At 43.6% G+C, this 263,283-nt stretch overlaps 4 protein-coding genes across 6 annotated transcripts; 1 reads left to right on the top strand and 3 right to left on the bottom strand.

Moving 5' to 3' along the window:
* Nucleotides 1-18,313: 18,313 nt before the first annotated feature.
* On the bottom strand, nt 18,314-25,810 carry HSPA8 (heat shock protein family A (Hsp70) member 8). Its single transcript, XM_083368381.1, has 9 exons — nt 25,756-25,810; nt 23,054-23,264; nt 22,470-22,675; nt 22,106-22,258; nt 21,418-21,973; nt 20,933-21,135; nt 20,228-20,426; nt 19,319-19,551; nt 18,314-18,697 (listed from the first exon to the last, which is right to left on the bottom strand). Exons 2-9 carry the CDS (start codon nt 23,256-23,258, stop codon nt 18,512-18,514), a joined length of 1,941 nt encoding a protein of 646 aa, XP_083224507.1. The 5' UTR covers nt 23,259-23,264; nt 25,756-25,810; the 3' UTR covers nt 18,314-18,511.
* Nucleotides 25,811-27,190: 1,380 nt separating this feature from the next.
* CLMP (CXADR like cell adhesion molecule) lies at nt 27,191-61,005 on the bottom strand. The gene is made up of 7 exons (XM_083368623.1): nt 60,629-61,005; nt 38,479-38,636; nt 36,715-36,916; nt 36,431-36,595; nt 36,152-36,274; nt 33,854-33,992; nt 27,191-31,003 (listed from the first exon to the last, which is right to left on the bottom strand). The coding sequence occupies exons 1-7, from the start codon at nt 60,654-60,656 to the stop codon at nt 30,727-30,729; spliced, it is 1,092 nt and encodes a 363-aa protein (XP_083224749.1). The 5' UTR covers nt 60,657-61,005; the 3' UTR covers nt 27,191-30,726.
* A 69,058-nt stretch (nt 61,006-130,063) lies between these two features.
* Nucleotides 130,064-230,152, top strand: GRAMD1B (GRAM domain containing 1B; the record flags this gene model as incomplete). Of its 3 annotated transcripts, none has more annotated exons than XM_083368615.1 (20): nt 130,064-130,449; nt 143,570-143,635; nt 189,787-189,997; nt 198,042-198,062; nt 206,634-206,718; nt 208,975-209,078; nt 209,217-209,312; nt 210,470-210,550; nt 211,187-211,302; nt 211,823-211,982; nt 212,347-212,533; nt 213,663-213,806; nt 216,058-216,176; nt 216,894-217,036; nt 217,785-217,888; nt 218,714-218,917; nt 219,723-219,813; nt 222,620-222,727; nt 223,626-223,743; nt 224,541-230,152. In XM_083368615.1, the coding sequence occupies 20 exons, from the start codon at nt 130,064-130,066 to the stop codon at nt 224,628-224,630; spliced, it is 2,634 nt and encodes an 877-aa protein (XP_083224741.1). In that variant the 3' UTR covers nt 224,631-230,152. The 3 variants fall into 3 exon arrangements, with proteins under 3 accessions (XP_083224741.1, XP_083224742.1, XP_083224740.1); XM_083368616.1 differs by having other exon boundaries at nt 223,587-223,743; XM_083368614.1 differs by lacking the exons at nt 143,570-143,635; nt 189,787-189,997; nt 198,042-198,062; ... (14 more) ...; nt 223,626-223,743; nt 224,541-230,152 and adding an exon at nt 139,191-139,503.
* Nucleotides 230,153-234,535: 4,383 nt separating this feature from the next.
* Nucleotides 234,536-244,239, bottom strand: SCN3B (sodium voltage-gated channel beta subunit 3; the record flags this gene model as incomplete). Its single annotated transcript, XM_083368810.1, has 5 exons — nt 244,170-244,239; nt 241,697-241,860; nt 238,572-238,797; nt 236,153-236,291; nt 234,536-234,599 (listed from the first exon to the last, which is right to left on the bottom strand). Exons 1-5 carry the CDS (start codon nt 244,222-244,224, stop codon nt 234,536-234,538), a joined length of 648 nt encoding a protein of 215 aa, XP_083224936.1. The 5' UTR covers nt 244,225-244,239.
* Between the last annotated feature and the right edge of the window lie 19,044 nt (nt 244,240-263,283).

The raw sequence follows: 263,283 nt of genomic DNA, 5'->3' as shown, positions 1-263,283 counted from the left end.
GAGAGAGAGAGAGAGAGAGAGAGAGAGAGAGAGAGAGAGAAAGAGAGAGAGAGAGAGAGAGAGAGAGAGAGAGAGTGGCGGGGTTGGAAGCAGCGGCGGAGCCCCGGGGAGTGGGCGAGTGGGGGCAGGGGCAGGATAAAATGGTTTTGACATCTCTCCCTCTTCCCCCCCTTCTTCGCTCCTTCACTTCTTCTCTCCTCTACAGGTGAGCTCACCGGTGAAGACAAGAAGCTTGAAACAACTTGTCTGGCTCTTTTGATACCTGTAAACCAGAAGAGAAGCAGCTTTCGGTTGACTTCCTGTGGGCCATGTCCAAGGGTTCATGGTGGCCGCGTGTGCTGAGCTTAGTAAGGTGAAGTAAGCTTTTGGGTGGTCCACTGGAGGAAGGGAAGCCGGTTAGGTTGGCTAGCTATTAGTTCATTGGATTGTGTGAGCCCCACAAGTGGATCCATCCAATAGCCAACTTAAGCCTGTTGTGCAAAGTTCATCATTCCTGTTTGCAGGCATGAAAGAGGGCAATAGACAAAAGTTGCAACTAGGACTAAACTATCATTTAGGATGATGGCCTACTCACCCTGAAAATCTGTCCAGGGACAATTCCACACCCCTGTGGCTGTAATCATTTGGCTTAGTCATAAATCATGGTTTGCAAACAATTAGAAGAAGGGATCTCACAGGATACACTAAAACCCAAGACAGCAGACTGCAAGTGTTACTAGGTGTGAATCCTTTTGCACCACGCCTGAGAGGGGGTATGATACCGAAGTGACAGTGCTACACCCACTTTCTTTAACTTAGCACCCCCAAGATGTATTAGGACTTTCATTCTGATGGGTGAAATTCCAGAGCTGCATATCCACTACACTTGGAGGGTATTAGGTTAGGGAAGATTCCCAAGAAGTTATCCCAATTCTCATTAACAAAAAATGTTTAAAACTCAAAGCTACTTTCTTAACTATTACTTCAAAAACTCCGATTTCAAGTTATCCCCCAAAATGCAATCTAAAAAAGACAAACAAACAAACCACATCATTTTTTGCTGTGACAATGATCCGCCAAAAATACCATGGTACTTTCTTTCAAATTTCTTTTCATCTGCCCTAATATTGAATTGCACAAATCCATAGTCAATGATAGGACAGACACTGAAGATGCCCACTGATTTCATTAAACATGGCTAATCCGTAATTTTACTGGGATTTTATTTACATTCACTCCTTTAAAATCTTAGTTCATCTTTTCTTTTCTCTCTCTCTCTCTCTCTCTCTCTCTCTCTCTCTCTCTCTCTCTCTCTCTCTCTCTTTTCTCTCTCTCCTTTCTTTGGGTTTTTTTTTATCTCCTTCTAATCTGTAATACTCATTTCCCCAGAGTCAATTTGCTAAAATTAGGATGATACTCCACATCACAGCCGAGATAATTTCAGCTCGCATCTTGGAAAATTGCTCTAATTATTGATGTTAAATTCAGGGAAATTAAAAGAAGGCACTTCTCCTTCATCTCCCAATTTTAAGCTCTAATTTGTCAAAATCGAGTTGTCATCACAATTCCAGTCAGGGGCTGTTAATAGTCAAAATGTTTTAATAGAGCCAGAATTCTCGCAACCCATGCTATTAGATAATTAGGAGAGATGTTAGAAAGACAAGTGGTAATCCTTGGGCACATGGACAGCAGTTCCATCTAATCCAGCAGGTAGGACAAATTAATTACCAGAATCAATTAGGATGAAAAGTGCAGTTCTCCAGGAACTGTAAACCATGCCTTCCATATGTATGAGCTGGTAAATGGTAAATAAATGGCAAAACCCTGGAAATAATAGAAACGGCAATCATGATAGTTTAATGAACAGGCAACTTGGAGAGCATGAGTTAATGTTACTCTAACTCCCTCATGCTTGTCTGTAGGATAATGGAAAAGGCTGCAGCCTGCCTACTGCAGTGTTCCAGACATCACTTCATTGTTCTGCCTTATTGGATTATTAAAAAGCAGCTCGTTGTAATGAAACTATTGTTTAAAACAAAACAGAGCCAATCTTACAGAGGAGGGTCCTTTGTGACAGCAACCCTTTGTTTCCTTTTGCAGAACTGACATGGGTTTAATGATCTCTTGATGATCCAAGCTCCAGGAATGGGCACTGAGCTGGTGAAGCCATCTTTCCATGATGGTGGCCTTGCACTGGAGTAAGTCTGATGTTTGATGCCTGGACAAAACAGCAAAACAAACCATGTTTTAGGTCCCCAGGGAACAAAGCTACGATGGCTTTCCTTTGGGGCTTTGCCCTGCAACCTTCTAAGCCAAGATGCCGGTTGGGGATGACTGGAAGTTTAGGGAAGTCTGATCTGATAGATTAGTTGCGCGGTCATTAGAGTGCAGTCACTACCTTTTTAGCCAGCCAACTCTGTTCAATCAGGACTTGGCTTCTATCGGGAAGGACAAAGAGAAGAGGACCTTCTACTGAACTTGGGCCTAACTGGAATGACTATCCATACCAGGGGGCAACAGCTGGTAGACCTTGGCTGGGGTCAGAAGCTAAGCAGAGTTAAGTCTGCTTAGGACTGGAATGGGAAACTTCTGGAGAACTCCAATCTGATGGCCTTGCTGGATTGGTCTTCTAAGGACGAAGAAGTAGAGGCAGGGGTTTCTAGGGATAATAGTCCTGGAGGGGATGGTTCCAGTCGTGTTGGACTCAATCTCTTCACTCTGCCTGAGGAAGATCCAGCAAGGGCCCAGGACTCTCTGCCCACACCAGTTGACAAGCACTTAGACTCTGAAGTTCATCCACCCACTACAATGGCCGAGGGCTCAGCTCCACAGGTCAGGTAGAAGCAGGCTGTCAAGAAAGTAAAGTCCAATGAGTCACGTGCCTTAGTTGTACATTTGGATGATAGCTCAGTTGGCTTCATTCTTGGGTTCCCACCCTAACGGGAAATGGGGAAGACAACTTTGCAACTGTGTTGAGTTTACCATTTATCATATTCATACAGCCATATACAGAAGAGGTGTATATATTTATTCATCTCGCAGTGAAGCAAATCTTCTCTTCCTTGGAAAACTTGTTCTCGTCTTCCTTTAGGACCTAATGCTTCAAAAAGCCAAAGGGCTAAAAAGTTTTCCCCTTAAAGCAAAGAGGGAAAGCAAATGAATTGATTGCGATGAAACAGGCTTAAAAACCAACTTATTAAGGCAACTGCTTTAAGGAGGGAGAGCAAGCCAGAGAGCTAAGCGGATCACTTCACTATTTCATCTCATGCAATTGCTTCTTCGGGCAGAATGCAGCATCTCTTTAGCCATGGGAGAGATTTCTTTTTCAAAGAAGATGCAAGGATTAAAGAAAGGGGGCTTCAGAAACCCCAGAGCGAGGAGGAGGAGGAGGAGGAGGAGGAGGAGGAGGAGGAGGAGGAGGAGGAGGAGGAGGAGGAGGAAGAGAGGGAGAAGGAGAGGGACGGAGAGAGAGGGAGGGAGGTATGGAGAGAGAGAGAGAGATCAGTGTTAAAACAAACAAGGAAAAAGGCTCAAAGCTCAATCTAGTAGCCCAAAACTGGGAAGGGCAAAAAGAAAGAAAGCAAGAAAAAAGGTAAGTTTGGTGATGAAGGAGAGCATAAACTGAACACAGCAAGAGTTAGTGTGTTGTGTGAACATGGCTATTATAGGTAAAGGTAAAGTTTCCCCCGCACATGCGTGCTAGTCGTTTCCGACTCTAGGGGCTGGTGCTCATCTCCGTTTCAAAGCCGAAGAGCCAGCGCTTGTCCGAGGACGTCTCCGTGGTCATGTGGCCGGCATGACTAGACGCCAAAGGCGCACGGAACGCTGTTACCTTCCCACCGGAGTGGTCCCTATTTTTCTACTTGCATTTTTACATGCTTTTGAACTGCTAGGTTGGCAGAAGCTGGGACGAGTAACAGGCGCTCACTCTGCTACGCGGCACTTGGGATTCGACCCGCCAAACTGCCGATCTTCTGATCAACAAGCTCAGCGTCCTAACCCACTGAGCCACCGCAACCCTTATGGCTATTATGGTCGACCACAAAAGGGAACCATTGTGGTGACAAACTCTACCCGTCATAAGTCACTTTTTTCAGTGCTGTTATAACTTCAAGCATTTAGACTTATATACCACTTCACAATGCTTTACAGCCCTCTCTAAGCGGTTTACAGAGTTAGCCTCTTGCCACCAATAATCTGGCTCCTCACTTTACTGACCTCAGAAGGATGGAAGGCTGAGTCAACTTTGCGCCTATAAGAATTGAACTCCTGGCAGTGAGCAGAGTTAGCCTGCAATACTGCATTTTAACCACTGCACCATCACAGCAGTCACTAAACAAATGGCTGTAAGTCAAGGACTACTGTAATGTGGAAAAGATTTTGGTATTACATTTAGGGCATATGTAATGATTCAGTTGCTTCTTCATTTCTGCATTTTCCTTCCAACCCGTTTGCACTTTAAGTATATGAAACATCAAATGCTCTCTGCAAACAGGGAGCTGTAATAAATCAATGCACTCAAGATCTTCAAATGCTTTTTAAACGAGAGGAAGAAATTGAATTATCCTTCTTTCTCGCATGATGAAGGAAGTGTAGGCACAGCGAGAGTTCAAGTGGTTTGACTGACTTCTCTGACAACCAAGTGCTTGTTGGTCAGCTCAAGTTTCTAGTGACTGGTTATAACTCAGAAATGAGCCAATATTTCCTCTACCAAAAAGAGACCCCAATATTTTTTAAAACACAAACCCAACTTCACACATCCCAGGTGAATTCAGATTTGGAATGCGTGCTCAGGGTTGGTTTTTCTAGAATCAAGGCCAAAGGTCAAGTCTTCACATGTGATGTAATGAACACAGGAGAAACCTGGTATCCTTGTTGCTTTGCATGTACATAGAGAGCTTCTGCAATGGAGACAAATTCCTTGAGTATCTAATCACACTTGGTCAATAAAGCTCCTCTCCTCTCCTCTCCTCTCCTCTCCTCTCCCCTCCCATCCTTTCAACTGGCAATCCATTTGGACTTTGTGGTCTCAACCTAGAGGACGACAGCTTGACAGATGCATATTGAAGTGTTATCTGCAGAGAAAACAAATAAAACCTATTCTTTTTTATGCATTTGATTGTCAATTGATTTCCAGGACAGGGGAAAGGGCCACAACTCCTCATTCAGCCCATGACAGTAACTGGTACCCATTTCCCTAGAAGTCAAATAGTGTCAGGCGCAAAGAATCAGGACCATGTTAAGTTGCAGTTCAGAATGTTTATGATGCCTGCCTATACACAAGAATATAGTCAACTAAAGTTCAACACTAAATTGGCACCAGATAGCAGAATAACAGAGTTTTCTAGTCCAACCCCTTGCGCAGGCAGGAAGCCTTATACCGGGGGTCCCCAACCTCCAGGCCATGGACCAGTACCAGGCTGTGGCATGCAGCAACCAGGCCACATAAACAAGCAAAACCCCATCCGCGGGATGAAGGCAGCACACAAAACCACACACCCTCCGGTCTGGAAAAGCCTCTCTCCAAGGAACTGGTCCCTGGTGCCCAAAAGGTTGGGGACCTCTGCTCTATACCATTTCCAGGAAACCCTATACTTATACCATGATACGGGTCAATGGAAGTCCAGAGAAGTTGGATTTAGACTGTGGGAACATAACGACTCTAGATTAATGGCTTGTTTAACTCTGCAGAATTAGTCATAGTCCTAGTCAATTCACCCAATAATCTCGATCGACTTTCTGCCTGCCCTGCTATGAAAATGCTCTGCTGTCTGTTGATCCATGTGGTGATACACCTAGGCGTCAAAATTAATCGCTGTCTTAGGTCATTCTCCAAAATGAAATTAAGCTTTCTTGGAAGATCAAAGGGAAAGATGTTTTTTTTAAAAAAAATTTGTTATCTGGATTTCTCTATTTCTTTGAGATTCGGCGAGACGGATGGGGCAGGCTTTAGAAAGGTCCGAGTAGCATGTATTGACACGCTGTGTTTTTTCCTTTAAAAAAAAAAAAAGTTTGTTGCTGTTCGCTTTAGTACCGTTTCAACTCGCTCATATGTGGGCACTCCAGAAGGGGATGGTGCGTTTTAGAGGCAGTAAGAAGGATTTCCACATCAGGACAAAGGGAGTCCAGCTTCTGCTTTTAAACTGGAGATTACATTTGGCAAATGTTGCTTTTGTCCGTTTCTTTAAAAAGAAGAAAGAAAAAAAAAGAGGCTTCTCACATGATATAAGGCTGAAGGCTTATTTTCTTTGACATTTGAAAAGAAACGGCCTGTGATCTTTACTGACAGTGCTTCAAAATACTCCAGAAGTTAAATTGATACGCTCGCTCAACAAATAATATGATTGCTGTGTTATTCGGAGCTTTCCTTGTAATAGGGAAGCTGTAAAAACTGCGGCTTTTCCTGAGATGTTTGTAGGTGATGGATAAGATAAATGGAACACCAGAGCTCTGGAATAGAGGCATCACCAGCAAATGAAATCGGGAAATGTTAGCTCACATAATTTATCCCATTTTCCATTCTAGGCTTACTCTGCTGTATGACTGGGGTTCTTTTTTTTCCCAATTGATTTTTGTCTCAAACTTCTCGAACAGAATAAAACAATGCACATTTAAAGAGAGAAGAAAGAAAAGTTAGAGAAAAGGAGTGAATAAAAAAGGAAAGAAAAAAAAAGACATAAAGCAGAAAAAAAGAAAAGAAAGAAAATAGGATTAAAGAACTGACTTCCAAACTTCTTTACGGCTGTTATAAATTCCTTGTGTCACTCTCTCTCTCTAAGGTTACATCGTGGTTCCCTACATTTCATAAGCCACTCTTTCTAATCCTCAAACTTATAAATCATAAGTTTATTTTTTTTTCCTTTTTAGCAAAAAGTCCATCAAGGGTTTCCAGCCAATTTACCTCTTGGGTTGACAATGAGGGTTAAAACCTCAATAGAAGTCAAGACTTCTGTTTAAACTCTTTTTAATCATTAAACCCTTAAAACACAACTTTAGTTTTTTTTTCTTTTTAGCAAAAAGTCCATAAAGGGTTTCCGGTGAATTTGCCTCTTGGGTTGACAGTGATGGTTAAAACATCAAGACGGTTTAAGCCAGCATGGCTGGCTGGGTATTTTTGGGAATTGAAGTCCACACATCTTATAGTTGCCAAGTTTGAAAGATACTAGTTTTCATTTGTGTAAAAAGCGAGCTTTTTCTGCCAAACAACAGGACTAGAGTACACTTTGAATACTGTACACTTTTTAATTTTTCACAATCTAGGATTTCAGCTACATGCAAAATCAAACCCTGATGTAAAATTACATTATCTTTCCTCTGTCTAAACACCTCCCCAAATAACTATTTTGATTACAAACATATAAAAGGACCAAATGTGTATACGATATCTTCTCCAAGTGAGCTTTATCCCTATCTTTTCAAATAATTGTTCATCCTTGCCAACTGGCACATTGCATTTGTTTAGCCTCGCGTACATTCACAAACGTTCTCCACCACATTGGCTGGGGTTGTTTTTTGGAAAGCATTTTGCTGGACGGCATTCACAAAAGAATATTAAATGCTACAGAGGCTGGCTAACATTCCCCACCCCCATTTACTTCTAATCCGAACACTCCGAGAATGGAGGAGACAAAACACCTTGGAGGAGAAGGCCGCGCAACAACACAACATTAAGAATAAAAACCTTCCACTTAAATACTTGAATGAAAGCATCGAGACACTAATTTATCATTTTGCAACCACATGATTTAAGTAGAAGCAGGTTTAATTTCCTTCCCGTTTCGTTCATATTCCATGGCAGCCCACATTAGATTTCTGTGGTTCCAATCACTTAAAGGTGCTTCCATTTTCTGGCTGATGAAATAATTGAAATTCTTGTCACTGCCTGCACTTTCGGCGCGCACAAATTTTTGTGTAAGGACAAATGCAGTCCTCCACTCAATGCACACACACAGCCTGTCCCCTGGCTTTCCATCTCCACCAAGTTCTCCCCACTGTGGAAAGGAGGGTTCTTCGGCGGGCCTAATCTTAAAAGCAGCTAAGCTTTCATTTATCAAACGGTTCCCTTCGCCATCCGCCTATTTGCTGGATAATATAGCTCTCATTAAGTGATTGTTTGGAGAAATTAAGTAAACCCGCCTGCCTAATTTAGCCACCTTGATGAAGAAGTGGGTAGGTGGGGGCTACGGCTATCTGCTGCTGCAGAAAAGGCGGAGAGAGAGAAAGAGGGGGGGGAAAAACCCTTTGGTTTATGAGTTGTTTTCTTCCACCTAATCTATCCATTAAGCCTTGATCGTTTTTATTTGTTTTGTATTTCAATATTTCTTCCAATTAGGTTAACAACTTTCTAATAACACTTCCCAGGGACCGACTCTGGGCAAAACACACAAATGCTTCAGAGTCATGGAAAACAGAGCATCAATATTTGCTACCTGCCCCGTAATAGACTGCAGGTTTCAAGTGCTTCTTTTATGGCGTTTAATATGGCCTTCAGCATCTTTCCTGAGATGCATCTTAAGTTCACCTGCCCTCTCCCCCTTCCACTTCTTTTTTTTTTAAACAAAATTATTTACATCCAATTTGGGAGATGTTGTTTTTCTCCCCTGCTGAACTGGATGGCTTTTGAATAATAAAAGAAAATGGAGATCTAAGCAGTGGCCATCTTTGTGTAACATGGTGACATTTGGCAACTTGTGTTGGATACCGTCTGTCCTTCAAGGCTGGGCAGGATGCAGCCTCCTCAAAAATTACTGGAACTCTGTTGAGATAGGCTATGCAAATTCCTTCCTTCCTTCCTTCCTTCCTTCCTTCCTTCCTTCCTTCCTTCCTTCCTTCCTTCCTTCCTTCCTCCCTCCCTCCCTCCCTCCCTCCCTTATCTTCAACTCCCAGAATTCCCCTGACGTTCACACATTATAAAGCTGCCAAGGTTGAAAAGCACTGCACTAGACTTAATGTTAAGAAAATAGACATCAAACTGGTTTTAGCCATAGGAGATAAATCAAAAGTTTCCAGGTCAGAAGCCAGAAAGTACGGGGAAAGGAAATTCATTTCAGACATTGAATTCAGACATGGAATTCCCTGCTGTTAGAACTAAATGATCTTCTGATTTTTTGCTCTAACCCACAAAAGACATTAACTCTCCAACTCTTATGTTTATCAAAGATACTATCAATTTAGTTATGAAGACGTTATGAATTAGCAAATAAGGCGATTAAAAATAGAGCAGGTTTTTTTTTGCATTTTGAAGCCTAGGCTGACTATGCTAACATTATTATCTTATGAGGGAGATAAATGATAATGATATAAGAAACTTGGCACTAAATTATATCTTAGACTTGGAGTAATAAAGTTTGGAAGTCTCATAAAACCAAGCTCACGCCTTGATTTCTGCAAAATTCTAATTCTGTTTATATTTTTATGCAACTTGATTGGGTTCTGCTTTCAATCTTATTATTGCTTTGGAGGTCTGTAGCCTGCTGAGAGTGATGCATGGAGAAGTAAATAAGCTGAGTATTTTTGGAGCAGGAAGGAAAGAATGATATTTTTAAACATCTAACTGCATTCTGTGAGTAATTACTATACCAAAGTCACCTAGCTGGCTTTCATGCCTAAGGTGGGCCTAGAACTCCCAACCTCCTGCTGATTGGCCCTAAGTCACCAGACAGCGTTCATGCTAAGGTGGGACTGGAACTCACAGTCTCCCAGTGATTGGCCCAAACTCACCTAGCTGACTTTTGTGCCTGAGGCTGCACTAGAACTCCCTGTCTCAAAGTCACCCAGCCAGCTTTTATGCCTAAGGTGGGACTAGAACTCTTAGACTCCTGGTGACTGGCCCAAAGTCACTGAGCTGGCTTTCATGCCTAAGACAAGACTAGAACTTACGGTCTCCCAACTTCTTGCCTTTAACTAGTGGACCAAACTGCCTCCTCTTTTTATATAATATGCTATAGTTCAATAGTATTTATTTAAACAGGGTGATATATGCTGATATATGGGATTTTTGATAGCTGATGAATAGGAAGGAATCAACCTCTTTTTAAAGGATTGTCCGGGGATCTATATAAGGCCAAGGTGGCTCATGGTTTAGTTGAGGCTTGCAACCACAATCAAAAGAGAACTGTCAAATCTTTTAAAAGCTTTCCTTCCCCCCCCCTTCTTTGCTTCCCACCCCTCCAGCCCTCGAAAAATATCCATTGCTGACAGATGCAAGCTATCAATAAGAAATTTAAAAACTCAGTATGAAAAGTGGCAAGTGGAAGAGGTCTTGATCAACATCACAAATAGGATTTTACCCAGCAGGTAACTACTAGTTTATATTGGTAATTGTAAAGGGCATTTTACATGGAAATCAATTAAATGAAAATCTTTTAAACCCTTTTTAAAAAGGACTTTTTAAAGTTAACAGGTGATTTTAATTGGAACCAGAGGAGATGCATCTTTTTTTTCTTCTTCTCTGTTCTTTCTGAAGCATTCAGAAGGGGAACAAAAATCAATACATTTCCATCAACCGTTGATCTCCTAGTGTTTTTGTAAGCCAAATACTGAAACTTAACAAATACAATGCGGTTTGGTGTGTGTGTGTGTATGTTTTAAATTACCCTCTTTTGGTGATAGAATGAGAAAGTAAAGATAAATTAACAGAAGACCTGTAGATTATAGATATTTTCCTTCACCGATCTGAAAAGCATAGAAGAATAAAGAAAAAACATAGGAGTAAGTGCTAAGGAAAAATGTACCAACAATATGGTTTAACCCATTTACTTCTCAAGCTATTGTTGCTTTCTATTCCTGCAGCAAACGGGTTTGTTTTTTTCCCCCCTAATTGGTACTCCAGCTTTACTTGTACTTATTTTTCAGCCTAATGCAACAGATGTGAACATGTAAGTATGCAGCGGTTAGTTGCTGCCGGATACAAAATATTATTGAAAAAGCACCTTTAGGACTTGGATTTAAAAAATGGCCTTCAAAGAAATTTATTTTGTATATCTAAGTCAGCTGCTTGCAATAATGAATGGTTGAGAAAGTTTACATATGCACCAGTTATTTTAAGACGATGCAATTTCCTTTAAGTTGGGATTGGCTGCATGGATTTATCCATGTACTGTAAATTTCTTAGCCACACACAAAAGGGGTTTTCCCCTGCCCTTCTCCAATCTCTCTCTCTCTCCCCCTCTATCTCAGGATATATATATCGTCTAGCCTACACCCTGTATATAAAGAGACAAAGATATACAAAATATTTATAGATAATATATATAATGAAAGAGAGGGGGAGGTGTGTATATGTGTATGTGTGTATGTATGTATGTATATGTTACAATCTCCTTTAAGTTGGGATTGACTGCATAGATACACCTCTCTCTCTCTCTCTCTCTCTCTCTCTCTCTCTCTCTCTCTCTCTCTCTCTCTCTCTCTCTCCTTCTCTCCCCCTCCCTCTCTCTCTGTCATCCAGCCGGCTTTCACGCCTAAGGTGAAACTAGAAGTCCCATCCTCCTGGAGTCACCTAGCTGGCTTTCATTCCTAAAGCAGGACTAGAACTCCCTGTCTCCTGGTGATTGGCTCAAATTCACCCAGCCAACTTTCCTGCCTAAGGTGGGACTGGAACTCAGCGTTTCCTGGTGATTGGTCCAAAGTCACCCAGCTGGCTTTCATGCCTAAGGCAGGACTAGAACTCACAGTTACCCATTTTCTAGTCTGGTGCCTTAACCACTAGACCAGTGGAAACTTACCTATAAGGATTAAGCCCAGGACACTTTCCGAGTTACAATCCCGCCTCTGGAATGTACACTTCCCATGCTCTTGGACCAGTGCTGAAGCATCCAACTAAAAGCAACTTTGCCCTTTGGTCTCATTGCTCAGGAGAAGAAACTGAGGCATGGATTGCCTTCCTTTCCTCACAACCTTGCAAACATCCAAACTCTTCAGGTTGCCTTATTCAGCGCAGAAAGCAACTGTGGGCCTCACCTATGACTAAATGATGTGGATTTTGCCCATAAGAGTGCAGGGAGTAAAGAGTTTGGCGTTTTTGGTTTTATTTATTTACGCTATTTTTTCTCCTCCTCCTCGCCTCGCCTCGCCAATCTCGACAAAACCGGCTTTTAAATTAGGAAGTGATTTGGCATGTAAGCGAGTGCATTTAAGCTGATAAGAGAGGGAATGATCTTAATGGCTGAAATATTTGTCGCCTCACAAATAAATGGAGTATATCGGGACCTGCTAATACAACTAATTTTGAGCAACTCCTTGCTTGCTCAAGGCTGAAAAATGAGGTCAGCACAGGTTGAGGAAACAGAAAATGAGCGTCTGTCAAAAGACGAGGCAGAATACTGATAGCAAACTCTTCTCGGCTGCACCACGGCCCTGAAGAAGAACGAAAGGGAGAAACCAGCTTGTTCAAATTAAAGCGGCGCCTTTCCGGAGCGCCCAGGGTTTTGAGAACATAAAAGGTGAAAATGAAGCTGTTGGCTCTCAAACAGAACCTGAATTCAGATGCCTTGTTTGCCATGGGTGGAGGAAATGGGTAGACCAGTTGGCACCACGAGGCCAAGAGTTTCGCTGAGAAGAGGCCACCTCAAAGATCTGCAGAGCAAAAAAGGTTGGGAAAGGAAGAATCTCCAAACATTATAAAAGCAGGGGTTTGCAGATAGGGTAGGCCGGGGGTGGCATCCATTGCTTGATAATGCTAAAGGTAGCACTGATATCCCTTTACACCGGGAGGGGGGGGAAACCACGACCCTTTTTATGACTTGTGGACTTCAACTCCCAGAATTCCTGAGCCAGCACGGTTGAAGTCCACAAGTCATAAAAAAGGGCCGTTGTTCCCCACCCCTGCTTTACAACCCTTGGTGTTACTCGTGATTGACGTTCTCCTTTACACCTCTTGGTCTTACTTCTGACCATTTCTGCAGACTTTTGTGCAGGTAGTCCTCGACTTACGACAGTTGAGCTCCAAATTTCTCTTGCTAAGTGTGAAAAACGGTCGTAAGTCCCTTTTTCCAGGGCCACTGTAACTTTCAACGGTCACCCAATGTTGCAAGCCGAGAATTACCTGCACAGAACTTTTCCAAACCCACCACAAATGAACACCTTTAGAGGAAGGCTTCCCAAACATTTGACTGTCTATTGCAGTTTTTCCCAGCCCAAAGATGCTTTTTCAGGAGCCAACTGGACTTTCTTGTTTTTCTTTGAAGACTTTTCGCTTCTCATCCAAGAAGCTTACCTGGAGGACTAGAAATTTCCATAGGCATCTCAAGATAGGTGGACTTCAACTCTCAGAATACCCTAGCCAGCATTACTGGCTGTAATGGTATTCTGGGAGTTGAAGTCCACCCATCTTAAACAAATGATTAAGGTTGGAAAACACTGATCTATGGGAAAGCTCCCGTCTGCAGCCATCACCCAAGTTCAACTGATTATATGTCCTCAACAGAGCAATCCGAGGGCTCATATTTGATAACCATTAAGCAGCTTAATGAAATAATTATAAGCCAGGCGCCCAAGTCCCAGGCAATCAATAGCCATGAGCTTCAAACCGGCGGTGCACCCCGCAATTTGCCGTTTGCACCACGGGCTGCAAGGCCCAGCCCTCAGTCTCAAAATGCAATTGATGCTAAAGTTGCATTAAAACACTCCCATTGAGGGCCGGCGTAATTAAAGGCGAGCAAGAACACCACAGTTTGCCAGTCGATATTCTTTATTTGCTCCATCAATCCTTCTTGGGCTGTCTCCCTCCCTCCCTCCCTCTTTTCTTTCCTTCCAGCTCCTTCTCTCCTTTCGCACGCTATTAGTACAAGTCAATTTGCTGTCAATGGGCAACCGAAGTCAAAGCGACATTAATGCACGCTCACAAAAGCCTGGCACGTGATCCGCTCACTTCACTCGCTTTCAAAATTACGCTCTGCAGCCAACTCTGGAAGCTTTGTGACTTGTTAGCCCGAGCTGCGATTTGTCCCTCCCGAGCTTCATATTTCATGTTTAAAGATTTCATCGGATGCTTGATGACAGAAATAAACTGCCCGCCCGTGGGGAAATCACTCTGAATAATAGAATTAGCTATTGTTTGGGAAATCAAAGCAAGTAGGCATCAGAAAAGCACAGAGTGTTTTTATTTTTTAATTTTCTCCCCGTCACCTTCCCTTTTATGGGCTAATGAAAAGGCTACTTATTAATAAATCAAACTAAGTGGCAGAAATTAGAAATCAACTTTCTTTTGCCCTGATCTAAACTGGAGGAAAAGTCAAACTGAGAAAAAACGGAAGATGCAGAACTCTTCCTTGCCACCTGGAAAAACCCTTTTGGCTTTTTTTTTTGCATCAAAAGTCGATGCAAAATCGTCGCAGGATGTAAGCTGTTCCACGCAAAGTTGCCTTTTGCAATTGACTGATAGGAAATTTTGTCAATGCCAATAGTGTTCAAGCGGTGCTCCACTTGTTTGGAGATTGCACCTCTTACTATTAGTTCTGCCTTTGATGATGATGATGCATTTCACAGTCAGCCAGATGTTCTCGGTCGGTTTGGAATTTTTGTCCATCTGTTGAGTCCTTCCCAAGGACCTGGGATAGGCAGATATTGGTGTCTGATAACGAAAACGATTTTGCTACTAGGGTCTAATGGTGAGAAGAATTATTTACTTTCCAGTCAATTCCTAATTTAAGATGCAATTTTCTTGCAGCTTCCTTTTGTCCCCAGCTGAGCTCTACTTTGAGACGCTGTTTTGCCTGTAATCTAAAATTAATGCCTCTAGTCCTAAGGCGGCTAAATTGTGTGGGAAGGCTGAATAACAGGTTGGTTGGGCATTCTGGCAGTTTCTTTTTGTATAACACAAAAGAGCCAAAACACTCACTTTTAATCCCCATGGCTGAAAGCCATGGTACAAGTAAAGGACATGAAACGGTTCCAGAGTCAAAACTCAGTTCAGTTTGTTGTATCTTCATGAAAGAAATCTGGATTGCGAGCTATGCATTTTTTCCAAATCAAGAAATTGTTCCAGTTCTTGGCTCCTCCAATCACCAAAGTCCGACAGAAGAGAATATGTGTAGCTCAGGGTCGAGATGAGGGATCCTTGGTGCTCTCCGAGCTTGGTGGTCTTCTGGTAGACGTTTCATGACCCAGCTAGGTAACATCATCAGTGTTAGAAAGGCGAGGGGTTTGTGGAGTGGAGAAGGAGGCGGACTGTGACTTCCTTGGGGCTCTCTGACCCTTGGTGGTTTTCTTGCAGACTTTCAAACAAGTTGCTTTGATACAAGATGGGAAGCAGTTGTTAAGCAAGACGTGCCCAGTTTTGTGACCTATTTTTGCCATGATTGTTCAGCGAATCCTGCAGTTAAGTGAATCCGGCTCCTTGGATTGACTTTGCTTGTCGGAAGCTGGATGGGAAGATCTCAAACAACGTCCACAGGACCCTGGGACGCTGGAAGTGTTGCAAATACGTGCCAGTTGCCAAGTGCCCGAATTGTGATCACAGAACCATGGAGATGCCGCAATGGTGGTGAGGACCTGTCATAAATCACTTTTTTTTCAGCGATACTAGAAAAAGCTTCCATAGATTAACAACGGCTGACCTCTGGTGGACAAAAGCAGCAGCTGGGTATGAACTGTTGCAGCCGGATTAAACCAGCTGGACACCTTCACTTCTCAGCAACAGCATCAGTGCTTAAGTGGGCCTGCACAATACAGATGTCTTCAAGTTAGGACTCACAATTAGGGCCAGGATTTCAGTTGTTAAGCAAGATTACTTTATTGCTCTGTACACCGCCCTGAGTCCTCCGGGAGAAGGGAGGTATATAAAACAAATAAATAAATAAATAATAAATAAGATGACTGTTAAGTGATTTGCATCCAATTTTACAACCATTTTTGCCACGTCATTCCCGTCATTGATTGTACTTGTTGGAAGCCAGCTGGGAAGATCCCAGATGCGGTGACGTGACTGCGGGATGGTACAATCGTCACAATTGCATGCCAGTTGCCAAACATCTGTGACTGTGGGGATGCTACGATGGTCACGAGCGTGAGGACCAGTTATAAGTCACTTTTTTGAATGCTGGAGTAACTTTAAATGGTCGCTAGTGAATGCTCATGTGGACAGCACCTGGTTTGGGCTTAGAAGCGAGATTAGGAAGTCAACACAAATTCTGGGAAAAAAGTTTTTGATTTGAGATGATCAAATCTCAGCTGTGCTGCTGTTGACATCATTTGCCAGTTGTGTCTGTGCCACCACCAATTTCAACTTGACCCATAGTTTCTTGGACTTTCATTTTTTCCCCCCCTTCTTGGATAAGCAAAACATCTTCAAGGAAAAAAACCAAGTCCACTTGCCTTTTGAAAAGCATTCAAAGGTTGCCTTTCGGACAACCAGGATGATCAAGAATCTCCATAGACAAATTTCAACTTGACGATAGCGTTACCTTCCACATGGGGAAAGCACATCCCAGGGACCAACTTTTGCTAGCAAAACCTGCATGCATTGACTAGGTTTTAACTTGCAAAGACATAAATTTGCAGTCTGTGTAGAGATCAGCTTGAAAGTTTCACAATCCTAGGGTTGAGAACATTCCCATTGTACAGAACTGTTTTGTGGGCCGAGAAGCAAAGCAAAAATATCTATCTAGAAGAGATGAGGAGTCATAAAGTCCCTCATTTCCAGTCTGGCCATTTGTCTTTGGGAGGGAATTGGACTACAGAATGGGAGGTTTTAGAAGATGGATAACTGCATTAGGGCTCAACTGATGTATCAGATTGCTGTTAGTATAACGAACATAAATTTTGGTTTTTAGCATTGTCATAGAGGTTGGGGGGGTGGTATTTTAAGAACAACTCTAATTACTGTACTTTGCCAGTCCTTTTCACTCACTGGATCACTGTACGTTACTGATGAATATTCTGAAGCTCCTATGTTAAGGGCTGTTCCCATTCATTGCTGCATGGAATTAAGACAGCAAATTTGTACACAGCAAAGTTTTCCCCTAAATCATCTTGTTTATTCATGCATTTTGTATTGATGATTAACGTAGCACTCGAAAGACTGAAAATTCCATCTTTGTGGATAGAAAAGATCCAATTCAGGTTCTCAGTACAAGAGATGATGTGGTCCCTTTCACTAGGAGCTATTTTCTATTTTTTCCCTGCTTTGAACTTTTTTAGGACCTCATAAAATGGGAAAATCCAGGACGTGGTTGCTCAGTGGGTTAGGATGCTGAGCTTGTGGATCAGAAGGATGGCAGGTCGAATCCCGAGTGCTGCATAGCAGAGTGAGCGCCTGTTACTCGTCCCAGCTTCTGCCAACTTAGCAGTTCGAAAGCACGTAAAAATGCAAGTAGAAAAATAGGGACCACTACGGTGGGAAGGTAACAGCGCTCCGTGCGCCTTTGGCGTCTTGTCATGCCGGCCACATGACCACGGAGACGTCCTCGGACAAGCGCTGGCTCTTCGGCTTTGAAACGGAGATGAGCACCGGCCCCTAGACTAGCACGCATGTGCAGGGGAACCTTTACCTTTACTTTAAAATGGGAAAATTCCACTTAAAGTCAAATGCAGAGATGACATATTGCTGAGCGCCTCATGATGAAATTTTAATGTCACCAAGACAGCAGATTGATGGTTTAAGGATGCAAGAGTTAATCTATAGCCTTCTATCCTCCCTGCTGTGCATTTCCCATTGTGATGTTCATCTGAGCTTGGTTGGATTCTGTATTCTAAACACTTCCAGTTCTTACCCTCTTAATGCTGAGCATTCAGAAGCCTTTATTAGAAATCCAGTCCAAGACTGGTTCATTAACCCATCTTACTTCATTATAGTTAATAAACTTGCATTTTATTTCAACCTAAGTATGCAAGGGAATAGTTTTCCTCTTCAAGTATCTCCCAGACCAGTGAAAACATCAAACACCAAGCAGGCCCAATCCCTCTTGCCCCATTTCAAGGAAACTAGGTTTAAGCATTGGCACACATCGATGCTCTTTACTGTTATCGCCTTATCTAGCTTTGCCAATTCTACCCAAACCATGCATTATGGTTTATCTGCAGCCAGACTTAGTATTGTGGCCTTTTCTGATACTAACTCCACCCCCCACAACAGCTACCTGCCTCCAATATGACACCGCAATCTAGAGGTTTCTTAAAACTTAACAGCTTCAACTAGGGTGGACTTCAACTGCCAGAATTCCCCAGCCAGCATGGATTCGTGGCTGGCGGATTCTGGGAGTTGAAGTCCACCCCAGATGAAGTTGTCAACAGCTTTGAGAAACACAGATCTAGACTGCTGTACACCCAACAATTGGTACCCTTCATTCACTGTTTGGGGTGTGTGTGTAGAAAAAAGCAAAGCACAAGTCCCACGTTGCCAATTAAATAAGTTTATTGGGATTGGAATTACATTTTCACTTGTTCCTTATACAGTACTGATACTGGTAAAGTGCAGTGTTTGCTTCCCTTCCCTGTGCACATATTCAAAGAATCAAGAATGCCCTTGTGGTTATGGTCTTCAGTCCTTCAAGTTTGAAGGTGGCCCACGGAGTGCCACGTGTGTCTTGGACCTTCAGTCCACCTCCTCAATGGTTGGGCCAGAGGATGCTCCTCCGGAGGGGGGCGCCCCACCCCCAGGGAAGCTGCCAGGCATGCCACCGGGCATCCCTCCAGCACTCTGGTATAGCTTGGTTATGATAGGATTGCAAACCTTCTCCAGTTCCTTCTGCTGGTGCTCAAATTCCTCCTTCTCGGCAGTCTAAAAATACAGGGGAGGGAAAGAGAAATGTGGTAAATTTATTGAAAAAGGTCAGTAAGGACTAGAACAGGGATCTTCAAACTTGGCCCTTTTATGACTTGTGGGCTTCAACTCCCAGAATTCCTCAGCCAGAGACACTGGCTGAGGAATTCTGGGAGTTGAAGCCCACAAGTCATAAAAGGGCCAAGTTTGAAGACCCCCTGGACTAGAATAACTGAATTTGCAACTTTTCCTGAAAGGCTTAAAAAAAACATCTAGGAAAATACCAGCAACCAGCAAACTATTGACCACTTGATTAGTGATGCCCACATTGCTCAGAAAATGTTACAACTTTTTAAACTTTTCTTGAGGGAAGAGACAGGGTGTGTGTGTCCAGAAGTCAACCATTTTCAACTTAACTGGAAATAATGGGATGTTAACCAGGAAAGGGTCGCTCAGACATCCAAGGAAGGTGATTTGGCCAACACAGGTCTTTCAACCTTCTGGTGGAAACTACGAATGGTTTTAGAACCTTCATCCTCGCGACCACAAATTGTTCCTCATTGAGATTCATTGACCAACAATTGCATCGTTGTGAGGCTGATGAACCTTTGCAAAGAAATGTCCCTGGTGGCTACAAACCTGATTTTTATCCAGCCAGTTGATGATTTCATTGCATTTGTCCAAGATCTTCTGCTTGTCATCATCATTGATCTTCCCTTGGAGCTTCTCATCTTCCACGGTTGCCTTCATGTTGAACGCATAGGACTCTAGCGAATTCTTGGACGACACCTTGTCTCTCTGCTTCTCGTCTTCAGCCTTGTACTTCTCCGCTTCTTGGACCATACGCTCAATGTCTTCCTTGCTGAGACGACCTATCAAAAAGACAAGGATGCTTGTTCGTTAATTCCCTCCCACACCAAATGACTAACGAGTCCAAATTGCGGTACTATTTTAAGAAAAGAAAAAAGAAAAAGAAAAAAAGGTTCCTGAGTATTTGAATAGGAATGGGGGACAGGCCAAAAACCAAGTTGTCAATCAAATAGCTTTATTCACGCTGTCCAGTGTTGCTGGGTAAAGTTAAAGGATAATATTTTTAAGGTCCACTGAATAAATCAAGGTAATGATTTAGAAGCTAACCAGCTTGTATAATGTGAGATGAATGATGCAATGTTAGGAATGACTCGGCAGGGGCCTGTATCCCTTTAAGAGCTTAAAAGGGAAGGCCTTGCTGGAATCTTTCCTGCTTTAACTGCTGTGTCTTTGCTGTTTTACCACATGCATGTATTTTATTTCTAGTGCATGTTTGTAGATAGTGTAATATAAATCACCACTTAAATACAAACTACTGTGTACTGTATTTACTCCTGGGTTACCTCAGCGCAGTAAGACTGTGCATGCTGTGACAGAGTATGTCAAGGCAAATAAAGTACAGGTAGCCCTTGACTTACAACAGTTCATTTAATGACACAGAAAAGTTGACTTATGATGACCAACTCTTCAATGGTGATTGGCCTTCCAAGCAACGCCTGGTTTCTCTATGGAGCTCACCTTTGTCATTGGTGATGGTGATCTTGTTCTCCTTGCCCGTGCTCTTATCAACAGCAGAAACGTTGAGGATGCCATTGGCATCAATATCAAAGGTGACTTCAATTTGTGGCACACCTCTTGGAGCTGGAGGAATGCCAGTCAGTTCAAACTTGCCCAGCAAGTTGTTGTCCTTGGTCATTGCTCTCTCCCCTTCGTATACCTGAGAAGGTAAGCAGAAAAATATGAGCTTTAGGCAGGCCATAGCTAAGTTAAGCTGAATTCCAGTTGTGGGTTATAACGGGAAATTTCCCCACTGGTGGGAAAGCCTTTCTCCCAATGTCTTTTTGAGGTCTAACCTGACCAGTGGAGAAGGATGGAAGTTGTAGTCCAGCTATTAGAAATATCTATTAATCAACTGACTCCAACTTCCTAGTCCCTACTGCTTAAAAGATGCAGCCCTGAAGGAAAAAAATTCAGGACCTTTTGACCCAAGTAGTTGGTCGCTCAGACATCCAAGGAAGGTAATTTAAGCCAACACTGGTTTTTCAACCTCTGGTGGAAACTACGAATGGTTTTGGAACCTTCATCATTGCAACCAAACCCTGGTCTGTGCACCCTGCTTTGTGATGCTCCCAAGAGGGAATGAATTACACTGCCTCTTAGCACATTTCAGCAATTGTTAACAACAAATTCTCCCCTATGCAGACCCGTGTGCGTTTTGCATACCTGAATCAGCACCCCTGGCTGGTTATCGGAATATGTAGTGAAGGTCTGAGTCTGCTTGGTAGGGATTGTGGTGTTGCGTTTGATCAGGACTGTCATGACCCCACCAGCTGTCTCGATACCCAGGGAGAGAGGAGTTACATCCAGCAACAACAGATCTTGCACATTTTCAGATTTGTCCCCGGAGAGAATTGCAGCTTGAACAGCTAAAGAAATAAAAAAAATATGACAAATGAGTTATCATATACCCAAAACTGTCCCTAATTATCCCGACACACAAAACTTTGCTTGCTCACATGGTTTTGGTCATTATTAAATTCTGATTGAAGTTATGGAGGATTTTAAGAATTCCTTTAGACAAGCTATCAGAAATTAAAACCCATAAATTTATCTACTGTTAAGGGAACAGTTTTAACGCAGCAGCAAAAGTCTAATAAAACTTTTTGATCATTCCCAGCTGGCAAGATGGAATTGAATTCCCAATTTACCTGCACCGTAGGCTACGGCTTCATCGGGGTTGATGCTCTTGTTGAGTTCTTTGCCGTTGAAGAAATCCTGAAGGAGTTTCTGAATCTTGGGGATTCGGGTGGACCCACCAACCAGCACAATATCGTGCACCTGAGATTTATCCAGCTTGGCATCCCGCAGCGCTTTCTCCACGGGGTCCAGCGTGCCGCGGAACAAGTCGGCGTTCAGCTCTTCGAAGCGAGCTCGGGTGATCGAAGTGTAGAAATCGATGCCCTCATACAGGGAGTCAATTTCAATACTGGCCTGAGTGCTAGAGGATAGGGTGCGTTTCGCCCGCTCGCAGGCGGTGCGCAGGCGCCGGACGGCACGCTTGTTTTCGCTGATGTCCTTCTTGTGCTTCCGCTTGAACTCGGTGATGAAATGGTTGACCATCCGGTTGTCAAAGTCTTCGCCCCCCAAGTGGGTGTCTCCCGCAGTCGATTTCACTTCAAAGATGCCGTCTTCGATGGTGAGGATGGAGACGTCAAAGGTTCCCCCTCCCAGATCAAAGATCAGCACGTTCCTCTCAGCACCAACCTGGGGATAAGAAAATGGAACACGTCAATGGGAAAACCCAAGCCAGATCTCAGGGGTTTAGGATTCCCCCCCCCCAAAAAATATCGTTATGTATTTAAGATGTGCCAAATCTTTTCAGGGTTCACCACTCACTTTTTTGTCTAAGCCGTAAGCAATCGCAGCTGCGGTTGGCTCGTTAATAATTCGAAGCACATTGAGACCAGCAATGGTTCCGGCATCTTTTGTAGCCTGACGCTGGGAGTCATTGAAATAAGCTGGGACTGTGACCACAGCATTTGTAACAGTCTGGACAGGGAAAAAAAAAAGGGTTATAAGAACAGGGAAAGTGCCTGGAATAGTGTATTCTCAACCTCAGCAGCTTTTTAAGAGGTGTAGACACCAACCTTCCTGGCTGAGGAATCCTGGGAGTTAGAAGTCCATACACCTTAAAGTTGCCTGCCACAAGAGCTGACTTTGCATTCTATCAATGCTTTCCCATCCCGTTTGAAAAGCTCACCTTTCCTAGATAGGCCTCTGCAATCTCCTTCATTTTAGTTAGCACCATAGAAGAAATTTCTTCAGGATAAAAGCTTTTGCATTCTGCTTTGTATTCCACTTGGACTTTGGGTCTGCCGGCATCGTTCACAACGGTGAAGGGCCAATGCTTCATGTCCGACTGAACTACAGAATCATCAAATCTTCGGCCAATCAGACGCTTGGCATCTATTCAAGATAGTGTAGATGTTATATACTCTAATTAAAACTGCTCCTTACTCAATACATACGTGTTTCACAAAAACTGCCTCCTCTTGAAATCAAGTCAAGGTTGCAGTTTTGTGATTTTAGTTAAAGATTAAAAACAACCAAATTGTGAAAAAAAAATCCATTTTCAAAACCTAGGCCTTGAAGAATTATAAATTAAGTTCCCACTGCTTCAGTAAAGAGGAATCTGACTACCACTTTTGACAATAGCACCCAAATGTTAGAATGGTGTCATGGCCGTGAACGTTGGCTACTGCAATTGTTTATAGGTACAAAGGCACCCCTCTTAAATGCTATGCTTTCCCCACACATCAACCTTTTTGAGGCATGTCCCCTTACCAAAGACTGTGTTTGTGGGATTCATTGCCACTTGGTTCTTTGCAGCATCACCAATCAGTCTCTCAGTATCTGTGAATGCCACATAGCTTGGCGTAGTCCTGTTACCCTGGTCATTGGCAATGATTTCCACCTTGCCATGTTGGAAGACACCAACGCAGGAATAGGTGGTGCCCAGATCAATCCCAACGGATGGTCCCTTAGACATGGTGAACTGCAAAGGTAGAAACAAAAATTAGTCATTGAGAACCATGCCTCTCGTTCATCACCTAAAGCAGCCATTGTTCATCCAGAGCATCTATAAGCGGTTGGGACTTCAACTCCCAGAACTCCCAGCCAGCAATTCAACCTGTGCACTTTTAAGTAGTCTGGACTTCCAATTCCTAGTATCCCCGCCCCGAAGTCCTCATGGTTGATCCGGATCCTCTAAAAGGTGCACAAATCACTTTTAAGTAGTCTGGACTTCAATTCCTAGTACCCCCCCCCAAGTCCTCATGGTTGATCCGGATGCTCTAAAAGGTGCACAAATCACTTTTAAGTAGTCTGGACTTCAATTCCTAGTACCCCCCCAAGTCCTCATGGTTGATCCGGATCCTCTAAAAGGTGCACAAATCACTTTTAAGTAGTCTGCACTTCAATTACTAGTATCCCCCCCCCCCAAGTCCTCATGGTTGATCCGGATCCTCTAAAACAGGGGTCTTCAAACTTGGCCCTTTTATGACTTGTGGACTTCAACTCCCAGAATTCCTCAGCCAGCAAAGCTGGCTGAGGAATTCTGGGAGTTGAAGTCCACAAGTCATAAAAGGGCCAAGTTTGAAGACCCCCTGCTCTAAAAGGTGCACAAATCCTTTGGTTTTAAACCTTCTCGACTTGAGCTTTTAAAGTCACCAGGAGCCACTTCGTGAACCAAATCGAAAAGACTGCTCCAACACACACACACACACACAAAAGCTGAAAATTTAATTTATCCGAGTATCTTGGTCTCAAAAATTCATTCACATTCCTCGCTTTTCTCTCCCCCCCCCCCGCGGGGTTTCATTCCTTCCTTCGCGAGAGGGACCACGTGGCGGCGCCCCTGGGGGAAGCCCCGTGGACCGGCAGGGGCGGGGCTTCGACAGAAACCACGTGCTTGCGCGGCCCGGAGACCGGAAGCGGCAGAGCGCGCGGCTGAGCACGTGGCAGGCGAGCAGCGGCAGCCGGAGCAGCAGCTGGCAGAGCTAGCGCTCTTCCGCCCCCGCGCTGGGCGGCGGAGGGGGAGAAAGAAGGCCGGGCAGCGCCTCTCCCGGGCTTGGAAAGGCCGACGAGGCCCCGGGGCTCAGCGGCCGGGAGCCAAGCCGGCCCAGTTTCCTTTCTGGCTTTTGTGTTAAAACATCTCCCGCTTTTCCCTAAGAGCCGCATTGCCTGCCTAGTGAAGCGTTGGAAGGGAGAAGAGATAGCAAGGCTCCTTCCCGCGTTGAGCGCTCGCCGAAGCTTCCCAATGGGCGGGTGACCAGCAGCTTTTACCCGTCATGAGGATTTGGAGCCCGGGATTTAACGGGTGGGGTGGGGAGAAGAGAAGCAGCTTGGTGACTTTTCTTGCAGACGTTTCGTTGCCCAACTTACCAGTGACATCATCAGTGCAAGAAGGGGGGGTGGAGCTTGCGGAGAGAAAAGAGGGGGAGGGAATAAGGACTGGGGGGGTTGTTGGTGCTCTCTGAACTGAGGGGGGGTTACTTACGCCACTAGGTAGCCTAAAGAGCAGGGGTCTTCAACCTTGGCCCTTTTATGACTTGTGGACTTCAACTCCCAGAATTCCTCAGCCAGCTTTGCTGGCTGAGGAATTCTGGGAGTTGAAGTCCACAAGTCATAAAAGGGCCAAGGTTGAAGACCCCTGCTAAAGAGTGTATTATAGAGTGGATGTTTAATAGGGGGCAACCCCGCCCCCCCTTCTAGCGCTCACGTTACCTAATGGGGTGCCGAAACATCTGCGAGAAACCCCAGAGAGCACCAAGGACCCCCCCTCCCCGCAAAAGAAGCCTTCGGGCAGGCGGGGGAAGCTCGCCTCTTCCGCCCTTCCAGGCTTGAAACCCCTCCCACCACCAATTCCAGGAGATTGATTGACGTTAATCGCCTTAAGCGCCAGAAGCTTCGATCCCTCCCGAGGTCGGTGGGCGGCCGGTTTGGGAGGGAGGGGGCGGCGGAAGGATGCGGTGATTGCAACGCCTCGGAAAAACGTTTACGCGGAGGTAAGGCAGCCTTGTAAAAGAGGGGGAAGAGGGGTGGCGGCGCGAAAAAGCAGCCTTGCCCGTCCCTGCTGCAACGCAACACAATCCCGGCTGCCTTTTGCAGGCGTCGCCCTCCCAGTAACCTCCTTTTTCTGCTTGCGCGGTTTCAGACAAAGGCTTGGCGAAGGAAGGAGGGAAGGAAGAGGATCAAGGCCGGAAAAATGCAGGTCACCTTGAGAGGCAGCGCAGGAGAATTTGGAATTCGCCTTCCAAATTAACGCCTCTCTCTCTCTCCCTCTCTCCACATTGCATCCCGTAGACACCCAACAGCCCAGGGCATTTCTTAGCAAAAAGAGGGGGGAAAAATAACTGGGAAAAATTAAAAAGGGATTTCTCCTCCCCCCCCCTTAAAAATCACAAGCAGCTTTCAAGCAATTGGTGCTTCCCTCCGAGGAACGGAAGAAGAAAAAGAGAAGAAAGGGAGAACAAAAAAAATATTACCTGTTTCAACCGCGCAGACCAATAAATATAAACGACACCACGAGACCGGCCGGAGACAAGCGGCTTTCCCGGGCTGGCCCCGGTCCTTATATACCTCTGGAGAACTTTCCAGAAGAGTCACGCCTCTTTCCGGCTAGGGAGCCAATGCCGTAGCCCCGCAGGCCAGCCTTCCACCAATGGCCGCCGCCGAAGGTCGTGACGCAACAAAGCCGGGGGAAGAGGGCGGATCGGCGCGTTACTCGAGGGGGAGCCGGCCGGCTTTTTCCTTCTTTCTTCCTCTTTCCTTTTTTCTAGAACGTTCATCCCTCCCAGAGCGAGAGGAGGGAGGCAGGATCGAACTCGATGACGTCTCCGGGAGCCAATGGCCTTCCCTCATGGCGCACCTTATTTGCATGAACAAGGCGAGACAAAGGGATTGAGAGGGAGAGACAGGACGTTCGGCGCTTGGGGTTGCGACAGGCAGCCAATCGCTTCTCAGAGTGGCCTTCCATGATTTACATACTTTGCCCGGAGGGAGGGGGGTGGGTGGGTGAGTGGACAGTTAGCCTCGTTTAGAAGGGAAGGCGCGCGGGTGGGAGGCAAGAGAACGTGTTAAGACAAAAGGAGCCAATTGGATTGCAGCGTAGGTCGACCGAGGGGCCCGCTGGCCAATCAGGTGTCGATTTAACCCCCGCGCGCGGGAAGGCGGTGGGCGTGCCTGGTAAAGTCGACCGTTTGAAAAGAGAGCTGAGGAAAAGCCGCTGACAAAATGGCGGCCGGGCGAGCTGGTTTGCGGCAGGGCGTTGGCGAAGAGCCAGGGCTGGGGGTTAGCGGAGGACGCCAGCGGAGCGGCTCGATGAAAGAAACCCTCGGGGAGCGAAGCCACCAACGCTTCTCCCGCCCCAGCTTCCCAGTTCACGCCAGGCCCACCCCCATCCCGCCTTATATTGGACTACAACCCCCACTAGCAAAGTGTGTGTGGGGGAAGATGTGGGGAGCTGCTGCCGTGGGGCAACGATCTTAAGCTCGCTGGGTTGTTCGAAGCCCGGGTAGCCGTGAAGCAAGGAGAGCAGCACTCTGCGTGTGCTCAAGGACACTCTTGTCCCAAGAGGCGCTTCACGCAGGCCGCGAGCGCTGATGGCGGGGGAGAGTTGCTGCGCAGTCGATCTCGTTCAGTCAAATCTCCTGCCAAGATGACAGGCGCCACGTGGCCTTTCTTGGCCCTGAAAGGATTCTCCTCCGTAATCCCAATAGGAGGCGATTGGCCATACTATTCCAAGAAGCAACGGCAGATTATCTTTAAAAAAAAAAAGAGCCAAGGGTTTGCAGAGACAGAAAGATTGGGAAGGGGCCTCGCACCCCCCCCCAAATAAAATAAAGTGGGCAATGAAGCCTGGCTTTCAACCCAAAAAGTAGAGCAGATCGTAGTTCATCATGAAGAAATAATTGTTTTGCCAGCCCGTCTGGATTTACCCAAGATGCTGATTCTTGCATCTTAATATTGTTACATTAAATATTGTTGAATGCATTCACCTCACCCTGAAATAAAAAAAAAACTGGTCGGAGGAGTTTATCTTTGGGTTTAGCTGAATTGCAATTTGGCAGCCTTTATTTAAAAACAATGAAGCCTTAAAATGGTGGAGTCAGGACAGTTTAAAATAAATATTTACTTCCTTTTGTTTGCTTATTCTGAGCAAAAAAAATCATTGATGAAGGCAGACGAAGGTGTTCTCAATTTTACCAGTTCAAGAGTAAAAACAAGAGTAGGAATTGATACAACAGTACTACATAGTAAATTGCATACAAGGTAACAATGTTTAAAGAATATTTTACAAAATAACAATTGGCTGTTCATAGTATAGTGTTTCCCCTGTGAGATACAATTTAAGGTCATGAATTTGAAGCCATTGTGCTTAAATATTCCCTTTTACAGTGAAATCCTAGTGATGTGACATACTGTACTTTCTTGCACCATAATTTCTTCCCTCGTTATCTGAGAATTTCCCTTACATTGGATTTATCTTATAATCTCAATTATTCTCTTCAGTAGTAGAATTCAGATTGTTTGCAGAGTTTGGCTGGTAAATATACACTGGAGGCTCAAAACATCTGTGTACATCTATAATAAATAACTTGATTATTATCTCTCTTGCCAAGTAGTGTCTAAGACAGCTCCTCCTTCAAGCCTCCCCTGGATTTCCCTTTTTTGATACAGAACATACAAACATACAAACATTTTGAAGAGTTGTAAAACAAAATCAACACTTGAGCATTTGGGAGACCTATCTGCTACTGTTCCCTTTTCTTTCAACATGCTTCTGTATCCCCATGAATAAAATACAGTTTCAGGAAGGAAAGGAAAGATTAGACAGATAGATGGCCATAAATTTATCAGGAAAAAGGAAACAGGTTGCTGCAGGGATAAGCTTTCAAAACTGAATGAGCTAAGAGGGAGCGGGGTAGGAAAGTAAATGAAACATGGAAAATTTAAAGTAGCTATAATAAGGGTAGAGTAGGTGGTTTTAGGAAAAAAGACAAACCTGGGAGTTGAAAAAAATAAATGTAAAGAACACTGAAGGGATGGAATGATGTGCTTAATTGGCAAAGGGTGCATTTTTGCTGATTTAAAGGGCAGAATCTTCAGGAATTTTTTTTTCTTGTGTGTATGTATTTATAGAATAGGATGTATGGGTTTTGTTACATTTTACTACTGTTGAGCACAGGCAGTTTTTGCACTAATGTTTGGGATGGTATTAGGAGTAATTCATTTTTTAATTTGGTATATATTTGCATGTGATTTAGGGAAACTGGTTTTTCACTTCCTATGCCCTGGATGTTTTGCTAGAGTTGGAAACGAATACCGGTACAGTGTGTATTGTCAATTTGTCTTTCAAAGAGCCTGTTGTTTCCATATAATAAATTTTGTGATTCCCCATTCTTTCCAATGAGGATTTTGTCATGGTGCCAGCCACTTTTTCAGAAATTACAGTATCTATAACCCCCCAACTCCCAAGAGTTAAGACAGGTCTGCTCTATTTTGTAGCAAATCCTCATAACTTATTTGATTTCTATATCTCATTCACTAAGCATCAATTTTAAAATAAGACTTAAATAGCTTTTTAATTCAAAAGATGGTGGAAACAGCTTGGGATAACTCACCATGATTTGATAACCTGCATTATACCAAGCTTTGATATAAAGTGATAAAATAGTTCATCTGTCTTGGATTTTACTTTGTTCCTGTTGAGTTCTGCGTTATGGGACTTGATGATAGGTTGTAAGCTGAATTGGTTTTTTAAATATTCAGTTAAGGTCCATGAAGGGATAAACTAGCTTGGTTGAGAGGGGTGAAATAATCCTAACATTCTAAACAAGCAGACAGGAAGCCTGACATGTCTGGTTCTTAACTTCTGAGTGAGCATATATAAGACTCAGCTAAGGAATTCATGCAATGCTGACTTTAATCATAGTTGAATGTGCTTCAAGATACTCCAGAAATTTTGTTACAGAAACTTCTAAATTAAATGTATCTGTTGTATAGATAGAAACCTGGTTTTTATTTCTTGTGAAAATAGCTTTCTGCCACAGCCTTATAAGATCTGTAATACTGACTGCCCTATATTAGCAATGCACATCCTACTTTTGAATCCTAAGTCACCATTTATAAATTACTCTTATAATATATGAGTCTAGTGGTTCTCTTATTTCTTCTTGCTGGCTGTGTTTAAGAATGTGATGGAAATAATCCCCCTGGAATAATATCAGTTTAAAACTCATCAGCATTGCAATCTAGTTGGCACTTGAAGTCAAACAACTTGCATTTTCTTATCGTTAAAGCTGAGTGATGCTAGTTGTGTCCATAGATGAGACTTTCCACTTTAGAGAGATGGAAGCATTCTTAACACCAATGCTGAAATTTTCAGCTCATTTCCATTCTTTATACCTCCTTTAAATTTTGCATTCAGTTTTACAAGTTTGAGTACGCTATATCCATCCAAATGGTCACATTTTCTAGATTATTGCCTCAATCATGACATTGTGTTCTGACTAAAAATGCTCCCCACCCCCAAAACCCTTTGGTACTACTCATCCTAAAAATAAATGTCACTATGTCCAGCATAGAGAACAGTATGTTAAAATTCTGAAACACTGTTTTTAAAAACTTGTAAATGGAATTCAGGATTTGATGCTGATCTCACATTCTAATGATCCATTAGGATATAATTCCCTTTCGTGGAATTGCTTATTATTTATGAATATATACATACATACAAATACATTAGCTTGGTCACAGTGGGCTAATGTCTATATTCTTTAGCCGTATTCAGTCATACGTACCTTCTTAAATTAATGCACTTCCATGTTCACAGAAAGTCCCTCCAGTAAAGAATTAAAGTCTAATATTGCTTCTTGCTTTTTTTTCAAAGTTACTGTTCTCTGCTTTGTGGATGATGTGTCCAAATATTGATAATTCAAGAAAAAGACACATGCAAAAATCCTGTCAGTTTGCTTTTGAAGCTGAGCAGACTTAACATTAGCAGTGAAAAACCGAGGTCACAACTGAGAAGACAACTGTATATGTATGCATTTCATTTTCCCTTAAGTATTCTGCTGGAATATCTGCATTCCACCGTATACTTTGAAAAAGCAAATTGGTTCAAAACTGCAAAATGCTATTCTCGTCGTGTCAGCATTCCCTTTTCTCCCTGCGAGTCTTAATCACAAAAATAAAAACAAAATCTTAAAAAAAAAATAGAAATAACTGTTTTTACAAGGTCAACATGAGTTCTGTTTTCCAAGTCTGCTTGTACCTCAAAACAGAAAGATAAAAAAATACCAAGGGTTTTTGTTCTTTGTGTGTATGTGCGTGAATATAGAAAACAAATGTTGCATTGGAAAATAAAATAATTGCATAATGCTGGTGGTGTATGTAATTCATGGATATAGCTGGAGCCCAAATAGATGGAACAGTGATCAAATGGTTTGAAAAGCTCAACTTTGGGCAAGCATCAGTGTAGGTGTTGCTTCTGTTTTGATCAAACTGGTGTAGTTACTTCTCTTTGGCTCAATTTTCCTGCCATTCATCTCAAGGTGGCTGTGTTGTGTTGGTGTTAGGTGTGGAGTAGCTTCTGTTGACAATGTTTGCTGGCTGCGAGAGGCACTGTTTTCTGTCGATCTTGTTGAGGAAGAACCAGAATGTGAACTTCTGGAGCCCAAAGAGGAAGAGCCAGGTTTGACCAGTCGGGCCTTGGGTGCCTCTGCATCTTCTCTGGGATTAAAAAAAAGTAAAAATGATTAAAACTCAAAAATGAGAAAGGACCAGTAACAGTCACACAACACAGATTCCCTAGTGTGCTTGAGATTTAACAAATCCTTTGGGTTACCTGCCAGCAGTCTAGCCATATTTATTTGTAGAGAGCTTTTGTAAGTCAGGATTGGTGAAAAGTACTATATTTTCTCAAATGCTCCTGTTGACAAAATACATTTCACCAATCATGGTTAAAAGAAGCGTTTTTTAAAATATTTTTTAAAATAATTTTCTCTGCAGTGCTGTTCGTTATTTTTCTTGGTTGCACAAGCCAGATGTTTGGAGTAGAATTGGCATTGTTGTTGTTGTTATGCTGTTAAACAAAATTATTTGATGTATGATAAAGGCAACTTGTAGAAGTGGTAGTATTATTTTGAAAGCTTCAGGGAGACAAAGCATTTAAAGATCTTTTTCGTTTGTGATGGAGGAACAAGAAGGAATACTCTATCTAGAGCAGGAGTGACAAACTGCCGGCCTGGGGGCCAGATGCGTCATGGTGAAACCGCACCCACCCCATTGCTGGCAATGGAATAAAAGTTGCAATACATCATGACACATCACATGACGTTGTGAGTTTGACACCCCTGCTCTAGAGGCACTGACTGTGAAAGTAAATCATTTTCTAGCAAGTGACCTAATTGTTGTTAATTTTGTGATGTTAATTATGCACACCACCCTTCAAAATCAAACACCAAAATGAATGGAAATGAACAATGAAAACAATACAATGAAACCTTGGAAAGGTGGATTCATTGTATAACAGTGTAACTAAAAGTTTATTCATTCCTCCCCTGGACTTTTTCTGCATCTGCCCAAGGGTGTCTACCTCACAGTTTGGGAAACCCTATTCTAGACAGTTTCTCTTTCTAACCACTCCCTCATGATACAAAAAACACTCCCACAGCTGAATCATAGTATTTTTGTGTGTGTGTAAAACCATGATTAGTAAGCTGGTAAAGACACATTAGACTGAGAAGTAGAAAATTTGCAAATAAATTATACTCAGAAATAAGCTTCTGCATTTGAATAGGAATGCTCCTGACTTTTAGTCAAAGCTATAAGCGTCTTAAAAGACATTTATTTTAATTTCCTGATTGTTTCCAGGAATGTTTTACTATCATTTCTTTTTCTGTAGTCATGGTTTTCCCCTCATGATTGATCACTTGATTTTCCTAGACATGCTAGGCTAAAATCATTTGACTAATTTATAGGCTAATGGGTTTTAGGAACCTAGACACTGAAGTTACTTTATGACTTGTTGCTTTGTGTGAATCTGGCAGTTGGGTTAATTCACCAAAACATAGTTTAGTTAATCCTGGGCCAATGTACAAATAGAACCTTTGAAATGGATTCTCCCTCCAGAGCTCTGTTTGAATTCTGGGGGTGAATTTCAGATGAACTGCTGTATGTGACCTACATAATTGCCCTGTTTCTGACTCAACCGAGATTCACACCTACACAGAACATCATCTACCTTTTGTACAATATACTTCCTTCCAATATAATGGGTTGTTGGGTCAGACTAAAGATCCAAGTATTATTTAGAATTCTGTTTCCATAAAGAGCTCCAAGTTCACCTAAAATTGGTTTCAGCATAGGTGTTCAGGCTGGATGCTACTGAAAAATATGTCGATACTTTTATCTTCCATGGATTTGTCTAATTTTTAAAAGCTTGCCCAAATATCCATCTACTGCAGGATGTACTTTGAATCAGTTTTTAATCCAAATTCAGAATTCATTGCTTTTCCCCTGGTTCTTGGACTTTCCTCAAGTATTGTGTTTTCCTGTGTTAAACATGAAAAAATCATTTGTGCTTTTTGTGGCATCGTCTATTTTTTACGCCAATTAATTTATAACCCTTTTATGTGGCTTTCAGGAACTAGCAGTGAAATAAAAAGAAAAAATAATCCTGATATTGAAGTTGTACAAAACATGAGCAAAAAAAGTAGGTGATGGTGGGGGAGAAACAGGGAAGAGGAAAGTTTCATGCAATTAAAAAAAACCCAAACTTTGGATATGTTGATTTTAGGAAAATCAGTTTAGGTATGGTAAATCAAGGATTTAGTGAGGATCTTTAATGATTGCTCAAAAGCTGCAGAGGTCAGCGTGATTAGATTGCAATAAGTAAAGGAATATAAAAGAGGGAAATGTTATTCCAACAGAATTAAATTGCAGGATTCCTTTGAGTCATAAGGGTGTTGTCAGCTGAGTCATACTTTTGAAACGCCCCACAAAGAAAGTTCAAGAAACATCTAGTAAGAAGTGATGTGCTATAGATTCAACCCAGAATATTGTCATATTTCAGAAAACAAGTTACGAAAAGTGTGCGCACCCTCCCATGTATGCTGATGACTAAATAGTTCAAAATGTTACAGAGAGACCTCATTCCATTCTTTGTAAATGTAAATTTGCTTTATGGATCAAGACCTGTATCAGAGAGAGAAGAAAATAGCCTTATCTTCTCCAGAGGACATTGCAGTTGTAATCCAGGAAAAGAAATGGTATAGTAAGTGCGTTCAATCTTTAAAAATAGAACAAAACACACATTTTTGACAGACTATTAGTTCATAGAGCACACTAATATTCCTCACAACTCAGATTTGCTTCATGTAGTTTCAGAAGGAGATGTTTCGGAACCCTATTGCGGCATCTCCTTTAAGACTGAATGTTGGTGATTGATTTTTGGATTGCACATAAAACATTCCCTTTATCACTGACTTATATTCTCCCCTCCAGTTCTGAGGCTGTTCTGTAATAAAATTAAGAGACTGCAGCTTCTGAATGCTTAAAGTGGTTTTTACAAGCAGTTACCTGATTTCATTTGGAGCCTCCTCTTCATATTTATTTTTTTCTTTCCTTTTGATAGTTAGCCACACAGCCAAGACAACTAGCAAGGATACTCCCATCACTCCACAGATTGCTCCAGCAATGATGCCAACATTTGGAGGATCTGTTGATTTAGAAACAAATGCTACATTTTATTTGTTCTACAGCCAAATACTGTTCTTGTAATTCTGGCATCTGTTGCGTGGACATTTTCAATGAGTCTCTTTTCTTTTGTCTCAAAACAGATAGTATATTCCCATTGTTTTATGCCACAGGAGGTAGCAGCCCTGGGCAACCTTGGCTGACCTTGCCAAAGATAAACCAATTGGAGCTGATTTGTGATTTGAGTCAGAGATCAACAGGAAGTCCCAGGGTTTGTTTCTACACTGCTTTGGAAAGTTGCAACATTCCTCTGAAAGAAGTTGAGAACACACTACTTCTGTAGAATTAGCAAGAAAAAAAAAGCATAGACGTATTTGTGTTGTCCCAGGGAGAAGAGCTTGATTCAAGGGAGACTTCATTTTCCATGGCTAAACTGTGAATAAGAGGTTAAATTGAATTAACTCTGCCCTGGAGCAATGGGCTGGTTGTTTTCTTAGTATTTCTCAGCCAACACATCTCAGATGATGCAAATGATAGTAGCTTATCACTTCAGATTTTCAACAGTGGTGTAATCCACCCTGTTGCACACAGACCATTTAATTGCCCTGAATGCAGTAAGTGTTGCTTTAGCTTTCTTTTGCATTGCATATTTCACATACCTGACTCCCAAGCTTAGATTTAAAATGTTAAATGTTTTGGTGTTGGCATATTTTGCACCTTAGACTTTTTGTTTGTTAAAATTAAATTCCAGTGTTGAATACAAGTAGAGGCTGACCCAGGTGAAGGAAGCACACCCTTCCTAGTCCATAGAAATACCTGACAAACATGGTATCCTTCTGGAATGCCTGTTGGGATTTGAAGTCAGAGGCTATTTTTAAGGTTGTGCCACTCTTTTTTAAAAAAATGAGCACTTCCAGTTGATAATCGTGGGCAAAAGCTCTCAAGTCCCACAGGGCCAGCTGCCATCTCTGTGTTACTTAACATCTACATGTAATTTTCTGGAGAGGTTTTGTAAAAGATGGGGTGGTAAACTTAATGTTAATATTCTGATGATCACATATCCCTACTTCGAACACAGCCAGAGTTGCTTCACAGATCTCAGTCTACTCTAGCATTTTAAGTACTGGACGGGATGAAAAAAGCTCAAATTGAATCCTTGCGAGGCGGTATTATTGATTGCCCAGAACTGTTTTGCTGCACTTTAATTGTAATAATTGCTTTCCATGAGGTCACTGTCGCTTCAAAATAACATCTCCCTCATTCAAGAGTTCTATTCAGCTCTGATGAATGCCGTGGCTGGGCGTGTCTTTTCCCAGCTTAAACTGGTGTACCAGTTGCTGCTGCCCTTTCTAGAACAAGGAGCCCTGGTGACAGTGACTTATGTTATATCACTACCCATTTCGATTATTCGGTCATGTTCTGCCAAGAACTGGGACAGTCCTACAAGGTAAATAAGGAAACCAATTCCCTTGGAAGACTAGAACTATACTTTACAGGTAGTCCTTGACTTACAACAATTCATCTAGTGACCGTTCAGAGTTACAACAGCATTGAAAAATGTGCCTTATGACCGTTTTTCACAGTTACGACTATGATCAAAATTCAGACGCTTGGCAGCTGGTTCATATTTATGACCATTGCTGTGTCCTGGAGGGTCACAGGATCCCCTTTTGCGACCTTCTGACAAGCAAAGTCAATGGGGAAGCCAGATTCACTTAACAACCGGGTTACTAGTTTGTCAACTGCAGTGATTCGCTTAATAACTGTGGGAAGAAAAATGGTAAAACGGCAAAACTCACTTAACAAATGTCTCACTTAACAGAAATTTTGGGCTCAGTTGTGGTTGTAAGTCAGGGACTACAGTAACTATAGTAACAGAATCTTACAAGTCTGGTTGTGCCTTTCCCTCCCTCCCTTCTTCTTATGCCTCAGGGAATCTTTTCTGAATACTTTCCCGGGCCTTAAGGAATGCATCTGTCCTTTTGATTTCTATAATGGTTCCTGAGCATTTGCTTCAAGGCCACTTCCTTGCCTCTCTGCAAGTTGCTGCAGAAGCCAGACATCTACAGGCGGGTGGGGAGGCTATCCTTGTAGCCATATAGATATATTCTTATTCCTGCATTGGATATCAGTAGTTTTCCAAGCGCAGTTCAAATGCTTCCAGAGATCTTTCCTACTTACGTTGTACTGTCACCTGTATAGCACAGTTGTCCTCTCCTGCTTCATTGGAGGCAGTGCACTGGTAAGATCCCGTGAACATCCATGTGAGATTCTTCATAATAATTTGGGCAGGATTAGACAGATCTAAAATAAATTAAGGGACAAGAATAAATGACATTTAGAGCCTAAGGATATCATTTAACGGTAGAATTAATTTGCTGGCATAAAACGCAGTGATATTAGCATTTAAGTAAGAAATAGGATAATTCATGGGGGAGTTGCGGGATGATTTAAACTTACTGAGGTGTGTCAAGGGTGGCAGAGGCTCAGATTTTCCCTTTGCATCTACACGCTGCCATGTGTACATAATAGGGGCTGTGCCAGAGAGGGAGTTACATTGCAAAGTGATTTCTTTTCCTTCAGACGCTTCACCTTCTTTCCAGCATTTGGGTTTCGAAGGTTTTTCTGGAAAGGAAGAAAAAAAACAGTGGGATTCTCCCTGTGAATCAGAAAAAAAAAACACAACCCAGAATATTCAACAGAAAAGCTAAGTATTTGTTTTGAAAATGTTGTGACCATCTTACCCAGAACCTTCAGAGTGATGTGTGTCCATTCATACTGTCCGGCATTTTTAACTTTGCACGTATATTGCCCAGAGTCACTTGGCTGCAGAAGAGAAATCTCCAAAGAGGCATCTCCAGTCAGGAAATTAGAGGCGAATGAAACACGACCCTTTTGTTCTTCTATCATATCATGATAGATGTTGCCTCCTGCATAAGTGATTACCTGGGAGGCAAAAGTTGCACATCAGCTTAGCTTTGCAAAGCCTTTTGCAAACTTAGTTATTTAGTGATATTAAACTTATGGGCAGCATTTATCTTTTCGCCAGATAATCTCCCCAGGTAACTCACTTCACACAACCAGTAACAAGGCGTTCCAGTGGCGGGCTTCCCAAGTGACTGATAACAGCCTGCACTGATTCAGTTTCCTAATTACCGTATGCCTTGATGGTTCTGTTGGCAACACACACTAAATAGGTTTGACTGTAAATCCAGATTTTTAACATACTTCCAGTTTAAAGAAGGAAAACATGCATTTTGCAAAGGGGATGAAATAGGGAGTTCTCTTCCATCTCTAAGAACCAGACTAATCATCTGCAAATGACTGTTTGTAACTGGCAGAAGGGTTCATTTTGAAAAATCTGCTGCTTTATTTCACTATTTAAATAAAAAAATAACCTGTGAAGGTTTTTGGAGAGTAGGGAATTATATTCTCAGTTCCTGTTTTTAGCATTCAATCACTTGGACAGTTTCCCATAGAAATCGTATATCTCTCTGTGTTTACTGAATAGCACTTTAAGCCTTCAAGTTGAAGTCTGGAATTGATCATAACCTGATAGTGGTTTTTGTTTGTTTAAAGGATTATCTCACACTTCATTTTTATCCACATAGCTGAATGTTTGGGGGAAGTTAAGTTGACTGCTTTAGTAATTCAGAATGAGAAACCACTTGGCTGATCTTTTTTAAATTCCTTTGAAAAGCTCAGCAGACAACCATGTGTCTTCTACTATCTTTGCACTGTATGGAAAAAAGATACCCAATCCACTTAACTGAGATGATTGGAAAAGAGGTGATTCTCAAGATGGCTGTTGCCTACTAGAATTCCTGCTAGAGCCACTAATTTATACATTTGATGGCTTGTCATGACTCAGAATTTTGACTGTCTATCAGCCATTCTTGAGTCCAGTTGAAAAAATAAATATGTTTCCAACCCTCAGATAATTGCTATGAAAACTTTGGTGAGCCTTGTAGGAAAACCAGTGTGTGTTTCATATTTTTATAAGCTGATTATTTGCTTTTGAGTTAAAATCACAATGAAGGCAAATCACAATTATCTAGGGCTGTGCAAAAGGGAGATTTGTAGTAAGTGGGGGCATAACAAGACTTACTTGGTTTAAAGAGTTAAAGAGAGGCAGGCACAACGTTTAAACACCTTTTTGCCTTCTGCTTGGTTCTGTGTTAATTACTTCAGATACTTCAGTGTGTATAAAGATGCTATTTGCAGCCTGCATCAGCAAGAAAGCCTAATTCGCAGTCCTATAAACCCATATGCTTTTTCATGCCTAAATTCATTCTGTAAATATTGTCAATCTTAGAAAATGAGTCTTACAGTGATGATCTAGAGGCAATGTATTTTAGCAGTTGGACCAGTGCTCCTCAAACGTGGCCACTTTTAAGATGTGTGGACTTCAACTCCCAGAATGCCTGGGGCTGGCTGGGGAATCCAGGAGTGTTGAAGTCCACTTGTCTTAAAATTGCCAAGATGGAGGAAAGCTAGATGAGACATACCACTTTGGGTTTAGCTTCAGAATTCTTTAGCAGCCACTCTATATCCAGACTCGCTGGCTCCAGAAGGTGAAGGCGATGATGGCAGGGCAAAGTTACGTTGGCTTCGGCCACTCTTTTAAATTCTGTCTGAGCTTGTGACATCCAAGTAGAACAGGAGGCTGAAAGAGAACAATTAAGACAGTTGGCTGATTTCCAATCTCGTAAATATGGTTTTTTTTTTCTATTTTCCTTTCTTGTTGCAATATGGGCCAATATATCAAGGACCTTGCTTTGGCAGTGTGTGTGGTGTGGGGGAGGGCAGTCATTTTTTAAACAAGACAACTTTAAGAATTACAGTTGATTCATTGTTGACTTATTTTATTTTATTTTTTTATTTGACTTATTTTGATGGTAGCTAGGATTGTGGAGAAGGAGGAAAGAACCAGAAATTAATCAGCCCTCTTTCATTTTGTTGTGTGGAGTTGGTGTGATTGGGGCCTAATTGTTTGTACTTGTATATTTTTTTTTAATGGATGGTTTCAATCCTGGATTTTTTCTTTTGAAAACATGAAGTGGGAAACAGGGATGTAAATCCTAGCTTAAAAGGCATGTTGAAAATCTCTATTTTGGGAGGATCGTAAACAAAAACAACAATGTATACTTCTTTACCTGATGCTGAATGATTAATGATATACATATGTATTTTGTTTACCCAAATAAATAGTACATCTTCTGAGTGCATTAATGTAATTACGTGTTGGTGGCTTAGTATTCAGATATACAATGGTTAGAGGGTGCAGCTCTGTCTCAAATTTGTTTGCATTTCCAAAGACATAAAAGGATAGCTTTTTTAAGGGGGAAAAAAGCAAATACACATTAGATTACATCAATGGGGAATAATAATAATAAATAATAAACCTTTATTGTCAAAGTACAACATGTGTACATTGAGATTAGCTGAGCCTCCCACCCTGCTCTCACCCCCCAACACACAGTGACAACAAACCCTCCATCCTACCACACCATGTGAACCAACTTCTTATCATTTTAGTCTTTAGAGTCAAATATTCTGGAAGAATGAAGGAAAAAAACAACACACACCTGGACTTGGAATTAACTTGGAATATTGAGTTACTTTTGAACATTTCTCTCTTGATTTCCACAGCATTTATCTCCCTCTCCTTCCTTTCCTCTACAACAGGGGTTCCCAACACCTGGTCCATGGACTGGCACCAGGCCGCCCTATGCCAGAAACTGGGCCACACAAACAAGTGAAGTGGAGCCCCATCCACGGGATGCAGGCAGCATGCGAAACCCCCTCTGGTCCATGGAAAAATCTCTCTCCAGGGAACTGGTCCCTGGTGCCCAAAAGGTTGGGGGCCTCTGCTCTACAACACTCCCTCCCTGAGAAGGGCTGAATAAACTTCTCAAGTCTTGGATAGATCGTAAAAAGAAACTGCTTTAAGGTAACATGGCTGCTTTTAATCCTTATTCACCAAAAGAGAAGCTTCTCCAAAAATGAATGAATATTATCAAAGAAGTAGTCCTTACCCAATGAACACACAAACACACACACACACACACACACACACACACACACACACATATTTTTCCCCCATTTGCTGTTGGTAGCTTAGCAATGCAGTCCATATTCTCCACTGATTTGAGTCTTACTTTCCCACTGGGATTTCTTGCCTTTGAAAACAAAGCACTGTTTACATAGTTGCCTCCCTCTTATGAAAAATGGACATCAATAACAACGTATTTTTTTTAAAGAAATGAACACAATTTGTGAGTTGCACCACAAGAGGGCAGAATTTACTCAAAGAACAACGTGAAGCCAAGCATTTGAACAGATAACTTTTAAAATTATTTTTATTTTGGAGTTAGTGTACTTGGCTGGAAATTCTTAAAACTAAGATGCAGACAAAAGTGCGACTTCTCCCCTTTTAAAGAATTTCCCCCCCCATGTCTATGGAAACTAAAAGTTTAAAACTCAGAAATGAACAAAAGCTTAACTTTTATTGGGTTTAACTATAGAACTGCATGTCATTATTAAGAAAGAAGAACAGAGAAGAGAACCATTGGAATTAATATTTGGAGCAGGTCTTCCCTCACTGCAGCATTTTACTACGTTCCATAAAAAACTAAGCAAAAACTACTTTACTACAGTAGCTCAGCCGACTATTAGACTATTATTTCCATTTACAAAAGTGCATTAGAGTTAATGGTTTGTTTGTTTTTTTGGTCAAACCTGCGTCCTACTAATTACATCTACTTACTTCATCCTTTTTATGGTATGGCAGATTGAGTTTCAACATTTGTGCTATGTATGCAAAATCCTTTCATAGCCAGAAATTGGAAGAACATCTCAGAAAGTTTTTGTTGTGAAGAGAACTGCCATCCCATTGGTTTCTGGCTTGCTCAATGCAGGTCAAATGCTTCTCAATAGTCAGATCATAGACTCGGGATAGCTATCAATTAAGGTGGAGAATGTCAACCTCAGGCTGTATGGAGAGATGGAAGTTGGGTCAAAGTCTTTCCTTTCTGACCTAGATTCACATGAAGATGAATTGGTAAAAAGAATAATCTTTGTCACCAATAGATTACGCCCTTATACAGTAGGAAAAAAATGAGGGAGGTGGGCAGTTAAGAAATATGAAGTATAAATAAAATGCCTCAAAGAATGTGCTTTGCCTGGTTTTGTTTCCTTTCTCCCCTTTTGGGGTTCAAACTTAGAGTAACAGAATAATAAAGTTGGAAGGGACCTTGGAGGTCATCTAGTCCAACCCCCTGCTCAGGCAGGAAACCCGATACCATTCCAGACAAATGGCTGTCCAGTCTCTTCTTAAAAACCTCCAGCGTTGGAGCACCCACAACTTCTGGAGGCCAGTCGTTCCACTGATTAATTCTTCCAGCTCTCCTCTGCAGCTTCATAAACAGAAACAATAGAATTTGCACTTTCTATGTTAGCAGAGAAAGAATTGGCTAGCCTGTTCTGTCATCTCATCTATCCATCCTGCCCGATTCTGCACATCTGCTTTGTGTATTCTTTGGCTCGGAGTAGAAGTGAGGCTATAGGTCACCTCGTCTCAAGGGTGCGGATGTTTTGAACCAGGCAGGCTCGGTCCCACAAGCGTGATGCCTGCAGCGAGTCGCTCCTAAGCTGCTCTTCTGTTTCAGGAATTTAGTGGAGAGGCAGAAGTGTCTGGCCTTAAAAGTAGTTCATGGCTGTCAGCTCCCAGTGGGACCAGCTAACAGGGCGCGTAGCAAAGAGCTCTAGAAATTTAGTGCTTTGGAGACCCAGCTTAATTTGGATCTTATGTGTTTGGGATAAAGGTTTTAAGAGTCTCTCTTAGATTTGAGTGTGGGGAGGAAAGGTGGTGGGTTGTTTTTTTTTCCTCTTTGTTTTGCTCTTTTAGAGGATAAGAAGCAGCTGGAATCTGTATGATGAAAGAATGAATAAAAGTCCAGTCAAACTGCAGAAGGCAAAAATAAAGCGGAATGAAGGATTAGACAGAAATGCCACATCATCAGAACACAGAAGCAGCCCTTTAACAATCTGATAAATGCTGAGCTGTGCCTGAAATGTAGACGACCATCAGAAGGTGTGTAGGTGGAAAAATTGTGAATTATATCCTGGATACTTGCTGCAGAAACCCTACAAAATACAAGAAGATGTGCGTGTTGCTTTTTTTTTTTTTACTTTGGTATCATCATCCCATACATATGATATCATCGTATCCTGACATCTGGCGGCTGAATTTTTGTGGCAAATTTGCATTTTCTTTTTAAATTAAAGGTGGCCATGAATGCTGAAGGGCTCTGGAAGATAAAGTACTTGAATTGCTACCCTTACCTCCCTGTGAAAAGCTTCCTGAAATTGTGTTGCTAAAATGCAGCCATTTTAACAGCGAGAAATTGGCTGCAGGAGTTTACATATGTGTTTAATCATTTCTGAAGGGCTTTTTTACAATTGGAACGGAAACGGCTTTCTTCCCTGATATTTCCTACAAACTCTTCCAAAAGTTTGAAAAGTGAAAGTGGGTCTCTTCAGATGAAGAAAAAAAAAAGATCATAACCTCCTATAATCCTCTGGGAACCAAAGAGACAATTATGATCCACAAGCATTCACACAATGCTATCCCCCTCCTGCAGATGGAAATGAATGCTTGGGATAGGTGGTGTCTTAGAGAAGGGCCCCCTATCTCCAAATCCCATCAATAAGCATCACAATTCAAGCCCTTTTTGGACTAAAACGGTGCAGAATATTCTAAAAAAAACTGAGGAAGGAAAATTGAAGATGTTTTATAGAGACGATGGCTGCAAAGTGGGTTCACAGTGTCTTATCAGTTATGTCAAGATGTATTGCTAGTGAAAGATGTCAGATGGAAGGCATCTGGAGACTAAAAGCAAGATGATAAGTTCTCATCCTACTCTGTCTTCTCCTTTCAATGGTTGACTGAATGTTCATCTTTCAAACGTTGTCATGTCCTCTTTCCTGTGTCGCCTAGCAGGAAAATCTCTCCGGTGTTGTTGTAACATGCTGAATAATTCAGGTGGCAATTAAGGCCTCCGCTCTTCACATCGGAATTTGGTACTGCAAGAAAAACTAAGGAAAAAAAACCAAAACCAAACTCCAACAACCACTAAACAAAAAACAAAAACCAAAACCCTCAGCTCTACTATTCTGAGAACTTTGGTGGAACAAGAGCTGTCCAAGGATGTTGGTCTGTGTGGATGGCACATCTTCCCCAGAATGCCTGTATCTGAATGTCATCTAAAGAGAATGTAAGATGTTTGTTCACTAAATCTGACTATGGGACCAATTGAAGCTTCCAGCAGAGATAGAAGAGAAAGGATGGAGCAGTGGAAGCTTTCAGTGGGAGTAGAAGACCACAAGAAGAGAGTTAAGCCCAAAAACAGACTGAGTGGAGCACAAGTACAGATTGCTTCAGACAAAACTAGAGGCAAAAAATCTCTTACGTAATTTAGAGATAACGAGTTTCTATCCTTCAAGGGTTTCTATATGACATTTATCTACATGTCCATAAGCACGGGTTTGTGCAACAAATGTTGCCAGTCATATTTATTTATTTATTTTATTTATATTTAAATTTATATAAATTTATATTTATATTTATATTACATATCCAGCATCATTTGGACTTCTCAGTAACTTGAGAAGAGCTGTACCAAAGTCCATGTTTAAACCCCATGTGTGTGTTATATAGGGCAAACTTTTAGACTAATTCCAGTGTTTCTAGGATTCTCCTAACTGAATCTGCTCCTGGCAAGGCTCAGCCAAGAAGAGCCAAATACCTCTATCCCATTTTTAAAAATTATTTATATTCTGGATCAACAACAGCTGCTTTTAGGGATAGATACTGTAAACCGATGTCTTAATTTAGAGGAATGTTTTGAAACAAAGGACAGGACCAGATATTTCTTTAAATCTGTTTGGGATATGAATTGCAACTCCGGACCGTGGGGTCAACAAAATCTCAGGATGGGGATTTTTGTGCCTGTGGTTTTGTGGCAAAGAAATGCTGCTGGGAGAAGGCAGGCTTTGGCCAAACAGCACTCAGCAACACTTGGAAGCTGGCAGCTATGGGATCTTGAGGAGATCTTAAGACACATCTCAGGAGATCTTTTCCCAAGGAAACCTAGAACCACATCTGGAAACGACCCAGGTCATTATATGTTTCTTTCACTCAAATAATTTGCTGATTGCACAAGACCTCTTGCTTCCCTTGAAAGTAGAACTTCTCCTGTTCCATATCTATGGTGGGAAGTCAAGGAATTGTAGGGTCTTTTCCTGCACACCAGAGGGTGCTTGGATTCCCATTTACCATGACTTAAGTCTAGAGACCTTTGAGCGTCACACCACCTTGAGATCAATAAACAACCTGAACAAAAAGATGCTGTGACTGAGATCTGTGAAGAAATCTGGTAAATGAGTGCAATGTTTCCAACATGCTAAGCCAAAATGAGCATTATTGCATGTGGCCTAATAAATATCATCAACTGCTAATTAGATGTGAAAAGGCCAGCTATTTTATAGAGGAGCAGTGACCATAAAGACTGGAGGGAATATGCAAGAGACTTAGCCTAGGAGGAAGTTTTTATTGTGCCTTAAAAAAAATTGTCTGAATTGCTCCTTGTGTGTCTTGGAAACTGAAAAGTTGGATTAGACGTTATCGCCATCATAACTTTGTTATTAATGGCTTTGGGTCCAGTTAAGAAGCTTTTTTTTGTGTGTCCAACAGATGAAATCTATATGCGTTTCAACAACATAACTCAGTGTGACGACTGCGGCTCTGAATTGTTTCCAAGAGAAACCTATACTACCCAAGAAAGAAATTGGTTGAAATCTTGACCGTATAATTTGTTAAATTGACGAGGGCAAAGGGAAGGATGTTTTTGCCATTCAAAAACTTTTGTGACAGGTCTACCAACCCTAGATAGTTCATGCAGAAGTAGTCAATCTTTTTTTTTTGTTTTTTTTTTCCTGGGATGTTTTACTAGTGAACAAAATGGAGGAAAGAGGGCACGCCTGTTCAATCTGAATTTATGTTATCTGACAAAATTACAGAGTTGGGGTGATATCATTTGCAGTAAAACCTAGATTTAATGAACAACCCAGCTTAATGAAAAGCCCCTTAAGTTAGCAGCAAGGCCAATTAAATGGGAGTGGAAGGCAAAAGAAAAAGTTGTTCCTTTGTGTCCAAGTCCTTTAAACCAATGTCTGCTAAACATAGGGTTTACTATTTTGTAAACCGATGATCTGCATAGCAATTATATGTAAACATTTCTCATCATGCTGCTCAGTTAACCTGACGTAAATCTAGGGGTGTTTGAAATTTTTGAAAAGCCTATTTGGTGCCCGATTAACACTTGTGAAGGGTGTTGTTATGCACTTCCGCTCTTTTCTTTCTTGGCAGATGTTTTTTTTTTCCTTTGACTGCCTGCATCTCCATTTGTACTCTTTCTGGCTGTTATTTTACTTACGTTGTTCATTTGTCTTCACTTCTTTTGAATACTTTTAATCTGACTGTTGAGTAAACTTTGGGCTAAAAAGACAATTTTTTGTGAATTGTTTATCTTTGTTGTAAAAAAGACCTTAGTTTTGACTAATGACTTTTGACAAATTTTTGTCTCCACCAGGTTTTCCTGATGAACTATCTTTCTTTTTTTTTCTTCCTCTCTCTTTCTCCCTGTGTGTGCCTTTGAGTCAGTTTTGCCTTCCGGTGAGCGCCTGGCCTGCAGTGTTCTTGGCAAAGTTTTCAGAAGTGGTTTGTTCTTGCCTTCCTGTTCCTAGGGTTGAGAGAGAGAGTGAGAGAGAGACTGGCTGGCTTTGTGCCCAAAGCAGGATAAGAACTAGAACTCACCATCTCCTGGTGATTGACCGAAAGTCACCCGGACAGCTTTACTGCCTAAGGTGGAACTAGAACTCACAGTCTCCTGGTGATTGAGCCAAAGTCTCCCAGCTGACTTTCGGGCCTAAGACAGGACTAGAACTCACAGACTCCCAGTTTCTAGCCTGGTGCTCTCACTGCTACATCAAGCTGGCTTTCTCGTGAGCGTAGCTGCTTAGAAAACTCCATCTGTGGCGTATCTTGGATTTGGTTACTGCATATATTAAATCTATCTTGATTGTATTTTCTTTTCATTATGAGAACAAATGGAAGTTTTGGGCAGGCTTCCTTGCAAAGACATGGCTAGGATGCATGAAAGAGAGGAATCCTTGGTTAATAAGTCCACTGATGATGTTTCCCAGTTTGGGTAATGAAATGTCTGCAAGAAAACAGCCAAGCTCAGAAAGCATGAAGGACCCCTTACAGTATTTCAAGCCTGAGTTACAAATATTCTTTGTTATATGGACGAAAGAATACTGCAGAACATAATTAGTTGTTGGTTTAAGTATATTTGGGGGAAAAAGGCTTCTTGAGGTTTTAGGATTTTTTTTTAAAAAAATTGCGGCATTAAAACTATCTAAAAAGTTGAGCCACTTCAGACCAAAGTGTGTAGGTGGCCTTACATTTTTATCAAATGTATCATTTCCCTTCACCAAATCCACACATCCCTCAGACAGTCAAAACAGCCCAGAATAAACTAAGAGTTGGCTGAGTCAGGTATATTCGCTCACCATGTACGCACAGTTTTGCCCTTAGAATTGCTAAATATTTGTTTTTCACCAACATCTAGTTAAATTTCTCCACCTTCCTCACTGCTCTTCATGCATCTGTTCCCTTGGTCCACAATTTGACCTGGCAAATTGTTAACTGGCAGACTCAAGAGGGAAAACAACTTGTATTGTGGACAAAAGTAAGGAAAGTGCTCACTCTTGAACGGGGATTGGCAGCTATAGCAACCATACGATCTGTGGACTTCAACTCCCAGAATTCCTGAGCAGCCATGCTGGTTTAGGAATCCTAGGAGTTGAAGTCCACAGATTATAAAGTTGTCTTAGCTGCTCATCCGTGCTCTTGAATCTGGTGCCTTTTAGCTTCCTCTCAAAAATACTGATTTTAAAGTCGAGGTCATCTTAATGTCAATTACTTTTAATAACGCTCTCTGATGGTTTCTTGGGCTTTGCGCTCAATTGAGTTTCCAGGGATGTTGGCAATTAGGGCCAGGATCAGAAACCAATTGACTTCAGCTGAAAATGTAAAATGATTCTCTGATACATGATCATCCTGGCTGCACTAGAAAAGAATTCACACTTCATGTGCCCACTTGTTCCACCGCTCTCTTCTTGTACTGTCCTGATGTCTAACTTGCATCTCCTTCCCATTGATTCTGATTCTGCTTTGTGGAGCAATGGAGGATATGTCCCCTGGGACAATCCTGCACAACAGACAAAATTCACAACTTCTGTAGATTTCTTTAAGCAGACCTTTGGGGTGTCACTGCTGCTGGCAAGTCCTATCCAGATCTTGGGCTCCTGTAGAAGGCAGCAGGCCATACCTCATGCTAAACCTCTCCTTTTGACAGCCTTCAGGATTGCAAGGGCTCATTCAAGATTGTGAGCATTAGAAGCCCCCTTTTCTGCTTAATTAGCTTGTCTGATGCTCTGTGGAGTCAGAATCCTGTCCAACCACTTCCAATTCCAGCTCTGTTCTTGCCAAAACAGCCACACAAGTTCAAACTCATTGGCGCTCATACTAAACACACTTGGTGTCAATGGTATATGGGTAAAAATACGCATAACCGCTGAAGGAAACAAAAAGGTATCTCTTTCTGATATTGCCTATGTATGTTAACCTAGGGCAGGGGTAGGCAACCTTGGCTCTTTTGTGACTCGTGGACTTCAACTCCCAGAATTCCTGAGCCCGCATGGCTCAGCCTGGAAACTCTCCCTTTCCCCTCAGCATGGTTGGCTCAGGAATTCTGGGAGTTGAAGTCCATGAGTCATAAAAGAGCCAAGGTTGCCTACCCCTGCCCTAGGGAAACCCACCCACCTCTCCAAGCTAAACTTCACAGCAGGGTTGTTCAAACAAAATGAAAAAGAAACCCAGTTCAGGATTTTAACTCGGGAATCTGTGCGCAATCCTAGCAGACGTCTTCCCAGCTGAGTGCAACTCGCCAAAGTCTGCTTGTTTGTGCATTTTTCTATTATGAGACATGCAGAAGACTAAATCAACTGTATTTCAGCAGAACCGGTGTGCAATCTAGAGATCATATGAAAAGGAAACAGGCCAAGGGCCTCCACGTCCTTCACATTGCACTTACCCTACAGCGATAAAAAATTTATATATAAAAACATTCCATCTACCCTGTGGATGTGTGCAGGCAGCTTGTTTAATGTTTGGTGTGCAGGGATCTGTTCTGAACACTAGGTATAAGCATGATGTTTTTAATGCATTTAATTAGATCGAGTATAGGATGAAAAAAAATCTGGTTTTGGCAGCCACGGGCAGGAAAGAATCTGGGTGACCCCAAGAGCAATGAGCTAGCAATGTGATGCATCTGTGAAAACGGCAAACTCAGCCTTAAGGTGCATTAAAAGAAGTACAGAGTTACCTCATGGGAAATAATTCTACTTTACTCTGCCCTGGTGAGACTCTATTTGAAAAAGTCTGTCTGGTTTTGGGCACCACAGTTTAAAAAAAAGACAAAGACGTATTCTCAGAAGATGGGTGCCTAAACCCGATGAGGAAGAGTTGATGGACCTGGGTATGTTTAACTTCAGAACGGCTGGAAGGGAGATATGATAGCAGTTTTGAAATCAATCAGAATAGAGTTGGAAGGGACCTTGGAGGTCTTCTAGTCCGACCCCTCGCTCAAGCAGGAGACCCTATACTATTTCAGATAAATGGCTGTCCAGTCTTTTCTTAAAAACCTCCACTAATGAAGCACCTACAACTTCTGGTGGCAAGCTGTTCCACTGGTTAATTGTCCTCACTGTTAGGAAGTTTCTCCTTAATTCTGGGTTGTTTCTCTCCTTCATTAGTTTCCATCCATTTTTTCTTGGTTTGCCTTCTGGTGCTTTGAAAAATAAGTTGACCCCACCCTCTTCTTTGTGGCAGCCCCTCAAATACTGGAAGACTGCTATCATGTCCCCCCTAGTCCTTCTTTTCTCTAGTCTAGCCATACCCATTTCCTGCAACAATGGAACATATTTATTCCAGACTGAAACATCTGGATTCTGTTTCTCGAGGATTTGAAAACACATCATGAAAGAGGAAGGGATGGATAATTATCTCCAGTGAAGCAAATAAAAATATTATTTAGGCAAGAATGGAGGGATAATTTATTTGGTGAAAAGTGTTTTGCTACTTGAAATGGAGGTTTTTGAAAATGTTTTTTCATAGAGTTATTGATTGACTTACATATTTTCTCATTCACATAATCACTAAAAAGAATGAAAGGCAGTGGTGCACTGTAGAGCAGACAATACTTAATTTGTATAGTCATTAAGAGATATCTAATAAAGTATTAAAAATAACATTGATTCTCATATAACTAGGCCCTTAGCTTTTCAATGCAACAAACATGAAAATTATTAATAGACAAGGATATTAAGCATGTTCAATTATAACATGTGACTGGATTGAAATTACAGTATTATTCCCTGGGTACATTTTGGAAACAGAAGTGGTTTTAGGATTTAATTGTACTTTTTTAAAAATACAGTACTTCTCTTCTCTAAATAGGAGTTTATACCAACTAAAGTCACCAATATGTTTTGGTGGGTTTCAAGATTTGAAGACTTTCAGAACTCTTTAGAAACCCGTAGGTGGGTTAAGCTGTTTGAAATATGGAATATTATTGAATATTATTATTGATTTGGCATGTTTAGATTGTTTTCTTTGGTAGAATTAGTCCCACGGTACAAGATTTACAAGCCTGGCCCAATAATTAACCATCTTCTCCTCTTGTTATTATTACACCTATGTTCTATTTCTATTTTCTCCTCATAACAATCCTACTGAGTGAGAATATTTCTCGCACTGGAACCTAAACAGCCGCATGGTGGGAAACTGAGGTTGCATCTGTGTGGCAGATGTGCTAACCACTGTCTCTCTGTGTGCATCTTATTTTCAGATTCTCTTCTCATCTTCCATATTCTCCCCCCCCTTCAGTTTAATATGTGATCTGGGTTTACAGATTGCAGTAAGCTTGATTTGTTGTGCAAGCAACTGCCTGCTTTGCAGCTCACATGAAAGTGGGTATCAGCAACCTTTTACGGTCCAATATATACATCTCTGTATATTTTCAAGTTCATGTAACAGTTGCAGGTACCCATAGCTTGTAGAACAATGTGACCTCTGGGTTGATGCTTATTGTTGCTGGCAGTGACAGCAGAGAAAAATAAAAGGACAATTTAAAGCAACAAGGACAATTTTTCATGCAATTCGGTTCATCTTCAAAACAGATGTGTTGCTTCTACAAATGGCCAAGAACAGGAATAAGAAAATAGGACAAATAGGAATACAGGAAAAATTTAAAGAATGAACTGCAACTCCCAACCTCCTCAACAATATCCATTAAGAGCACTTATTAGCGATGTATCTTTATTATAGATACTTTTTATACTTCTCAAAAATAATCCTGTCATCTGAATTGTATGACACCACCAAAACAATGTCGAGCTGTGTGGTTGAGTGTTAATTTCTTTACCTTCAAAGCTCATCTGCATAAAAGGTGTTAATTTCTGGAGATAATTTAGCAGCCCTTTGGAATTGTAACCTCGTTGCACTGTGTTAATTCATTATGTGTCCCTTATATGATTTATAACGAATATGGAGCAATATAAGTGGAATATTATGCAAAAGAACTTAGGTAGTGCACTGGTGTTTTTTTTTCTTTTTACAAATATACGTAGGAATATTAAATAGATAAAACCTTTCACAGCTTTGTCCTGGGCAGCAGTACTTAAAACAGTATTTTATAGTTTGGTTATTTATTTAGGGAACTTACATAGCTGCCCATCTTTTCTGCCCTAACTCTGGGTTGTTCATAGCAGCCACAACAAAATATAAAAAAGCCAGCATAAAAAGCCCAACATCCAAACCAACCAACAGCACCCTGTGCCCTAAAGCCACACTTTCCAAAACAACAATCATTGCTGCGTTGAAGCCCTGCCCGATTCCAATGTCTGGGGGAAGAGTTCGCTTTTAAAGCCCTCTCCAGAGGCTAGAAGGGTGAAGGTCTGTTATATTTTTCTCCTTTTTTGCATTTTCAAGCTTACCTTTTGGCTATATATGCAAATATCTGGGAAACGAGACTTGCTAATTTGCAAAGCACCCTATAGCGATTTTGCAACATCCCAGTGACAGTACGGTAATACTCCAGAGAAATGACATGTTCCCAAAATAGAGAAGGTCTCTTCTCTTAGGGCCAGGATGCCACCAGAGTCTAAAAATATTTTGCCCGTACGTTCTGCTGAGGCTGAAGGCCAGAAGAGAAGAAAAGATGTATCCAAGGAACAAAGGTCATGATCCATTCTTCTCATCAATGTGGAATATCCTAGGAGTGGGACAGATGGAAATACTGTATGTGTATATGAATTATTTCCTCCTAATAAGATGCAAATTACACCAAGCTAGACTGAATAAGAAGAATATAGCTTATTTTCTTTGGAAAGAAGTAGGACACCATTGTTGACTGAAACTGTGCTATAAGCACCGTTGACTTAACCTGGAAGTAAAAAGGATTCTTAGTCATGTTGCTTTGGGGTCAAATAAATCCCAAATATATAACTGGATGTTGTCTTCAATTAGGAGCAGTCAAAGTGCCCTAAAAGAGTGGCTAGAGTTTTAACAGAATAACCTTGGAGGTTTTCTAGTCCAACCTGCTCAGACAGGAAACCCCATACCATTTCAGACAAATGGTTGTTCAATCTCTTCTTAAAAGCCTCCAGTGATGAAGCACTCACAACTTCTGGAGGCAAGTTGTTCCACTATATGATTGTTCTAACTGTCAGGAAATTTCTCCTTAGTTCTCAGTTGCTTCTCTCCTTGATTAGTTTCCATCCATTGCTTCTTGTCCTGCCTTCAGGGGCTTTGGAGAACAGCTTGACTCCCTCTTCTTTGGGGCAGCCCCTGGGATATTGGAAGACTGCTATCATGTCACCCCTCGTCCTTCTCTTCATTAAACTGGACATACCCAATTCCAGCAACCGTTCCTTATATGTTTTAGCCTCCAGTCCTCTGATCATCTTTGTTGCTCTTCTCTGCACTCTTTCTAGAGTCTCAACATCTTTTTTTACCTTGTGGTGATCACAACTGGATGCAGTATTCCAAATGTGGTCTTACCAAGGCATTACAGAGTGGTATTAACTCTTAACTAGGTGATCTTGATTCTTTTTTGAGTTTTGAGTTCTTCTAAACTCTTATACTGAGACTGAGCTGGTGAGAGTTTCATCTTGGCAAATCTGTGTTCATACATTCTTCCAATTGTTCCCTTCATGGGTGTTATGTTTAAAGTGTTGAAGGAAGATGTTGCTGAATCATGATGCTTATTGATACTTTTGGTGCAAATCAATATTTCTTAGCTTAAATTTCACTGGACTGTTAGAAAAACAAATTGGTTGTGGAAAAAAAACTTATATGTCACATTGAACTTGAGGTCTGGGATCTAAAAAAATGATAAAGGTAGGAAATGGGCAAGGGGGCATCTGCTAATTTTCCTATCTCCAGTTTTGACTTGGACATCCAGTGTTCTAATATTTATCTCAAATTTGATGTGTTAAACATGCCTGCAATATTTCTTCTTAAAAGGACCCCTCTGTTTATAACAGAGAAGTTGAATAGTTTTGACAAATTGCGGCATTTCTTAGTTCCTTTGCACTAGAGAATTTTATTTGTCTTCTTGCAGAGCTTTTTCATTGGAAAGCTTCTCCAGAGAGGGAGAATGCAGCTTCAGTTAACATAATAATCATAATTTGGAAGGAAAAAAAATATCTTTGCAAATGCAAACCCAAGAGAGGGAAGTGGCTCCAGGAAATTGGAAGAATGAATAAATCAAAAATGGTTTTGCCTTGGCAAATTTGTACTTACACAAGAATCAGAGATATTTGTGCAATGTCATGCCAAATCTCCAAAGAGTCCAGAGTTCACACAGCGTAGGCTAGGTTATTTTCTTGAGTGTTTTCATGATTCTGTGTTGATTATTGTCTCTTTAGTCTCAAGGGCACCACTGCGTTCCTGACTAACAATTCATATAGCTTCCAAAGAGACTTTTCTTTCCCTGATTTCACTATATTCCATTTGAATCTGTTCTCCATAGATGATCAAAAGCCCTTGTAAAAAACTGGGAAAAACCTCCAACTGGAAAAGGATGTGTTCTGTTTATTCTAGTGATTGATTTATAAATAGGCATGCCTTTACTTCAATATCAGCTATATCAGGGTATTTCTAGTTGAAGGATGAGTCCAAGCAATTAATGGCAGACTTAATGTACATTATAGGATCATTTGCTTCCACGCTAATGATGCTGAAGTCCTTCAATTTTCCCCTTACTAGTTCACTGAGTTTCTGCAGTGGTTCTTGGTCTCTGCATCATCTCCCTTGCTAGTTGTTATTTTCTGCACCAAATAGTGACAAATAGCTCTTTACTCCTTGGTAGCTTGTGGCAGAATAAACAGATTAATCTTTAAGTTATCACAAGATTCTTTGTTCAATACTTTGGTCTTGCTGTTGCCATCCTAAGTTTAGGTCACTAGTGGGGAAAATATGGATTTGCCAGGCTGAAAATTATTCCCTTTATCTAAAACCATACTGTACTTATGCTAAATGCAAAAAGTATGTTGATGTTGGACAGAGTTCTTGACATATTTCTACCAACTGCTGTAAAATGAACATCTAATAAGGTTGGGAATAATCAGATGAAAGTCATTTCATCTGAATGACTGAAGTGAATTTGCAAACTGAATTAAAAAAAAATCAGTTCTAATTATTGATTCAGCAGAAGAGTCCATTCAGTCCAGTCTGGGCCTGCAGCTAAATCATGGTGCCATGTTGATTAAGATTAGATTTCAGATTTCAGATGTGCATATCCAAAGGACTCTGACCTTTGGAATCAACTGAAAAGCTTCTGTCTTGACTGATGCATCAAATCGACTCAGCAAGTCTATTCAAAAGAGTGATTTGATTACATTAACCCTCTGGACAGCTCAGATATTCAAGACTGTAGTAATGGAAATATTTTTTTAAAAAAGTTTCTATTTGCTTTCCATATTTCATTAACAGCATCAGAGGTGATGTATAATAGGTGAAAATGTTATTCTGTCACTTTTGAAAGGACCTGTCTGTATTTAGATGAGCATTCCTTCCCTTGGGCTGTCTGGAAAGACAGTGGAAAGTCACAAGATTGTGGCCTTAAGTGGACTTTGTGTTGCTTATTTTACACAGTTAATAGAATCCTAAAATTAGGAAGAACTCCAATGATGTATCTAAAGCTTGACAGCTTGGAGATGTATGGACTTCAACTCCCAGAATTCCCCAGCCATCATTAAACCATAGACAAGATGTGGTTCTCCAGCCTCTTCTTAAAAATCTCCAGAATCTCCTGCTCCAGAATAAAAGAGTTGGAAGGGACCTTGGAGGTCTTCTAGTCCAACCCCGCCCCCTGCCCAAGCAGGAGATCCCATGCCATTCTGGACAAATGGCTGCCCAATCTTTTCTTAAAAACCTCCAGTGATGGAGCACCCACAACTTCTGGTGGCAAGCTGTTCCACTGGTTAATTGTTCTCACAGTCAGGGAATTTCTCCTTAGTTCTAGGTTGCATCTCTCCTTGATAAGTTTCCATAAGTAGACTGTGCTGCTATTGTACGGATCTTACAGTACAGTGGCTTCAAAATGACCCTTTGGGGACCAAATGGCTATGTTTGGTAGTTCTGCTTGTGGGATTTGTGGCATATAGGTTTATGAAGCAGGCAGCAATGGCAGACAACAGGGAAAGTAAATAGAAAATTTTCTGAGCCAAAACCAGGAATGAACTTTACTTAAACCTGTCAGCCACCGTCCATCATCGGCCTTTGTGGGCTTGTTTGCTCAAAGCAAAAGGACTTTCTTTGTGTCTTGATGGAAATACCACAGGATGCAGAATGAGGCTTAAAATGCTGGGAAGGGTATGACGAGAAACATTTAGCCTTTTTCTGTCTTTGTTATCCCAAACCTCTGTAGCTGTGCTGGACTCGTTCCCAGGAAAGGCAATTACATACATGCTAAGACGTGTCCATTGAAATACACCTCTTTCCTGCTTTTTTCCCCCAATAGCTGTTCTTTCTGGGAATCTCAGCATTGTTTCTCTCTTCTTCGTCATAACCCGATCTCAAAATGTGAGGTTTCTGCTTTGATTTGGCAATAAAAACACTTGGGAAACATCCTTGAGATAAAGACGTTGTCCCTTATTTCTAGCAAGGCCAACTTTATGCTCTTTCTAGTATCCTACTTATCAGCAAATTGAGGGGGATAGGTGGATGATAGTATCTAAGCAGGATGCTCCAAAGTAGTTTGTGATTCTAGGCTTAGAGAAACGAGGAATAAGGGCGTCTGAAGAAATGTCAAAACTAAGTTCTTCCATTCAGCTTGGATTTCCCTACTCTAATCCTTCCCAATTCTGGCAGAGTTTAGCTTGTTTTGAAAAAAAAAAACACTGAGATAGCATCCCAGAGTTTTAGGAGCCAAGCTAGTGTCACATTTCTCTTCACAATTTGACCAGATTCAAGACGTTGTGTAAGCAGAAGTTGTGATCTATTAGTCAAGTTAGTTTTGCTGAAAGAGTTATGTGGTTTAGAATTGCAACAAATGACCCCAAAATTGCTATGTGCAAGTTTTGGGAAACAGCAGTTGTGTAAAGAAGAACATATGGGAAAAAAACTTGATTAAAGTAACAGGGCTACAATGCTGGTTCTTACAATCTAAATTGCAAGATTCATAAACGTATAAATAAACTTATACGTTTATAGTGTTATAAATGTATAATCTGAATTGCAAAACTGAAGGTCGCCAGCTAAAGAGGATTGACTTCACACAAAGAGAGTCCACACCCTGGTCATTATATCCTTCTAGTTTACTCTTCCTTGATTGTCCTTGCTTGGAGTCATCCCAGATATGCTCAGTGACAAGATTTACTTCTGATTATCTCCCTTTATTTTTGCTCCAGGGAGAAAATGCTCCAACGACTACAGCCTGACGCTAGAGAAGTTGAGCCTCTTTCCTTCTTGTCTTTGGAATTGTGGTAGGAAATAATTGGAAAGGCCCTGGAAGTCATTCACAATGACAGTCCCTGGGCTTTGCAGCTTTCCTTTGCAGCTTAATTAACATCCCCACCCACCCACCCACCCACCCACCCCAAGCCCCCATTGCCCACCCTCTAGATTTAAATGAGTCAGAAAGTGATTTGCCTTCAAGGCTGAAAACATATATTTTAAAAGCGTTTGGGTCAGACGGGTGGGGAGGAAAGAAGGAATATTTGATTATACATTTCAACTCAACTACCAATATTTTCTTTGGGGTAGGACAAAGGCCACCTCAGTGCTCTGCTTCCTTGCTGTAATGTAGAATTTTGTTCTGTGTGAATCCTTTCTAGAGCCATTAATATTCTTTCAAGGCTGCTTTAAAAAACAACCACACGTCCTTGGCTGGGTGGGTTATATTATAGCAGCAGAGTATGGGTCATACATCTGGCTAGAATGAAAGAATGCATCTCCACCCATGTAGTTCATCCCTACGAAGAAGAAACAGCCAAGGAATGAAATCTCTGTTTATTTTCTCAAGTTGAGCTTTGTATACATGCCAGCTGAAATCCAATTGTCATACCTTCCCTCAGACCATTAGTATTGCAATATACCGTGTCCGGGATATGATAAACTACTAGTTTACATAATTCTGAAGGAAAGCTGGAAATGAGAGACACTTTTATAAGTAGGGTTTTTAACGTCATTTGATTTAGTCAGTGCTTTTTTTCTAAAAGAAAAAAGGTGCCAGAACTCACACATTGCCTACCCTACAAAGTTCCATCCAAAAAAGGTGCCGGAACTCCGTTCTGAGCGTTCCATGAGAAAGAAAGCCCTGGATTTAGTTTAGTTTCAGCTTTGTTATGAATGGTCCTAATAAAAATGCAAGATAATTGTTAAAAAGAATCAGAAATACTTGTTTGTGAATGCACTGTTTTCAGGCAGTTGACAGAATTGAGAAATAATAATAATAAAACAATCCTGAAAAGATTATAATAACCTTTCGAAGTAAGTTCTGACTGAGATCTTTGGGATACCATACATTTCCCCCCACTTTTGGTCTCTCTCTCTCTCTCTCTCTCTCTCTCTCTCTCTCTCTCTCTCTCTCTCTCTCTTCTCTCTCTCTCTCTCTCTCTCTCTGCCTCTCTCTCTCTCTAAGTAAGGTGGCTAAACTGGCCTTTTTGATTTGACATCCCAAGATTATTATTTAAAAGTACAGCTTACTAATTTCCTTCCAAAATGTCATGACTAATGGAAACATCCAGGCTGCCATAGTTTATTATACAGCTGGGTTTATTCCCCCCCTCTTTTTTCATCAATTGGGAACATTTCATTAGGAAACAGTCAGTGATGATTTTTAAAGGGGCCTTTTAAAATGCATACATACTACAATATCGCACGTGGAGTATTAAGAATCAACTTCATTCCTCTTCTCAACCAGTTTTCTATCTCCTCCAAAGTTTGTCAATGTTTTCTGAACTCTGGGCATGTTCAATCTGCTATGGATTTTTTTTTCTTAAAACCCTTTTGTATTCTTTTGCAAAGGTGAGGTTTTTCTAAGCCTCAAAGAAGAGAACATTTGCCTACTTTAAGATGGTGCCATACCATTCTGGCTATATAAGTCTCTGGTATTGAGATAGCTGCTAGTGTTTCTGATGATACATAACTATTGAAGTACTCTACTAATTAAAAACTACGGGAGAGATAAAATATGCTCAATTGTCATATCAGATCATAGCTTATATGCCTTTATATTAATACATTTGATTTGTATTCCCAGATGTGTTAATGGATTGACTTCCTGCTATCTCAGAAGATTCTTTGGGCATTGCTTAGTTTCTCAGTTCCTTGATTCTTGTTTGGGGGAACAAGATGACTACAGATTGCTTGATCTTGTCTGAAAGAAGAAGATCAATACCCTTGATTGAAATTATCACAAGATGCGGAAGCTATTTTGGAAGAATTCTATATGCAAGATAAACCTCAAAAATCAGATTCTTCTAGTTGTGGTTAGCCTGGCAGCTTCTTTCCTTAAGTGGCCAACCAAACCCTTCCTCAAATCCTAAGAACAGGACTTCAGTGCCTCATAGGAGACATTTGGATCCTTTTCCTAAATCTGTTTACTTCATCTACCTGCCTTACCTTTTCTGCAAGAAGAGCGATGGCTGGTTTATTTGTGGTGCCATATTTAGTTTTGCTGCAAGGAGCAACTTTTTACTTGCATTCCCACCCTAGATTTGTTCCACTATCATCTTCTTGCCTTTGAGATTCTTTCCTCATAGCAGAGACCCCAAACAGGGAACTGGCAGAGACAAAAGACTTATGTCGGTTGGAGGAACTAGGAAAGGCTAATGAATTAGATTGTCCTGCATGCTTAACAGAATTACAGAGTTGGAAGGGACCTTCGAGGTCTTCTAGTCCAGCCCCCTGCTCAAGCAGGAGACCCTTTACCAGTTCAGACAAATGGTTGTCCAGTCTCTTCTTAAAAAAATTGCAGTGTTGGAACATTCACAACTTCTGGGGGCAAATTGTTAATTCTTCAACCTGTCGAGAAATTTCTCCTTAGTTCCAGGTTGCTTCTCTCCTTGATTAGTTTCCATCTGTTGCTTCTTGTGCTGCCTTCAGGTGCTTTGGAGAATAGCTTGACTCCCTTTTTTTGTAACAACCCCTTAAATATTGGAACACAGCTATCATGCCACCCTTCTTTTCATTAAACTAGATATACCCAGTTCTAGCAACCATTCTTTACATGTTTTAACTTCCAGCTTAATTTTCTTTTGCTATCTTTTCTGATGATGATCTGGTTTATACACACACACACACACACACACACACACACACACACACACACTCCAAGGACTTTTATTTTACATGCTCTTTCCTTGGCTTTCCCCAGGGAGATGGCGAGTCTGATGTTGAGTCAATTCTAAAATTTCTGAGGTGGAGAGAGCAGGATTTGGCAACCCTCGTGAGGCCCTAATACATGGTTTTAATTTTTTGGTGGAGCTGCCTGCTTGTCAGCCCAATGTAGTAAGAAGAACTGAAGGAGAAGCTCATTATTCCACATAGCATACCTCAGGAGAATGTATCTAAGGAAAGAAGCCGAAAGAGACAACAGCTAATTGTCTCACACAAGTGATGAGCAGTTGACTTTTACTCCAGTCTACCTTCCTTAATAATTATCTCCATCTTTTTTTCCCCCTCTCCTCCATTTTGTAGAACCTTCTTTAAGGCAAAAGCCATGGATAATTGGTAGATGTAATTCTTTTTGTCAGGAGGAACTGCTTTATTTATTGCTGGCTGTGGCAAATGATCAGTCTTGCATTATTTGACATAAGGTGCTGCCTGCAATGCATCTGTTTTGTCTTAACCTAGTTTATCACACAGTTTGATAAATTCCATTTGGTTGCCCGTATCTGGGCATTCTCTCTTTCACTTCTTTATGAGCCATCGTGGCCATATATAGCTAAACTGGAACCCTTCAAAGCCCCATTAATTTAAGCATGGGTGTAATATTCCGTGAAAGAAGTAATGCTTCAGGGTGATTAAGGGTGGACTAGATGACCCCACTGCGCCTACAAATGGAAAATGTGAACGCAGCAGCCACACTTTCACAACTGAATATATTTTACAGATCAGGAAGCCATTTTTCCCTCTGGATTTTAGTGCAACCTTTGTTTTCCTCTCCATGAAACCATTGTGTGTTTTTTTTTAAAAATATCACTCTCTTTATCTTTAATCTCTCCTCTGCACCTTCCTCTCTTTCTCTCTGGTTGACTTTTTGGTTCTTCACTTTCTCTCTTTTGCCTCTCCCACCCCTTCTTTCAATCATTCTTCTCCCCCCCCCCCACCCTCCACCTCTTTCCAACTGGTACGTTGACACATCTGTTTCTAATTTAGACTTTTTTTTTAAACAGTATCAGTTGGAAACAATGCACTCCTTTAAAACAGGAGAAATGAACTCCTGCGCAAAATGACTCTTCTCCAAAAGTTAAATAAATTGGATCCGAGCCTTTTGTTCAGGTTTGGGAAAAGACAAATGAATTTGATTATTTTTTTTTTTTGACCACCCCCTCAAAAAAACCCCCCACAAAACCCCACGGTCTCCATGTTATATGTGCGTTTGACAGAGGCAAAGAAAGAGTCCTTACGAAATAATTAACCTGGTTAACAGATTATGGTGTTAAAAAAAACAACAACAACCCCTCAGAACCTCTTCAAACCTTCAGAAGAATGGAGCTTTACGTGGGGGATGTGTGGGGGAAAGAAAAGTGGGCTTTAACTTTTTAATGCTCGCATTAACGTTGAGAATGGTAAAAAAAAGCACAAGCAATTGCAAGCAGATGGTCTTCTTGCTCAGCAAACTTTAATGCCAGCAGTTCTCCTTCCCAGAGCCCTTGCCGCTTAATGTTGCATTTTGGTAACTTTAGGCTGCCTTTTGCCAATTAAATTAAGGACAAAGGAAGAATTCTTCAACTTACCTAGGAAAAGGATGGAAAGCACCGACATTCCGCCTCTGGGAGAAAAACGTTTCTTCCCCTCCTTTCTTTTTTTTTTTCCTTTCTTTTTCCCCCCTTCACTTCTTCCCACTCAGGAATGACAAGCAGACCTGCTCAAAATTCAAAGCAGCGCCTCTGGAATGTGCTCTGGGTAATTGCCTCCATGTGCCAGAAAAATATCCAGCATGGTTTTTTCTGCCCTTCCGCCGTTCATCCCCCATTCAGTTTCCATGCAGGTCGGAAAAGAGACCTTCCAAAGCTCTTGCCACCGATTCAGTTTGGAGCCTGTCAACATCTGGAAGGGGAAAGTCAGAGGCGGCGGCAGCAGCAGCAGCGCAGCCGAGAGACGCATGCAGGGCTGCCAGAGTAATCTTGCATGTCTGGAAAGAAGAGGAGAGAAGAGAAGGGGGTGGGGGAGTGGGGTGGGGGAGAGAAATCTCAGCGTGCAAGTTTCACCACATGGCTGTGTGAGCGAGGACAGCCCCTCCCTACCAACCACCAGGAATTAGCCAGGAAGGTTGGGCGTGCAGTGAGCTGTTCCTTACTTCTGGCTATTCGACAGCCCCAACCTTCTGGGGGTGCGGGGGTGGGGAAGTGAATAGGCTTTCCTCGTGTCAGAAATGGTTAAAGAGATTAAACATGGAGAACCATCCTCATTCCGCCGTTGTGCAAAGAAGAAATGAAGCACCCCTTTGAAAAAATAAAGCAAGAAATGTGGCCTTAAAGATGAAATGTTGACTGCACGGATGACTCACGATAGCAAATACAAGCTCCCTGCAACCCCCCCCCTTCCACTCTCCTCTCTCTCTCTCTCTCCCCACAGCCCCTGGAGCAGTCGTATTGAACTGTTGAATTGTGATGGCACAGTTGCCAAAAAGATGGGCGGCGTGGTTTCCCCGTCATTTGGAAGGACACAAAGGAACCAAAGTATGTCCTAGGCCAGGGGTAGGCAACCTCGGCTCTTTTATGACTCGTGGACTTCCAGAATTCCTGAGCCAGCTTGGCTGGCTCAAGAATTCTGGGAGTTGAAGTCCATGAGTCATAAAAGAGCCGAGGTTGCCTACCCCTGGCCTAGGCGGTTTTCTTGGTAGCAATACAGAAGATTTACGCTCGTCTCCTCCTATGACATTTTTTTCAGCTTCCCACTCTAGCCCACAGCCTGGTGGTCTCCCATCCTCATGATCGCCAAGTCACAACCTCCTTAGGTTTTAAGGTCAGCCAAGCTGCTCAGTGCTGCCGTCTAGCAGGGCCAAATATACTGATATAACTAAGAAAAGGATGCCACCGATTGCCTCTATGGATGGAGCTGTCTCTCGTTGTATTATTTTATTTATTTATTTATTACATTTATATCCCGCCCTTCTCCGAAGACTCAGGGCGGCTTACAAGCTTAGCAGTAGCCTTCATTCTATGTATATGCCTGCTTGTTAGGGCTTTCGCCCCCCCCCCAGCGGCATTATTACAAAGTCAGCTTATTGCCCCCAACAATCTGGGTCCTCATTTTACCTACCTCGGAAGGACGAAAGGCTGAGTCAACCTTGAGCCTGGTGGGATGCGAACCTCCACTAATTGCAGGCAGCTGGTGTTACTTAAGGAGGCATTAGCCCACTGCTTATTGGGTTTATAACTCTGAAACAGGCTACCGCTACAGCCTTCAGTAATACAGGCAGTCCTTCACTTACAAGAGGTCATTCAGTGACTGTTCAAAGTTACAACGGAATTGAAAAAAGCGCCATGACCGTTTTCCCACAGAAGCATCCCCGCGATCCCCAGGTTGCCGCAGCCCCAGGGTCACATGATCAAAATCCAGACGCTTAGCAACTGACTCACATTTATGACAGTTGCAGCGTCCTGGGGTTATGTGGTCCCCTTCTGCAACCTTCTGACAAGCAAAGTCAATGGGGAAGTCAGATTCCCTTAACAAATCGGTTACTAACTTATCAACTGCAGGGGTTCGCTTAACCACTGGGTCAAGAAAAGTCGTAAATTGGGATAAAACTCCCTTAATAAATGTCTCACTGAACCACAGAACATTTGGGCTCAATTGTGGCCGTAAGTCAAGGACTCCCTGTATTCCAGCATGGCAATTTTAAAAGGTTTCTGTAGCTGGAGGCATTAATTCAAGGGAATCAGTGAGGTTTTGCTACGATCACCTCAGCAGGATACCCAAAGTGGGTTTAACTCTGGATGCCCTCTGTGCCAATCTGTGCCAGGGCATGTGACTGACCTTCAAAATCAGCCATGCTGACTTTGCACCTAGAATTGATGACCAACCTCTTTGTGTCCCTATTGATGAATTTCCTGGTTGTCGATAAGAACTGCCAAATTCGATCAATGAGAAGAAAAAAGATCAGGAGACGAGAATTCTCTGAGTGAAGAAAAGCACAGTTAATCTAATTCCTATTCCTTTGTTCTTGTGTTGGAAAAAAGGAATGCCAATGACACGAGGTGACAGAACTCATGGGAAATTGCATGTATTTCATTCTGTTTTCAAAAAGGCTCCTCTGGTTTAGCCTTCTTCTCAGAACTATTGTACTTCAGATCTCCAAAGCACCCTTGGTTTCTATAGATAGAGAGCAGAAGATGAGATTTTTTTTTAAAAAAATATATACTTAATTAAGCACATTCTACAAAAGGAGATGAAAAATGTGCATCGTTTTACTTTCAGGTTTGATTAATGGATGCTTTCTATCTTGGAAATATCAGCATTTTTATAGCTAATAAACTTGGGATAGTAAGTCTACTTTAACTTCACATGTTTCAAAAGCAATTCCCTTTCCCTTTCCAAAATCTCTGTGTAATATGTCACACAGCTATACTCACTTTGTAGTACTGTATTTCCCTTCCATCCATCCATCCATCCATCCATCCATCCATCCATCCATCCGTCAGTTGGTCAGTCAATCAATTCATTTATATGGCTACCCACTTGCCAAACAACTCTGGCACCTAACAAGGCAAAAATCAATTTTATTTTCTTAAATGCTAACTAAAACCCCTGTTGCCAAAAGGTTACAGGGTATTCCTTTTGTATGGGATAGTCCTGAAAAAAACCTATTGGGAAAACATCCTAGCAGAGGAGTTTTTTTTTTTTGCTTGATCGTATGCAGTGTTTAATATTGCTCTAAGGTTGGGGGTGGGGAGGGTTGGCACCCCATAAATAAATCAATAGGAATGGGTTCTTATTGGATGAACTCATTCGACTGTGAGTCAAAATGGTCTTTTAAGGCAAAAAGAAGCCTGCTTTTATCTCTCTTCTGCCCAACCTGTTTTGGAAGAAAGAATGTTGGTTTCCAGAGCTGTCAGGCTATCAGTTTGCCCCACTGAAAATGGAAGGACAAAGAATGCAACCTTAATCCACCAGACTTTAAAGAATAGTTGCAACCCAATTTTCAACTCTCTTGTTACCCTTAATATTCTCTTTAAGGCAGGAGGACGCTTATACCTTCCTGGATTAACCCAGCCCTTTGTGTGGTTGTAGCTTTGTTTTAATTATCTCTTTGGATAAACAGAAGAAAAAATGGACTGGGACAAAAAAAACAACAACACACAAGTAGAAGCCAGTATATTATATGAATCAGCTTTAAGTGTTAAGCAGGTCACGGTAAGTTAATGGTAAGTATTTCCTTAGCAAATGTCATACCTCAGCATTTCCTTTAGGTTTACCTTTGGCATAAGTAGATGTGAACCAGAATTAACAGATTAACAGAGCTGGAAGGGACCTTGGAGGTCTTCTAGTCCAACCCCCTGCTCAAGCAGGAGACTCGAAACCATTCCAGACAAGTGGTTGTCCCGTCTCTTCTGAAAAACCTCCAGTGATGGAGCACCCACAACTTCTGGAGGCAAGTCATCCCACTGGTTTATTGTTCTCGCTGTTAGGAAATTTCTCCTTAGTTCTAGATTGCTTCTTTTCTTAGTTAGTTTACATCCCATTGCTTCTTGTCCTGCCTTTAAATGCTTTAGAGAATAAGTTGAGCCCCTCTTCTTTGCAGCATCCCCTCAAATATTGGAACACTGCTATCGTGACACCTCATTTGGGGTTAAGGGGGGTTAAACCGGGAACTCTTTATAAGGGTTTACTTCATGGGATAATATTAAGTCCTGTCTCGTTTCCTACAACCAAGCATGTCATAGTAAAGATTCTTTTTGGAATAGATTTGACTCCAAGAATTTTGTCTTCCTAAGACGTGGTTTGGGGTGGGTCCTGACACCTACTTTTAATTAAACTAGACCCTACATGAGTCATTGAAAGGAGATGTTTTTGAAGGTTCTAGAAAAGGAGGATTTTAAATAATAATTAATAAATAAACTTTTATTGTCAAAGTACAATATGTGTACATTGAGATTAGCTGAGCCTCCCCCCCCGTGCTCTCTCCCCCCAACACACAATGACAACAAACCCTCCATCCTACCACACTATCTTGGATAAATAGTTTATTAAAAAGGAATCCATCCAAAGTCAGCAGAGTCTAGTAGGAAATCTTAACTCTTGCTAAAAAAAATAAAAGACCACCAGCTTCTTGGCATTCTGATCTAGCAAATGAGCTTTGCTTTAATTTCAAACTTTTACTCCCACTTAGTTGAACAGTTCAAACATACAAAAGGACTTTGGCTGGATTTTCCAGGTATGCAGCGAATCAATGGAGAGAAAAAAATGTGTTGCGTTTCATCCCTCCCCCACCCTCAGATTCCAGAAACACCAAGCGTGTCACGCGGCATTAGGGCTTCGACAGATGAAGTCTCGAGCTCTGTCATCAATGCTCCCCAAATGCTTCATGGCTTTAATAGAATCAATGTGTCAGGAGCCAAGGGAAGCTTTGTCCCCTCCAGTGTCCCTTGAAATCTTTAGAGGTTCATGTAAGGCAGAGAATCAACTCTCTGCTTATTTGCCTGAGCTCGCTTTAGCCTTGCTGGATTTAATGCAGCTTATTTTTCAGTGGATGCAGATGGAAGTCAGAGCTATGTAACTGCTCCGCATTCACCCTGGAGTTCGATCCCGATGGGACTCACGGTTGACTCAGCCTTCCATCCTTCTGAGGTTGGTAAAAAAAGAGGACCTAGATTGTTGGGGACAATATGCAAAACATTGTAAACCTCCCAGAGACTGCTGTCAAGTTCTTGTTGTTAGTTGCGAAGTCGTGTCCGACCCATCGCGACCCTATGGACAATGTTCCTCCAGGCCTTCCTGTCCTCTACCATCTTCTGGAGTCCATTTAAGCTCACGCCTACTGCTTCAATGACTCCATCCATCCACCTCATTCTCTGTCGTCCCCTTCTTCTATTGCCCTCAATCTTTCCCAGCATTAGGCTCTTCTCCAGTGAGTCCTTCCTTCTCATTAGGTGGCCAAAGTATTTGAGTTTTAGCTTCAGGATCTGGCCTTCTAAAGAGCAGTCAGGGTTGATCTCCTCTAGGACTGACCGGTTTGATCGCCTTGCAGTCCAAGGGACTCGCAGGAGTCTTCTCCAGCACCATAGTTCAAAGGCTTCAATTCTTTGGCGCTCAGCCTTTCTTATGGTCCAGCTTTCACTGCCATACATTGCAACTGGGAAGACCATAGCCTTGACTATACGCACTTTTGTTGACAGGGTGATGTCAAGTTCTAGTGGGTGGTATATAAATCTTAGTGCTATTACTGTTACCAGTGCTTTTTTTGTAAAACAAAAAGGTGCCGGAACTCACACATGTCATACAACCCGCCTTGCCTACACTACAAGGTTCCATCAAAAAAGGTGCCGGAACTCCGTTCTGAGCGTTCTATGACAAAAAAAGCCCTGACTATTACTATTCCTGAGAAAGTTGAATGAATTAATGCATCGGAAAGAATTATGGGAAGCGATTGATTAAATCACTTATTTTATTTATATTACCAGCCATCTTACCAAAGCAACTCTGGATGGTGAAAGAGTTAAAACATCAGTATAAGAATAAATAACGCAAGGTGTACATAATAAGGAGAAGGGGAGAGGAATGAACACTGAATTAATAAAACCTCACCAGCTTGCCTGACTTCCTCAGTCCCACGCCTGGGAGATGGGACAGAGCTTAAGGGCCTTGTGAATGGCTGGCCGGGTCTGGCCAATGTAATCGGAGTTAGGATGGTGTTCCAAAGAGCAGGCACATCAACCAGAAAGGCAATTTTCTTGGGTCATGCTAGATGACCCTCTTTAATAGCTGAGATTTCAAATTCTGCATTCAAAGCAGAACCATGTTGTGTGTTTGCGTACCTCTCTGTTAGTCCCAAGATTTAAATCCAGGGCTTATTCCTTGCACCTTTTTGAGTCAAGGGCCATTTGACTCCTGTTCCCCCAGCCTTGAAGATTTTTTTCTCTCTCTCTCTCTGCCATATTAAAACGTATGTTATTGTTTAGAAAGAGCTTGCTCGGTGCGTTTGTGGTGGGGTTTCTTTTGTCTTCCCTTCAAATTTGTTTTAAGCAGGACTACAGTCTGAGACAAATGTTTAAAGAAAAATACCGTGTTTCCCCGAAAATAAGACCCGGTCTTATACATTTTTTGCCTCCAAAAGAGACAATAGGTCTCTTTTTTGCGGTAGGCCTTACCTGCTTACCTCAGGACCGCTGCAGCCAGACCTGGCAGGCCCAAGACACCCTTCATACTTCTGGCCCATTTCTTCTGCAGCCACTCAGTGAAATGGAGGCTGGGGGTATGTGTGACGTGCGTGAGCGGTGGTGGGCGACCACAGATGAAGTGGGGCAGCAACAAGACTCCTTGATGGGGCTGTTAGAGCCGTTGCCATGAGGTGTGACAAGTGTCAGGGCGTGGGTGGCCTGGCTGTGGGGGCCCTGCGGCAAGGTAAGCGGGTGTGGGGCACATGGGACAGCTCCCCCCCCATCTTACCTCACCTTGTGTGTAGCAACCAGACGGAATGGGCAGGCAGTGGCCGCACAGGCTCTTAAGTAGGGTTTATTTTTGGGGTAGGTCCTATTTTGGGGGAAACACCATAGTGACCTGGAAGAGAACGAAGAAAGCCTGGGGAGGTCATTGGAATTGATGCAGACCATGTGCTAAGAAGGTTGGAGGGCTTCTTCCCATCTCTTCCTAGATGGGGGAGAGAGAAAGCAAAACCGTAGCGAAGCTTCCTCTTTCCTTGCAAGAGTTTTAACAAATCTCTCCCTAACTGAATTTACCAATAATTGGGATTTAAAGAGAAAATGACCTGGCGTCTGCATCAGCAAGTTTCATTCAGTTAATTTCGAACGGCATTTAAATGGCATTTAAATGTTTGTTTTTTATGTACTCTTGATATTTTTCTTCTATTAAGAATTTTGTTATTCAGCCCTTGCATGAGTAGAGCTAAAACTAGATGTATCCTCCCAAGTCACACCAATTGCTTCCATGTACCATTTTTTCCTTTTCAACTTTTGCCCTGGACATATTTTTTTTTTTGCTTACAGTGACTTACAAAATCCAGTTTCATTGCGTGCCTAATATTGCTTAAGAAAGTGAGTAAAAGGCTTTTGGGGAAAAAATCCTAATTTTCCCCAATGTTATGTAGAAAATAATGTCCTTCATGAGGTACAAGGAAAGAAATACTTGCAAAGAACTTATTTTGTGCTTACTCAACATTTTCTCATCCATTAGTTATAGAAGGAATTCATCCCTAAAATTTCTTCTTGCTCAGTTGGCTCATTGCTTGATCCATTATTCTTGGTCTAGTAGACTATGTGTACTTGTAGGTAACAGCACCCATTTCAATTTATTGTGGTCAAAGACCAGTACATTAATAACCTTCTCTTTAAATATTTGTAGAGTATTTGTACAGTAGTGACAAACTTACAAACCCATTGCTTGTATTATTCATAGTAACAAAAAGTCAAAGTTTTGGAATTGAACTCAACTCCACATTCCTACATGAACATGTCCTTGTAGTTTTCTTGGCAACAGTATGTAATTTGCCTTGGATCAGGATGTTTTCTTCAATTCTCAGTCTAGTCTAAAACTCCACTACTTCTTGGAGACCTCAGTAAGATAAAAAAAGGCATTTAAGAAATATGGGTGATCTAATACAGGGTGAGGCACATTTCATTCTAATAATTCAAACATGATGAAGCACATCTAACTCTGTAATGGATTGGATCCTATACTATTTTTATGACGGGCCACTGATATAATTTTACAACATCTTTTTATTGAACAGAATCTTTTGAAGCAATGTAACACAAAATGAAGAGTTGACATTTTAAAAGCAGGGATTAAGCAGTTTGTCCAATATATGTCCCATCCTAACATTTTTGAATTTAATAGCATCTGTATTTTTTATTTAAAAATAAATTTTGAATGTTTTTTCCTTAGTTTCCAGTAGAGGTCATCTATAACAATTAATCATTAATCTTTAACCCCGCAGTTTCTGATTCAGTTTCTGTATCCAATCTTTACCAACTAATATCTTCACCATTTTGCCTTGTGGAAAACGAGTGTTTTGTGATGATCCATTCATGGAAGCCATTATGTGCAGATGCGATGATACATTTCTAACGTGAGAACCAACTGAAAGAGCTGCCCATGCAACTTTTGAAGAAATAAATACGTTATTATGGTTGTTCACATAGCCAGATGTTTAGCCAAGATTTGGCATTTTATCTACTTATTAGGGCCTTCCTAATGATGTGGATGGACAGATGTTATTGTTTGATGGTGTCAAAGCTATTGTAGTAGGATGTAAGCTTGTTCAAGTAGAGCTACCCTTTGCAACTGACAGGTGGTGATTTTGTCAATGCCAGTGATGTTCAAATACTGCTCCAGATGTTTTGGGTTGCACACAATACCTTTAAAATGCCAAATCCAGTCTAAACATCTGACTGACTGTGTGACAAACCATAATAATAATGAAACTGAAGGTTTGATTTTGACTGTGCAAGAGCAAGTTGTTTGAACTAATGCAATCAAGGCCAGAACTGGGAAAAAAAATTCAACACACAATTCCAAGTGCAGATTGTGCAAAGAAGTAGAACAAGCAGTAGATCATAGCTCATGCAGGAAGGTTGCGCGAACTGATTATAAACAACTTGACACCGTCGACAAAATGATTCACTGAAACATCTGCAAAAATTATCATGTGCCACTAATGAAAAATTGGTGGGAACACAGAGTTGAAAAGTAGTCAAAAATGAGCATGTTAAAATATTGTGGGATTTCCAAACCCAAACAAGATTACTCTAAAGTCTTGGCTCCTAGTAGCAAAGAAGGAAAAGAACTGGAGAAGATCATAAACTTATCAAGATCTGAAATTTGAAATTGCACAATTGTGGCATAAACTGGCCGGGTTCCATACCAAACCTTTGCAAATCTGTGCATTGACAAAATTTCCCTCTGTCAAATTGCAAGAAGCCACATTTGCTTGGATCCACACATGCGCTAAGGCGATACATCACATCATCCATTTTTCTTGGGAAGAACCCAGTGGGTCTGATGGGTAACACCGGCTGTGGAACTTTACACTGTTGCAAACAGACAACAATTGTAACGCACCATCGTACATATCCTTGAGCAGCATGGTGAACCTTCTGTTCCAAATCTACCCATCTCTTGTCTCTTACTTGTTTCTTCCAAAAGGCAATATAATCAAACACCCAGAAATGTCAGATTGAGCTGTCTACCACTGTCCTCATTTCCCCTGCCTTTTCAGAAGACCCAGTTGTAGGCAATTTATGGTCAGTGATGGCAGAGGAAAAAAAATTGCAGTAACCCCAAAGGAAGGGAGCTTCCAATCTGATGAAATTAACACTGGCAGCCTTATCCCTTCCCCTGTGCCAAATGACTGAAGAAATGAGTAGATCTGGTATTTTAAAAGGTTGTGCCTCAGTTTCAGCTAAGTGTAGCTTTGGGAAGCATTAAAGGACCCCCCAAGAAGGGAGATGTGGGGGTGGGAGGGATGGGGAATTCCTTTAAATATGCATTCACCAAGGACTTTAGGGCTGAAGATGAAATATGTATAAATGCTTGAAAGCTGCAGAGGCATTGCGGTTCATGAAAGACCTTCCATCAATTAAGTGTGGGGGTGTCTACATGAGCGTGAGATTGAAGTCTGTTGAGGCCCTTTCCCCCATTTTTGAGTTATAGCGCTCCGTAATGAAACTCTACTAGCACGGAATTTGCTATGCCCATTGATCCTATCTCGCTTCTGTTCTGCTTTCGATCACTGCACTTGCCTAATTCCAAAGTAATGTATGAGGAACACATTTTTACCCATTTGCAGCTGTCCTGATGTGGTGTTTGAGTAGGGGGAAGATGTACTTCAGCCTCAGTATTGCTATTGTATATGTCTTGAACCTCCCTCCTCCTTTGCTGGGCATAAACCATATGTGATGTCACGAGAAGACTGCAAGGGGAAAAAAATGATATTGATGAGGTCTTACGTGTGTCAGGATTAGGTGCAAGTAGAGAACAGGGCCAAATAAGAGGTCAAAATATGAAGGTTGCTTGAGGAGACCACCCAGGATGCAGAGAACAATATTCAGAGAGCAAAATGCTAGGCAGAACCTCTGGAAGTAGCAGAACTGGCTGTTCTCAGCAGCAGGGTTAATGCGCAATTAGCGTCTTGTTAATTTTGTACGTTTCGATTCAGTAAATTAGGTTTCAGAATGTGGTTATTTCCCCCGAGGCCTCCTCAGACAGACAGAATTAACAGGTCTGGGGTGGTGTGAAAGTTAAACCTGCGTGGTTTGCTTGGTGAAGTTTCTGCACTGCTGCAAAATGCTGCAGCCATTAAGTGAAGAATACGATGGGGTGGATGAGTGGTCAAGTGAGAAATTTAACTCACAGGGTTGGGTTGGTGAGTCCTTTCGGATGGCACAAAGTAAATACACATAAAGGTAGCTCTCCTAATTCCAGATAGGTTGGAATACAATGCCCCTAACTTTAGTCAAGATAACTAAGGGCCATCTTGGCTGAACATGATGGAAACATGTCTCCAATTCCTTGGAAGAAAGAGGTTGGAGAAGATGGTGTGTGTGTGTGTGTGTGTGTAAGGAGGACACAGATTATATAAAGAGCTTCAAAGAAAGAAACACAAACAAAAGTTTTTAGAATTGGGTGTCCTGCTCTGAAAATGTATTGCTTTGATGAGTTTCTCTTTTTTCTTCCTTTTAAGCTAACTGGTCACTTTAAGAAAGAAGGGAACAAAAGAAGAAAGAAGAGGCTTGGGTGAGTTTCATTTCAGCAACCATCTTTACACCTCATGTTAATTTCTTCATTCTTAACAGCATCTTCTATTCTTAGCTTGTGCAAAACCATCCCTTTCCTCCAAGTTACAGGAAAAACTCCTTCAAAAAACCCCAACAACCTGTCTAGGAAAAAGATTTGTAAAGGAAATCTTGTTGGAGAGACTCTTCATTTTCAAGAGGTAATAATGAGCCTTGGTGGAGCAGTGGGCTAATGCCTCCTTACGTAACACCAGCTGCCTGCAATTAGTGCAGGTTCGCATCCCACCAGGCTCAAGGTTGACTCAGCCTTCCATCCTTCTGAGGTAGGTAAAATGAGGACCCAGATTGTTGGGGGCAATTAAGCTGACTTTGTAATAATGCCGCTTGGGGTGTGTGTGAAAGCCCTAACAAGCAGGCATATACATAGAATGAAGGCTACTGCTAAGCTTGTAAGCCGCCCTGAGTCTTCGGAGAAGGGCGGGATATAAATGGAATTAAAATAAAATGAAAAAAAATAATGTTAGTTGCATGCAAGAAATAGTTGTTACTTCTTTGTCTCCTTGCAGTCAAGTACAAATGGGAGGGCCCATCCTTGTAGGTAAATACCTAGGACAGGGGTCTTCAAACCTGGCCCTTTTATGACTTGTGGACTTCAGCTCCCAGGCACACTGGCTGAGGAATTCTGGGAGCTGAAGTCCACAAGTCATAGAAGGGCCAAGTTTGAAGACCCCTGACCTAGGATGTCAATACCTGGGGTCTGGAGTGCAAAGTAACTCAAGTACAATATTGTTTTTGTAGGGGTGTATGGTTTGCTCTTAGGACATTCATTGCCTGCAGCTAGGCTAGTAGAAATGAGGTACGTATAATCCAAATATTGGGTTTGCTAATGTAGATTATATCTCTGGTTCTGGTCCTGGGAACACCTGGAAAGCACTGCTTGTATATTGTAGAGCAGGGATATCCAACTTTAAGAACTTAAAGATTTGTGGACTTCAGTTTCTAGAATTCTCCAGCCAACATGACTGGCTGGGAAGTTCTGTGAGTTGAAGTCCACAAGTCTGGAAATTGAGGTCCTACAGGACTTAAAGTTGCCAAGGTTGGACACCACTGTTGTAAGGTGCAATAAGAATCCCACCTACTGAGAGCCCATACTAGGCATTAAAAGCTGCCCAGGAAGAATTAGATTTTCCATCAAATGGACCCTTTAGTTAGCACTGTTGAAACTCAAATCCTTTGGCCACCTAATGAGAAGGAAGGACTCACTGGAGAAGAGCCTAATGCTGGGAAAGGTTGAGGGCAATAGAAGAAGGGGACGACAGAGAAGGAGGTGGCTGGATGGAATCACTGAAGCAGCAGGCATGAGCTTAAATGGACTCCAGAAGATGGTAGAGGACAGGAAGGCCTGGAGGAACATTGTCCATGGGGTCGCGATGGGTCAGACATGACTTTGCAACTAACAACAACAACAAGTTAGCACAAACATTGAAGTTGGAAATATATTCTTGGTCTTCCAAAATAATGCAAGCTGCTCCGGCACTGCGGTAGGATTTACGTATTTCCATGTTCAAATACAAATTGTCACGGCTGAATAATGGTTCTTGCAAGAGGCCAAAAAAATTAATGAAAGGATTTGAGAAGCAAGAATATTTTGTGGTGAGGTAGGAAAGAAGCTTCTATTGAGTTTTAGCTCCGGGCCATGACACAGATAGCCTTTTATTCTTTAAAAGAGGTAAGTGTTGCCGTGGGAAGAAAAGATTAGTTTGAAGCACTGCCTTTGTGACAGCAGCCAAATGCAAAGGTTCTCCATTAACGAGGTGTCTCAATTAGATCACTCATGCTGCAACTTGCCAAACAAGAAGAAAAAGAAGAAAGGACTTTGAAGCATGGTAAAATGGAGTTCTTTCTCAGAATGCTGAGCGTCTTCCTTCAACATTAGTCAGGCTGCCTGAAGCAGATGGCAGTTGTAACTGAGCAACAGCTGGAGGCTTACAAGTTTTCCATGACAGCTTGGAAACTTTCCCTCCTGATATTTCGAATAAATCTCATGTTTTAAGAGAGGAATGAGATTTTTCACCGTCTCTTTTGTATACGGAATGTTAGTTGAGACCAGGAAGAAGGAGCAACTGGGGGAAAATCCTGTTTCTCTTTATTATGATTACTTTCCCTGACCTTCTCGATCGTGTGATGTGATATAGTCTCATTTATTTTCTTTGAAATAGGCCCGTACTGTATATGTATCTACACGTGTGTGTGTGTGTGTGTGTGTGTCTGTGTAGAAAAAAAATCTGTGTGTAACCCTGAAAGACAATGAAAAAAGGAAATTAAAAATAAAGGCATGGTTGCGCGTTTGTTACATAAAATCTGTTTTACATATAATTATTTAGTTATTAAGTTTTAACTCCATCTTATTTGCCAGATGTTATGGGGAGTGCCATATGATGTCAAGAACATGAAGATCTATTGAGGATGCATCCTGCAAGTCGAGAGGATACGGTTGCTAGTTGTAGTAAATATATCTAGACTTCATATTAGTTGGTGCATAGGGCCCAAAGAACCTTGGCCAACAAGGGTTGAAACTAATATTTGGCATATCAGGAACAGAACGTCAGGCCTAAACTCAAAGATAATGCAGTGAGATCCAACCAACTTCAGTCCTTTACTTGTTTACGCCTAACAGACAGAATCTTGCCAGACTAAAGCTATAAACTTCGAACCTAAGAGAAATATCCTGAGAGATCTCCAACCTTGGCCACTTTTAAGACCATTTCGGCTGGCTGGGGGAGTTGAAATCCATCGGTCCTAAAGTGGCCAAGGTTGGACACCTCTGCTCTAGGGTGCGGCTACCCTGAACCTTGTCCTCCCTCCTTTATCTACTTCAGGACTGCACCGTCTCTTGTCTTGGGGGTCATCTCTGGAATGTGCTGCCTCTTCATTGGGAAGCTATGGTGGTCCTGCCAACATTGTCCCCACTCCTTCAGCTCTGTATTCCATCCCCCAGTGCGATCAGAAGGTCCATTTGTCTGTTGGAAGGATCATCTTTTGTTTTAGCCCAGCAGGAGAGACCGAGCATTTTTGAGTTCTAGTTCCAAATGACTTGACTTGAAGCTGTTCTCTTCCACTAGGTTGACTTTGATGTTAAAAATGGAAGACACTGGGGATGTTCTGCATCCCAAGCAGAATACAAGCGGCGAGTGTCAGACTTTTGCATCTTTCCTAAATGCTTCTATAAACTTCGGTTGACAGGGACAGGAAGTCTTCTACTCGAAAAGAAGCCAACCCACACCGCCACCACTGAGAAAGCCACATTATTCCAAAACTGCAGGTCAGTCCGATGTGATAGACAAGGAAAACTTCATTCTGAATCTGTCAGACAAAGAGCTGTGATTTATTATGTTTTTCCAACGTTGCCATTGTTACATCTTAAGTTTAATTCCTCTTTTCAAAACAAATATTTATTAGCCTTTTACATTGCTTGACACGAGGTAGGAGAAGAGATATTAGAAATACTTGTTGATGGAAAAACATCAGAGGATTCACTTTCTACTCCTGTAGAAAACAACATTCTTAGAGTGGAGTAACTTCTACATCTCCTATCTTACTGCATCAAAGAAGGAGGGAGGATTGCCTAAATCCAGGAAAATAATACTGAGGAGGAAAAATTGCATATATTTTAAAGGAGAAGGTTCTTAGTTTTTGAACAATTCTATGCTGGACCTGGAAGATGTAAACAGTCACCCATCAAATGGTATAGAATGGAATGGAATGGAATAGAATAGAATAGAATAGAGAAAATTTAGAATAGAACAGAACAGAACAGAACAGAATAGAATAGAATAGAGAAAATTTAGAATAGAATAGAATAGAACAGAACAGAATAGAAAAAACTTAGAATAGAATAGAATAAGAATAAGAATAGAATAGAATAGAATAGAATAGAATAGGAGAAAATTTAGAATAGAATAGAATAGAATAGAATAGAACAGAACAGAATAGAATAGGAGAAAATATCGAATAGAATAGAATAGAATAGAATAGAATAGAAAAGAAAAGAATAAGAATAGAATAGAATGGAATGGAAGGGAAGGGAAGGGAAGGGAAGGGAAGGGAAGGGAATGGAATGGAATAGAATAGAATAGAATAGAATAGGAGAAAATATAGAATAGAATAGAATAGAATAGAATAGAATAGAATAGAATAGAATAGAATAGAATAGAATAGAATAGAATAGAATAGAATAATAAAGAATGGAATGGAATGGAATGGAATGGAATGGAATAGAATAGAATAGAATAGAATAGAATAGAGAAAATTTAGAATAGAATAGAATAGACCAGACCTTGGAGGTCATCTAGTCCAACCCCCTGCTCAGGCAGGAAACCCTATACCATTTTATACAAATGGCTGTCCAGTCTCTTCTTAAAAACTTCCAGTGTTGGAGCATTCACAACTTCTGGAGGCAGGTTGTTCCACTGGTTAATTGTTCTAGCTGTCAGGAAATTTCTCCTTAGTCCTCGTTTAGTGACTACTTCGTACATCAACCATTTGCAGTTATGGTGGGAATGAAAAAGTAACTTTTCCAATAGCCCTCACATTTATGACCATTGCAGATCTGTAAAGCAAAGGAAAACTGAAGTCAAATTGTAAGCACGGTAGCGGTTTCTCCTAGCTACCACTTACGCTTAACAACCAAGTTGCCAGTCCCAATCGGGATGGCTAAATGAGAACAGCTTGTATTTTGTTCTTGGAAGAAATGCTCAGTGATAGTTCTTCAACTATAAACATTCTAGATTGAAATTAGTTTTGCGCTAGTTTTCAAGGAAGTATTATAAATAATAACAACAAACAATACTTTATATTTTGGAATTAATATTGCTGAGGTATGTGGAATATCACAGTGGTTCTGCCTTGGATTGTACCTGGAGAGGAACTCGGAGCTTTATGCATCTATTCAGAGCAAATTAATATATTTAAAATAAATTACGGCTCACAGCTTCAAGTTCTTTTCCTTTCTTTTCCTTTTCCTTTTTTTTAAAAAAAGCACATTGAAAAGAAACATTCTGAATCAGTTCACTTTTGTTCACCTAGATACATCTGAATGAATGTTCATGGGTTTTTAATAAACCTCATTCAGTTTGAATGCCTTTAATTAGATCAGCCTGCTGAAAAGTCAGGAATGATCTGGAGGGTTTCATCAGATAATCAGGCTAAAGAAGACAAAGCATCTGCACTTCTCTTATGAAAAGAGAAAATCAGTATTTTCTCTTGAGGGAAACGTGGAGGCAATTTATTATGCTGGAGACCCCTGAATGCCTGCCTGGGGGCTAAGAATAATCTAGATGTATGGACTGTACTTTCCTTTCACTTGCATAAAATATAAAGGCCAGGAATGGAAGATCTGTTGGTACCCTAATGTTCAGAACCAATGAGCGGGCAGAAAGATTTTAACTGAGATGAAATAGCAATATCTGAACAAATATTTGAATATTTGCTTATTCCCAGGTCTTTTCCATGTTTGGTCATGAAAATGTAGATTCCTAGATCTTCCTCCCTCCCTCCCTCCCTCCCTCCCTCCCTCCCTTCCTTCCTTCCTTCCTTCCTTCTTTCCTCCCCCCCTCCTCCTCCTCCTCCCTCCCTCCCTCCCTCCCTCCCTTCCTTCCTTCGTTGCTTCCCCTTTTGCTCCAGTCTACCCCCATCCCTGCCTAGTTAAATGTCCCCCTCCCTCTTTTGGTTTTAAATCTTTGGGTGATCTTTAAGCAGGTCGTCACAAAGTGTTACTGTGAGAATTCACAAGACTCACCAGGAACAGACTGTATAGTGATAACCACGTGAGTCCTGTCTGCTACGCTTGTAACATCTCAGCATAAAAGGACTTTTTAATTAGACTCGCCTTGGGCCATGGCTGAAGGGCTCAGCTGCCGGCATTGCTTTTAGAAAGGTGGTCTCTAGGGGTACCCTTTTAAAGAATATTTTACGAAAAGAAATTGGAAGCTGGATGAAGCCAAAAGCTACGTGGTTCACCACGCTCTTTCCACTGAGGCCAAACAGAAGCTGAAATGAAGTTTATACATGAGCATAAGAAGATCATTTCCTTTGTGTTCCCTCAAACAAGAAAGACAACCTTCCTCTGATGCTGTTGAGGCAAGATAGCAACAGCACTTAGACTTATATACCGCTTCACAGTGCTTTACAGTCCCTCTCTAAGCGGTTTACAGAATCAGCCTATTGCCCCCAACAATCTGGGTCCTCATTTTACCGATCTTGGAAGGATGGAACACTAAGTCAACCTTGAGCCGGTCAGGATCGAACTGCCAAACTGCAGGCAACCGGTAGTTAGCAGAAATAGCCTGCAGTACTACTTTCTAACCACTGCACCATCACAGCTTCATCTATAGATGTATTCTGGAGGGAAACTACCAATAATGTGCCTTTTTAAAAGGCTTCTGTGGGAATGTCCATTACATTAGCCTTCTAAAGTGGCCTTCTAACTTCCACTCTTCTGTCTCTTTAAAGCAGGGGTCTTCAAACTTGGCCTTTTTATGACTCATGGACTTCAACTCCCAGAATTCCTCAGCCAGCGTACCTGGCTAAGGAATTCTGGGAGTTGAAGTCCATGAGTCATAAAAGGGCCGAGTTTGAAGACCCCTGCTTTAAAGCAATGTCCATGGTGGCGCAGTGGTTGGAATGCAGTACTGCAGGCTACGTCTGCTGACTGCCAGTTGCCTGCAGTTTGGCAGTTCGATTCCCACAGGCTCCAGGTTGATTCAGGCTTCCATCCTTCCGAGGTCAGTAAAATGAGGACCCAGATTGTTGGGGGCCATAGGCTGGCTCTGTAAAGAGAGAGAGCTGTAAAGCACTGTGAAGCGGTATATAAGTCTAGGTGCTCTTGCTCTTGCCGTTAAAGGTTAAGCTTTGTTCTGCCTTCCATCTGCCAGATTTTTTTTCTAACCCTGCTTATTTTATGGACTAGCATCTCATAGGTGCTTTAGGCTGCCAAATTCTACCCCCGACTATGGAAGTGGGGCAGGCCTCTCGTTCCTTCTCAGCCCAGTGTACCACATAGGGTTGTGCCTGGGGATAGGGAGATTGGAAAAGGGGGTGTTGCGTACACAAGAATGAGCTCATAGAGGAAAGGTAGCCTATAAATCAATCCAATGAGGGCTTGATGTGTTTTTGATTTTTGTTTGCTTAACTTTGACTTTTTCTACTCAAATAGGAGATTACCTTATGCAGAGAGACCGAGAAAAATGCGGTTTTTTTCATACTTTCCCAGATCAAGGATGCTACATCGTTTAGAGCAAAGTTCCAGGAGAAGAGTCATGTCTGAATGTAATCTTTAGCATGCAGATATTGGCTGTTGTTATTTTTTATTTTTTTTATTTTAATCCCATTTATATCCCGCCCTTCTCTGAAGACTCAGGGCGGCTTACAATTTAAGCACAAATCAATGTGCTTAGCAATAGCCTTCATTCTATGTATATGCCTGCTTATTAGGGCTTTCACACACACCCCAAGCGGCATTATTACAAAGTCAGCTTAATTGCCCCCAACAATCTGGGTCCTCATTTTACCTACCTCGGAAGGATGGAAGGCTGAGTCAACCTTGAGCCTGGTGGGATGCGAACCTGCACTAATTGCAGGCAGCTGGTGTTACTTAAGGAGGCATTAGCCCACTGCTCCATCAAGGCTGTTTTTAAGACCTTGAACCACAGCACAAGTCACATGTCAAATGTGAAGAACACACATTTTCTTCACTTTCATGGTGGAGATCTCTTTCAGAATTTTCACTCACATTTTTGAAGCCTGGCAACTTATCAATTCATACCAACCCCGTCACATGGTTGATAAACCAAGATTTGTTGAAGCCAGCCAGTTCTACGGGAATAGTATTTGACAGGCAAGAAGGATCACATTTTGTTGTTGGAATACAGCTTTTGCAATAAACCCTTTTCCAAAAGAGGCCGATGCATCTAGGGCTGTGCACCAAGATGGCTCTGTTTATTTCTGCTGGTGTGCAACTCTTGCTGTTTCTCCTTCGGTGAATAATATCGCCACTTCTTTTGAATTATTCACTGCTGACCTTTATGGGGGCAGAGAAAAAAAAGAAGCAAAACAACCCAGATTCTTTGGGGGGAAAAATGCAAATATGCTTCTTTGGCCCACGGCACAGTTGTGTTTGGGGTTAAAATTAAACAACTTGCCTGAAAAATGTGAGAGCAAAGTCTCCCGTTCTCCAACAAGCCTCAAGCAAATATGGTCCACCGATTCTGCACAAGGGAAGAGTATTCACTGCTTTATTAATGTTCAGAAAAATCGCTTTATCTTTTTTTAATTAGTTTTATTCATTTGTAGCATAAAATGCGAAAATACAAAAGCAAATAGTAGAGGGACAACAGTAGGAAAAGGGAAAACAAAAAAGGCGTGAGGAAGTGGGGGGGGAACAAAAGGCGCTGACTTCTGACTCTCTCTCTGTCGCAGTAAAATCAGACATTAAAATCAAATCTCAACTTTTTACATTTCTATAGAAGTATGCACTAGCCGGTTCTGTATCGGTAAATCAGTCTAATCGGTAAAACCCAAAATCGTCATATCATTTTTTTCCCCCACCTCAAGCACAAAGTCCAGAAGCGGTTTCCAAGCAGAAACAATATTATGTTCTTCTATCAGCACAGTCTGTTTGGTCATCACTGCTAATTCCATCAGCTTTGGTAGCCATTCGGCATCCGTGGTGGGAATTGAGGCCTCCTTCTGCTTTCATGCGTAGAGCAATCTTGCTGCCGTCACCATATATAAAATCAGAGTTCCAATTTATTATTTCCCCCCCCCCAGTTCCCTTTCCGTTAGACCCAGAAGGAAAGTTTCTGGTTTCATCTTTATATTCGCTTTAAGAATTTTCTGCATAAATAACCGCTTTATAGAGTGGAAACCAATGGCCGTATTTCATTTTGCATTGGCTTGTACTGCTCCTTTCCCCACCAGTTCTTCCATTAAGGCAATGTTATCCAAATTGACGAGAGCATCTGAAATATTTGGAATGAACTTGAGAAGAACTGATGTTCTTTGCTGCAAGAGTTCGTCTTTAGTTAGATGCTTCGGTTGTCATTATGGTTCAGAGTAGATGGGGCTTGTCTTGTCTGTGTGGACCGGTTGCTGGGATGTCGCAGCTCGGTATCGGTCCACGGACCGGGGGTTGGGGACCCCTGGTTTAGAGAAGGACAGTCTTTCTCCTTTAAAATCACTTGATTTTTCCTTGATATTCTGGCCCTGAATCAGAGAAATAGGTGTTAAGAGGCCACTGGTCAAGGCCCTATCTTTTTCACTTAAAAAAGGGTGGGGTGTGTGTGTTGATTGGCATGAAGCCCTCTTTGTTTTTAGGACTCCACCCTCCATGGGTGTCCCTACCCACGATTCACTAAAACTCTTCCACTACCTGGTTATTGTAGTTGCTTGACTCATGGCTTGTTCAAACAGAGCCAGGATTTTGACTCAGCTGTTCCTTCATTCATTCCCTCTTCTCGTAAAGAAACTCAATGAAACTTCCTATTGGGAACTGCATAGCACGTGGTACATTAAATGGGCCATGCTATGGTTGTGCACAGGCAAAACCCTGCATGCCATCACAGAGATTTTAGCTTGCCCCAAATTCCTTCAGGTTCCTTGCAGCTAACGAACTTCAGGCTTGCAGCCAATTGTGATTTTTTCCAGAGTCAGCCATAAAAGGAGAGAGAGAGAGAGAGAGAGAGAGAGAGAGAGAGAGAGAGAGAGAGAGAGAGAGAGAATGCTAGCCTATGAATAATTTACATCTCCTCTCTCCTCCCACGCCTCAACGTTGGACCTCTCTAGGTGTTGGAAGTTCATAATTCCCATACATTATACGTGTGAAGGAGGGTGTGTTTTTGTGAAGATGTGACTCTCACTCGGGGAGGAGGGGGAGGAGGAGGGTTGGTGCAAAATTAGGGCTGTCTCTCACCTGCCTTGCAAAATCTTGAGGTGTAGGCATTGGGGATGACGCAGCCGCTGAGATTTTTGTGAGAACTGGCTGAGCTTCTCAACGGGGCGACTTGATTGTGTGGGGCAGGCAGAGGGTGATAAGAGAAGTGTCTTGGCTTTTCCGACTAAGCTGTTAATTCCCATTGTGCATCAGCTTCATTTTTATCAAACATTCTGGGTATTATAGTTTGCGACTGCTTAAACTCTGCTCAGTGTTCTTAGTTTCCCTCTTGCAATATCCTGCCCTTTTCTCGGGGAGAGATAATCACAATTAAGTTTGACTAAGACGGTACTAGGTAGACTTGCCCCAAAGTTACAGATAATGGCACCACGTGGAATTATTCTGAAGTACATCCATTCAGATAATTTCGGAGAAAACTGGCTGAAACTGATGATAGAAGCCTAGAAGTGGTATTCATTTAGTCACCAGAATCGGGACCAGCCACTTGGTCATTAAGCGAAGCACCCTCCAAACGAAAGATCACAGTTTTACGATCTGACTTCAGCTTTCCCTTGGCTTGACAGATCTGCCAAGGCTGGTTGCCGAGCTACTTTTTCGTCACCAGCAGATGGTCGCTAAACAAGGCAGTCGCTAAACGAGGATGGCCCGTATGCTTTCTGCTCCTCCATCACCTGCCCTTGCAACCTATTGACATCCAGAAAACTTCTGTTTACTATGCCATTCTGAGCCATGCAGGTAAGTAGAATCTACCCAGATCAAGACACCCATATTTAAAATGAGGAGTCCTTCCTTCCTCGTTGAATACCGCAGTGGGAACAGGAACATCTCCAGCAGAGGATAAGGGCGCTTTTATTTCGACACTTTCTGGGCCAACGGTGGCTGACCTTCTTTGCGCATTTGCCTTTAATGACCGCGACAATTTTCTCCCTCTCCCCCCCACCCCCCACCCGCATTTTGAAACGTACGAGTGAAACAGACTGGAATGACTTCTCTGGATCAATAAGCTGCAAAGCTTTTCAGGGCAGGCGACTTTACAGGCCACCCGGTGGCTGAAAGATTCACATGCATGAGAGCGCCCCCTGGTGGTTCTTAAGAACGAGAGGCCGCTAAGATGTTCAGAGAGACTTTATGGGTACTGAAAGCTTTGGCTTTTCAGGCGTGCAAGTATTTTTTTTTGTAAGCGCAAGTGCATATTTTCCAAAGCACCTGAAGGCCAGACAAGGAATAACGGATGGAAACTGATCAAGGAGAGATTCAGCCTGGAAATAAGGAGAAATTTCCTGACAGTGAGAACAATCAACCAATGGAACAGATTGTCTTCAGACATTGTGGGAGCTTCGTCACTGCAGGCTTTCAACAAGGGACTGGACTGCCATCTGTCAGAAATGGTGTAGGGTCTCCTGCTTGGGCAGGGGGTTGGACTAGAAGACCTCCAAGGTCCCTTCCAACTCTGTTATTCTATTCTATTCTATTCTATTCTATTCTATTCTATTCTATTCTATTCTATTCTATTCTATTCTATTCTATTCTATTCTATTCTATTCTATTCTATTCTATTCTTATTTTCTATTTTCTATTTTCTATTTTCTATTTTCTATTTTCTATTTTCTATTTTCTATTCTATTCTTCTATTCATTATTCTATTCTATTCATTATTCTGTTCTGTTCCGTTCCGTTCCATTCCATTCCATTCCATTCCATTCCATTCCATTCCATTCCATTCCATTCCATTCCATTCTATTCTATTCTATTCTATTCTATTCTATTCTATTCTCTATTTTCTATTCTATTCTTCTATTCATTCTTCTATTCATTTTTCTGTTCTGTTCCGTTCCGTTCCGTTCCGTTCCGTTTCGTTCCGTTCCATTCCATTCCATTCCATTCCATTCCATTCCATTCCATTCCATTCCATTCCATTCCATTCCATTCTATTCTATTCTATTCTATTCTATTCTCTATTTTATATTCTATTCTTCTATTCATTATTTTATTCTATTCATTATTCCATTCCATTCCATTCTATTCTATTCTATTCTATTCTATTCTATTCTATTCTATTCTATTCTATTCTATTCTATTCTATTCTATTCTATTCTATTCCATTCCATTCCATTCCATTCCATTCCATTCCATTCCATTCCATTCCATTCCATTCCATTCTATTCTATTCTATTCTATTCTATTCTATTCTATTCTATTCTATTCTATTCTTCTTTATTGTTTTATTTTATTATTTTATTTATTTGTATCCCACCTTTATTATTTTTACAAATAACTCCAGGCAGCGAACATGTCCAACAAATCTTCCTCCTCTTCCTCCTTCGACACCACAGCAACGACAGTCCTGGAAACGATATGAAATATGGGAGAAAAGTAGGGAGTTCTCCTTCTGTGTCGGAGTACAGGCGTGGCTTTGGAGCCGAGAGGAGATTTATGGACCAGAGAACTGTACCATGAGATTACACTGGTTCAGCTTTGAATCACGCGATTAAACTGGTGGGCACGAGATTCAGAGCAGATGCAGGTAAAGGCTTTCTCAGAGATTGTATAGCTCAGCTATGGATTTTCTCTTTAAAAAAAGCAGTTGGACTGATTTGAGGAGAATAAAACAGTCACAGCTAATTGCCGTGTTTTACATTATCTAGCGGGTTGTTACAGGACCACCCATTTCTGTGATTTCGTGATTTTTCCGCTTGACTGGGGGCCGTCTAGGAAGGCTTTTCATTGAATTCTGTCGGTTGTTTATACTACCATATGGTTATCCGTAGATGTATTGCCCCATTTCCCATTGTACTTCTAAGACAGAGGGACTTGTCGGAAATATTAGGGAAAACAACACCGATGAGGATCCTGAGCAGGCAACTGCAGAAACTGGAAAAGCTCTCCAAATCGTAGTAATCAGTCATGGCCTAAAGATCAGAAGGGATCAGAGGAGATTTGCCAGCCACTGCCAGATTGCTGGCATTGTGTTTTTCTTGTTCACAAAACAGGATAAATATAGAAAGTGCATATACCGAAGAAAACTATTGGCTCTCCTTGGCCTGCACTGCTTCTTCAGATGAGTCAAATTGACAGTTGAACCGGAATTTGATGTAGCTTCTGTACGAACCATGGGGCTGGTGCTGTCCAAGGTCCTGGAATGCAGGAAGTCCTCGACTTACAAACATTCCTTTGGGGATTGTTCAGACTTACAACAGCCCTGAAAAAAGTGACTTATGTCTAGTTTTCACACTGTGACAGGATCCCCATGGTCATGGGATCAATATTCAGATACTTGGCAGCTGGCATGCATTTATGACAGTCCCGGGATCACGTGATCCCCTTTTGTGACCGTCTGACAAGCAAAGTCAGTGGGGAAGCCAGATTCACTTAACAACTGTGTTCCTAATTTAACAACTGCCGTGATTTGCTTAGCACTTATGGCAAGGGAGGTTGTAAAGTGGGGAAAAACTCACTTAACAACTGTCTTGCTTAGCAACCTTGGGCTCAACTGTCATTGCAAGTCAAGGATTACCTGTAGTTGTCAGCCTTGGACCATAGCATTTAGAAACTTCAACAGCTAAGTTTCTAGTCCTTTTTTTGTTCAGAAGTTCCATGCCTGTGGTTTTTTTTCCTATTGAAATTGGTTTTGTGAAGGCACAGTTGGATAGGATTCTGCCTATCCAGTCAGGCTGGGGAACTCTGGGAGTTGAAGTCCACAAGTCTTAAAGTTGCTAAGTTTGGAGACCCCTGTTCTAGGGAAAACCAGCGGAGCATCCTGCCTCCATGTAAGAGACAAAGATTTTGGAGGAGGCATCAGAACCTCTTTGCAGTCATCCCCATATCCTGATCCCAGAGGAATGCTTTTGTTGCATTTTCTTTGCTGTGATGGTGCCGTAATCAATACATGAAATGTGTGTCGGCTATGCTTCCAAATTAGGAAAGGGGTTTTGAGCTGGAAAGATGGTGGATGGGAAATTTCTCCATTCCCTTTAAAAATTATGCTATGCACAAGGGGAAAACGTAATCCTACAAAGGCACCATTCCTGTAGCTGTTGGATGAAAAATGCCAGACGGACCCACCAGATGGTGCACTTGCCATTCCAAGATCTTTTGTGTATGTTTTAAGTTTTTCTGTAAAAATGATACCGGTAAGTTTTCCATGTCCCAGCTTAGACTTAATCTATTTTATTTCCACCTTACTGAGTTGTGTCATCCTAGCCAATTGCATGGGTTCAGTTTATATGTTTAAATAAACCAAAATTTGCTTAATATTTGGGTGTTGTTTGGTTCAAACATCTGTTTATTTTTTTTAGATTACAAATGAAGGCAATTATAGGTGTCCCAGGATAATGTTGCAGGATCCAATCTGAGTCATTCACCAGGACCAGAGGTTTAGTCTTCTGAACTTTCGGACTCTGAAGCCCATCCTCAAGTTGTAAGTTGAAAACTTCCTCATATCTTGTGCTTCCATCTTTATCCCTACACTACACTCTCTACATCCATCACACTAATTGTGTAAGGACCTGTGATGTAACTACAATTTTGGGGATTAAGCCCAGATCATTATCATCATTATTTAATTTTCCTGTGCTCTGTGAAACAGGGAAGACATATCCTTCTGGAAATCTGTGCCTTGGCCTTGGAAAATCCCACTAGTTCTCTTGAAGCTTGTGTGCATGTTTGTGTGTGTGTGTCCCCATTTGCATTCACAAAGGGCTAGAAACTTTCTTTTTCAAAGGAAACAAAATGGAAGAGTTTAGATACAGAAATGTGAACTTCATGCACAATCAACTTCTTCCTTGTTTTTTTTAAAAAATGGGGCTGTTTTGTTTTGTGAAGATAATTTGCTCATTTTGCAGAATGTTTAAGCATCCTCCTACCTACTTTATGCAAATTCGTGGCTATGCACAACATTACCATTTTGTGCAATAGCTGGTTTAATTTGGGAGAAAAATATGTTTGATTGTCTAGCATCTGTTTCCCATACTTGAAATTCTTTGAGTCTATCAGAATTGTTTTTGTCCTTCTGGAAATTAATTTATGCACCATCTTGCTTCTGTCTCTTGCCTCCCTCTCTTACACATTGCTCTCCTTTTTCTTTCCTTTTTAAAAAATTTGTGCTGAGCGGAAGCAAAGCTACTGATTCGTAATAACTTTCTGTTCATAACTACCTAGGAATGCATCTGTGGGAAGTGAGAAGAAAAAAACCACACGTCATTCAAAAGAAATACTACCGTGAATTCAGAATCCTACATTTCTCCAACTGGTCTTTTGTGCATACTTGACTTTCAAACTCTCACATTCATTGTTCAATGAACAATGATAAGTCCATTGCTCTGCTTTCGAATGTGTGACTTAACTGTTGCTCATTAGGCAAAAATATTATGAATTGACCTTGGGGAGGCTGCGATGGTCTTACGTGTGAAGATTAGTTATACTGTAAATCACTTTTTCAGTGCCATTGTAATTTTGAATAGTGTCGGACACAAAGAACCAGGATCATTCATTAAATCCAAGCACAGAAGGTTTATTAGTGCAGCTTGTAGACAAGAATCTGGTCAGCAAATGGTCAACACTAAAGGGTCCACTGGAATTCAAGGGTGGTGGCCTGGACTTAGGTCTCTTGTGGCAATGCCAGGACTCCAAACTAATGACACACTTGACTTTTCTCCCCACAGCTCTGCCTGCTCTTTTCCTAAACCCAGTCATTAAATAGATGGGGATATGTGGAGAAATGTGGACATTCTCATGCTGCCATATTGAATAACAAAATAACAGAGTTGGAAAGGGACCATGGACGTCTTCTAGTCCAACCCCCTGCTCAGGCAGGAAACGTTTTACCATTTCAGACAAATGGTTGTCCAATCTCTTCTTAAAAACTTCCAATGTTGAAGCATCTACAACTCCTGGAGGTAAGTCAACACTGATGTTCTTATTAACATGCTAAATGCTCCTGCTGCATTTTTGTTCAAAAGAAAAACATGTTGATGTATGAGTAGGGAATACCAGCAAGCAGCTGGAGTTGGTCAGTTTGACATTCTGCCAAAAGCTGTCTAGCCTTCCTTCATTTTCCATGCTCTATTCCTTCTTCTTTCCTTCTTCCCTCCTTTTTCTTCATGCTCTATTCCTTCCTTCCTTCCTTCCTTCCTTCCTTCCTTCCTTCCTTCCTTCCTTCCTTCCTTCCTTCCTTCCTTCCAAAAGTCAGTACAGAATTGAATAATTGGAAAACAACGTTCTGAGTTATAGCACCATCTTCATAAGAAGAAAAATTAAATTCTGAGACAGTGAGTAGTGAGTACTCAGTGATTTGAAAATATGTTCCTTCACTTAGAGAGAGGGAGATGAGCTAGGAGTTGTTTGCCTGCATCCGGGAAGAAAATGATTGGAAAGGAGCAAATTTGCCAATGTTTTTCACTATTAAAGAAAGCGTATTTCCTTCTTGTCTGCCTTGATTCACTGCAAGGCTTTCTCTGCAGATAGGAATGTTCCATTTGGCTTAGCTCTAAGAACAGAATGCAATAAAAGCCTCTGGAAATTGCCACCTTACATTTATCCCATGACGGCTGCCATCAGCACACACCCAGATATGTGAAAAAGTAGCTATTTTTTTTTAAAGAATTAGCTGTTTATTACTTCTACTGGCAACATCTAAGTCATCCCATCGTTCCATTTTCAGTAACCCTGCTTCCCTGACACCAGAGAGGAGGAACGTAACAGTTGGCAAGGATATTGCTTCAGATGTAATTGATTTTCCTTTTTGTAATTCATTTTGGAAGATGGCAGAATCTGATGACACCCACTGATGCTTGGGGATAAGAATATTCAACGGAGCTAATTAGCACTTCCTATCGATGTCAGGTTTTATCGTCTGTAAAATAAATTAGGAAGAAACACTGTGTTAAAATGCACAGTGAACACCAATCACACTCCCCCAGCTAATTTTTTCCTGGTGTGTGTGTGTGTGTGTGTGTGTGTGTGCGCGTGTGTGTGCATCTCTCTTTCATACTTGTGTAAGTGACAAAGCACTAGTCAATAGGCAGGAAATGTGAACAGCCACTTAGTGTCAATCAGTTCTCTGGTATTGAAATCCTCCTGTTGAAGCAGATCCAGTAAAGTGGATGAGAACGAGTTTGAAGTCAAATGTGCTTTGTTTCCTACTGTGAGACATCTCTTCCCTACCTTTCAAAATAATTGGATTTTAAAAAGGATGTCTGTTTGTAATGAATAGTTTTGACCTTTGAAGAAGGATGATGGAAGGTACGAATCTTTGGTAGGTAGAACCTTGCTCCTAAAATGAACGCCAGTTGAACTTTAATGAGTCTCCTTCGTTGTTGTTTATTACCAAATGATTTGCACTCTACATGCCGTTTTTGAATTGAAAACCCAGTCAGGAGATGGAACTCGAAAGGCATTTGGCCAAGAGAAATCCAGCTGTTAGCTGGAGAAGGAACAGCTGCAGGGAACATACGAGAAGCCAGGATGCTCTCAAACTGAGCTAAGACTTCTGGAGACAATATCTATTCCATTGCTTTGACAGTGATAAAAAAAATGCTTTGCTATTGCCTCTTTTGGGGATGCTTTTTGAAAACCCCAGTCTAGTTTACGAGGAGGACCACTTAATTGCCATATCCTGCTTTCTGGTGCTGTCTTTGCATATGGAGCTTGCATTCACCTTGGAAGAGTTCATTGCCCTCTTTAGCAGAACAATAAATTTGGAAGAGAACTTTGGAGGTCATCTAGTCCAACCCTCTGCTCAAGCAGGAGACCCCTGTAGCATTCTGGACAAATGGCTATCCAGTCTCCTCTTGAAACCTTCTAGTGATGGAGCATCCACAACTTCTGGAGGCAAGCCACCGATGGCTTCTTCTCACTGTCAGGAATTTTCTGCTTAGTTCTAGGTTGCTTCTCTCCTGGATAAATTTTCCATCCATTAATCTTTAATTTGGTCTCTGAATCTTTAATTCGGGATCTTTCATTCTGCCTCTGAATATTCCTTGATTAGGCTTGGAAGCTAAACAGAGTTGGGTCTAATTAGTACTTATAGAAGGTGCTCTATAGGGAAACCTGAAAGCAGGTAGAGGTACATAAACTATGTCCATAATGCTACCAAGAAGACTTTATGGATATGCCCACAAAGTCCCCAAGGGGCAGATCTCGCTTTGAAGGACAAGCTGGATTAATATATGTTGTTAGCCCTTTCTTGGGAGGATTGGTTGAATCCCGGTTTAAGTCCTTTTAAACCAGTAGCCTCATCTTCCATTAGTAAACTTTTTGAGTGTAGGAATAAGGATCTACTGCTAATTAGTTAATAATCATAATCATAATAGTAAAGTTGGAAGGGACTTTGGAGGTCATCTAGTTCCGGGGTAAGCAACCTTGGCTCTTTTATGACTTGTGGACTTCAACTCCCAGAATTCCTGAGCCAGCTTGGAAACTCTCCCTTTCCCCTCAGCATGGCTGGCTCAGGAATTCTGGGAGTTGAAGTCCATGAGTCATAAAAGAGCCAAGGTTGCCTACCCCTGATCTAGTCCAACCCACTGCTCAGGCAGGAAACCCTATAGCATTTCAGTCCAGTCTCTTTTTAAAAACTTCCAGTGTTGGAGCATTCACCGCTTTTGGAGGCAGGTTGTTCCACTAGTTAATTGTTCTCACTGTCAGGAAGGTTGTTTGGGCTGATGCCTGCAGGATGTCACCAGAGGAAACCGCATTCCCTCACTGCGTTTTCTCCGTATAGCATATGGTGGAGTTTAGAAAGATGGAGGACGCCTGGAAAAAGTGGTGTTTCTGGTCTCTGACTGCAACCTTTGTGCTTATGACGTTAATGCAAACGATTATATCTGACTTCATTTTAAAACATTGACACTGAAGCCGCAATCTGCTCCTCTAGGTTGCCTTGACTATAATCTTCTGTTGTGGGGTACAGAGATGATTTTTTTTAAACTCCAAGACTTAATGGGGTTAATGCTTGTTTGGAGGCATGTGCTTGGATAATAACGTGCTTTCTTTCGCTTCTTTTAAAATGCGGAAAGATAGCCCTGGTGCATTGTGAGGTTGGATTTTTTCCCCCCTCAAAGTGTGGCATCCATCTGATGCCAATCGCTGGATAGACAGGGAAGTGAGATGTTATTATTATTATTATTTAGTTGTCTGGAACAGAAAAGAATGCCACGTTCGCTATCGAATTAGACTGCACGTCCTTCATTCATCATTGGCATCCTTCAGTCTCGAGAGACTATGGTATCGTGCTCTGGAAAGAAGTCCTAAAGCAGCATCTGGTGTGGCTAAAAAAGGCCAGTTCGAGACTGGCAGTCCCTTCCACACCGAGGGCAGGTACAATCTGTCCCCTGTCCAGCCCCCACATTTCGCTGGTTCTGGGACTGCCTCTTTGCCTCAGCCTGCCTGCCCCACAAGTGTCTCTTCGGATTGGAGAAGGCCATGCTGCATCTTTTAGCTTCCAGGCTGAACGATCAGAGGTCATGGTTTCCCAGGTGTTATTGTCCATTCCCAAGACCTTTAGATCCCTCTTGCAGATTTTGATCACGTGACCCTGGGGATGCTGCAACGGTCATAAATCACTTTTTTTTAGTGCTGCTGTAACTTCAAACAGTCACTAAACAAGTGGTTGTAAATGGAGGATGACTTGTAATCTCCAGGACCATCTGTCCCTAATCTGGTCTCTCGGGGCTTTCAATGGTGCGCCCATCACTGCTGTAACCGCATCCGTCCTCTTTGTGGCTGTCCATCCTCTTCTTCTCTTCCCTTCCATCTTTCCTAGCCGTAGAGACTTTGTCAGGAAAATGGGCCCGCGTATAAAGAATATAAATAGGATCGTTTGAATGTGGACATTGGTGCCTTGAGTGAGGACTCTGCCTTGATTGGTTCGATGGCTCCTTGGATTGTTTTCTTGGCTGACTGCACTGATCCCCAGAGTCTTCTCCAACACAAAAGCTCAACGCCATGGAAACCATGGTGTTCTCCCTGTCCTGTTCCTTCAGTGTCCAACCTTCGCTTCCCTAGAGCAGGGCTCTTCAAACCTGGCCCTTTTATGACTTGTGGACTTCAACTCCCAGAATTCCTCAGCCAGGAATTGATCAGGGGTCTTCAAACCTGGCCCTTTTATGACTTGTGGACTTCAACTCCCAGAATTCCTCAGCCAGGAATTGATCAGGGGTCTTCAAACCTGGCCCTTTTATGACTTGTGGACTTCAACTCCCAGAATTCCTCAGCCAGGAATTGATCAGGGGTCTTCAAACCTGGCCCTTTTATGACTTGTAGACTTCAACTCCCAGAATTCCTCAGCCAGCGTCCCTGGCTGATGAATTCTGGGAGTTGAAGTCCACAAGTCATAGAAGGGCCAAGTTTGGAGATCCCTGCCCTAAAATGTCACAGGAAATATTTAGTCTGTGGTCAGTTGACAATTTGCAATCTGGAAAGTTGTCCTCAAGGTGTTTTTTCCCCCCAAAAGGAAACTGGACTTTCTTGGGTTTTTTTCCCCCTTGAAAACGTTTCCAAGAAGTTTCTTCGGAACTTTAGCAAGTAGTCCTCAGAACTGAAGAAGCTTCTTGGATGAGAAGCAAAATGTTTTCAAGGGAAAAACACAAACAAACTAGAAAAAAAATCCACTTGCCTTTTAGGGGAAAAAAAAGCATCTTTGGGATAACCATGACCTGGATGATTGAAAACCTCCATAGACAATCAGGAAAGTTCCCAACACAATAATTTGGAACAGAATAAGAGAGGAAAAACAAGCCAGTAAGCCTTTCCCCCACCTTCTTTTTTGCATTTAGCCCATAAATCCAGTAACCATTTCCTTCTTCCTGGTGGCAGTTGTGGGTTGTCATCTCTAAACACCTGAAATGTGATGCTCTTTGAGCAGTTGGAACATGGTGGACTTCCTGGCCAAAGAATTGGTTCCAATTGTTGTGTTGTGCTAACACCCACTCCTGTCATAGTTCAGGGCGGCCATCTCTCTCTCTCTCTCTTTCTCTCTCTCTCTCTCTCTCTCTCTCTCTCTCTCTCTCTCTCTCTCTCTCTCTCTCTCTCTCTCTCTTCCCCCCCTCTTCCCCTCCCCTTGTGTTTCCCTCTCCCCCTCCATTAGATAGGCGGTGAAAGTTTGGTTTCCCTAGCCTGCGTCTTTCTAAGAATAGCTTCCCACTCAAACCTTATCAGGCGCAGAGTTCTCCAAGGGAGCTGCCGGGAGTTCTTTGCAAAATCCACTTTAAATCTCCCCGATGGGTTTTCTTTTCCTTGGATTAAAAGCTGTGGCATCCTGGAGAACCAGACATTTAAAGGAGGTGGATTGAAAGTCGATCTCCAGAGGTTGGGAAGACGCAGAAACCCCCCCTCCCACTCTCTCTCACACTCACACACACAACGGAGTGGACAGGCTGAACTGCCTCCCTTTCCCACAGTCAGCTGAGGGTTAATTCAATGAAGAGCTTTTTTGCGTGAAGGTTGTTCTTGGCTGGGAAAGGTGGATCTTTCCCTGGATGTCAGAGATCCCTTCTCTTTTCTGAGCACCCACCAGCTTCAGTTGATTCCTTTCAGGACTGCCGACTGACTGACAGCAAACCCTCATCCCTCCAGGGATCTCTTTGTTCTTGCCCAGATGGAAATCCTTTCCTCTCCGCCTGGGATTTAACTCAGGCAGGAGGATCCTGCTGGAAGTGGTTCCTGTTGCAATTGCTGGATCTCCCCACTTGGCCTGGATTAATGAGTGCCTTTGTCAGCTGCTCCAGGTAAGACTCTCTGCATGATCAGAAGCTGCTGGGGTGGCATCCTGAGGCTCCCACTTCCCAACCTGATGGGACATCGCTGACCCTAGTGGGCGTTTTCAAACCAGAGCAGACAGGATGGGTTTATCCTTCTCACTCTGGCTGTGAAACCAGGTCCTTACAACTGCAATTGAACCCCAAATTTATTTCCATGGTTAAATGAGTTTTGCCTCATTTTATGACCTTTTTTGCCATCGTTGTTAAGTGAATCACTGCAGTTGTTAAGTGAATCGTGTCATTAAGCGAATCTGGCTTCTTCCATTGGTTTTGGCTGGGAAGGTTACAAATGGAGAATACATAACCCCGGGACAGTGCTGCTGTCATAAGTACACGTCAGTTGCCAAGCCTCTGAATTTTGATGATGAGACCCCAGGGATGCTGCAAATGGTCGTAAGTGTGAAAGCCGGTCATAAGTCACTTTTTTTTCAGTGCCGCTGAGTGGTTGTAAGTCAAGGATTACCTGCTTATCACTTTGTTTTCAACCTGGGGGATGTAGGGGATGATTTTGATAAGAATTTATTACGTAGTTTGGAAGGAACAGCAAAGCTATTAACATGGGCACATGGCAAAGACGGGGTGAAAGGAAGTTGACTGTGACACAGGACTTAGACCACAGTTGCGTAGCAAACGGGCATAGGAAAAAAAAGGTTTTCATGGAAAGTCTCACAAAGCAAGCATCTTTGTCTTTGATGTTAACTGAGTGTGGCAGGAGACTTCCTCCCTAAGTTCCTGGCTTGAAAAACTACGCTTTCCATCCCTTGATTTGAGTTCTAAAGACACACAGAGAGAAAGAGATATATATCCCACATCTGTATATGCAAAAGCTAGGTAGCTTTATCTTGTCCATTCAGTGAAGCATTCCTGGACTCTTCACCTCTTCAGATGGAAAAGTTGAGAGAACCTTAGCTTTAAGACTCTAGACATAGTCCTCAATTTATGGCCACAACTGAGCCCCAAATTTCTGCTGCTAAGCAAGACAGTCATTAAATGAATTTTGCCCCATTTCATTACTTTTCTCACCATCGTTGTTAAGTGAATCACTGAAGCTGTTATGGGAATCCGGCTTCCCCCTTGACTTTGCTCGTCGGAAGGTTACAAAAGGGGATCGCTGCGAGCGTCATAAGTATGAATCAGTTGCCAAGCGTCTCAGTTTTGATCTTACAATCAGGGGGATGATGTAATGGCTGAAAGTGTGAAAAAACGGTCATGAATTATCTTTTCAGCGCAGTTATAATTTCAAATGGCTGCCGAATGAAAGGCTGCACAGACTACGTCTACATCAAAGTCAAGAACTGTGCAATCCTTTCCACCCACGAAAAGGCAACTCGGTGTGTCCTCTCCTACTTTCCTCTTGACATATTGTCTCCCCCAAGACTGTCCTGTTGTGTCTTTGTCCCTGCCACACATTCCCTTTGAACGCCTACTCTAAATTTAATTCCACCTTGCTTGTTCTCTTCCCACACTCTTTTGGCCTCCGCTCACCTACCGTGCAAGGTGAAACCACCCACTAGGTTTTCATTACGATGATGAATCATTAGCGATCAAACGGAAAGGAAATTCTGAGGGCTTCAAATTGCAACGTGTTGTGCTGTACAGGAGGCATCGGCTCTTCCAGAGAAGGCAACCATCAGAAATTGTCTTGTGTGCATCAAGCTGGGTCTTTTGATTCTATGGAAAGCTTTGGAGGGCCAGAAAAATGACTGGAAACGCATCCATTTTAGATGATCTTCCCAAGAGTTGGGACTTCAGTTTGGCCAAAGGCAAAGGAGGTGGGAAGAGCTGAGGAACTATCAAAAATGTCCCTTGATTTCCAAGTTCAGTTTTTGAGGAGCTCTCCTATAATTCGATGGGCTTGGGGTGGAGGAACAGTCCATTGGCCTGTGATCACCACCATTCTTGGGAGAGGATGGGTTGTTTTGCCATTTGCTGTTTCATTTATGAGTGCTGATGATGTTACCTAGTGTGGGTCATGAAATGCCTGCAAGAAAACCACCAAGCTCATTTCAATCCTGAGATACAAATATTCTCCTTTATTGGGAGACTTATTTCCTGCTGGGGAATGTATCTGTGAGCTGGGCGGCATATAAATTTAAATAAATAATTATGTAAAAATAAGTAAACTTCTCTTGAAATGAGGTTCAGTCATTCTTCTCCAGATTTAGGAGCTTTGACTCACTTTTCAGTCTCCCTGATTCATTAGATTTTCACATCTATCTATCTATCTATCTATCTATCTATCTATCTATCTATCTATCTATCTATCTATCCATCATCATCATCATCATCATCATCATCATCATCATCATCATCATCATCGTTGGAAGGGACCTTGGAGGTCTTTTAGTCCAACCCCCTGCTCAATCAGGAAACCCTATACCATTTCAGACAAATGGCTGTCCAGTCTCTTCTTTAAAAACTTCCAGTGTTGGAGCATTCACCGCTTCTGGAGGCAGGTTGTTCCACTGGTTAGTTGTTCTAACTGTCAGGAAATTTCTCCTTGGTTCTAGGTTGCTTCTCTCCTTGATTAGCTTCCATCCGTTGCTTCTTCTCCTGCCTTCAGGTGCTTTGGAGGATAGCTTGGCTCTTCTTTTGGGCAACCCCTGAGAAATTGGAAGACGGCTATCATGTCCCCCCTCATCCTTCTCTTCATTAAACTAGACATACCCAATTCCAGCAACTGTTCCTTACTGTATACGTTTTAGCCTTCAGTCCCCTAATCATCTTTGTTGCTCTTCTCTGCACTCTTTCTGGAGTCTCAACATCTACTATGCTAGTGCAGTGTAGCTTAGTTCATAGATATGTTTTCAACTTCGAAACTAAGCCTTCCATGGAATGACTGACCCAAAGTCACCTAACCAGCCAGCCTTCATTTATTTGTGTGCCTCTCTCTGCCTCTGTCTTTCTCATTCTCTTCTCTCCTTAAAGCCTCTTCTGCAGACTCAGGCTTTTATTAGATGCCAAGGTAAGTCCTGCTTCTGGCTTTATTACTTTTTCTTTATTTAGCACTGTCAGGAAATGAAAAAGAGCCTCTTCAACTCGGTTTAGACATAGTTCAGAATTAAAAATTAATCAACGCTCACAGTTACAGATCGTCTAGATTCTCAGAGGAACACAATGAACATTCTGCTATTTATCCTGCCATTCCCTTCAGAAATGACTCTCCCCTTTTCCCCTGATCAGGAGGTCTCTCCATTTCCATCCTTAAACTGCTCATTATCCAAAGAAGTGTAGCAGGAAGGGAAGGAAATGGACTGGCACAAAGCATGATAGGAGAGATAGAAGTTTTCCTCAGCTTACATTACCTTCAAGAGTAGCGGAAGCACATTTATGGACTGACAAGTTTCAGGTATAGGTCTTGGCAAAAAATAAGCAGAAAACCTTGGAAAATAAGATTGTAAACTAATGACGATGAGCCAGCACAGCTGGCTGGGAAATTCTGGGAGTTGAAGTTGGCAAGTCTTAAAGTTGCCAAGACTGGACACCTCTATTTTAGATCATTTTTGGGAGTGTCAATCAGATCAATTCTTTGCACTAAAGAGGAGAGCATCCTAAGGCAGTCTACATAAGACTGAATTAGATGGCAGTAATGGGAAGAAAAAAACTTGTCCAGAAAGACTGGGAGAGTCAAAATAGCTGCCTTTCTTCCTAAGAAGGGGAATTCTGGGAGTTGAAGTCCACAAGTCTTAAGGTTGGACACCCCTAGTCTATAGCTGTAATTATTTGATCTCCTGGCATTTTTTCAATACCCGTGGCAGGCATCTTCAGAGCTGGAAGTGGCAGCTTAGTCGAAAACCTCTAGGATTCTGGATCTGAGATAACAAAACTGTATTTGTTCAATTTATATAGCTGCCCATATCACATATGTAACTCTAGGTGGCTCACAAAGATATCAGCAAATAATTGGGAAGGGGGGGGGGCGGTCATCTTTCTGCTGTCACCCCATCCAGACGTGGATGCTTCCAAACCCAGATCTATCTTCTGTCCTGAGTGACCACTTGCAGCTTTTTCAAAGGCAATATAGGAAAGTCCTGGACTTACCACCACAACTGAGCTCAAAATTTCTGTTGTTAAGTGAGACATTCGTTAAGTGAATTTTGCCCCATTTTGCGACTTTTCTTGCCACAGTTGTTAAGTGAATCCCTGCAGTTGATAAATTAGTAACCGGGTTGTTAAGCGAATCTGGTTTCCCCATGGACTTTGCTTGTCAGAAGGTCGCAGAAGGGGATCGTGGGACCCTGCGACCGTCGTCGGTATGAACCAGTTGCCAAGCTTCTGAATTTTGATCGCGTGACCCTGGGTGTGTGTGTGTGTGTGTGCTACAAAGGCCTGTGAAATACGGTCATAAGTCACTTTTTTTCAGTGCCGTTGTAACTTGCAATGGTCACTAAATGAACCGTTGTAAGTCGAGGACCAGCTGTATTCTAGTCCCTTCCCTTGACAGGACGTTGTCCATCCACCCTAGTCTTTGAAAAATAGAGGTACCGGTAGGTGTGTAGATGCGTGAGTCATTATAGCATATATTTCATTGGGAAGTTCTCCATCCTGATTCTTACCACTGGCACATGAGTGTAATATTCTGATGGAGGATAGCTGGAGATGTGAGGGTGGCAGTTTCAAGCAGAAAAGGAAGGCCAGGAGGAGAGAAAGAGGAGGCTGAGGACTTGGAGAAATGACAGATCAAAGAGATGAAACGGCCTTGGCTTCCTCGTGTTGGTTGGTTGACATGCTGATAAGTAAATAAGATTGCTAAGGTTAGGTCGGTGCCACAATTCATAGGATATTCCCAGCGGTGGGATTTAAATATGTGAGCAACCGGTTCTCTGCATGGATGCCACTTCCGGAAGTCCATTCTGAGCCTGGGCAACAAAAAGTTAGCTATGGGTTCTGCCAAACCAGTGCAAACTGGCTGATTCCCACCACTAGGTATTCCTTGTCTTTCAGCTGTCTAATGGGATCTAGTTTGCAGTTCTGTAAAACAATGATTAAACGATTATTCCCTGTGCTTCTTCTGATTTTTCCTGAATGCAAAATATTCTGCAGAGTCTACAGCATTCTCAGAACTACAGTAGGAGCCACTGGAGAGGCTGATGGGCTCTGTAGTCATCCAGGACTAAAGCATGAAGCTGATTAGGTTGGTCCAGCTGGGAATGAAATGCAGTTAGAAAACCTGCATTGGTTTTTTTCTCTCATTGGTGCCCAGAATGAAATCCTTCTGCCCTGAAATTTCATTGAGGAAAAATGCTAGAGGCCAGAAGGCAAGCTTATTAAATTTATGTGTGTGTGTGTGGGGGGGGACAATCATATTAACTTGGATTTAACATAACATTAGCTAGTGCCACGTTTAGAGTAAGATAAATTAGCTTTCATCTACATCCTACCGGTTCTTTTCTTGCCCTCAACCGAGTGTTTGTTTGTTTATTAAAATGAAGCCCTTGGGTTGTCAATCAAATGCAACAGCCTGCTGGTTTTGTCATGAATACTTTTGGAAGGGGGCAATGACATTCTCTGAAAATGTTTTAAGAAGAATTTTAAGGCATTTAAGCTGTCACCTGGAAAATATGCAAATTTCCAGAACAAAAGAGGATTTATGTTTTATGCCATTCCTCCGAGATTATTTCAATTCTTCTCTATGGTGCAGGATTATGGCTGCGTTCGCTCCAGTGAGGGTCCCTACCTGCAAACGGAGCTGAGAGGTGAATTTCTTAAACTGAGCGCCCGCTGGCAGAAGATGAATGATGAGTTGAGCTAACATTGATTGATTTTTCCAAGCGTGTTGTTGGAAAAACGTGGAGCTCGGGTGTTTGTTTAGTAGAGCAAATATTTAACCTAGATATCTCCTTCTTGTTAACTTCCTAATCTGGAGAAGAACGGCAATTAAACATGAGAACTATTTGCCTTGCTGTCAGCAAACTGGAAACATAAAAACACACTTTTAGAGTGGATAAATTGAACAGAGAGCCTTTCTTCCCCCCACTCCACTAATGAGGCTTAACAGGATTGTAAAGGGAAAAAAGGCATATCCCTAAGAATTAACTAGGAAAGATTTGAATGGCGAATGAAAATATCACCCTGTGTATTATTTTGCTCTCTCTTTCTCCCCCGTTCAAATCTTCATGACCTTTTCCAGGAAGGTTTCGTACGTTACCGTAGAGTATTTGAGGTGCACGGTACACAGAGTACAAGGGATCCTCGACTTATGATCACAACTGGACCAGAATTTCCTTAGCTAAGTGAGTCACATGATGCCCTTTTGCGACCTTCTGTCAAGCAAAGTCAATGGAAAAGCCAGACTCAGACTGGCCGTGCTACTAACTTAACGACTGCAGCGATTCACTTAACCTCTGTGGCAAAGGAAGGACGTCAAATGGGGCAAAATTTACTTAACAAATGTCTCACTTAGCCACAGAAATGGTGGGCTCCATTGTGGTGGTAAGTGGAGGACTACCTGTATTCTGCAATCTTATTTGCTCATGGCCCAGGAAAAATAGCATTTATTTCTTGGTAGTGCCTGAAACGACCACAAGGTGGCATTTCTCTATTTAAGCTAGAAGTCACACCTGCAACTGTCCAACTGGAGAGATTTTGGTGTTCTGCTTCCTAATCTGGTTTTTGAAGAAGGACCAGGGGTGACATGATAGCCGTCTTCCAATATTTGAGGGAAGAGAAGGGGCGGGGGTCAGCCTCTTTTCCAAAGCACCAGAAGGCAGGACAAGAAACAATGGATGGGAACTAACCAAGGGGAGGACCAACCTAGAAATAAGGAGAAATTTCCTGACACTTAGAATAATTAATCAGTGGAACAACTTGCTTCACAAGTTGTGAATGCTCCAACACTGGAGTTTTAAAAGAAGGGATTGCAATGCCATTTGTCTGAAATGGTATAGAATTTCCTGCCTGAGCAGGGGTTGGACTAGAAGACCTCCAAGGCCCCTTCCAACTTCTATTCTATTCTATTCTATTCTATTCTATTCTATTCTATTCTATTCTATTCTATTCTATTCTATTCTATTCTATTCTATTCTATTCTATTCTATTCTATTCTATTCTATTCTATTCTATTCTTCTATTCATTTGCCAGGACTGCAGCTGTAGCTGTAACCTATATGGCCAATGTTGGATTGCTTTCCAGAGCTACTGCTGCCTTGGGATGGGCACGGAAACTTTTCCAAGGTGACTTTAAATCCGAAAAGGAACATGATTTGATAAGACTTCTAATTACTCCTTCCTAGAAATAGAACCACAGAGGAGAGCTATGTCATCAATAGGAACCATTATTCTTGGCACACTAATTTTCCAAGTGAGGAAAGAAAGCTTTGTCGCTTTAATCTCCCAAGAATTCTTCCTTCCACAGAAGGGTTAAGGCGATCTCTGAGTCAAAAAAAAAAAAAGATGGTGTCTATAGTCTAAACACTCTTCAGGAAAAAAAATTCTGGTTCTAAATAAGAATAAATTAAGGGAGGCTGAAAAACATCCCTTTTACGTCAGTTCTACAAAAGGTGCAATCTCTGGTATAGATTTATACACGTGTCTAGCTGTTATTTTACCAGGCTGGAACAAGCATGGGCTTCTTAAATATGTAGTCAAACCAAAAAGCTACTGTATGGAAAAACATTTTTATAATTACATATCTAAAAGTTATTTATTTAATAGACATCACTCTGCAGAAGGTGTAAGTGTAGGAGGCAGAGCTTAAACTCATTTCAAGAATTCACTTTCCATTGCACCAACTTCTCACACATTTGCTAGGTGATGAATAAACTTAGGCTGAGTATTTTTTTAAAATGTTTGTTAAAATGAGGAACAATAACTAATTGGTTCAGGGAGAGGACATTCTTTTTTCTGCCTTTTTAAGAATACTGACAACCGCTGAGAAGGAGCATCCATTATGATAATTAAACCCTTCAGAAAAAAAGTTATTACATCTCCTTTCTTTTTGCTATTTTCACTTATTTTGTGTGTGTGTGTGTGTGTGTGTAGGTAGGATATTACCATGTAAAAGGATATTCAAAAAGATCCTTTTGATAAATGATATCATGAGAAAAGTGACAACCACAGCACTAGCTAATTCTTGAAATTGCCTTGTAGATTTTTCAGGTCCTTTCCCTCTGTGTACATTGGTTATGCTTTAACGCAATACAGACATGACTAATAAAGGAGAATATTTATAGCTCCGGATTGATCTGTGGGCTCCTTGGTGCTCCTTGCAAACGTTTCATTACCCAACTAGGTAATATCATAAGTGCTAGAAGGGAGTTGGGGCTGTGGAGAGGATGATGATGATGATGATGATGATGATGATGACAGAGAGACACAGATAGATAGATAGATAGATAGATAGATAGATAGATAGATAGTTAGATAGATAGATAGATAGATAGATAGATAGATAGATAGATAGATAGATAGATAGATAGATAGATTGGACTAGATGACCTCCAAGGTCCCTTCCAACTACTACTACTACTACTACTACTACTACTACTACTAATAATAATAATAATAATAATAATTTGCTGTTCATTTACAACAACTCTAGGTCGGCTTACAGTATAATAAACATTAAAAATAACCTTAGCATCGTCAGTTACGCGCAGGCAGAGCAGACAAAATAAAATCGTTCACACAAGGTAGAGACACAGGTAGGGTTTTAATTAGTCAATACCTACAGTGTGAAAGCCACCCCCCCGGCCTTCCATTGGGACCTCAAGCCCTCTGGCAGAACCAAGTTCTGCAAGTTGCTGGCTTCCTGACTCACTGGATGTCTCCAAACTGTTTTAAGCAAACTCCTTGGTCCTTTTATGACCTCCAAAGGCCTCTAGGTGGGTGGATGGTTCCTTTCAGCTGTTTCTCTGCAGACCTTTTGCCTCTTCTTCAGCCCGTTGGAGCTGCACACAGCAGGATTATCCCTGTTGCCACAGAAGCTTTTGTGAAGTGGTGGTTCTTTTCCCCCCTTCTTTATCTGAGTGACAACCAACCCGTGTGTGTGTGTGTGTGTGTGTTGCTAATTTTACGGATCCAGATAATTACCATCTCAGTTTCTTCCCACACAAAACCTCTTTCCTTCCCTCCCTTCTTCCAGTTTCCATGGAGCTGTTATATCCATACCTTAGGAGATCTCTCCCCTCCGTGTCTGTGATTTCTCCCCATAGAATGTAGGTGGTATCCATGGAATCCTCTACAAGGGGACAACTGGCAGGATCTTGAGCAGTTGGCTTGAGAGTTTAGATGGGTATATCCTGGGTGCTGCCTCCCGTAGATAGTACTACGCCCAGGGTGATGGTTAAGAGGTTGAATAGGGCTAGCAAGGAGCTTGCAGGACAGTGAGCAGTTTAATAGTTTTATATTATCTAAGTTGCAATTCTTTGGGGGTTGATATATTGAACTGAAGAAGCCTCCATACTCTCCAAAGTTGGGATAACATACATTCTTTGTCTATGGCAGGGGTGGGGAACCTTGGCTCTTTTATGACTTGTGGACTTCAACTCCCAGAATTCCCAAGTCAGCCATGGCTCTGGGAGTTGAGGTCCACAAGTCATAAAAGAGCCAAGGTCCCCCCCCCCTTTTCCGGTCTAAGGAGATTCTCAATCATCCAGATCACGGTTGTCCCAGAGATGCTTTTTCCAAAAGGCAACTGAAGAAGGAGAAGAACTGAAGGATTCCCTTCTTGGATGAGAGGGGAAACATTTTCAAAAGAAAAAAAAAATAAACCCAAGAAAGTCCAGTTGCCTTTTGGAAAAAAGCATCTTTGGGACAAGCCTTTTGGATCTCTCCTGGTGAACATATTTCCGAATATTTAGCCAATCTGGAAGAAGCTTCGTTGATCGCCTGCAAATCTCAGTTATTGTGTCTCAGGTGTATTGTGAGACACCGGCTGAAGATAGAACATAGAACATCAGGGTGAGAAGGGACCTTGGAGGTCATCTAGTCCAACCCCCTGCTCAAGCAAAGAGACCCTATATCATTTTAGACAAATGGCTGTCCAGTCTCTTCTTAAAAGCCTCCAGTGATGGACCACCCACAATTTCCAGAGGCCCTGGTTGATTGTTCTTACTGTCAGGAGATTTCTCCTTAGTTCTAGGCTGGTTCTCTCCGTGGTTAATTTCCATCCATTGTTTCTTAATAATAATAATAATAATAATAATAATAATAATAATAATAATAATAATAATAATAATAATAATAATAATAATATATAAAGTTGGAAGGGACCTTGGAGGTCATCTAGTCCAACCCCCTGCTCAGGCAGGAAACCCTATACCATTTCAGGCAAATGGCTGTCCAGTCTCTTCTTAAAAACCTCCAGTGTTGGAGCATTCACCACCTCTGGAGGCAGGTTGTTCCACTGGTTAGTTGTTCTAACTGTCAGGAAGTTTCAACTTAGTTCTAGGTTGCTTCTCTCCTTGATTAGTTTCCATCCGTTGCTTTTTGTCCTGCTTTCAGGTGCTTTGGAGAATAGCTTGACTCCCTCTTCTTTGGGGCAGCCCCTGAGATATTGGAAGACTGCTATCATGTCACCCCTCACCTTTCTCTTCGTTAAACTACACATACCCAATTCCAGCAACCGTTCCCAATATGTTTTAGCCTCCAGCCCCCTAATCATCTTGGTTGCTCTTCTCTGTACCCTTTCTGAAGTCTCGACATCTTTTTTACATCGTGGTGACCAAAACTGGATGCAGTATTCCAGGTGTGGCCTTACCAAAGCATTGTCTTGGCTTCTGGTGCTTTGGAAAACAGGTTGACACCCGCCTCCCCCCCATCTTCTTTGTGGCAGCACCTCAATTTTGGAACTCTGCTATCATGTCACCTCTAGTCCTTCTTTCTCCTTTCAGCTCTTTCTCTTTTAAAAATGACTTGCCTTTGTCATTTTTGGGCTCTTTATGGCTTTGCCCAGGAGTGGCCTGTGAGTGGGATCAACTAGTCAAGAGCATATATGCAACCACCCAGTCGAAACCTTGTTATACTTTATCCCCACGTTATACATTTAAAAACATGCCCGGTTTGACCCCAGCTGAGGTTGCCCCAACCTTTGCCATCCCTTCTAACATGATTTGATGATCTTGTTTTCTACCAACATTTGTAAGATGTTTTGTAGATCTTCTTGGGGAAGCTTATACTGCTTCTATCCCTCCAACATATTTTGCTTTCTAGAGCAGCGTTTCCCAACCTTAGGAACTTGAAGATGCGTGGACTTCAACTCCCAGAATTCCCCAGCCAGCATAGCTGGCTGGGGAATTCTGGGAGTTGAAGTCCACGCATCTTCAAGTTCCTAAGGTTGGGAAACGCTGCTCTAGAGTATCAAACCATTAGGAGAAGGGAGATTTCTCAGAAGTAAAGCATGTCTCTCTCGTCTCTCTGGACAATTACTGACAATCCAGCGTTTTAAGTTTCAAGTCAGATAAGGACAAAGATAGAAAGTAAATAAAAGGCAAAAAAAAAGGAACAAAAAGAAAGAAAGAAAAGACAAACAGGAAGAGATTAGGCGTTTGTATTTTAGCCAAGCAAGGACTTAGAGAAAATATCAGGTCAGAGGTTTGTTTGCCCCTGGATATCTCAGGAATAATGAAATTTTGAAGCAAAATGGCAACTGCTAAAGCTTTTTCTCAGGGGCTATCATTACGCTTACCGCTCTGACAAGCCAAAGGTGAAGACTGATGCTTAAAGGAGGTGGTGCGGTTTGGTAAAACATCACACGTACCTTCTTTTGTTATCCTGGGGTGAACTCAAGGAAGGGAGGGGGGAAAAATGGCAAACACTTTTCATTTCCTGAAGCAGATGTTGTTGTTGTTGTTGTTAGCTGCGAAGTCGTGTCCGACCCATCGCGACCCTATGGACAACGTTCCTCCAGGCCTTCCTGTCCTCTACCATCTTCTGGAGTCCATCTAGGCTCACGCCTACTGCTTCGGTGACTCCATCCAGCCACCTCATTCTCTGTCGTCCCCTTCTTCTCTTGCCCTCAACTTTTCCCAGCATTAGGCTCTTCTCCAGTGAGTCCTTCCTTCTCATCAGGTGGCCAAAGTATTTGCGTTTTAGCTTCAGGATCTGGCCTTCTAAAGAGCAGTCAGGGTTGATCTCCTCTAGGACTGACCGGTTTGATCACCTTGCAGTCCAAGGGACTCGCAGGAGTCTTCTCCAGCACCAGAGTTCAAAGGCTTCAATTCTTTGGCGCTCAGCCTTTCTTATGGTCCAGCTTTCACTGCCATACATTGCAAGAAGCAGATGTACAACTGATTTTAATCATTTTTGTAATATATATATATATTACAAAAGTCCAACGCTCAACATATCTCAACAAAAGAGCCTTGGTGGAGCAGTGGGCTGATGCCTCCTTAAGTAACACCAGCTGCCTGCAATCAGTGCAGGTTTGCATCCCACCAGGCTCAAGGTTGACTCAGCCTTCCATCCTTCCGAGGTAGGTAAAATGAGGACCCAGATTGTTGGGGGCAATTAAGCTGACTTTGTAATAATGCCGCTTGGGGGGGGGGGGTGAAAGCCCTAATAAGCAGGTATATACATAGAATGAAGGCTACTGCTAAGCTTGTAAGCCGCCCTGAGTCTTCGGAGAAGGGCGGGATATAAATGGAATTAAAATAAATAAATAAATAAATATCTCCTCTCAGGGTGACTGGGGACACACGACACACATAGGCTGGTGACTGAATCATCCCGTTTTCTTCGTTCACACAGTACTTGGTACAATTTGTTTGTTTGCTTGTTTGCCTGTTTGTTTCTTTGCCTTCAAGTCAGTACTGACTTCTGGTGACTACCTGGACTAATCTCTTGGCAAGGTGTTTCTTAGAAGTAGTTGCTATTGCCTCGTTCGCTGAGAAGCTGGCTTTGTGCCTGTTGCACTAGATCTCATGGTTTCCCGGTTTCTAGCCTGGTGCCGTAACCACTACACCAAACTGCCCCTCACTTTGTACCATAAGTACAAGGGCGCCTAGATTTGCACGGGAAGTTAAGTAACCATAAGTAAGAACTTTTTGTAGCTGGGCTTCGTAGGCCCCGTGGTCAAACTGTTACCACTGGAAGTTTACATTCTCAGCCTACAGTTTTTGGTTGAGGAAATAATCAAAATAGGCATGTTGAACCCAAAATAAAGATAAGAAGCTTTTTTAAAATTTATTTTACAACCCTATAACCCCTCCACCCACCCCGGGGTGAAGTCGGAGTGACTGAATGGAGCTGAGCGTTTACTGGCTGGATGCCCTTCCTGACACCTGCATGGAGTTCATAGCAGATATTTTCTCTTTTTGCCCTGATAGAAAAACATCAGTTGCGGCCTAGGATTGAACTCTCAACCTCCCAAGTACAGTATAAGGCAAGTGTCTTTACCTCTAGCCCGGGGGTAGGCAACCTTGGCTCTTTTATGACTCGTGGACTTCAACTCCCAGAATTCCTGAGCCAGCCATGAGTCATAAAAGAGCCAAGGTTGCCTACTCCTGCTCTAGGCCATCGCACTGCTCTTAAATATATGAATCCACTAGTCCGTCTTTATTTTGTTTTTTAAAAAGTCTAAAAATATAATTCTGCTGAAAATTAACAATTTATGACAGTTTCAGTGATTTGAGTTATAGTTCTAAAATCTGCAAAATGGGTCACAGGTTGCAGCTTGCCTAGATTTTAGGGCCAGGAAAAGAGTGATATTGGTTGGCTGTGAGCAAGTAAGGGAGCAAGAAATAAACAGAGCTTGTGTTATTTATTTATTTATTTATTTATTTATTTATTTATTTATTTATTTATTTATTTATTTATTTAAAAAAGCATGTTCCAAATATTTTCATTGTTATGCCTCTAGAGACAAAACAGAGAACATTCTCAGTATGCTTTTTTAAAAAAAAAGCTTAATTTTTTTTCCTGGTGACATTTCAACAATATCAAGAACTGCATCTCAGAAGGCTTAAGGAGGAGAAGGGGGAAGATGAAGTGATTTATAATTGTAGGTGGGAAGGAATATTTCTGGGTTTAAAATGAACCATCTGTGACAAGGTGACAATGCAGGACAGTAGGAGATGCTTCAGTAAGAAGTGATAAGGTGAGAGAAGCACTGAAATTATGTCTATTATAAAGCCACGTATTATCTGTTTTGAGTGCCGATTTTCTTGGGTAATTGTCTTATTTGAAGAGGTCTCGGAATAGATAGTATAAATTCAGCAACCTTGCATTCAACTCTCCCAAGCGTGTGTATTTATAGTCCTGGAGGAAGAACGGGAGCTTTCTTTCACCTGGAAACCTTCATACGCTTTTGGACCACAGAGAAATTCCATAATTCTCAAACCAAACAATGGTTGTGTTGGCTGGAGAATTCTGGGATTTAATACACCAGGAGGTGCAAAGTTGGAGAACGTTGATCTCAAGAACATCTTGGAAACGGAATAGGAAACCTGGTGGTCAAGGGCTACAGAAGATTGATACTTGAACTCGGGGCAGTTTGAGGGATTTTCCATACATGGATTTTACATCTGTTTGAAAGTGGCTTCAGATCTTTCTCCCTACTACATCAGTGGCATTAACTCAGTATGATGTAGACTCTAGAAAGAGTGCAGAGAAGAGCAACAAAGATGATTAGGGGACTGGAGGCTAACAAATTTAAGGAACAGTTGGTGTAATTGGGCATCTTTAGCCTAATGAAGAGAAGGACGAGGGGTGACGTGATAGCAATGTTCCAATATCTCAGGGGTTGCCACAAACAAGAGGGGGTCCACCTATTCTCCAAAGCACCTGAAGGCAGGACAAGAAGCAACAGATGGAAACTAATCAAGGATGGAAGCTACCTAGAACCAAGGAGAAATTTCCTGCCTCCAGAAAGTGTGAATGCTCCAACACTGGAGGTTTTTAAGAAGAGTCTGGACAACCATTTGTCTGAAATGGTATTAGGGTTTCCTGCCTGAGCAGGGGTTGGACTAAATGACCTCCAAGATCCCTTTCAACTCTGTTATTCTGTTCTATTCTATTCTATTTTGTTCTGTTCTGTTCTGTTCTGTTCTATATTATGTAGTTGAAACTGCCCTGAAATTGGGGTGGGCAGGTGCATTATTTTGTGAGTTTCAGAACCTGTAAAAAGTGTAAGTTTGAAAGCTTTTTAACTTCCCCTCAAGAGCCCAGACAGAACAAAGTCGAAGTCAACATCTGTTTTGCCAGTTTCCTCCTTCTCTTTAGCCAGGAAACGGTGTGCAAGCAGGCGTATTTCTCTCCCCTTGCAGAAGATTTTTGATTCTACCAAGGGCAGATAATCCCCTCCTGGCGCGGTGGTCCTCCTTCGTCTTAATTCTGCAAAAGTTAGTCGCTGCACTTGAAGTCATTGGAACCAGTAAAGTTTCACAGAGAATTACAACTTAATTTACACCACAGATAGTCCTCAACTTACACAACAGAGCCCCAAATTCCTGTTGCTAGGTGAGACAGTCGTTGAGTGAGTTTCGCCCACTTTTACGACCTTACTTGCCACGGTGGTAAAGTGGATCACTGCAGTTGTGAAGACAGTAACACGGATGTTCAGTGAGTCTGGCTTGCCCCTTGACTTTGCTTGTCAGAAGGCCGCGAAAGGGGATCACCTGACCCCCAGACACTGCAACCGTCGTTAGGTACATGCCAGTTGCCAAGCCTCTGAATCTTGATCATGTGACCACGGGGAGGCTGCAGCGGTTGGAAGTGTGAGAAAGGGTCATCGGTCACTTTTTCCCAGTGCCGTCGTAACTTTCAACAGTCACTAAATGAACTGATGTAAGTCAAGGACTGCCTGTGTAGACATCAGGCTTTGTAATAGACTCTGGTTGCCTTCCCATGTGTAACCTGGTGGTTTCGTTGGGTTTTTGTTGTCGTTGTTGCCTGGGAGAGTCAGTTTCAAGATGGCTGGGCGTCTGTACACCAGGTGGTATCCGCCATCTTCTGAGAAAGTTCAGCCTCATTCCCAAACAGGAGTTGTAGCCTATTCGTGATGTATTTAAATATGTTGAACTGAAGTCTAGGGCTGTCTGGGTACAAACTCAGCAAAAGCAGACTGTTTTGGTGGTTTCCAGGGGTAAAACACGAATTTCGGTGGCAGAAAAAGGGTGTGATCACTTCAGCAACGTGGCCCGGTCATGTCTGCCTAGACAGAAATCTGGTGCCAAGATAGATTAACAACAGATTCCACCCTTTCCGCCTTCCCATCACGGACCCTCCCTCCCCACCTTTTTAACTTGGTTGATTTTATAGCGTTGTGTTCACATCGTTAGGTTTTATGCAATAACTTTCGATATCGTAAGCCGTCCAGAGTTAACTGTGTGGTAAGATGGGTGGGTAATAAATTTTATAAGTAAATGAATTAATTAAAATGAGTCTGCAGTGGGTCAACATATTTTAATCCAAGGGACTTTTTCCCTCCCTTGCTATCAATGGGGACACAGATTGATCAGCCGGTGGGCAAACGAAGGTTCAACGAGGCACTGCGGTTCCCGCGAAGCAGTGATAGAATTGCACAATCAATATCCCATCAGGATTTCTTTCCAGAACAGCTTTGTGTGGATGTGTTGTCTAAGTAATAGACTGAGGGTTTGTGTTTAGACAGGGACTCAGTTTGAAGAAGCCTTGCCAGGACCTCGTGGGTGGCTGTTGTGGTTTATTCATGCATTTGCAAAGACATATGCAAATATAGACACATACTAGAAGTCTGGTTACCAGCAGAGATGGGTGGGGTGGATCAGTTACTGGGAGACATTTACAGCTACTGCAGAACTGAATCTGGAAACTGTTCTTTGCTATGCCCCATAGACACGAGTTGTGGGGAGATGATCCAGGTGACTTTAGAGCAGAGACGTATGAACCTTTGGCTGCCTTGAACAGCTGTAGGAGACAGGTGATCAAGCAGGATGCAAGAAAGACAGGGCTGCTTTCAAGAGTTGCTGCCAAGAATAATCCAAAACTCCTTTTCGGGAATCGGATCTGATGAGAGGCACCAACCTATAGGCTTGCAGGGGGTTCCCAACCTTGGCAACTTTGAAACCGGTGGATTTCAACTCCCAGAATTCCACAGGTGGCTGGGAATTCTGGGAATCTAGATCCAGAGGTCTTAAAGTTGCCAAGGTTGGGAAGCCGTGTTCCAGAGGATCATTAGTTGGTGGTAAAGTTTTAAGAGTTTCAGTAACTTGTCATTGCCATTTTGTAATTGTTTGGATGGTTGCAGCCCAGATCTGATACCCCTAGCTTAGCCCTGCTGGTTTTCGCCCCCAAAATGTGTCACCTGGTTAAGCATGTCGTATGAACGCAACCAGCGATGCACTCCACATCTCCTTCTAAGTCATGATTTGCTTCTCCAAACTTCACTTCATCAGGTACAGTAGACTGGGTACTATTTCACTAAGCCATGATCCAAAACTCAATCTGACACATTAACCGGGAACAAACACACACAACCCCCCCCACACACCTTATTATTTACTACATATCAGGCAAAAACCTGATTTGTGAAGGCAGCTTTTATTGCACACTTCTCTACGCTCACTTTGAAGATGGCAACAGCCGGCTGCAGTGCTGCAAAGCATAACAGGGGAAGCCAGCCCACTTAATTGCTTCCCTTTGCAAAAAAATAAAATAAAAAGATATATCAATCAATAAAAATAAAAATAAAAAAATCAAAGTTTTTGCGAAATTGCCTCAGGAAACCTAAGCTGTTTGGGAAAGGATAACCATCACGAGTCCAGATTTAGCAATGAGCATCAGTAGAAAACCTTTGGGCCACCGTAGCATCTGAAGATAAGGACTTGCGTTCTGTAAGGCTGTGGCCCCTTTAAGATGAGGAACATCCTGTTAGATGGCTTGGGGGCCTCCCTGCAGTTGTGTCAGCCCCTACTTCCCGTACATGCCGGAGGGAGGGGGGGTCTCCACCGAATCTGGGTTGGGATGTCCCGAGTGCAGCTTGCAGTCTGGGGCGAGGTGGGGGGGGGGGGCTGAAGTCCTTGTAGCAGGAGACCCGTTCTCTCGTTCCCCTTGCAAGAAAGCCGCAGTGAGCTGAGAGTTACTGCAGCCTCCAGCCAGATGAGCTGCAGTTTTATTAGCGCCGTCTCCCTTCCAGCTCTACAAATTCTGTGGCCAGCTACTTGGCTGACATCAAGTACTTTATGCAAGAAGACTCACGGGGAATGGGTTGGATGGGGAAAGCACCCAGATTTTACCTACGACTTCCTTTTTTCACGATTTGTTCCTTGCCTTTGTCCACCCACCCAGTTCTTGTTCTCTTTCTCTCTCTCTCTCTCTCTCTCTCTCTCTCTCTCTCTCTCTCTCTCTCTCTCTCTCTCTCTCTCTCTCTCCCTCCACCCCCATTTGCCCACAGATAGTCTTATCTCAGTGTCTCCCCTTTGATCAGTCCCCGTCAGCAACTCCTGGAAGGGGTGGGATGAATCCAATGCTCTGTTTTAGAGGCACCCCAGATGAAGACAGCCAAAGAAGATTGCCCGCGCTGGCCGCTGTCCACTTAACCCCGTAAGTTCCCTGCTTCTTTGCTTCACGGGCAGATAGGGTTGTGCTGGGTGCCAAGGCCCACCCCGCAGGAGAGGTAAGTGAAGATGGAGGCTTTGGGAAGTGCATTTAAAGGGGAGGCGGGTGCAGGGCGCCCATCCTGCCCTTGGGAGCCTTCCAGGGTTTCTTCGGAAGAAATATGTGGTCTCTCGAAAGAGAGGGAGAGAGGCCTAGCGGCATTACAGCCCATCCTTTCCATAGATCGTAGGAGAATTGGTAGGAGTGGGAGCTGAGCATGTGTGGAACGTTGCTGTCCTTTCTAAAAATGGTATTCTGGTAAATTGCCACTATTATTAGCCCGCACTTGATAAATGGTAAATGCTGCAAATTAGGATATGAATATGTTAGGGCTGGGTAACGAACTGGCCTTTGGCCATGACATCCACCAAATTGGGAATTTCAACGATCTGGCAGTTTTCATTTTTTGGAAAAAAAAAACAAAGAAAAAAGAAAAAATGAAATTTGACTTGCATGTTGTCAGGGTTCAAACTGGTTAATCCGAGGCTCTTATGACCAAGTCTGAAGCAATTGCAGATTTCGGATCTACCGATGTGTCAGATCTGCTTCTCATTGTTTCGGTCGGTGGATGATTCAGCATCCTTGGGGGGCGGGGGGTGGGAGAAGGCAAACTTATTGTCGGTCTTCAGTTAATGCAAACACAATTAAGGATATGCTCCGTGGCTAAGGATCAAAATCCTCCCCTAAGGTAATTCAAAGTTGTTGTTGTTTTTTAATGGAGAAAAGTGGAAGCGTTTGCTTTTTTTTTGAAAATACCAAAGGCAAATGAGTTGATGGATTTGAGCAGCGTGTTTTAATTCCTTATTATTTGCTTTGCTGGGATAATTCAAGCTTCATTTACTCTGCAAATGCTAAGGCATAGCATGAGTCTGTGTGATTTTGGAGCTGGTATTGTGCGTTTAAAGTTCCTGAAACTTCTAAAAAACTGTTTCTCTGTGCTGTGTATATTAAGCAATGTGTTCATAAGTGTAGCTCTACCACACTCAGCAATGATTTTAACTGTGCCACTAAAGGAGCCTTTCGGATTATGATTATAGGAGGCAACAGATATATAATTATGGAAGTATTTCTTGCGCAGAAATGTCTGAGTTTGTGTGATCCTAGGAACAAACGCGGTGCCTTCAGGCGCAGATCAAGTCCGAAGTAATTTCTAAGGCAGTCTTTCTCAAACTTAGCAATATTAAGAAGTATAGACTTTACTTCCCAGAGTTCTCCAGCCAGGAAATTTTGGGAGTCCAAGCCCAGAGTATTTTAAAGTATTTTAAAGTTGTCAAGATCCTGGTTATCTCAATTCTTGCATTTGAACTGGAACTGAGTGGACTCACACATTCAGATAGCAACTTAACTTTGGTTTAGACATTTGAGTCAATCCTAACTGGGTTTCTAAACAACCGCCATTAGCAATTACCACCCTGATCTCATATTGCTATAATAAGGTAACTCTCAGTTGGCCTGTGCATCCGTCTAACATGGTTAACTTTTTTTTTAATAAAAGGAAGCGGCAAGTCCAGAAATGAATTCGCAAAAGGGGCTTCGTTTTCCCCCCCTCTTTTGGCTTCAGTTGCTTGATGTTTTGGAACATCAATTAATCGTTTAAAACTTGGAAACCTGGGATTGCATCGTGTATTAGGAAATCCTTCAGGAGCAGGGACGAAATGAAAAATCTGAAGGCTATTTTTTTCCCCCTGTAGTATTTTGTTGCCTGAAATCCTGCGAAGCTGTTCAGGGTCACTCGTTGAGATGTTCGGCTATAGAAATCAAATAAATATGTAATATAGGTGTAACTGTGTTACATGTACTCCTCGATTTACGACCGTTCGTTTTGTGACAATTTGAAGTGAGAACAGCACTGAAAAAAGTGACTTATGATCGTTTTTCACACTTAGGACTGTTGCAATGTCCCCAGTATGTGATCAAAATTTGGGCACTTCACAGGTAACTCATATTTACAACAGTCGCAGTGTCCCCAGGTCACATGATCCCCTTTGGCGACCTTCTGCCAAGCAAAGTCAGTGGGGAAGCCGGTTTCACTTAACAACCACGTGACTAACTTCGCAACGGCGGTGATGCATTTATCAAATGTGGCAGGAAAACTTGTAAAATGGGGCAAAACTCACTTAACGACTGACTTGCTTAGCAATGGAATCTTGGGGCTCTGTTGCGGTCATAAGTCGAGGACTATACGGCGTCATGGCATCAGCTCTGAGAGCTTCCTTCAATCCACTCTGCTGGATCAGCTTCCACATATTGCTGAAGAGGTGCATTTTCAAAATGATCGTATCTTGTTCTGGTGGCACAGTGGTTAGAAGGCAGCATTGCAGGCAAATTCTGCCGACTGCCAGAAGTTCGATCCTGATTGGCTCATGGCTGATTCAGCCTTCCATCTTTCCGAGGTCGGTAAAATGAGGACCCAGATTGTTCAGGGTGATATGCTGACCTTTGTAAACCACTTAGAGAGGGCTGTAAAGCACTATCTTCCTTCCTTCCTTCCTTCCTTCCTTCCTTCCTTCCTTCCTTCCTTCCTTCCTTCCTTCCCTCCCTCCCTCCCTCCCTCCCATGGCATCACAGTGGTTAGAATGCAGTATTGCAGGCTGACTCTGCTCACTGCCAGCAGTTCGATCCTGACCAGCTCACGGTTGATTCAGCTTTCCATCCTTCTGAAGTCAGTAAAATGAGGATTCAGATTATTGAGGGCAATATGCTGACATCTAGAGAGTGCTGTAAAGCATTTTGGAGCAATATGTAAGTCTAAAAGCTATTGCTATTGCTACAAAACAAAAGAAAGGAAAAAAAGAACCCTGTTCCTCAAATCCTAACTTGGACTGCCATCTAGCATCGCCTAATGGTAAGGCTGTCTCTTCCAAACAGCCCTGGACCACAGACTCATTCTGGAATCTCAGTTAAAAACAGGAGCTGAATTCACTTTAGTGGAGCCAGTTTGTGTTCAGAAATGACGCGAGTTTAACAGAAAAGGAGAGTTGCCAGTCCATCACATTCCGTTCAATAGCTCCACCCAATCAATCCATTGGGGAAAAGCAGAATTTCCCCAAACTTGACCCGCCCCACCACATGTAAATACTTCCTGAGTAGGTTTTCCTGGGACATTTAAATCCCCATTTTACAATCTAATGTTATGCAAATGAAGATGGTTTCTTATAATGTGGGCAATGCTGGCATTGGATCTGAAGCACTTCAGCTGTTTTGTTCTCGGTATAAATAACATCAGATGCATAATTCATTTCCAACTTTTCACATTTCTTTAAGACTTCCTCTGTACAATGAAAATCTGGTTTTCTTTTCGCTGCTGTTGGTATACAAATAATAAACTGCTCATCTGGAATAAACGCTACTCCTTGCTTTCCCAATCTTTCCATAAAATTAGGCAGTTGATGGCAAACAAAGAGCAGATGCTTGTTACGGACTAGTGACTGCCAAACAGTTTTCTAACTGACATGTCAGGAGAAAATCAAATCCAGTGTGCTTCTGGATTTTTTTTTACTAATTTCCCCCCCACCTGATTAAAGATTTTTTTACAGAGGGGAAGTGACACCTTGTCACGGAAGTTAAAATTCACAACAAGGGTGGTCTTGTGGTAACCTTCCTAACAACCAGCAGTCACCCGTTTTACGACCATCACAGCTTATAACCCAAATGGGTGGGATACATTATAGTCGTAACTTGAGGATTTCCTGTAAAATACAAGTTTGATTTAGGAGCTTGCTGCTATTAAGAGAGTGCAGAATCTTAATCTTGAGGACTACAGTCAATTCCGGGGGTTGGGGCATGAATAAAAATCTCATTTATTTAGCTGAATTGCAATCTGCTTGAGCAGGGGCTGGACTAGAAGACCTCCAAGGTCCTATTCTATTCTATTCTATTCTATTCTATTCTATTCTATTCTATTCTATTCTATTCTATTCTATTCTATTCTATTCTATTCTATTCTATTCTCTATCCTTATTCTATTCTATTCTATTGTCTATCCTTATTCTATTCTATTCTATTCTATTCTATTCTATTCTATTCTATTCTATTCTATTCTATTCTGTTCTATTCTGTTCTGTTCTGTTCTGTTCTGTTCTGTTCTGTTCTATTCTATTCTATTCCACATATTTTTTTAAAAAAAGAACAATCTGTTTTTCCTGTTTAATCTGCCATTTGTTCTAGAACTTCTGTTCATCCTCAATCTTAGGAATCATCAGTTTGGTGGGATTTAGGCAGAATTAAGTAGGACTAGAAAAAGCCATACTTGAAATGCTGGACAGTCCCTTCGGATAAAATATAGGTGCCACTAGAGGGCGCCCCTGAGATGGTATCATCATATTTTGCAAAACAATTGGGACCAGTGCCAGGAAAAGCAGCCAGTTGCTTCAAAGCAAGCAACCGTCTTTTGCAGACGGTGTTTTGCCCGTTATTCAGTGTTTTTAGCTAAACGTGGATCTAAGTGATGTAAATGTTTGGTGTAAATATTTGTATGAGTGAAACTGATCTAAATTTTGGACGATTCCTATTCCCATTTCATTTTTGAACTCTCTTATTACCTTCTTCCCCCGCCACAGAAAAAGCAAGTTTCCTCGCAGTTTTAAATTCTGTCTCCATTGTTTTTGGGTCGACTGTAACCGTCAGCATTGTGCGCGACATTCTACACGTGGTACCTGATGGAAGAAAATATTCGTAGCTCAGGGTGGAGAGGGGAAGTCCTTAGTGCTCTCTGAGCTTGGTAGTTGTCTTGCAGATGTTTCATGACCGAGCTAGCTAACGTCATCAGTTAGAAGGGAAGTGGGGCTGCTCTCTGTTTATATGTAGTAGTTTGCCCTGCGAGTATTGGTGGGCGCGCTTTTGGTGGTTCCTGACGAACACTCCCACCAACAGTGACAGGAGAAGCCAAGGTATATAAGCAGAGAGCAGATCCCACTCCCTTCTAGCCCTGATGATGTTGCCTAGTTGGGTCATGAAATGTCTGCAGGAGAACCACCAAGCTCAGAAAGAACCAAGGACCCCACTCTCCTCCCCTTCCCCTCCCCCCCCTCCTCCTCCCCACAAACCCCTCTCCCTTCTAGCAATGATGATGTTACTTTGTTGGGTCATGAAACGTCTGCAAGAAAACCACCCAGCTCAGAGAGCACCAAGGACCCCTCAGTCACTCTCCTCCTCCCCCTCCCACACTTCCTTCTAGCACTGACGATGTTCCCTAATTGGGTCATGAAAGGTCTGCAAGAAAACCACCGAGGTCAGAGAGGTCCCAAGGACCCCACATTATACAGGCGTGCAACACTCTTTCACGTGGCTCATGCATACGGAAGTTACCTATATTGAGTTCTGTTTTGCTTTTCTGCTTTTTCCTCCATTTGAGTCGCCAGTCGCTCTTCGGCAGATGAGACTGAGATGCAAAACAGGAGCATCAAAAAAAAAAAAAACAGGCCTCCCATCAGAGCCTTGCTCAATTCAAATTGCATTTGTGATGAATATTAGCTTTCCTGCTTGCCTTCTCAGAGCCCATTCATATAGTAGTCAAGGAAACCAACGCTCTGTTTGAATAAAATCTCAGTTAACAAAACTGTGAAAAATGAGTGTTTGGTACGGCTTCGTTTTCCTTAGGCAGTTTACATTTTTGTGGGTCCTGTTTGGTCTCTGCTTTCGTATCAAGAGCAAAAGCAGAGAATGAATATTGATACGAAGTTAAGAACAGATGCTGGGAGATTAATCTAAATGACGGATTATCTGAGGCAACAAAGAGGCCGGATTGTATTCAAGTTACCACAGACGTAACCCCGAGGCCGCCCTTGATGCCAATGATGTAAAAACAGATGTCCTTGTTTTGCCAAGGCTGACAGCCAGGATATTAATGGCTAGTTATTAATTGTATTGTTATTGGGTTGCAGATGAGAATAAGAAATGGGATAGAAAAATAAAACATCCCTGGCTGAGCCTTCTGGGATTTGCATCCTTAATACTGTGAGAAAGCTCCAAGCGTGCTGCGAAGCGTAAATGATTATTTTTTTTAATAATAAGTAAATAAACCTAGTTGGGAAAGGAGACTGTGGTTTATCGGATGGTTCATTTCGGCATTGCTTGTGCTTGGTACCTTTGCCAGAAAAATACGTCCTCTGTGAACAAGCGTCTTTTATTTTAGTTTCTGGTTTGGGCCTTATCCGTTTATATCCTTTTTGAAAAATATAATAATAATAATAATAATAATAATAATAATAATAATAATAATAATAATAATAATAATAATAATAATAATAATCCCCTTCATGGATTACTGCCTTGTCGTGGCGAAGGGGCTTGCGTAATTCAATGAAGCTATGAGCTATGCCGTGCAGGGCCACCCAAGACGGACAGGTCATAGCTGAGAGTTCTGACAAAACGTGATCCACTGGAGAAGGAAATGGCAACCCACTCCAGTATCTTTGCCATGAAAACCCTATGGACAGTACCAAAAGGCAAAACGATATGACGCTGGAAGATGAGCCCCTCAGGTCGGAAGGCGTCCAATATGCTACTGGGGAAGAGCAGAGGGCTAGTACTAGTAGCGCCAGAAAGAATGAAGCGACTGGGCCAAAGCCGAAAGGACGCTCAGCTGTGGATATGTCTGGTGGTGAAAGGAAAGTCCGATGCTGTAAAGATTTTTTCTCCATAGGAACCTGGAATGTAAGATCCATGAATCAAGGCAAGCTGGACGTGGTCAAACAAGAGATGACAAGACTGAACATCGACATCTTAGGTATCAGCGAACTAAAATGGACAGGAATGGGTGAATTTAATTCAGATGACCATCAGGTATACTACTGCGGGCAAGAATCCCTCAGAAGAAATGGAGTAGCCTTCATAGTCAATAAAAGAGTAGGAAAATCAATACTGGGATACAATCCTCAAAATGACAGAATGATCTCAATTCGAATCCAAGGCAAACCACTCAATATCACAGTAGTCCAAGTCTATGCCCCAACCACCAGTGCTGAAGAGGATGAAATTGACCGGTTCTATGAAGCCCTACAGCACCTTATAGAAGTAACACCAAAAAATGATGTCCTTATCATCATGGGGGATTGGAATGCTAAAGTAGGAAGCCAAAAGATAACTGGAATAACAGGCAAGTTTGGCCTTGGAGTACAAAATGAAGCAGGGCACAGGCTGATAGAATTTTGTCAAGAGAATAAGATGGTCATAGCAAACACTCTTTTCCAACAACCCAAGAGACGGCTCTACACATGGACATCACCAGACGGTCAACACAGAAATCAGATTGACTATATGCTCTGCAGCCAAAGATGGAGAAGCTCTATACAGTCGGTAAAAACAAGACCAGGAGCTGACTGTGGCTCAGACCATGAGCTTCTCCTTGCAAAGTTTAGGCTTAAACTGAAGAAAGTAGGGAAAAGCACTTGGCCACTCAGGTATGAATTAAATCATATCCCTGTTGAATATACAGTAGAGGTGACAAATAGATTTAAGGAATTAGATCTGATAGACAGAGTGCCTGAAGAACTATGGACAGAGGTTCGCGACATTGTACAACAGGTAGCAACCAAAACCATCCCAAAGAAAAAGAAATGCAAGAAAGCAAAATGGCTGTCTGAGGAAGCTTTGCAAATAGCTGAGGAAAGGAGGGAAGCGAAAGGCAAGGGAGAAAAACATAGATATGCCCAATTGAATGCAGAATTCCAGAGAATAGCTAGAAGAGATAAGAATGCCTTCTTAAATGAACAATGCAAAGAAATAGAAGAAAACAATAGAATAGGGAGGACCAGAGATCTTTTCAAGAAAATTGGAGAGATGAAGGGAACGTTTCATGCAAAAATGGGCATGATAAAGGACCAAAATGGCAGGGACCTAACAGAGGCAGAAGAGATTAAGAAGAGGTGGCAAAATTACACAGAAGAACTATACAAGAATGAGCTTAATGTCCCAGATAATCACAATGAGGTGGTCACTGACCTCGAGCCAGACATCCTAGAATGTGAGGTGAAGTGGGCCTTAGAAAAGCTGAGCAACAACAAAGCTAGTGGAGGTGACAGTATTCCAGCTGAGCTATTCAAAATCTTAAAAGACAGTGCAGTAAAAGTGCTACACTCAATTTGCCAGCAAATTTGGAAAACTCAACAGTGGCCACAGGATTGGAAAAGATCAGTTTACATTCCAATTCCAAAGAAAGGCAGTGCCAAAGAATGTTCAAACTATCGCACCATTGCACTCATTTCTCATGCTAGTAAAGTCATGCTTAAAATCCTACAAGCTAGACTTCAGCAGTATGTGGATCGAGAACTACCAGAAGTACAGGCAGGATTTCGAAGAGGCAGAGGAACTAGAGATCAAATTGCCAACATACGCTGGATCATGGAGAAAGCTAGGGAGTTCCAGAAAAACATCTACTTCTGCTTCATTGACTATGCTAAAGCCTTTGATTGTGTGGATCATAACAAACTGTGGCAAGTTCTTAAAGAGATGGGAGTACCAGACCATCTTATTTGTCTCTTGAGAAACCTATATGCGGGTCAAGAAGCAACAGTGAGAACTGGACACGGAACCACTGATTGGTTCAAAATTGGGAAAGGAGTCCGGCAAGGCTGTATACTGTCGCCCTGCCTATTTAACTTATATGCAGAGCACATCATGAGAAAGGCAGGGCTAGATGAATCAAAAGTTGGAATTAAGATTGCCGGAAGAAATATCAACAACCTAAGATACGCAGATGATACCACTCTAATGGCAGAAAGTGAAGAAGAACTAAAGAGCCTCTTGTTGCGGGTGAAGAAGGAGAGTGCAAAACTTGGGTTGAAACTTAACATTAAGAAAACCAAGATCATGGCATCTGGCCCTCTCAATTCTTGGCAAATAGATGGGGAAGAAATGGAGGTAGTGACAGATTTTATTTTCCTGGGCTCCAAGATCACTGCAGATGGGGACTGTAGCCAAGAAATTAAAAGACGCTTGTTCCTGGGGAGGAAAGCCATGGCAAATCTAGACAGCACACTAAAAAGCAGAGACATCACCCTGTCAACAAAATTACGTATAGTCAAGGCTATGGTCTTCCCAGTTGCAATGTATGGCAGTGAAAGTTGGACCATAAGAAAGGCTGAGCGCCAAAGAATTGAGGCCTTTGAACTATGGTGCTGGAGAAGACTCCTGCGAGTCCCTTGGACTGCAAGACGATCAAACCGGTCAGTCCTAGAGGAGATCAATCCTGACTGCTCTTTAGAAGGCCAGATCCTGAAGCTAAAACTCAAATACTTTGGCCACCTAATGAGAAGGAAGGACTCACTGGAGAAGAGCCTAATGCTGGGAAAGATCGAGGGCAATAGAAGAAGGGGACGACAGAGAATGAGGTGGCTGGATGGAGTCACTGAAGCAGTAGGTGTGAGCTTAAATGGACTCCAGAAGATGGTAGAAGACAGGAAGGCCTGGAGGAATGTTGTCCATAGGGTCGCGATGGGTCGGACACGACTTCGCAGCTAACAACAACAACAACAACAATAATAATAATAATAATAATAATAATAATAATAATAATAATAATAATAAATAATAATAATAATGATGATGATGATGATGCTGTTGTTGTTGTTGTTGTTGGAAGGGACCTTGGAGGTCATCTAGTCCAACCCCCTGCTCAGGCAGGAAACCCTGTACCATTTCAGACAAATGGCTGTCCAGTCTCTTCATAAAAGCTTCCAGCGTTGGAGCGTTCACAGCTTCTGGAGGCAGGTTGTTCCACTGGTTAATTGTTCTAACTGTCAGGAGAACAATTTGAACATTTTTTTGGGAGGGGGGAGAACACATGCCACAGAGGTTTTCTGGGACAGGACTATAGAGTCAATAGGATGTCTTTATAGCAGGAGTATAGTCTGTGGCTATTTTTATCTTTATGGTGGTAAAAAAAGAATGGGACACAGTTTCACTGTTGTGGTGGTAAAGCGGCGGTAAAAAAAACCAACCACCCATTTGGAGGGGTTATTGCTGAAGTTCAAAAGGAAATATATCCTGGCGATGGCTTAGCTTTTCTTGGGCAGAGAACATCTGAATGGCTGTGACATTTGCCACTATGTTCAACGTTTTTTTAAATGGATTTAAGACATTTGAATAACTGCCTGTCTTATAACCAACTCTGCGTAGCTCCTGACCAAAAACAGGTCCTGACTGCAATTGAAAATGAAGTTCTAGAAAGTTCTCCCATTAATTAGCGGGATTCAGCTGACACAATTCTTTTTAAGAAATTGCGTTTCAACCTGCAGATTATCGCCATCCCTTAAACCAATGAGCAAGAAGGCGGTACAAAGAGCTCCTGACTGAGGACCACAAAACTGAGGCCAAAATTTCTGTGGCTAAGGGAGACAATGGTTAAGTGAATCTTGCCCCGTTTTGCGACCTTTCTCGCCACTGCCGTTCAGGGAATCACTGCGGCAGTTAAATTAGTAACAGGGATATTAAATGAAGCTGGCTTCCCGCTTGGCTTGGCTTCTCAGAAGGTCACCAAAGAGGGGTCGCGTGACACGGGAGCATCGCAACCCTCGTAAATATGAACCAGTTGCCAAGTATCTTTATTTTGATCTTGTGAACACGGGGATCTGCCACAGTCGTCAGCTGAAACGCGGTAATGTCCCCTTTTTTTCAGTGCTGCTCAACTTCCAACGGTCACTAAACTAACCGGGATTACGTGTGCTGATTGTGGTCGAAAATGAAAGTTCAGAAAGGTCTCCCACGGTTAGTGGGACTCTACTGATGCTGTGTTCTGTACCAGCCTGCTACCGGCCCTGCAGCAAAAGCAGGGACAACCCCTTTACAAACGGCAAGAGGCTGGAATAAAGCCTGCCAAATTTATTAACATAAAACAGAGCAAGACAAGACACCAACCATGAAACAGGAGCTATGAAACAGGAACTATCCAAGCGGTTGCCTTCAGCAAACCAGCCCTCCCACACATTCCCCTTAAATACAGCTCAGGGCGTGGCCTCTCTCTGCCTCCTTCCGAGGTGCCCCATTGCCTTCCTCTGTTTACTCCTGATTGACTGCCTCCTGCGTCGGGCGTCCTTGAACAGGGCCAGCTGTGGGTCATCTTCATCCACGCTGTCAGGCTCACACAGCTGGGTCTCTGTGGTGACCAGGTGGGAGGGGCCCAGCTGAGGGCTCTGCGGAGCCTCAAGGCCATCATCAGCAAGCTCTTCAACACCCCCCTCCTCCTCCTCTGAGTCGTCCGACCCAACTGCCGAACCCACAGGCTGACCCTGAATCACAACATGCTGTTCTTTTGAAGACATTGTGTGTCATCCTCAGGCGACCGCTGTCGTTTCAACTTGACTAGCAAGAATGCAGGCTGCAGATCCACGGCAGCCACAAGGGTTGATAACTAAACAAATGTTTCCCAGGTCCCCCCCCCCTTTTTCCCTTTCGTCCGAAGGGCAGTTCACATAATGGGCCAGAGTCCTGAGAAAGTTTAAATCCTCACTCAGCTGTGAAGTGCATTCGGCGACCTTGGGAACAAGACCGGCTGACCTTGGGACAATTGCCATCACCCCGCCTAACAGATCGAGTAGCTTTTGGTTAGCAAATGCGCTAAGAAGCTTTCAGAGCGTCTGTGATAAATTGAGTGGCATTGCATTGATACATGATACGTCTGCGGCACAATGTGTTCTAGGAAGCCGAGTGCAGAGAAGGAGAGCCAGATGACCCTCCTGTAGGTGGGAACATCCGATCGGCAGAAAATGTTGCCTTTTTATTATTTTTGGGGGGTAGGGTCCCCTAGTTTAAAACTGTGAGCAGCCGAGCATTTTTCTCAGAGGCGCAACAAGCTGGTTTTTAAATGGTTTTAAATTCTCTACTTGACTGCCAAAGTTATTTCCCCAGTAGCTCCCTGTTGAAGGAAGAACTCCAAGGGGGAAATGACATGTGTGGGTAGGAAATACATTTGATTTTGGAAATGTTTCTCTTATGGCCCCTCTGCTGAGGTGATGGGCAATCAGGCTCTTAAGAGGGAAAACAAAAGAAAACTAAAATTGGGAAGCAATATCCATTCCTCACTTTACAGTTTGTAATGCTTATTACAGGATGAGTTTACCACTGGGATGGAAAACTGTTGGTCTCTTTTCCTAAGTCTGCGAGACCAGGGAATTCAGAATGTGTCGGAAACACGTCTCCTTATTAGCTTTTTCTAAGGCAAGGCAATGGAATCCACCGCTCCTTTATAGATATAGTTCTCAGGGCTTAACGCATTAAACATTGTGAGGAAAGAGCTGTGCCCTGGGGAGGGGGGGGGGAAGGGGGAGGGGAATGTGTTCTAGAAAGGCCTTAAGGGTTGATTGACAACCTTGCAGGGTAACTACATCTACTTTTCAAAGGGCGTAGTTTATTCCAGAGGTGTGAAAATTCTGAAGCTCTTACAACTGTGAAGGGAAGAGGCGAACATTCAAAAGCACAACTTTCTCTATCGGGTGAGGGAAGGTCAATTAAAAAGGGAATTTTAAAAGGAAAGAGAGTTCTTCTCCAACTTAGTTTTGATTCGCATAGGTCACAACGGGAAGTCCTTGACTTACGATCATTCACTTCGTGACGGAAATTAGAACGGCACTGGAAAAAGTGACTTATGACTGTTTTCCCACACATACAGCTTTTGCACCATCCCCAAGTTCACGGGATCAGAATTCAGTGGCTTGGAAGCTGGCATGTACCTACGACGGTTGCAGTTTCCCGGAAGTCACGTGATTGGCGACCTTCTGACAAGGAAAGCCAATGGGGAGGCCGGAACCACTTAACAACCGTGTTACCCCCCTTAACTGTAGCACTTCACTTCACCACCACAGCCGGAAAGGTCGCAAAATGGGGCAAAGCTGATTGAACAACTCTCTCGCTTAGCAACAAAAATTCTGGGCTGGATTGTGTCATAAAGTCTAGGACTACCTCTATAGGAATAATGTAACAAAAGATACTATTTGGTGTATCTGTGAAAGCTCCAAGTAGGGCAGAAGGTCTGTGGAGGTTGTCCCAAAGGTGTTTTTTTTCCCCAAGAGGCAACTGGACTTTCTTAAGTTTTTCTCTGAAGACATTTTGCTTCTCATCCAAGAAGCCGAAGCTGAAGAAGCTTCTTGGATGAGAAGCGAAACGTCTTCAAAGAAAAAAGGAGTCCAGTTGCCTCTTGAGAAAGCACCTTCGGGACCACGTACCGCAGAGGAAAACTGTGGCCGGCTGGAATGTGTGCTCGACAGAAGCACTCTCGACACAACACGTTTCGAATTCTGCAAGCATCTTTCCATTCATTCCTTTTACGCATCTCCTCCGAAATAAGCCTCACTGAATCCATTGAGAGTTGTGGGGCTTAATTATGTGTATATTGGATCACGACTTTTGTTTGTTTATTTTGTGATTCACTTTGGGTAGGTGAGGGTTGTCTTGGGTAGGTATTTTCACGGAACAGGAGGAAAAGGTATTTTGTACGTTGCAGCTCCTGTGATTAATGACACGTTATTTGCAAGTATGGGAGATGGATGAGGCTTCTGCAGTTCCCCAAATGGTTGGAAAATACTAATTGGTTTTAAAAAAAACACCTCTGGGAAACAATTACTGGAATTGCCATATACCCTTTATTATAAATATTGTAAACGATGCTGTCTGGGTGGATACATCAATTCTGATTTATTGCAGAGTGTGGAGCAATGCTCAGTTGGGCTTCAAAGTGGATATATGTGCCTCTCTTTGGTCTGTTTTCTCTTCCCCAAAGAACATTTCTACAAACAAGTCTTAAAACTGCACTTCAACTCCTTCCTTTGCTAATTATACTTGTGAGAATGTCTGATTAAAGTCGATATGAAAGGGAAAGAAAAAGGAAGGCAATTATAATGCGGATAAACAAAAATTCTGCTTGGCAGAGATTTGATAGAGCATACTTCTTCCGACTCACAATTCACCCCTCATTTCTTTGTTTGGAAACACAGACCGATATACAGATAGGCACATATAGGCTCAGATTGTGCATCTTGCGAGGTCGTGGTTTCGTCAACCGTGGGTGACATATTGCTGACACCCCCCCCCAATAAACAAAGCACATTATGGTGGGGCAACCTACTGTCTCCCTCTTTCTGTCTCTCAATCTCAAATTGTCTCTTTTTAAAGCAGGATAGTCTAGATATTTTTGCATGCCTTGAGCGGGCTTCTGACTCCCGCTGTCATGTGCACAAATGCTCGGTTGTAGAATCATTGTCTGTGGGCTGTATGGCGCTTCCTGGAAATTTGCATAAATAGGCCGAAAAAGCTCCAAAAACCCCAGAGGGTTTTTCGTTTGGGTCCTGATCTGTCTCTCTTAACAAAATAGAATTGACGTTCTCACGCCTTCGACCAAGCTAACCCAAGAGTAAATTGCTCTGTGGAAAGTCCTCAATTCAGAAGCATTCGTTTAGTGGCTGTTCAAAGTCACAACGGCACTAAAAAAAAGTGACTTATGGCCTGTTTTCACACTTATGACTGTTGCAGCGTCCCCGGGATCCAAATTCGGCTGCTTGGGAACTGACTCGTATTTATGATGGTTGCAGTGTCCCGGGCTTACGTGATCTCCTTTTGCCACCTTCTGACAAGCCAAGGCAATGGGGAAGCCAGATTCATTTAATAATTCTGTTACTGATTTAAGAACTGCAGTGTTTCACTTAACGACTGTGGCAAGAAAGGTCGTTAAAATGGGGCAAAATTCACTTAACCACCATCTCAGGCCTGAATTGTGTTCGTAAGTCGAGGGACTCCCTGTTCAGAGGGGCAGGGGGTGGTTTCGAAGACGTTTGCTTAAAAAGGTGTCTTGGCAGCCTCATTGTCTTTCGGTCATGATCTACAGGTAACCCTTGATTTACAACCATTCATTTAGTCCCCACGTGAAGTTACACCACCGCAGGAAAAGGTGACTTACAACCAGGTCCTTGGACTTAACAGCCATTTGCAGCCTCCCCCAGAGTCATGTGATCAAAATTCGGGCACTTAGCAACTGGCAGGTATTTATGCCACTTGCAACATCCCAGGATCCTGTGATCCCTCTCGGCGATCTTCTCTGACCTGTAAAGGCAAAAGGGTGGTGGGGAGGGGAAGAATCCAGATTCAGTCAACAGCCGCATGTGATTTACTTAACATTCACCCCCCAAAAAAGACTGTAGAATCGGGCGTGACTCACTTAATAACAATGGAAACCCTGGCCCCCGTTGTCGTCGTAAGTCGAGGACTGGATCCTGTGGGGCTGCTACACCTGCCAGGAGACAGCAAGGGAGAATTGCGTTGTTCCAGAGGGCCTGAACGATTTCGCTTGGAAGCTACGGGTGTTTTTCCACCGCTGTGACTTCCTCTGTCTCAGCAAGGAGCCTCACGGCAGCGTTTCAGGGGGGGGGGGAGAGAAGAGAGCTCTCTGGAGTCCTTTCCCAAAGTCCCCTTATACTCTCTTTCAGGAGGCAGGATCGATGGAAGCTTCCGGAGTCCCGGAAGTTGAGGACGTGTCAGTCTATTCCTGCTAAGCTTCTGTTTAGGGCACCTGTCCAAATTCCTTCTGGTCTGGATGGCTTGCTAAAATCTTAGTCCCGCTTCTCTCTCTTTCCAAAACGGGAAACAAAAGGCCACTTGTCCCAAACCGAATGGCCCGTGCAGGTAGTCCTTGATTTATGACCACCATCGAGCCCAAAATTTCCGTTGCTAAGTGAGACAGCGGTTAAATGAGCTTTGCCTCATTTTATGACCTTTCTGGCCACAGTTGTTAGAAGTGAATCGCTGCAGTTGTTAAGCTAGTAACACCGTTGTTAAGTGAATCTAGCTTCCTCATTGACTTTCCTTGTCAGGAGGTCGCAAAAGGGGATCACGTGACCCCGGGATGCTGCAACCGTCATAAATACGAATCCGTTGCCAAGAGTCTGAATTTTGATTCCGTGACCGTGGGGACGCTGCAATGGTCGTAAGGGTGAAAAACATTTACAACAGTTGCGGCATCCGGGATTCACGTGGTTGTGGTTTGCGACTTTCCCGGCCCTCTTCCAACAAACAAAGGCAATGGAGGGAGTGGGATTCGCTTAACGACCGCATGATTCGCTTAACCCGTGCAGCTTCGGTCAACCATTGCAGCAGGAAAGGTGGTAAACATGGGTGCAACTGAGTTAACAACAGCTTTGCTTAGCGGCAGAAAGCCTGGTCCCATTCTAGTCATAAGAGGAGGACTAGCTGTAATTGGGTTGGTGATGCGTCACCGGCATATATGTCTTCTCCGTAAATGGTGGCGTTTCTTCTCCTTGTCTCGGCTGAAAAGACGTCTCCATTCAGGATAAATAGTCCAAGAACGCTCACTGTATCCTCTGATGAGCTTCTGTTGATTTCCTGATCAGACTTCCATCCAAGACTCTCGCCTCTTTGAAGGGCCGTAAGCCAAGCAGCACTGCAGCCTTTGAGCTATAACGAGGGACGCTCATCTGGGTCCTTGGTCAAGAAGACCCAGCCTGTCTTCTTCTCACTCCCACCAAGACACGTCTTAACCCAGAGCAAGGGGACCTTCCTCCTCTTTTGAATCGAACCCTACCATATATATTTGGGACCTTCGTGAGGTCTTCTCCAGCTGTTCCATCCCCTGGACAGAGATACGACTCAAGTTCCCCGAAAAATATGCCATTTTGGAAGCAGTTCTTTCACCCTGAAATTTCTACCTCATCCCCCACCAACCCTGGCCCAACATTTAGAAAACTCTGCAAGGACTGAGCCGTGTCTCCGAGAGTCATTGAAACCCAAATTGTTGACTCCCTGTTCTCCGACAACTTTGCGTTTCACGGCTGGTCAGAAACAGGCTGACTTTGAAAGGGCGTGGGGGTGGTGGGGGTGGTCCTCTGCTCCACTTTTGGTTTGTCCCCACTTCAATCCTTGGAGCCCTCCACTTAAGGACTTGGGTGATCCTTGATCCTCTAGTCCAGGGGTAGGCAACCTCGGCTCTTTTATGACTCATGGACGTCAACTCCCAGAATTCCTGAGCCAGCTTGGCTGGCTCAGGAATTCTGGGAGTTGAAGTCCATGAGTCATAAAAGAGCCGAGGTTGCCTACCCCTGCTCTAGTCCAAAGTGGTGGCAAGGATAAATCTAGACATAGTTCCATTTGTTTTTTGTTTTTTGTTTTTTTAAATTTGTTTTGACTCCTTCCTCCTTTGACCCACCATCTGTGGCTTTCGAAAGAGAAACGAGAAGAAACCCAAGTCAAATGTCACCCAGATAAGACTCAGGGTCATCTTGTGGCCTTCTTTCTACTTGGCGAGGCATTCTAGCCGGCAAGGGGCTGAGATGGACGGGGAATCCAGCCAATCCTTTTGCCTGGAAGGCTTGGTTCCAGAAACCCCCTCCAACCTCCACCAGGGCTGATTGGCACAGCCGCAGCAGAGAGTTTGTCACTTGGACTTCAGAGGGTGGCTACATGAGCAGCAGCTGCCTGCGCTTATCAGCCTGGGGCCGGAGGGAGGGGGGGAGAAGAACCTCCCCCTCCCACCTCTTCTTCCCCTTTGCTGATTTTATCATATATCACTGCTTCCTCCCTCCCTCCCTCTCTCCCCTCCCTCCCTCGCTCTCTGTCTTTCTGCTTTGTTTTCTTCTTTCCTTCCTTCCAATCTCCCCACAGCTCCTCCACGGTTCGGTCCCTCCAGAAGGCACCCCAATGAGAGTTTTCCCACGCAGCTCCAGAGGAGCCCTCCATCTGCAGACAGGCAAGGAAAGAGCGCCGCGGAGGAGAAGCAAGAGGCAAGCAGCTGCTGGGCAACCCGATTTTGGTCCTTGGTGGTGACAAACCGGGGGTGGGTGGGAGGGTTCCCCGCTCCGGTATAAGCCAGGCGTGAGTTGTGCCTTGGCTGGGAAGTTAGGAACTTGTCTGGGAAGTCAGCCGCAACGTGCAGCTGGCCTTCTCCATGGACCGGAGGGCTTCTTCAGCTCAATGAGAGCACCTGAGGAATGTGGAATCTCTTCTCGGAGAGGGAAGCAGCATCGCAAGCCAGAAGGGAGTAAGGTGAGCTTTTGCTCTCCGGCTCCTTTGGAGACCTAGAAGTGAGGGGTGAAGAAGGAAGGTCTTATGAAGGAAGGGGTGGACGAGACAGAGGACTCCATGCCAGCAGCCAAGATGACGGAGACACTTCAGCTGCCATCGCTGCAAGTGTCGGAGCCACAGGTCAGGGTGGAGCACGTCCATGCCTGGTCCAGCTCTTCCACTCCAACCTTGCGCCGAAGGCGTTTCAAGATGCGCCGCGTACGGAACACTCAAGAGCATAATCCAGAGATGTCCACCTCCTCCTCCTCTAAAGAGTTCCTCCAGCTTCCCTCCATTGAAATTACGCCCTCCAGTGACGAAGACACTCCTTGGTCCAACTGCTCCACGCCTAGTGCCTCTCCCCGGCGCAAGCGCTTCCTCCTTCGGAAGTGGTTGAATGTGAGGGAGAAGAAAGAATGCAGTGAGAGCAGGTAGGTGGCCTCCGTTTACTCCCCTCCATCCCTTTCATGGTTTCCACTCTCCAAGACCAAGGAGCTGAAACTGGGACCTTTCTCCGAAGGTCCCATAGTCCATGTAGCCCATGTTCCATCATGTCTCTGTCGCCCTCTGCTGGCTAATCCAGAGCCACCTGATGCCTCTGTGGCTTGTTTCCCTGGCCTCGTTTTGCACCCAGTACAGGTAGTCCTCGACTTACGAACACGACTGAGGCCAAAATGTCTGTGGTTAAATGAGTTTTGTCCCGTTTTACGGCCTCTCTTGCCTCAATGGTTAAATGGATCCCGGCAGTAGTCCGGTTGTTGAGCGGATCTGGCTTCCCCCATTGACTTTGCTTTGTCAGAAGGTCACATGACCCCAGGACACAGCAACGGTCATAAATGCGAGTCAGTCACCAAGCATCTTAATTTTGATCACGTGACCGCGGGGGGCACCGCAGAAGTCGTACCTGGGAAAAACAGTCACAAGCCCATTTTTTTTCCAGTGCCGTGGTAACTTTGAACGGTCACTGAACGAAGGGTCGTAAGTCGAGGACTGCCTGTAGATGCTTGCTTTCTAAGATCTTTAGAACGTTTCAGAGGAGAACTGAGGGGATTACCTTACAAGCAATATTTGTTGGAACAAGACATGGCAAACACACAAGGGACTTGCTCACATCTGGATGAAGGTATCTGAAGCACAGCCGGTGAGCGTCTCTATACGTGTAGAATATGTCTGAGTACTTTTTACGTTTGTTCATAAACTGCATCTGGGTGATGCATCCCTAGATCACGTCTGCAGTAGCAGGTAGAGGCAGGTAGAATATTGGCGAATTGATCTGTTTCTTAATCTGGACAGGAAATTGCTAATTCCAGTAAGAAATTCTCAGCTAATTCAGAGCCGGTCAGTGATGGTGACCAGTTTAGTCTAGTGTGCTACTCCTTGTTCCAAAAATTACAAGCAATCCTTAAATTTGGGTGGCTTGTCTACTAAGTAAAAAATCGGTGCCTAAACAACTCGAGTCTCATTATTATGACCAAGAAGGATGGCTCCCCCCACCCACCCACCCACCCCGCCCCGGAAGGTAAGCTCAGGATGACTCTCCTGAAATTCTCAATTGAATCAAGTGCTTGGTTGATTAATTAGCTTCCTTCTAATTAACATTACAATTTCACAGAAGCTAAGATTAGGCAAAGCTCTGAGGATATTTAACCAAGGCTCCTTTAATAGCCTTCATTACAACCCAAAACAAATCTCATCGATTCTAATTAAGTAGTCAATTAATGACATCCAACTTACTTAATTTTATGTATTTTTCTCTGCCCTCTCCCTCCCCCCCTCCCCCTTCCTCCTCCATCGTGGCTTTTCTAGTCAAGATCGCTACTTGGGTGGACTTTCAAGTCACATGCTTGACAGCCAGCCGTGACTGTCTGGGTCCGACTTTTTAGCTTGAGGGTCAGTTGGGTTATTTATTTTTCATTATGTTCTAACCATCCAGGCTAAAATCCTTTTTTTTTAAAAAAAAAACAAACAAACCTGAGATCATTCTCTACTCTCAGGACTCCAGCAACTTGTGACAATAAATAACACATGGTAGGGAGGCTGGTAATGTGTCATCCAGCATCAAAAGGGCAAGAGAGCAATGTAGTAGCTTAGAAGTGTTCTTGTGGCAGGAGTTTATGCGTTAAGGGTATTGTAAAAGCACCAGAAGTGTCTTGAATAACAGAGTTGGAAGGGACCTTGGAGGTCATTTAGTCCAACCCCCTGCTCAAGCAAGAAACCATTTACCATTTCAGACACATGGTTGTCCAATCTCTTCTTCAAAACCTCCAGTGGTGGAACTCCCCACAACTTCTGGAGGCAAGTCCTTCCACTGATTAATCTTGCTGGAACAAACCTTTGTGATTTAGTCCAGCCCTTTCTGTCTAATAGAACTTTATCCGATGCCTTCAAGAAATCCAGAGCGGTAGCTGAAAGCAAACGTTGTTTTCCTCCTGTCTGTGTCTATCATCTGCTCTTTAGAAGTTATAAGACCACAGACGGTCATGTGTATCAGAGTGTTGCGCAACGGTCTTACCAATTTCTTCTTGATCAACAAGCCTGCGGGTCCTCTTTCTCCACCGGGTTGATTTATATTTTGACACTGCATTTGGAAAAAAGGCTAAGGCAAGAAGGCATGGATTAGGGAGCATTAGCATACCAAGGTCGCTTGGGCCCTTCCAAATTCCTTCTGTTGTAGCGTTGGAAAACACGGGTTGGACTTTTAACATGAAATTCCTTCTGGGTTCATTCTTCTGAGCTTGCCAGCTTCCCAGGTGATGTGATGGAGAAAAGAACTCATTCACCCCTGATCATACTAAGCCAGATGAATCACTACAGTGAGAGGGAAATGACACGAACTGAAAAAGAACTGAAGATTAACAGAATGACTGAATGACGCAATTGGAAGGGACCTTGGAGGTCTTCTAGTCCAACCCCCTGCTCAGGCAGGAGGCCCTATACCATTTCAGACAAGTGGTGGTCCAATCTCTTCTTAAGAAAGAAGTTGGAGCATTAAAAAAAGAAGTTGGAGCATTCTGAAGGCAGGTTGTTCCACTGATTAATTGTCCTCACTGTCAGGAAGTTTTTCCTTAGTTCCAGGTTGCTTCTCTCCTTGGTTAGCTTCCATCCGTTGCTTCTTGTCCTGCCTTCAGGGGCTTTGGGGAATAGCTTGACCCCCTTCTAGACACAGCTAGATGGGTTTGACTGGAAGGCCATCTATTAAAGACATTTGAGTCAATCATATCAATAGTAGCGGATTGGTGGGAGTTGCAGACCGAGAGAACATCCAATTTGGAGAAAGCTGTTTTAGACCTCCGAGGCATGAGACAGCTAAACCAGTATTTCTCAGCTTTAAGATAGGCGGACTTCAGCTGGCAGAATTCCCCAGCCAGAATCCTGGGAGTTGAAGTTCACATATCCTAAAGGTGCTAAGATTGAGAAACACTGTTCTAAACTGTGTTCCCCTGAAGCAGAACAGAATGGAACAACTATCATGATATTTCTTAGTTTCGTTGGCTAGCCATAGATAGATTCTTGTGGCCTTCAGCAGCTCTGGATCGAGGTGTATAGAATTGTGTGTGTGTGTGTGTGTGTGTGTGTGTGTATGTTGGGGGAGGGCAAGCAGAGTAGTTTGCTGACACCCTGTTTACTTTTGCACTTCTGAAAATAAAATATGTTTCTTTTAGCACTCTGCAGGCATGCAGCCTTGAGACAAGAAATTAATTACTGCTGAAAAGGAATCAAGTTGAATTTTCTTCCTTTTTTTTTTAAAAAAAAAATCCCAACTCTTCCAATCAGTTACATCCCCTCTTAGTCCTCAGCTACAATTTGTTTTGCCATGGTTTATTGGCTGCGTTTATCCAAAATACTCAGCCAAATTCAAACAAACAACTTCAAGGCTTCGTGTGTTTAGTGGCACGTTATACCGGTGTGAAACCAGTAGGGACTGGAGTAGTCTTCATTTTTTTTCTCTCCCCAACATAAGCAATTAAACAAAGATGATGCAATCATTTTCAAAACATCTTTTTGTTTTGAGATCTCAAAGAAATAGTTGGCTAGTTCTTTCTTCTTTCTTTCTTTCTTTCTTTCTTTCTTTCTTTCTTTCTTTCTTTCTTTCCTTCCTTCCTTCCTTCCTTCCTTCCTTCCTTCCTTCCTTCCTTCCTTCCTTCCTTCCTTCCTTCCTTCCTCTCTCTCTCTCTCTCTCTCTCTCTCTTTCTTTCTTTCTTTCTTTCTTTCTTTCTTTCTTTCCTTCCTTCTTTCCTTCCTCCCTCCCTCTCTCTCTCTCTCTCTTTCTTTCTTTCTTTCTTTCTTTCTTTCTTTCTTTCTTTCTTTCTTTCTTTCTTTCTTTCTTTCTTTCTTCTTTCTTTCTTTTTCTTTTTCTTTTTGCCCTTTGCTAAGAATATATTATTCTGCAACTATGAAGATTTGAACCTCTGATAGATTCAAGGAACAGGCCTTGTCCATTCTTCCCTCTGGATTTTGATTTCTCCTGCTGATTTCTTCTGATGACAGGTGCCAAAATAAGCTATCTCCATGATTTAGAGAAGCTAGAACATACCATCCTAAGGCTGGGTGGGACCTCAGAGGTCTTCTAGTCCAACACCCGGCTCAAGCTAGGAGACCATATACAGGTAGTCCTCGACTTACACCAGTTCATTTAGTGACAGTTCAAAGTTACGACAGCACTGAAAGAAGTGACTTAAGACCGTTTTTCACACTTACGACCTTTGCCACATCTCCACGGTCACATGATCAAAATTCAGATGCTCGGCAATTGGCTCATATTGATGACTGTGGCAGGGTCCCTGCGAATCATGTGATCACTTTCGCAATCTTATGACGTGCAAAATCAACGGGGGAAGCCAGATCCACTTAACAGCCGTGTTATTCACTTAACAGCTACAGTGGTTCACTTAACAACTGTGGCCAGAAAGGTTGTAAAATGGGGCAAAAGTCGACTTAGCAACTGTCCTGCTTAGCCACAGAAATTTTGGGTTCAGCTGAAGTCATAAGGTGAGGACCACCTACATTATAATATCAGTTTCTGGACTGGGAAGAGGTGAAGGGACGATTTTGTTCTTGATCCGTTTAGCTCCACAGGAAATGAGGACTAAGCCTACTCCTCCCTCTTTGATTGTGTTTCCTCCCTTGAGATATTCACCTTATAAGTTTCTGGAAGCCGTGATCTAAGTTGGAGGGTCAAGTCTTAAAAGTTTTTCACGAATAAGATGTTCCTCAGCATCAGCAGCGCATGTTAGTTGACGCACGTTGACATTTCCCTGTTCAGAAAGAAATGCTTGTTTGATAAGAGTGATCCCGGGCACTGGGAATTTGCAAGGCAGACTTAATTAATTCAAAGGGAGTTAATAAGTACACATGATCACCTGCGCGAAACCTCTTCCCAGGAGCCATTGCCGGAGCCGCAATCAAAAGCCATTGTGGTGCGTTGCGAAATTCGAACACCTTTGCAGGGGCGTTTATTTTCAAGCTTAGAAGGAAAAGGAAGTTCACGATGCTGTATTTCTTCAGTAGATTAAAGATTTAAAATTTAAATTTACCTCGCAGGGATCCTATTCTTTCCCTGCTGCTGGTACCGAACAAAAGACAACTTCTCACAAGGATAATTGACAAGACCTCAGGGAAGAGATCAAGAGAGTTAAAAAAAAACCAGAACAAAAAAAGAACCAGAGGACATTTCAGCGTTCTGTCCCATAGTCTTGTACAATACAGCACATCTTGTTGTTTCTTATTTTCAGAGAGCATCGCCAACCGCTAGCTGCTAATGAAAGGAAGCCGAGGGCTGGAGTCTGCATGCTACGTTTTCAGAATTTCACAATCGGAACAATTCGGAGGGTTCAGTGTTGAGTTGTTAATTAACTTGCAGTGGAAAAGAGAGAGAATGGCTTATTCCAGTCATACAGGGAGGGGGAGCTAATTTGAAGGGGAAGAAGGTCACTGTGCCTAACATCTGGGTGAGAGTGGTTCACATCGTATCCTACATATCCTACGTGTAACCTAGAAAGATGTTCCTTTAGATAAGCCCTTCTGTTTATTATGTAACAGAAGAGAATAACAGAGCTGGAAGGGACCTTGGAGGTCTTCTAGTCCAACCCCCTCCTCAAGCAGGAGACCCTGGGTCTTCAAACTTGGCCCTTTTATGACTCGTGGACTTCAACTCCCAGAATTCCTCAGCCAGTGTGCCTGGCTGAAGAATTCTGAGAGTTGAAGTCCACAAATCATAAAAGGGCCAAGTTTGAAGACCCCTGCCCTATATACCATTCCAGACAAGGTGGTCGTCCAGTCTCTTCTCGAAAACCTCCAGGGACGGAGCACCCACAACATCTGGAGGGAAGCCATTCCACTGATTAATTGATCTGGGGTAACAGAATGACAGAGTTGGAAGGGACCATGGAGGTCTTCTAGTCCAACCGCCTGCTCAAGCAGGAGACCCTATACCAGGGGTAGGCAACCTCGGCTCTTTTATGACTCATGGACTTCAACTCCCAGAATTCCTGAGCCAGCCATGCTGGCTCAGGAATTCTGGGAGTTGAAGTCCATGAGTCATAAAAGAACCGAGGTTGCCTACCCCTGCCCTATACCATTCCAGACAAGTGGCTGTCCAATGTCTTCTCAAAAATCTCCAGGGATGGAGCACCCGCAACTTCTGGAGGGAAGCCATTCCACTGATTAATTGATCTGGGATAACAGAATAATACTTCTGGAGGCAGTTTGTTCCACTGCTTAATTATTCTGACTGTCAGGATATTTCTCCTTCGTTCTAGGTTACTTCTCTCTTTCATTATTACTGATTGATTACTCCCCCAAAGAAATACAGAATACCAGTTCTCTCTGGGTTGCAACTTACCAACTCCATCATAAACCTCTTTTTTAAACCTGAAACTGGAAAAAATAAATAAACTCAAGTGGGAATGTGAGTGTGTCATCTACGAGGTGTATTTTGTATATTTGGCTCTGGCTGCATCAATCTGAAAGACTAATATTAACTTTTTTTAAAAAAAAATGGTCTAACAAAGAGAAACACATTTTCTCCAGTAGTCTATTAGGAGCATTTAATACAAAGCACCCATTTGGTTTTTTTACCCACATGCCATCAAGTCAGCTGGGCCCAAGGGGAAAAAAAATCTTATAGCACATTCACACAATAGCATTATACACATATTTGCAGTCTCAAAAAGCTTCTGTAGAATATGAGCATAATTTCTCATCTCACGCGGATAACATTTCATGCATCTGTAATTGAATTGCCCTACAAAACCGGCTCTTTCTGGTGCTTGGTGGGGCTAATTATCTCCCCACTTTGTTGTTCTCTTGGCTCTCTACTGCTATATACCCTCCGGAAGGTAGAACTAGAATGTAGAGAAAATAAATAATATATAAGTGTCTTTATATACAGTATATATTCCACTAGGGAGAAATGACTCTACCAGAAAGTCATGCATTCTTAAAATATGCAAAAATCAGGAATGATTGTGGTTGAAAAGAATTGGCCTTTCAGAGCTTTCTACTGCCAATAAAATCTTATGGCCTAAACATCTTTCAAGCTAGACAGGAGACACTTTACAGTTTTCTCATTCTAGTCACGTTTTAGGAACCACATTTCCAAAAAAGCATCATGATGAGAGTTGACACGGCCATAAGGATGCTGCTGCTGCTTCTTCTTCTTTTTTTTTAATGGATGGGGATGGGAAAGGAAAAGCAGGAGCTTTGTATTTCATGAACTTCTGCTTTCTCAAATATAGTAATAGTACTTGTAACATACTGAAAAGGATATTATTTCAGCCATAGTATTCCCTTGGTTTAATTTTTCTGGGTTTGGCTTAGTGGGATGAATGTGTCAGGTGCGAAGAATCAGGACCACACGTTAAGTTCCAGTTAAGTTGCATAAGCTCATACCTATGCAAAAGAATGTAGTCCACTAACAGCCAGCACTAAATTGGTGCTGGATAAGAAGTAACAAAATTCAAGACAGGCTGGACTTAGATCACTTGTGGAAACCCAAGGATTCCAGACTGATTGCTCTCGTGACGCCACCTCCAGGCTCTGCCTGTTCTCTCCTACAGAATGGGCTCATCTGTTTGGCTTGTAGGCGATGATGTATCAGTTACACTACACCACATATGCCTAAGTCAGACAAGACATTGTTACACCAAAACATGCTGATGTAATTTTGTTTCTATCGGGTGAATACTGGGACATTAAGAGCCGTGGTGGCTCAGTGGTTAGAATGGAGTATTGCAGGCTACTTCTGCTGACTGCCGGGTGCCAGCTGTTTGGCAGTTCGAGTCTCACCGGCTCAAGGTTGACTCAGCCTTCTGTCCTTCTGACTCTGTAAATCACTTAGAGAGGGCTGTAAAACACTGTGAAGCGGTATATTAGTCTAAGTGCTGTTGCTTTTCCTCCCTCCCTCCCTCCCTCCCTCCCTCCCTCCCTCCTTCCTTCCTTCCTCCCTCCCTCCTTCCCTCCCTCCCTCCCTTCTTTCCTTCCTTCCTTCCTTCCTTCCTTCCTTCCTTCCTTCCTTCCTTCCTTCCTTCCTTCCTTCCTTCCTTCCTTCCTTCCTTCTGTGGTGGTGCAGTGTTTGGAATTCAGTATTGCAGACTGACTCTGCCCACTGCCAACAGTTCAATCCTGACTGGCTCAAGGTTGACTCAGCCTTCCATCCTTCTGAGGTCGGTAAAATGAGGACCCAGATGGTTGGAGGCAATAGGCTGACTCTGTAAACCACTTAGAGAGGGCTGTAAGGCACTGTGAAGTGGTATATAAGTCTAAGTGCTATTGCTATTAGTTTTCTCGAGTAAGAGATGGTGGCTGGAGAAAATCCCTGCAGATCAACGATGCTCTGGGAGCCTGGGTTGTTTGAACTGAGAGACAAGGCAAAGGTCACCACTTCTTTATGATAAGGAAGGCTTTAGGATAAAAATGGCTTTAAATATCTTAACAAGACTTCCAGAAAGGTAATCCTGCGGAGGGTGGGGGAAGAACAGGTCAGTCTCCATACCTATTCAGTAGTATTTTGTCCAGTCACCTGAATGACCTTTGAACCTGAATGACTTTTGAACTGTGCCTGTTCATCATCAATCCAAGAGGAAGCCAAGACTGACCAAGGAAGGTCTGTCTGGAAGGTTTAATCGTTAAATTGAGTTGGTTAATTTTTACTGTGGCATTTCTGCAACTGCAGCTCCTTACAGTCATGTGCACAACACGAGCTACTATTGAGTGGTGAGCCAAGGAGCAGAACGTGTAAACCTGGCCACTAAGCTGAGATTGACTTAGAGGAGGAATCACAGATTATTGGGGAAGAATTCAGCCTCTGCTAGGTCTGCGTCGGATTCTAAGTTCTCGCGTGACGTTGAATCTGCTGGGATTTGATCAATGAGGTAAGAATCCTTTGTGATCTCTTTAGTGCAAAAAATAAATAAATAAATGCCGGTTCTGTTTTGAGATGCAGAAGAGAAGACTGCAGATTTTTCCCTGTGTGTCATGTAATGTCACTGTCGGTTGGGTGAAGCAGCTCTTGCGTGCTTGTACTATCAGACCAGTGGAAGCCAGGAGGCAGGAACTGTGCAATGGTTTAAACCAAGGGTGTCCAACTGCCAGCCCGCGGGCCGGGCGTGTCACGCGGAAACCACACCCACCCATTGCCAGCAATGGCAAAACAGTCCCGATACGTCGCCCGACGTCACGAGTTTGACATGTCTGGTTTAAACTTTAAAGCAATGCAGGGTGGGGAATTCTGGGAGTTGAAGTTAATACATCGTAAATTGGTCGAGGTTGAGAAACATTGGTCTGAAACATGGGTGTTCAATCTTTGGTTTGCCTGGGCTGCGTTGAGTGCAGAGGCATTATCTTGGGCTAGCTGCAAAATATACAATACAGTTAATGCACAGGTACTCCTGGATTTATAAGAGTAATTTATAAGAGCGACCATTTGAAGTTACAACAGCTCTGAAAAAAGTGGTAGGATTCAAATACCTGAACAACCGGTTCTCTGTGTGAATGCAAGACTGGACCTCTGAGGCCTAGAATGGACTTCCAGAAGTGGCATCCATGCACTTCCAGCAGGCCATTCTAGGCCTGGAAGGCGTCCTCCAGGCCTCTGAAACCTAGAATGGACTTCCGGGAGCAGCCTGCGTTCAGCCGGTTCTCCAAACTCAACAAAATTTAGCTACCGGTTCTATTGAACCGGTACGAACTGGCTGAATCCCACCACTGCTTACAACCGTTTTTCACACTTTCAACCAATGGAGCATCCTCACGGTCACATGATCAAAATTCAGATGCTTGGCAACTGGTTTCATATTTATGACGGTGGCAGTGTCCCGGGATCGTGTGGTCTGTCTCTTTGGGACCTTCTGCCAAGCAAAGTCCACGGGGAAGCCAGATTCGTTGAACAGCCGTGTTACAAACTTTACAACGGCAGCGATTCACTTAACAGCTGCGGTGAGAAAGGTCGTAAAATGGGGCAAAATTCGATTTAACCACTGTCTCGCTTAGCAACAGAACATCCGGACTCAAATCACTAAATGAACTGTTGTAAGTCAAGAGTCACCTGTGTGTGCAAACAGGAAGATCAGGTGCCCGGTGTTTTTAACCTCTCTTTGTCTGAAGCCGGTGAAAGAAATTTTGCATCTGAAAAGGAAAAAAAAAGAAAAAAAGAAAAAGCGATGCATGAAAAGATTGCAAGCAGCTCTTGTTGAAAGTTAGCCCTTTTCTCCACTATTTTTATCCAGAAGGTGAAGTGGGACAGGAAATCTGAACAGGATAATTGATTGAGGCAGCGAACTGGAAACACGGAAGCAGATCAAGAATAAGCATTTTTTAAAAAAAAAAAATCTGCTTTTTGATGCACTGCGGAGCATATTCCAACAAAAAACAATTCTTGCCAGTGTGTGCTTCCCACTCTACGATGCCTCCTAAAGCAACCTTTGCTTTTTTGAAGGTAGGCAAGGCCAAAGTGTGTGAAAGTGGGTCCAAGATTACATCTGCTTTATTTGCAGAAGGCTAAAACAAAACAGACCATAAGAAAGGCTGAGAGCCAAAAGAATGGAGGCCTTTGAACTATGGTGCTGGAGAAGACTCCTGCGAGTCCCTTGGACTGCAAGGCGATCAAACCGGTCAGTCCGAGAGGAGATCAACCCTGACTGCTCTTTAGAAGGCCAGATCCTGAAGTTAAAACTCAAATACTTTGGCCACCTAATGAGAAGGAAGGACTCACTGGAGAAGAGCCTAATGCTGGGAAAGGTTGAGGGCAAGAGAAGAAGGGGACGACAGAGAATGAGGTGGCTGGATGGAGTCACTGAAGCAGTAGGTGTGACCTTAGATGGACTCCAGAAGATGGTAGAGGACAGGAAGGCCTGGAGGAACGTTGTCCATGGGGTCGTGAGAGGTCGGATATGATTTTGCAACGAACAACAACAACAAAACAAAACAAAACTTTACTGAAGACCAGCTTCTTGTCTGTGATGGAAAGTGGAGCCTGGAGAGGAATATCAGAGTTTCACTCTCTTCATTGCTTCTGTCTGGAAGCTGGCATGTGAAAATAGGCGACACCGAAGCTAGAAGCTCCATTAATTCCTGCCCCAAAAATGCGAAGCGGTTGATAGAAGATCCTGTTTCCAAATTTCTCCAGCTGCCTAAAATCATTATTGAAATGCATCGGACTTCCTCCAGTGATGCACCGGCAAAAAAGTCCTTTTGTTGTAGGGTTGTGTGTGTGTGTGTGTGGGGGGGGGGTGTCAGTGTGAATTAACTGTTAAAACAAAGGGATAAAACAGAAGAAGCAAGCCTCTCTGGCTTGAAAGAAGAGAATCTCAAATCAGAGCAGTTTCTTGCCCGTCCCAAGACATCTCTATAAAAAGCACTGGCCAACCCATCGAAAACAGCCCACAAGCGTGGATTCCAGAGCAACAGAGTCCCCACTAATTGTGCGATAATGACAGCAGGGAGCTTCAGATAGCAAGCCATTGGCCTCATATGTCCTTTTTAAGAGCCATTAGGTATATTTGCAGCTGCAAAAGGAAACTGTGACATCTCGTGGACAGAGGAAGCAATTTCCCCACCAGATTTTCTATCCGGCTCAGTTTTCATTCAGCCAGTGGCATGGCATTGCAATTAATTCCTCAGGTTCTCATATCAAGACTCAATAATCAATAATATAAGTCTCATTGCATTTCCCCCTGGGCTTTGGGGAGTCCAGGAAAGGTTTAAAAAAAGCCCCCCCCAAAAAACCCCTGGAGTTAGATACAGCATCATGGACTGACAGTTGTATACTTTTTAGAAACGCTTGTGGTTCTGTAGTAAGAAATTCGCAATACGTGATAAATGAGTGTTTAGGCTATTAAGTGGGACATCACATATCTGTTTATCGGCACTACTGTTCTATCGTTGGTGCTGTTTTGAAGTCCGGGAAATCAGAGCGTGCTGATGGAAGGATGGCTTGACTTAGCTCTGGAGCAGTGAAATTGTGGCCTTTCAGATGCGGTTGAACTACAGCTCCCAGCATTCCTCCAGCCGAGCCGAGTTGAGCTCCTGGGAATTGTAGTCGCAATCGCTAGAATCTCTTCTCCCCTCCTCCCCCTCTCCATCCTTCCTTATCCCTGCGGTGGAGAAAATGCAGATGTGAATTCTTGAGTTGTCTGATTTTGATGCTGATTAAAAAATAATAATACAACATTATGAAAGGCTAAATTGGGAAGACTGGAAGCACCCATCAAAGGGGGGGGGAGTTATTTATTTATTGATAAGATGATTTCGATGCCAGCTTGTGCTATCATTCTGGTAATTGGTGAGAAAGGCTAATCTTCAGGATTATGTGAGAAACCAGATACACTCTCTCTAGGACTGCAGCTTCCCGTTCGGAATAGAAATTCAATCTGAAGAATTTTACTTTGGTGATATTTTAAGCCCTAGAAAGGTGTTGCAGTGTGGCTTGAAGGATAGTAGTTTCTGATTATCATTTTTATAGACCTGTTTCCCATCATTTCCTTGCTTCAGTGGTGTTGTGTTTATTTATTTATACCCGTTTTATTAGATTTGGAAGGCTGCCTCACTCTCAAATGACTCTGGGTGTAGTTAAAAAGAAGGCTGGGAATTTTAAAAAAATGGGACAGAGAGAAGGGGTGTTATGTATTTGGGGTCCTAGTAAAAACTGAGGAGCGTATGGTGAGAAATATTATATTTCGAAAACAAGACATCTGTGATGAATAAAGGCGTAGAAAGCCTGTTGTTTCATCTAAAACAGAGGTGTCCAGACTTGGCAACTTTAAGACTTGTGAACTTCAACTCCCAGAATTCTGGGAGTCGAAGTCCACAAGTCTTAAAGTTGTCAAGGTTGGACACCCCTGATCTAGAATTAGTATTTTAGGAAGAAGAAGAAATTCAAGTAAGATTTCAGGAAATCTCTTCCTTATGGTCTGTTATAATGAAGGCAAGGAGTCAAAAATAGAGAAGAAGGACATGCCATTTATAAAAGCTTTCATTTGTATGTACAACCAAATGGCTTTACTATTCATTTAAGAGTCATTCCATTTGTGCCTCATATTTTGCTTGTTTCTACAGCAGCCAACATAGCAGTCATGATGATGACCCTTCTCGGTTTCTGAGCCCCCGACTGCGTGATGACAGGTAAGTAAAGATTCATTGATGGGTTGAATTAGGGGTGGCCGTTCACAACCTGGCACCCTGAAACACATGAGGGATTCTTTCCATCCTGGTCCAGAAAAGACCAAAAGAGGGTAACATGTGTTGTCTTGGTATGTTCTCTCCAATCCTGGAGAAGGAGATCTGAATGCAAGTCCTGTTTGCAGCCCAGCTGTAATTATGATTTGAATGAATGAAAGGCAATCCAATGTTTCATAAACAGAGAAAAATTGTGCACCAATAGAAGAGAATATTTATAGCTCGGGGTTGACCTGTGGTACTCTCTGAGCTTGATGGTTTTCTTGTAGATGTTTCATTATCCAACTAGGCAACATCATCAGTGCTAGGATGGTGGGAGGTTTCCTCTCTGTTTATATTCAAGTGGCTTTTACTGTCAGTGTTGGTGGGAATGTCAGACATCAACAGGCACAGAGAGATAAACAATATCTACATAATATTCAAAAGAGATGATCCAGAAGCCCAAAAGGAAAGAAAAAGATCAAAACACCTCCTTGCCAGTAACCTGGATAAACATTAAGATTAATCGTAGACCAGGGGTCTCCAAACTTGGCCCTTTTATGACTGGTGAACTTTAACTCCCAGAATTCCTCAGCCAGCATGCCTGGGAGTTGAAGTCCACAAGTCATAAAAGGTGGAGGGTTGATGGGGAGGGGGGTTATTATTAAAAATTTTGTAAAACCTTTCAGAGAAGCAACCTGGAACTAAGGAGAAACTTCCTGACAGTTAGAACAACTAACCAGTGGAACAACCTGCCTCCAGAAGCGGTGAATGCTCCAACACTGGAGGTTTTTAAGAAGAGACTGGACAGCCATTGCTCTGAAAGGCTATAGGGTTTCCTGCCTGAGCAGGGGGTTGGACTAGATGACCTCCAAGTTCCCTTCCAACTTCTTCTTCTTCTTCTTCTTCTTCTTCTTCTTCTTCTTCTTCTTCTTCTTCTTCTTCTTCTTCTTCTTCTTCTTCTTCTTCTTCTTCTTCTTCTTCTTATTATTATTATTATTATTATTATTATTATGCAATGGATGGAAATGAATCAAGGAGAGAAGTAACCTAGAACAGAGAAGAAATTTCCCGACAGTGAGAACAATGAACCAGTGGAACTGCTTCATTGTGGGTTGTGGGTGCTCCATCATTGGAGATTTTTAAGACGAGATTGGACAACCATTTGTCTGCAATAGTATAGGGTCTCCTACTTGAGCAGAGGGTTGGACTAGAAGTCCTCCAAAGTCCCTTCCAACTCTTATTTTGTTAAGTGGGTGAACCTCATCATCCCTCAGTTGGCTGTGAAGCACTTGACTTCCATATGGAAGTCAAACAAAGTCCTTTGTTTTTTCTCCATTTTTTCCTTCCTAGCCTTTCCTTTATGGACTGCTTCTCGACCTCTGGCCTTTTAGGACCAATTCCGTGTCTTGCATTGCATTTTAATTCCTGATATTTGATGCCTTGCTAAATGTTCAGGCCCTTCTTTGCATTAAATTCCATAATTAGCTACCTTGCAGTCTACTTATAGCAAGGGCTTCTACTGGCTGTACTGGACATACATCATCAGTGCTATTTAATGACTTCATTTTTAAAATTAATTTTGACTGAAGAATTTGAAGGTTGTTTCTTGGTATGGCTTGAAAGCCATATTGGATGACTGGACTTGGCCTAACGCTAAAGTGGGTGTGAAGCTTTCACACTCATTTACTTCTGAAAACCAGCCATGGATTCAAAAACGGGACTCTTGATATTGGTCAAGAGTCTTTTATAACCAACTCCCTACTTTCTTTCTTCTGTCTTGGCTGCGACCCATTCCTGCTTTGTTGTCTTTGTCATGATAACTGCACCAGTGGTCGTAAAAGCTGGAAAGAAATGTTCCTTGGTCTAAAGAGAACAACAAGTCCCTCTGAGGGCCAATTAATAACCCAAGGGAGAGCCAGGCTGCTGAGAATCACTATTCAGACACTGAGTCTTTTCTTCCATATGTTTTCCTCCAATTATCCATGGCCCTGTAGAAATTGTTACCCTGGAGGAAATAATAGGCAACAAAGCAGATAAACCATTCTCTGCTCTGAAAAGACCAAGTTTAAATCCCTCCCCTCCCCTCCCCTCCCATCCCCTCCCCTCCCCCTTCCTCCCTCCCTCCCTCCCTCCTTCCTTCCTTCCTTCCTTCCTTCCTTCCTTCCTTCCTTCCTTCCTTCCTTCCTTCCTTCCTTCCTTCCTTCCTTCTTCCCTCCCTCCCTACCTCCCTGAAATAAAACTTCAAAGGAACTTTTAGCCAAACCAACCCCTTGTTTTCCTGTGAGGGTGCCCAGGAGAAGAAACCTGGTGCTTGATCAAGACCAAGAAGTCCTTAGTTCCAGTCTGCTCTTAGCCATGGATGATCATGAGATGACTCCACAGCCCGGGGTCTACAGGACTGGATTGATTTTTTGTGTGTGTGTATGAGATTGAATATAGTTATCTAGATTGGACCCTTGCTTTGAAAGTTCTTGCATCGTGTATACATAAAGTTGTGCCTTTGATTGAAGAAGGAATGGTTTAAGAGCGCGCAAGAATAAGTTTTAGGGCTGCCAAAAACCTTCAGCTATCAATTTTCTTGTGTGTCCTTTTCCGGGGGAGCCACCCATCTGTGTTAGAAAGGAAAGGCAAACTGAGACGTTCTAAGGATTTTTATAGCAGCCGGAGGAAGGAATGGAACAGATTTTGAGGTAAGAGGAACCCATCCTTTGGATGCACATTGTGTCACATCTTTGATAGGGACCCTGGCTCTGGAAAAGTGAGGGTCACAAAGTCCTAGGCATGTTGTCAAAAAGGGCCAAATCCGTTGCTGGTCTTCCACCTTCTTTAGTCAGAAGAGGGCTCCAAAGACTCAAAATCCAGTGGATGGAAACTAATCAAGGAGAGAACCAACCTAGAATTAAGGAGAAATTTCCTGACAGTGAGGACAATTAACCAGTGGAACAACTTGCCTCCGGAAGTTGTGAATGCTCCATCACTGGAGGTTTTCAAGAAGAGATTGGACAACCGTTTGTCCGGAATGGTATGGAGTCTTCTGCTTGAGCAGGGGGTCGGACTAGAAGACCTCCAAGGTCCTTTCCGACTTGGCTATTCTGTTAAAATCCAGTCCTGCCCACAAGCTCTTCTCTCAGAACCTTTTGTTCCTGGAGGCTAAATCGTTGTGTTTGTACATGTATTTGCAGGCCCTGCATAGAGCCCCAATGTTCTCTTGTGCCACCTGCTTCGGTTGATCAGGTGCTTCTCCCACCCGCTTATTTGCTGACGATGGCAGGAGGGAGCAAGCTTTGGGCTCCTTGGGGGAATCTTTGTTTTCAGGTGCTGCTTTGGGATTTAAGGAGCCAAGGCTCAACCTTCCTTGTAGCACACGGCAGCTGACGTCGTGCCCAGGTGGAGCTGTGCAGGCAGGGTTGGTTTCCTTCTTGAGAACTGGGACAGAGAAGACCTGTCCACCTCAAGACCCACACACACAGGCAGAGGACTGAGCATTAGCCAAGACTGCACCAGGGTTCCCAAAAAAGAAGAAATTAGAAGCGATCAAAATATCCAGCCAAGATTTTTTTTTTTTGTTTTAGCCCTCCGGAGTGGGAGAAAGGCTGGGGAAGTCTTCTAATAAGGAGGCTGTTTGAGGAATCTGCCGAAGATTGTGCCAGCCAGGAGCTCTTTCTTTTGCAGACTTGGAACCTAATGCAATCAACGGACTAATCTTGACGGAGAAGAGAAGGCACCTGCACCAAGGGTCCGATTCACACATTGCCTTTTTGGGACCTGTTTCGATGGCCTGGACTCTGAAACAGGTTTTCCTTCAGAACTAGACCACGGAGAACCGTGGAGAAGCTATCGATGGGTCGTTACCTTCCAGTGGCCTGCCAAGCGTAGTCATGGTCCAGAACCTTCAACCTAAGAAGCTCTCCTCCAACTTAGGTACAAAGCAGACTTGCCATCTCCGAGTAGCTTCCTTGAGAAAAAAGCTCTCTTTTCTCAGGCTTATGTAAGTACATCTGGATGCTGGAGGGGAAAAAAACAACACCCATATCCTTTGACTGCAGGGCTGTCTCAGCTGGGGATGCACACGTGAGACGGGCAGAGCAGCTTGGTGGGATCCTGTCCCAGTTGCTTTGGGGAAACAAATAGATCAACCAATGCAGTTATACCTCCCTGTCTGCTATTAATTCAGAGGGATTCTGCTTCTGAGTGAAGATTCCAATAGCTGTCTTAATAATACCTGTTGATGCACACGCTCTCTAGTCCAGGGGTCTGCAACCTTGGCAACTTTAAGACTTGTGGACTTCAGCTCCCAGAATTCCTCAGCCAGCTCTGCTGAAGTCCACAAGTCTTAAAGTTGTTGTCAAGGTTGCAGACCCCTGCTCTAGTCAATTTGCTTCATCCTTTTTGAAGCCAGGTAAAATAAGAGCTGTCTTTACAAGCTCTGGTGGTGGATGCCATAATTGGAAGTAGGCTCATCCTAATCCTAGGGTTGGAAGGGACCTTAGAGGTCTCCTAGTCCATCCCCCTGCCCGAGGCAGGAATCCATATCTTAATGAGCATTTCTCTGAAAGGTTTTGGGGTTTTTTTGATTGCGGGGTATGGTTGACCTCTCTAGTGTCCCTCCAAGCCTACTTTGGTTACGTGGGCTTCAGAATTGACTTTGCTCTGAGTAGGTGCTAAGGGAGCACGTATGCGGTCCCGTTGATGCCCCTCAGCCTGGAGAAGGGGACTAAACCACCTTTTATATGATGTGGGTGATTGTTATATGAGTGTTTGCTAGCATCCACAACTCTTGTTATGAATAAGCTTTCCACAGTTCCCTTTGTGGCTGTTCAAAGCTACAATGTCACTGGGGAAAAAAAAGTAACTTAGGACCCTTTTTCACACTTACAACCGCTGCAGCATCCCTGCGGTCATGTGATCAAAATCCAGATGTTTGGCAAGTGGTTCACACTTATGACGGTCGCAACATCCCCTGTGTGTGTGTGTGTGTGTGTGTGTAAGATCCCCTTTTGTGGCGTTCTGACAAGCAAAGTCCATGGAGAAGCCAGAGGCACTTCACAACTGGGTTACTAACTTAACAACTGCAGTGATTCATTTAATAACTGCGGCAAGAAAAGTCGTAAAATGGGGCCAAACTCACTTAGCAACCATCTCGCTGAGCAACAGAAATGTTGGGGTCAGTCGTGGTCCTAGGTTGAGGACAACCTGTAGGTGATTGTTTCGACCTGAGTGTCAAAACTCTTCCAAGGCAGAAGATGCGGGCAGAGGAGTGAAAAGATGAAAGGGAAACCTCATATTAATTTGTTTAACATAATCGCCTTAATCTTTGGTAAACAGCGTGTTGTTCTGGGTTTATGTTCGCAAAACAATCACTAGCCATTAGTTTCTATAATCTACCCTCCGCATAGTAGCTTTGCTTGATTTTCTCTTCTTCCAGTAAGATTCTCTTTGCCAACCTTGAATTAATACAATTCTTATTATTTTGATAAGTAGCAACTGAGTATAAAGGTTTCCCCAACATTTCTACAAATAATAGTCACATCCACATAAGAAGAACGAGTTTCCCCACACCGGCACTGCTGAAAGGCGAAGGTTTGTTTCTGTTCAGTAAAAACAAGCACGGTGTGAGGAAGAAGAAAGAGATTGGTGGTGAAAGACGTGATATAGAAAAGGTGAATGCCCTTGATGAGATTTCCTGGGCTAATTATACCTTCAGCGTAAGCATGAATCAACTTTCGGTGTCAAGATGACTTGTAAAAACCACAGTGTGACCCCCAAATGATTGCTTCAGTTTAGTGAGGAGATGCACCAAACGGTAAAGGAAATGCAATCAGAACAGCAGCATAGCAGAGTTGGAAGGGACCCTGAAGGTCTTCTAGTCCAACCCCCTGCTCATCAGGCAGGAAACCCTATGGGCATCCAATCTCTTCTTAAAAATTTCCAGTCTCGGAGCAATCACAACTTCTGGAGGCAAGTTGTTGGCCCCATTTTTGCAGAGGGGGGATGGGGGGTGGTGACGTGCCACGAGAGACAGGCCTAGGTTCAAAGAAGGCGGTCCCACAATCCATTGGATTTGAAAAATGGTCTGTTGGACGAGCTTGTCCTGGGCAATTTTTCAAAGTGAGTTTCCCCCCATTTTTCTTGCTCCGGTGGTTAGGTGGATCATTGCAGCTGTTAAGTTAGTAACACAATTGTTCAACGAATCCGGCTTCCCCATCCCCGTTGCTTGTCAGAAGACCGCAAAAGGGGATCACGGGACCCCGGGACACTGCAACTGTCATAAATACGAGTCAGTTGCCAAGTGGCTGGAGTTTGATCAAGTGACCACGGGGCTGCCACTCCGTCCGTAAGTGTAAAAATTAGCCATAAGTGACTTTTTTCAGTGCTGTTGTAATTCAACGGCCAGTAAGTGAACTGCTGTAAGTCAAGGATTCTCTGTTGATGTCAGAGGAGGTGGCTGCACCTAGAGAAGTGACGTGGGAAAACCTCACAGCCCAGCCACGGCTCTCTTCTGCTGTGAGTTTACCCGCCTGGTCGACTCAATTGTGGTCAAACATTTGCACGATATCTCCCTCACGCAGCATGCTTCAAGGCAGTGGTGGGATTCAGCCGGTTCGCACCACTCCGGCAGAACCGGTAGCTAATTTTTGGTTGGCCAGGCCCAGAACGGACTTCCGGAAGTGGCATCCACGCAGAGAACCGGTGGTTCACCTGTTTGAATCCCACCGCTGCTTCGAGGCATCGGTGCAGTTCACGCTGTAGTTCCGGCAATAGTTGGTTAATTTACAGATAAAGTGCCTGGAGACTTGTGGTGAGGAGATGTGACACAGGAACTGAGAGATCTAAAGTTTGATTTTAACCACAAAGTTCATCAGACACTTCTGAGTTGGCCTCCAGTTGCTTGGTGCGAAGTCGGGGTGGGAAATTCTCAGGGCTGTGAAGACAGCTGCCCAGAGTTTCTGAGAAAATACGAAGGGAAGAATCTCGAACGGAGTCTGCAGAACTGCCCTGATCTCCCCCAGGGTGGTTTCCTGAAAAGGTTAAAGTGCTTCAAGGTTCTTTTGTCCTTTAAAAAAAATCCTGACGTCAAATTTGTAATCATTAATTCTTCTGCTGGAAGGTTGACCTGTTCAGTGGAATACAGAGGGGTGTTGTTGGCTGACGAGGGCATACGTTACATCCAAGGAAGAACGTGAAGGTGGCCCTCAAAGAATTAGGGGGCTGGACTAGAAGACCTCCAAGGTCCCTTCCAGCTCTATTCTATTCTTAACACATGAAGGCATGTCTAGTGTGTGTACATGGTGGGGCCTGCGGTTGTGGGGTCAACGTGCAAACAAAATTGTAGCCCTCGGGTTACGACCGCAGTGGAGCCCAAAATTTATGTTGCGGAGTGAGATGTTGGCTAAGTGAGTTTTGCTCCAACCTTTCTTGCCACCGTTGTTCAGTGAATCACTCAGGTTGTTAAGGGAGTAACACAGTTGTTAAGTGGTTCGGGCTTCCCCATTGGCTTTCGCTTGTCTGAAGGACGCAAAAGGGAATCCCCCGGGAGGCTGCAACCGTCGTAAGTAGGAACCGGTTGCCAAGCCTCTGAATCTTGATCACGTGACCACGGGGATGCTGCAAGAGTTGGAAGTGTGAGAAAGGGTCATCAGTCACTTTTTCCCAGTGCCGTCGTAACTTTGAACGGTCGCTAAATGAACTGGTGTAAGTCAAGGAGTGCCTGTGTGTAGACATCAGGCTTTGTAATAGACTCTGGTTGCCTTCCCATGTGTAACCTGGTGGTTTCGTTGGGTTTTTGTTGTCGTTGTTGCCTGGGAGAGTCAGTTTCAAGATGGCTGAGCGTCTGAACACCAGGTGGTGTCCGCCATCTTCTGAGAAAGTTCAGCCTCATTCCCAAACAGGAGTTGTAGCCTATTCGTGATGTATTTAAATATGTTGAACTGAAGTGGGCCATTGCTATTGTTCCGTTGATGTGTTTTGGGGATCTGTCTTCTTATAGGTCCTCTCTGGGACTAGATCAGGCTGTATTGATCTGTCTATTGATCTCGCTGAGATGTCCTTAGTCGGGCCTCCTCAATGCCTGGTTTAACTCCATTCGTTGAGCCTCTCTGTTCAGGGCAGAGCTCAGCTACAGAAGATAATAGATTTTGGGGTGTGAACTGGGTGAAAGCTGGAACCCTCTAGGTGTGCAGGTAGTCTTCAAGTTACAACAGTTCATTTAGTAACCATTCAAAGTTACAACAGCACTGAAAAATGAGACTTATGACCGTTTTTTTCACAGTTATGACCTTTGCATCGTCCCCATGATCACCTGATCAAAATTCAGATGCTTGGCAACAACTTCACATTTATGACCATTTCTGTGTCCCGGAGGGTCACGTGATCCCCTTTTGCGACCTTCTGACCAACCATGTCAAGGGGGGGTGGAGCCAGATTCACTTCAATTTTCATTCTTTAGTCAGCAGGGATTGAGTTCAGGTCTTGTGATAGGCCATGGGTTGTTTTATCCATGTTTTGCTGAGAAGAGCATAGTGGCTTGGTTCAGATGTAGAGTCAAACACTCTCATCTATATAATAATACTAATAAAGTTGGAAGGGACCTTAGAGGTCATCTAGTCCAACCCCCTGCTCAAGCAGGAAACCCTATACCATTTCAGACAAATGGTTGTCCAGTCTCTTCTTAAAAACTTCCAGTGTTGGAGCATTCACAGCTTCTGGAGGCAGGTGGTTCCACTGGTTAATAGTCCTCACTGTCAGGAAGTTTCTCCTTAGTTCTAGGTTGCTTCTCTCCTTGATGGGTTTCAGTCCGTTGCTTCTTGTCCTGCCTTCAGGTGCTTTGGAGAATAGCTTGACTTCCTCTTCTTTGGGGCAACCCCTGAGATATTGGAAGGCTGCTACCATGTTCCCCCCTTGTCCTTCTCTTCATTAAACTAAACATACCCAATTCCAGCAACCGTTCCTTGTATGTTTTAGCCTCCGGTCCCCTGATCATCTTTGTTGCTCTTCTCTGCACTCTTTCTAGAGTCTCAACATCTTCTAGAGTCTCAACATATAACCCGGGAAATGTATTGTAGGACAAATTGTCAGCTGCTAGCTTCCCTGGACAAAACGCCTATGGTCTCTTCTAAAGCTCTTGCTAATCCTAGAAGAAAGATCAGCTAAGAAAATGGCAAACTGCTTTTGCCCAAAGATTTAATTGATCTATAGAAGTGCAATATATTACATACGCAGATGATATCTACAGAGAGAGAAAAAAACGTTATGATGCTCTTTTGCTTCCAGAATCTCTCAATCTCTGCACAATTTCAAGCTAATTTCTCAATAATAATACATTGGTAGCTTGTTTTCCTTCCTCCTCTGTGTTTTTCAGAGTGCACCATATGTTTTTAATTATCTTGGGCTGCCGACTTCAGATTGCCACTGTCCAGATGTGGAGGTTAGAAAAGGCTCGAGGAGAGAGAAGATGTTTCTTACAAATAAAAGTAAAAATGATTTCGGTGCATTTGGAGACTGGAAGGGAGAACTATAAATATGATAGAATTATAGGGTGGCTTCATAGGACTAGTTAACCACATAGGAAATTTAGCTTTGCTGAGCCAGCAGAAAGAAGGAAGCATTCACAATATAGGGAGAAGGAAGGAAGAACAATAACTTCCCAGGATTTATGTGTCAATATAATCTCCCCCAAAACATTGTAGGGCTTTGATTGCATAGTTGTGGCCTTTATTTTGACTTATTTGCTCCCCCCACCCCTCTCCGCCCTTGTGCCAGATTTAGACTTGGTGAAGCTCTGAACTATACAAACCTGGGAGATAAGTTGTAAACGTTATAGAGCAGTTTTGGTGCACACCAAAATAAACAAGACTTTGGATTGCCACACTCAATTGAAAACACTGATATGCCTTTTTAATGATTTAAGAAAGTGAAAAATACAAATTATTTTCAAGCAAAAATACATTTATTGATTATGCGTTATGTATTATGTATTTACGTATTTATCATTTTGGGTTCTGTTTTATTTGGCTGGCTTGGTCTACCTCGCAGATTATAATATAGTGTACCGTGGAAACAATATTTAAACGTATTTTAAAAAATAATTTTAAGAGAATAATATATGTACGGTACAAACCAGTGGCGAACTGCCACTGAAATTAAGAGATGTATATTTTCAGGGATGGGAATGGATTTGGCTATGGGCCCGGCCGTCTTGTCGGTTTCTTCTCAAGCTTTTTCATTTGATTGAGTGAGATTTTTCTCCTCCTTTAGGTTTCATTAACATTGCAATGGTCTCCCGACGTGACTGTGTTTGTGTGTTTTACAGAAACTTTCACACTTGGTGGAGGGGGGATGGCAATTGTGTATGTTTGTTTTATTTTTAAAATTCCAATATACTTTTTTTAAAAAAATAATCAAAGAAATGCAACGTGCATTGCTGTGCATCTCACAAAAGACCATTCTGGTAAAAAAAACTATTCGATTCAGTAAGTCCTAGAATGGGAGGGACAGATATTTGATTTCTGCAAAGTAGCTTACTGGACATCATGTGACCCTGAACAGACAGACCCCCCCCTTTACCTCCCCCCCCCTTCTCCATCCCTCAAGGGCACATTGTGGGAAGCCTGCTGGTAAATCGCTCACGCTTGATTTCATTCTGGTAAATGCTCTACGTAGCTGCTTTCCTGTGATCAATTCAGAGGGTGGGGAACCAGCTAAATAGCCATGAGTGACGCTGTTGCTTTGTTGGAGATGTCACAGTTGCCTTTTCTAGGCAGCTGTGTTCGCCCTCTGGCATTTTTCCAGCTTTGGGGACCGCTTTGCATTCTCCCCCCCCCTCTTCTAAGGAGACTTTCTGCCCAGCCTCCTCCAGATCAGATACTTTTACCTTCTCGTGACATCTTCTTGTCTGGAAGAGGCTTTCTGCACACGGCCATTAAGCATCATTCTCTGGAGATCTTGCCAACTCTGCACTGACAGCTTGATGGGATGGAAGAGCATGGGTCTTCTGAGTGAGTCAGCAGCCAGGAGATGAAGTGCTCAAGTCACCTGGTTTCCTCTGCTCATCTGGACTTGCTTGAAGAAGAACAGAGCGCAGCGAGATGGAACAGTGGACCAAGTCCTTTTGAAAACCTTCCTTCCCTCTTCCAAAGCTTCTGCCTGGTTCTTTCCCCAGGTTTCTCCGCGAATGAATTTTTCTGTCAGTCAAGATTTCCCCGGGGCTCCTTGGAGAGAGGCAGGTGTGCGCAAAGAGAAGGTGGTGGTGCTGGAGACCAAACCACGATAAGCAGCGGGATGTCGTGATAGGATTGGAGAAACATCTGCAAATTAACTATTCCTTCATTTGGCTACTGGATTGGATTCCGAACTTCCAACTCTCGGCGTTCTCCTGCCCAGTTCCTTCTTTTGAACCTCTCTGCAACTTGGCCTTGGGTGCCTTTTGAAGTCTCTCTCTCTCTCTCTCTCTTTTGCAATTTTAACCTGCACCTGTCAACCTCGCTAGCAACTCTCCCGAAAAAAATTCCAAAAGCACCTCTGTGTCTTTAAACGTTGATCCTTCGGTGAAAGAAGCAAAGAGTGAGCAGAGGAGGGGAAAAAAAACCAACGAGGACAAACCCAGCTCTTTTGTCTGTCTTGCCCTGGGGGCTGAAACGTGAGTGCCTTGTTTTTTTTGGTTTTTTTAAAAAAAAGTACTTCTCAAACTTCGAAAGAAAGAAAGGAAAGAGAAAGAAAGAAAGAAAAAGGAAGGAAGGAAGGAAGGAAGGAAGGAAGGAAGGAAGGAAGGAAGGAAGGAAGGAAGGAAGATTTAGATTGGGCTGGAAAGCCTTGCCTGGGCTGCGATCCAGGCTACTTTTTCATTTTTCTTTTTTTGGGGGGGTTTGTTTGTTGGGCTCCTGGGTGGGCAGAGTTCCAGGGTTCCAGTTGCTCTGTGTTTTCCAAGGGCAAGGCAGAGTTTTGCACTTTTTGCCCCTGAGATCTCGGCACCCTCTGCCTGTCTTCTGCTCATGGTTCTCCTCCTCCATCTCCTTGCTTTCTGACCATCCGGCAGCCCGTTGAGGTGGTAAGATGGCAGCACGTGCAACCTTGCTACATCATGCACTCCGACAAGGTCAGCCTTCTCCATCGCCAGCAGTTCCCTTCTTCTTTGCATCGGCCTCTGGAATTTCCCCTCCTCTCCCTCCCTGCTCTCTATCTATAAAGCCCCAAAGAGCATTGTGCCAAACCTGCATTTTTTTAAAAAAAATTCATTGCTCAGATTTATTGGCCGCCCGTCTTGCCATAGCGTAAGATCTCCTTCTCCTCGGCTTTGGATGAACCTCTGCTGCCCTGTCCCTTTCTTTCCCTTTAATTATTTATTTTGAATGATTTCTCTCGGCGGATGCATTATTTGTCTCTCAAAATAATTGCGGACGATTCGGCTAGAAACGGGCCTTCCCTCTGCGGAGTGGCTGGTGCTCTCTGAGTTGGGTTGTTTCCCTGGATGCCGGCACTGATGATGTTACCTAGTTGGGTCACGAAATGCCTGCAAGGAAACAGCCCAGCGCAGGGAGCATCTGGCACTCCACAATTCAATCCTGAATTACGAATATTCTCTTCTACTGAAATTCTCTCCTTTAAATGATGTATTGGTTTGCCTTTTTTTGGATAGGGTAGCCAGCTCAGTGGGCTCCAACTAAAGGGCCTCACAAATAACGGAATCCAGCTAGACTTCATTATTGGACAGAGGGAATTTGTGTCCCAGATGTCTCTTTCTTTCTTTCTTTCTTTCTTTCTTTCTTTCTTTCTTTCTTTCTTTCTTTCTTTCTTTCTTTCTTTCTTCTCCCCATCTGTTCTTTCTTTCTCACTTTCTTTGTCTTTTCCTTCCTTCTCTTCCTCTCTCTTTTCTCTCTTTTTCCTTCCTTCCTTCCTTCCTTCCTTCCTTCCTTCCTTCCTTCCTTCCTTCCTTTTTTTCCTTCCTTCCCTCCCTCCCTCAGGCTGAGTACATCTGTAGCTGACAGTAGTAGAGGGCTCTGTTTTCTGCCTCAAGGCTCCAGGCCAAGGACTGGAGGTGACGTGCTCTGCCAGGGCTTGGAGGCTGAGCAGGTCACGCCCAAGGAACCATCGAATAGTGAGAGAATGGATCCATCTTTCTCCAGATATCCCCAAATCAAGGAAAGGCCAATCTTCAGTTCAAAATATCAGGGCTTCATGCTTGCTTTTCAAATAATAGAAGCTTCAAGGCTGATGTTGGCTGACTTCAGATAAGATGCCATGATTTTATTCTCTCGATGATTTTCTGTGGGAGTTCTATACTCATTTTCAGTTCCTGCACTTAGCAGTAATCCCTCTTCTACCGATATGGCTTCCTCCTCTTTCTCGTCTTACATCGCCTCTCTTCTTTGGCTGGCAACTATTTTTAACCAAGAACCTTGGAACTGAAGGGAAAGGTCCAACAAGGCAGTACACCTCTGTTTTCTTCTGGGCCTTTCATGATTCTCCAGGCTTTTATTTAACCAGGTTATGACTTGATAAGTGGCAAAAAAAAAATGGTGGCGTACGATCTAGGCCAGCCTTCTCTGTTGGGTGTCACCTCCCATCAAGGGCCAAATAGGTGGAGAGGACGAGAACGGTGGTCCAGCACAACCAATGACCATCAGATTGAGGAAGGCCAGTCTAGGCTCTAGAACTCTATGCAACGGACCAATTGCAAGACGTGGCAGGCTCTTATTGAGGCTGTAAGATTCTGCGCGTACATCAAGTCCCTCAAGGGATGCATCCTTTGGAAGGACCAGAATACCTGTGGTGGGAAGGAGCCTTGGCTTCATTGTGACCCTGTGAGCCAAGGCTCAAGGGCAATTCCTCACTCCTCGGGGAATGGAGCCAGTTAGGGCTCTCTGAGACGCTTCCACGATTCAAGCTTTGCCAAACACATTTGTGCCTGGTGCGCATCGGCAAAGCGTTTGGCAAACACTTCAGAAGGTTAGGCGGGAACTCCTAAATTCTTCAGGTTAGAGAAGATAGCTTCTGATTTCAGATACAGGTGCTCCCACCGGGGGGGGGGCATGACTTTCTGTTGCTAAGCGAGACACTTGTGAAGCGGGTTTTGCTCCGTTTTACCCACCTTTCTTGCCACAGCGGTTAAGGGAATCCCTGCAGTAACACGGTTGTTAAGTGAATCTGGCTTCCCCATGGGCTTTTCCTGTCAGAAGGTTGCAAAAGGGGATCCCGTGACACTACGACCGTCATGAGCCTTGGTGGAGCAGTGGGCTAATGCCTCCTTAAGTAACACCAGCTGCCTGCAATTAGTGCAGGTTCGAGTCCCACCAGGCTCAAGGTTGACTCAGCCTTCCATCCTTCCGAGGTAGGTAAAATGAGGACCCAGATTGTTGGGGGCAATTAAGCTGACTTTGTAATAATGCCGCTTGGGGGGGGGGTGAAAGCCCTAATAAACAGGCATATACATAGAATGAAGGCTACTGCTAAGCTTGTAAGCCGCCCTGAGTCTTCGGAGAAGGGCGGGATATAAATGGAATTAAAATAAAATAAAAATAAAAATAAATATGAACCAGTTGCCAGGTGCCTGGATTTTGATCACCTGACCGCGGGGATGCTGCAACAGTTGTGTGTAAACACAAGTTATAAAACTTTTTTTCCCCCCATGCTGTTGTAACTTCAAACGGTCACTTGTAAATTGTTGTAAATTGAGGACTACCTGCATTTTGTTAAGACGTATTGTTGGCTGACCGGGACTATATCTGTCCAGCTCAACAAATGGGAAAACAGTAATGTTAGAGGAGAAGCTGTTCTCACGGGAATCAGACTCCACCCCCCCCTCCTATGTTGCTCACTTCCCCTTCATGCTTAGAAACTTGCAAATTCTCCAGCACGAAGCCAACTCTGATAGAAATGTTTGACTTTGGGGACTGTAATCTGATCAAATTGGAGAAGCAATTCACGGCAGGCTAGCAACCCAAATTGCGAATGGGTATTTAGCTGATACTTTAAGAGCAAGTTGGTAGTGATGCTAATTTGGATCTTTATTGCAAAAGAGAAGTAAAGTTTGAATCCCTCCCTAGGTTTTTTCCAACACTTTATTGTCCAAAACTGGGAATTCGAAACTTTGAAAGGAATGAATATGGGACCAAGAATGCATCGTTCCTAAATGTGGTTAATCAGGATTGGAAAAAAAGAAGACACATATGCTTATCTAACTCTTTATCTGGAAGTACTTTATAACTCTCACTGTATTATTTTTATGCTTCGGGTGTCCTATTTCTCAGTCTTATGGGATCCTCAAACTGTGCCGCCTCTGATTTTTATCCGCCTCTGATTTTTATCCGTTTTCAGTTAATTTATCTGTTCACTCTTCAGCGTAAAGATGTAGGTGTAGAGAATGCTTTTTCTGAGAACTCTATGCAAGGCATGCTAATTTTCTCAAGAAATGCTCACACCAAACCAAGATGCATCCTGCGGATGTTCTTAAGGGGGCAATTGCAGAGGATAACAACATGGTAATTTATGGCTTCAGATCTTTGCAGCTAACAGCTCGTGCCTCTGTGCTTCCATCCTTTCTCATGAGAAAAGGTGGCTTGTAATTACCTACTATTAGAAATGTAGCCAAGGGGAATTGCAACCTTCTTATACAAGTGCTTGCTCTTTTTTTGGTCCCAGAGGTGTTTTGAACAATATCAAACACCCCTGTTGCTGAATAGGACTGCCACTGTTACCATCATCATCATTGAAGGCATTTCAAGTCGTATGTGCAGTTGTCTCACCTTTAAACCTCTCTTCCTCCCTCTGTGATATGCACAGAACACTTTACTTCAGAAGTCCAAGGGCTGGGAATCATATACTGTACAAACTTTTCTAGACTGTATATTTTTCCAGTAAGAAAGGAGTCGAAAGCTTAGCTTCATGAAATAGGACTGGAGGTTTTTTAAGAAGAGATTGGACAAGCATTGTGTCCAGTCTCCTGCCTGGGCAACGGATTGGACTAGAAGACCTCTAAGGTCCCTCCCAACTCTGTTATTCTGTATTCTATGCTATGTATTGTATAAGTATCTGTCTGTGACAAATTCTAACATGACTGTTGCAGTGTATCTTGGTTAAACGTCTGTTTAAGGCTGTGCGGGACCTCTCGTTCAATTGCCAAAAAGATGCTTCCGAGAAAGGGGAGCATAATATCCATCTGCAACACCTTAAAGCAGTTGAGTCCTTTTCCTGAGATGGAACATCTGCCTTCTCCAGCTGTAGTATGAGTTGGGGAAAGGCTGCGGTTACTTTAAGATGTTTCTGAGAAGGATTGCTTTGCACCCCAAAGCTCTGTTGGGTTTGGAGACCAAATCTAAAGCAATACCCCGTGTATCTCACCCTTGGCAACTTGAAGATATGTGGACTTCTACTCCCAGCATTCCCCAGCCAGCATGGGGAGGGAGTTGTGGCCAGCTGGGGAATGCTGGGAGTAGAAGCCCGCATATCTTCAAGTTGCCAAGGTTGAGAAACACTGAGTTAGAGAGTCATTCAATGCACTTAATCCTAAACTTGGGATATCAGAATATACAGGTTGTCCTCGACTTACAACAGTTTATAAGTGAGCAGTAGTGGGTCGCAGCACCATTGTAGCATCCCTGAGATCAAAATTTGGACAACTGGCAACTGGTTCATGTTTACAACGGTCGCCATGTCTCAAGGTCACGTGATCCCCTTTTGGGGCCTTCTGACAAGCCAAGTCAAGGGGGAGGGAATCCCGATTCACTTAACAACCGGAGCAAGAAACGTCGTAAAATGGGGCAAAATTCACTTTAAAAATGTCTCACTTAACAACATAAATTTTGCGCTCCCTTGTGGTCGTACATTGAGGGCCACCTGTGATGGCTATTTTCATATAACACGCTATCTTCAAGTGTCCTGTCTTAGCTTATACAACAAGCTAAAAACGTTGGCTACACTCTTACAACAGGCTCATTTGCAAACACCTAAGGCCGTTTTAGAGGGACGCGGTGGCTCAGTGGGTTAGGACGCTGAGCTTGTCGATCAGAAGGTCGGCAGTTTGGCGGGTCGAATCCCGAGTGCCGCGTAACAGAGTGAGCGCCTGTTACTCGTCCCAGCTCCTGCCAACCTAGCAGTTCGAAAGCACGTAAAAATGCAAGTAGAAAAATAGGGACCACTACGGTGGGAAGGTAACAGCGTTCCGTGTGCCTTTGGCGTCCATTCATGCCGGCCACATGACCACGGAGACGTCCTCAGACAAGCGCTGGCTCTTCGGCTTTGAAACGGAGACGAGCACCGGCCCCTAGAGTCGGAAACGACTAGCACGCATGTGCGGGGGAACCTTTACCTTTACCTTTTTAAGGCCGTTTTAGCCTAATCCCCAAGGTTGTGTGTATCTGTCTCAATAACGTGAAGACAAGTGACTTCTGTCTGAACAAGTGTAGGAATCTAGATGTCAGGAATGAACTTGCAAGGCAAATTTCTTCCATATGAGGAATTCTTCAACATTGAAAAAAAATAACTTTGCTGCTGGGAACCCCCCCCCCCCGAGGCCTGAATTTTGGGGAGGGGGGGTTAAGCCATAGATTTAATGAAAGGGGTGGATTTGGGGAAGACAAAATAAAGGGGGACATTTTGTTAGAAATGCTAGCTGTTTATGTTTGCAAGAGAAAACAAAACAGTTCAAGGAAGAATGCATGCCGTCCTCTGCAGCCGGGCATCTCCATTCCCCACATATACTTAAAAGAGTTTTTTCTTTTTCTTTTTCTGCTCTCTGGGTCTGTTTTTAAGAGTTGAGCTCCTCCATTTCTGGAGCCCGGCGGCTCTCGTGAGTATCCTCAGATGCACTGCTGGAAAGTAGGACAGGAAGGGGAACTGCAATCCGGGAAGATGGAGAGAGAAGCCGAATCCCTGCTGGGCAGAAAACCCGGGATGATGAATAGGGCTGGATGAAGTCATTTTGGCTCCACCAATGAGAGGCGGGGGCTGGCTGGAAAAGGCGGGGCTTCTGCTGCAGAGACCATCCCTCTCCAACCAACGTTTTTACCTGAAAGGATGACTTGATCTTTTCAGTGCCCGGGGCAGGCTGGTTGAAGGGAAGGACCAGTTAAGTAGGCTTTGTTTTGGGGTGGGGGTGTGTGTGAGGTGTCTTGGGTTTTCTGCCCCCCCTTCACAGTATGGAAGATAAAGGCCTCCTGCCACCGTCTCCTCTTCCTCCTCCTCCTATTTAGAGCACCTTGGAGTTATGCTTCTCTCTTTATGGCTTTTCTCAGGACCTTCTGCCCTCCCTTCCTTCTTTCCCTTCTACTTCCCCTTCCCCTCCCTCTCTACAAGGCCACCTCTCACCTCCTCGCTTCCTATTTCTTCTCTTGCTTGTTGAGCTCTTCCATAGCTAAGCCATGCCTGGTGCCGATCTCTCTTCCTTTCCCAAGAAGGCAAGGGACTCTTCCGTTTCCTGAAGGCTCTGCAGATGGAGAAGTTGGGAGAACGAGGAGGCGCTTCCTCTCCTGCATGTTAGAACTTTGCTCCTCCCCAAGGAAGCCATGAGAAACATCTGTTTGCTGCTGGAAAGGCTTAGCCTCTGATTGTAGGAGCCTCTGCTTCCCCGCCCCCACCCCTCCTCCTTTGACATCATGCAAGGCTTCCTTTCCATGCCTCCTCTTACTCACACCTTACCCTCCACCAGGAATGACCAGAGGGATTGCTTCTCCTCCTCCTCCTCCAGCTCTTTATCCATCTGCACAACTCTGTGTCTTTTCCTTAACTGCCACCTCACCTCATGTTTTATTTTTCCCTTCTTTCCCCCTTCCTCCCCGCTCCTGGTTGACTGATAGGCCAAGCAGAAAGCATGGAGACAGCTGATGTGGCGACAGCAAAGGTAGGATGGAAATGCTGCCGTCCTCCTTGTGCGTAAGTGGCTTCGCTTGGCAAATTCTTCCTTTTCTTGCATTTCTGAATTCCTCCCTACAGTCTTATCTACCCCCCCAGCCTGGCAAGCCTCAAAATATTCTTTGGGGACCGGAAAGTGTGGCATTCTAATAATGCCACTCGGGGTCTTCTCTCCAAGACAGCTGGAGGAATTTCTTCCTACCCCTGACTTTCTGCTCCAACTTCTCCCTTCTGCACCTCACTTGTGCGTGTTCCCTTGGGGCACCAAAGAAGTCTTCTTCTGGTGCTTGTAGTGGAACGGGGGGGGGGGGGGAACCCCCTGAGATCAGATGTGACCCTGAATATCTGGATCTCCTTTGAAATGGGATTAATGCATACATGAGCAGGGTGTACACAGGTAGTCCTCAACTTATGACCACAGTTGACCCGGAATTGAATGTTGCTGAGTGAGAAATTTATTTAGTGAGTCTTGCCCTGTTTTGCAACATCTCCTGCCGCCTTTGTTAAGGGAGTCACCGCAGTTGTTAAATTAGTAACACGGTTGTTTTAAGTGAATGAGGCTTTCCCATTGACTTTGCTTGTCAGAAGGTTGCAAAAGGGGATCCTGTGCCTCCCCCGTGAAACGGTCATAAGTAGTTGCTGAGCCCCTGAATTTTCATCACGTGATCGTGGGGAGGTTGCAAAGGTCACCGCTGTGAAAAATGGTCATAAGTCACTTTTTCGGTGCCTTTGTAACTTTGAATGGTCACTAAATGAACTGTTGTAAGTCGAGGACTACATGTATAGGAAAAGTGGAGGGCCCTGTCCGGTCATTTGTGCTATAAGATTGCTTATCTTTTCCATAATCTATCTATCTATCTATCTATCTATCTATCTATCTATCTATCTATCTATCTATCATCTATCTATCTCTTAATTATCTCTTTGACCAAACTAGATGATAGATAGATAGATAGATAGATAGATAGATAGATAATAGATAGATAGATAGGACAGACAGACACAGATAGGCAGACAGACGGATGGATGATAGATAAGAGATATAACTAGCTAGCTAGCCAGAAACCTAGATAGATAGATAGATAAGATAGATAGATAATTTTGTATAGGCATATAGGTATACTGCATATTGTATGTGCCTTTGAGTCAGTATTTGACTCCTGACAACTGCCTGCCTGTGTCCCTAAAGTTTTCTTGGTGAGATTTTGGCAGTAGTTTGCCGTTTCCGCCTCCTTCTTCCTAGGGCTGAGAGAGAGGTGTGTGTGTGTGTGGTGGGACTGGCCCAAGATCACCCAGGTGGCCTTGTATGTAAAGCAGGGCTAGAAGTCAGAGTTTCCTGGTTTCTAACCTGGTGCCTTAACCGCTAGAGCAAGCCATTTTCTCTCATTCTTGATGGTTAACTGCTTGTGACAGATACACTATCTGGGCGAGGCTGTAGATAGGTTTGCGTTAGGGGTTACTATTTCAGAGTTCCTCTGAATTTATGCTCGTGGGCTGTGTCATTTCCCATCAGCAGCTGATGAACTTTCATTTCCAGATGAATATATATATATATATATATATATATATATATATATATATATATATATATATATATATATATATATATATATATATATATATAAAGAGCAGTTTCTTAATGTTTAGCTCCATTTATTTTATTTTTTTAACTTTCAGACTGACCGTGTGCCCCCTGGAACTGCCTATCTCTCCTATCTCTCAGTGTTGGATGCAGTTTTCAGACTGAAATCCGATCTGTCCCGCTAGATGTAAAGTTGTTATTTAGCATCCGTATAACGCTTAATTGTTCAAAATGTTTGGACACGTAGCCTAGAAAGGATTTTCAACATTTTTATTTTTATTTTTTTTAGCAGAGAAAGGAAGGCAGAGAATTGAATAACTTGCTGAAAGGGCTTTGGCTAAACGGCAGGGTGTTTGTTAAGAACACCAGGGGACACAAAGGTACACAAAGGTGATGCTAAAGTGTGGCATGTACTTTGCAGGGTGCCAGCTTCCTCATACTTTAAATTAAGAGACTCTTTAAAAAAAAAGAAGTAAGAAAACCTGTGCGGCAGGGGACCCAGCAGTTACCAAGAGAAGCTTATTTGATGCCCCTGAAAATCATACTTACTCAGGGCATGCTAGAAACAGAATATCGTGTGGATGCACCATTAGAGAAGAGAGTGGAAAACGTTCGGCTCCTGTTCCTCCCTCCCTTTCATAATTAATGCTTTGAAGCATCTTTGCTTGCATGGGTTGCATTGTTTCCTTCTTAATTCAATGACTTCCTTCCTTCCTTTCTCCCTCCCTCCCCTTCCCCCCTCCCTCACTCCTGTCCTCCCTCTCCTTCCCATCTCTCTTCCCTTCCTTTTATGCCTCCCTCCCTCCTCCTCCTCCCTCCCTCTTCTCCTTCTTTCTCCCCTTTCTTTTCTCCTTCCCTCCTCCTACGCCCTCTCCCCTTCCTTTTCTCCTGTCCTCCCTCTCCTTCCCTCCTCTGCCCTTCCCTCCCTCTGGTGCTTTCAGATACTCATCTTCTGAGTCTTTCTCCACCCTCTCCTCCTCCTCCGTTTAAATACTTCTTTTGTCTCTAACAGTATTGCACACCTGTTTGCATCGCCTCCCCTTCCCCAAATACATTGCCTGCCAAAGTGATCCAAGGGAAGTGCGTGGATTCATCCCCCCCCTCCCCCCAGATGAATCTTGGAAAGAAATCCCGGCCTGTGTGTAAAAAAGGTCCTGTTACGCCCCAAGAAATCTTCCTCATCCTTTACGTTTTTTCTCTTCCTTTTCACGTGCAAAGCTGAACGGGCAAATTAGAGCCGGTGCATGACTATTATTCCAAACAAGCCACGGGGAAAAAAACATGCCTCAAAGGGGATGGATAATTAGCTCGCCTCCAAGGAGGGAATCTACTCAACGCTGACTTTTGCCAAATGCCAAACTGAGCCGGGTAAAGGAGTTTGAATTCCTCAGATGACAAATGATCAGGAGTCTTGATGCTGTTCCGTGTTTTCCAAGTCACCCGTTTTATTAAAGGGCATGTGCTTGCAGCTTTGTTCATGGGACAGACAAGGACTTCATTTGGGAAGGTGGGGGGAGAGGGGGGGGGAAAGGAGGGATAGCAAATGGCAAGCTTCCCCGCCCAGCTTTAGGCTGTAGAATAATTGGAGAAGGGTTTTATGTAGCAAAGAAGACATCCTTTGGGGCCAAGGAGCCCATTGCAAGTTAAACATGTTAAGTTTTCCGAAAGAAAGAAGAAGGAGAAATTTCCTGACAGTTAGAAGAGTTAATCAGTAGAATGGATGCTCCAACCCTGGAGGAAGAGATTGGACAGCCATTTGTCTGAGATGGTATATATATAAAAAATTTTTTTAAAGGGTGGGGGAGGTAAAATGAATGAATAGAATAGAATAATAATTTTACTGTCACATGGAAATGAAATTTCGTTGCCTTCAGCTCTCAAAGGGTCACCGCCTCCAGTGAGTTGGAAGGGATCTTGGAGATCTTCTAGTGCAAGAAGATCTCCAAGAGCCCTTCCTTTTTTTAATTTTTTTTAAAAAAATTCTCTTTCTGGTTTTCCCCCTCACTGGGCCATTTCTAAAAGGGCAGCCTTAAGGAAAGCGTCTTGCAACCGCCTCTCCCAGGGATAAAACCCATCATCCCAACGTCCCCGCATTTCTCTGAATTATTAATTCCGGGAGAGGGCACCCGCGCACGCAAAAACCTAGGGCTGGGGGGAGTCGGGGGGGCGGGGAGGAGGGAGAGTTGGGGCAATCAGCCAACCAAGGTTGGGGAGGACCCCCCCTCCCGAGCGGCCGAGTCCATAAGGCAGGGGTCTTCAAACTTGGCCCTTTTATGACTTGTGGACTTCAACTCCCAGAATTCCTCAGCCAGCAAAGCTGGCTGAGGAATTCTGGGAGTTGAAGTCCACAAGTCATAAAAGGGCCAAGTTTGAAGACCCCTGCCATAAGGCTTTCTTGATTACAGCCCCCCTCCTCCTCCCAAGAAAGGGAGTGGGGGGGCGAGGTGGGGGAACCCCAGCTTCCGAGAAGGGAAGCCAGGAGGGCGCTTTGGATCCGGAGCAAAATGCTTACCTTACCCCCCCCTCCCTCCCTCCCTCCCCCAGGCGACCCTCACCTTCGACTCCCCCCACCCCCCCACCCCGCGCGCCCGTTCCCCATTTGCGCAGGGCTCCAGCCTTCCTCCCCCCCCCCCCAGGAAAAAAACATCGCAGCCGGGCCGAGCGTGCATAAAGCGCCGCCTGCGCTGCGCCCGGCCCTCCCGATCCAAGCCGGGGAAGGGGCGGGTTAGGCGCCAACCCGCAGCGCAGCCCGAGCGCATCTAGCGCGCATCTCCGGGCTCCCAAGACCGGCCCGTCTGCCAGCCGGCCAGGCTATCCCCTGCGCTTCTTTTGGATGCCGGGGCTCCGGTGCGCGGCCGGGGCGGAGGACGGCTGGGCCGCTCTACTTGTCCGGCTGGGCGGTTCTCCTTGTCCGGCTGGGCCGTTCTCCTTGTCCGGCTGGGCGGTTCTCCTTGTCCGCCTGGGCGGTTCTCCTTGTCCGGCTGGGCCGTTCTTCTTGTCCGGCTGGGCCGCTCTCCTTGTCCGCCTGGGCGGTTCTCCTTGTCCGGCTGGGCGGTTCTCCTTGTCCGGCTGGGCGGTTCTCCTTGTCCGGCTGGGCCGCTCTCCTTGTCCGGCTGGGCCGCTCTCCTTGTCCGGCTGGGCCGTTCTTCTTGTCCGGCTGGGCCGCTCTCCTTGTCCGGCTGGGCCGCTCTCCTTGTCCGCCTGGGCGGTTCTCCTTGTCCGGCTGGGCCGTTCTTCTTGTCCGGCTGGGCCGCTCTCCTTGTCCGGCTGGGCCGTTCTCCTTGTCCGGCTGGGCCGCTCTCCTTGTCCGGCTGGGCCGCTCTCCTTGTCCGCCTGGGCGGTTCTCCTTGTCCGGCTGGGCCGTTCTTCTTGTCCGGCTGGGCCGCTCTCCTTGTCCGGCTGGGCCGTTCTCCTTGTCCGGCTGGGCCGCTCTCCTTGTCCGGCTGGGCCGCTCTCCTTGTCCGCCTGGGCGGTTCTCCTTGTCCGGCTGGGCCGTTCTTCTTGTCCGGCTGGGCGGTTCTCCTTGTCCGGCTGGGCCGTTCTTCTTGTCCGGCTGGGCGGTTCTCCTTGTCCGGCTGGGCCGTTCTCCTTGTCCGGCGGCTGCTGCTGCCTCTTCCGCCGGCTGGCTGTGCCGCGGCCGGGCGCCTTTAAAGGGCGGGCCGGGGGCGGGCGCGGCGGCCGGCCGGCCGGGTGAGTGGGCAGGCCGGCGGCGCTGCGCCGGGGCGCCCCGAGGCGAGGAGGAGGAGGAGGAGGAGGCGCAGAAGCAGCAGCAGCGGCGGCGGCGGCGTCCCTCCCGTTCCCGCGAAGCGCGCCATGGCCTGATCGCCGCCGCCGCCGCCGCTTCCTCGCTGGCCGGCCCGGGCTGCCCCGCCAAGCCGGCGCCCGCCCGCCCTCCACGCCTGCGCCCCGCCGGCTTCTCCTGGCCCGGCTCCTCCAGCCGCGGCGGCAAGGGCGAGGGCAAGAGCGGCAGCAGGCTCCGCTTGCCCGGCCTGGTCCAGTATGTCTTGGGAGCCGCTCCGCCGGCGTCGTCCGGGGCTGGCCAAGGAGCCGGGCAGCGCCTGCTCGTGACGGTCCTGATGAAAGGCTTCAAGCTCGCCTGGTAAAGACCCCGGGGGGGGGAGAGGGGAGGGGAGGGGAGGGAGGGAGGGGGCGGCTCCCCCCCCCTCCACCCGCATTAGCGGCGACGGGGGCGCCCCTGCAGGGTTGGGGAGGGAGGAGAGCTGCACCGCAGGATGGGGAGGCAGGGAGGCGCGGGCGCCAGGTTGGGCATGGATGCTCCTCCGGCTGGACCAGGTCTGCGGAAGGGATGCTGGCGCAGTGGCGCGCCTCGCTTCCCTCCTCTTCCTCCTCTTCCTCCTCTTCTTGAAACCCCGGCTTGGTGCTTGCCACACCTCTCTTGCCTCTTCCCTCCCCCTCCCCCCCATCCCTGGGCCCTTTCGGGATGTGCTCTAGAGCAGCGTTTCCCAACCTTAGGAACTTGAAGATGCGTGGACTTCAACTCCCAGAATTCCCCAGCCAGCTATGCTGGCTGGGGAATTCTGGGAGTTGAAGTCCACGCATCTTCAAGTTCCTAAGGTTGGGAAACGCTGCTCTAGACTTGGCGGCTCCAAGCCAGGCTCTGCCGCCTCCCCCGGTGGCGACCCTCTCCCCGCCCCCTCCCCCGCCCCCCCCTCCGCCTGGGGGAAAAGTTGCGAAGGGGTCGCCGATTGCCGGAGGCGCCTGCTTCTTGGAGGCTTCGGAAGCCTGGCCGATGCCCTGCCTGCCTTTGGAGCGATCCCCAAGGCGCTGCGCCGGAAAGGAGGGCGGACCTCCTCCGCCTTGCCCGGCGCGCTTGGTTGGGTACACCTTGGAGTTGGGGAAATCGGAGGGGGGTTGGGTTACTGGGAGAGGGGCAAAGGGCCGGGTTGCGCCGGTGGGTACCGGGCCGGAGAGGAGGAGGAGGAGGAGCAGCAGCAACGTGGACGGTACTCGCTTTGTAGTTGTTTCTCTCTGGACGCTGTGCCATAGAAAGCTTTCTTTCTTTCTTTCTTTCTTTCTTTCTTTCTTTCTTTCTTTCTTTCTTTCTTTCTTTCTTTCTTTCTTTCTTTCTTTCTTTCTTTCTTTCTTTCTTTCTTTCTTTCTTTCTTTCTTTCTTTCTTTCTTTCTTTCTTTCTTTCTAAAAAGAGAAGGGTGGCAGTGGCGGGGAGGGGCGCCCGAAAACTTCTTAATTGCTGTTCTGGGTCCCTTGCTTTTTTTTCCTTCTCCTGCTTGCATAAGTTAGCAGAATTCAGGCAGTCCTACCCGATTCTCTCCCCTCCCCATTTCACTTTCTGGAAAACACCCCCCCCCCCGCCCCCCAAGAAGTCCTGATATGACCTAATGTAATAATTTCCCTGACTGCTTTAGAATGAGGCTGGAAGGGCTCCACTTCTTTTTCTCTTCCACCCCCCTCCCCTTCCCTCCCCTTCAACATTTTCTGAGTCTGCCCCAAATTCCATTGGCAAGTTGCAAAAGATGAGTGGGTGCACCCTTGGCAGGCATTGCATAAACACCCAGTTGTTGCAAGTTACTGCTTGTGTTGATCGCGTTTCTGTTGTGAGGGGTACAGCGATGGCAACCCTTTGGGGGAAAAAATCAATACCATCTTCTTAGCCTGATTAAAGCATGTCCTGTGTGCGTGGACCTACAGACCTGTGCTGTATCCGTGTCCCCCGCCTTTGTGTTATACAAGTCGTAATTTGTATGATGGTACCACTGTATGATGGCTTATCAGTAGAAACCCGAAAATTCATTGGGCTGCAAGATGAGTTTATTGAGAGAGACAGAGGACTAACTAAAATGTGAATAGCATTGCATATTTGTGTTGATGAATTGGAACACGGTTAAGTGAGCTACGTCTATCATAGGAGGCAGGGATTTGAAAAAAGAACGCCTATGTGATGTTAAAATGACTCCAGAGTGTTATTTGCAAATCTTTCCTGCTTATATTAAAAGGTCACTGAAAGAGTTGAGAGGGATCTTTCTCTTTGGAATCTGGTTTCAAACTGGGCATCTTGAAATGGACTTGGGAGAGGTTGAAATTTACTGGGCCTTTAGAATTAGTGACCTAGAATTAGAATTTCATGCTCTCTGCCTTTGCGGTCATAGATGCACTGACGATGTACTAGAAGAACAAAATGCAGGCCTTTGGAGTATGTCCTGATGCAACTTTTCAGGGCGAAGAAGGGATGCTTTTAAAACACACACGTGCACACACATATACAGACACACATGCATACATGGACAGGCAGACAGACAGACATCCGCCTCCTGAATGAATGAAGTGTAAAATACTGCTTGGGAATCAGAAAAACGTCTGGACGAACAAGGCTTTTTGTTAAAACCCCAAGTGGTCCTGTTTTGCATCCGTGCTCATAAAAATAAAAACCACTTAATTATATAATAGCCTCATTTGCTCACATCCAAACCTGTATTGGAAGGGATTAGGGTTGTGGAACGATTGGGATTTAATTCCCCTTTCATCCGATCGGGCTGAGAAGGAGACTGGGGAGGAACAGAACACGCATGGCAGAACTTGTGAATTTGCAGTCAGCGTTCAGAGAAAGAAAGAAAGAAAGAAAGAAAGAAAGAAAGAAAGAAAGAAAGAAAGAAAGAAAGAAAGAAAGATTTTGTATCTGCTGAGGACAAATCTGCTTGAAGAATGCTAGAGGGCACTGTGTTACTACTTAAGCCAGGGATGTCAAACTCAATTTCACTGAGGGCTGCATCAGCATTGTGGTTGCCCTCAGGGGGCCGGGTGGGTATGGCCAGGGTGGGCGTGGCCTACTGGGTGGGCGTGGCTAGAGTGCATATGGCCTACTGGGTGGGCGTGGCCAACTCTACATCGTTCGCATCAAGGGTGCCTGTGGGGGCCTGGGCAGGAGTGGGACAGATCTGAGGGTCTCTGGCAGGAGGAGGGTCTCTGGGCCAGGGCCAAGGCAGCGGGGGCCGTTCCCTCACTGTTTCCAGGATGGCTTCGCGGGCCACATGAAACCACTTTGCGGGCCGGATCCGGCCCCCGGGCCTTGTGTTTGACATGTCTGACTTAAGCCTATTCACAGCAGGTATTTGGGTCCTCTGTGTCTCATAAAGCAAAGCAAACCTCTTCTCTCCCCCCCATCTTTCTAGAACTAGAATCCAAAAAGTTAAATTTCAGGTTAAGTTTCACCCTTTACTGACTTGGATTTTCCCTTTCCACAAAGACGTGTCCTGAATAAGTACCGGCATATTTAAGGATACTTATTGCCCTCTCTGATTGATGGCAGAAGAGGGAAGAAGAATACGGTAGCTGAGTTCAGCCAGGATTTGCTGGGAAAACCTGGTTGAAGTAGACCCATCCTTGCTCTTGGGCAGGGGTCGGCAACCTCGGCTCTTTTATGACTCGTGGACTTCAACTCCCAGAATTCCTGAGCCAGCTGGCTCAGGAATTCTGGGAGTTGAAGTCCACGAGTCATAAAAGAGCCGAGGTTGCCGACCCCTGCTCTTGGGGATCACTTGAGAGTCTGAGGATGGAAAAAGAGGAAAGTGTGTGTGTGTGTGTGTGTTTGTGTGGTGTCAGTGGGTTGTGCCAGAATAATTCCTAGTGACTTTTGAAGGCTTTTGTTGGATCAGGATGTTTCAAAGGTTGAAATACAATTGTATGTGACCAGTTTTATTTTGTTTTGTTTCTTTAATGAAAAAGAGGGTTAGTAATATGTGTGCAGAACGCACCAGAAGGATAAATTTGAGACATCCCTAGGTTTATTTATCGTGTTGAGTTTTATATATTAGCTACTTTTTAAATATAGCGTGGTTATTTTGAAGATTATTGCTTTTGCTGTACGCTGCCTATAAAGGCATTAAATAATTAAAAAAAAACCAATCCCTCCTCCCCCCCCAAACTATTTCACAGTATAGCTGTGAATGTAAAATGATTTTACATATGTTACCCTGAACTTCAGGGAATCTCAGACCATAAATTGCAGTTAAAAAGAGCTATATCAATTTTTTTGTTTCTTTCTAAAGGATTATAAAGCGATACTTTTAATTTTGATTACTGTGGTATCTTTTTTCCCCCAGCCTGTCAGTTTAAAAACAATTTCTTGTTACTCTCTAGTTAGAGATTTTCACAACAAGTAAAAAAAATAGTTTGGGAAAAATGAATTATAAGGGACAAGGCTTCTTCCTACCTTTTAAAACTAAAATAGATCACAGGGAAAGATTGGTTTTTCAGTTTAACCTGATTCTGCTTTGTGGTGGTTAGTGGTAATTTTACTTCTAATTCCTGGTTCTTTTTGTGCATAGCTTCCTGCATGAAGCTGCTGTAGTAAATTGCAAAAATTCTAAACTCATAAGCTGAACCTCCCTACTTTTGATATTAGAAATCCTTCCAGAATTTAATAACTTGACTTGACTGATCCAGTGTAGACTGCATTTACACATCCTAATGAGCTGTCACAGTTTCTTTTGTTTTGGTTTGGTTTTGGACGCGGTGGCTCAGTGGGTTAGGATGCTGAGCTTGTCGATCAGAAGGTCGGCAGTTTGGCGGGTCGAATCCCGAGTGCCGCGTAACAGAGTGAGCGCCTGTTACTCGTCCCAGCTTCTGCCAACCTAGCAGTTCGAAAGCACGTAAAAATGCAAGTAGAAAAATAGGGACCACTACAGTGGGAGGGTAACAGCATTCCGTGCGCCTTTGGCATCTAGTCATGCCGGCCACATGACCACGGAGACGTCCTCGGACAAGCGCTGGCTCTTCGGCTTTGAAACGGAGATGAGCACCGGCCCCTAGAGTTGGAAACGACTAGCACGCATGTGCGGGGGAACCTTTAACTTTACCTTTTATTGTGTGAACACATTGGTTGCACTTAGCAAACCATGGTTGCCTTGTTGTGCAAACCTAGCTAGCTGTGACTTGTGTCAGAATAGAATAGAATAGAATAGAATAGAATAGAATAGAATAGAATAGAATAGAATAGAATAGAATAGAATAGACCTGGAAGGGACCTTGGAGGTCTTCTAGTCCAGCCTCCTACTCAAGCAGGAGAACCTATACCATCTCAGACAAGTGACTGTCCAGTCTCTTCTTAAAAGTGATGGAGCATCCACGACTTCTGGAGGCAAGCTGTTCCACTGGTTAATTGTCCTCACTGTTAGGAAGTTTCTCCTTAATTCCAGGTTGCTTCTCTCTTTGATCAGTTTCCAACCATTGTTTCTCGTCCTTCCCTCTGGTGCTTTGGAGAACAACCTGACCCCCTCTTCTTGGTGGCAGCCCCTCAGATACTGGAACACTGTCATCATGTCTCCCCTATTTCTTCTTCTCTTTAGACTAGCCAAACCCAAGTCCTGTAGCTGTTCTTCATATGTTTTAATCTCCAGGCCTTGGATCATCTTAGTTACTCTTAATGGAAACAGTTTGAATACGAAAAGACAGGTCAGGAATCTTCAATTTTCAGCCCTAAAAAGATCATAATAGATTATAGAGAGGATTGGAAATAATAATAATAATAATAATAATAATAATAATAATAATAATAATAATAATAATAATAATATGGTGTATTACTTTACTTAGCATGCAGAAATATTTTTCAAATGCCTCTTACATATTGAAGCCTAGTTATCCCATTGATTCTGGACAATCTAAATCTAACCTAAAATTGATTAGATTTCAGTTGTTGTTTAGAAGAACCGAACCACTGGAGATTTGTGAAGCAATTCTAGGCTGCAAAATTTGCTGAAGCAAGGGGTAAATTTAATCTTAAATTACAGGTCTCCTTCTTAATCCCACTGCCTGTTCAGTGATCTTTAGCAGAATTAATGTGCGAACTGTGATCCAATATCTAGAGCATAAGGGTTAAATTTTGGAAGGAGTTAGAACAGTTCATAATACAATCTCTAAGGAATGTCACCCTTTGCTTCCTTTCCAGAGTGAATTGAATAGCGACCTTTGTCTTGGTTTATTAATTTAAAAACAGTAATTAAAGAGAGCAGAAATCTCTGATTGCTCTGATTGGGGATAAACATCCATATTAAAAATAATTACTGGTCTGCATTAAACAGGGGGCATCTTGGGGAAAAGAAATTCCTAATTTCTGAAATTGACTAACTCTTGACTAATTGGGCAAAAGAGAAGGAATAACCCCACATGATTCCTGTCGGGGAATCCTGCCTGGAGAGTAGGGATTTTTTTTAATGAATTGTCACCATTGGTGCTCATATAAGTCTCTTTATTTCTTTCCCATTGCTGATCTAAAAGAACTTTCATTGTCCTCAGATGCCCTCAAAACTCTTTCTGATCTCAGGTCCAATGCAAATTACATTTGCTCTAGGGAAATTGATGTAGGCCGATGGATTTTGTTTTTTCTCCTTCAGCTTTGAGATTCGAAACTTGTTCACAGTTCTCATGAAACACGGTTGGATGCATTTGAAGACTATCTTTTAAAGTTCTCCAGTTCTTTTTCCAACTCAGATAACGTGTCCTTCTTAAGCAGAGGAGTCCTTAATGTGTCCATCCTTAACAAGATATGAGGATTAGTTGCTCTATAGCAGGGGTCTCCAACCTTGATAACTTTTAAGACCTGTGGACTTCCAACTCCCAGAATTCCCCAGCCAGCATGTCTTAAAGTTGCCAAGGTTGGACACCTCTGCAAGTTTATAGGTTAGTGCCCCTCATCAGATTCAATTCCAGAAAAGGTGCTTTGGATCGTTCTTGGCAGCAGCCCTTTAAAGCAGCCCGGTCTTTCTTTGGAATCACATTGGCCAGCTGTGCAATCCTGGGAAAAGATGCCAACACTTTAAAGAGCTGCACCCGGATTGCATCTCTACTGAAACATCTCTTCTAAATTATTTCTGAAGGCCCTTTTGTGGACAAACTGCATTTGTTTCAGACACTTAATAAAACAATATTTATTTTCCTCCAGAGATTGGGAAGTCTGGCCTTTTATTTCTGTGGCAACTTTGCACGATTGCTTTCCCTGCGGCTGTTCTGATTCTACTGTAGAAATGATATATGATAATATTCCGTAATTAAATGTTTCTTCTCGTGGCCCCAGAAGCTTCACACTGAAATGCAGAACATTTCAACGTGTAATAAAGTAGGCATTAACTTGTCAGCCTAGGTCCTAGGAGAAAACAAGGATAAAGCTTAGCTTGTCTGGCATGATGGAAACCTTCAAGTGATCAAATTTATCCCCAAAAAGGTTGCAAGAGAATTTGAAGCTTTATATAACCCTCAACTGAGCATATCATGGGGGAAAACCCCCCCAGGTATGTATGTAGGTAAGCAGGTAGGTAGGTGTATGTAGGTAAGCAGGTAGGTAGGTGGATGGATGGATGGATAGAAGGACAGACACATAAACACACTGGCATATTTTTAAAAAATATGCTCATTTGTGGTGGAATCTCCAGCTAGAATGGAGGGAGGTGTTAAGAAGGGGGCAAGCTTAGAGTCCTTGCACTGGAGAAAGTGGCAGAAGCCTGACCACCCCCAGAATCCCCAAAGCTTTATCTGACCCTTCCAAAGAACTGTAATCAGTCTGGTGAGATAGGTGATTAGTAATCAAGCTTCTGTTTGAGACTATTCACAAGCGGTTCTGGTTGCTTGTGCCTGATATCTTTGCCTGATCTTTTGATTCTAGTTCTAGGAAAATGACCTTCTGTCTTGTTAGCAAAAGAGAATTTGTTAGCAAGTTCACTTTTTTTGTGAAATCCTGATATATTCCTCCTGTTACTAGAGAGGTACAGTGGAATAACCTTAGATAATTGCCTGCAAAAGCCTTGACCTGGATTCCATAACTGAAATTTCCAGGAGATATTATGCGGTATATTTTCTTGAACAGAATATCCACCCTTCCCTGAACTTTCAGGTAGAACTTCACAGGATGCTACTCCTTCAAACAAATAGTGGAAAACATTTACTAGTACAGCTCCCTCCACATCTATAAAGTTAGGGAGATGGCCTTTCAGGAATTGAGTTGGGAGCAGAGATGTTTCCCCGCTAAGGTAGACATAGGTATCTACCTTTGTGAATCTGCACCTCGGCTTTCTTCCTTATGCTATTAGGATCAAGATGTTGAACTAGTTTGGTGAAGAAATTGCAAAGGTTGGCCTATATTTTTTCATTTTTTCTTGGCTGTGCTTCTTTTGCAAAGCTTTAAGACTTCCTGAATTGAGGGGACCTTGGCGCTCTCTGAGCTTGGTTGTTTTCTTGCAGATATTTCATCACCCCAAACTAGGGAGCATCATCAGTGCTAGAAGGGAGTGGAGTTTGCTGTCATTCTAGCACTAGTTTGGGTAATGAAATATCTGCAAGAAAACAACCAAGCTTAGAGAGCACCAAGGACCCCTCAATTCATCCCAGAGCTACAAATATTCTCTATTATTAATTATCGATCAAAATAGAACTGGATGGGACCTTGGAGATCTTCTAGTCCAGACATGTCAAACACAAGGCCCAGGAGGGCTGGATCTGGCCCGCGAAGTGGTTTCATGCGGCCCGCGAAGCCATCCTGGAAACAGCGAGGGAACGGCCCCCACTGCCTTGACCCTGGCCCAGAGACCCTCCTCCTGCCAGAGACCCTCAGATCTGTCCCACTCCTGCCCAGGCCCCCATAGGCACCCTTGATGCCAACGATGTAGAGCTGGCCACACCCACCCAGTAGGCCATACACACTCTAGCCACGCCCACCCAGTAGGCCACGCCCACCCTGGCCACACCCACCCGGCCCCTTGAGGGCAACCGCAATGCTAATGCAGCCCTCAATGAAATTGAGTTTGACACCCCTGTGCCCTGCTCAAGCAGGAGACCCTGTACCATTTCAGGTAAGTGGCTGTCCAGTCTCTCCTTTAAAACCTCCAGTGTTGGAGCATCCACAACGTCTGAAGGCAAAGCTGCTCCACTGGTTGATTGTCCACACTGTCAGGACGTTTCTCCTTAATTCCAGGTTGCTTCTCTCTCTGATCAGTTTCCATCCATTGTTTCTTGTCTCGCTGCTTCCTGCATTGCTGATCAGCTCTGTGAGAAGCTGAGCGAAGCCTGGATCGTTCACAGCTGTTGACATCGCACTGGTGGCCATGATAAGATGCTTCTGCCATCCCTGCTCAGTCAAACGGAAATCCATTCCTAGGAGTTCTAGAAACTTCCACTCTGGCAGTTCTTAAGTAAAGGTGTCTCTGGACTGCCGGCTGGATTCTTTTAGTAGAAGAATCCTTGATTCCTTCATCACTCTTGTGGCAGCAGAAAGGGGAAAGAGGTGAGTGCTGGACTGAAGGACCAAGTTGCCCGATCCTCATGGGATTTAGCTGACGTGCCCACGTTGCGTTTCAAGGTTTCTTAGACCACAGAAAGAGGTTCAAAGGAAGGCCAGAAAAGCTGTTTAAATTGGGAGGTTTCAGTTGTGGCTGAGAGCAACATGGCAGTTGAGGATTTAGCACGCTATAGGCATCCTTCAGCTGCTGATTCTTCTCGGCTTGTCCATTCCCCCCCCCTTCTTCTTCTATAGAGGAGAAAGCACAACCATTTTTTACCCAGTTTGGGGCAATCTGGGACAGGAAACCCTCCCCTTAACCATCCGGTGAGCTGCTTCTATGAATACAGTAAGCAGGGCATTTGATTTTACTTACTTCCAGAGGTGGGGAACTTTGGCTCCTTTATGAACTGGTGGATTTCAACTCCCAGAATTCCCGAGGCAGCCATGCTGGGAGTTGCAGGTCCACAAATCATAGAAGGGCCACAGTTCCCCACTCCTGATTTAGGCCTCAGTTGAGACACCCTGGTTGACTTCGCATAAAAGGATCATCAGGGATTCTGGAAAGTTGCCGTTGTTTTTCTCGTGCAGACGGTGTGGTAGGGTAGGCATTGGGATAATCCCACACTACGTCATGTCTCTGTTAGTAGGAACCTGGCTTGTTTAGGGATCTTGGTTTGTTGTCTCCTTTCTCGACCATGCTTGCAAAACTAAGCCTGGGCATTTGCAATGATTTCCAGTAGGTTTCTAAGTGTAATTCAGAGTGCTAGCTTTGAACTATAATGCCTTGTGTTGTGGCCAACACCGGGCTCACCTAAATCATCTTGAAGATACAGTATACGTTTATAAGCGTGCAAACAATAAGACAGAGCTAAGCAGTGCTAATCAAAAGCAACACCAGAGTTTATAAATCTTTGCCCCCCCTCCCCCCACATTACAAAGATAAGACTAAGACAGAGACAGGATAAGCGATAGCATGATCTTGGAATGTTTTTGATAAGGCCATCTGGATGACCTTCTTCTGAAATACTAGGTCAGCATGCTGCCCTTACTATCTCTCAAATATGGTCAGGGGAAGATCAACAATTTGATTTACCGGGTCACGGGTTCCTGGCTGATTCTCCTTCCACTCACCACTCAAGGTCAGTTCAGCTTGAGTGGTTGTGAATGTCTTCTTACAAGGGCATTTTAAGCAGTTCTCAAGTTTGGAGGGACATCTGAAGGTCTATTGTCAACGTATTCTGATTGCAGAAGGAGGTCTCGGAGACATCTCCACTATCCTTGACACCCAGATGTCTCCCAGACCACCACCTGCAATCAGAGTAGGTCATCTGGGATGTTCTTTCCAGCAGGAACTTGTGGTGGCTCTCATGTTCAGCAAGGGAGGAGCCAAAGACCAACAACAAACTCAGTTTTCCAGCTAGGACACCAGTTCTGTGGGAGAGACTCCCTTGGAAATTAGATTATTCCCTCCACTTTTTTTATTACATGTGCAGAAGTTGGAAAAGCCAGTCTTCTTCCAGGGAGCGTTAGAGGTAATGCTGGTGGCGACTTTATTCATTTTGCTCTTTCTAAATTGAATTTACGGATTATATATTATATATTACCATCGGTCTTGTAATGTTGTAGACTTTTTAACATGTTGTTTTGTTTTTTAAAAAATACTCTTTATTTTAAAAGAGTACCAAATATAAGCAACGTAGCACGACAACAAAATTTAGCAATCCGTAAAAAATAGAAATGGTACAAAAAGCGGGGGGGGGGGGGAAGAAATGGATACATCTTTCTTATACGTTAAACACAGGAATAACCTTGGTTTACAAATGTTACTCAGCAATGTTATAACGAAATGCAACGTTTTACTGTAAACTCATCCGTGTCAAAGATTTTGCTATATATTTTTATTTGTTGGCAAGGCAGACCGCAGGAAGGATGCTAAGAGTATTGTAGCCCCAAATTTGGTACAGATATATAGGTATGCAAGCAAGCAAGCAAGCAAGCAAATACATACATACATACATACATACATACATACATACATACAATGACTCCTTCCTGGATTCTTTATCAGAAGCAATTGAGAAACTGAAAGTTTAGTGGAAAACAGTTGTAAAATTGCAAACATGCAACACCTTGGTCTATGAAGGCCTAACTGAAGATATACGGCTTCAAGGGTATAAATTATTAAATTCCAGTTCATGAAAGCGGGTCTAAAAATTTGCTAGGGTTTAGGATACCACTTCCCTTTTAAGAAGCTTCCTCCCCCCCTTTTTTTTTGAAAAGAAAAACTTCTGTTCATCAAATGCTCTTGCCGCAAAAAGTAGATGTTCTTTCAGCTTTTTTTCCCCTGTCTGCATTTGTGCCTGGGTGCGCGTGCTTCTGTTTTGTACAATTCTAAAGATATGCTGGAGTGACTTACTCAGCAGTTTGCAGCACTACTAATAAGCATTTTTTTCTGTCCTCCCCCTCCTCCTCCCCACCCATCTAGCTGGACACAAAGCTGCACACGATTGCAGAAATTCAGTGGGCCTTGCAGAACCCATATTTTTCCCCCCTTCTCTTTGGCCAGTGCCAAAACAACATGCATTTGAAGACAGGAGAACATCCCTTCCAATGTTCAGCTTTGCCATTTGAAAAGGCCGTTCTGTGAAGATTCTCCTGCAATGAAAAACGGGCAAGATAATTTGCAGCCGCTTCGCGCAATCCATGCACAAAGATGACATTTCCATGCTGAGGGGGTAAAAAAATAATAGTAACGGGATTTCTGTTGATGCACTTTGGCCAGGAACCCAGGCTCTCTCTCTCTCTCTCTTGAGAACAGTGATTTGCTGCGCTTTGGGCTTAGGTATATACTTGATAGTTAGTTTTTCGACAGTTTGCAAGATTCCTTCATGTTTATGGAGGACGGTGCTTCTTCTCTGATTATGCATCCATGGGGGGAGATGGATGTTTAGCATCTTCTGTCAAGGAGCACAGTGTCCAGAACGTGCAAAGCGTGCTGGAATGTAGAAGAGCGTAATGAATGAAGGTTGGAAGGACAGGAGACTTTGAGAGGTGGCTCAAAGCACTTTTTGCAAACGTTCACCCACTTTCTGTGTTGGTGGCATCGATCGTGGCCTTGCCGTCCAATCCCCCTCAAAACAAGCTTTCTAACTAAGCTGCAGAGTGGCAAATGTGGTTTGCACATTTCAATTTTTAATTTTAATTTTACTGTACAGAGACCTTTAGTTTTTGTTGTTGTTAGCCGCCCTGAGTCCCTCGGGAGATAGGGCGGGATATAAATCCCATTAATAAATAATAAACTTTCAGCATTCAAAGCTGGTTTGGTCTAGCGGTTAAAGCACTAGGTTAGAAGTTGGAGACGGTGAGTTCTAGTCCTGCCATAGCCTGGGTGACTTTGGGCCACTCCCTCTTAGACCAATCCACCTCACAGGGTTGGGAGGAGGAGGAGGAGTGCTAGATATGTATGCCACCCGGAGTTATTTGTAAAAGTAATAGTCCGAGTACAAATAAATAAATAAAAATAAATCAGATGAACAAATAGGGCAGATGGAAAGTCACTGAAGGAATGTGGTCAACAACCCTGCTCACTACGTTTGGATTTGTTCACCAACCCAAATTAAGTTGGAAGAAGAGCGCCACGGATGTTTTAGGCAGTGGTGGGATTCAGATATGTGAACAGCTGGTTCTCTGTGTGGAGGCCGCTTCCAGAAGTCCATTCTGGACCTGGGCAACAAAAAAAAATAGCTACCAGTTCTGCCGAAGTGGTGCGAACCGGCTGAATCCCACCACTGGTCTTAGGTAGCAGTTCCTAGTCCTCTGTGAGGACAGATTGTGTTCTGTTCCTTCATGGCATCCGTCCACCTTTAACGCAGAGATGGATTTACCTTCAAAGGCATCAGGAAGGCAGCATTAACCTCTGAGCCAGGAGAATATTCCACCATAGTGTTTGCCGGAGGACTTCCTAGCTGAGGACCCATCCCACACATTTGCGAAACTCAAAGAGAGGACGGCTGACGGGAGACAGGTTAATTTGATGCAAAGAAGTCACGAGTCCAAAAATCATTTCTGATTTAGCGTACTCCAAACCTTTGGGATTAAAGTCATCAGAAAGACTTTTTCACGTGGTGGTGGGGAAACTGTTCTGGAATGAGAACATTTGCACTGGGAGTGTGTGGTGCCTGTGAGGGGACTATATGTGTTATGGTAACAATGTGTGACTTGAATGTGTTAATTGGGCATGCTTGTAAGAAAGGGGGGGAATTTAATCATTGCAAACTTCTATCTGGTACCGCGGACGGATCCCTGGAGGAGGAGGATGTTATGCAGGAAGTCCTCAACTTACAACAGTCCATTTAGTCAGGTGTTCATCGTTTGCGAACTTCTGACGAGCGAAACCAACAGGGAAGCCCGATTCGCTTAAAACCCGTGACCTTAACTAAGCGGCTGCAGCGAGTCACTTAATAACCGTGGCAAGAAAAGTTGTAAAATGGAGGCAAAATTCACCCCACTGTCTTGCTTAGCAACCGAAATTTTGGGCTCAACTGTGGTGGTAAGTCGGGGACTATATGAAGCCTGCATGGTTAAAGAGAACTAATCACTTTCTTTCGTCTTGCCCGGTTGCAAGAGGTAGCTGACCTTTGCTTAATCCTAGATTATGTTCTTAACCAGGAAGGGGCCCTGTTGCTGCATTGCACTTAAGATTTGATTTGATTTGATTTGATTTATTAAATTTATATGCCGCCCTTCTCCCTAAGGACTCAGGGCGGCTCACAACAATAAAAATTAAGAAACATAAAGTACAAAAATTAAAAAAGAATTAAACAATAAATATGATAAATACATGACAATTTAACCCAATAAAAGCCTAATTTAAACCATAATCAGTCCAGACCCGCTTGTTGAAATAACCAGGTCTTCAGGTCACAGCGGAAGGACCGAAGATCAGGGGCCGTCTGCAGCTCCGGGGGCAGTTCGTTCCAGAGGGTCGGCGCACCCACAGAGAAGGCTCTCCCCCTGGGGGTCGCCAGCCGGCATTGCCTGGCCGATGGCACCCTGAGGAGGCCAACTCTGGGAGTGAACCGGGCGATGGGAGGTTGACAATGGCAGCAGGTGGTCTCGCAAGTACCCCGAGCCTAAGCCATGTAGGGCTTTCAAGGTGATTACCAGCACGTTGAATCGCACCCGGAGGGTAACCGGAAGCCAATGCAGCTTGCGCAGGAGTGGTGTAACATGGGAGTATCGAGATACTCCCATAAGCACCTGCGCAGCCGCATTTTGCACCAGTTGAAGCCTCTGGGTGTACTTCAAGGGCAGCCCCATGTAGAGAGCATTGCAGTAATCCAGGCGAGAAGTGACGAGGGCGTGGGTAACCGTGCATAGGGCATCTCGGTCCCAAAAGGGGCGCAACTGTCGATAGTTGTGGCTTGTTGCAGACGGACCCGTTCTTTTTTGTTTTTCTTAGCACCCCAGATGCCCAGTTTTGTTCCCTCTCTTTCTGTGACTACCACATAAAGCCAGGAATTAGGGTTTGTATGCTGTACTGCCCTTAGATTTGTAAGGGTTAAGGGCAGGGTTTTTTGTTGTTGTTGTTTAAAAAAAACTTTGCTGAATGATGAGGAAGGCCACTTTCAGCATCCATGACAAGCAATGATCTTTCATTGCTTATCATTGCTTAGTTGCTCTTCAGAGCAACAAGGATGATCAGGGGACTGGAGGCTAAAACATATAAAGGACAATTGCTGGAATTGGGTATGTCTAGTCTAATGAAAGGGACGTGGTGGCTCAGTGGGTTAGGACGCTGAGCTTGTCGATCAGAAGGTCGGCAGTTTGGCAGGTTGAATCCCGAGTGCCGCGTAACAGAGTGAGCTCCTGTTACTCGTCCCAGCTTCTGCCAACCTAGCAAGCTAAAGAATGTCAGCCTCACCTCAGGAAAAAAAAAGCTTTGAGCCCTGAGGCTTTGGGCAGCTCTCTTGGGTGACCCAATATTTGAGGCCTCTCCCGTTGCAAGGTGAAGGTTTTTCAATGAAATGTTGAGATGCAGCAGTTGGGTCTCTATGGGATGGGACTGGAAATGAAAGGGTAAACTGAGAGCCAAGAACTGGGTTGTTTAAAAAAAAAAAAGAAGGCACTTCCTGAGTTGGTGAGAGTCATCTGAGGCCATGCCCAGAACGGGTGGTAGTTTTTGAAACAGACTCTGTTGTGTATAATAATACTAATAATACTAATAACAACAATAACAATAACAATAATAAAGTTTGAACGGACCTTGGAGGTCATCTAGTCCAACCCCCTGCTCAGGCAGGAAACCCTATACCATTTCAGACAAATGGCGGTCCAGTCTCTTCTCAAAAACCTCCAGTGTTGGACCATTCACAGCTTCTGGAGGCAGGTGGTTCCACTGGTTAATTGTTCTGCCAGGAAGTTTCTCCTTAGTTCTAGGTTGCTTCTCTCTTTGATTAGTTTCCATCCGTTGCTTCTTGTCCTGCCTTTGGGCACTTTGGAGAATAGCTTGACTCCCTCTTCTTTGTGGCAGCCCCTGAGATGTTGGAAGACTGCCATCATGTCACCACTCATCCTTCTCTTCATTAAACTAGACATACCCAGGTCCAGCAACCGTTCCTTATATGTTTTAGCCTCCGGCCCCCTGATCGTTTTTGTTGCTCTTCTCCATACTCTTTCTGGAGTCTCAACATCTTTTTTACATCGTGGCACCCAAACTGGATGCAGTATTGCAAGGGTGGCCTCACCAAGTAAAGTGTAAAGTGCTATTAACACTTCACGTGATCTTGATTCTATCCCTCTGTTAATGCTAATGCTAATGTTTTCTTCGGATTTGTTTTGAATTTTGAGACAATCTGTGGCTGCCTCATTAACTCGGCCCTTAACTCTCCAAGTTGCCTTGCAGCTGAGAAAAGCCAAAGGGGGGCAGAGGGGAGGGTGGGGGTGGTGCCTGCCAAGCCCCCTTCCCCGCAGGACCCCTCAAAACCTCCCAATCAAAGCAGGGGCATTATGTAAAGAGGCAGCTCCCGGCCTCGGCGTGTGAGCGCGCATGTATGTGTGTGAGAGCATCTGTGTAAGGCAGAGAGATCGAAAGAGAAAGAGGGAAGGAAGGAAGGAAGGAAGGAAGGAAGGAAGGAAGGAAGGAAGGAAGGAAGGAAGGAAGGAAGGATCTCTGCAGAACCCGGCCCCCCAAACTCGGTGGGAAGGAGGGGCGACCAGCCGTCGTGGGCTCGCTATGACTGCTGTGGATAGGCAATGCTGCCGTCCTGCGGGGTCCCTCCTGGTGTAAGAACCCCCTTTCTTCCTTGGGAAGAAGGGCTTGACGATGGTGCAGGATGGGCACGGCCCTTTCGCCTCCCCCCCTCACTGCTCCACCCTCCCCAGCCTCCATCCCCACCACCCAACCGCATGAATGAATGAATGAAGGGCCAGGCTTGGCTGCAGGATCTTCACCCAGATGGCTGCAAGGTTAGTGCTTTTCTCTCTCTCTCTCTCTCTCTCTCTCTCTCTCTCTCTCTCTCTCTCTCTCTCTCTCTCTCTGGATGGGCATTGAGACTGGCTGCCTCTGGCCTCGGGTGCTTTCCGGCCAGGCCGTGAGTGGCATAAATCCGGAATCCATGTTGGCGACAGCTGCTTCTGCTTCTGCAAATAAGCGGGGTTTGTGTGTGTGTGTGTGTGTGTGTGTGTGTGTGTGTGTGTGTGTATTTGTAGCATGGGGGGAGGGAGAGAGGGAAGCAGCCGGTGTGACATGACATCATGTTGCAGAGAAGGCATATTCTCTCCTTCTCCCCGCCCCCCACAACTCCTTTAATCCGGAGGGCCCCCCCACAACTCCTTTAATCCGGAGGGCAGGGCTCCCTCCCCCAAGCCTGCCTGCCCGCCCCAGGAGTTTTCCTATTCCTTCTGCTGCTGCAGCTCCTCTCCCCACCCCCACGGGGAGAATAAAAAATAACAGATTTCCCCCACCCCCATCCTGAGAGGTGGACAGACAGACATGTGAAAAGAGCACTTTGTTTGGGTTTTGTTTCCTTGGCTGGGGGGGGGCGGGCGCGGGGAGGAGGAGAAGAAGAATGCCCAGCGTCCTCAGATTTTTTTTCTTCTCCCCCCCCTCTCTCTCTCTCTATATATATCTATATCTTTTTTGCATTTTGCAAGGGGGCAGATGGAGAGAAAGGACAGCCGGGCGCTGTGGGTTGAATTCTCAGTGCGTCATGCCGGCGATGGTGGGAGAGTTTTGGGGTGCCTCTGTGTAGCCCCCGTGTTCGCTGGGCTGTGGAATCCCCTGATTTGATTCCCATCTGCTGCTCCTTTTTTGCCTGGACAAAGAAAGGAGAGGGGGGGGGAAAGACCCAGCAGTGAGAGCCTTTGGTTCCCTTGAGAGTCTGCCCGATTTATATGGCTCAAGGGTGGTTGCAACGAAGAAGCAACCCAAGACGGTTCAAGGCAGAAATCTATGCTTGCCTGCTCCCCTTTCACCGTTCCTCCACCGTGCCTTGATTTGGTTATTGTCCTTGCCTTCCATCTCAGAAAAAGGCCGTGCGTGTTGCAGAAAAGTACTGCACACACCCCTTTCGTGGCTGTTGAAACGGAGGTGGTGTAATGATAAATCTTTGCTCAAGGCCGGCAGGTTTTTTGGGGTGGGTGGGTGGAAAGAAGGCGTGTTAGGGAATAGGAGGAGAGAAGATGAATGAATGCCAGGGAAACGTCATCCTGAAGCTCAAGATGACTTTACTGTTTTTCATTAATAACCGCCCCCCTCCCCCCCCGAAAAAAGATGCTCAGTGTGAAAATGCAAAGCCGGCCAGCTTTCCTGATTGGCTGAGACTGTCGCTCTGCCCACAGTAACAAGTGCATGCAAATTAACTCACACCCATCTAGGGTTGGACAACCAGCTGAAATGGCATTGCGCTTGGCGGGTAGGACGGGAACATGGAGGAGGCCTGGAAGAGAGAGGGAAGGAAGCCCACGGAGAAGGAAAGGGGTGCCTGATAGGAGACCAGGATTTAACCCATCTTGGTCAGGGCTGATGCTCCACGTCTTCTATTAGTCATAGCTTGCCAAGGTCTCAGAAGCTCCCGAGATCTTCTGTCTCTGAGAAGGACAGCTCCTTTGTCTCTCGTCCTCTCTTCTCCTTCCTGTACAGCAGGGGTGTCAAACTCAATTTCATGGAGGGCCGCATCAGCATTGCGGTTGCCCTCAGGGGGCCGGGTGGGTGTGGCCTGGGTGGGTGTGGCCTGGGTGGGTGTGGCCTACTGGGTGGGCGTGGTTAGAGTGCATATGGCCTAGTGGGTGGGTGTGGCCAGCTCTACATCATTCGCATCAAGGGTGCCTATGGGGGCCTGGGCAGGAGTGGGACAGATCTGAGGGTCTCTGGCAGAAGGAGGGTCTCTGGGCCAGGGCCAAGGCAGTGGGGGCCGTTCCCTCACTGTTTCCAGGATGGCTTCGTGGGCCGCGTGAAACCACTTTGCGGGCCGGATCCGGCCCCCGGGCCTTGTGTTTGACATGTCTGCTGTACAGGGTCCCTGTCGAGATGGGACGGAGTGTCCTTCAGGCTGCCTCAAAGGAAGATGCCAGTCGAGTTCAGTCCTGCATCGGCTGAAAACAGACTGAGAAAAAAAATAAATCATGGGAACACAGACTTGATTTGCCTATTATGCACTGTGGCTGTCAATAGCGACAGTAAATCAGGGAGAGAGGAAGGAAGGAAGGAAAAAAAAGGAAGAAAGGAAGGTGAAAAGGATGAAGGAGAAAAGGGAGAGGAAGGATGGCCAAAGGGAGGAAGGGGAGAAGGGGGAGGAGTGAGTGAGTGAGGGAAGGCCAGAGGAAGGAGGGAGGGAGGAAGACCATTTGGTCTACTTGAGAAGGTAAATATTTTTAAAAAATCTGTACTAAATAAGCGTCAAGGCAGAATGTCTCAAGATTATTTGTTCTACATAATCCTGTCTAGGGAAGTTTCCTCTCTTCATCACTTTAGCTTCTGAGGGAATTCACACATGCTAGAGCTTTTCTCAGTCATTGGGTTGCCCTTTTAACACCTTCCCTAAAAGCCGATTATTGCGTGTGCAGACACTGAATCGCTCCACATTCCATGCGGAATGAAACAGTAAAGCCCATATAAAAATGACAAATGCTATAACTGGAGCAGTTCGTGGACTGCAAGAAGACGGAATCCAACTTTAGATTGCGTAGGGACGGCTCCTCCTTTGAGTACATTGTCCTGTTTTGGGCACCACACTTACAGGACAGCATTTGGAGAACGGCGGCAACAATCATTAGAAGACTTAACAGTTAAGACTTTATAAAAAAGAAATTAAAGTTAAGATTGTTCAGAATTAGAACGCTAGTCTCCAAAGACCCAAGAAGTTGTCACACTTTTCTCATTCCACAGGGTAGGACATGAAAGGAACTAAGTTTGTTTCTAATGTCTATAATCCTAGGATGTAGGTTGGTCTCATGTCCTGGCTAGCCACTGATGTCATAATGTAGTAGAAGAAAGTAAGTTTTCTTTGCATGGGAGTGTTTGGTGATAATTTGGAAATAACTGAATTGCTTGCTTTAGTTGAATTTAGAATAGTTGACCGAACCTTGGAATTAAAACCCAGAAAATTTCCAAAGAACATTACTTCGAACCCTCTGAATGTGGGAATCTTTGCTGGAGGAATTTCTTGGTAGACAATGTTGATATCTCAAAATTAGTTCAACAGGACTAATTATAAGCTTCCCCCGATAATCAAAATGGATGGAAATATTTGTATCTCCTGCACATGTGCTTGTGCACGGGCACAAACACAATTTTAAGATATTACTTTTTCAACCCTTTTGTTGAAAGTTCTCTTCAACTACTTGTTGCATGGCTGGTATGTAGTTGCAGCAACGTCTCTAGAAGGCTTAGAGGGAGATTCTGATTTCCACTGACCAGTTAGTTTCATAAAGCATTATTATCATCATCATCATCATCATCATCATCATCATCATTATTATCATCATTATTATTATTATTATTATTATTATTATTATTATTATTATTATTATTATTATTATTTCCAAAGTGGGTCAAGTTGTTTTGTCATTGCAAGCGTGGATTCCTGGTCCTTTTGCAACAAGCCCTGGTTACTATGGAAACCATAGAAGACATTTGCCATGCTTGTTCCTGGTCTGAGTCCAGAAAAACACTGGGACTGAGCAGAAACAGCAAAAGTTTTGGAAGTCCGCAATGGAGAGTTGTTGAGAAGGACAGCAAATTGTCCTCTAAAGACATTTAATTCTGCTTCCTCTGTTAACAGCAAGATGGGACGTCTTAAGTGGGAATCATGAACTCTGGGTTGCTTCCAGCAACTTTCCAAATACAAAGTCATGGATCTTGATATAATAGCTATAACAATATCGGAAGTTCATGGGTTGGGCTTGGGTTGAATTCAACGAAATCGAAACTATGGCCTTGTTTATGTTTATCAATTTCAGTGGGGCCCAGTTTCAACTAATTTTCTCTCTGGCGTTTGGTGAAATGTAAATATGTACATTTTAGATGTTTGCATTTTTTGCTTGAGAATGTATTTGGCCACTTTGCCATTTGTAAAGAGATGCCAATGAACTGCACAGATGTATAAATCTCTTATGGCCTGATGGTGTCTCATCAAGTCAGTGTCAACCTTTAGCAACCACATAGATAGTTTTTCTCCTTGATGATCTGCCTCCTAACTTGGTCCTTCTGGTGTCCCAATGGGTGGTTAATCATGGATACTCTGGAGTCCATCTCCCCTGCTCCTGGTTGTCCCCTTCTTCTCGTTCTTTCCACATTAGTACCTTCTCCATAGAGATAGTCCTTCACGACACATATCTGCAGTGGGATCATTTGAGCCAGGTAATAGGTGATCTTTAGATCTACGTATACACTAAATATTTATTTTGGAAAACAAAGTGATGCCCATTTATTGAACATGTTATTTCTCTCTTAATTTCCCGCCCCCCAAGTGGCATAAAATTGAAATGGTTTAGAGCAGCAATCCCCAACTTTTCCGGCTCCACGGATTGGCATTGGAGGCAGGGTGGAGGGGATGTATTCATGCGCAAGCCCGTCACTTACTCAGATGGAGCTTTGCCCATTTGCCTGTTGCAATGGGCTGTGGACTGGTACGGGTCCGTGGACCCTTGGTTTAGAGTAGATCAAATGAAAGAAAAAGCAAACTTCCATGAAGCTGTTTCAGCTGCAACCTAGTTGCTCTATCAGACTTGATTCCACCCCAGGCTCTGCATTTTGGTGACTTGCATCCCTTTTGAGGAAACATAGAAAGGACGGATGTTTCCTCTGGAAAGAAAGATTTTAGAGGATTGGGACTACAGGGATATGTAGTCTCCACGTCAAATGTCTTCACTTGCTACACAGTGTGGCCGGCTCAGCCAACATCCCCTGATGGGTTTTTCACTTGATGTTGTCTCTTTCTTCTCCCCAGCACTGCCAGTAACTCGAACCGCAGTACTCCCGCTTGCTCCCCAGTCCTGCGCAAACGCTCCCAGTCTCCCACGCCACAGGACCCCCAAGGAGACACCATGGTGGAGAAGGGGTCAGATCATTCTTCTGACAAATCTCCTTCCACGCCAGAGCAAGGCGTGCAGCGAAGCTGTTCCTCTCAATCCGGTCGTGGGGGCACCAAGAATTCTAAGGTGAGTTGACTTGTTCAGGGTTGAGTGCTCTTTTATCTTCTCGTTCACCTTTCCCAGCAGGCCTTTCTCGTTCTGAGCTTGCCTCCTTTTCACTGACTCACTTTATCTTGATTTTGAGGTCTGCTGATAAAAAGACCTCTTGGTTGACTACCTGCTTTCCTAGGTTTAGCTTGCCAATGGTGGTACCAAGTGCCAAACATCTGCCCTCAACTCTCATGTTAGGCATTGACATCTGGATGGAGATCCTGTAGCTATCAAGTTCTAAGATGAACCTCGATGGTGGATGGGACTTTGAATTTTTTCCTCCCTCCTCTCTCTCTCTCTCTCTCTCTTTTTTTTTTACAAGCAATGCTGGAACCTCTTCCTACACCAGGGTCAGCTACCCAATATAGGAGGAATATTAAGCTTGTTAACAAGATGTCCCAGAAGTTCTGGATCATCCAATAAATCATTGTAAAAGGAAGCACTCAACTCTGAATGAACCTCTGGGCAAATCTTAAGAACCTCTGCAACAGAGCAGGATTTTCTTGGGGGAAGAAGCCATTTTTGGAATCGTTCCTCGAGGTTTCAAAATTGCTTGTTCCCCATTTTAAACCAAAAGCTCCTTTTCCATCCTGACAATAGAAGCCAGAAGTAACAGGAGTAATTAAAGTCTATTCAAGTCAGTTGTTGTTTCTAAGCAGGAGGAATGAAATGGGCAAGCACCTACAGGTATGCGTGCCCGTAAATTAGGTATAGGTGGAAAAAAATGTGTCTCACATTTCACAAACCGAGCTTTTGAAATTTCCTCATTCCTTCTTTTCACTCATGTTCCCTGGATCTTCAGGCATTAGCCAATCAGGCTTTGTAAAATAAAGACAGGCCTACCCTGAATAAACAAAATGGGATATTACAGCGTTTCCTGCTAAGGGAAAACAGAATTAGCAAAAGTAGAATTTCTCTCTGTAGGCTCAAGAAGAAGAGAAGCCCACCCCTCAAATTCCTTTCACTTCCAGTTAGAGGGCTCAAAGTGGCAAAAACAAAACCTCCCCCCCCCAAAAAAAAAACCCAAGCCCCCAAACTCAAGTTTCTTGGACAGGAAGGCATACCAACCTTGGCTACTTTAAGACTAGTGGACTTCAACTCCCAGAATTGCCCAGACAGCCCCACTGGCTGGGGAATTCTGGGAGTTGAAGTCTAGAGGTCTTTCTACCTTACTAATAAAACGCTGTTGACGCTGTTCGTTTTGTTTACTTCTCAGGTGTAGGTTTTAATTTAATCGTCCACCTCTTTCTTCCATGTTTTTTTTCCTATTTCCTTTTTTTTTCTTTGCCACTAAGCACCTATCTAAAATCAGCTTTCCTTTTACTCCGTTCAGTTCCTTCCTGTTTGCAGCCAATAAATTGGACCCTAGAAAAATGGAAGATTATTTTCAGCTGCAGGCATCTCAGGGATTTCTTTGCCGGGACATTTGAACATGACCCTCTAATCTATCCCCCCCCCAATATGCAAGTTCAGGCATAGGCAACGCATTGGCAGTATTTAAATAAGATTGTGACTTTACCTAAAAACCAGCTGTATATGATTGAGATGGCCAGTCGATCAAAATACCCATTGACCAGAAGCCAGATTGACCTCACCACTATATGTAGTTCGCCAGGACACTCAGTTGCTTTTCCCCCCTTTCCTGGCAAGTGGATAGATTTCCAAATGGTGCTAGGAGTATAGGCACTCATTATTTTGATCTATGAGCACAGTGGTTGGAATGCAATATTGCAAACTAATTCTGCCAATTGCCGGCAGTTCAAACCTGACTGGCTCAAGGTTGACTCAGCCTTTTTGGTCCTCATTTTATCGATCTTAGAAGGATGGAAGGCTGAGTCAACCTTGAGCTGATCAGGATCAAACTCCTGGCAGTGGGCAGAGTTAGCCTGCAATACTATATTCTAACCACTGTGCCACCAGAAGGAAGGAAGGAAGGAAGGAAGGAAGGAAGGAAGGAAGGAAGGAAGGAAGGAAGGAAGGAAGGAAGGCAGGAAGGAAGGCTGAGTCAACCTTGAGCTGGTCAGGATCGAGCTCCTGGCAGTGGGCAATTAGCCTGCTATGCTGAATTCTAACCATTGCGCCACCACGGCCATTATAAATACATATATAAATATACAACACGTAGAATAGCCCAGTGCATGCTTTCTGGAGAGAGAGAGAAGTTCCCTGAGGATGGGCTTCAGCACAAGTCCAAAAGCTTGGAAGAATAAACCTTTGGTCCCCATGACTGACTCAGATTGGATCCTGCAACATTATCTTGGGACACGTACATTCACCATTCATGATTGACCTCTCTTTAATGAGATTTACAGGCTCTCATGGCACTGTGTTGCCGACAGAGGGAGCCCTTTCCTATCCTAAGCAAGCTTGATGTAACTTTTACACCAACCCGTATCCTCACTTAACCCAGGCCCCACGGCTCGGTGCCTGATGTACATGCAAGGAAAATATTTTTGAGTCAACTGAAAACATTATCCTTTTTAGAGAGTAATCCCATACTTTGGCATTAATCATTGGGGGCACGCAGGGGGTTGTAAGGGCCTATTGGTGGAGCCAAGCCCATTTGGACTTATGCTGGGGTGAATTATAGTTCACAGCGGTGAACTATAATTAAAAGTTAAAGCCATTGCCAGGGTTGTAAGCAGCTCAGACCTCTGTAGGCCCTTCTTTGGGGTGTTCCTTGAAGCTCCTGCAGGTGAGATCCAGGAACCCAAGGGGAGGATAGGAAAAAGAACAGCCCTCCGGGTTTCCAATAGACGAGAAGATCTGTAGCTCAGGGTTGAATGATGAGAACCTTGGAGATCTCTGAGCTTGGTTGTTTCCTTGTAGACATTTCATTCTGCACAACTGCAAGAATGTCTGCAAGGAAACTACCAAGCTCAGAGAGCACCAAGGACCTCACAGTTCAATCCTGACCAAGGACCCACCTCAGGGGTTCATTTTTTCATGTGCCCCTCCAAATGTTAAGAGTGGGATTATCAGAACTGAAGGAGCCATCAGGGCCCCCCAACAAATGAAATGGAGGAATCTGTGACCTTCAAGTCAACTCCTAAGATCTCTCACCCTTTTTCATGAGGACAACGGACACAGCTATTTGCATTTGCCAAACTGGCCCTTGTCCAAACAGGTGATATAGGTTGCTCTGAGGCTGCCCTTGTAAAACATTGCTGGATCCTGGGAATTTTAAGGCATCAATCTCTTCTGCGTTCCTTGAGGTTCCTGGATCTCAGAATCCATTGCTCCTCTGCCTATTGGATGATTGAGATGGGAAGTTCTCATTGGCATTGCTTCAGTTCTCAACAAGCTCAACTGACCCTTCGGGATGCAAACAGATGGAGAGCTGAAGCAAACTAACTGAGTTGCTATCCTAGGGTCCTGATCAGGTGACAAACTCATAGTCTCAACCAAGGCAAAACACGGGTACAACTCAAACGTGACTGATGACCATTTTTCACACTTAAGACCTTTTTAGCATCCCCATGATCATGTGACCCAAACTGAGATGCTTGGCAACCGGTTCATGACCGTTGCTCTGTCTTGGCGATCACGTGATCTCCTTTTGCAACCTTTTCTCAAGCAAAATCAGTGGGGAAGCCAGATTCACTGAACCAAACCGTGTTACAGACTTAAACAAGTGCGACGGTTTGCTTCAGCACCGCGGCAAGAAAGCTCATGAAATGGGGCAACACACACTGAAGAAGCGTCTCACTTAACAACAGACATTTTGGGCTCAATTGCAGCCGTAAGTCAAGGACTTCTTGTATAACCCTTACGAATATGTTCAGTTACACATAGCTGGTCAAGCCCTGTGCAGTTCAGAGCCACGAAAACTCACCATTAAGAGATGCTGCAAAACGGTGTGGCATTGGTAGGATTTATTTTCCTTTTATTCCTCTGTCCCTATAGCTTTTCTCTACTACATGTTGGCTTTTAGCCTCGTGCACAAATATCTATCCTGTCCACCTTTAAATCTATATATTACTTTTCTTTCTAACGTTTTCATGGTTTTCTTTTCTTTTTCCCCCAGTATGACAGATTAAACCTGATCAAAGTAAGAACTTGACTCTCTCTTGTTTTCCTCAATATGCCCTTCCTGATTTTCCTCCCCCCCGCCCCCCCTTTGTCCTTTCCTTGCTTGAATCAAAAAGCTCGAATGGATTCAGAAAGATGCCAACTTAGTGGGAGGGGCAGGCCTCCGGGAGAATCTTTGCTCAGAAAAAGGGTAGGACAAGAAGCAACGGATGGAAACTAACCAAAGAGAGAAGCAACCTAGAACTAAGGAGAAATTCCCTGACAGTGAGAACAATTAACCAGTGGAACGGCCTGCCTCCAGAAGTTGTGGAGGTTTTCAAGAGGAGACTAGGCAGTCATTAATCTGGAATGGTATAGGAAAGGGGTGTCCAACTATGGCAACCTGAAGACACGTAGACTTCCCCCAGCCAGAATTCTGGGAGTTGAAATTCACAAGTTTTCAAGTTGCTAAGGTTGCGACACCCCTGGTGTAGCCTCTCCAAGCAGGGAGTTGGACTTGAAGACCTCCCAGGTCCCTTCCAATTCTTGCTACTCCTCACTCTGCTTTCCACTGGGACCCTTGGAACTTGGTTCTCCAAATTTGCTCGAAACACAGTTCTGTTCCCAGCCCTTCCTGTCTTTTATGTCTTGCACTGATCCAGCTGCCCAACTAAAAATTCTGAATGGCTATTGGCATTCTTTGTAAGAAGGATACTCAAGTTCTTGACAATTTTAGCTAGCCGTATCTTTGTCTTCTCCTATACATCAGTATTCTTGAATGGGCTAAAAAGAAAAACATCATCATACATGTTAAGAAGATGTTTAGATATTCTACCTTTTCAGTGTAGTCTTGCCAAAGAGTTTCAACAACTCTTCGGTATACTGCTTATGTAAATTCCAATTTGACATCTAACCAGGCTTTCAGTATTGACTCATTCTGTTTTAATTAACCCTGTGTACTGGATTAATCAAGGATTTATCATTTAAATTCAAAACAGACCCTTGGATTCTGTCAAGAAAACGGATATGACATCTTTTACAGCATCATAAGTTTCCAACGATAACATTAGAAGATAGTCATCTTTATGATACTGTAGATTTGTCATTTACCTGCCTGCAGTTCACCACCTCGAGCCCTTTTACCTTTTTATAAGTTCTGCATTTTTTCCTCTTGTTTATGTTCCTTTTTTAAAAAAAAATGTTCGGTAAAAGTAGTAGCCACCAGTGGTTTGTTATGTTCTGTGCTTGGTTTCCATTTTAGGTTTTAGCTCTCATAGTTATATATTGGTTATTTGTTTATTAGTTAGATTATTGTTACTGTGTGTTTGTCTTGTCTGCTGCTCAGAGTCACACTACGTTGGGTGGCCTTAAAAATGTCAAAATAAGTAAATAAATCACTGCAACAATAAAATATTCTTGAGGTTATCCCTGTCCTCCCATGTTAACTTTTAATGTTCAATGTTTTAATTGTTGCTTTTATTGCATGCTGCCCAGAGTTTACTCAGCAGTGAGATGGGCGATGTATCAATTTAATAAATAAATAAATAAATAAATAAATAAATAAATAAATAAATAAATAAATCATTCATTCATTCATTCACTCACTCACTCATTCATTCACTCATTTGGATCCATAGCCAAGGATGTGAAAAGACAGCATCAGAAACACAACAGCAGAAGTTGCAAAATTTAAACAGCAACCTTGGGTTTAAAAAGCCTAGGGTCCCTGCAGTGCCAGGGACTTTCTAGTAAACATTGTTCCAGAACACAAATTTCAAATTCTTTACAAATTTTATTTTATTTTATTTTATTTATTTTATGATTTTATTACATTTTATTATTTTATTTTATTTTATTTTATTTTATTTTATTTTATTTTATTTTATTTTATTATTTTATTTTATTTTATTATTTTATTATTTTATTATTTTATTTTTTATTTTATTATTTTATCTTATTTTATTTTATTATTCTATTCTATTCTATTCTATTCTATTCTATTCTATTCTATTCTATTCTATTCTATTCTATTCTATTCTATTCTATTCTATTTTTATATATATCTGTGGCTAGCCTTCTCTAGAGGTGACCTTGGACTTAGAAACATTAAAAGGTCTGGATTTAAATCAGATTGAAAGAGAGCTACACAAATTGTAGTTCTTTGAAGGAGACTTCGTAGGGAGTCTGCATACAAGTTACAATCCATTAAAACTCCTCCCTGCTAATCAAGTCCAAAACTGGCAGTAAAATCTCTAGCTACAATTAAGCAGCCGATAAGGCCAAACCAAATAAGATGTATGTGTCATCAGAGAGAGAACATTTGCCATCCACCCAAGGGAGGGGAAGCCATTATATTGCACATAAAGACTTGCCATCATGAAAATGCACCTTGTTTTGTTTCTCCCACCTGCAGTCTCTAAAGTCAGAAGGGACTTTGGTTTGCACAGAGGCATCGGTGCTTGAATACTCTTAAAGAGATCTCGGAAATTAACTCTCAAAAGAGACCTTTAGGGAATCTCAAAAATTAACACTCTAAAAGACATGAGAATAACCGGGAGCCAAAAACCTTTGGAATAACAAGGATGGGGCACATTCTGTAAAGCCTATCATTTGGATCACTTTCATTTCTGAATATTTCTCCAAGGCGGTTCCAGGATTGGAACTGATCAACAAATAGGGCATATTTCATCCAAGCATCTGAAGTCCATGCTGAAGCTACCCAAGCATCATCTTAGCTCTTTTAGTCTGAAAGCTGAGTTGGAAATTGGTTTTGGCTTGCAAGTTTGATGGCTCCAGCTGCCTTCTTACTACTATATTTTGATTCGCTTTCTCAGCCATCCCTAATCCTGAATTTGCCTCCTTTTTTCAAGATTGTCACCTTTGGCAAGGCTGAATCATCCTTTGTTTCAGGCTGGGAGAAACTGAGCTGAGATATAGCTAAAGCTGTTCACATCTGAACAGCCCAAGAAACTCTCTTTGTATCTATTGTTTGCTTAAGGAGTGAATGTAGGCTTAACCGTGAAAAGCATGTGTTCCCAAACTCGCCCAAACCACAGAGGTATAACTTCAGAAAACGTGGACCATCCCAATTGGTTGTCCGTGTTGACTTTTTCTCTGTAGCAGCAATGATGCCTTAAGAAACATAAAGACATAAAAATTACTTATATTACAGAGTTGAAGAAGTTGATGAGTAGATGCCATTTGGGCATAGACAGAGAGATTGGGTGGTGCAGATTTGCCTGCCTTGTCTTTATTTGAGACTTATTCTACTGCAGATGGAAATCCTCAAAACACAACCAAGATTTTATACAACATAACATCAGACATGTTCCGATAACCAGATTAAATCTGAAAAGTTCTCTTCACGGGCACCCACTCCCTGCAATTTATATATCTTGTATACCTTACTGAAAGCCCCAAAAGATAAACAAACGTAAGATAATTGGCCATGTCATTTCTGTAAATTAAATTAATATCTGAAATGAGTAGGAATGGGACACATTTTCCAAGGGTGCACAACAAATTTGTCTGAACTTCTAGCGTGTTGCAGAAGCTGCAGGTTCTAGCTCTGAAAGGCATAGTTTTAGCCTTGAGTTATGGCCTTGTGTGTTCCACATTGGTTTTTTTTTGGGGGGTATTTGAGGTAAAAACTCGATGAAAGCCAGTTGATCCATGCTTGGATTTGTCAGATTAGAAAGAAATTATGAGCACAAATGATGTTCCTGAGTGAGAGCTCGGGGTCATTTGCTGCTTACAAACAATGTTCTGATTTGGCCAACGAGTTGTGATTAAAAAGCCTACAAGTCCGTTCTAGAAGCGGTGAAGTTCTATTTTGTTTCTCCGTCCGTGTCTAGTTTCAGGGCTGCTAGCCAGCCCTTGGCACGACTTTTCCAAAGTTTTAGATGGTTGTCATTCCCCCCCCCCTCTCATTCTTCTTCCTTTGCCTAGTCCTGCGACCTCCGTACTAACTGCTTCTTTTTCATTTGCTATTTTTGTTTTCTCTTTACAGAAAAGCCAGAGTTGGTACAATGTAAGTATTTCAGCTTTTTATTAAAAATAAAATAAAATAAAATAAATTCACGTTGCTTGCATGAAGGGAAGATGGTTGGGAGGATATTAGCTTTTGCAATTTTACGCTTCAGCATGAAAAGAAGGATATGAAACGAGTCTTGAGATTTTGGAGTCGCCGTGGATATTGGCTTTTGATTAACAAGAACCACTGATATTCCTCGGCGTGGAAAAAGCCCCTTGGGACTGTTAGATCCTTAGTATCTGTGTTTGCAGAACATCAAAAGGAGTCAGATGGTCTCTTTTTCTAGAGAGCCCATTTTATTCAAGTGTATAGCAAATTTTATTGAGCCTAGACAGGAAATCAGGACCAGAATATGTGGGTGTGTTCAGAAGGGAATGAATATTATATTTTATGCATTTTTTAAATATTCTCTTTCCTTTTGTCCCTGCATTTTCTGCTTCACACATTTAAAGGTGTTTATGTAGAAATGCTGTTGGATTGACTTTCCATAAGCATAAATTGAATGTATTTTGGGTGCCTGGTTGGATTCATTTCCTGGAGGAAAAAAAACCAAACCAAACCTGGAGCATTTTGGATCTAAATAAAAGAAACATTTTTAGTTGATATCACTTCATGCAGTGTCTTACATTTTAGCCAAGACACCAGCCAGTCTTTTGCTCCCGTGTGTGATCTTCTTCCTTAAATATTGGAGCAACGTTTAATTTTAATTTTTGGTTGAATAACTTGGGCTCTTCTGAACTTTAAATCATGGTTTGTACAAAACAGGGGGTAATGTTCAGATTATCGGACAGTTTCCTCTGCAAAGGGGCTGTGGCACAAACACGAGGGAACTGTGTTTCAGTTTGTTAAGTTGAAATGTGCTCTCTGCATTTTGTGTGTTTAGACCTGTTTTTTGTGCTGGACTAATTCTCCTTTGGGAGCCTCTTTTTTACTATCCATTTGCTGCATTCTTTGGCTTATGTATGCCATGAAAAGCATAGAAATAGACTGTCCATCCCTTTGTATGCGTGGCAAGCGAATTAAATTGGTCAAACTCTTCTTCTTTTCTCTTGTGAATTTGGATGCCCAAAATTGACGTTCTGATATAATTTCTTGGAGAAGCAGACCACTCGCCCTCCATCTTCAGTCCTTCATTCAGCCTGATTATTTGACTTGTGTTTCAGTACTTTTTAAAAACAGACCAATAATCATCAGCTTTGGTTTATTCTTAAACGTCAGGTAAATGTATTCATTTATTTATTGGGAAAAAAAATTACGCAGCTGCCCATCTTTCCGCCAACTCTGGGCGACTCCCAATCAAGAATTAAAAGATGTATAAAATCATTTTAAAACTGGTTAAAACTTAAAATATTAAAACAACAAAAACCTGGCGCCAGCCCACGTTTACTATAAAACAAATTTGCTGTGACTATGTATTTAAGTATCTTATATATTTAGTCCCTTGTGTAAAATAAAAAGATTTAGAGGAAAGTCCCCTGAAAGCATGGAAGAATTCAATTTGAATTCTTTGTTTTCTTTATAGTCTTTATAGAATAACTAACCCAAGGTCATCCAGTAGGCTTCTCTGCCTGAGGCCTAGATTTCCCAATGCCTAGTCTAGCTGAAGGACTAGGTGTGGGCAAATCTAGGCTGTAGGGCAGGATGATAGCAAGAACAAAAATTACCGTGTTGAAATTGACTCGTAGTGATAGCTGCTCACCACATTCCTAAGTAATAGTGTTTATACAGCATGAGTAATTATTTCATAGGAGATTATCCATGATTGGCAGCGGTCAAGAAGACTCCAACGGGCATTTCCTTTTCAGAACATCCGTGTAGTCGGCCAATAGCACCTCCCAAGTGTCTTTTCATAGATGGTCCTCCCAAAACATCTTCCAACAAGGACAAATCATCTTTGTGAAGTTTGCAATGTTAAGAGGTTGATGGATAAAGCGGGAAAAAAAGTTGCAATTGTTTTCATAGACTAGGTGATGGCTGGTCTAATATTGTGTGACGGGTTTTGTATTTCATACATGCATGTAAAGCCAGCAGCACCTGCCCTATCCTCCTTTTATTTCTGTCACCTTGTTTCTCCTCCATGTACCTTCAGCACGAAAGACAACACATCCGAAGAGTAAGCAATGACTGCTCTATCGCTGGATTATTTCCCCCCTTTGTCCTCCTGCTCGTTGTCCCCAGATGAAAACCGTGCTTATAGAATAGGGCTGGTTGTCCCGTCCCCCCCCGCCCCTAAATCCAAGTTGTCAAAATTCCACTCTTTATTATACTCGAGTCCTAAGAGGTTGGCTGGTTCTGTTTTATAATTCTCATGGTCTGGAATGAAACCTGGAAAGAAGGGAGGAAACTGCCCAGATCTGAGAGATACCTTTCACCTTAAGTTCTGGAGAAAAACAAAAAAAGACTTGGCCTCTTGGGTGGGCCTCTTTTATTACTAATAAAACAGTTATGTACGGAGCTGTAGAACGTCTGCCTTGGAATGGACTCGGACCATGTAACTTTTTAGAAGATCTCTGATGGTAAAAGCGTCAATGACACCAGCACTATTCTTGCAAGTTTTTGCTGATTGTTTGATCTCCTACCAGCCTTCCTTACTGTTGTGATGTCCTTTTTGCCAGTCCTTCCGATCTAGTGAACTTTCTGAGGCACAAAAGTTCATCTTGCCTTCCCACCTTTTAAAGCAAGCATCCCCTTGTAGGCTTTCATCAGTAGAAACTTGTGTCTGTTCACGCGCCATCTGCCTAGCTTCCTAGATCGTGTTATGTTGCGTGTCTTGACCATTTAACAGTTTGATTTGAGCCTTCATGATTAGCAGGCATCTCCGCTTCGTAGTTGTTTCCATAGCCCCACTCCCCATGAGGATTTGCTGTGCCAGGTGGCAATCTGCTCCACAGGTAGTTAAGACCTGTAAATGGAGCTTGGAATTTCCTTCCTGAGTCCTGATGGAGGTGCCCGTGCGTCTGGGTCTTCTTCTTCTTCTTCTTCTTCTTGTTCTTCTTGTTCTTCTTGTTCTTCTTCTTGTTCTTGTTCTTCTTCTTGTTCTTCTTCTTCTTCTTCTTCTTCTTCTTCTTCTTCTTCTTCTTCTTCTTCTTCTTCTTCTTCTTCTTCTTCTTCTTCTTTCTTCTTTCTTCTTCTTTCTTCTTTCTTCTTTCTTCTTCTGAATGCCATGATTGTTAAATGGACAGGGCGACCATTCAGTGAAAGCGGGGAAAAAAAAGTTGGAACTGGGTCGTAAATGGCTTTTGCTGGGTCCACTGTAACTTTGAATCGTCGCTAAACAAGTAGTTGTTCCGTCAGGACTACCTGTACAACAAGTTCGTATTTTGAATTGTTTGTTTAGGAAAATTAGGCAGGAAAATTAGGAAATCTCTGTATTTCAACTCGGTTGATGTATTAGCTGATAAGCCCTAACATCAAACCAAGAAATCTGAGGCCAATTTTGATTTAAGTGATGTTGTCTGCAGTAGATAGTACTATCTGGGGATTAATTTAAAGTACATTTATTTTGTTACTTATTATTACTTAAAAAGAGGACTCCGAGACTTAAGAATGCGACTTTTCTCTTTTTTTAAAGTATTATATTAAAAATAAAACTTAAATAGTTGGGCCTATTTGAAAAAAAAAGTTTTAATGTTAGAGAGCCTGTCTCAGGTTAGTGTGTTCCTTAACTGATATGAAATACAGGGAAACTCTTTTGCCCATGGATCTCTCCTAAATCACAAAGCGGGGGGGGGGGGGGTTATTCTGTTAAATATATTCCTGGTTGAATGTATTCCAGCATTATTGGCTGGCTCGTGATCTGTTGATAACCTGTAACAGAGGCCTTTGGCTCAGTGCAAATGAAACAAAAGCATCAGATGATAATTGTATGTGTTTTGCAGTAATAAAAGGTGGTGGTTGTTTTTCAACCTGAGCTACAATACAACCATGAAAGTCTTCCCTTGCCTTCTAGTTTTTCTTAGGATCAACATGGTAGCTTCTCCTTCCCACCATCTCATGTTCTGACTGTTCTACCTTTTATGATCCGCAGCTCTTGGATCTGGCGACCTTTACTCATTCTCATGTTTTTTTCTGGCTTGGGCACATCTCCATCTGCCACGCTTTCTCTTCCGTGGCCTCTTCTGTTTCCTTCTACCAGGTTCAGCTGGGCTTTCGTGACCAAAGACTCCTGGTCTACCAAACCCAAAGGAGACCGAGCCATCATGTCTCCTGCTAAGTCATCCACCTCACCACCCCCCAGTCATTAGCTTCCTGCTCTTCCGGTGCCAGACTGTCCGGGCTCCTTGTGTTTGCTGTAGAGTTAATGTTTACTCCCTTCTCTGCTTCTCCAAGGGCTGTTTCCTTCTACTTTGGGCAGGGAGAGAGATAAGAGACTTTCTGATCTTTTGAAGGTTTCCCCCATCCGTTCATCGATCCACACATCCACCCACCCACCCATCTCTCAAAGAGGACAAATCAATCAAATCAAAGGCACAGTAGAGTTGTTCTGCTTTTGCCCGGGGTGGCTCAAAGTTGTTTTCAGCCACTGATGTCCTAAATAAACCACGAGGTTGTCTCTACCCCTCAAACTGCAAGAGCAAATAGCCTTTGTTTTTGTTTTTTTGTTTTTTTTAAAAAACATTGATTTTAAAATGTGTTTTGCTTGAAATGTGGTGCCCTGGGCTACCTACTGGTTCATTTACAGGAATAGGCCAACCCCTGACCAGTTGTTTTTTCAATAGAAGTGGCGCGATCATAGCAATAGCATTTAGGCTTACATACCGCCCCATAGTGCTTTACAGCATCTCTGGGTAGTTTATAATGTAGAAAAAAACTATTTGCATATTGCCCCCAACAATATGGGTCCTCATGTTACTGACCTCGGAAGGATGGAAGGCTGAGTCAGGAGTCTGGAGCCCGTCAGGATGGAACTCGGGTTTGTGAGCAGAGACATAGGCCAGCGTGTCCAGTTTAAATCTCATAAAGGTGATGATACAAGGCTGTGCATTGCTCGGAGATCCGTTAGAGCAGAGGTCCACAATCTTTTGGACACCAGGGACCGGTTCCCTGGAGAAAAGTTTTGCCACGGACCGGAGAGTGCGTGGTTTTGTGTGCTGCCTGCATCCCATGGATGGGGCTTTGTTTGTTTGTGTGAACCAGTTGCTGGCATGTCGCAGTCCAGTACCGGTCCATGGACCGGGGGTTGGGGACTCTTGCTTTAGAGAGACCACAGAAGGCTGTGCATTGTTCGGAGATCCGTTAGAGCAGAGGTCCACAATCTTTTGGACACCAGGGACTGGTTCCCTGGAGAAAGGTTTTGCCACGGACCGGAGAGTGCGTGGTTTTGTGTGCTGCCTGCATCCCATGGATGGGGCTTTGTTTGTTTGTGTGAACCAGGTGCTGGCATGTCGCAGTCCAGTACCGGTCCATGGACCGGGGGTTGGGGACTCTTGCTTTAGAGAGACCACAGAAGGCTGTGCATTGTTCGGAGATCCGTTAGAGCAGAGGTCCACAATCCTTTGGACACCAGGGACCGGTTCCCTGGAGAAAAGTTTTGCCACGGACCGGAGAGTGCGTGGTTTTGTGTGCTGCCTGCATCCCATGGATGGGGCTTCGTTTGTTTGTGTGAACCAGTTGCTGGCATGTCGCAGTCCAGTACCGGTCCATGGACCGGGGGTTGGGGACTCCTGCTTTAGAGAGACCACAGAAGCATGTAATGTTGAAGCAAAGAAATACAGATGGGCCAGCCATTTCTTTAGCGACCGTTCAAAGTTACAACGGCACTGAAAAAAGGTGACTTATGACCAGTTCTCATACTCATAGCAATAGCACTTAGACTTACATACCATTTCACAGTGCTTTATAGCCCTCTCCAAGGGGTTTACAGAGTCAGAATATTGCTCCCCAACAATCTGGGTCCTCATTTTACCAACCTCGGAAGGATAGAATGCTGAGTCAAACTTGAGCCGGGCAGGATCAAACTGCTGGCAGGTGGGCAGAGTCAGCCTGCAATACTGCATTCTAACCACTGCATCACCATGGGAGGGAAGGAAGGAAGGATAGCAATAGCACTTAGGCTTATATACCACTTCATAGTGCTTTACAGCCCTCTCTAAGTGGTTTACAGAGTCAGCATTTTTTTTTAAATTCCATTTATATCCCCCCCCACCAATCTGGGTCCTCATTTTACCGACCTGAGTCAACCTTGAGCCCCATCAGGATTGATCTGCTGGCAGTAGGCAGAGTCAGCCTGCAATACTGTCTTCCCACCACTGTGCCACCTGTCAGCTCAGTTCAATAGGTCCAATTTCCAGGATGGAAGGCTGAGTCAACCTTGAGCTCTGTCAGGATCGAACTGCTGAACTACTGGCAGCTGGCAGTCAGCAGAAGTAGCCTGCAGTACTGCATTCTAGCCACTGCGCCACCACGGCTCTTATGACCGTTGCAGCATCCCTGCAGTCAGTTGATCAAAACTTGGGTGCTTGGTGGAAGGCATGCAATTTACAAGAATTGCAGCGTCCTGGGCTTGTCCTTTGCAATCTTCCTAGGCAGCTTCCGACAAGCAAAGTCAACGGGGGAAGCCAGGTTCACTTCACGACCATGAGATTCACTTTAACAGCAATGATTCACTTAATGACTGTAGCAAAAAAAGCTTGTAAAACGGGGTGTGACTCGCTTAACAGCTGCCTTGCTTAGCGACGGAAATTTGGGGCTCGGTGGTGGCCGTAAGTTAAGGACTACTTGTGGTAACCTGGTAAAGAAGCACCCTCTGAGTTGTACCATTCCAGGACTGGTGGGAGGGAGCGCCGTTGCAATGAACAAATCAGATGGATTTAGATTATTTTGCCTTCTTACTTTGCCTCTGCGGATAGTCCTCGACTTAACGACAGTTCTTCTTGAACCCCTCAACGCTGTCCTGGAAGGTCCGTGTGAAGCGAGCACGCTCAGAAAACAGTCACTAGGGAGGGAGGATTGGGGGTTTCACGCTGGAGATTGGCTCTCTCTGTTGTCGTCTTCTCTCCACCCTCCAAAACAAACTCGGCCCAGCAACTTTGCGTTACAGGAAACATCTGCTGGATGGGAGGGCCGAGACTGGGTTACTCCCGGGCATTGGCCAACAGAATCACCCAGAGGCTGAAATGTAAAGCATTCTGTTGTCTTTTTCCACACCCGCTTCTTCTACAAGAAGAAGTAGGAAACAAAAAAAAAAACACAACACAAGCCAAGAGCAAAGCTGCCTTTTCAGAGAAGAGAGGAAGCGAGGAAAGTTCCCCTGCGGTAAAATTACCGGTTTGCTTATCCCGGATTGAGAAGGAAGAACTAAAACCAGACGGGAAGATTTGCAGCTCCCAGGAGAAGACCCAGACTTGAGAAGATTCTGCCAGACTTGACTTTTGGAATAAACCGCTGAAGCGCAGTTGGCTTGTGACGGACTTGGCTAGTGCTTCCTCGCCACGGTTTAGAATGGCGAAGATTCGACACGGGCAATGTTTGGAATTGGAAGCATGAGCCCATTAAGAGGGGACGGCTTGATCCCGGACACCCCTTTTCAGAGAGCAGAAATGTGAGAGTTCCTCCAGCTTGAGGCACCTTTGCGAAGTGCAGTGAAGCGAGGGAGCCGGGCATTTAATCTCCTGTGATTGGCCTAGACGGGAATGAACTTGATCTTCTTGGAGAGGTGGATTGCCTTTCCCTACTACGCCTTGGAGTCTCCAAACCCACACATGAGTGGATGGGGAAAATTAGTCTAGTGCCTACTACTGCAAGCGCCGGCTCTGGTTTCTTATTTTGCTGGCAATTGTGGAAGTAAAGGGCTTTTGTCCTGTGTGCCAGTAAAAGACTTGGAGAACGGAAGACGCTGCGTTATGGACGTCCTCTCAGAAAGTGGGATTCTCTGGCGCTTTCTCTTAGAATTGGAGGACCAGCGTCTGCTGTGTCACTTGGAAGGGCTGCGCGATTTTCCGGAAGGTTATTGGGATTCAGCTTGGGAAGAAATTCCAACTGTGAGTGACGTCCTGTCAAAAACAGGCCTCCTAAAAGATGCTCTTCTCCCTCTTGCTTAGAGGCAGCTTAGGATTGATACGCAGAGGGCTTTTGCCGGTTGAATCCTTTGGTATCGCTGAGCGTTTTGTTCTTGGTTAACGTGAAGGGGAAAGGATGATGAGGCGACTCTCAAAACAAGATTTTCTTTAATGAAAATGTTCAGTAGTTGTTTGGTGCAGGTGGTAGTTTCTTCACTATTAAATGCTAAGGCATCAGTAATTGGGATGGAATGGATGGTCTTTCTGCCTGACTGATATAGTTACTGTCTGTCTGCCTGCCTGTCTGTCTGTCTGTCTGTCTATCTATCTGATATGCTTTTTCTTGCTTTGAATCGCTTTCTCCTTTCTCTCTCTCTCTCTCTCTCTCTGTCTCTCCCTCTCTCCCCCCTCTCCCTCTCTTTTCCTCTCTCTCTCTCTCTCCTTTTCCCTCCCTCCCTCCCTCCCAGGAACTGAGCACATCTTGGGGGAGACTTTGTAGACAGAGAATAGAGAATTTCCCTCAGTTTGTTACTCTGACCTTTCCTTCTAACGAGCCTTCCACTCTTGCCAGGTGTTGAGTCCAACCTACAAACAACGGAATGAAGACTTCAGGAAACTTTTCAAGCAGCTTCCCGAAACCGAGCGCCTCATTGTTGGTAAGTTAACCCTCCCTTCTTTCCAGGCCAGTGACGGCAAAGGCCCTCCAGGATCTGAAAAGCCAGCCCCATCTGTTGAGGCTGGAGAAAAGATTCTTCTTTGCCCAGAAAGAAACATTTTCTCCATCTCAGCCTATCTGAAAGGTAAGGTATTAAAGGTGTGTTAAAGGTATCAAAGGTAAAGGTGGGTGGCTCAGTGGGTTAGGACGCTGAGCCTGTCGATCAGATGGTCGGCAGTTTGGCGGGTCGAATCCCGAGTGCCGCGTAACAGAGTGAGCACCTGTTACTCGGCCCAGCTTCTGCCAACCTAGCAGTTCGAAAGCACGTAAAAATGCAAGTAGAAAAACAGGGACCACTCCGGTGGGAAGGTAACAGCGCTCCGTGCGCCTTTGGCGTCTAGTCATGCCGGCCACATGACCACGGAGACGTCCTCGGACAAGCGCTGGCTCTTCGGCTTTGAAATGGAGATGAGCACCAGCCCCTAGAGTCGGAAACGACTAGCACGCACGTGCGGGGGAACCTTTACCTTTAAAGGTATCAATCAGTGTTTTTTTTTTGATTCTGAAGAAGCTTCGTGAATGAGAAGCGAAACGTTTTCAAGGAAAAAAAAACAAAGAAAAAAAATCCGCAGGTGCCTTTTGAGAAGCACCTTTGGGATAACCATGAGCTGGATGATTGAGAATCTCCATATCCAGGACTGGAGATTTTGAACCGATCTTTTTTGAAAACTAAACTTTTTACTCCTTCGACTGGAGAAAAAAGACAGCGCTGTATCTACGCTTACTGCTGACTAGAAACCCCTTATAGACTTTTGCCTGAAACAGGAAACAAACAAACAAACTTATGATTAATACCATATTTTTAAAAAAATCCAGAAAACATCCATTTCGACATTTAAGGAAAACCTGGCCTCCGAAGCGTTAAAGTCAGAGATCTGAGCCTCTTGCTCTGTAACAGTTATTATTATCCTTATTGCCTAATTAGCTCAAAGTCTGAATCAATATGACACTTCTGTGATTTTTTTTAAAGGCAATTTTACTGGTTTTGTTATGCCAGCAGGAACTTTGCTTCTAGCAGCAGGGAAAAGAAAGTTATACGTAAGCCAACCTGATGACGGTTAAGGGCAATTAGTGAACAAACTGTAGTGGCGAAATAAGCCATATTCCCTTTCCAAGTGAACAGAAGTAGTTTCTTTTTATCTGTGACAGCGTGAAGGGTCAAACTTGAGGAAACTCCATTTAATCAGTTAACAATTAACTGAATTTAGCAAAGAATTTATTCTTTACTGATGTAATATCTTGGCTGCCAAAATCTACACCGGGATTGGATGTCAGCAAAGAATGAGTATTCTGTATCTCTCTACAGTGTCCTGAGGTCACCTTATCCCCCTTTTGTGACCTTCTTATAAGCAAAGTCAACGGGGAAGCCAGATTCATTTAACAACCTTCTTACAGCGCAGTGAGCCACTTAACAAGCAAGGCCGTAAAGACGGGGCAAAATTCACATAACTGTTTCACTTAGCAACGTAAATTTTGGGATGAATTGTGATCGTAAGTTGAGGACTACCTGCATTGTACTTATTATTTTCCCCGGTGTAATCTCTAGTCCAGACATGTCAAACACAAGCCCTGGGGGCCAGATGTGGCCCACGAAGTGGTTTCATGCGGCCCACGAAGCCATCCTGGAAACAGTGAGGGAACGGCCCCCACTGCCTTGGCCCTGGCCCAGAGACCCTCCTCCTGCCAGAGACCCTCAGATCTGTCCCACTCCTGCCCAGGCCCCCATAGGCACCCTTGATGCGAAGGATGTAGAGCTGGCCACGCCCACCCAGTAGGCCATAGGCACTCTAGCCACGCCCACCCAGTAGGCCACGCCCACCCAGGCCACACCCACCCGGCCCCTTGAGGGCAACCGCAATGCTGATGCGGCCCTCAATGAAATTGAGTTTGACACCTCCTGCTCTAGTCTGTCCATTATCTTTATTAATGGATATTATCTTTTGAAGGGTTCTTAAATAATTGCTGCCAAAATATTGCCCCTTCTTTCCCCCCCCCCCCGCTCCCTTTGATTTACCTTCCTTTTGTCCACCTTCCCGAGTTTGTTTTTCCGCTCTTCTTGTTCAGACTGCAAGCAAGCCAAGAGGTCCCTGTTTACTTTCTACCACGTACAGCAGCACCCAGTTATTTTTAGCTTCCACATAAATATTTATATCATCTTTTTGCCACATCATGTCACTCCCTTTGGCTTTTCCTCCAGATTACTCCTGTGCACTTCAAAGAGATATTCTCTTGCAAGGTCGGCTCTACCTCTCTGAAAACTGGATATGTTTCTACAGCAACATCTTCCGCTGGGAAACCTTGGTGAGTTGTCTTCTCCACCCCGCCCCACCCCAGGACTTTCCCTGCTGTGGGTCGACCCTGAAAGCTTGCATTTACTCACCTTCTCCTTTCGGCCCCTCCCTCCCCTCCCAATGATGGTTGTGTTATCTGTTGGTACAGTTGACCATCCGTTTGAAGGACATCTGCACCATGACCAAGGAAAAAACTGCACGGCTCATTCCTAACGCTATCCAAGTTTGCACAGACACTGAAAAGGTACGTTCTACTGTCTTCCCCAGTGCACATTGGCAAGAGCAGAAGACTTTCTCTGAAGGACAAATCCGGGAGTTGGGGGAACAGGGAATCTTGGACAGGACTGAAGCTGTGTTCAAGTGGATCAACCATGGCTCAAAAATCAGTTTGTCAAGAAACATGCATGTTGTTTTTTTTAACAGCTGAAAATGCCTTAGAGCTCCAGTAGTAGGACCTTCCGAGCACCAGTTAAGCAAGTTTTTCCAAAGGTTAGGGGCAAGGCAAAACCTTGCAAAACTTGTTTGCTGGTGGCAAAATCAGGTACCTTCTGGGCATGGCCAGCAAAGCATGTCCCTACCCTGAAGAGTTCCTGTTTTATCTTTTATTCGCAGAGCCTTTACATCAACTAGATCAGTTGCCTACCCCTCCCCAACTTTTGGGCACCAGGGACTGGATTTGTGGAAAGAGGTTTTTCCGTGGACTGGAGGGGTGTGTGGTTTTGTGTGCTGCCTGTTGCTTGTTTGCACTGACCGGTTTGTGGCATGCTGCGGCCCAGTGCCGGTCCACAGACCGGGGTCGGGGACCCCTGACCTAGATCGCTCTTTGAGAGAAAGAAGCAGGCTGCGAGTCTGTGTGGTTTTATTTCTGAGCAGACGGTGTGGGAAGCTGTTGCCCGCTACATTGGTCCAACTTCCATCTATTGATGGGAGATTTGTCTGTCTTCCACAGGTTGATCCCATCTTGCTTTGGAAACTTAAGAGTGTTGAGCTTGTCTCTTTGTTTGGGAAATCTCCTTACGGAATATCTGAATAACCACGGCCAGGGGAAGGTTAATAGAATCTGGGTGCCAGTTGCGCTTTTATGCAGGCATGGCATTATGCTTGCTGGAAAAGTGGTTCAGCTTTAAACCACTTTGAAGCAAGTCTTCTGGTTTTTGTATTTTTTTTTCCAGACCACCCAGCTGCCAGAAAATGAATTGAAGCAGATCATGTAATAAAGGGGCCCAGCATAAATCACAAATTGCTTTGCTACGGTAGAGTTTTCAACTTCCGATACAGTTTTCGGCCTCCGTATCATGAGCTCAGGGTCTCTTTCTCTTAGCTAATGTATTTTAATGCAATCGTTTCATGCAACCTTTATTCCTGATTTGTCTCACACACCCGAATTTCTGCTTTTCCCAGCACTTTTTCACTTCCTTTGGTGCCCGGGATAGGACATATATGATGATGTTTCGCCTCTGGCAGAATGCCCTCCTTGAAAAGGTAGGAAGTATTGATTTATCTTATTTATCAAATTTCTTGCCTGTTCAGGCGACCATCCCAGCCTTCCTTTCTTCTTGCTCCTTCCGAGTGATCTGATAACTCATAAAATGGCTGATAATTTCATCCCGGTAGCTGCTCGCTTTGGATCCCAAGAATGCATTCCCTTTCCCTACCCGTTTGACGGTGGTGATGTGTTTAACCTTTTTCACATGCTAATTTTCGAGAAGGGTATCCCCCTTTGCAATAAAGGGAGCTTTGTAGTCGGTCTAATGCCTTCCAAGGATGAATCAACAGACACACACAAACCCACAACACAGCTGCGGTTCAAATTGTTTTTGTTCCTGGATGATTATCATATGCATTTAAAAACAAAAGATGGGAGGAGGAGGAGCTGAAACTGTAGATCCATTGTCGGGAGCTTCTTTGTGTGAGAGTGGGTTGAGGTTTCCAATGTTGTGTTGCCGTGCTGTGAGCGTGGTTTCCCCCCCCACCCCCCCTTCTTGGCAAGCATGCGAATTCACATTTGGGTGGCCATGCTTCTAAAGCTCTTTGGAGTGAAGTATTAGAGATGCTGTCTGTTGGCTGATTCATTGCTTTCCATGGGAGGTACGGATTCATTGCTTCTTTCCTCTCCAGCCCTTGTGTCCAAAAGAGCTCTGGCATTTTGTACATCAGTGTTACGGCAGTGAACTGGGGTTGACGAGTGATGATGAAGATTATGTTCCTCCTGATGAAGATTTCAATACCATGGGGTAAGCTGCTTTACCTAAAGCAAGTTATGAAAAATGCTGGCTGGGATACTGGGAGTTGAAGTCCACTTCGCTTACAGTTACAAAGATGAGAAATACTGTTACCATTAATTTCACGCTACCCTTAATTTCGGCAGAGATGTTTACCTCATAAAAGACACACAGGATTGCCCTCTTCTCCAGTCTGAAATGTTAGGAGCCTGGATGTTTCTTTGAAAGCTCTAAAAAGCCTTGAGAACTTCAGAAGACCTTATCGTTGTCTCCCATTCGCTAAGACGTTTAACCCACGGGAGAAGTGGGAAAATATTTAGATGTTCTGGAATGGAATTTGGCTAGAAAATAGGTGTGTCAAAGTAAAAGAGAAGATGATAATTGAAGCTTCTCTGGACTCCCTCTTTGGTGATCCCAGCAGCACTGTGAGGTGGACATTTTTATTCCACAAGGTTTGATCTTCAATGCTTAGTAAGAAGACTAACCATGGGATTGATCCAATTCACCGGGATTTTGCTTGTTTTTTTTTTAGTTACTGTGAGGAGATCCCAGTGGAAGAAAATGAAGTCAACGACAGCTCCTCCAAAAGTAGCATGGAGGTCAAAGCTGAAGTGAGCCCTCAGCTTCCCAAGAAGTCAGTTACCAACAGTAACACGTTGACCCCTTCATCAAACAATGAACCTCCGATCCCGGTAGGTATTTCTTCCCTTCAGTTTTTTAAATCTTTAATTCGCATCTGGAAAAGAAGTGCCCTCTATTCATAGAGTCTACCTGTTATGGTTTTTAATTTGGGGTTTTAATTTCTGAGTGCTCACATCAAAGGAAGCTGGGCCACAGTTTTAGTACTGGAGAGAGAACTACTACTAACAACTTCTTCTTCTTCTTCTTCTTCTTCTTCTTCTTCTTCTTCTTCTTCTTCTTCTTCTTCTTCTTCTTCTTCTTCTTCTTCTTCTTCTCCTCCTCCTCCTCCTCCTCCTCCTCCTCCTCCTCCTCCCCCTCCCAGATCCAGCTTTCCCAAGGTAACAGTGATTCATGTTCTTCTTCGTGTCCTTCTAGTACGAAGGGATAGTTCCTGAAGAAGATGATCTTCTGGACACACTGGCCGAGAAGGAGATGACAATTGCAAATCTCATTGAAGACAAGATTGACATCATCGCCCCTGTGATTTCTCCGTCTCTGGATTTCAATGACAATGAGGACATTCCAACTGAACTGAGTGATTCCTCTGAGACTCATGATGAAGGTGCTTGGCTGGCATCCACAGGTGTCATGGTGGGGTTAGGGTTTATTGTCCTACTGTGTCTTACCCATGTTTGATACCATAGCAGCTGACTTGGGCTTCCAAGTTAACGAGTTCCTTCTCACTTCACATTCACATTCTGTGTTCTCATCTTACTTTTTCTGAGAAACATGACATCTTTTGTGTTAATATTTCTATGTTGGATTACTTAGGGAATCTGTATTATTAGGTTAATGGTTACCAGGCTCCATGAATATTTCTCGTGGTAAATTCCATAATAAGAATTAAGCTAGAGAAAAGTTTGATATTATCAAAGAAAGTAGATTTTTGACTTGTGAAGGAGCTTCTCAAACAGTAGTGATCATAGTGGTGGGTCATGTTGCCCTGAAGACCTCTGAAGCTGGAGGTTTTTAAGAGACTGGACAGCCACTTGTCTGAAAATAGTACCGAGTCTCCTGCTTGAGCAGGGGGCTGGGCTAGAAGACCTCCAAGGTCCCTCCCTGCTCCTCCCTGCTCTATTCTGACTGAAGCTTTTGCATTTATGGTCCACTTTTTGAACACAGTTGGACTTAGCTATTTGGACCTAGAGGTCAACCTCCAGTTCAAGTAGCTAAATAAAAGTCCAAGATCATTTTCATTTCTGAAAAACTTACTTTTTATTGAATATATGGCTTGGTAAAGGCGAAGTAAAACTAACTCTAAAGTCCCAAGGCATCAGACCATAGCTTATAACAATGACTTTCCCAGCCAAACCCCTCCTCCCCCCAGATGTCCACATAACACATGTAAACAAGTTCCCTTTGTTGTGAGACCCGTCTGCTGTCTGCTTCACACCTGCTAGAATGTCCTTGAAAGGTTTCCACACTGCCCACTGTAGAACTGGAGAGGTTTTGTTTCTCTTAACTAACCCATTCGAAAGCAACACCTCCCCAGTCCCTTATTCTAATGGCAAGATGAAAACGGAGAGGCATGCAGTTGCCACATTTTCACTCTTGACACTAGACCCACTTTCCATTCTTGGAGCGTCAGCGTTCTATTTTTATAGGCATTTAAAATCCTCTGCTTATTCCTTTGCCAAGATAGGTCACCCAGGAATCTGTCATGCTAGCTCTCCACTTTTTTTTTTCTTCAGGGGAGGTCCAGGCCTTTTATGAAGATCTGAACGGGCGGCAGTATATGAACGAAGTCTTCAACTTCAGTGTGGATAAGCTCTATGATCTGCTGTTCACAAACTCTCAGTTCCTAAGGGATTTCATGGAGCAACGACGGTTTTCTGGTAAGCGCTCCTCAGCAGGTACAGCTAGGTCTTGATTTACAAACCATTTTTCTAGTGACTGTTCAAAGTTGCGATAGCACTGAAAAAACTGACTTGCTGACCGTTTTTCACACTTAAGACCGTCAAAGCCTTCCCCCCCACATGGTCAAAATTCAGAGACTTGGCAACTGGCTCCTATTTTCATGTGGTCCCCTTTTGTGACCTTCTAAGGTCAGTGGGACACGGTGGCTCAGTGGGTTAGGATGCTGAGCTTGTCGATCCGAAGGTTGGCAGTTTGGCGGGTCGAATCCCGAGTGCCGCGTAGCAGAGTGAGCGCCTGTTACTCGTCCCAGCTCCTGCCAACCTAGCAGTTCGAAAGCACGTAAAAATGCAAGTAGAAAAATAGGGACCACTACGGTGGGAAGGTAACAGCGTTCCGTGCGCCTTTGGTGTCTAGTCATGCTGGCCACATGACCACGGAGATGTCCTCGGACAAGCGCTGGCTCTTCGGCTTTGAAACGGAGATGAGCACCGGCCCCTAGAGTCGGAAACCCTTTACCTTTACCTTAAGGTCAATGGGGAAGCCAGATTCCCTTAACAACTGCATTACTAACTTCAGAACTGCCGTGATTCACTTAAGAGTTGCGTCAAGAAAGGCCGTAAAATGGAGCAAAACTCACTGGACAGCTGTCTCACTTAGCAACATAAATTTTGGGCTCAGTTGTGGTCATAGGTTTGAGGACTGCCTGTCTATTGTAAGCAACCTTGTCTCTCAGCTGGCTTCGTCTCACCCATATTGGATTTCAAACCCCTTTTAGACAGAAGCAAGGCACCCTATGTTTTCAACCTTATCTGCAAAGCTTTTATTGTTCTGTGAATGGACCAGGAGTCTCCAACCTATGAACCTTTTTAACCTCCAAAGTATAGCAGTTTCAAAGGTCTGGGTTCCCAAATTTAGACTGGGATGTGGAGAAAAAAAAAGAATCCTCCTAAAATTATTTTAAAATGTTTAAATTCCTGGCCGAAGCAACAATGAGGCCCCACTTCTTTCTGATCATCCAGTCCTGCCTAGTTCTCTTCTCTGACAATATTAGAAAGCTGCGGTTGTAGAAAATAGCTTTTTTTTTCAACTGCAAGAATAAATATTTTCCCTGTTTACGTAATTAGCATTGGATTATTTCTTCAAGAAGCTCAGTTCATTGCAAAAGGGATTACTAGATGGGCTTCAGAGATGGAATCCGCTTTCAGTTTATTCTGGTGGATTTCCCAGAGAAATGCAATCCTCTGAGAAAGTTTTAAGCAAGTTGCTTAAAATCCTCTTAGGTTTTTTTTTAAGTCCCTGTACACAATCAAAATTTAACTATCTACGGTTTTTTAAAATCCCAACAGGACATCTTCAGTTTTGATTGAAGAGAATTAAAGTCCTGCAAGAAACGTTTAAGGACCATCCCAAAGGTGCTTTTTCAAAAGGCAACTGGATTTTATTTTTCCTTGAAGATGTTTCACTTCTTATCCAAGAAGCTTCTTTAGGTCCACACATCTCTGAAGAAGCTAATTGGCTGAGAAGTGAAGGAAAAAACCAAGAAACTCCAGTTGCCTCTTGAAAAAGCACTTTTGGGACAACCGTGACCTGGGTGACTTGAGAATCTCCACAGACTTAAGGACCATCTTACCATTTTATTAGCTTTCTTTTATAATACCTCAGAACTTTCCAAATTTTCTTACGTTGCTTTGGATGAAATTGAGCAAATCGTGGCAGAAGATAGAGGGAGGAAGAATCTGCTTTTGAGGGGGGGAAAATGAAGCCTAGATTGGAGGTTTTCTTTAAGACTGTTTTAGGTTTTTTTGGGGGGGGGGAAATCCTCAAATTTGGAAGGTATTTTTGACTCTTGTGATTTCTTAACGACATGTTGCTGTGCAATCTCTGGATCTGAAAGAATTCAGAAGAAACTCGGTCTTTACAAGAAGAAATTGTCTATGGCTCAGCATCAGTTTTTTTTTTTTTTAGAAAAGGAGGGACCAAGAGCGGTCCTTGGAATAAAATAAAATGAGCCAAGTTAAGGACAATAACGTCCTGTGTCCATTGTGTTGGATCAGCCAGCTAAAGTGGAGGTGGGGTCATCGGCAACACTTGATCCCACTTGGTCATGGGAGAATATTTTTTCTTTCCCTTGGGAACTGAAACTTTATCTCCTCCTTTCTGTGATGCAACATTCCGCCCACCACCACCCCGACCACAAAAAAATCATCCTTCACTTGCCTTTCTCCTTAGATGTTGTTTTTCATCCATGGAAGAAGGAAGAAACTGGCAATCAAAGCAGAGTTATTCTCTACACCATCACGCTCACCAACCCACTGGCTCCAAAAACTGCCACCGTTACTGAAACTCAGGTAAGAGGCTGAGTTTTAGCCCTTTGAAGCCTACAAAGTTGATGGTCTTCTTGAAATAGGAACACTTGAGTATATACGCAACTAAGATGATCCAAGGCCTGGAGACTAAAACATACAAAGAACGGCTACGGGACTTGGGTTTGGCTAGTCTAAAGAAAAGAAGAAATAGGGGAGACATGATAGCAGTGTTCCAGTATCTGAGGAGCTGCCACAAGGAAGAGCGGGGCCAGGTTGTTCTCCAAAGCACCAGAGGGAAGGATGAGAAACAATGGTTGGAAACTGATCAAAGAGAGAAGCAACCTGGAATTAAGGAGAAACGTCCTGACAGTGAGGACCATCAACCAGTGGAACACCTTAACCCCAGAAATCATGGGCACTCCATCACTGGACGTTTTTAAGAAGAGGCTAGACAGTCACTTGTCTGAGATGGTATAGGTTCTCCTGCTTGAGGAAGGGGCTGGACTAAAAGATCTCCAAGGTTCCTTCCAGATTCTATTCTATTCTATTCTATTCTATTCTATTCTATTCTATTCTATTCTATTCTATTCTATTCTATTCTATTCTATTCTATTCTATTCTATTCTATTCTATTCTATTCTATTCTATTCTATTCTATCCTATCCTATCCTATCCTATCCTATCCTATCCTATCCATTGTGTCCTCCTCAGTAGACCAAACTGGGACCATTTATGGTGCTGCTTTTCTCCTCTCCCCAGACAATGTACAAAGCAAGCCAAGAAAGTGAGTGCTATGTTATAGATGCTGAGGTGCTAACTCATGACGTTCCCTACCATGATTATTTCTACACAATTAATCGTTACACATTGACGCGTGTTGCCAGGAACAAATGTCGACTCAGGTGAGTTTCCCTTAACAGTAGGCTGTGACATTAACACGTGTTGTTTATGTTTGACGGCTTCCATCTGAAATAACTTTGGTTGGTGTCTGTTTCTGTGCCTGGAACAATACATTTCCAAAAGTAATTTTTGGTAGCTCCTGAGCCACTTCAGTAAAGATCAGGATATTTTTTTTGAATCTCTATAACTCAGCAATCATCTTTTTTTTTAAAGAAGAAGAAGCCACTTTGGAAAAAGGTTTAGTTCAGGAACAACAGACTTGGTGTGAAAATTTTCAGGGAAACAGATTTGAGCCAACTAAACTTAAGTATATACTTGAGGAACACTCCTTCTTCATGTAGGGTCTTTGAAGATGGTGGCTTGTTTTTTTACTAGCATTTGGACAGCCAACTGATAAACATGAGTAGATACTTGAGAAACTCTTCTTGTTCATGTAAGGTTTTTGAAGATGGTGGCTTGTTTTTTTACTAGCGTCTGGACAGACAACTGATAAACATGAGTAGATACTTGAGAAACTCTTCTTGTTCATGTAAGGTTTTTGAAGATGGTGGCTTGTTTTTTTACTAGCGTCTGGACAGACAACTGATAAACATGAGTAGATACTTGAGAAACTCTTCTTGTTCATGTAAGGTTTTTGAAGATGGTGGCTTGTTTTTTTACTAGCGTCTGGACAGCCAACTGATAGGGAAGCTACAGTGAGCTTAGATAGTCTTTGAGATTTTTTTTCATCTCTATAATTCTTCATTTCAGGGTTTCTACAGAGCTACGTTACAGAAAACAGCCATGGGGACTAGTGAAATCCTTCATTGAGAAGAACTTTTGGAGTGGTCTGGATGATTATTTTCGCCATTTAGGTGAGAAGCCTGCAGAACCACTCTAAAGGAATTACCTTCTTTGCCTTTTCGCTTGTAGGGTATGAAGTTGAACTTGTTGGGGGTCAGCTGTTGGTCTTTAGATCGCAGTTGTTCAACCTTGGCAACTTTTAAGACTTGTGGACTTCGGCTTCCAGAATTCCCCAGCCAGCCAGGGTTCATCACTCCTGCTCTAGATAAAATCTGGAGATTTCTTAAAAGGCCTAGGCTGATAAGTAAGAACTCATATTAAGATTTATCTCTTGCATTTTAATACAGCAGCACTTTTTAAAGGAGATGCACAAGAGCCATCAGAAGAAGGAATCACTCAAGGTCCTTGTCAGAACAGATGAATCGCTTCTGCTCTCTTGAAGTATTAATGCTGGTCCTGACCTAGCAAATAGAACAGCAGTTTGTTGCCCAGCCTGCAGGTTCTGACTGAACCTGGGATTTGCCTCCTATGGAATATTCCTGGATTACACCCCTGAGATTTGTTAGCCATCTGCCTAACAAAAGTCATGCTTTTGTCTAACTTAGGTGGAGAAACAAAGAACCTGTAAATCTTCAGATGGTGCTCATTATATCTTAAACTCCTTCCTCCCAAGTCATCCAGACATTAGGCTCTCCCCCATACAGTTGGCTTCACCCATTTGCAAGATGATTCCAAGCGGACCCTGATGGTTGATGTTTTTTAGACTATTGTTGCCTCACCTATAATTGCATCCTCTCTGGCCTAAACTAGAGATTGAAAAGAGGTCACTGTCTCTTACCAAGCTGAACTATGCCTTTCCTCCCTTGTTCTTCCCCCACCGGTCTTCTCCCCGGCAGAGAGTGAATTGACCAAGACCGAGAGTTCATATCTAGCAGATCTTCACAGACAGTCACCCAAAGAAAAGGCGAACAAACAATCCTCAGTGCGGCGGAGGAAACGACCCCATACACACTTGAGGGGTCCTCATCTGGAGGAAGTACTGAGCCCTGTTACCACTCCCACAGATGAGGAAGTTGTAGGTCGAATCAAGCGTGTGGCAGGTATGGTGTGACCAGTTCCAAAAGGTGAAGCATGACGGGGTTGGTGGGACAGGAAGAGATCCAACTGTATGGTTTTATCAAAGGTGTGACATAGGCATCTTCAGTGGTAGACAATTATATTTCTTGGAGGAATATATATATATATATATATAGATAGATAGATAGATAGATAGATAGATAGATAGATAGATAGATAGATAGATAGATAGATAGATAGATATTTTACATATATAACGCAAGGTTGGGAACCCCCAGGTTGTTGTTCTATGGAGATTCTCCATCCTCCAAGTCACGGTTGTCCCAAAGGTGCTTTTCCAAAAGGCAACTGGACTTTCTTGGGGTTGTTCTTTCCTTGAAAACATTTATCTTCTGAAGAATTGAAGAAGCTTCTTGGATGAGAAGCAAAACGTTTTCAAGAAAACCCCCCCCCCATCCCCCCAAGAAAGTCCAGTTGCCTTTTCGAAACGCACCTTTGGGACTCCAGTTCATTGACCAACTCTGATCCCTCCCTCGGGCTGGTGTGGGAGGTCCATTGATTTTCAACCCTAAGCACAGACCTCTAGAGAGCACACCTTGTTCAGTTTCTGTTGGCTACACTGGCAGTTGAAGACACTTTTGTCTTTGTTCTGCGGCCTGGTTCCAGGGTGCCTTTGCAACAGGAATCTCCCTGTCCCCATCCCACTCAAAGAGCATGTGTGAAACATAGCTCAAAGTTGCACAGCTAGCTTTGAGAAGATAGGATGGGGGGGGGAAAGAACCTCTGATGAAGGTGTCCCTTCAGTCAAGCACATCTGCTCCTTTCCAGGTTCCACTCAAACACGGCACGTCCCTGAAGAAGGTCCCAGCAGCTTCCACTTGCAGAATGTCTCCAAATTGCTGCTTGTTATTAGTTGTGTGTAAGTAACTCCTTGTCCCGGCTCGTTTCTTTTTTCCTCTTCCTCTGCTGTCGATTTATGATGAGTTTCTTTCCTGCTCTTACTCTGCTTCATTTCACAAGTCAAGGCTGCCCAAAAGGCAAGTCTTATCATCGGAGTTGTGGATAAGCCAAAATTGAATTTAACCCTCTGTGGGTACAATTTGATTTTCTTTTCAAACTGCAGCCGCCAACAGCGTCACCTGCTGGTATGAAATGTCCCACAAAGCATCATTGGAAAATGTGATTGTCTTTATCCATGCTAACAGCTCTCCAAGAGAACCTTGGCTTAACCATCTTAATTTTCATACCACACCTTAATTGTTTTGCGACCTACACATTTTTTTTATCGTTATCTTGATTGCCTTCGTGTTCAGGCTTTTCATATGCCAATTGAGACTTGAGTTTGGTGGCAGAGGCTGGAATTGGGGGAGAACATGTAGAAAAATAGATGGCCTGCTTAGATTGTAGCAAGAGCGGGCAACTATGACAACTTTATGACTTGTGGACTTCAGTTCTCACCATGACTGGCTCAGGAAATTCTGGGAATTGAAGGCCCCAGGTAGTAAAATTGTCATAGGTGCCCACACCTGGGTTGGAGACTATAATAGAGTGTAATTCTGACCACCTTCAGGGGAAAGTCAGGAAGAAGCTAAGGATTAGCACCTCTTCCTTCTCCATGCCAGAGGCACTGGTGGCTTCCCCACAATTTTTCAAGCTTCTCCATGGTCCGAATCCTTGAAAGCTTGCATTCTCCTTGAGAAGTCTCTTGGCCAACCTGGTCAACCTACTCAACCTGATCTTCTAATATTTGTCATACCGATGGGTCTAACGCCGATCTGCCTCTGCTGGTTTCTCAAGGTTGGGTGCTTCCCTTACCACCCTGTCACGCTGTGATTTCCCTGCTTTGGGCGTGTCCTTCAGAACTTCCTTTGTGATGTCCTCCTCTCCTAACCTTGGCTTCCCTCCGTCTTTTCTCTTTCCTGCTCCCGTTAGGATTTGCTTCAGGTATTGCCTTCTTTCCCATTTTATCACTTTCTTTCCCTCCTCTTTCTCTCTTTGCATCTCAGTTGGTAAGCTGTCTCTCTTTCGCTCTGGCTGCCTGATCTCGGCTTAGATTTTCTGGTTTTCTGTTCTTGGGCTGAAGCTTTTGTTATTTATTTTGGCTTTTACCTTTTTTCCTTTTCCTCTTTTTTTTAAAAAAAACCCCAAACAAAAAACAAAACCCTTTGCATCCTTTTCTGTTCTTCAAACTGAACACAAGTGAAAATTGAGCCAAGGCTGCCTCTCGCTGCCTCTCGTTTCCTCCTGCTTCCTTTGATGTAAAGCGCAACTTTTTTTTGCCAGAATCGTCTTTGAGTGATGCACAGTGAGAAATATGGACTAGACCAGGGGTCGGCAACCTTGGCTCTTTTATGACTCGCGGACTTCAACTCCCAGAATTCCCGAGCCAGCTATGCTGGCTCGGGAATTCTGGGAGTTGAAGTCCGCGAGTCATAAAAGAGCCAAGTTTGCTGACCCCTGGACTAGACGAAAAGGACCCACAAGCGGACAATCAAACCCTATCATAAACAAAGGATAAAACCCAGGATGAGCAACTACCATGAGCTGTGCTTTAAACCAGGTGTGTCCAACCCTTGGCAATGTTAAGACTTCTGGACTTCAACTCCCAGAATTCTTTGCCGGGCTGGAGAAGGCTGGGAGTTGAAGTCCACAAGTCTCAAAGTTGCCATGGTTGGACATCTCTGACCTAAAGGCTCTTGATGTTTTTAACGAGGTGGGTTCACGTATACCTTTTTGGGAAAAAGTGTTTCACCGGGTGACAAGTATCATGGAGAAGACCTCTGCCTTGCTCACAGCCTATGTTCCATGCAAGGAATAGGGGGTTTCCTGATTAGTGGGGCTTGGTTTTGACAAACCTTTGCCTCCAACATGACAGTGGACGACAGACTCTTCCCGGTCTCAGGATTTGACTTTTTTCTCTAACTCTTCCTGGTTTTGAGCAGTTTCAAAAATTAACCTCTTAAGGGCCCACATTCAGCCTTAGAGCAATTTTTTCTTAACTGGGATTCCCCAAGAGATGATGGTGACTAAAAAAAAAGAATACACTTTTGTAAAAAAAAAACCTATGCACCATACCGGACTTCTTATTAATCATGTAAACGTAGCATAAGAGCTTGTAGATATAATGATTTTAAGGAAGGGGCTCCCTAAGAGTTGAAAATGATCTCAAAAGGGTCTTCTAAAGCAGAACCTTAGAAAATGTTAACTGAAAATTCTGGGAGTTGCAGTCCACACCTCTTAAAAGTTGCCCAAGTTTGAAAAACACTGTTGTAGAGTTAGAAACGTGGAGAAAGACTGCCCTAGAGGTTGGCCATTATTGCACATCCCCGAAGGCCTGCAAAGGTTGCTTTGTTCTAACTGGGCCAATGGTGTGAAACAGCTCCCCTAACCCACCCCTTGCACCCCAACATTTGATCACCTCCTACCTTGTAAGACTTCAGGAAACCATTAAAAACAGAACTGGTGCAGGGACCCTTTCCATCGCAAATGCTGCCGTCTGCATTTATCGCTTTTTGATCCCTTATTTTATGATTTGAGCCCTGCTTCAGATATTGTGTCTTTGTGATGCAAAATTGCTGACGCTTTATTGTTGAAGCCCCTCCCAGTTTCTTGATCGCAGCCATTAAAAAAATGGTGGCTCAGGGAACAAGAATTGCTACTAAGACTGCTTGTTGATATATATATATATTCTCTCTCTCTCTCTCTCTCTCTCCATTGTCCCCCAGTTTGGTGCTTTTGGTCATCCTGAATATGTTGCTGTTCTACAAGCTGTGGATGTTGGAATACACCACTCAAACCTTGACCGCATGGCAGGGGCTACGTTTACAGGAAAGGTAACAGATGCAGACAGAGGGTTAGATACCAATGGTGACCTAGCCCAAGACTCTCTTAACTACATTCTTTATACATGGGGACTCTTTCTTTTTTCCCTTTCTTTCTTTCTTTCTTTCTTTCTTTCTTTCTTTCTTTCTTTCTTTCTTTCTTTCTTTCTCTTTCTTTCTTTCTTTCTTTCTTTCTTTCTTTCTTTCTTTTTCTTTCTTTCTTTTTCTTTCTTTCTTTCTCTCTCTCTCTCTCTCTCTCTCTCTTTCCTTCCTTCCCTCCCTCCCTCCCTCCCTCCCTTCCTTCCTTCCTTCCTTCCTTCCTTCCTTCCTTCCTTGCTTCCTTCTCAATAACTCCTGGTGACTTACTATTCAAAAAAACAACAACAAAAATCTCAAGAATAGCAAAGTTGGAAGGGACTATATTTATTTATTAAATTTGTTTGCCACCCATCTCATCACAATATTGCAGTCAGAGCGTTAAAAGCATTTTAAAACAATTTAAAAACACGCAAAATAAATATACATAGCAGCCGAGATACTTGGCCAGTTAACAAGAAAGCCAGGAAATGGGGCCCTTGAGATATTCAGCACCCCAGTCTTGGGAATATAGCCAGATTTTTAATGGACTTATGAAAAGGCTAACAGGCTTAGGACCATTCTGATCTCCAACGGGAGGGTGTTCCAGGGGCCACTGCAGAAAAGCCCATCTTCTAGTCCCCACCGGGCGACACTCCTTAGCTGATGGGATCTGCAGCATGTCCATTCTTACGTTTAAAGCCGTTTACTCACCAGGGTTTCCTCAAGGAACTCATGTTGGCATGCAAGATACTCTGCCGTGTAACATAATTTTGGCTGTAAGAAAGGATCCCAGCTGGCTTTTATTTCTCTCTTTGTTTCTTGGTCTCAACAGGTTGCCCCAATCTCAGACTGAGTGGGCCCAGTTGTTAGAGTCCCAGCAGAAATATCATGACACAGAGCTCCAAAAATGGCGAGAGATCATCAAATCATCAGTAGTTCTCTTAGATCAGGTGAGAGCTACCTTCAGCCTAGGGGAGAAGCCATGGATTGAGGGCAGATTGAAGGCAAGTCAAGCGAAATAGCAAGCCACTTTGGCCTGTGTTTTAATTTCTTCCATTTAGGTAGGAGAAGTGGCAAAACCTGGGGGCAGAGTTAAAAGAGGGATCAGCTTAGAATCCTTACATAACCACAAGTGAATTAAGTCTAATCTCCCTGGAATTCCATTCACCCTTATCTAACACCTAGCAGGTGCTAAATTGTTAGCTGAGAAGGTTCCTGTGCATAGGCATGAGTAACAATAAATCAGATTAACTAGACATTCACGTGTGGACCTGATCTTTCATGCCTGACCATTTATGTCCAGTCTTTCTTCCCAAGTTGTGCAGGATCCCATCTGTGAGATTATCTTTTGTTTTGTACTCACAATAACAGTTACATTAGCTAGCTTGGGTTGAGAGATACTAAAGTAAGGCAAAATCACTAGCAAACTCTACGAGAGGATTAAATCCTGGCCTCTCCAGTCAATGCCTTGCTCTTTTCACCACATATTCAAGTATCCTTACGGAATGGATATTCCAACACACCCCCCCCTCCCTAGTTCTTACTTCCAGGTCTGGCCCTCTTTTATTCATATGTAGTGGAGACATCTGATGCCCCGGATACCATCTGGGTTCTGCCATAAATCTGCTAGGCCTTGTTGAGTTGCCACACAGCTCTTCCACAGTTGTGTTGCTTGCATGCCGATTTTTGAGCGTCAGCCTCCAGGCAACCTGTTTTGTGTTTTCAAGATGGTGTATTTGCTTTACAGATGAAGGATTCCCTCATCACCCTTCAGAAAGGCATCGGCTCTCGCGAACATCGGCCCGAGTCGGATGAGAAACGGAAACGGTTCTACTAGCAGGCGGGAACATATATGGCCAGAGGATTGCGTGCAATATATGTACATAGAGAATGAATATCATCACCGAGGAAGGGCCAAAATGTGATGGAGGAATTGGGCTTTTCCGGCACTGAGGCATTGTGGGAAAATCCACTCCGGGCCCTCCTGGATTCGTGCATCTTTCTTGGCATTTTCCTGGCTCTTTGTTTATTTATCTGCCTCTCTTGGGCGGGAGCAGGGAAGATGTAGGAAGCCATGAAATCCTCCTTTGGAGCTGATCCTTCACTAGTCTTGGCACAAATGGCCTATTTGTTCTGGCATGGAGGAACTGTTGTGTTATTTTTCTCGGCAAGAATGCGGTTGGCCGGCTTCCCCGGGCGAGTCTTCAAGCCAGCTGCCAAACAGAGCATTGTTGCTTGTTTTCACAGGATCCCTTTGCGGGATTTCTCTTTTGTTGGCAAGTGGACTTGGCACATGCTTCCCCCCCACCCATGCTGCTATACTTCGGCGGAGAGTGGCCGCCCCATTGTGTGATGGGATGAGTTTGTTTGAGGAGATAGACAGGAAGCTGTTTGTGTGTGTGGAAGGGCCTTGTGTTCAGCTCACTCAGGTGCTAACTCCCTTTGTGAAGGATGAGTTCTGCCATCGGGCAATTTTGCCCGATGGCAATTTTGCAACCTGTGGACTTCAGTTCCCAGAATTCTGGGAGTTGAAGTCCGTAGCTCATAAAGCTGCCATTGTTGGCCACCCCCAAGTCACGTTTTGTCCCTCTCCTTGTTTCAGCTTGAAGGCATCTTCTCTGTCTGTTGAATCCTTTGACCTTTGCAGCTTCAAGTAGTTACTCGAGAGAGCTGACGCTCTGCTTAAAGGGCTATCTGTACTTGCAGAGATACCAATGGAGACCCAGATCAAGGGAGCTTGTTCTCATGTGTAAATGTCCAAGCCTTCCTACAGCAAAACAAAACAAAAAGGCAACAACGGATTGAGCTACCAGCCAGGAACATGTCTCAGCTCAGCAAGGGGCTTAAAACGTCTGTTTTGTAGTCTTAGTTCCAAATTTTGTGTTTATTTAAGCTGTCTTGTTTCTTGTACCCATGAAGAATTGAGGAAGAAGCATAAAGAGAAATAATTTTGCTTCTAGTAGTGAGAGATGGGCTTTACCCTGATGTATCTGTCGGCTTAGGCCATGGCAAGTCACTGTGCATTCACACAAAGGTTCTTGTAAAAGTCTGAAGGTTTCTGGGGGTACATTCAGCATTTGTTTGATGTGGACCCAGACTCCAAATTCAAGGATGCATGTTGATGCTTTAAAGCAGGGGTGTCCAACCTTGGAAACTTTTAAGATCTGTGGACATGCTGGCTGGGGAATTTGGGGAGTTGAAGTCCACAAATTAAGTTGCCAAGGTTGGACATCCCCCCCATCCCTTTAAAAAAGGCCTTCTTGGTGGTCCCTAGCAATCAAAGGCCAAAGCATGGCATCCCAGCAAAACACAGACCTAAGAACATTTTTTTTGGCTGAGCTTTGAACAAGAAAGTACAAAAGTGTTCTGTTTTTAGGATTTTTCCTTGAAAAACAACAACAACAACAACACATACCACTTGAAAGAATCCACCAAACAACGATGCTGTCTTTGTGGATTTGGTCAAGGCAGCCTTTCTCTAATTGGGAAATGAAGCAAACTTGAAGGTGGTCTGTGGGTGGCAGGTCAGTTTTGTCGTGCAAAAAGCAATATAGTTTTCTAGGCGGCCAAAGCCGAGCGTGGATTTTCTCTGCCTCCTAGTGAAAAACCAGAAGTTTCCAGGGAAGAAATCAAATGAGATTTCCATTTTTCAGGCTTCCTCTTGATGGTGAGCCTCGGTGTTTAACTGATCTGCACCAAAAACGATCTTTTGGGGGCAACTACGATCAGCCTATTGCTTCTATGTAGATTACCGACCCACAAAGAGAAATCCTACTTGGCATGAATTCTTTACCTGAATTGGGCCTTTTGGGGGATGAAAGTTGCCATCTTCTCTCTACACGCTGTTGAAAGATGAAAAGGAGCAAACGTTAGCCAAACCACCCATCTCCTCCTCCTTGATTGACTGATAGAGACGCACCACGAGAGAACCTCAAAACCAGACAGCCAAGCAGGTCAGCCCAAGGCAGAGCCCATTTCTAGACGTTCTCCATGTTTCCAGGATGTTGATCAACACAACTGCAAGCTATCTGCTGCTTAGGCACCCCAAGCTGTATGATTTTACAGAGGAGCAAATGCTCAACAGGTTGGAAGTGAATGAAACTTGAGGGGGGGGGTTGGTTTTTTTTTTTTTGAACATGCTCCCCTGGAGAACCAGGAAAGTTTTTTCTTCCTGAATTTGTTTTGGGTGGGTTTTTTGTTTTGCTAGTTGGCTGGGCTAACTGGCAAGAGATAGCAAGCAGAGACAAACATTGCAGGAGTCAAAGATTCGTTAGGAGGCCAGAATGGCTGATGGTCACCAGTAGGAGAAAAGTCCGAGGGCAGCCAGAGAAGACTCTTGACAGTAAATCTGGGAGACTTTTAACTTGGGGAGGACTTCTTAGATTAATTTATTGCATAAATATATATATTTTCGTGCAGCTCTGCTGATTGGCAATCTTTGGGGACGTGTTTGTTGCTTGTTGAAGGGCCCCCCGAATCTTTTCATGGTGATTAGAGTCAGGCTTGGGGCCACTGAGAGCTTTTCATTCAAAATAGTAGAAGCCTCGGATGAATCTTCTCAAGGCGAGGAAAGCGGGGGGGGGGGGGAAGAGAGCGAATGTGAGGTTTGGCTTCCCGAAAACGTTAACGAGGGTGTTGTGCATTACTGTTATTTAAACAAAAATATTTCCTTTGAAAGGGTGGGCGGGCACAATGGTTTGCAGGACAGACTGAAGGAAAGTGTTTAGCGTAGCATTTTTATTTGGCGTGATTTTTAAGAGACATTGAAGAGAACTTGGGATTTGGGGTCATTTCATAACCGAGCGTTAGCAGACTCACCCCAACAAAATGTATTCTCCCTTTTTCTTTTTCCCAAGAAAGTCTCAAAACTCTCTTTTTTTCCCCCCTGGGGGTGTGGGGTGGGGTGCAGCTGCATTGTTTTTAATCCCTCAAGAGTTTTGCCCATCAGCCTAAACTGTTGGTTGTTTTTTTTTTGCTCCGTTTGGAATAGAGTTAACGGTAGGGGAGATGTTCAGGGTTTTAAATACATTTACCAGTAAGTGGATTTTGCTTAGTTTATATGCAGGGTTAACATTCAGGAGACCTATACATGTGTGAAAAGGACCTGGGTCTCCCTCTCAATTTGTCAATGAAGGAATTTGTTTGCATGAAGAGAGAGAGAGAGAGAGAGAAAAAAAAAAACAACCATCTGCATGGCTGTTTCTCCTCCCTGGTTGAAGTGAATTAGGCTGTGGTTGCAACTGTGTCAGAAAGAACTTCAGTGTGTCATTCAGAAAGGACTATTTTTGTGGGGGGGGTGGGGTGGAGAGGTGGAACACAGGCTTGAGAAGCAAATGCCTCTGCATTCTTGAAATCCACTGTAGCTCATCTTGTTTGTTCCTTTGCCTGAGCCCAAGGGAAACACTCCACAAACAAGGAATGTTATGATTTATTCGTTTTAACCAAGTTAGCCTGTTTTGCATCATTTCATCTCTTCCCCCCAATCCCCCTATCTGTCCTGATCCTGACCCGGTTACCTGTAACTTATTATTTTTTTTTACAGTCATGTCAAACTCAACTGCCTTGGCTTCTCTTCACTCTTGTTCTGTGTCACCCATGTTTCTCGTTGTCGGTGAGAGTTGTGGTCAGCAACTCTTGGGGTTTTTTTGACTATGCATTCTGCGCCAGTAAGCTGTCTTGTTATGGAAGGGCTTTGCCAAGGGACACTTGGTATCTAGAAATACTTTCTGTGGTCTCCTTCCTTCACTTCCAGCTTTGATTTCTAGGCTGTGAAGTCCAAGGGTTACAGTTTAAACATAGCTGACCGTCCCCTTTGGCTCCTGCAGCAGTTGAATCCATAAAAATCCACTGTTGGCTTCTCACGTTTGTAGCAGAGAGCATCAGAGGTACCAAGGACTTCTTCTGCTGTGAGACTGGGACCTCCAGACTTTCCAAAGGTCTTGGTGATCCCTTCGTGTTCCCTAATGATCAATGTTCTGGTGTGAATCTTTTGTTTCCTCATGTCCACGCCTTTCTCCTGAGGGTGTTCCTCGCACTCTGCTACCTGGCTCATGCTGGTGGAAGCACAGATGACTCTTCCTCCTGTGCCATTCATCGCTAGATGTGCCAATCAGCCAAATAAAAGGGTTAACTGTCACAGCTGCAGCCACCCACCCAGCTTACTGAGGTTCTCCTCCACCCCTTTTTTGAACACAGCAACATGGGACAGCTGTTGGCTCCTTTAGGATTCTTGCCCTCTGGGGCCTGACTTGATGCTAAGGGCTTCGACTTCAGGCCAACGGGGCATCCTGGAACGGTAAGGAGGAAGGCACGTTCTCCCTTCTTTATCAGCCTCAATCTGTCGCTCTTTCTGACCACGGCTGTTGCGAAGACAATGGTGGTGATGGTGATTCTCAGTGTTTACATTACCTCATTTTACTTTGGGTCAGTTGAGGTGTGGCGAGGTTTGGAGGAGAGTCTTCCCGACTTCAGATTTCCAATTGGGTATTGGTGGCCTATCATTACAGGGTACCACGGGATGTTCTGGGGATTTTTCTCCATGGGTCAAATTCTCCTCGTGATGTTGGGGGGGGAAACCTACTCAATGTCCAATAATCCAGCTCCAAAACAGGAACACGTAGCCATCTCGTGATAGTTCCCTGCATGAATAAGGACGGTGGGAATCCACCCATCTCTCTTCTTCCCCCCTTTTTCTTACCTTAAGCATGACATTTGGGATGAACTCCCCCCTCCCCACAACTCACATTCTTAAACTGCCACTATTCTCCAGCTACTTTTTGACTCTCTAAAGAGAGGAAGATTTTTTTTTCCCAAAAGGGGAACTTTCAAGGGACTGGACAGAAGGCCAAGTAATATATCCTTTCCCACTTTCCCTGCATTCATTTCAGATGGAAGGATCTGGGACAATTATAGCATAATTCTGTAGCCAGGCCACATGCTAAAGATCCCTTCCCCCCCCCCTCCACCCCCGATTGTGTGTATGCGTGTGTGAGGTTGTGTGCGCAAGCGTGCGTGTGCATAGGATCTGTCTGTGCGAGTCTGTCTCTATACTAAACTTTGCGCTGTGCGCGAGGTCTAATCTTAAGTTGATTACAAAAATAAAAACGAAAAAACAGAAAACAGAAAATCATCAACCACCACAAAGCTTGACTTGATAGAAGCTAGGAGTTATCAAGGCTACAAAGCCAAAATCTTAATGTAAAGTAGCTAGACAAAAGAAATGGAATAAAAAGTATGAATAAAATATAATGAACAGACGACAGTAGGTGTCATTGCTTTTTTATTATCATCGGCGCTGTCGTGATTTCACTGTTTCACGGCTGCCTCTTTCTACAGTCACTACGCCTTGTTCTTAGTGCATTTCCCCTCAGAGGCAAAGTCATTTGAACCAAGGGTCTTCTGTGGGCTGATACCCAGGCAAGGGCTAACTCCACACAAACTGCTCAATTGGGAGACGGACCCGCTCAAAGCTTTGTCTTAAATTATGGAAGCCAGTAAAATTAGGAAGCATTTATCTCTGGAAAAAACTTGCTGGGTTTTGTCTGAACTATTGCCTTTTTGAGACTAGTACCCTTCGTTGCTATTGTCAGTCTAGAAAAAGGACTCTAGTACAGAGGTGTCCAACCTTGGCAACTTGAAGACTTGTGGACTTCAACTCCCAGAATTCTGGGAGTTGAAGTCCATAGGTCTTCCAAGTTGCCAAGGTTGGACATCCCTGCTCTAGTACGTGGCTAGACTAGATTAGGAAGTGGATCTTCACTAATGTCAACATGTAAGATTTTTTTTTGAAAGAAATTAAGAAACAAACCTTTGCAGGAAGAGTGAGACATCCATGGTTCTTCCCAGGTGAGTTTTGTTGCTTTGGGTCTCGCCAGATCCATACGGCATGGCTGAGAGATGTGGGCCCATGTCTGGAAGACCACAGATTTACCCATCTCAACATTACCACTAGTTCTCTCCACCCTGCACTAGATGGTTGGGAAACCTTCAATCTGAATGAAGAAGACTAGGAAAACTTGGAAGAAGTCGGCGCATTCAGCTCCCAAGGCTTCAATAGCTCTACCTCATGGAGCGCATTAAAGCAAACTGGAATTTTAAATATCAAATGATCCAATATCATTTTTTAAGCCATTGGGCATTAATTGGCTGCCTTCTCTTTCTTATCTCCTCTTCCAGTGGGGAAGGGAATGGCTGCAATTGCAGATTTTCTCCAAGGTTTTATTATTATTATTATTTGCTTAGGAATAATCAAATGATGGATGGAATAGTCTCAAAAATAAAGATGGGCAGTTTGTTCTGAGCTTCGTAGGACTACACAGCAATCAGACACCTGCCCCACCCGCCAAAAAAAAAAAATGGTCACAGCAAGTTATACAACAAGGAAACGTACGGTGTGAATAAGGAACCAAGCGTAAGCTTCCTTCTAACCACATGCGTGCTGTGTACACCTATGCAAAGCCATCAGGATCAAAAGCTTCAGTTTTGCTCCTCAACCTGAAGCCGAAAACTCGTGAACAGTCACTAAGTGGTGAAGCACACCTAGAAAATAAGCTTGATTTAGCCCTGTTTTTCATAGCTGCTTCAACTGCAGCCAGCTGAAAGAGGTTTTCGGAAGATCTTTTTGTATTCCTCTTTCTGGATGGGAATGTGGCGTGTGGTGACTGACGATTGCTGGCATTTAACTATCGTAAGGGAAACTTATCTCTAAAGCTGAATTATAAGTCTCTTTTCAAATGGTAAGCCAGGCAGGGACCCACTACTGTAAGAATAAACGTGCATAGGTGAAGTTGACCCCAGTCAAAAAAGATTTATCAAAAATTATGACTGGAAGGTAATTGTTTCTCCCTTAACTCGCGAAGGAAACAAGGATGAACACGCCACTGCTCCAACCATAGGATAGGGAGCCTCCAAACTTGGCCACTTTTAAGACTTGTGGACTTCAGCTCCCAGAATTCCCCAGCCAGCATGGGGAATTCTGGGAGTTGAAGCCCACAAGTCTGAAGCTGGATAACCCTGGTCTAGAGAAAGCAATAGAACACTGTAGAGAAGCTACCTCTCATTCTTGAATATTGGATGCAAAAAAACTTTTAAACCCCCCCCCCAAAACAAACTCCTCTATTCTATAAAAATATACGTATAGGTCAGTTCTAGTTGATCCTGGTTTCACCCTATCAATTTTCTCACCAAGTTTAAGTTCATGAAAACCTGTTCAGGAGGCAGCAGGTCCCACCTGCCAGAGTTCATGGGATTAAAAATCCCCTAAATCTCATAAGCAATTTTCACAGTGCTTTTTTTGTAAAAGAAAAAGGTGCCGGAACTCACACACGTCATACAACCCGCCTTGCCTAGCCTACAAGGTTCCATCCAAAAAAGGTGCTGGAACTCCATTCTGACAATGGAGTTTTTTGTTCTATGACAAAAAAAAGCCCTGAATTTTCAGATCCATTTCAACCTTCTACATTTTGGGAAGCAAAAAAAAAAAAGAAGAGAGACCTATCCCTTGAATTTCAGAAGTCTAGGAGTGCCATCTAGTGGAGATGGCCCTGCATTGTCTATGGAGCTTCTCATTCCCGAAGGTGCTTTTATTTTAAAGGCAAGTGGAAGTTCCGATTTCCCGTTGAGAAGTTTTGCTTCTCCTCCCAAGAAGCTCCTTCAGTTCTGACTGCTAGAACTGAAGAAGCTTCTTGGAGGAGAAGCAAAAACGTCTTAAAGACAAATCAGGAAGTCCACTGGCCTTTGAAATAAAAGCACCTTTGGGAGAAGGCCCCGGGTTGCTAATTCCTTTTAGAAAGGTTAATGAGGAGAAGATTGCAAAACTTGATGTTTATCTGCTACTGGCACATGATGGGAATCCATATTAGTATATCTCTACTTGCTGTTTCCCTCATCCAAAACTGGCCAATAAGGAAATAGAAATTCTGAATTATTTCCGGGCAATGAAACACCAGCCTTGCTGTACTTCCAACACAGCCAAGGTTGACTAAGACTGCACTTTGTGTGTGTTCTTCTAATCTGGCTGCTTGGCCACCGTGGTGACCATCTCAGGCACCAAAGGGTGACCACTTGCCTGCTTCAGATATCAGTCTTTGGTGAAGAGCTTTCTTCCGTCAGCCCTTGCTACCATCTTTTCAAAAGCTTGCTCTGGAGATTTGCCTAAACCTATTGCTTGCATGATCAGGAACCTATTCTCTACACTTGGAATTCACTCAGGACAAGCCCTGGATTGACCCTGGCCCATGTCAAGGAGGAAATTAATGAAATTACGCAATCACTGGAGACTTTCTTCTCCAACTAATGCCTAGATGGCGATAGTTTCAAGGCTGCTGTGGTCACCTCAGCAGCATTGATGAGTTCTTCTCCTGCTTCTCTCTCAGAGGTTGACAGTGAGCCCAAACTTTCTGATTCTTAGTTTTGCCTGTCTGCCCCACACTGGGACAGGGACACTGGGACTCTAAATTAAGCCCAGAACGAAGACAGATGAAGCTCCAGGGTGGAGAATGTCCTGGTGCCGCTGAGATGGCAAAAGACCTCAAATGAAAAATCTACTTTAGGGAGAGATGCAGTTAGTATTTACAAAACTGGGACAACGATGGGATGAACGGGGCCCTCTTGGTCTGTCTCAGCTTGCCTCAAAGGAAGACAGTTAGTCGACAGGTTGCTAAGCTCAAGATGGAAGCCGCCGATGTCTCCCTGGAGGAGGAAATAAATTTAGACAACCGCATGATTCCACCTCGTGGAACGAGAATTCCTTTCAATCCGGCTGCAGTGATTTCTTAGTCCTGGAGTCTGCAGGGATCCTGAAAAGGAAAGAAACAGGAGGCATTGTAAAGGCTGATTTGTGAAACCTGGTTTGTGAGCACCGCCACCATTAGCCTGTGGGAGAAATTAATGGCCTTTTTAAGAAAAATGGATCCACAGACTGACATCCTGTTCCCCTTCGCAGGTTCCAGATCCCTGGATTCTGCAATGTAGCTGCCATTATTTATATATTTATTGCCTCCATTTATTTAATCCATTCAGCTATTTACTCTTAAGGGTGGGGGGGAAGCCTACATTAAGGGAAAGGGCATATTAAAAATGTGGATTTTTTTTTAAAGTGAAAAGCAACATTTTCTTCAGAACAAAGAAAATGGTTGCATCAACTGGAGATGTCAGGTGAAATGGAATTCACAAGTATGCATAAGGAAAAATGAAGAGTATTGTGAATTTTGAGGTTATAAACTGCCCATTTAGGTGAGATGGGCAGCACAGAACATAAACAAACAAATAAATATTTTAGAAGGATTTCAATATGTAATATTTAATTTTTTTTAAAAAAAAACCCTTCAAATGCATCATGTTCCTATATTCTTAAGTCTTCTGCATCACACATGATCTTTTATGCCTCATATGTCTTAAGAGCCCTGGTGGTGCAGTGGTTAGAATGCAGTATTGCAGGCTAACTCTGCCCACTGCCAGCAGTTCAATCCTGACCAGCTCAAAGTTTGATGCAGCCTTCCATCCTTTCGAGGTTGCTAAAATGAGGACCCAGATAGTTGGGGGCAAATATGCTGACTCTGTAAACCGCTTAGAGATGGCTGTAAAGCATTGCGAAGTGGTATATAAATCTAAGTGCTGTTGCTATTGCTATCTGGACTTAATTATTTTTACCAGATGGAATGTCCTGAGCTAATCTCTCCTTTATTGTGAGTAGAGCTTTGTCTCACCTTTGTTGCAAACGGCACTCTGGTGCAAATTCACCTCCTACTCCTCCACGGGTATAGCACAGTTTTCTTTATTTTCTGACGGGATGGCGAGGTAGTTGTTACTAGGGAGCAAAAATGGTGTTATTTGCAGAAGAACCCTAAATACTCAAGTATGCACTTAAGAAGAGCCCCACGGATTGAGTCCAGCTAGGTGGCATCATCTAGGTTAGGGTTTCTCAACCGTGGCAATTTCCAACCATGTGGACTTCAGCTCCCAGAATTCCAGAGCCAGCAATAGCTATTGCTGAGAATTCTGGGAGTTCAAGTCCACTCAATCAGCCAAGGTTGGATCTAGATGAACTTAGTTTCAAAGAGCTAAGCAAGGACAGAGGTGGACAGGAGACCATCAAAAAATACCCAGACTATTAGCTAGTTGGGAAAGAATTCTAGGAAAAATTCTAGTGGTGTAGCTTTGCCAAAGCAACTATCAAGATGTGTTCATCAGATTACCTAGAATCTAGTGTGGTGAAGGAGTTGCAGGTTTTTTTAAAAAAAAAGTTTTTACTGGTTTTATTGTTTTTACTGTCATTGGTGAGCTGCCCAAGATTGTGTTGCATAAGATGGGTAGCTATGTACTTTATTTAATGGAATAAAATGTGCTACCTTTATTAAGAATGGATAAAACTTGGGGGGAGGGGCGAAAGCCCTAATAAGCAGGCATATACATAGAATGAAGGCTATTGCTAAGCACATTGATTTGTGCTTCTTAGATTGTAAGCTGCCCTGAGTCTTCGGAGAAGGGCGGGATATAAATGGGATTAAAAACAACAAAAAAACCGCACAAAAATCTGGCATGCAAAAGATCCAGAATTTTATCTCTAGCAGATTAGGTGAGGTTGCTGTTTCAGGCCCTCCCCCCACCCTCTTTCTGGATAACCTAGTTTCTCTCTGTGCTTCTTTTTTTTTCCTGCTTTGTCAGGAGTATCCGTAAAGTATGGTCACAAAATTCAAGATGGCGCCCTCAGTGGTGGAACTGAAGCTTCAGTTGCAGTTTGGTTGGCACCATTGGGACTTGGGACTAGGCCTGTTGGATACCCCGTAGTGTTTGCAGGATCCAATCTGATTTCTGATTCATGCTGGAGCCCATCCTCAGGGAGGTCTCTCTAGCAGAGTGTGTGCTTGGGCTATTCTCTGGGTGGTATTTATATGGTGCCTGGTTGCTGTGGCTTTTTGATTGTTGATTGGGGTGTTAATGGCCAGCTATTAAGTCATTGGCTGTTGTTTCCTTGGGCTAGCAAGCCCTGGCCTCCTAAGTACTTGATAAGTTGGTGGTAAATCAACACTCCTGTTGACTGATTTACTCATTTCCCTGGCTATTTCTGTACCTGCTCAGCCAACAATCTGAGTAGCTTAGTAGCTGCAAAATTGAATATATGTCCTTGCTTATTGCAATGAACAAACTCTGTAGTTTTGTTCTCCTCTTTCTGGCTGCAGTAGAGAAACAGGTACATCTCACAAGGGATCTGAACTCGGATCATACTGTAGGTTGACCTCAGCTGAGTCAGCCTGAGCCACTTCTCTGTTTCACCCCCTGCTGTTGAAATCCAGTTTTACTTTCTTTTTCTTTCTTTCTTTCTTTTTTGCTTCCCAGGATGCCCAGCTTTTCCAAACTCACGCATTTTCCTGGGCCATCTCCTCTGCTTTGGAGACTTTTCGGTAGCAGTAAATCATCTCGATCAGCAGCCACAATGTGAGGAAGACCAAGAGAATATACATCATTATTGCAGAGATCACAGAGGTTAAGTCTTTTCCAGCTGTAGAGGAGATTTTAAAAAAAGAAAAAAAATGGGGGGGGAGATAATTCCAGGATTGATCCATACAAGCAAAACCTCTTTCATGTAATCAAGTCTGTGGAGCTTAATTTTGCAGGCAGATCTGGGATAACTCTGAGCTTCTGTAATTGGCGGTATCTTCCATGGAATAAAAATAGGGATGCAGATTCTCTGGCTTGACCAGTAAGCTTAGTAAGCATTTCCAGGCACCGATATTTTTTTTATAGAACAAACGGGGCTACCTAGAAAACTTCCTGACATCTTGCAAGTGAGAAGCTGCATCCCAATGGTTGCAATTCAGCAGCTGGCTGCTGCAAACCAGAACAGGACTGGTTCCAGTCCCACTCCCGAATTGTACCGCTTCAGAGCGTTTGAACTTTTAACTAGCTCTTCTGCAGGACAAGATCAAGATTTGTTTTGACAGTCTCAGTTTCACTAACACTTACAGCCACACAGATAATCTTTGATCTTCAACCATCTGTTTAATGACAGTTTGAAGTTACGATAGGGCTGAAAAAATGTGACTTAATAGCCGGTCCTTTATTTATGACCATTGGAGTGTCCTTAATGATCAAGAACCAGGAACAAACTTTGGGTGTTTGGCAACTGGTACATATTTACGGTGGCCACGGGGTCACAATCTGCAACCTCCCTGGGGGCGTTTCTGACAAGCAAGATCAGTGAGGGAAGCCAGGTTTCCTTATTGACTGCATGATTCGCTTAACGGTGGCAGCAAAAAAACGTCGTAAATTTGGGCACAACTCACATAGAAATTGCACTGCTTAGTGACAGGAGTTTCAGTCTCACTTGTGCTCATAAGTCAAAGACTACCCGTAGCTGTTGTTACTGTTATTGTAATGTATGAGCCATTGTTCTACCAGAATAAAAAGCTAGACAACAACAACAACAAGAACAACAACAATGTTGGAAGGGGCATTGGAGGTCATCTATACCTATACCCTATACCATTTCAGACAAATGGCTGTCCAGTCTCTTCTTAAAAACTTCCAGTGTTGGAGCATTCACAGCTTCTGGAGGCAGGTTGTTCCACTGGTTAATTGTTCTCACTGTCAGGAAATTTCTCCTTAGTTCTAGGTTGCTTCTCTCCTTGATTAGTTTCCATCCGTTGCTTCTTGTCCTGCTTTCAGGGGCTTTGGAGAATAGCTTGGCTCCCTCTTCCCTTCCTAGGTCCTCCTAGAGGACCTAGGAAAGAGAAGAAGGCAACATACTGCTTACAGCCTAATCTGAAATACACATTATGATCAACAAGTTTCTCCCAGGCATTTAAAGTACTGGTCTTTGGGGGAAAAATAGTGTGGCTACATGAAAAATGACCCCAGAACAACATTAGAATGGAGGAAGGAAGCCAAGAGCCATTGTCTCCTAAAAGACTGAATGTTTCTATCCTCCCCATTTGCTCAGTAGCCTCCCATGCACAGTAGGTGCCTTCTGGAGACATGGACACTGCTCACACAAGTACATGCAGAGTCACTCAGCCAACGTACTTCACTGGAGGGAGAGTGCCATGTCCACGTCCATCCTGATCAGACTGTCCTTTGTTTCTGTACTTTTACTTTCTTTTCCGCAGATGTTCTGCTGAAGAGCAGGAAACAGAACCACGACAAAAAGAAGAAAATAGACAGGGATCTTTGGAAGGAGAAAAAAAAAAGAGAGAAGAGAAGGTAGGGAAGATGTTGTGGGGGAGAGAGCTGCGGGCCAAAAGGAAGCAGAAAGAACAACATGCAACAGTGGGAGAGAGAACGCAACAGAAGGAAGCCTCAACATCTTTCTGCTCCCAGGGAATAGCTCAGTAAACTTAATTGTGGATGCATTGTGGATAATTATTCTGGAGGACCCCAATTTGTTAAATACATCCCACTCAATGGTGGCACCCACTCAAGGCAGAACTGGGGTGATTGGAGGGTGGGAAAGAAGAGTGTTAGAGAACATTTGGTATCATTACTGCGATCTCGACCTAATGTTTGATGCATTTTTCCAAAGGATCAGAAGACAAAGAGAAGAAGCAACGGATGGAAACTAATCAAGGAGAGAAGCAACCTGGAACTAAGGAGAAATTCCCTGACAGTGAGAATAATTAACCAGTAGAACAGCTAGCCACCAGAAGTTGTAGGTGTTCCAACACTGCAGGTTTTTAAGAAGAGACTGAACAACCATTGGTAATCCTGTATTTGCAAAATAAACCTCGGCTACTGATGTTAACTTAAAGTCTTGAGATGCGACCAACCCCTTGTGATAGCCTACCATCCTCCACCACTGTGAGATGAATCAGTGTCGAGCTGGTGAAGATGGGTCGGTGGGTCTCAAAGAGGAATTCCCGGGTGACATTGCAGGTGTAGATCCCTGAATCATTCAGAGAGATGTTGAGAACTGAGATGGAGACATCCTGCATATCTGCACTTCCGTTCCACTCAAGCCGGCCCTGGAAAGGACTTTCAAGTTCCCGTTTCTCATTGTTGTATTCATAGATCTGTAAAGTTTCAGAAAAAGGAGGCATCACTTTGGCAGTAGACCTTCTTCCAATGGGATTTTCCCATGTATTTTTCCAGGAAACATAGATAGGGCAGGCTAGAAAAGTCAGTGCCCTCCTAACCATACCCAAGCACTCCGAATTTGTTGGCAATGTCCATTTTGCTCTACGAGTTCATGGTGAACTAACCCTAACTCTTAGACTCCCATAGTGCTTCACATGATAAAGTTCTATAGGCCAGAGTTGACTTGAGATCAGCAGCAAATTAATTTAATTTGATGCTAATAATTAAAGCTAATAATTATGCTAATAATTAAATTAAATTAAAAGAGGATCAAGGAGGAAACTTCCTCTAACATTTTGTAAACTAGAGTGGCATTTTTTAAAGTGTCCTTGTGCTTCGCATCTTCTTTTCAGGAAAGTCCTGACGGGCATCTCAGATGGCTATAAGTAATCGCAAGTGCCAATCAATTGCAGAAGTTTCTAACTTCACCCATCATTTTGTCTGAAGACGGAATCTAATGCTGACTTCTGATCTAGGAAAGCTCCCTAGAAGAAAATGGTGGTACTTTTGGAACACTTCTCAATTAAATGTTGGAATTATGCAAGGCTGTGATCAATAGTTGGTTGACCTTCCCAGAGCTGTTCCTTGTCTAAAACATGTTCACCATATTCTAGCAATTCCTCAATTTATAGTTGCTGTATAAGTGCTTAGCCAAAATATTACTGATTGTGCTTATTGGTCAATAATTTTCTGGGTCATCGTTTGCTGTTTCTAAAAAAGGGGGGAATAATAAATACAACCCACAATCCCTAGGGATTTGCTTAAAGTAAGTGAATGGTGAGCCCAATCATGAAATGCTGTTTTTTAAATCAGCTCTACTGAGATTAAACTATTTCCAGCCGCGTTCTCAGATCTTAACTGGGAAATTAAATTATTAACGGCCATTATTATTAATGGTCAATCTCATTTGCTCACTGGATCCAGGGAATTCTGAAACTTCCATAAAACAGGGCTCACCACCTCTATACTGTATATTCACTAAAATATTTTTTTTCCAGGCTTTGGACATGATATAGCTGACCGATAGTATTTGGTGTTGGAAGATCTGCATTGTTTTTCCTAGCATTTTTACATAACTGCAGAGTCCACATTTTTTGGGGGGGTGGGGGGGAAATCAACCAAGTATTAGTTGTGACAGGATTAATTAAAGGAATAAAGGGATTGGGAGATCTGTAATCATTTGCCAAAACAGGAGAGATATACTAGCTAGCTTCCCGAAGCAAGATGCAGCTATTTATCTTTGATGACCTCTCATATTCTCTGTCTCTTACTCTGAAAGAGTTGCTTAAATAATTATTATTGCTTGTCGTACAGTCCCCCAGATGTGCAGACTGGAGTTAGCATTTTTATCTACCTATTACATCCTTCCTAAGGACCTGGGATAAGCAAATATTGATGTTTGTGGTGTTAAGAGGTATTGTTACAAGATTAAGCTCTTCTGAGTAATGCCGCCTTTTGCAATTGACTGATGGTGAATTGGTCAATGCCGATGGTGTTCAAGTGATGCTCCAGATGTTTTGGGATTGCACCCAAGATGCCTATTATTATTGGTACTAGCTTTGCTTTCTTTTGCCACAGTTGTTCTTTTCCCCCCAGGTATTATTGTTGTTGTTGTTGTTGCTTATGGATGTCCTGAGCAGATTTGGAATCAATCCATGAGGCCACATAGTTGGGCAATATTTAGAGAGCTTAAATGCTTTTGTAATCCCTGAATTTTCTTACGATATTTTTTATCACAGAGATAAAAGAGTTAGACAAGAGGAAGGAAAGAGGGAAAGACAGGGAATATTCTGTGACAAGGAGACTGTAATTGCTTTATCCAAATTGGGGGTGGGGGAAATCAAAGTTACCTGGAATGCCATAGATCCCCCCCCATCTAGAAATAAACCCAACTCTATTTTTATACTCTCTCTCTCACTCACTCACTCTCTTTCTCTCTCTCTCTCACACACACACCCAAAAGCCAAATTATATTTACATCCTGTCTTTCCTCTAAGGCAGAATGCACATCCCTCCTTCCTCCATTTTTTTTAAATTTCACAGAAACAATCCTGTGATGTTGACTTAAGCTGACAAAGTGAGTGCCTGGCCCCCAGACTCGCCCTATGGGCTTGCAAGGGTGAGGATGGGTTCAAATCTAATCTCCTCAGATTTAATTCATGGCTCCGATCATTATCACATACCCACCCTTTATAAAATTGGATATCCCCCCCTCCCCCTTCTCTTTGGCAGAACGCCTCTGGCAAATAGGAGTAGCTTTTTCCTGCAAATCTCTTGCAACAGAACCCTGTTGTTATGAAACAGGTTCCATAAGCAAAGGCGCATTTTAAAGAGATTTCCTTTCGGAGTGCGATTACATTCAGAGAGAAGATATTCCAGTCCCTCTGTCTTCTTCTCTGAAACTCCTAATCCTAATTTCCAGTTAGCATGGCCATTTCCTATCACTACAGCAGGGGCCTCCAACCCCCTGGTCCATGGACCAGTACCGGGCCGCGGCATGCCAGCAACCGGTCCACACAAACAAGCAAAGCTCCATCCATGGGATGCAGGCAGCACACAAAACCATGCGCTCTCTGATTTGCAGAAAAATCTTTCTATGGTCCCTGGTGCCCAGAAGGTTAGGGACCTCTGCACTGTAGGATCTCCCATGGACAAAATACCCACCCTCATAAAAACATTTTAAATCGGATCTGCCCTCCCATTCATCCTCCTACAACTTGGAAGTTTCTGCTAATGTTGATCTGAAATTTGCACTCTTTCTGAGACCCTGTTCCCATTTCCCCCCCCCCCATTTCCGTCGGTCCACATGTTCAAGGTACAGAAGCAATCACTCACGGCTACATCTTGCCCTCCTTTGGGCTTGTAGAACCATTTCACCAGGGTGTTGGCCGCAACCTCTTCCCGCTTCATACAGGAAATGCACATGAGCTTCATGCGTGACCCCTGCATGGCCTCTGTCTCCGAAGGGACCTCCACGCAAACAGAAGAACAAATGCCGACTGGATAATGACGGAAAGGATGAGGCCCAGGGTCAGCGGGAAGGTGGAGAAGACGTGGGACCATCGCCAAGTTAGAAAAGAAAGAAAAAGGAAGATCAGTGCACAAGACAGATGAAATCACACGCTACTCAATTTGTTTCTTTCTTGCTGAATGAGAATAAAGTAAATAAACAAATACCCTCGTGAGACCACACACCTGGAATACTGCAACCAATTTTGGTCGCCATACTACAAAAACGATGTTGAGACCTTGGAAAAAGTACAGAGAAGAGCAACTAAGATGATTCAAGGCCCGGAGACTCAAACATATGAAGAACAGCTGCAGGACTTGGGTTTGGCTAGTCTAAAGAGAAGAAGAAATAGGGGAGAGATGATGACAGTGTTCCAGTATCTGAGGGGCTCCCACAAAGATGAGGGGGTCACGTTATTTTCCAGAGCACCAGAGGGCAGGACGAGAAACAATGGTTGTAAACTGACCAAAGAGAGAAGCCACCTGGAATTAAGAAGAAACTTCCTAACAGGGAGGACAATTAACCAGTGGAACAGCTTTGCCTTCAGAAATCGTGGGTGATTGGGGATGTGACATTTGAGCAGACAATATAAAATCAGAATGCAGAAGGGATATGGGTGATATACAGTCATTGGTGATTGTTTTTTTTTAAGTCCCTTTCACAGGGAGGGGAATTGAGGTTGCTTTTTGTGCTTTGCTTTATCGCTGCAGGCCCTGTGGCAATTCAGGCCAGGATTTGTGATTTTGTAGCTCCGTCTTTTGAGGTCAACGGGTTCAAATGTGGCCACAGTTACTGTTGGGACCCTCCGGGCAGCGAGTGCCATCTTGTTCAAGCCGCTGCTTGAAAAGGAAAAGAGATGGCTGGAGAGAGGCAAGGAGGAGGGGGAGAACAAAAGGGGAGGGGCTGTTAAATCTATCTCTTCCACATCCTCAAGAAACCTGGGTGAAACTGTCAGACTCAAACAAAAAAGGAAGACAAATGGCCTTTTCTGTTCCTGTTGCCTCAAAAGGTGGGGTGATTGAGCTAGAAGGAGAAGCAAAGAGCATGGGGGTGGGGGGTGGGGAGGGAAGAAGATCAGGACATCAGAATGGGCAGGTACTAGGGGGATTATTTAATTATTTGATTTTTATCTTGCCTTAACACTCAGTAAGTAACTCAAGGTGGTGAAGATATCTGATCTCCTTTCTCCTTTCTTTGCCCACAACAACAACACTGTGAGTTAGGCTGAGACAGAATGACTGGTTCAGTCACCCAAAACTAAAACTCACCGTCTCCTGGTGATTTGGCCCAAAGTCACCCAGCCAGCTTTTATGCTAAAGCAGGACTAGAACTCACTGTCTCCTGGTTTGTAGACTGGGTGCGTTCACCGCGAGACCAAGCTGGCTTGCTAAGAATTGACACCAACCTTGATGGCACAGGCTCAACCTTGGGGTGGAGGCTAGAGTCATTAGTCTGGGGTCCCTTTCCTAGAAACGAACCCTTGTGTTACTTGAAGTGGACTCAGACCGAAGCTAGGGTGGGGTTTTGTTTGGGGAGGGGGTTTGTGCTTTGGGGTTGGATTTCTTTACAGACCAGCATCCCCTTGTGAAGTTTAGCACTACTAGATCTAACATTGGCCACTGTGAGCTGGCAAGCTAAAGCCAAACCAAAATACTTTTTGGTAAAACTATTTGCGAAGAAGTCCTCCAGGACTAAAAAAAAGCACATTTTTGTACCGGGTAGGTGGGATTTTAACACAGAAAGCTAGTTGTGGGAGGAAGAAAATACCCAGGATGTCTAAACCACCATCGGAAGGAGAGGGATTAAAACTCTTAAATGAGGCTGCATTGCTGCTTTAGAAAAAGCGTTGAAACTCTCTGAGGCAGATCTTCTCAGACTTCCTTCCTTCCTTCCTTCCTTCCTTCCTTCCTTCCTTCCTTCCTTCCTTCCTTCCTTCCTTCCTTCCTTCCTTCCTTCCTTCCTTCCTTCCTTCTCCGTTACAACCTTCACATGCCAAAGCAACCCGCCAGGCGCGGGAGTTGCCTGCCCGATTTCCAGCTGAGAAATCCGCCACAAACAACAACAGGCTGCTTTTAATTACAAGCCGCGCTTCTCTCCATGGCAGCCCTTCGCTCCCCGAGGGGCGCGGGTGGAAGCCACCAACCAGATCGCGCCTCCCGACCGCCGCTCCTCCCTCGCCCAGGGTCCTGCTTTGCCCTGCCAAAGCCAGCTTGCCCTTGCCCTCCCCCCTTTTCCCCACCGCGCCCCGTCTTTCCACTCGGGCTCCCCCCCCCCCCCAAAAAAAACCCCGGCACCTACCCCAAAGCGCCGCCAGCAGAGTCGAGGCGTAGGCAACCTTGGTCAACGCAGCCATGATTCCCACGGAACTGGGCGACGGGTTCCTGCGGTGGGGGGTGGTGTGGTGGTGGTAGCGGGCTGCTCAACGGGAGAGCCGAGGCAGTCCGGGCAGGGTTGGGCTGGCCTGGGTTAGGGTTAGAGCCGAGGCAGCGCCGGGTTCGAGCCCGGGGAAGAGAGGATTAGGTAGGAGCCCGGCGCCTTTAGAGAGCCGGAGGGGCGCTCGCAAGCCCGGCCGCCGGTGACGGGGCGCGATTCAGCACCACGGAGAGCGCCACCTGCGGGACTCGCGCGGCGGGCGCCTCCGGGTCAAGTTGGGCAGCAGCCGCTCGTCCAGGGCTCCGGCGCCGCGCCCGATGGGTACGAAGCCCCGATCCCCTTCCCCGGGGGAGGCGACTCGGCTTTCCTCGCGGCGGGAAGGGGCTCAGCGCCCTTGGCTGCTCCAGCGCGCCGCTCGCTCAGACCTCCCGACGCCTGGCGCTGCGCGAAGACGGGCGCGGAGAGGTTGGAGCGGAGCAGCCTACTTGGAGGCTGGGGTGGGGGGTAGAGGAAGCCCCCGCCCTGCAGAAGCATGCGCAGATTTGTCCTTGGCGAAAGCAGGCACGCCCCCCTCCCCTCCGCTGAACCCGCGGCTCCCTTGCCTTACCAGCGCGAAGGGCGAAAAGGCTGCTGAGCGGCCCGCGCGCAAACTCGGATGCGCCTGGTTTGCCAGTCGCCTGCGCGCCTCTTTCTCCTGCTGGCTTTGTAGGAAACCTGCACCAGCGAGAGTGAGTGGAACCCGTTACTCTACCAGCAGGTTGTTCTGGGAAGTAGCGTGGTTGGCAAGGAGAAGAGATTGGGGAGGAAAGCAAGCCGATCCGAGCCAAGCCAAGCCAAACCATCTTTTTTGCAGCCCCACATTACACCTTTCTCCAACTCTTTGTTGTGGTTTTTGCCCTTCCTACTGCCAAGTTTGAGTGCTGTTGGGGTTCATGACCTGGAAGGTGTGTGAGCAAGGCTCCTTGGGTGGTTTTGTTGGGATAGGCTGAATTTGATCACCTGACTGTGAGGATGATGCAATGATCAAAAGACGAGGGTCAGTTGTAAGTCACTTTTTTCTCCAGTGTGTTTGTAACTTCAAACGGTTCCTAAATGAATGGTTGTAAGCTGAGGACCACCTGGACTCAAAAAGATGCCAGAAACACAATCTTGAGACAATGTGCTTGATGTTCTTTTTTAAAATTTGATTCCCTTCCACAGTCCCTTGTGTTTACCTCCAATTCCACTGATAACGTTTTATAGATCTGCTTAGAATCTGGAGAGGAGATGACATAAATTGACTCCCAGCCATTTGCCATGGAACAGAGACAGCGAAGGCGAGCCAGGCAATCTCTGTAACATGAGCACAGGGTAAAGGGTGGCGCTGTGAGTGAGATGCTCAATTTCCAAATTTGATACCTAAATAAAATAAACAAACAAGGATGAAAACCTGGGTGTCCTCCTCCTAAGTCACAAGGCTCAAGTTGATTTTCCTGGATGTATGGAACCGGAGAGTAAGTTTCCATCTTCAGTACCACAATTTCCATAGCTGGGGATCCATAACTGTGCATTTGTGCTCAGCTCAACACAAGTGCAAGGGCACAGAACTGCAGACAGCTGTTTCACACCAGCCAGTTGGTCCTTCAAACCACGTATTTGCAGACTGAGTGTGTTTTCCAAAAATTTGGACCTAGACCTTGCCCATTCCTTATCAGAGGATATGGATGTCAAGCACTGAAAGGAAAACTTTGGTTGTCTTTGCCAAGGATGAAGTCTGGAATTGCTGCCTTAAAAAGTGTTGGTTCTTGACACTTAGGATAGCAAAAGCAATAGCACTTAGACTTATATACCGCTTCATAGTGCTTTTCAGCCTTCTCTAAGTGCTTTACAGAGTCAGCCACCAACAATATGGGTCCTCATTTTACTGACCTCGGAAGGATGGAAAGCTGAGTCAACTTGAGCCGGTCTGGATCGAACTGCAGAGTCAGCCTGCAATACCGAATTGCACCACCATGCACCACCACTGCACCACCAAGGGAAGGAAGGAAAGATAGCAATAGCACTTGGACTTATATACTGCCCCGTAGTGCTTTATAGCCCACTCTAAACAGTTTATAGAGTCAGCCTATTGCCCCCAATAATCTGGGTCCTCATTTTACTGTCCTGGGAAGGACGGAAAGCTGAGACAACCCTGAATTGGTGAAAATTGAACTGCTGAACGGCTGGTAGCTGGCAGTCAGCAGAAGTAGCCTGCAGTACTGCATTCTAACCCCTGGGCCACCATGGCTCTGGATGTTACAAGTCCCCCTCCTAAGGAGGTCCATCTGATGGGAACAAGACTTTCTCCATGGTGGAACATCATCCCTGAAGAGATAAGACTGGGGTCTCCATTTTGGCACTTTTCTGCAAGGCCCTGAAAACAAGATTTTGCTAGTGGTGTGGGTATTCCAGAGTGGAATGGAGCCCATCAAGGAGGGATTTGATTTTTGCCATCAGGGGAGTGGGGGGGTATTGGCTTTCATACTGTATTTAGGATTTTATTTCGGCCATGTGCCCTGAGTCATTGTGACTGAGTTGGGCAGCCATGTGCATTTTCTAAATTGGGGGTCTTCAAACTTGGCCCTTTTATGAGTTGTGGACCTCAACTCCCAGAATTCCTCAGCCAGTGAGGAATTCTGGGAGTTGAAATCCACAACTCATAAAAGGGCCAAGTTTGAAGACCCTGTTCTAAATAAATAAATAAAAAAAAATCACTCTTCTCCTGCATGACAGACTTTGATACATCCTGGGAAATCAGCTGAAGGAAACCTAGCAGCCTCAAAGAAGGAAAAAGAGCTAGTCATTTCTATAAATGCCTTTAAAGAAATAAATAATTCCTAGGGTTGATTCTGGGATAATCAGTTCCCATCTAGAGGAAACGAGGAAGGTGCGCCTTCAATAGTCTCTTAATGTTTGTTAGATTTTAACCGAGATCGTTATCTTGCTTTGCTTTCATTTTTGTGTGTGTGCGTGCTTTATCTACTGCTAATAATCAGGTGGGCCGACTATATCAATTCTAAAAAGGGAAATAATAAATAAATAAATATCTTCTGGAAGCATCAAAGACTTTCCCCTCCCCAAATTGGCAGAATTTAAATAAATGCACCTCTCTCACTCTTTCTTTCTCTCTTTCTCTCTCTCTCTCTCCCCCTGCCCAGATCAGAGAAAGCCACAGCTGAAAAACCTTCCATAGAAATTGCAAATGCTAGAGACAGCGAAGCCTCTCTCTGCACAGGGTTGCTATAGGAACCAACCCAGTTAGGGCAATGTAGGCAAAAAAAGAAAATTAAAAATGAATAATTACATTTAAAAGGGACCTGGCTCTTTTGTATCAAGGAGATAAGGTGATTAAAGTCAAATAAGGATGGGCTGATCTGTCTGTGACAGACGAAGGTGAAAGCAGAAACGGCGCTCTTCCACCACAAGAGGCCTCGGGTTCCCTACAATTTTGTCAGAATGAATCCTCCTCATCACGTCAGCTGAAAGTGTACGGAAAAACCTTGCAAAATGCAAATAATTAGTGTCTTTCTGTGTGCTGACCTGTATGCCATGGGGCGGGGGAATCAGTGGCAGAAGGAAGGAAGGAAGGAAGGAAGGAAGGAAGGAAGGAAGGAAGGAAGGAAAGAAGGGAGGGAGGGAGGGAGGGTGGGAAGGAGGGAAGAAAGGAATGGAGGGAGGGAAGGAAGGGAAGGGAGGGAGGGAGGGAGGGAAGGAAGGAAGGAAGGAAAGAAAGAAAATTCTCAATTGTATCCTCCTCTTCCTCCTCCTCCTCCTCCTCCTCCTCCTCCTCCTCCTCCTCCTCCTCCTCCTCCTCCTCCTCCTCCTCTTCTTCTTCTTCTTCTTCTTCTTCTTCTTCTTCTTCTTTTTCTTCTTCTTCTTCTTCTTCTTCTTCTTCTTCTTCTTCTTCTTCTTCTTCTTCTTCCTCCTCCTCCTCCTCCTCTCCTCCTCCTCCTCTTCTTCTTCTCCTCCTCCTCCTCTCCTCCTCCTTCCCCCATCCCTCCTTCTCCTCCTCCTCACTTTCTGCATTTTTGTACCTAATGAAAATATTTTGATTGCCTTATTATTTGAGAGCGGAGGCACTACAAATCGCTGATGTTGTTTTATTGCTGTGCTGGATATACATTTCTTAGGAGCCCCCCCCCCTTTTTGAATACTTTAGCATACTTTAGCTTCTTCTGACTTATGGTATAAGGGAATTCTTGTTTTAAGAAATATCTGGAAGCTGATCCATTTGGGCTATATATAGGAAAAGATCCTACAGCAGGTATTCTGAGTTTTCCAGGACTGTGAAGACGCATTTACGTTTCAATAGAATTGCCATCACAGCTATAGGAAAAAGTTAAAACGGGATGAAACAATAAGTAAATGTCAAGAAATAATAGCAAACAGCAAGAGACCAATGGTACAAAAGGGAAGATAATAAACTAACATGGAAGAAAGCAGAAGCAGATTAAAATGGATCTATCCTACCCACTTTCCGGTAGGGAAGAGCATGGTCCCATTGCTTAAGAAGAAGATGAGGGCTCCATAAATGCATTCAAAACAGAACGTGTGAGACACACCTTCAGACAACGTGGTTGGCCATCTAAAACATTGTCTTTGTCTAAAACATTGAGCAACTTGATGAACTCTGGGGAGTGAATCACTCACTGCTGGTATCGCAAGAGTTGTTTCCTTGACCGAAATCACCCAGGTTGTTGACTCTCATTTGCTCTCTCATTGTGAGAATGGGGCAGATTGACTTATAGCAGGCCAATGGAATTTAGACTTGACACCAACCAAAGTATAAACAGGATGGAGATTCTGAGTGACTCATGATTGGTGGCTGCAGATTTTGGGAAAGAACAGAGGATGACAGCCAGTATTTAGGTTAGTAGTTCAGACTAAATGCTTTGGTTGGGACGAGAATTCTCTGCTGTTGGCATGAGAAGGATTCTGTGGTCTGTGGACCTAGTTTTCACCTCTCACCATCTATGAATGAGTAGATGGTAGGAGCAGACTAGAGTACAAAACCAGAACTCCGTGACTTTGGTAATGTTTTGTTTGTTTGTTTGTTTGCTGTTTGTTTATTTATTTTGGTGATGACTCCATTCCTAAAGTAGAGCTAGCAAATTAGCAACCACTTGGGTCCTGGTGTCCTCATTTGGGAACCACATGGTGAACTTTGTGTTGAGAAGCTATTCAGGCAAATTAATGTGTCCTTCATTCTAATCATACTGGCCTATAGAAGCTGAAGAATCATCCATTTTATGATGAGGGTTTTTCATTAGTTCAGAAGGAAGCTTGCTTAGTTTCCCTCAAAATTCCCATAACATTTCTTTCATGCTGAGATACGCTAGAGCAGACATGTCAAACACAAGGCCCGGGGGCCAGATCCGGCCCGCGAAGTGGTTTCATGCAGCCCGCGAAGCCATCCTGGAAACAGGGAGGGAACGGCCCCCACTGCCTTGGCCCTGGCCCAGAGACCCTCCTCCTGCCAGAGACCCTCAGATCTGTCCCACTCCTGCCCAGGCCCCCATAGGCACCCTTGATGCGAATGATGTAGAGCTGGCCACACCCACCCACTAGGCCATATGCACTCTAACCACACCCACCCAGTAGGCCACACCCACCCAGTAGGCCACGCCCACCCAGACCACACCCACCCGGCCCCCTGAGGGCAACTGCAATGTTGATGCGGCCCTCAATGAAATTGAGTTTGACACCCCTGCGCTAGAGACTCCACCATCTATTTTATTTTAAGTAATTTAGTGGCAGATCTTATGAATGTCTTACCTGCCTCATGACCTCTTAAGATTTCCAGCAAGATATCCAATATTTGCTACTTCCTTTAGGGAAAGTCCAAATAAGGATGAACATAGCATATCTAATGTATCATCCAAGGATCCCCAGGGGGTGTGTATGTGTGTCTCTCAATGCCTTCTCAATGATTTTCCAGATACTGAAGATATTTGCAAAAATTTTAAACAATTTCTCCTTATTTTGTATTTGCCAAAAATATAGTTTTTTTCATGAAAAACATTTTATTTACATTAATATGTATGTCATTAACATAATTATTATTTTTACATGATTCAATAAATATTCTATGCATCAATTTTAATTTTTAAGGCAGTCAATATAGACAAATGTAATCCATAAAATCAAAAGCTCTTTGGGGGTTCCCCATAATTGGGGTGGCCAAAATTAGCTCCTCTGTTTTAAAAGAGCAGCTTAAATTTGTCTCACTCAGGGATGTCCAACCTTGGAAAGTTTAAGACCTGTGGACTTCAACTTCCAGAGTTGCCCAGCCAGGATGGTTAGCTAGGGAATTCTGGGAACTGAAGTCCACAGCTCTTAAAGTTGCCAAGATGGGACTTTCCTGGTATAAGTTAATGATATTTTCAAGAAGCTCTTCTGCATCTTTTTTGTGATATCTTCCATGAGATCCTGCTCAAATTCCAAATGTGTCCATCATCCCTGATAGAGAAATAGGAAAAAAACATAGAAAGAACACAGATTAGTCTGAGACAATATTGATATAAACAGCCAAATTGGTTAATGACTCAATGACCTTGTTTGAAGCCAACACTTGGGATAAATTTAAGGTGTGGCCCTCACGCTCAGCATCTGCTAGTTTAAAGAGTTACTGACTTCCCATCATTCGTTGGAGGATGCTCAAATTATATTTGTATCTGGATCCTTTTCCTCTTGCTACACACATAATTGAGAAAGGAAATCATTGGGATTTTTTTTAATTCAAGGAAAGAAGAAGCAACAGTGACTTGAGCCAACAAATTATTATATGCTAAAAGTGGGTCAAGGCAAATCTTATTTGAAAATGGGGACAGATGATGCAGAGGTTGAATTTGCCAGAAGTGAGGGATCACCAAATAGACCTGCTGTTTCAGGAAAAAAAGTGGAGAACGTAATAGAGCAGTGATAAAAATTATGAGAACCTTCCAAGGGTTGGGACTGTTTTCTGGTCAAGGGAACAGAAATCAAATTAATTCCAATCAAATGAAAGTCATAAAGATACTAGAAACAGTTGACAGCAAGACTGAATCACAGAATCACAGGGCTGGAAGGGACCTTAGAGGTCTTCTAGTCCAATCCCCTCCCCATGGGAAAAGACCTTACATCATCCTGGACAAATGGCTGTCCAACCTTGGTTGCTCCTTGTAGCATACACAGACACTCTGAGATATAGATGCAGGCACCGCTTTTGTGTTCATTAGATGATGTTCCTAGGTGAGGATTTTAAGCAACACAACGAGTGGTCTAAGCCTTGCAGAAGCCTAAGGTGCCCATCTCACCTACAATGTCCCCAATCATGCCTCCATGCCAAGGTGCCAAGTTTTGGAGGGCCATCTCAATAGGCCACACCAAGAAAGGCTCAGCCCTCAAGTTCTCAACAGAGGTCATGCACTCTTGGCCAACTCCTCCCGATCAGATGTCTCATTGTACTAAGCAATTTATTTCAAAGAGAATCATCTGCAAAAGAGAAAGTTGAAAGCTATGCGCCCTGGAAACTGATTGATGGTGGGAAATGTCATGAGAAAAGTGGCATGCCATGAAGGTCCGTTAGATTAGCTTTATGAGTCATGTTCCCTCTGCAACCTTCCTGATTCTCAGCTGAAGTTTTCTCTGGGAAGAGAGAAAAACTGGGAAAATGGCTGACCCTGAGCTTGGGCACTCATGTCTTGGTCATCTCATATCTGGACTATTGCAATACACTCTTCATAAGGCTACCCTTGTATTCAGAAGCTGCAAGTGGCATAGAATAGAGCTGCGTGGATAGTTCTTAAGGGGCCTTTACAGCCGTTCATGTAACACTTCTATTGAGAGAGTTGCCTTTGCTTTTGGGTCCAATTCAATAGATATTGGTTATTACCTTTATGGGATGGGAGTATCTGAGGGACCATTTCACCCCACTGGGATTGGCCCATCCCACTCATTTTGGTGGAATGGGACACATTGGGGATCCCATTGGTCAAGGAATTCTGGCTGGTAGGGTCCAGGAGGAGGAGGGCCTTTTCTGCTGTGGCTCCCAACTTCTGGAATATCAAGTCCCTCAAGATGAGATCGATCCCCATCAAATGGGGAAGGACCTCAAAACTTGGCTTTGCCAACTGGCTTGGTACCCTGATGGGGGCATCCCTCATTGGAGGTGGTTAGTAAATGGGAAGATCTTACCTCCACCCCATTCATATGTTGTCTCCTATTTTTTTTACCCAGTTCTTGTTAGCCTTCAGTGCTCTTCTGTTTTAATATTTTAACATTTTAATATTTTGCATGGGTGTTTTGATGATATTGTAAGCTGCCCAGAGTCTCTCAAGGGTGAGATAAGTGGCATATAAATTGAAATAAAATAATAAAATAAAATAAAGAATAAATAAAATGAAATAATAATAAAATAAAATAAAATAAAATAAAATAAAATAATAAAATAAAATAAAATAAAATAAAATAAAATAAAATAAATAAAATAAAATAAAATAAAATAAAATAAAATAAAATAAAATATTGTTGGATACCTACAGATCTGGGCCAGTCCCCTCAGTCTGCAACAGACCCCATGATTAGCAATCAATCCTGTTTTATCCAGGTTTTGTTAACCTTTAGTGCTCTTTAATGTGTTAACATTTTACATTGCTGTTTTGATGATCACGCAAGCTGCCCATAATCGCTCGACAGTGAGATGGCTGGCATACAGATTTAAGTGAATGAACAAACGAATGGGCGAATGGATGAATATTGTGGGATGCCCACAGACCTGCGCCAGCCCCTCGGTTTCAAACACCCCACGCACAACAGTCCCCACGGTTAGCAATAAACCAGAGATGCTTTGAAGCTGGCATGTTTTTCTGGCTGAAATGAGGCCAGCCAGGGCTGGTCTCTCAACTGGTATTTCCGATTGCAGCAATAAGGACAACATTTCCCGCTTTGTGCCTGGAGCCAGCAAGTTCTTGGCTCGTGTTCTGCGTAACCTCTTTTCTTCCAAAGAGAGGGGGGGAACATCTGGAGGGAGGGGCCGAGTAATGAATGTGCAGCATTCCTGGGATCTGTTGATAGATCTCTGGGCATGCTATTCATTAAACAAGAGCAGAAAATTGTATTTTAATTCTTGATTTAAGAGAGATATAGGGCTGCCCACTTTAAACAAGCCTGGGTGGTCCACAGCCATAAAGCCAGTCCCTATAAAACAGCCATAAAACAATCAAGTGATAAAATGGTCAAACAGATTCAACCTTCATATTTGGCTATATAGAGGAGAGGTAGGCAACCTTGGCTCTTTTATGACTCGTGGACTTCAACTCCCAGAATTCCTGAGCCAGCCATGCTGGCTCAGGAATTCTGGGAGTTGAAGTCCACGAGTCATAAAAGAGCCAAGGTTGTCTACCCCTGATATAGACCCTCTGCGTAAGACAGGCCCTTTCCTTTATTTACCCCCACCCACCCACCACTTTAAACAAACTCAAGGCAGAACTTTACTTTCCCTAAAGTCAAGTCTAAAGTCAGAAAGTGAAAAGCTACAGCACAAGCAGAAGAATCGTCCCACGGTTTAAACCATCATCCTAGAAGGGATTAAAAAGCCAACATTGTCTTTTCAAGTCATTTATAATATTCAGGCGCCAAATGATTGCTTTGGGATGGGTTGGGGTGAAGGATCTCTTAATAGCTCTCCTAACAGAAGAGACGCCAGGATGCAGAAGCAAATTCTTCCAAAGAAAGAAGGGAATTCTGGAAAAAAACCTGGTTCTCTCCCCAAAAATGTTCTGCAGAGAGGGAACCCACAGCATTTGCGCCTATTACTCTCCCTGACAAACAACAACAACAACAACAACAACAACAACAATACAGTAAAAGAACGAATGTGGCAAAAGAAAGCAAAGGTAGCACCAATAATAACAGGCACCTTGGGGGCAACCAAAATAACTGGAACGCCACTTGAAGACCATCAGCATTGACAATCGACTCCATCAGTCAATTGCAAAAGGCAGCATTTCTGGGAACGGCTTACATCCTGTGACAAGGTTGTGGCAAAAAAGGTCATAAAAACCAGCTGCCACTCACTTAACAACCCCTTCTCTTAGCAACAGAACTGTGGTCGTAAGTGAAGGACTACCCATGTACACATGACTATCCTGAATTGAAATAGGCAAGTTGACAGCAGAACAGTTATATCATCTCGAATTCTGATCAAATGGTCTTGCAAGGGTTGCTGTCCTTAGACCACACGGTAGAGTTGTTGGCAGCACCCAAACTCATTTGCCTACAAAGGCTTTTCCCATTGACTCCACCATTGGTATCTCCTTTTCTAATTGGACACCAAGTTCCGAATCCCAAGGTGCTTTTTCAAATGGCAGCTGGACTTCCTTGGTTTTTCCTTGAAGACATTTTGCTCCTCATCCAAGAAGCTTCTTCCATTCTTGCCCATCTGCCTTTTGAAAAAGCACCTTTGGGACAACCATGACCTGGATGGTTGAGAATCTCCATAGACAAAGTTCTGAATCCATATGCGAGAGATCAAATTGCGGGCGGGCACTGATCCTATCAAACTTGAGTTGAGTTCCTTCACTCAACCTGTTTCTGACTCCTGTGCAGAAGAGCCAGCATACAAAAGTGCAGAAACAGTAGCAGAAGATTTGAGTAACATGTTTTGAAAGGATGAGATGAGTTACTGTAGACCAGGTCAGGGTGCGTCAAGTACCCAACTAGGCCTAATCCTCACTATGAACCTTCAGAATCCAGTCCTGCTTGGGAATTCATGAAGAGCAAGCTATCTCTGATTCTTCAGAGGAGAAGAACGCTGTGCATTAATTGGCCACATGCTTCTAGATTTGTGGAGTCTTGCACTTGCTATTTATGAACATGCTGAGTCCATGGAACGTTTAAATGTAGGGCACACAGTCACTTCAGTGTGATTAAAAACGCCTCCTCCCCCCTTCACAACAGAGAAAGCACAAAGGCTTGGAAAGGTGACCAAGGATCAAGTACAAAAATTTCCAAAATGCTTCTTGGTGAGTCCATTGGCTTTCTTGCCCCATTGGATTATCCGAGGATACAGGCTGCTTTCAGCTGCCTTCTGAATGACCTACATACCAACCCAAACAAATGGAATTGACTCAGACTCTCTTTCAGTGTAGGAGGTGGTATGGTTATTTTGATCTTGAGAAATTAATCTATGTCTATTTCCTGATTGAGAGAACCAAAAAAATTAGATGAGAGAGAGAGAGAGAGAGAGAGAAGAAAGCAGAAAGCAATCCGCTTGAAAATGTGCTCACGGCTTTGACATCCTTCTGAAAAGAATCTCCAGAGAATTTTGACTTTTCCTTAACTTCCTACCGTGAATTGAAGCTTCCCCTTAATGTATGACACACACACACACACACACACACAGAGAGAGAGAGAGAGAGAGAGAGAGAGAGAGAGAGAGAGAGAGAGAGAGAGAGAGAGAGAGAGAGAGAGAGAGAGAGAGAGAGAGAAGAAAAACAGGTTTTCTAAGTTCCTGGCATCAGCATTAAATCTGCTGCATTCAGCTGCAGAAGAATTGGCTGCAGCTTGCAAAACACACGCCAAGTTTCACTTTTAAGAATTTCAGATAATCCTTTGGCATTTGATACAGAAAAGTGGGCTGGGGACCAATAGATTTCGGCAATGTGATATGTATTTGAAACCAAGGTAATCATTCATGACGTCAAATTTTGCCAATCAATAATACTGTATGCATTTCTTGAACAAAGCATGAACTGTAAATATTTGACATAACAACTGAGATATATTGGTTTACAACTAACCAAGCCATTAATCATACACCTCATTGGACCTGCAGAAAACTTTATAGACAACAATAAAAAGATGCCTGTCTGACCAATTCTGCACAGAATCAAAGCTGTGAGTTGCTGGGAAAGAGATTTGCTGGTATTTACTTAAGAATAAATAAGAAAAAAAATACAGGTTGTATTTGGTCACTTAGTGACTATTAAAAGTTTCAACATCACCCAAAAGTTGGCCTATGACTGATTTTTCACACTTAATGATCATTGCGGCATCCCCATGATCATGTGATCAACATTGGGATGCTGGGCAACTGCTTCATATTTGTGACTGTTGCAGTGTCCCGGGGTTATGGGATGAACTTTTGTGGGGGGTTTTGACAAGCAAAGTCAAAGAAGGTTGGACTAGCAGGGGATTGGACTAGAAGACCTCCAAGGTCCCTTCCAACTCTATTATTCTATTCTAAAGTCAATGGGGAAACCAGATTCACTTAACAACCCTGTTACTAATTTAACAAATTCAGTGATCTACTTCACAACTGTGGCAAGAAAGGTTGCAAAATGGGGTAAAATTCACTTAACAACCTGTCTCACTTAGCAAAAGAAATTTTGGGTTCAGTTGTGGCCATAAGCTGAGCAAATCTTCAGTGAAAGAGAGAGCTGTGATAAGAGGCACAGAATAACATCCCAAAAAATTCCTTGAGATCCAGAGATTTAATCACTCAGAAGCTGACCAACAAAGAGAAAACCTGGTGATGATAGATTAAGCCTGACTCTACTTGTATTATTGTCTGATTCTTATGGCTCTGCCACAACGATCCTTCAAACAATGTTCTCATCAAATGCACAAGATCCAACCTGGAAACATGACCATAATTGGCTACGTAGGAAAGGATTACGAAGCCTATTTCCAAAAGAGAATAATGAGAAGAGGAGGAGAATACAAGGAGAAAAGCCTATTCCATTTTTGATCTTTTCATAAGGTCAAGGGACAGGAATCATCTCCAGAAGATTGAGGATGAGGCTTCAACCTCAAAGGAATGATCAAGCAATGCCTTCTAAGCATTTCCTTTCTGATTTGGGATGGGGGACAATTGGAACAATTGCTCGTGCAATTTTCAAGATACTCTTCTTGTAAGCTGCATTGCAGCAGTCAGAAAGGGAGACGAGCAGGTGTATGGGTAATGAAAGAAGGACCTCTCTTTGCTACAGCCCTCTGGATGTTGTGGTTAAACTACAACCCCCAGAATCCATGACTGTTAGGAACTAGGGGCAATATAGCCTGCACTTGTAATGGATTTGTGTTAAGGAGCATCTAAAGAGAGAGATTTAGCTGTGTTCCGCTAAAGAAATAATAAGGTAAAGGTAAAGGTTCCCCCGCACATGCGTGCTAGTCATTTCCGACTTTAGGGGCCGGTGCTCATCTCCGTTTCAAAGCCGAAGAGCCAGCGCTTGTCCGAGGACGTCTCCGTGGTCATGTGGCCGGCATGACTAGACGCCAAAGGCGCACGGAACGCTGTTACCTTCCCACCGTAGTGGTCCCTATTTTTCTACTTGCATTTTTACGTGCTTTCAAACTGCTAGGTTGGCAGAAGCTGGGACAAGTAACAGGCGCTCACTCTGCTACGCGGCACTCGGGATTCGACCTGCCAAACTGCCGACCTTCTGATCGACAAGTTCAGCGTCCTAACCCACTGAGCCACCGCGTCCCTTAAAGAAATAATAGCTGCCCCCAAATTTCTTTCTTTCTTTTTTTATGGAGTTTTTTCAAAGGAACTATGTCTCGTTATCTTTAGGCCATCCTCCAATGGCCTGGCTTTGACTCATTTAATTATGCAAGAAACCACTTGAAGAGTGATAACTTAGAGTTCCACTGCGTATTGCCAAAGGACCATCGAAGCCAATGGAATACCATCCTCATTCCTGGCCAAGGAGCTCCATGAAAAAACAAGTAAGGTTGGCAGAAGCGGTTTGAACTTCCTCCCCTTTCCAAAAATGCTTTGGCAAAAATTAGTTTTCTGCGTTTGGGAGGGTCAGTCTAATCCAGGCCATTCACTTCTAAACTATCCTATGGATGAAACTCTGCCAACCCGCTGCTAACATCGGATGTTTTTTGCTTTGACACCTATACTCTTTCTTTTTAACAAGAGAATGAGGTGTACGTCCACAAGAATAAAGAACATTCAGGAAGGAAAGAAATGAGAGTATTTGCTTACTGGAAGGTTTTGCATAGACAATGATGGGAAAAGGAAGGCTCATTGTTACATTCCAAGAATAAGATAATAAATTTTAAAAAAAATCAACAAATCTAGCTCTGCACCTTTTGTCAATGTTTAACTTTGCTTTTAAAAGTTGTTTGCAGAATGCTACAAGTTCATAATGCTTCATAACAGCTCAAATTTGAAAGTGAATCAATCAGAATAAACATTATTCTTCAAAGCAGAAGTAAAGGGTGTTGGGACCCAATGCCTTAGATCTTCTCTAAATCAAAGTGTGGGTTTGATTGATTTGGGCTCAGCGAAATGGTTGAGTGACAACCATCACAGTCTGCAAAGGCAGCTTATGGCTTAGCACGGTGCTCTCCAGACTTTAAACCTTCAACTCCTAGAATTCATCAGGCAGCCATGCCGAGGATTTGAAGTCCACAAGTCTTCAGGTTGTCACATTTGGAGACCCCTGACTTTGCCTTAGCATATTGTGTGAATCCAACTAACAATGGTGCATTAAGCAAGCTGCGGCTTCATACCAATGGCAGACTCTGTCTTTTGTTTTGTCTGCTGCACCTGCCCAAGGCTATAGCAATCAAACTCTTGATCTTCAGCTCTTCTCCTTCTGACCTACAGTTAGGAAGACCTGGTTGGGCAGTTCCAGCATGAAGTAACCAGCCTGGACTTTTCCAATCATCTACTCACCAACCTCTGCAAATAGGCAGTGGAGAGAGTTATCATATTTATCTGTGCCACATTTCTTGACAAGGACCGTATTTACTCGCCACACAAAACCACACATTAGCAAATCCCATTTTTTTAAAAGCTCAGCATAGTCCTTGACATAAGACTACAATTGCAAACGGAATATCCATTGCTAAGCAAAAAGGTTGCTAAATGAGTTGAACTCAAATTTATTCCCTTTATTCTGCTATGGCTAAGCAAATTGCAGCAGTTGTTAAGTGATTTTGGCTGCATTAACAGTGAGTGAGTGTGCTGGGTGAAGCAACTTTTGCTCAAAAAATGCAGCCAAACATGCAGTTTTAATTCAGCAAGAAGAAGCATGCAATTCTCAGATAACTGAGGAACTTTTCTCACTTCTCCATTTATAGCGGGTTTTTTTCCCTTCTCGGTTTGCTTCTCATAAGTACCCAGACTGGTTTTGAGCAGCGATAGAGTATAATTAAAATAAATCACATTAGTATTGCCATCCTGAAGAAAGGAGGCAAAAGGTTGTGAGTAACTTGATTAGTCATTGCGTGGCTAAATGAAGTTGCAAAGGTAAACAGAAACCAAGAAATGCAGAATTCAGGGGAAAGAAAATAAAGAGGATTTTTTTTCTTTTAAAGTATCTCATTTTTATGAAAGCTTTTAAACCAAAAGAGAAATGTTAAGATGAACTAAGAGAAAAGAAGGAAGAAAAAAGAAGGAAGAAATAATAAAAAAAGAGCAAAAGTTGCCACAAAAGAAAAAAAAGTTAAAAGAAATTTAGGAGAGAAAAAAGTTTTAAAAAGTTGCTTATGACAGTCTTCACAGCAGTTATAAACGCAAATATATTTCAACCTTTCTCTAAAGTTACATCGCATTACTTTTCTTTCTATAATCTAGCCTGTCTAATAAAAACCATAAATCTCTTTTTTTTCATTTTCATGCAAAAAGGTTCCACTCAGCAGTCAATGAAGACAATGTCTTTTCTCTAATCAGAGAAGTTAATTTATTCATTTCAACCAAATCTCCCCACTTCTTTCGTGGGTAGCGTTAAATCTTTCCCTATAGCAATCTCACAGCTGTGATTGTATATTAAAATAATCTTCCATGGGTTCTTTTTTCCTAAATCTTTATCCCTTAATCCTAAAAGGAACAGCTCTGTCTTCAACTGAATATTCATCTTTACGTTCCCCTCTATTAAAGTATTTGGATTCAATTTTTTAAAACCTTTTAAAACTTTTTAAAATTGTCAGAGGCCTTCTCTGCACCTAAGAATATCGATGCAGCTTCTTCTTCATTATATTGCTCCAAGTATTGCAGAATATTCAAAACATTTCTAATATTATCTCCCAGTTGTCTCTTAGGGAGAAAACTCAACACTGATTTTTGTGAATAAAATCCTGTAAATTGTTTTCAGCTAAAATTGTAGTAGACAACTGATAGACATCGTTCAGTAAAGATTCTGATTTGTAGTTTCTTGTTAAAGTCAAATCTTGTCTCTCTTTAAATGGATGCAACAGTGAGGAAGATTTCTACATTGTATTATACAATCAAGGGTGGTGGTGGAAGGGATCTTGGAGGTCTTTTAGTCCAACCCCCCACCCAAGGTGGGAATTCTTATACCATCCTGGTCAAAAGGTTGTCCAATCTTTTCTTGTAAACCTGCAGTGATGGAGCATCCAGAACTCTGGAAGTCAAACTGCTCCATTGACTGATTCTTCTCGTTGTGGGAAGTTTCTCCTTAGTTCCAGACTGGATCTCCTTCTGATGAACTTCCACCTCTTACATCTTGTTCTACACCCAGGTGCAATGGAGGATAAGTCGACCCCTTCTTCCTTGTGACAGCCTCTCAAGTATTAGAAGATGCTATCACGGCTTTCCTAAGCCGCCTCTAGGTTAGAGTCAGACCTTTTTACTTTCCTTAGATGCTCATCGTACGGTTTAACCCCCAGACCCCTGATTATCTTCGTGGCTCTTCTCTGCACCAAATCCTACTATGCCCCCATTACTAATCAGAGAAATGCTTGAGCTTTGCAACCATTCAGTATCAGCTGCCACAAACTCTGGGTGAGAGGGGAGATGCTTGGAGGGAAACAAAACTTCACTGTATCTCTCCAGGATGAGCTTCAACGTCAACCAGCTGGGAACGGAAAGCAGCTGCCTATCAAATCTACACCTGACACGACCATTCTAAAAAAAAAAAAAAAAGTCTTGTTTGAATTTGATTGAACATGGTTGGCCCAGTGATGGGAAACAAAGGGAAGGAAAAGTTAGACTTGGGGATTTGGGCGTGCGATTTTCAGTGCATTACCGTAATTGACTTGACTTCTAGTAAACGATACTTTTATCGAAAAATTGCAGTTAAGGATCGTTCTTACTTAGAGGTTCAAGCTGAGACAGGTCTGATAATTCCTACACCCATGTTGTGCTAGCTAGCCGGTCCTGACAGATGGCTAATTTCCAAAATAGTCCAGCAAAAGCCGTTCTCTGCTCTTTCTTTTGAAGAGTGAGGAACACACTGGGGCTTGGACACTGTGATTGACAGCTGTTGCACAACTATGAAGCAGCATTCTGGATCTCCCAGCTTCTGTGCGGTGAGCTGGTGTTCTGAATTCATGGAATCCACCAAGGTCAGGTTACAACAGCTGCCTGTGATGGAAAAATAAATTGCCTCCGTCAAGTACCTTGATATGTCAATTGAATTCCTCCTTTGCCACCCTCTATAGTGTTAGTCATCCACTGCCTAATTCATTCATTAATATATAGGCCCAGGATTGGTAGAGGACAGGAAGGCCTGGAGGAACGTTGTCCATAGGGTCGCGATGGGTCGGACATGACTTCGCAACTAACAACAACAACAAGGATTCTATGTTTTATACATCAATACCGAAGTCAGCATGTGGCTCCCTTTTAAAAGGACCCTCCCTTTGATCAGTCTTGGCTTCAGATGGCCTAGTCATTATTTATTTCTGGAATTTCCTTTCAGGTCCCCTTGGTTCTCCAAGAGCAAAGGATGGACGGTCGGGTTTGACTCCCTCCAGCCAGACTTGGTTCTGCAGAGGAGGAAAATATGCATTTGTAACTTTTCTCCCCTCCAGGGCCGATCTATTTTCTCTCATTTGAGCACTAAAAGTCATCTGCCAGGCAGCAACAAGGGCCCTCATCTGCCCTGACGTAGTCGGAGATCAGGGTAGCAATGACAGCCAACCAAATTCCAGGAAGAAGGGAGAAGAAGAAGGATTCGCTCCAGCGTTTTTATGGCTGCCCTTATTTTTTGCACAAGGGAGACTTTCGCGGCTTTGTAAAGTGCAACCAGTCAGGCAGGTCAGCTCTGATGAAAGAGGATCCTCCTTGTATCTCTGTGGAAGGCCTGGCCTGAGATATTCCTCTTCATAGAAGATGCGTCATCTATTTATCCAGGATGTTGACCCCCCCCAAAAAAAGGGGGGGAGAGAAATAGGCCTGGGGGCAGAAGGTGGGGAGCAAAGACTGTCTTGTGCATCATGACATCACAGCACAAATGATGTAACTTGGATACTTCGGTCAGACCTGATGATGCAGAGCACAGAGGCATCATTTGGCTGGTGGGTTTGCGATGCAGAATTTCTGTTGCTAAGCAAGAGGGATGTTAAGAGGCTTGCGCCTGATTTGATAACCTTTTTGCCATGGTTGTTGAGACAATCACTGCCGTTGTTACGTGAGTCACACTATTGTTAAGCGAATCCGGGTCCCCCCTCTCCCCATCAAGTTGGCTTGTTGTAAAGCAGAAGACCAGGCAGAAAATGGTGATCCTGTGATGCTGCCGTAAATAAAGGGTGGTTGATAAGCACCTGAATTTTGATCATGTGACCGTGGGATGCTGCAATGGTTCTGAGCGTGAGGACCACTCACAAGTCAATGTTTTATTTTCCAGCTCTGTGGTAACTTTGAATGGTCACTAAAGGAATGATTGTAAATTGAGGACTGTATTTCCCATTGGGACTGAATTCTTGAAGGCAGGGGAAAGAGTCTGGTTTGTCAAAGAAATGGAACCATGTGGCAATTTTCTATAGCATCTAAGCCATGGTTTATTTAAGTAGGGTTGATTAATAATAGGTTAATTTCCACAGATATATATGTATACATATCTAAACACACACACACACACACACACACACACACACACACACCTCACAAATATATGATGTAACCAGAAACAATAATGACCAGCACAAGGTGTGACCTTGGACATAAGAGAAAGACGATAATGTGCAAACTCAAGTGAGACAATGTCCTTCAGGTTTGTGAAGGAAATCAGTGTGAGGTGATTTCCTAAGAAAGTGTGGTGAGGTGTGGCCAAGAAGAATT

The sequence above is a fragment of the Vipera ursinii genome (assembly GCF_947247035.1).
Source record: "Vipera ursinii genome assembly, chromosome: 8".
Classification (NCBI taxonomy): Eukaryota; Metazoa; Chordata; class Lepidosauria; order Squamata; family Viperidae; genus Vipera; species Vipera ursinii.
The sequence above is the reverse complement of the archived record's forward strand: the minus strand, read 5'-3'. Positions and strand labels throughout refer to the sequence as shown.

Bases quoted from the DNA above. Each gene is read 5' to 3' on its own strand.
- HSPA8 (XM_083368381.1), bottom strand. From the start codon at position 23,258: ATGTCTAAGGGACCATCCGTTGGGATTGATCTGGGCACCACCTATTCC. The intron at 22,676-23,053 runs GTAAGGGGACAT...TATCTTGAATAG, and splicing joins TCCCACAAACACAGTCTTTG to ATGCCAAGCGTCTGATTGGC. The intron at 21,136-21,417 runs GTAAATTGGGAA...TTATTTCTTTAG, and splicing joins AGCCGTAGCCTACGGTGCAG to CTGTTCAAGCTGCAATTCTC.
- CLMP (XM_083368623.1), bottom strand. From the start codon at position 60,656: ATGTCGGTGCTTTCCATCCTTTTCCTAG. The intron at 38,637-60,628 runs GTAAGTTGAAGA...GTTCTCTTTCAG, and splicing joins GCTTTCCATCCTTTTCCTAG to CCTCCTGTTCTACTTGGATG. The intron at 31,004-33,853 runs GTAACTGCTTGT...TTTTAATCCCAG, and splicing joins GAGGCTCCAAATGAAATCAG to AGAAGATGCAGAGGCACCCA.